The sequence below is a fragment of the Entelurus aequoreus genome, linkage group LG13 (assembly GCF_033978785.1).
Source record: "Entelurus aequoreus isolate RoL-2023_Sb linkage group LG13, RoL_Eaeq_v1.1, whole genome shotgun sequence".
Lineage (NCBI taxonomy): Eukaryota > Metazoa > Chordata > Actinopteri > Syngnathiformes > Syngnathidae > Entelurus > Entelurus aequoreus.
Window position 1 is genome coordinate 40,496,523 of NC_084743.1, and position 288,358 is coordinate 40,784,880.

The following is a 288,358-nucleotide window of genomic DNA, read 5'->3' on the forward strand; positions in this document are numbered from 1 at the left end:
ATCAAGGACTAAAAGACACATATGCAAGAGGAGAGGAGTGATAGTGAGTTGGGGAAAATGTTCACAATATTAGAGACAATCACAGGACAATGTAAATGAAGAGAAAGTCATTCCCTGGAGAGAGGAGAGTTTTCTGTATAGGGTGCGTTAAAAGTCAAAGTGGAACGTTAAGGCATTGAGAAAATGTTGGCAGCAGTAGTAGTCAAAGGTTCAGGGATAAGTCTACTAGGCAGAGGTTCGATTAAAGCACTCAAAGTGGACTGGCAACCTGTACACAAGATAGAAAGAAGAGACACGCTACAAGAAGAAGTACTTGACAAAGTGTAAGAAATGGAAGAAGTGGGGATATGAAAGGGTTTCACAGCAAAAATAAGTCTAGTTTGTGATGCCACAACCCGCTTCTACAAGCCAATGTCGGTAGGTTTTGCAATTTAAATATATATATATATATATATATATATATATATATATATATATATATATATATATATATATATATATATATATATATATATATATATATATAGCTGGAGAAAGACAAGCTTTTGAAATAAATAATTATAGAAAGTCATTTTATGAATGGGCTGAACCAACTGTTTTAAAACTAGACACACGTTAGGACTACAAGCTCACAGTAAACAAAATATCTCCTATTGAGCAATACACCATTCCAAGAATGGAAGCCTGTCTAATGGGAGGAGAGAAATAAACCAAGTTAGACACAAGCCATGCTTTTCAACATGGAGGAGGAATCAAGAAAATATATTACAGTAAACAGGCAGACGGGACTGTTCACATACACAAAATTATCTTTTGGGGTGAGTTCCAGTCCAGCCATCTTCAGTGTACAATGCAGGGTGTACCGGAAAAGGTTGCAGTGTATCAGGATGACATCATTCTCACGAGAAAAGATGATAAATATCACCTGTCAAACATTAGATAAAGTGCTGCAGCGACTAAGGATGCAGGACTTTGCCTGAATAGGAAAAAAAGGGTCAATTTACGGCAGAAGAAGTGACACTCTTAGGACATAAAGTAGACAAAACAGGATTGCATCTGTTTTCAGCAAAGGTGACAGGACCATAAGAGACACCCACGCCCACGTCCATGACGGAGTTAAAAATAATTATTAGGACAGTTGACCCTTTACAATAAGTTCCTGACAATGTTGACAAAATTATTGTCACCTGTACATAAATTATTTTGGAAGGAGGAACAATGGGGACAAGAGTTAGAAAAAGCTTTCGAACTTTTACAATCCAGTAATGTGTTTGTGTGCTGTGATGAAACCAAATAACTGGCATTGCGTTGCTTAATTATACAGAATTAGAGCAGGCTCCATTGTATGCCAGGATCAATACTTGCGCTGCAAAGACAGACGATGGATAGAGAATCCTACTTCCCGTCTAAGTGTGTGTGTGTGTGTGTGTGTGTGTGTGTGTGTGTGTGTGTGTGTGTGTGTGTGTGTGTGTGTGTGTGTGTGTGTGTGTGTGTGTGTGTGTGTGTGTGTGTGTGTGTGTGTGTGTGTGTGTGTGTGTGTGTGTGTGTGTGTGTGTGTGTGTGTGTGTGCTACTTATTGGGGACGTCGCTCTGTTTACAAAGTCACTTCAGGGGACCTTTGACGTTATGGGGACAAAAAAACAGGTCCCCTAAAGGGAAACCTTTTTAAATAATAGTCAGATCCATTCTGAAGATGCCTAAGTGATTTTTAAGCGTTTTTTTCTCCATGAAACATGTTTACGGTTAGTTTGAGTGTGAGACATTTGCACAGCAGCCCTCTAACAGGGCTGCAGCTGGTACTGCACTGGCTGTTCCTTCATTGATTACTTACAGGCCTACTGAAACCCACGCAGTCTGATAGTTTATATATCAATGATAAAATCTTAACATTGCAACACGTGCCAATACGGCCGGGAGGGGGGAGGTGTTTGTTATGCGGGATTAATTTGTGGCATATTAAATATAAGCCTGGTTGTGTTGTGGCTAATAGAGTATATATATGTATTGTGTTTATTTACTGTTTTAGTCATTCCCAGCTGAATATCAGGTCCCACCCGCCTCTCACAGCCTCTTCCCTATCTGAATCGCTTCCACTGCCCTTTAGTCCTTCACTCTCACTTTCCTCATCCACGAATCTTTCATCCTCGCTCAAATTAATGGGGAAATTTTCGCTTTCTCGGTCCGAAACGCTCTCGCTGCTGGTGGCCATGATTGTAAACAATGTGCAGATGTGAGGAGCTCCACAACCGGTGACGTCACGTGCATATCGTCTGCTACTTACGGTACAGGCAAGGCTTTTTTATCAGCGACCAAAAGTTGCGAACTTTATCGTCGATGTTCTCTACTTCAGCAAAAATATGGCAATATCGCGAAATGATCAAGTATGACACATAGAATGGACCCGCTATCCCCGTTTAAATAAGAAAATCGCATTTCAGTAGGCCTTTAACAATTTACACCGGGTGCACCAAACGAAGGAAGTGTGCGCGCAGTACAGGAAGGTCGTCTGCAGTGCAGGACATGTCGGCTGAAGAGACACGAAAATTATTTGTTTAAACCAAAAGGTAAGCCCATCTTTCTTATAAATGGAGGTTATTGACTATCATTTGTAGAAGATTCATGTGTTTATGACCAAGTTAAGCCAAAAAATTAGCAGCAAACCTTTTCCAATGGGTGCATTTAATTAAGAACATGAGCCTTGCTAAGAAAAAAAAAGCTTGTGAATCACTTTGTGGTTTTTTTTGGCATTTGGACTGGTTTATAGTCAAAGTAGCTATAATTTAATGCTAATTGGTTGTCTACAAGGACTTTTAAGAAGTTATATGTATAGTTATGATGGACATTGGGGATTAAGGATATTTTAAAAACCTCACATTGATTTTGTTTCACACATTTTAGATGAAAGACATATGTACAGTAGACCACATGGACTTGGACATAAACAGCATAACACCTGATGTCACTGGAACAGAGGAATACTGCTCAAGTCAGGAAACAATTGACACAGTAGTTGTTTGCGCTCCCATTAAAAAACATGGAAAAAGAGTTTACAACAAAAGACATAATTGCTTGTATTGCAGTAAGCCTTATGCCAAGCTGGCAAGACTTCTAGAAAGTGCACACAAAAACAGATTGGAAGTAGCCACAGCTCTTAGCTTTCCAACGTGTTCCATGGAGAGAAGGAACAGCTAGAGAATATTCGTAATAAAGGGAACTGCACTCACAATGCTGCTATTATGGAGTCAGGAAAGGGTGAACTAGTGCCATTCAAACGACCACCTAAAGAAGCTAAAGGAAATGATTTTATGCACTGTGCACATTGCCAAGGACTGTTTACCAGAAAGGTGTATTAATACAATTAATACAATTTGCTTTGTGTATAATTTTAGCTGTTTGCAAATTCACTATGTCGTGGAATTTCAGGGGTCGCAACATCACAACAATCGTTCCGCTTTGCAACACAATTAACACATTACATTTACATTTTGCTCAGGAGATTTTACAATCATACATTTTCTAATAATATTTTATAACTCTGCATCATTAACTTATTTATTAATATTTATTTATTTATGACACATATTTAAAGCATGCAAACTCTCAGCAACAGCTACACTGACCTCATGGTAAACTACCATTCCCACCTTCCCTTTTTTCTCAAAAATCCTCGAAAAAATTGTAGCACACCAGCTAAATGAACACTTAGCATCCAACAATCTCTGTGAACCCTTTCAGTCCGGTTCCAGGGCAAATCACTCTACGGAGACTTCCCTCGCAAAAATGTCTAATAATCTATTGCTAACTATGGATGCTGATGCCTCACCCATGTTGCGGCTAATTGATCTTAGCGCTGCTTTCGATACTGTCGATCATAAAATTTTATTAGAACGTATCAAAACACGTATTGGTATGTCAGTCTTAGCCTTTTCTTAGTTTAACTCCTATCTTACTAACAGAATGCAGTGCGTTTCCCATAACGATGTGACCTCAGAGCAGGGGTGGGCAATTAATTTTTACCGGGGGTCGCATGAGCAACCTGAGCACTGCTGGAGGGCCACACCGACAATATTTCAATTAAATTTTGCTTAAATTATTTTTGATATACCGTAAGATAAAAAATAATAATATTTTCATTTAACCTAACTTATCTTTATACAAAAGCAGATGGCTTTTGATGGTTTTATTTTTAACACTTTCTTACACAACACTTCCTGATGTATATTACAATGCAAAAATTTCAATTTCTGTCACTTTATCCTGCCGCCTCTTTGTTGTGAAGGTAGCACGCCTGTAAGGTGATTGGCGAAGAAGGAGGAAGCGTTGCTGTTGCGGAAATGAGGAGTGAGGATCGATGTGTGTGTGGAAAGAACGAGATAAGTTGAGCTGTGTTAGTATAGGTTGCTCAATAAAAGTTTAAAAAGAGCGTCAGACTTGGTGTGCACTTCTTCTGGACGCTACAATTGATGTCAGAAGTGGGATGAAATGCCTCCCAGATCGCCTTGCCATCAAACCTGGGAGTCTTCATTGAGGGCGGAATTCCCCCATGGCAAGCAGCGTGGCTGCACCTGTAGACACTGCCTCTCTCCTTCCTTCCTTTCTCTCTCTCTCTCACTCTCTCTCTCTCCCTCTCTCTCTCTCTCTGCGGTGAGCTCCTCACGTGGCACGTACCTCTAGATGATGTAGCAGGCTAAGCACACAAGCAGCCTAGTATGCGCAAAGTTTTTCTTCTGCCACCAATTGTAGCGTCCAGAAGAAGTGCACACCAAGTCTGACGCTCTTTTTAAACTTTTATTGAGCAAGCTATACTAACACATCTCAACTTATCTCGTTCCTTTCACACTCACGTCTATTATTCTTATATTCTTTAAACACAGATGTTGCTGTGTACTACAAATTAAACACACGGCTTTACCTTTACTTGGCAGTCCATGTCTTGTTGAAAACACGCCATTCGTCATCACCTTTTCTTTTTTTAGCGTCTCGGGGATAACCGGGCATCACTTGTCACTGTGCGCCTTCACTAACAGGACATACGCCCATAAATCACACTTTTCAAAATAAAAGCAGCACAGTTGTATTGCACGCACGACATAGATGTTTTTTTTAATTTATTTTGTAATTTGTGATTGCCGCTGCGCGCACGAGCATACGTCCACACGGAAGTCATACAAATAACGCTTTTCAAAACAAAAGCAGCACCGTTGTATTGCACACTCGAAATAGATACTTTTTTAAATTTATTTTGTAATTTATGATTGGCCTCACGCGGGCTGGACAGGGACGTACAAAGGGCCAGGTCTGCCTCAGAGTATGACAAGGTAACATGCGGAGTTCCACGGGGTTTGGTTTTTGGACCTGCACTCTTCATCAATTACATGATGCCGCTAGGTGACATAATAGGCAAATATGGTGTTAACTTTCACTGTTATGCTGATGACACCCGACACTACGTGCCCCTAAAGCTGACCAACACGTCAGATTGTAGTCACCTGGAGGCCTGTCTAAATGAAATTAAACACTGGATGTCAACTAACTTTTTGCAACTCAACGCTAAGAAAACGAAAATGCTGATTATCGGTCCTGCTAGACACCGGCACCTATTTAATAAAACCACCTTAAGATTTGACAACCAAACAATTACACAAAGCGACTCGGTAAAGAATCTCGGTGTTATCTTCCACCTGACTCTCATTTGAGTCACACATTAAAGGCCTACTGAAATGATTTTTTTTTATTTAAACGGGGATAGCAGATCCATTCTATGTGTCATACTTGATCATTTCGCGATATTGCCATATTTTTGCTGAAAGGATTAAGTAGAGAACATCGACGATAAAGTTCGCAACTTTTGGTCGCTGATAAAAAAAGCCTTGCCTGTACCGGAAGTAGCGTGACGTCGCAGGTTGAAAGGCTCCTCACATTTCCCCATTGTTTACACCAGCAGCGAGAGCGATTCGGACCGAGAAAGCGACGATTACCCCATTAATTTGAGCCAGGATGAAAGATTTGTGGATGAGGAACGTGAGTGAAGGACTAGAGTGCAGTGCAGGACGTATCTTTTTTCGTTCTGACCGTAACTTAGGTACAAGGGCTCATTGGATTCCACACTCTCTCCTTTTTCTATTGTGGATCACGGATTTGTATTTTAAACCACCTCGGATACTATATCCTCTTGAAAATGAGAGTCGAGAACGCGAAATGGACATTCACAGTGACTTTTATCTCCACGACAATACATCGGTGAAGCACTTTAGCTACGGAGCTAATGTGATAGCATCGTGCTTAAATGCAGATAGAAACAAAAGAAATAAGCCCCTGACTGGAAGGATAGACAGCAGATCAACAATACTACTATCAGGAGACACCGAACCAAACACTGGACCTGTAACCACATGGTTAATGCTGTGCCACCTGTCGAAGCCTAGCAATGCTGTTGCTAACAACGCCATTGAAGCTAACTTAGCTACGGGACCTCGTCAGAGCTATGATAAAAACATTATCTCTCCACCTACGCCAGCCCTCATCTGCTCATCAACACCCCTGCTCACCTGCGTTCCAGCGATCGACGGCGCGACGAAGGACTTCACCCGATCATCGATGCGGTCGACGGCTAGCATCAGATAGCGCGTCTGGTATCCTCAAAGTCCTCCTGGTTGTGTTGCTGCAGCCAGCCGCTAATACACCGATCCCACCTACAGCTTTCTTCTTTGCAGTCTCCATTGTTCATTAAACAAATTGCAAAAGATTCACCAACACAGATGTCCAGAATACTGTGGAATTTTGCGATGAAAACAGAGCTGTTTGTATTGAGATACAATGTGTCCAAATACTTCCGTTTCAACCATTGACGTCACGCGCAAACGTCATCATACATAGACGTTTTCAATATATATATATATATATATATATATATATATATATATATATATATATATATATATATATATATATATATATATATATATATATATATATATATATATATATATATATATACCTACAGTATACTGTCTCACCTGCACTGACTTCCTGTGCACTTAAGATGCGACTTCAAGGTTTCATTACTTACGTATAAAATACTAAACGGTCTGATTATATTATACCATATGTCCCGGACAGAAATCTGCGTTCTAAGAACTCCGGCTTGTTAGTGATTCCCAGAGCCCAAAGAAAGTCTGCAGGCTATATAGTCTTTTCTATTCGGGCTCCAGTACTCTGGAATGCCCTCCCTGTAACGCTGCTGTCTTGTCTCCATTGTTTCTCATTGTGCCCATTGGGATGTCGTTGTGGCTTGTGCAGCCCTTGTGATTAAAGGCCTACTGAAATGATTTTTTTTTTATTTAAACGGGAATAGCAGATCCATTCTATGTGTCATACTTGATCATTTTGCGATATTGCCATATTTTTGCTGACAGGATTTAGTAAAGAAAATCGACGATAAAGTTCGCAACTTTTGCTCGCTGATAAAAAAAAAGCCTTGCCTGTACCGGAAGTAGCGTGACGTCACAGGAGCTAGTATTCCTCACAATTCCCCATTGTTTACAATGGAGCGAGAGAGATTCGGACCGAGAAAGTGACGATTACCCCATTAATTTGAGCGAGGATGAAAGATTCGTAGATGAGGAAAATTACAGTGAAGGACTTAAGAGGCAGTGATGGACGTATCTTTTTTCGCTCTGACCGTAACTTAGGTACAAGCTGGCTCATTGGATTCCACACTCTCCTTTTTCTATTGTGGATCACGGATTTGTATTTTAAACCACCTCGGATACTATATCCTCTTGAAAATGAGAGTCGAGAACGCGAAATGGACATTCAGTGCCTTTTATCTCCACGACAATACATCGGCGAAATGCTTTAGCTACAAGCTAACGTGATAGCATCGTGCTTTAACTGCAAATAGAAACAAAAAAAATAAACCCCTGACTGGAAGGATAGATAGAAAATCAACAATACTATTAAACCGTGGACATGTAAATACACGGTTAATGCTTTCCAGGCTGGCGAAGGTTAACAATGCTGTGCTAACGACGCCATTGAAGCTAACTTAGCAACTTAGCAACCGGACCGCACAGAGCTATGCTAAAAACATTAGCTCTCCACCTACGCCAGCCAGCCCTCATCTGCTCATCAACACCCGTGCTCACCTGCGTTCCAGCGATCGGCAGAAGGACGAAGGACTTCACCCGATGCGTTTGGCGGCCCGGAGACGTAGGAAGTCAAGGTGAGGTCGGCGGCTAGCGCGTCTGCTCTCCAACAAAGTCCTCCTGGTTGTGTTGCTGTAGTCCGCTGCTAAGACACCGATCCCACCTACAACTGTCTTCTTTGCAGCCTTCATTGTTCATTAAACAAATTGCAAAAGATGTCCAGAATACTGTGGAATTATGAAATGAAAACAGAGCTTTTTGTATAGGATTCTACGGGGTACCATAACTTCCATTACTCTGACTTCGTCACGTGCATACGTCATCATACCGCAACGTTTCAGCCGGATATTTCCCGGGAAATTTTAAATGTCACTTTATAAGTTAACCCGGCCGTATTGGCATGTGTTGCAATGTTAAGATTTCATCATTGATATATAAACTATCAGACTGCGTGGTCGGTAGTAGTGGGTTTCAGTAGGCCTTTAAGGGCTATATAAATAAACTTTGATTGATTGATTGATTGATTGATTGATTGATTGATTGATTGATTGATTGATTGCTTCACCCACCTTGCACAAAATGAATGAATGTTTGGTGGTGGTCGTAGATGCCGTCAGCACAAATTGGCAACCACTTTGCCATCAGTTTACCACAGGGGTCTCAGACACGCGGCCCGCAGGCCAATTGCGGTCCGCAAGACGTTATTTTGCGGCCCCCACCTTAATATGAAGGTTTAATGTTAGTGCGGCCCGCGAGTTTTATATGAATGGCGCTTGACAGCGTTGTGTGCGGAGCTGAAGGAATCTACCAATCAGGGTGTGGTATATGTCTCTCGAGGGCCGAACATTGACGTCACTTGCGTGATGCAAGCAGAGAAACGTTTTGCCGCTTTTCCACTAGACCCGCTAATGCTCTTCCTCCCTCCCTCCCTCGCTCACCCGCCCGCTGGCTCGCTCTCTTGCTCTCTCTCTCGAGCTCTCTCTGTCACTGTGTGTGTGTCTCTCTCTCGCTCCCTCCCCTGGCGCCGCTGTAAACAGTCCGGGCCGGGGACACGAGCGGTCCGGTAGCTTCCGAAGCACTCCGCCGAAGGACCGAGCGACAATACAAATCTGTGGTGCACTGCGCTGATACTCCGACAAAGAGTCGCTGGGCGAATAGGACGTGTAACACGTTAGTCGTGATGTTAGCCCGTTCGGGGCTAATTGTGCTACTGTAACTGTAAACTCCACGGCGAGACCCCGCCCCCCGTTGGCTCCAGACAGAGACGATTTTTGTTATTTGGGTTCAAAATGGCTCTTTCAACGTTCTGGGTTGCCTACACCTGCGTTAGTGGAAAAGCGGCAAATGAGTGAAAGCAACAGAAACGTTGCCATGGAGACTAGGGTTTTCTTACGTGCCTGGCTGCAGTCACACCGCAACACCTGTCCGTCAGTAACAACAGTCCCCGATAACCTGGACCAATTCAAACCGTTATTTGTTTTTTGTATTGTTTAATTTAGGCTGACCATATTCTGAAATCCCAAAAAGAGGACATATATGCGTGCCAAGGCGGGAATTAGGTGAAAATTTGCCAATGATACTCAAACTTGCTTTATAAATAATATATTTATTTAAATAAAGCATTTTTCTCCTCTGTTGACAGCAGTGTTGCTGCTAGGAATTTTCAAAATGCAGTCCCTGGGGACCCCATCAAGTAAAAAAATGGGGTACCACAGTAAAATTTTGGGGTCCCACTTTTTTGTAAGCGTTTTGAAAACAAATGATAAATGGATGCATTATTCTGTTATATCTCACATTTTATATTGTGTTTTGGAAAAAGGTTGTCATAAACATTACTTCATTCATTAAAAAATTTAATAAAAAAAGAAGTACAAAATGGATGGATGGATGAAAAACTAATTTTAAAAAGTATGTTTTTGGGGTGGAGGAGTCTGATCGGGTGCTAGTTAGCTTGAAGCTAACAGCTAGCCTGTCTCCATCCTGGAACAATGTGGATCCAGCGGGAGATAAAAGGGAAGTTTCCATGGACTCACAAAGACTAAAACAAGACATTTACTGGAAACTTGGCACAGGATAAAGTTAAAAAAGTTGACTTTACACTCACCTTAGTGTTTACCATCAAGTCTTTCTTTTGACAGCACCTCGCGCTAAACTTGTCCCAGTGCAAACTGAGGAAGTGTTTGTCATTGACAAAACTTTCGGCCAATCAAAATTTACGACCAATAAAAACGCAATACACGGGGACGGAAATGTGACCTGGCAAATATAAACAAAACACTGGCGGAAATCAATAATAGAGCGGTAGGTAAAAAAAAGAAAAAAAGTCCTTTCTGATTTCAATGCTTAAAAACACACAAAAAGTGCGGTAACGCCAACACTGCTTGACAGTATAACAAAATAAGTCACACTTATATTCTGTAACTGTGTGGAATGCTAAAACACCCTCTGCTGCGTTTACAATGTCTTCTCCTTTTCCAGGTCGCACAAAGTACTCTGTCAATTTAGCAGACGAGCTCTCGCCCTGCACAGCTGTTTTGTACTTTGTAGTGTCGATATGGGCTTGTAGATCTTTATTTGCCACAGATACATACGTTCCTGCTTTCCACACAGTGTATTCTGCTTACCATGTGTCACGGCCAGGACCATAACACGAATACTTTTTCCGCAAATCATCCGTGAAGTTGCATTTACGTTTCTGCATTTCTTGTTTTCATGTCTGTCTCTCCACTCACTAGCTCTCTCGCTCTGTCTCTGCCCCTCCCTCACCAATGTTTCTGCGTGCGCATGTAACAGGTACTTTAGCTAGTATAGTAGAAGTTCTCAATATTGGGCTAATCAGAAGTCTAGATTACTACTCGGAGTAGGACAGACACAATTAAATGCTTTAAATGATACTGGTGTTATTTAAATATGTACAGTGAAACAACTAGGGGACAGACATTGATAAGGATGGCCATTCAAAACAAAAGAAAAAAACGGAAAGGAATCTCAACAAACAATGTTGGTTTAGTTCATTGATTAAGAGTTCAGGTAATTCATACAAGGTAGTATCAAAAGTTCTTAAAGTTCATAGGAGTCATATGAGACTGATCGCAGTCCATATGCGCATTCACAGTTCATACGGCCACATGAGTTGGGGTTGTGAATATGGCAGTTTATAGTGAGAGTTCAGTTATGGGCAGGGTGTGTATGAGGTAGTGCAAAGGGCCGCATAGTAATGAGATGCGAGGCAAGGGGTTCAGCTATAAGCCGCCTACCGGCCCGACCAGAGCAAGTGGAGTTCAGGGGTTGAGAGGTGGAGATCCTTGGGCTCAAGCTCAAGGCCTATCTAAAGCTCGCCATCCAAGACTTAGGGACCTGGCCTACGTAAACACAGGACCCGGAGTTCAATCAATGTGCGCACATAAACATCAACATTAAGTCATCTATCGTTCGACCTTCAATAAATAAGTTACACTTATTATTATCATTATTAGCAATAATACTGCTAACATTAACAATATTAAACAATCACATGTATGTAGAAAATAACAAACACGACAGTACACAGTGTTGTCACTATGACGGGTGTAACATTAACAATATTACAATAGAAAATAACAGTGACGTCACTATGACGGGTGTAACATGAACAATATTAAACAATAGAAAATAACAGTGACGTCACTATGACGGGTGTAACATGAACAATAACAGTGACGTCACTATGACGGGTGTAACAGTGTTCATTCATTGTCTTTACCGTAGCATAAAAAGTGCAGATGGCCTTAAAACGCCACAACACTCAGTCACCATATGTAAGTACCCAAAATAAAGACTCGACATAAATATAAATTCAATGGGATCAGAAACATTGGAGGAAACGGGATTAAAAGCCGATGCTAACCACCCATAGACAATACATGGGTACGGCTAGAAGTTACTATTAGCAAACAAATTCACTTACCAACTCGGCTTAATATCTTAACATCGACACACTCTCTCGTCGCAACTCGGCCCTGATAGTCGGCACCTATAAGTTTACAATTAGTTGTAAAATGTTGGACGGTTGTTTTTACGATATGCAGGCAAACGACAACTTTAAAACATACCGGCTTCAGATGTCCCCAGGCTTTTCCACCGCACCTGGCAGCCATCTTGAGACGGTGGATAATATAGAGCGCAATAGGCTGCAGCGGGTCACGTGATAGGCTGCAGTGGGTCACGTGATAGGCTGCAGTGGGTCACGTGAGCGCGTGTGTTTAACTCGCGAGAATAAACGTGGAAAGGGCGCAGGTAATATGAAGGGATGCCATGAGAGGAAATATGTCTTATTTCCCACCCGTGTTACACGCACGCCTCCACAGCTTGTTTTGTTTAACCCCTTCTTAACTCTGGACGTACATTGAAAATACATGCAACCCTAACTCAAAATGCCGGACATTTGAGGCATTTAAGAAACCCCGCCCGGACACCCCGGACACCCCCTCAAAAGAGGACATGTGAGGGGAAAAGAGGACGTATGGTCAGCTTATTTAATTTGCATTGCCTCACACGATGAACACTACATAAGCCATACTGAGGGTTTCAACTGCTTCCTCTCTCCAGCCAAATGTAGCTCAGCTATGCGAGAGGAAGCGCTGCCAGGTGTCTAGCAGCAAGAAGCAAGAGAAGCCATGTTCAAGCCATGTTCAGGTTCACGGATGTATTTATTGTTACTTCTCACATAGTAAGTATGTGTATACATTGTTGCTGAGTGGAGAAATTTAATTTTTATTTGTTGTGTTCACTACTGCATTGAGTTAAGCATACAGTTAGTTCAGTTACATTGTACAGCCTCTAGGTGGTGTAGCGAGTCAGACGGAGGAGATGCGGTGAGGTGAGGAGAGAAGAAGAATGTAATGTAGGTAAATACAGGTACGTGAATAAAGATGCTGACGGGAAAGTAACGCGTTCGTGTTGGTTATTACTACACACCCAACATAACAAGTGGCAACGAGGATAAAGAAAAAAAAAAAAAAGAATGGCTTTACTCGGTTTACAACCGCCCTCTGCGTTCCTGGAGTGCCCGGGAGAGCCGAAGATTACGTTCGAGGATTGGAGGAAGCTATTCGACAACTTCTTGCTAGCAATCGGAGGTCAAGAATTTTCTGCGGAGAGGAAAAGAGCCCTGCTGATTCATTGTCTGGTAACAGAAGGACAAAGGTTGTACAATACCTTGCCGCTTACTGAGGATACCTACAGTGGTAGCTTACTGGCTTTGCAAACATTCTTCACCCCGAAAGTCAACGTGGTCGCCGAGAGGAACCGTTTTCGGCAGCGCGCTCAAGCTATGGGTGAGTCAACGGATCACTATGAGGCAGCGCTGCGTGAGCTAGTGAAAACGTGCAATTTCAGTGCAATGGAAAATGAAATGATACGTGATCAGATAGTGGAGAAAACGTGTGTGCCTCGTATACGTGAAAGACTATTGTTAGAACCCGAGCTAACTCTTGATAAGGCACTTACACTAGCCAGACGAATTGAAATTGCCGTTGCTGATGCAAAAACGTTCACTGAGAGTGGAACGAAGCTAGTCTCTGTAGTCTACAGACAGAGAAATAAGAAGGCAGGACACCCCAAAGACAAGTATAAGCACAAAGGGGGAAAACGGAATGATGCCATTCAACAATGTTACAGATGTGGCTCTGCTGATCACCTTGCTAACGACCAGTCATGCCCAGCTAAAGATGTTAAATGCAAAACATGTGGGAAGATAGGCCACTATTCTAGAGTGTGCAAATCCTCTACTAAATCAGTCAATGAAATGAGTTTGCCTGAAGTGACTGTCCTCAATGTTGGCAAGAAGACTGATATACAAGGAAAACTAATTGGAACTTTCACTCTGGCTACATCACCTACAAGTACACATACAAGTGACATGTTAGTTGACACAGGATCTGCTGTCTCAATACTAGCCGAAAAACTGTACAGAGAAAACTTCAGCACAAGTAAACTAAGCCCACCTACAGTAAAACTGTTGACGTACTCAAGACAGAACCTAAAAGTTTTTGGACGTCTTAAAGCGACAGTAACATACCAACAGAGGACTGCAACTGGATTTTTCAACATTGTAAAGTCCGGTACACCCCTCATTGGGCTAGATCTATGTGAAGACCTCAACATAGAGATTAAAGAAGGAAAGTTGGTGGAACCAACAGTGGATTGTGCCCTGCTTTCACAGTTTCCTAAACTCCCTGAAACTACAACCACGTTGGACATTGGACATGCCAAAGGTTTTGTAGATAAGGTGCAGATACGCACAGATGTTAAACAAGTGCAACAAAAACTCAGACGCCTGCCGCTTTCAGTACGTGATACCGTCACAGCAGAGCTGAATGAACTGGAAAAGCAGGGAATCATAGAGGGAGTTGATTCATCCAAATGGGTTTCCCCTATTGTAGTCACTCGGAGGAAGAACGGAAAATCCGCATGTGTGTGGATATGAGGGAACCTAACAAGGCAGTGGTCCCTGACAGCCATCCATTACCACTGATCGAGGACGTACTTGCTGAGCTGCGTGGGTCAAAGATGTACTCTACCTTGGATCTGAAAAGCGCATACCATCAACTGGAACTGCATGAGGAGAGCAGAAATGTCACTGCTTTCATTACACATGAAGGAATGTACAGATACCGCAGAGTTCCTTATGGACTAAGTTCAGCTCCTGCAGCATTCCAGGAAATGATGACAAAAATACTCAGTGGATTAAAGGGGGTTAAGTGTTACCTAGATGATGTCATAATCTATGGGCCCTCACATGAAGAACATGACGCTAACCTGAAAGCTGTATTGAACCGTATTCAGGAAGCGGGTCTGCAGCTCAACAAGGGAAAAGGCCTCTTCAGTCAGACTACACTGACATTCCTAGGCCACAGACTCTCACCTGAAGGCTTACAGCCAAGCGATGGCCATGTGACTGCAATCCTGAATGCGCCTGCTCCTACCAATGCAGCCAGCCTGCGCTCATTCCTGGGTTTAAGTGCATGGTATAGCAAACTAACTATGCCAGCCTGGTCAAGCCAATGAGAGCTCTGTTGCGGAAGAATACAATTTTCAAGTGGAATGATGCAGCACAAAAGAGCTTTGATCAAGTCAAAAACATGGTTGTCAACAGCCCAGCACTGACACTGTTTGACCCAAACAAACCAACAGTGGTCTCAACTGACGCTTCTGATTATGGACTTGGAGCTGTTTTGACACAGGTGAATGAGGCAGGAGAGGAAGACACAATCGCTTTCGCCTCCCGCAGTTTATCAGATGCTGAAAGAAAGTACTCTATAGTTAAAAAAGAGGCTCTCGCATGCGTCTGGGCTGCTGAAAAGTGGCGTGTGTGGCTCTGGGGAAGGAAGTTCCTGTTACGCACTGACCATCAAGCTCTAACTACACTCCTGACTACCAAGGGAAATAATCGAGCTGGACTTCGGGTTGCCCGGTGGTCTGCTCGCTTAATGGAGTTTGACTATGAGGTCCAGTACAGAGCTGGAACACTGAACAGCGTCGCCGACTGCTTATCCAGACTACCACTCCCTGCGACAAACAATGATTATACTGAGACCGTGGAGTCAGTCGCAACAATACTGGACGACATTCAAGCAGTCACTCAAGCGGACTTCAAAGCGGAGATTAATTTGTGCCCTGTGCTGACCAAACTTCGTGCACAGCTACAAAAGCCTTGCCCAAGACAAAAAAAGTGCTTGACCATGACCTACAGCCATACTACCTGATACGTGAAGAATTGGCAATTTTGGATGACTGCGTGGTCAGAGGCACTCACCGTCTCGTGGTTCCAGGGTCACTACAGAAAAGGCTTATAGACATTGCACATGAGACTCATCAGGGCATTGTCAGAACAAAACAACGCCTCAGAGAACTATACTGGTGGCCTAAAACGGACACACAAGTTGAATCACTCATCAAAGACTGTACTACATGCAGACAAAATGACAAGTCAGTTACTACCTATAATGCCCCACGCCAACCTGTGCCTTTGCCCGATGCCGCATGGGAAAAAGTGTCAATCGATATCGTTGGTCCTTTTGAATCTGTACCAAGAGACTGCAGATATGCTGTAACGCTTGTGGACTACTTCAGTAAATGGCCGGAAGTAGCTTTTGTGGCACAGATTGATACTGCAACAATCATCCAGTTCCTCATAACAACCTTTTCACGGGAAGGTAATCCAAAAGAGTTAGTGAGTGACAATGGTACTCAGTTCACATCAGCAGAATTCGAAAATGTTCTAAAACAAAGAGGAATTGTACACCTGAAATCATCTCTATATTATCCCCGTGCAAATGGAGAAGTTGAGAGGTTCAACAGAGTGCTCAAAGACTGCCTCCAGACTGCTTCTATACAAAGGACACCCTGGAAGCCATTCACAAGGTCCTTTCTTATGGATTACAGAGCTACTCCACACTCAACCACTGGAGTGAGCCCCTCACAGCTGCTTCATGGAAGACAAATGAGAACAAAACTCCAAATCATGGATGTGACTCCTGTCCACGTAAATAAGAATGTGGTGCGTGAACGAGTTAAAAAGATACAGGAATACGCAAAACTATACACAGACAGGAAGAGGAGTGCAAAGAAGACATCCTTCAACCCTGGTGATCAGGTCAGGATTCGGAAGCCATGGAAGGTAAAGAAAGGAGAACAAAAGTTCACAAAGCCAAGAACTGTGGTGCGGAAGAAAAGCCCATACACCTACCTGTTGGATGATGGTAGAGTCTGGAATGCATCACACCTTTCTGTACTACCACAAGTGACCACTATGGACAATGACACTGTACAGACCGAACCTAAACAAGAGACAAATGTGAACAGTAGACCTGAGAGGTGTAGGCAACCGCCTAACTGGACTAAGGACTATGTCATGTACTAAAGAAGTTGCATAAACATGCAAGTTTCTGGTTGTTAAGGAAAAGAAAATAATGCATGCATGAAAATTGTTTGGTATGCAATTTACAAACGGTTAAATGCTGCTGTAATGGTTGATTGGTTGTCATTTTATTACTTCCAAAATATTATAGGCATGTTACTTGAATCCAATTACAAAAGCAATTGTAAGTTTTGTTATGAAGGAATTCACTTTTATTGAAAGGGGAAGATGTTGTGTTCACTACTGCATTGAGTTAAGCATACAGTTAGTTCAGTTACATTGTACAGCCTCTAGGTGGCATAGCGAGTCAGACGGAGGAGATGCGGTAAGGTGAGGAGAGAAGAAGAATGTAATGTAGGTAAATACAGGTACGTGAATAAAGATGCTGACGGGAAAGTAACGCGTTCGTGTTGGTTATTACTACACACCCAACATAACATTATTGTTATTACTTAAGACTGATTTATTTACTTAATTCTCATTTTGTTCATTTACATTTTGATTTTATTTTGTGTTGAAAATAAAAATAAAGACATTTAAAAATATATTTTTTAAGAAATCTTTTCTTGCGGCCCAGCCTCACCCAGACTCTGCATCCCGTGGCCCCCAAGTAAATTGAGTTTGAGACCCCTGGTCTGTCGCTTCAAAATACCTAATCAGCATGGGCGTAATTTGGGGGGGCAGTTTTTGTCGCCAGCACATTTTAATGTCCAAAAATAATGTAACTTTTAAACAGAGGCAAGTCGCTTGTGCCACCCGGAAAACCACCGCTCAGACTGAAGCCTGTTCCTTTAAATAGCCCACAAGTTCATTGATTGGTTTTCTGGGCCTGCGTTGTTGCCAGCTGACCAATCAGTAGTGGTCAGTTGCGATGCAGAGGGAGTCGCAATCATTCACAGGAGAGATATATTTCGAATACAAATTATTTAAAACGATTGCTGCATTGCTGTTAAAATGGTGAGCGAGATCATACATTTTTCATACACTGTTTTTTGATAATTGTTGGTGAAGTTTACTGTACATTATATTGGACCAGGAAGAGAGTAGGTTATGGGGAGGTATTTTTATTTTTAAACTCTACGCGCCACCCCTGACGTGAGAGACATAGCTTGTAAAATGTCAATCAATAAACGACAAGGCACCTAATATGAAATTTAACAACAAACCTTGTCACCTTACCAGACACACCTGTGTCAGATATAATATAATGAATTGGATGTTATACCATACTGTGGTGGTCTAGAGGTTAGTGTGCAATTATGATAAACAAAGTGAATGATCGAGGTTTCAATTGATGTCAAAGTCATATAAATAATTCAGTTGTGGATAGCACACAATTGTTTTCCTTTTTTGTTATTTTGTTTTCTTGCACTCAAAATAAGTGAATAATGTGTTTATCGTGTATTTCTAATAATGTAAAATATGGGACAAACAGTAGAAATTGGATGGATGGATGGATGCATCTAAATGAATGTAGGTTTGATTCAAATATAATTAAAGTTATTTTACACAGACACATAAAGGGACAAAAAGAAAAAAAAGATGAAATCCTTCAAACCACGCCCCTTTAAGCCACCCACATATGCCTTTATTCAAACCAATTGTGTCTCCACCCCCTTTTGAATTTCAAATTACATCCCTGTTGTGCAGTGATTGAATGATGGGTCTCACTCTTAAAGGCCTACTGAAACCCACTACTACCGACCACGCAGTCTGATAGTTTATATATCAATGATGAAATCTTAACATTGCAACACATACCGATACGGCCGGGTTAACTTATAAAGTGCAATTTTAAATTTCCCTGGAAACTTCCGGTTGAAAACGTCTATGTATGATGACGTTTGCGCGTGACGTCAATGGTTGAAGCGGAAGTATTGGGACACATTGTATCCCAATACAAACAGCTCTGTTTTCATCGCAAAATTCCACAGTATTCTGGACATCTGTGTTGGTGAATCTTTTGCAATTTGTTTAATGAACAATGGAGACTGCAAAGAAGAAAGCTGTAGGTGGGATCGGTGTATTAGCGGCTGGCTGCAGCAACACAACCAGGAGGACTTTGAGTTGGATAGCAGACCCGCTATCCGACGCTAGCCGCCGACCGCATCGATGATCGGGTAAGTCCTTCGTCGCCCCGTCGATCGCTTTAACGCAGGTGAGCACGGGTGTTGATGAGCAGATGAGGGCTGGCGTAGGTGGATAGCTAATGTTTTTAGCATAGCTCTGTCGAGGTCCCGTAGCTAAGTTAGCTTCAATGGCGTCATTAGCAACAGCATTGCTAGGCTTCGCCAGGTTGGACAGCATTAACCGTGTGGTTACAGGTCCAGTGTTTGATAGTATTGTTGATCTTCTGTCTATCCTTCCAGTCAGGGGCTTATTTATTTTGTTTCTATCTGCATTTAAGCACGATGCTATCACGTTGGCTCCGTAGCTAAAGTGCTTCGCCGATGTATTGTCGTGGAGATAAAAGTCACTGTGAATGTCCATTTCGCGTTCTCGACTCTCATTTTCAAGAGGATATAGAAGTACTATCTATCCATCTATCTATTCGAGGTGGTTTAAAATACAAATCTATGATCCACAATAGAAAAAGGAGAGAGTGTGGAATCCAATGAGCCCTTGTACCTAAGTTACGGTCAGAGTGAAAAAAGATACGTCCTGCACTGCACTCTAGTCCTTCACTCTCACGTTCCTCATCCACGAATCTTTCATCCTCGCTCAAATTAATGGGGTAATCGTCGCTTTCTCGGTCCGACTCGCTCTCGCTGCTGGTGTAAACAATGGGGAAATGTGAGGAGCCCTTCAACCTGCGACGTCACGCTACTTCCGGTACAGGCAAGGCTTTTTTTTATCAGCAACCAAAAGTTGCGAACTTTATCGTCGATGTTCTCTACTAAATCCTTTCAACAAAAATATGGCAATATCGCGAAATGATCAAGTATGACAGATAGAATGGATCTGCTATCCCCGTTTAAATAAGAACATTTCATTTCAGTAGGCCTTTAAGTGCTTTGGGTGTCGAGAAAGGCATTATATAAAATCTAATTCATTATTGTTGTTATCATTACAAACGCTAAGGTACTATTATGGTATGAGGTTTGCAGTATACTGTCTGAATTTGAGTATTTTTCCCCATAATAAATATTGACTGAGTTACTGCTACTCTGTTAATATAATTTTGTGATATTTGCATCTCCTATGCTCAGGTAGAAGGCTGGACAGAATCAGATAGTGAGGCATGTTCTCTGAAAGCACAGCATTGCAGTCAGCACAGATCCACAATGAAAAGCCTGTCAGGAATAGCTTTTTGAAGACAACTACACATGGGTCAAACAAGTACTTGAAATGCTTTGACTTAAAAATTGTCAAGCATGCATGAAAACTTTGAAAATAATTGATTATTCAAACTATTGATTCCAGTGTCCAAACATAACAACACTTTTAACATGTTCCGTATAAGTTGTTCATAAGGCTAAATAAGGATTTCAAGTACTTTCCTTTCTTAGACACAATTATTGTTTTGCGTATAGAAAATAACTTACGAACTATGAAGAAATGGTTATTATCAATATACTGCGCAGAGTTTCATGGAACCAACCAACGTATTGTGTTAGTTTGCACTATTGTTTTCAATTGCCATTGTTTTTGTGTTTATTTTTTCTGTCATTCCTACCAATGCAACACAATTCTGTATGTATATTACCACTTTACCTGGTATTTTCTGTGACTTGGATATAATTACATTGTAACAATGTACCATCTTGTTGATATAGGTAGGCAAAAAGTAATCATATCACATGTTTGCCCTGGTTTACTTTGATGAATGTTGACATATAAATAGTTATTATTTCCCCCCCCCAAAAAACTTTTATTTTGTTAACTGCGTGACGGAAGTACTTAGACATTGTCATGACTCACTAGTAAAAGAAGTGTGTTGGAGCGATAGCTGCTGATATTCAACCACAGAGAAATATCCTTAGAAGGAGACACAAAAGATTCCCTGATGATTTGTATATTGCTGGTGGCTGGTCACGGCACCGTTTTGGAGACTCAAATAAAGGTAAGCAGTGCGTATGCGACAATAGTATTTAGCTAACTAAGGCAAAGTTCGCGGGTTTGCAGTTATTGTACTGTTATCTTAGCGAAAATCTTAATCAAACTGCTGTTTTTAGATCCAAACTACTATCTAACCCCGATGCAATAGTGGAATTGATTGACAAAACGCATGTGAGTTAAGTTTTTAATTAACTTCGGACTTTATAACTCGCGTCGAGTATACGTCATTTGTCGTGGATACACATATATACAGATTTCGATTGGAACATCTTTGCTTCCGTCGCAAATGAGATACTCCACTCCAGCTGTGTCTCATTTCGGAGGCTGCATCCTTCCAAGGACCCAGCCCATGCGGTCTACAAAGGTGGGTCCGAGAGTCCACTACAAACTCTACCTGGCTACGTATGTTGTCCCGCCCTTACATTTACGTCACTTATCTACTGCTCAATCGCGCGAAGTTGAATAATGACAAACTTAAGAGAAGAATGTCGAATCGTTTGTTTTTTTTGTATTCTCTTATACCTTTAGAGCAGTGGTTCTTAACCTTGTTGGAGGTACCGAACCCCACCAGTTTCATATGCGCATTCACCGAATCCTTTAGTGAAAAATAAAATGTTGTTTTTTTTCAAATTCAAGACAAAGTTCTATGTTTTTGGTAACACTTTAGTATGGGGAACATATTCTAAGTAACAAAGACTTAATTTAGAATTTTTTGGCCACTAGGGCAGGGGTCGGCAACCTTTACCACACAAAGAGCCATTTTGGCAAGTTTCACAAATTAAAGAAAGTAAAGGGAGCCACAAAAAAAATTTAAAATGAAAAACTCTGCATACAAAGCTTAAATGCTGTGTGCTATGTTAACCAGGGGTCTCCGACACATGCACCGGCACGCACTTTAATGTGGAAATTTGATGTTAATGCAGCCCGCGAGTTTTGAACGAATGGCGCTTGATGGCATCATACTTGCCAACCCTCTCATTTTTCCCGGGAGACTCCCAAATATCAGAGCGTTATGACACTGCATTTGGCGCCCTCTACAGTCTGCCCTAACAGTGTACCTGCTCGACTACATGTACAATGCAATTTCAGCTTGTTCATGTAAACAGCAAGGTGTACTACCTCAGCTGCCACGCATCTTACACTGACGGTACCAATACCCAGAATCCCATGCAGCACTAACTCTTCCGTACTAGCTCAGCAGCCACACATCTTACACTGACGGTACCAATACCCAGAATCCCATGCAGCACTAACTCTTCCGCTCAACCAACACACGGAGAGGGTGGGGGGGTTGATGTGTGGGGGGATTTGGTGGTAGCGGGATGTATAATGTAGACCGGAAGAGTTAGGGCTGCATGGGATTCTGGGTAATGGTTGTGTTGTGTTTAGGTTGTGTTACGGTGGGATGTTCTCCAGAAATGTGTTTTTCATTCTTTTTTGGTGTGGGTTCACAGTGTGGCACATATTTGTAACGTAACAATGTTAAAGTTGTTTGATACGGCTACCGTCAGTGTAAGCTGTGTGGCTGATGACTAAGTATGCTTTGCTGTCTCCTGTGTGTGCAAGTAATAATAACATGCAACATGTGACTGGACTGGCACGCTGTATGTAAATGCTAATGGACAATTACTGCAGTATAGTTAGGGCACGCCCTTTATTTAGTAATTAGAGTGTAAATAGGATTATTTTCTCCCTGGGAGTAATCTATGAGAGACACTGAGATCCATAAATCTCCTGGGAAAATCGGGGGGGTTCGGTATGTATGTAGCTGAGCCGCATCAGAGTGGTCAAGGAGCCGCATGCGGCTCCGGAGCCGCGGGTTGCCGACCCCTGCACTAGGGGATTATATTCTAAGTAACAAAGAAATTTAGAGATATTTGGTTAGGGGTAGAGGGTTAGTACCAGGGTTAGAGGGTTAGGGTTAAAATAAGGCCATGCCGAATAAGGCATTAATAATGACTAGTTAAGAGCCAATATGTTACTAAATTGCATGTTAATAAGCAACTAATTAATGGTGAATATGTTCCCCATACTAAAGTGTTACCATGTTTTTTTACTGGTGCACAAAATTAACCGTGCATGAACATCACCTTGTTCAAACAACAAAACCAACACAGTGTATAAACTCACAACAAATTACACACCTGCAAATCAGTGTGACTTCTGCTGTTGCCGTATCCGGAGTACGCCGATAGGGAGAAGTTTTTATTTACACGATGAGTCGGGTGGGTTTTGACCTCCGCCGAACCCCTGAGCCCGACTCACCGAACCCCTAGGGTTCGATCGAACCCAGGTTAAGAACCACTGCTTTAGAGGAAGCGGCTAAGATCTTACAGCACCGCCGCCGTCAAATTTTCCTGCGGTTCGAGCCTATTGATTATGGGAGATGGTTGTCATGAAGATGTGTCACGTGACAAGCATTTTAAAGATGTTATTCCTAATTATTAGTTAATGATGGATTTATTTTTATATCTGTTGGAGTCAGACCTTTTAAAACATGCAGAAGATCCAGAAAGAGTTCTCGTGGTCTATCGTACAGTGACACCACACAATCTTATTTAGCAGTTACTTTATTAATAAGTGATTCACAATTAATGTACTTTTCTAATTGTGCCATATTGCTTGCATTATAGCCAGTAATAGTAAATATTGGGATAGCGTAATATTATCATTTAATTATTTCCAATGTTGTAATAGGAAATAGGAAAAGAATCACAACTACAGTTTCAGCAGATTAGTTTATTAATTTGTATAAGTTTTTTAAAAAAAGTTTGTTTTTAAATGATCATCCAAACTGGTATATACTAGGGCTGCAACTAACGATTAATTTGATAATCGATTAATCTGTCGATTATTACTTCGATTAATAATCGGATAAAAGAGACAAACTACATTTCTATCCTTTCCAGTATTTTATTGGAAAAAAACAGCATACTGGCACCATACTTATTTTGATTATTGTTTCTCAGCTGTTTGTAAATGTTGCAGTTTATAAATAAAGATTTATTTTTGAAAAAAATATGTATATATATACAGTGGGGCAAAAAAGTATTTAGTCAGCCACCCATTGATTGTCAATGGGTGGCTGACTAAATACTTTTTTGCCCCACTGTATATATATTTTTTTCTTCTAAAAAGCCTCTGCGCATGCGCACAGCATAGATGCAACGAATCGATGACTAAATTAATCGGCAACTATTTTTATAATCGATTTAATCGATTAGTTGTTGCAGCCCTAGTATATACGTGTTTTGTGTCATTTCATTTTGCTCTGTTATTGTCCAAGTCCTTTGTAATTATTCTGTGCAGCGAAAAAGAACAGACAAGTTAAACACAAGATCACAATAATCATTAATACAAGTAAACATTTTATAATAACATTCAAATGTACACAAAAAACAGTAATAACTAATATCGGTACATTGATGCACACATTTACATCCATCCATCCATTTAGTACCGCTTGTCCCGTTCTATTCCGGCCACAAATTAATAGAACACAATTAAGTAAAGTCGTTGCAGCCTAAAAAAGTAAATTAAAAAAGATAAGGTTTTACTGTTGAAAAAATCTCTGGGCACGAAACTGTCTGCAATGGCCAGATATATGGCTCTCCCTTGGGGTAAAAAGAAGGGCAGAGCACGGAGGTCGCTCAACATTACGATAGTCAAGGTCTCGTATTTTAACACAAATGTATATCACTACTGACATCCCAGCTTGACATGTCTGCTTTAAGCTGTTTTAAATGAATAAATAAAGCTATGCTTGTATTTAAAGGCCTACTGAAACCCACTACTACCGACCACGCAGTCTGATAGTTTATATATAAATGATGAAATCTTAACATTGCAACACATGCCAATACGGCCTTATAAAGTGCAATTTTAAATTTCCCGTGAAACTTACGGCTGAAAACGTCTAGGTATGATGACGTTTGCGTGTGACGTCAAGGGTTGAAGCGGAAGTATTGGGACACATTGTATCCCAATACAAACAGCTCTGTTTTCATCGCAAAATTCCACAGTATTCTGGACATCTGTGTTGATGAATCTTTTGCAATTTGTTCAATTAACAATGGAGACTGCAAGGAAGAAAGCTGTAGGTGGGATCGGTGTATTAGCGGCTGGCTACAGCAACACAACCAGGAGGACTTTGAGTTGGATAGCAGACGCGCTACCGTGAGTACAGCTTTGGCTTCCAAACATTTGATCGCTTGCCCGTCCGTGCGTGGCGCAATGTGCATGTCACGTACGTAACTTTGGGGAAATATATGTTTCTTGCCGACTCTAATGGCGGCCGGGGTGTCGTCGAAAGCTACGACGCCCGCCGCCGCGCCGCTGTCCTCACCTTGACTTCCTCACCTTGACTTCCTCCGTCTCCGGGCCGCCGACCGCATCGATGATCGGGTGAAGTCCTTCGTCGCGCCGTCGATTGCTGGAACGCAGGTGAGCATGGGTCGTGATGAGCAGATGAGAGCTGGCGTAGGTGGAGAGCTAATGTTTTTAGCATAGCTCTGTTGAGGTCCCGTAGCTAAGTTAGCTTCAATGGCGTCGTTAGCAACAGCATTGCTAGGCTTCGCCAGGCGGTACAGCATTAACCGTGTGGTTACAGCTCCAGAGTTTGGTAGTATTGTTGATCTTCTGTCTATCCTTCCAGTCAGGGGCTTATTTCGTCTGTTTCTATATGCAGTTAAGCACGATGCTATCACGTTAGCTCCGCAGCTAAAGTGCTTCGCCGATGTATTGTCGTGGAGATAAAAGTCACTGTGAATGTCCATTTCGCGTTCTCGACTCTCATTTTCAAGAGGATATAGTATCCGAGGTGGTTTAAAATACAAATCCGTGATCCACAATAGAAAAAGGAGAGAGTGTGGAATCCAATGAGCCCTTGTACCTAAGTTACGGTCAGAGCGAAAAAAGATACGCCAATGTGAGGAGCCCTTCAACCTGTGACGTCACGCTACTTCCGGTACAGGCAACCCTTTTTTGTCAGTGACCAAAACTTTATCGTTGATGTTCTCTACTAAATCCTTTCAGCAAAAATATGGCAATATCGTGAAATGATCAAGTATGACACATAGAATGGATCTGCTATCCCCGTTTAAATAAGAAAATTTCATTTCAGTAGGAAGGCCTATTGAAACCCACTACTACCGACCACGCAATCTGATAGTTTATATATCAATGATGAAATCTTAACATTGCAACACATGCCAATATGGCCGGGTTAACTTATAAAGTGCAATTTTAAATTTCCCGGGAAACTTCCGGCTGAAAACGTCTAGGTATGATGACGTTTGCGCGTGACGTTAAGGGTTGGAGGAGACGTTTTGGAATAGCACGGTCGCCAGCTTAAATCGTCTGTTTTCATCGCTAAATTCCACAGTATTCTGGACATCTGTGTTGGTGAATCTTTTGCAATTTGTTCAATTAACAATGGAGACTGCAAAGAAGAAAGCTGTAGGTGGATCGGTGTATTAGCGGCTGGCTACAGCAACACAACTAGGAGGACTTTGAGTTGGATAGCAGACGCGCTACCGTGAGTACAGCTTTGGCTTCCAAACATTTGATCGCTTGCCCATACGTGCGTGGCGCTATGTGCATGTCACGTACGTAACTTTGGGGAAATATGTTTCTTGCCGACTCTGATGGCGGCCAGGTGTCGTCGAAAGCTACAACGCCCGCCGCCGCACCACTGTCCTCACCTTGACTTCCTCCGTCTCCGGGCCGCCGACTGCATCGATGATCGGGTGAAGTCCTTCGTCGCGCCGTCGATCGCTGGAACGCAGGTGAGCACGGGTCGTGATGAGCAGATGAGAGCTGACGTAGGTGGAGCTTATGTTTTTAACATAGCTCTGTTGAGGTCCCGTAGCTAAGTTAGCTTCAATGGCGTCGTTAGCAACAGCATTGCTAGGCTTCGCCAGGTGGTACAGCATTAACTGTGTGGTTACAGGTCCAGGGTTTAATAGTAATAGTAGCATTGTTGATCTTCTGTCTATCCTTCCAGTCAGGGGCTTATTTCGTCTGTTTCTATATGCAGTTAAGCACGATGCTATCACGTTAGCTCCGTAGCTAAAGTGCTTCGCTGATGTATTGTCGTGGAGATAAAAGTCACTGTGAATGTCCAATTCGCGTTCTCGACTCTTATTTTCAAGAGGATATAGTATCCGAGGTGGTTTAAAATACAAATCCGTGATCCACAATAGAAAAAGGAGAAAGTGTGGAATCCAATGAGCCCTTCTACATAAGTTACGGTCAGAGCGAAAAAAGGATACGTCCTGCACTGCACTCTAATCCTTCACTCTCACGTACCTCATCCACGAATCTTTCATCCTGGCTCAAATTAATGGGGTAATCGTTGCTTTCTCGGTCCGAATCGCTCTCGCTGCTGGTGTAAACAATGTGCAAATGTGAGGAGCCTTTCAACCTGTGACGTCACGCTACTTCCGGTACAGGCAAGGCTTTTTTTATCAGCGACCAAAACTTTTATCGTCGATGTTCTCTACTAAATCCTTTCAGCAAAAATATGACAATATTGCGAAATGATCAAGTATGACACATAGAATGGATCTGCTATCCCCGTTTAAATAAGAAAATTTTGTTTCAGGAGGCCTTTAAAGTCGCTCTTACTGCTCTGCATTGCGCCTCCACGTTGAAAATAGTTTTCAGAGTTGAACGCGCAAAGGATCTTGGGATATTAAAGAATGCAAAGTGTACACGGATGCAACCTTTCTGCTTTTGGGCAAAGCGACACATTTGTCAGCCGGATTTGAAGGACACTTGAAACTTGTTTGAATTGGAACAGTCTTCGTGCACCACAATGATTTCAGCACCCTACAAATGTGCACTGCAAAGGATGCAGCCGCCAAAGAACATACACAGCTACTGTGTATGTTACTGTGTCTGCGTACTTGGGTGTGAATTTGGACAGTGCTATATCGATTACTAGTTCTGCAATGCTGCATCCCCCGAAGTTCACAGTCGATGCACTCAACAGAGGCTGGGTTTTTCCGAAAATCCTGCATGCTAAGTAGCAGCAAGCTAAACAGAAGACCAAGATATCGTCGCACCATATAGTTCTACAATTACATTCGCACTAGGACTGGGCGGTATGGCCTTTTTTTAATATTGCGATATATTAAGGCCATATCGCGATACACGATATACATCTCTATATTTTGCCTTAGCATTGAATGAACACTTGATGCATATAATCACAGCAGTATGATGATTCTATGTGTCTACTTTAAAACATTCTTCTTCATACTGCATTAATATATGCTGCTTTAAAACTTTCATGCAGAGAAGGAAATCACAACTAAAAAAATCACTATTTTTTTCATACGGTGTTGATCTGGAATTGTTTGCCTCGGCATTTTGATGGTGTGGGCGTGGCACCGAACGGAGATGTTGACATGCGGAGTAAGCACTCTTCATTCTCTAGCAGGTGACTTTTCAAATGATGCTACATATTAGCAGTAATGCTACTTTTTATAGCAAAGCTTTTGCCCCACGCTTGACAAATTACGGTTGTCTGTTCGACATATTCCCACTTGAAGCCAAACCACCGCCAGACGATGGACCCCCTGCTGTTTTTTTGGGGAATTAATTATTTCTTCATTTGTTACCAGATTCGCACCTTCTCTCTCTCGTATTACCACTCTCACGGCTGCGCTAGCATCACAGCTAACGTTACCCATGCTGCTACCTCTTTGCTGTGCGAGGGCGTACACGTATTGACATATGACGTGTGTAAGAAGGTGCGCTTGTCTGTCTGTGAGAAGGAGACACAGGAAAGATTGAGGAGAGCCTGTAGTGTAATGCCAGCAGCTAAAAGCTGTATATCGATATATTGCCCAGCCCTAATTCGCACACATCTGTATGACACTCATAAAACAGGCACAGGACATACAGACAATTGTTTTCAAGACCAAACAGGAACACTGACACACGTAAACACGTCTTGTGTGTAAACTAGTCTGCGTCTGTTTGCCGTACGACTAGTATTGGAAATTAGAGGAACGGAACCCACCTTCAAAATAATAGTCCCTTCTCATTCCCTGATACTTGTTTGTTTAAAATAGAAAGTGCAATCAAATTTGTTTTATATAACAAAAAGTAGTTGTGATTAATAACTGTGATTTCGATATTGATTAAAATAATTGTGATTATTATTTTGTTCATAATAAGGCAGCCCTAGTCGTACATTATCTTTTTGTTTACTGCCATCACGGCATTCTCGCTCGTTTGTCTTTGTTGATGGATGTGTACTTCCCATCCAATTTGAAGCTTAAATATTACCACAACGGAACATTTGGCTTTGTAATCATATTTTTTTCCTCTTTATTTTTGTTACTTTGCGGCACTTAGTGGGGAGTCACGATTAGGGAGGCTGTCTTTGCTTCCTGGGGCAAAGGGCTCAATGTGTTCAGTTCATTCCACTGTTAAATGAACGTGCTCAGGTGCTGACAGCGATGCACAGAGTGATAAGTCTTTCTCCCTGTTTAAAGCAAGAGACAAACAAAGGCAAGGTTTAACAACTCTGATTGGCGAATATAACTGTCACTCAAATGCCTGTGATGGTGGAGAGAAAAAAACTGCCTCTTGCTGTTTTTTACTTCACTAATTAAAACGTTGATGTCGATTCCATGTTGATTAATCGTACAGCCCTCCGTGTACCTCCCAAAAATCCTGGCTTTGCGTTGGTGACCGCAGAGCTGTGATTGGTCAGATTTTGAAGAGGAGAGTCCCCGAGCACGGAAGAGCAGATGTACAAAACCCAAAACCAGTGAAGTTGGCACGTTGTGTAATTCGTAAATAAAAACAGAATACAATGATTTGCAAATCCTTTTCAACTTATCTTCAATTGAATATACTGCAAAGACAAGATATTTAATGTTCGAACTGAGAAAAACATTTTTTTTTTGTGCAAATAATCATTAACTTAGAATTTAATGGCAGCAACAGATTCCAAAAAAGTTGGCACAGGGGCATTTTTACCACTGTGTTACATGGCCTTTCCTTTTAACAACACTCAGTAAACGTTTGGGAACTGAAGAGACCAATTTTTGAAGCTTTTCAGGTGGAATTCTTTCCCATTCTTGCTTGATGTACAGCTTAAGTTGTTCAACAGTCTGGGGTCTCCGTTTGTCGTATTTTACGCTTCATAATGCACCACACATTTTCAATGGGAGACAGGTCTGGACTACAGGCAGGCTAGTCTAGTACAAACAGTACTATGAAGCCACGCTGTTGTAACACGTGGCTTGGTATTGTCTTGCGGACATAAGCAGGAGCGTCCATGATAACGTTGCTTGGATGGCAACATATGTTGCTCCAAAACCTGTATGTATCTTTCAGCATTAATGGTGCCTTCACATATGTGTAAGTTACCTATGCCTTGGGGACTAATACACCCCCATACCATCACAGATGCTGGCTTTTAAACTTTGCGCCTAGAACAATCCGGATGGTACTTTTCTTCTTTGTTCTGGAGGACACGACGTCCACAGTTTCCAAAAACAATTTGAAATGTGAACGCGTCAGACCACACTTTTCCACTTTGCATCAGTCCATCTTAGATGAGCTCGAGCCCAGCGAAGCCGGCGGCGTTTCTCGATGTTGTTGATAAATGGCTTTCGCTTTGCATTGCAGAGTTTTAACTTGTACTTACACATGTAGCGACCAACTGGAGTTACTGACAGGGATTTTCTGAAGTGTTCTTGAGCCCATGTGGTGATATCCTTTAAACACTGATGTCGCTTGTTGATGCAGTACCGCCTGAGGGATTGAAGGTCACGGGCATGCTGCTTACGTGCAGTGATTTCTCCAGATTCTCTGAACCTTTTGATGATATTACGGAACGTAGATGGTGAAATCCCGAAATTGCTTGCAATAACTCGTTGAGAAATATTGTTCTTAAACTGTTGGACAATTTGCTCACGCATTTGTTCACAAGGTGGTGACCCTCGCCCCATCCTTGTTTGTGAATGACTGAGCATTTCATGGAAGCTGCTTTTATACCCAATCATGGCACCCACCTGTTCCCAATTAGCCTGTTCACCTGTGGGATTTTCCAAATAAGTGTTTGATGAGCATTCCTCAACTTTCTAATTCTTTTTTGCTACTTGTGCCAGCTTTTTTGAAACATGGCATAAAATTCCAACTGAGCTAATTTGTAAAAAAAAATGACTGTTAGGTATGTTGAATGTTAGATATCTTGTCTTTGCAGTCTATTCAATTAAATTATAGGTTGAAAAGGATTTGCAAATCATTGTATTCTGTTTCTATTTAGGATTTACACAACGTGTCAACTTCACTGGTTTTGGGGTGTAGTAAATGGTGTATGGGTTATGCTTACATATATATATATATATATATATATATATATATATATATATATATATATATATATATATATATATATATATATATATATATATATATATATATATATATATATATATATATATATATTAGTATATATATATATATATATATGTTTTCCCCAGAACATTTGTTAGTTAAGGTGGTGTCTCTCCGGAGGGAGGGAGGGGGTGGGTGGGTGTAAGGAACAGCGTAACTCGGCCTGTCGGCATCATGTCTCCATCTCATCGCTGCCACCACAGCCTGGGGGGGGCAATAGACTACAGACTGTGGTGAATTAGGCCGGCTTCGTCGTGTGAGGAAGCCTACAATTTTTGGTTGTGTTTTCCGCTCCATATGCTGAATATCTCGATATTTTTTCCGTAAAGTAAAAACAATACACAAAACAGTCCTAGTTACCTGAGATACTAAGTATGTCATTATTATGACTTAGTAAGTCAATATTTTGACTTACTAATTTACTAAGTCAAAATAATGACTTACTAAGTCAAAATAATGACTTAATTCAAATTAATGACTTACTGTAAGTAAATAAGCGTTTGAAAAAAAGAGTTAAAAGTGGGGCCACATGCTGACATATGCTCAACTCATCATGTTTAATTTATTACAGAATTTGGGAAGCCTGAAGTGGATTTTTATTATGTAAATGTTATATTTGTATCAACATGTGATAGCAGGGACCCTGCCATTCAAAACTAGGCTGCTACATTACTAATGATTAATGTAACTATAGCTGAAAAAACTGTACAATAGCAATAGGAGAGATTATTCATCCCTGAACACCATGTAGGCTTTATGATGCAGTTACGTTATTATATCAACTATCAGAGACAGCTTCAGGAAACTCTTTTTTTAACATAATATCCGTTTTTGCTGCTTCAACACAGCTCAATCAACACAGAAAAAGGTAAAGTGAAATAACTTAGTTGTTAACTGTAGGTCAATAATGCTGGTCTTTCTCTCAGACAGACAGGGCTTTGCTGTCCGTTTAATGTGGGGCGCACACGCACGCACGCACACACACCGTACAGTGAGCTAATGTTACGCTAAAAGCTAATTAGCCTTCACCTCAAGGACTGCGAGCGAACTGAGCTGCCGCTTATGTTTCTAGAACGTCAACGGGCTCACAGTGATGTTACTAGTAGTTGACTGGGAGGTGTTTATTATAATTTGGAGAGAGTCCGCTGCCTTGTGCTTACCTGCAAAACACCTATCTGCTCACTCGCACCGTCTCTCTTCTCTGCCTGCCTCTGTCATGAGCACTGACTCCATGCACTCTGAATACGCACTGCTGATTGGCTGTTACATGCACTCTGAATACGCACTGCTGATTGGCTGTTACATGCGCTCTGAATATGCACTGCTGATTGGCTGTTACATGCGCTCTGAATACGCACTGCTGATTGGCTGTTACATGCGCTTTGAATACGCACTGCTGATTGGCTGTTACATGCGCTCTGAATACGCACTGCTGATTGGCTGTTACATGCGCTCTGAATACGCACTGCTGATTGGCTGTTACCGCTCTGCGCCAATCAGATGGTTCTGTGGGTGGGACAATGCTGGGTGCTGCAGAGACGTACTGACAGAGGCAGAACGAAGCGGAGCAGCTTGTTAAGACTTTAGTTTAGGCGGTGGCCTTTTGTTGTTAACAACAAAGCACTGCGGGAAACCCTGATCTTGAACCCTTTTTTTTTTATCGAGACAAAGATTTATGTATTTAATATTTGTTTTGCTTACTATGGTATATTATTTATTTATTGTTTATTTGTTCACTGTTCTGTTACAGAGAACAAAGAAATTGGATAAAACTGCTATGGTGTGAAAAGGGGTAGGATCAAATAAGCGCTGCTTCTTCCTACTCCTTTTTGGACGTGCTGTAATGAAACAACTGGAAATGTGTGATGAATTACACTGTATCGTATCCATGTTCGAAATAAACTGAAACTGAACTGAACTGAACTAAAGTACAGATTGATATTAGCCGCCACACCTAACAAAGTATTGTAATGTATAGTAACGTCCAGGAGAAAACAAAGTCTGATTTTCTTTTTTGTATCTTCTCCTTGCACACACGTTTGTCTCCGTGCTTCTCTCCTCGACACACAGACACATTAACACCAGCAGATAGTTGCAGTATGAATGGCTATATACAGTTTATTATTTGCACACTATTGACTAATGATGCACCGAAAATTTGCCAGGAAAAAGACGTACTTTAATCACCGGAACAGTGTTCCGGAAACCGATGTTGTGATGATGTAAGCTATACGCATGGGGTGTCTGGAGCGGAAGCGGCGTGTCCGTGCTGTGGACATACTTTAATATATTTGAGATATACCCGCGGACAGCGATTTTTACAATTTAAGATGACTCTGGTGGCTTTTAATGAAAGAAGCAAGTTTGACGTCAGGCCCTCTGCCGCTCGATTTGCGTCACAAGAACGGTGCGGCAGAATCTAAACAGAGTCTTTAAACACGAGTACAGTCTCCAATAACACCAGAAATAGTTGCTAGATTTGTTGCCTGTCCATTTTATTCAAGAAAGAATAACTAAAAGGATTCGCGAAATCTCTAAAAATTCTCAACAAAGTACATTGTACAATAAGCAGCCACAATTTAAAAATAGAACAAACAATATTATGTAAGAAATAATGTATATGTTAATACTATACTTAATAACAACAGATTGGTTTAGATGTATATTTACATTTGTTTGCCTTTTTAAAGAATAAATGCATCATAGCAAATCATGTGACGACGTCATATCGACCACGCTCCTAACCATGCCCCCACCGCCGTAGGTATTTTGGCAATTTAGGGGAAACCCTGACATTAAAAAAATAAAAATGTCCTACATTACGATCATGCTTTGTAATGTTATTCTGTGATAGTTGCACCTAGAGAAATGCTAGTACATCAGTTGAGGAATATGAAGGCGGGGGGGTTTGCTGACTGAAATATTGTGTAAATTATTTTATAACATGTTCTGGTCGAGTCTTCAATTACAGATTGATTATCAGGCACAATATTACATTTTATTAATTAATAGAGAAGGTTAAAACACTGTCATGCAGCAATATGAAAACCATTAACTTGTACAACATGTAATGTACAGATTATTAGAAGCATTTATTCAGGGAGAAATATCACAGATTACAGCGGGTCGCCACTGCTGTGCCGCCTTCCCCCTTCTGCAGCTAATTTTCAGAAATGTCCACAGTCGCTTTAAGAGTCTGGGGCATCTCTTGTAGACAACGTACGGCATTCCGCTGGGGCTTGGTGCTAAGCTGGATCCAGCTGCTTTGACAAACTCCAACTTTTTTCAAAGTCAGCTCCTTGGTGTTAAATGCCGAGCTGGGTTCTGGCGTAGTTATCAAAGTCCTGCATGGCCCAAGATCCTCCTCTCTTGTGCTGTCACTGTAGATGGCCTTCAGGTACTTGTTAACCTCATCTTCAGTGCAAGTAAGTTGACCGCTTCTTTTCTCCCCGATGTTCTTCTTGATGAAGCCACACAGAAAACAGAAATTTATCTTCAGTTGGCTTTATTTAGAGACTGTGCGGAAGCATTCTGACACTTATGTGTAATAGAGTTGTCTTCGACTAAGGATTTTCATAGTCAAATCTGATTTGTTAGTGTAGTGGATTGTCCGAAGCTTAAGCAGGCAACAAAAGTAGTTTAGTACAACAAATTTATTTACCCATTATCAGAAGTGCAGGTTGAATTGAGTTGGCCGTGCAGACAAACCACAAGTTACTCCGGAGCCAACAAGACACACACAAGCCAAAATCACTCCAGAGTTCCGGTCTTCTGCCATTTTTTATATGTCTGTTGTGCGTCATCGTTCCTTATCGAGTGCGTCAATTTCTTGTTTGCTTTTCCTATCTGTTCCATAACAACTCGAATCCTTTAGACAGTCAACACATTCTGTAGACAGGTTGGCACGACTTAATATTCACTTTTGTCCCACAACTGGTCCATTCAATGGCACAAAATACAAGAGTATTGAAAATGAGCGGACATTCTTAAAAGACAAGAAATATAGGTCAAAAGGTCAGAAATTCTACTACATACCCGCCTTCCAGGGTCTTAAGACCCTGGACCAAAACAATTTCTGATATAGACCACTAACTTAAATCTCTACCGCAGATAGAGGCAAAAACCTCAATGTTTTTATACGAGGCAAAAATTCCGTCTATGACCCTCCTTCAGAGCGATCGCTGTTACCAGCCTGCAGTAAAACCATCTCACAGAACACAATTAGTGGCCTACCCTTTGATTTAGTAAAGGAATAACAAATACTTTGATCATGAACATCATTGAACATAAATAGATTAATGTATATAGACTTATGACTGTAAGACATTTGCAAAAATATTTTTCCCGGCATTTGCAATGGATGTAGTTACCAATATTGTTAATTACCAATTAATTTTGAACACACAACTGAATTTCGTATGAGTCCATGTTCGATTAGTGCTCGTATAGATGGCTCGGTGGTGCCTCAGGCTGATGGCCTGCCGACACCTCGTTGGGCTTTCGGCTGCCCTGGTGAAGAAAGAGATCCACTCAAACAGTCTGTCTCTCTTTGGGGTGTGGTTCAGTCCATTGGGCAGACTGTTCAGTGGCATGTGCGTGCTGGCCGAAATTGGGGAAAACTCAGGTAGAGTTGGAGCTATGGGGGCTTTGGGGAAGGCTGGGGCAGAGTATGGGGCGTGGGGCTTTGGTCCAGGCCCTCGGCTTGCTTCATGCCACCTCGCTGCTTCGGCACTCCCGACACTTCTTTCCACAGCTGCTGGAGTCCCGGTGGACACATTGGCTGGCAACCTTAGTTGTTCTCGTCATCGCTGGCAAGGTGTTGTCTCTCCTCTCGGTTCCTTCCAGTCAGGTATCGGGTGTTGGTCCTGGATTGGCTTTGACCGTGCCCCTCTTAGCGAGTGCAAGGGAATCTGGAGTGGCTGCTTTCATCCTCAAATCTGCACAGAGGAACTGGCACACAAATTCTACATTTTGCAAACTTACCATTTTGGTCTCATGGTCTTTCCACCTTCCTAGGAAGCTGCTGGTCCTGAGAAGTGCTGATCTTGTGACTGAAGAAGATTAACCTGTTTTCTCAAAATAGGTGCCGTTGTTTGACCTAATCTTTTTGGGGAAACCATGTCGGGATATTAGATCATTCACAAAACATTTAATTACTGAATTGGCACCCTCCTTTGAGGTTGGGGTTGCTTCCGCCAACCACTGCAATTGTCAATCTAAATCATTACATTCCTTTATCCTTGTACCGGATTGATCATATCGATTAAATAAAACCTCAACACGCTCAAACTTGACCCAATCCAAACTCACCTCCCCCCTCTGTCCCTCTCACAGGGACAGTGTTAGTCGTAGTAATAGTAATAGTAATAGTAGTATTAGTAGTTTTCAGAAACATCCAAGAAAAAGAAAAGGCAGCTGATAGTCAAGCGCAGCAAGAACAGAGGCGGAGGACAGGTCAATCAATCAATCAATCAATGTTTATTTATATAGCCCTAAATCACAAGTGTCTCAAAGGGCTGTACAAGCCACAACGACATCCTCGGTACAGAGCCCACATACGGGCAAGGAAAAACTCACCCCAGTGGGACGTCGGTGAATGACTATGAGAAACCTTGGAGAGGACCACATATGTGGGTAACCCCCCCCCCCCCCCCCCCCCCCTCTAGGGGAGACCGAAAGCAACGGATGTCGAGTGGGTCTGACATAACATTGTGAAAGTCCAGTCCACAGTGGATCCAACACATCAGCGGGAGTCCAGTCCACAGCGGGGCCAACAGGAAACCATCCCGAGCGGAGACGGGTCAGCAGCGCAGAGATGTCCCCAACCGATGCACAGGCTAGTAGTCCACCCGGGGTCCCGGCTCTGGACAGCCAGCACTTCATCCATGGCCACCAGACCTATGCAACTCCCCCTCGCAAGGGACAGGGGAGAAGAGGAGAGAAGAAAAGAAACGGCAGATCAACTGGTCTAAAAAAGGGGGGGTCTATTTAAAGGCTAGATTATACAAATGAGTTTTAAGATGAGACTTAAATGCTTCTACTGAGGTAGCATCTCTAACTGTTACCGGGAGGGCATTCCAGAGTACTGGAGCCCGAATAGAAAACGCTCTATAGCCCGCAGACTTTTTTTTGGCTCTGGGAATCACTAATAAGCCGGAGTTCTTTGAACGCAGATTTCTTGTCGGGACATATGGTACAATACAATCGGCGAGATAGGCTGGAGCTAAACCGTGTAGTATTTTATACGTAAGTAGTAAAACCTTAAAGTCGCATCTTAAGTGCACAGGAAGCCAGTGCAAGTGAGCCAGTATAGGCGTAATATGATCAAACTTTCTTGTTTTTGTCAAAAGCCTTGCAGCCGCATTTTGTACCAGCTGTAATCTTTTAATGCTAGACGTAGGGAGGCCCGAAAATAATACGTTACAGTAATCGAGACGAGACGTAACGAACGCATGAATAATGATCTCAGCGTCGCTAGTGGACAAGATGGAACGAATTTTAGCGATATTACGGAGATGAAAGAAGGCCGTTTTAGTAACTCTTAATGTGTGACTCAAACGAGAGAGTTGGGTCGAAGATAATACCCAGATTCTTTACCGAGTCTCCTTGTTTAATTGTTTGGTTGTCAAATGTTAAGGTGGTATTATTAAATAGATGTTGGTGTCTAGCAGGACCGATAATCAGCATTTCCGTTTTCTTAGCGTTGAGTTGCAAAAAGTTAGCGGACATCCATTGTTTAATTTCATTAAGACACGCCTCCAGCTGACTACAGTCCGGCGTGTTGGTCAGCTTTAGGGGCATGTAGAGTTGAGTGTCATCAGCATAACAGTGAAAGCTAACACCGTACTTGCGTATGATGTCACCCAGCGGCAGCATGTAAATACTAAAGAGTGCAGGGCCAAGAACCGAACCCTGGGGAACTCCGCACGTTACCTTGACATAGTGCGAGGTCACATTGTTATGGGAGACGCACTGCATCCTGTCAGTAAGATAAGAGTTAAACCAAGACAAGGCTAAGTCTGACATACCAATACGTGTTTTGATACGCTCTAATAAAATATTATGATCGACGGTATCGAAAGCGGCGCTAAGATCAAGAAGCAGCAACATAGATGACGCATCAGAATCCATCGTTAGCAATAGATTATTAGTAATTTTTGCGAGGGCTGTCTCCGTAGAGTGATTTGCCCTGAAACCGGATTGAAAAGGTTCACAGAGATTGTTAGTCACTAAGTGTTCATTTAGCTGCTGTGCAACAATTTTTTCGAGAATTTTGGAAATAAACGGAAGGTGGGAGACCGGTCGGTAGTTTACCATGAGGTCAGGATCGAGGTTAGGTCTTTTGAGCAGAGGATGAATAACCGCTTTTTTGAATGCTAGGGGAACAGTGCCGGAGGAAAGTGATAAGTTTATAATATTTAACACTGATGGACCTAATAATACAAACAGTTCCTTGATAAGTTTCCCAGGAAGTGGGTCAAGTAAACATGTTGTTTGTTTTATCCCACTTACACGCTGTAATAATTCCTCTAATGTTATTTCATCAAAAATAGAGAGACTATTTTGGAGGGCAGTGTCCGTCGTATATACAGTCGTATTTGTGTTAATAGAACCCAGTTGTAGCTGGGATGCGTTGTCTTTAATCTCCTTTCTAATGAGTTCAATTTTCTTATTAAAGAAATTCATAAAATCATCTGCCGAGTGGGTGGAGCTACTGGGAGGAGTCCCTTGTTGGGTTAGCGATGCTACTGTACTAAACAGAAATTTAGGATCGTTTTTGTTGAGGCGGATGAGATTTGAGTAGTATTTAGCTTTAGCTAAGGTAAGCATGCGTTTATAAGTTATTAAACTATCACTCCATGCTTGATGGAAAACCTCAAGTTTAGTCGCGCGCCATTTGCGTTCCAGTTTTCTACATGATAATTTATGAGCTCTAATTTCTTCTGTAAACCATGGGGTGCGCCTTTTAGGGGCCCTTTTTTGCTTTAGCGGTGCTATACTATCAATAATTTTGCGCAAGGCATCGTCAAAGTTGTTAGTGAGGTTATCAATAGAGCCGACATAATTTGGGAATGGTGCCATTACCGAAGGCAGTAGGTCAGCAAGAGTCATCGTTGTGGCAGCATTAATGTTGCGGCCGCTATAGCAGTTATTATTATTATTAGCTTGTTGACAAAGAGTCAAAACTTCAAATTTTAAAAGGTAATGATCGGACATTACTTTAGTATATGGAAGTATCATAACTTTGGAGGTGGTGACACCCCTGACAAGCACTAGATCTATTGTATTACCGTTGCGATGCGTGGGTTCATGTATTATTTGTGTAAGACCACAGCTATCAATTATGGTTTGGAGCGCCACGCACTGAGGGTCCGATGGGGTATTCATATGGATATTAAAGTCCCCCATTATGATTATATTGTCGGCGTGCGTCACTAGATCAGCAACGAACTCTGAGAATTCACTGATAAAGTCCGAATAGGGCCCAGGGGGGCGGTAGATAACAGCCAGGTCGAGAGGTAGCGGTGTGACAGACCTCATAGTAAGCACCTCAAACGATTTATATTTATTATTTAGGTTAGGGGTAAGGTTGAAATTTTCATTGTATATTAGTGCGACACCCCCTCCCCTTTTAAGTCATGTTTAGGTCATGTTTGAGGTCACTGTTCGCTTTTGCAATAGTACCGTAATTTCCGGACTATAAGCCGCTACTTTTTCCCCTCGTTCTGGTCCCTGCGGCTTATACAAGGGTGCGGCTTATTTACGGCCTGTTCTTCTCCGACACCGACGAAGAGGATTTCGGTGGTTTTAGTACGCAGGAGGAAGACGATGACACAATGATTAAAGACTGACTTTTCATATACCGGTAGGCTGGTTATTTTGATAACGTACAGGTGAGCACTTTGTATTACTTTGCACCGTTGTATTATTTGTACTCTGCACGAATGCTGTTCGCCATGTCAAAGATGTGAAAGTTTGATTGAATGATTGAAAGATTTATTGTTAATAAATGGGACGCTTTGCGTTCCCAAACAGTCATCTCTGTCCCGACAATCCCCTCCGTGGTAGCAGGAACCCCTATATACTACGGTAATTACACATCAAAACCCTGCGGCTTATAGTCGGGTGCGGCTTATATATGGAGCAATCTGTATGTTCCCCTAAATTTAGCTGGTGCGGCTTATAGTCAGGTGCGGCTTATAGTCCGGAAATTACGGTACTTTGATATTTTACAACACCTAGTGAATTATTGTGGCCTCAATAATTCACTAAATAGTTGTATTTAATTTAGTCTATCTATGATGGGACAATACACAGAAACATTAAGTTCAGAAACAGATTTGTTCTGTACCAGATTATATCTAAATAGCTACTTTCCATCTGCATCCCTGGCTACCTAAATTAAAGGGATCCAAAAATCAAGCAATAAAATTATGACACTAATTAATCATAATAAATATATACATTCATAGTAATCAATAATTAATAAAAAATAATCATACTGTAGCATGTAATCAATTATAAGAAAGGTCACCAAATGCCCCTTCATGGACACATACTTAATATACAATACAACCACACCTTATTTACATCATCACACAAAGACAATACATGCTCTTGTTCACATCTGTCATCATTCGTAAAAACAACCAAGATTTTAACAGCCATACCTCACAATTTACAACAAAAATGCTCTCAAAGATAAATATAATACTCATTAAATTGATGTGTCAACATAATGCCCCTCTTAGTGACCGTGTGAGCAGCCTTGATTGCTCCAAAGCCACTTTTTAATTTCAAATTTTCTATTCCTTTTGTTATAACGTGGAGAAGGCTAATTGGTCTGTACATGTTCTGGTCTTCTTTATTTCCTGCTTTATGGGTTTAATTATAGTAGCAGTTTCTCGACGTGGTAGGGAAAGTGTTTTCCGTTATTGATTTATTTATCATTCGTTGTTATACGAGCAATAATACAATCCTTATATGTTTTTAGGAAGATAGTGTCCAACCCATATATATATCTCTAGATCGTGAGTCTGATAATGCAGTGAAGATTTTGTTTAACTTTGTTTCATTTGTTAATTCTAAAATTAGTCCATCCTGAATAAATGACAATTATTTGCACTGATTTTGAGGGATTTTTTATTCAGGGTTTGTACAGACTGGATGAAATGTTCATTAAAATTATTACTTATGTCCAGACTGTCTGCGATAGTAGCGCCATTGATATTTAATGTTATAGTGTTGTTTCTTGTTTGCTCTCTTTCCGTAAGTTTGTATCTGGTTTTCCATAACTTTCTAATGTTCCCTTTTGCAGCTTTGATTACTTCTAAGGGGAAGTCAGCCTTAGACTTTCGCATAAACATTGTAACTTTGTTCCTCCAAACTTTTAAATCATACGATCTGTATTTAGACCTGTTATAATTGCTCTTATGAGAGCTGAGTCCTCATGTCTTTATTAGAATCCAAATTGTTTTATTAATCCAAGGTATTTTTATTTTAGCACTCTTCTTTCTGGTTTTGTATTCGTGTATTTACAGATGATCTCTTTAATTTTTGTCATCCAATTGTAATTCTAGTAGGGCTGCTTATCATTTGTATCATGTATAAGCCGTTTATAATGTCCTTAAGTTTCTTTCTACGTGTTTTATTTAACCAGTCCAGATTAACGTCCCCCATGACGTTACTTCTTTCATACTATGCTGTTTGAGGATGTCTGAAAATGAATCAAGAAAAATGTCTTTAGCTGTGGTCGGTCGGTATACTACAATTACCTTGAAATACATTTTTGAGGAAAATTTAATTTTAATTTCAACATACTCAAAAAGATCTACTTTTAATGTTTTCCCTTTCATAAATCATAATTCCTCCCCCCTTTGTCACTCGATCTGTCTTTTCTGTAATCTTGTACCCCGGGACATTAATTAGAACGAAAGGTGTTGTGGGTTTTAACCATGTGTCTGATAGACAAGGTAATCCGGATTAGAGTCTGACAGTAACTGCTGTATTTGTTCAGTATGTTTCCTGTGGTAGAAAGTTTAATAATGCGGACACGTTTGTTACTGATTACTTTCTACAGACTTCTGTCTCTCTGCGACTTTGTGTATGTAATAAGCAACTATAAATATTTGATATGCTTAAATTTTGTTTTAGCTGTTGTGTAGCTGCTAGCTCTTTGTAGCCTACAGCAGAAATGTCCAGATTGCAACCAATAGCTATGTTTTTAACAGACAACCGAAATAATTGATTTGCGTATCGGTTCAATCAGCGGCAGCTACGCCCTGTTTTATCATTTGACCTACATTTTTTGGTTTCGTAGGCAGGACAGAGGGAACAATGTGGGTCATTAGTTGTCCATCTTATACCATTCTAATTGTTTTAAGGATAGTTCACATGAGCGGCTATACCTTGAGTCCCACCATATATAAGAGTCAAAAGGCTCCTATTATGAGTCGTCTAATTGGTGATCATACACTTTGGCGGTTTGGGTGGCAGGACACACGGACGCACCTCCGTCAGCCAGCGCTAGGACAGTTGGAGCAGTCCCCGTCTTCCATTCGTTCCTGGGAGGCGTCCCTATTAGTTGTCCGCTGATGTCGTGCTGTCAGGCAACATCAGGAAGTTCCTTCTGTGCGGTATTGAATTGTCAGGGCACAGTTCGTAAGCCGGTCATTACAAGGTGTGTGCAGGTTGACCACAAAGGAATGCTTCAAAGATTGTGTTGAACATTGTCCGTTGACACTTATGTCCAGCAGGGGTCTGTTTGTATCCTGCTGTTCGTCCTGCTGTCACACCTGTATTTTTTGTGAGCATGTTCTGGCTACACCTTGGAGCTTGTCTTGTTCAGAGAAGCTGGCAGTCCCCCGGCTGCATATCCTTTCCACCCTCGCTTGACCTAGCACAACCGTGGCTACCACCCAAGTCCGTCTGTATGGTTTTACGTTTTGTTGAGGTTTTTTTTTTTTCCTCCAGAATTTGGAACTCAAAACATGTACACCCATCGTTTTCATATCCTCTCGGTTAGTTCAATTTGCATATCACGTTTTAAAATTACAGTCTTAACTATCCCATTAATTGCTAATCAAAAACCTTCATTCAAAGATTGTACGTACTACTTCATGCGTATTTAAGTACCCTTTTAATTCACTTAAAGATTATGTATAAGTTAATTTAAACTATCATTTGTCTATCAGTAGGCACGAGCAAGCTGTCATGCTTGCACTCTGACCTCCCGCTGTGCGTGATACTCTCCAAAACAAAGGAATGTTTTTATTCACGTTTCTCCTTATCTTTCAGCTTAATCTTTTAACTTTTAACGTCCGCACTGTGTTTATTTTTATTGTCTGCATTTTAATTTTGCTTTTATTTTCTTTCATTTCACTTTGTTGTCTGTGAAGCACTTTGAGTCTTGTCCTTTCCTGGAAAAACGCCACACAAACAAAGCTGCCCCGCCTTGCCTTGTCTGTCTCCGACTGGTTATCTAACCTATTCACAACAAACATACAAGGCCATGCTCTAGGCGCCAGCCCTAATCACACTTCTCCTCTTTTTAACACTTTACATATCGGCTCTTATTCTAATTACTAATGTAGGCTGTTATTTGTAATTATTATTCAACACTATTCACAGCAAACAGCTGTAAAGTTATAGTTATTCGCATTATACTTTCAAAATCTATAGCTAACCGAAAGCTGTTGAGATTTGGTTTGCCTACTTCATCTCAGTGGCCTAGTGGTTAGAGTGTCCGCCCTGAGATCGGCAGGTCGCAAGCTCAAAACCCCGGTCGAGTCATACCAAAGACTACAAAAAATTTGGGAGCCAAATCACCAAAAACGATTCCCCCACCTCCCAGGGGCAATCACGGGAGATGGGCCAAATGCAGAGGACAAATTCCACCACACCCAGTGTGTGGGTGAGACAATCACCGGCACCCCAACTTTAACTCTAACTTTATTCTGTCATGCCATTATCCTCTTCTAGCTCAACATCCAGAAGTATGGTGTACTGCAATGTCTAAATAAAACTATAAGTTACTCCAAACTAAAATGTCAGACTGCACTTTAAAGTTACTTTTATTAAATTAATTTCCAAACTAACCACCACCACAGCAGACATCTTCCTCAATCCTATCCCAATACTCCCATAAATTAGAAAGGTGTTTCACAACAGTGGTTAAATAGTTATTTTAAGTAATAGATCTCAATATGTAGAAATTAATAAGACTAAATTTGCCCTAGTGTGTGTTTTTTTTTTTTAGGAGAGGGGGGTATGGGTGACAGGGAATGCAAAACAATAACAGTGCAATACTTTTTCATATCATGGTCGTTAATGCCTAGTTTCTCTTTTAATAGAATCTATTTTGTTTCCATTTATACCCTTATTAGTTACTGTTTACTTTTTAGTTCTTCTTCCAAAGGGAACTCTCCTGAAGGAATCAATAACGTTTTATCTGTCTATCTATCTATCTATTACTAACCCGAGCACAATTCATGACGTCATGCTCATCTTGCAGACAGTTATTTCCATTTAGTTTTATTCTCTATTTGTAATTCTACATGCACCAATGTCACATAAAAAATTGCTTTCTTTGTTATTTATTTACATTATTATTTCTGGTTTACTTGCTGTCTGTTTACTTAAGTTCCCATATTTTGGTCTGTCTTCCTTCTGATTAGAATTTGTTTAACGCTTCTCTACGTTTTGTTTTGACAATGGCGCTGAGTGGCTCTTATCTGTACTTCTTCAGACTCTATGTTTCACTGATGCCCTTAGATGTATTAGATTATAAATTTAACTTTTATTTTATTGTGTGTTTATTCCTAAAAAAAATAAAAATGTCAATGTATGATCAATTTATCTTTATCAAATTTAAATTCAATATTATTAATTTATTTGTTGTATAACTATTAATTCAAAGTTACAGTGTGTCCTAATCTATGATGTGTGTGTTTGTCGCAACTTCCCACAGGAACTGGATGGATCAGATAAGCAGCAAGGCTGTACCAAAAAAAAAAGTATACTAGACATATAAATGAATGATGAATTAAACAATGTTTCAATGTCCCACAATCCGTATTTATTTATTGATATTTAAACGTGTAATTTTCCATACATCTATTATTTTACTGGATTTAGCAAGCACCTACTACTAGCACACTCTACAGACCGAGAATAACTGTTCAACCACACTTAGTAATGCCAAGCTAGATGCTAACTTAGCCTTACTATGCCTCAGTAAGCAAACTTTTGCTAACCTAGCCCAATGCTATGCTAACACAGTGCTAACCTAGCTCAATGCTATGCTAACACAATGCTAACCTAGCTCAATGCTATCCTAGCTCAATGCTATCCTAACATTGTCACACCTCTTCGGCCCACGCCTCGTACAGCTGACACTCACACAGCCTCGCCACACGCACACACTCTTATCTCAAAATGTCTTCCAGCTTAGACTCCTTTTTATTTTTATTTTTTATTTTTATTTTTTTTCTTTATATGCATCACACAGTCACTCACACACAGAGAATTTACCAGCACAGTTAAAAGTAAATGCAATAGACAACTATTTTTCTCATCCAGAAGCACAGCTGTATCATATCAGAACCTTAATAATAAGAACAACTTTATCATTCACTCTTAGATGGACAAATAGTCAAGTTTAAGGAGGGTATTCTGGGCTTCCCTGCTTAGGCTGCTGCCCCCGCGATCCAACCTCCGAGAGCGGAATAAGATAATTAAATGGATAAATCATTCACTCATATGTTTTCTGTACATAAACTTTGTCTACTTTCTCACACGCACACACATTTTAGACAATTTCCAGACTTTTGCAGATCAGCGTGGGTGCGAAAAAAGCGTGAGGGGAGAGGTTGATTTTTTCAGAGGGGAATTAAAACAGATAAGAAACCAGGTGCTACACAAATGTTATTACAATACGCAGATATATATATATATATAAATTTAAAAAACACACATTTTTATCCCACAAACCACGCCCCCCTGGTCCGGACCAATATAAACAACTAATGCACGCGTGCTTTTGTGGAATCGGCCGTCTCATAACACAAAAACCAGGTTCCATCATTGCTCATAAAACGGCGATTAACCCGTTTCATTGGAGCAGCACCTGCGTTATCAAACTGACCAACACGGATCACCGGCCTCTAAGGCGCCATAGGACCACCAGGAATCACCCAGCAACCTACAGACATCGTGTCTGGTCAGTCCCATACAGTTTCACCAAGTTTCACCAAAGCTCTACCATATGGAGCCTGAGACGCCACCTGTCTATTCTGCAGCCATTAAACAGATTCGTGACAACTTCGCTCAGTTGATCTCCTTTACCGGAGTCACTGAATGGTCACCTAATATGAGGCTTTTTTACACGCTGAGTCACAAGGACTAGGGACCGCTGCAGTTTCCACATAGACAGGTGTCTCGCACTTTCACAGATGTATCAATTTTATATGGGCCAAATGTCACACCAGTTAGCAACCCTTGCCTTAAATTTATCTTTGTCCAACTCTGGCTAATTCTGATGCACTTGCAGAAAGAAGCATCCTCTGCCAGCAACGACAGAGGATGAAGAGGTTAAAAGAAATTTTTCGTCTCACATCGTCTGTGCTTCTACACTCCAAACCACCAAAATTCTATCAACAATCCCCTCATGTTAAAAACAAGAAATCACAAGTTTTCAACAAACACACAGACAAATGATCACATATAAAACAACTCAATCCAACCATAATTTACCCCATTCCAGGTTGTTTTTGGGGAACCTGACTAAACCTATCTTTTATCAAAAATAGATTCAGCAATTAGTCTTATCGATCCGGCTCTCTCCAGGCAGAAAATGTTTACACTTTAAGCAAAACGCTTACCTTGTATTAGATGCGCGCGTGCAGCACACTGTCTGCCTGACAGAGAGAGCGAGAGCGGCTGTCGACCTGTAGCTTCTAAACCATCCTGTTCGTGACGCCAATTTGTGTAGTGGATTGTCCGAAGCTTAAGCAGGCAACAAAAGTAGTTTAGTACAACAGATTTATTTACCCATTATCAGAAGTGCAGGTTGAATTGAGTTGGCCGTGCAGACAAACCACAAGTTACTCCGGAGCCAACAAGACACACACAAGCCAAAATCACTCCAGAGTTCCGGTCTTCTGCCATTTTTTATATGTCTGTTGTGCGTCATCGTTCCTTATCGAGTGCGTCAATTTCTTGTTTGCTTTTCCTATCTGTTCCATAACAACTCGAATCCTTTAGACAGTCAACACATTCTGTAGACAGGTTGGCACGACTTAATATTCACTTTTGTCCCACAACTGGTCCATTCAATGGCACAAAATACAAGAGTATTGAAAATGAGCGGACATTCTTAAAAGACAAGAAATATAGGTCAAAAGGTCAGAAATTCTACTACATTAGCTTTTGCCAGTTGTCGACTATCGATCGTATTTATTGTTGTTTTTTTAAAGAGAGAAATAACCAGATTGGGATGATAGTAATGTATTCTGACTGGTCACTAGGTGTCTATAACGTATAACGTAAAAAACATTATGTAGGTCTAGCCGCTACAAGGTGATTCTTTCAGGTACTTAAAAAAGGAATATGGTCTTTTATTGAAGTAATCAAAACAGGGATCACATTTTTTACTTTTTCCACCTCCAAAAAGTTCAACAAACACAGCGGCTATTGGATTGTTGAGTGAAATCCTTGGCTCGATGTAGCGCTCCGCCGACAAGATATAAAGCTTGACTAAATTGATAGAAGAAGTAAAATTTGTTACGTTTTTGTATTTGAACCTGCTAAATGATTATTACCTTAACCAGCAAAAAGAGCGGCATCTCCGGGGTGAGACGGTGCGTGCGTCCAATTTACAGTGAATTCCACGGGATGGGTAAACAGTCATGGTTGAAGAATAAGGACACACCCCTGTGTGCATTAATTTATGCATTTAACAACATTGTCAGACATGTTATATTCATTTACTCCTCAACTAGAATGATGATACAGGCTTGTACAACTACCTAACTGGGGTACCAAAGGCCCTGCTTCCTGGCATTGGTGGGAAGAAGATCCTAGACTTTTGGTGGGAAACCGTCAACATGTGAGTCTCAGTGACTTAAGCACTCGAACATTGAATTGTCATTAATGTGTTTTCTTGATTATTTGCCACTGTAACATTTACATACAGTAACTTGTCATTGTGCTGATTGTATGTCTGCTTTGTCCTTAGGCGTCAGTTATTCACAGAGGTGTATCTTGTCACTAATGCAGACAAGTGAGTATGCAACTGTAATATTGAGTACCAACAGTTTGTCATATCTTTTCATTCAGTAGCACATAAATTTTTGCTTTTGTATGGCTCAGTTTACACTGGACACCAAATCTTTTTTTTTTGCCCTCCAGTGACACAGATTGGATATTTTTTTGCCAGTCTAAACACTCCAAAGTGCCTCAAATCTGCTATTTTTCGCATCAGATTTGGGCCACATCCATTGGAATATGATATTTTTAAATTGACTGCTATATAAATGGAAATATAACATTTTGACTTTTACGTCTTATTTGGTCGTCATTTGTGTGTGCAGCACAATCACTTTCCTGTTTTCAATTCTCTTCTTCCTCCTCCTGCAGTTGTATTCCATCATCAGCCCTACTTCCTCTACACAACAGCTATGACACAAATCCACTAACATGTTTTCTCGTGTAGTAGCGACTTCTTCGTTCATTTAAGGAATCTGGTCAACTTCCTTTATGTTTTCACTTTATCGGACTGCGCATGCAAGTGACCTTGAGGCCTGTGTGCGTTTATACTGAAGTCTGATAAAGATCACATTTTAATTGTAAACTAAACAGTCAGCAAGAAAAAATCGGATTTCGAAAAGATCAGATTTGGTCCACTTTGGCCTGCGATTTAAACCTAATGTAAACGGCTTTCTGGCTAAAATCTGTTTTGTTCTCCCTGATTATTAGATATAAGCATTTTGAGCGCTGGGCTACAGCCAGTGATTTCCCTGTAGAAAACATAATAAATGACGGCAGCACCACCCTGGAGGACCGCCTTGGCGCCGTAGCTGACCTGGAGCTGGCCATACGCAGTCGCAAGCTGCAGGATGATGTCATGGTGGTACGATAAATTCACATTTGCTTTGCCAATTTGTATGAATATAGAATTTTCTATCTATCCTCAGTGTCTGTGACATTGTATGTTTTTGATTTCACCTTTGTGTGAGCAGATAGCGGGAGACATGTTGTGTGCAGATCACAACTTTGACATTGGTCAAGTTATCCGTTTCTTCCGATCAAAGGTGAGAATAATTTTTATTTTGTAATGACTTGTCAAGGTAAATTCTAAGGTTGAAGGTTGAACACAATGTTGCTAGATGCTAAATGGAGCTGTCAAAAATACAGTGGTACCTTGGTTCCCAATCACCCCGGTTTTAATAGGATTCCGTATACACGGGGAATTATTTATGTATTTATTTTTTTAAGAAACTCTCAGTTTTAGGACAACTAAACACACTTTGGTGTGCTTTTTTTATTGAGTACAGCTGCAGAATAGCCCACCATAGAGCCACATTAAGTTTTAGCATACAGTAATAGCTCAAGCAAAGTCAATGAAAGCCTTAGTCTGTGTTTTTAGGGTGTCACTGAATGCACCACAATATTACAGTAAGTCTGGCCAAACAGTCACTTAACGGTTGTCATCCTCTGTAGTTTTGTAGAGAACCTTGTCATGCACTGTCACCTTGATGGCAGAGATGGAACTCTGCCAGCCTAAAGAGCTCCAAACGCTGCTCGCGGTCCGCCTTTATAAAATATACTCGGCACGTTCAGATTGCCTTGAAGATTAGTTATACCTTGTATTCCTTGCTGATGTAAACATAGCAGGGATGACCACGCAGTTTGCCAGAACACTTTATAACTGAAAGTAAGGTTGCAAAATAACGAGTGCCAGCACTTTAATAAAGAAGGTGAAAAAACATTTTAAAGACAGTAGTTTAGTTGTAGCAAAGTAGAGAGATGAGTTGGTTGGGCCTCTCCCCCCATTTTGTATTCAATGCTCATCAACACAAATTGCCTTTTTTCATCAGTTGATTGGACTGATACTTCCACATCGCATGATGAATGGTTATGTTTTAACCTCTAAAGTTCACATCTAAATCCATAATTTGTTATCTTAAATTACTGTACTTAATGTGTTTTTCACTTTCAAGGTTGTACTGTACTTTTTTGTGTGTGTGTACAGCCTGGAGAGTTGATAATCTTCTACGAGATGGAAGAAAGTGAAAAAAGCAGCTCCAGGGGAATTGTAGAGGTCTGCCCTGATTCTAACAGGTCAGCAGAAATTAGAGTATTTTATTTTTCGTTTACAAAAGACTGAATTACCACAAGGCAACTTTTTTTGCCTTTTGATGAAGAATAACTCGCTTCCTGGAAAAACCAGAGGAAGGGCGGACATCTTCCCGCTTTGCAAGTGTGGTGTTTTATTGCATCCAGAAAGACACTCTGCCCTACCTGTCTGACTTCCTGAGTCTCCAGACGAAAGCCCCCGACAGGTCGTTTGGAAAATTCTGGGTTTGTGAAAAAACACTACAGTAGAGCCCACATAGGGCCTGATCTAGTAAGATCTCAGATAGCAAGTGTGAAATAGCATGTGCAAACTATAACATTTACTAATAATATGAGTGGGTGATTGACTAAGACTGCAAGAACAAAAGTGCAAATATGGATGCCCTATTTAAATGAGGATTTTGTGTGTACTCCCTGCTGTCACCATGGAGCCGGTCATTTCCTGCACATCTGGTATCATGCCACGACCTGTGGTATTGCTGGTATGCTATGTAGATGAACATGCAGCAAACAACTATTATCTGTGGCACCTTTTCTGCAATATAGAAACAGTCGAGACAACAAAATCTATTTTTAGCACCCCATGCAATTGTTGTTTTTGGCAAAACACTGGCAATAACTGTGTTGGTGTGCTGGAATGAAATGCACATTGCAAGAAGTTGTAATTTTTGTATCTCGATTAGGATGTCCCGATCCGATATTTGGATCGGATCGGCCGCCGATATTTGTCAACAAATGCGTATCGGCAAGGCATGGGAAAATGCCGATCCAGATCCAGTTTTTAAAAATATTCCGGTCCTTGTTTTCCAACGCTCCGATTTAAATAATACATTCCACTTTTCTGCTGCTCCCTAATTTCCGCTCTGCATTTTCCAGCACACCTTCAACACATCCACAGGTCTGTGTCCTCACCGTTAAGACGGCCATGTGAATTAAAAGTTACCGGTAAAAATGTCAGCTGTCTCTGTGCGATATAGAAAAAGACTATATCGTGATATTCGAGTATACGTTCTCACGCAGTTGCTTTTAGCTGCTGGCATTACACGAGAGGCTCTTCCCACTCCTTCTTGTGTCTCCTTCTTAGTGTTGTGTCGTTCGCGAACGATTCGTTCAAACGAACGAATCTTTTGAGTGAACCTACTGAACCGAATCACTTCATGAACTTATTCGTTCCTTTCTCAGTTCAGTTGAGCTCCGCCGCGACCATGCCGGTATGAGTGGAACTGGCGCATTCTGTGACTCACTGAACCCTCGACGTCGGCGAACGACGCAGCCAGCTACTCATCATGGGAGCGGGGGGAGGGACTGAGCGAACGATTCGTTCACCGTGGATTAACGACATGAATCACTCAGTGAACGACAACGCTCTCGCTCTCTGCTTGCCCCAATGCCGCGAGTGATTCTCCTCCCGTCGCGGGGATATGTTTCATGCCATTGGCATCCGTTCTCCATTCATTCTCCAAGCTAACGGCTAATGTTGACTCAAGCCACATGAAAACAAACACACACACGCGCCCCGTCCCCATTATCTCAACACATAAAGTTATGAGAGTAGAGGAGACAGAAAGAAACTCAGCGCAGGCAGGGCAAGGCTGAGCAACAGCGACGCGAGGAGGAGGGGCGGTAGTGTTGTGTCGTTCGCGAACGTGATTCAGGTTCGCGCTGCACTCACTCACTCATTCAGAATCAGAACTCGCGAACCTACTGACACAGAGAACTGACTGTGTCGCGGAGGAGGACGTCACATTGAGGCTCTCGTTCAGTCACTGTGCGCGTCGTTCATTGGGTGCTGAGGGCTTGTGTCGTTCGCGAACTGACACACACCGAGATCTGCCGCTGGGGAAGCTGTTACTGACTGACTCATGATTCGCCGACCTGCACACTGAACTGCTGCTGCAGAAGTGATTCAGGTTCACGTACTGAACTGTGCTGACTGTGGCGCTGTCAGTCACTCACTGCCTGGTGTACTGCATGCACAGAGTTGTGTAGGGACTCGCGTTCACCCTATTTGCTGCTTCTCCCGCGAATGTCTGCACTGTACTGTACTACGCACGCCCCCCCCCCCCTCCTATTATTTCAGGAACTGATTCTAGTGATTCAGTACAGTCAAAAGAACTGCCGATCCCATCACTACTCCTTCTCATAGACAGCAAGCGCACCTTCTTACACACGTCACATACTGTCACGTCATACGTCACATACGTATACGCCCTCTCCCTGCCAAGAGGTAGCAGCATGGCTAACGTTAGCTGTGATGCTAGCGTAGCCGTGTGAGCGGTAATAATGAAGGAAGAATTAATGAATTCCCAAAAAAAACAGCAGGGGGTCCATCGTCTGGCGGTGGTTTGGCTTCAAGTGGGAATATGTCGAACAGACAACCGTAATTTGTCAAGTGTGGGGCAAAAGCGTTGCTATAAAAAGTAGCATTAATGCTAATATGTAGCATCATTTGAAAAGTCACCTGCTAGAGAATGAAGAGTGTTTGAAACTCCGCACGTCAACATCTCCATTCGGTGCCACACGCCCACACCATCAAAATGCAGAGGCAAACATTTCCAGATCAACACCGTACGAAAAAAATAGTGATTTTTTTAGTTGTGATTTCCTTCTCTGCATGAAAGTTTAAAGGTAGCATATATTAATGCAGTATGAAGAAGAATGTTTTAATGTAGACACATAGAATCATCATACTGCTGTGATTATATGCATCAAGTGTAAATTCAAGGCTAAGGCAAAATATCCAGATATATATCGTGTATCGTGATATGGCCTTAAAACATACTTGCCAACCTTGAGACCTCCGATTCCGGGAGGTGGGGGGTGGGGTGGGGCGGGGGCGTGGTTGGGGGCGCGGTTAAGAGGGGAGGAGTATATTTACAGCTAGAATTCACCAACTCGAGTATTTCATATATATATATATATATATATATATATATATATATATATATATATATATATATATATATGTATATGTATAAGTATATATATATATATATATATATATATATATATATATATATATATATATATATATATATATATATATATATATATATATGTGTATGAAATACTTGACTTTCAGTGAATTCTAGCTATATATATATATATATATATATATTTATTTTGTTATACATACAAATAAAAGAAATACTTGAATTTCAGTGTTCCGGAGGCTATCCAGTAGATGGCAGTATTGTCTTGTTTAAGAGTGTCACAACATTGCTGTTCACGGCAGACGAACTGCTTTACGGTAGACGAAAACGTGACTGCTGTTGTTGTGTGTTGTTACCGCGCTGGGAAGACGTTAATGAAACTGCCTAACAATAAACCCACATAAGAAACCAAGAACTCGCCCTCGATCATTCTACAATTATAACGTCATTGGGCAGGCACGCTGTTTATATGGTGGGAAAGCGGACTGTCCCCACTCAGGTCCGCATGGAGCTGGAGGGGGCGTGGCCTCCAGCTCCGGCTGAATTCCGGGAGTTTATTGGGAGAAAATTTCTTACGGGAGGTTTTTGGGAGAGGCGCTGAATTCCGGGAGTCTCCCGGTAAAACCGGGAGGGTTGGCAAGTATGCCTTAAAATATCGCGATATTTAAAAAAGGCCATATCGCCCAGCCATATCGCCCAGCCCTAGTTCAATGATGCCATTTCTGTTTGTCATGCGTGGGTTCCCTCCGGGTACTCCGGCTTCCTCCCACCTCCAAAGACATGCACCTGGGGATAGGTTGATTGGCAACACTAAAATTGGCCCTAGTGTGTGAATGTTGTCTGTCTATCTGTGTTGGCCCTGCGATGAGGTGGCGACTTGTCCAGGGTGTACCCCGCCTTCCGCCCGATTGTAGCTGAGATAGGCTCCAGCGCCCCCCGTGACCCCGAAGGGAATAAGCGGTAGAAAATGGATGGATGGATGTATAATTTTTTCTATTTTGTGTTTATCCTTGAATAAACAGGTCAGTTTCTTGTTACCAACCATTGTGTATTATTCAAACTCACCTAATTCAGCTGGCTAGTTGTTATCAAGAGTACTAAAACCCTTTTCAACATGAATTTGACAACTAAGTAGGCTAAATAACTTTAAACTTTAATACATGCTCGGATAGGCCAGTATCGGCCAGTATCGGTATCGGATCGGAAGTGCAAAAACAACATCGGTATCGGATCGGAAGTGCAAAAACCTGGATCGGGACATCCCTAATCTCGATACTGATATAGTATTTTGACGTGAAATGACACATTAAATTAATTCAAATTTCCCTTATCTTTTCTCCTTTCATTTATAAAATATATTTAATGTATAAAAAAGACAAGACAACAAACAATAAAAAGTAGTTATAGCACCAGCTCTTCTATTCGACAGTGTATACACTATCTACACATATGAATTTAGAGATGTAATCTGTCATTTCTTGGTGCCTGCATCACTGCCTGTCATAGATGGTGCCTTTGGACAAAAACTCTGCCAGGCTCGTTAGGTGTGTTTTTCATTACATCACGTCATGGTTTTAATGTAACATTAGTGTTTTGTCACATTTTACCTGTCCCTACAATGACTTACGGGGCAGTCAACTTAAGAGGTTTCACTTTATTTTTTTGGTTGTAATGGTAAAACTGACTTTTAGGAGCAAAGTCTGGTACAATAATTTCTTCTCTCTCAGGAGAGGCAGATCAACGAGAATCTGCTTGAGGTGTTTGGAATGAAGCTTCCAACTGGCTTTCAGCTCATTGGACAAGTGGTTTGTGATTTTTATACACTTTATATACTGTACAAATTCCTTTTGCTTTATGTTTCTTTTTAGGGAAACAAAAAGCATTACACAGTGAGGGCTTTGTACCTGTCATGTACAGGTTGCAGCAATAAATAGTACATAGCCTGAGCAAATGCCTGCTAATTGAAAGTGATTCGCAATGTCGTGGGTCATGCTGCATTTGGCATCTTGATTATTTCATAATTTAGCCGGCTTATTAGCCTCACTGTTAATCTCCTCCATAGCCTCTACATCCAATACAGTTTTCTGTCATCAGTGGTCTTTTAAAATGTATTTAAAGGCCTACTGAAACCCACTACTACCGACCACGCAGTCTGATAGTTTATATATCAATGATGAAATCTTAACATTATAACACATGCCAATACGGCCGGGTTAACTTATAAAGTGACATTTTAAATTTGCCGCTAAACTTCCGGTTCGAAACGCCTCTGAGGATGACGTATGCGCGTGACGTAGACCGGCGAACACGGGTATGCCTTCCGCATTGAAGCCAATACGAAAAAGCTCTGTTTTCATTTCATAATTCCACAGTATTCTGGACATCTGTGTTCGTGAATCTGTTTCAATCATTTTCATTGCATTATGAAGAAGGAAGCTGAGCAAGCAAAGAAGAAAGTTGTCGGTGCGAAATGGACGTATTTTTCGAACGTAGTCAGCCACAACAGTACACAGCCGGCGCTTCTTTGTTTACATTCCCGAAAGATGCAGTCAAGATGGAAGAACTCGGATAACAGAGACTCTAACCAGGAGGATATTTGACTTGGATACACAGACGCCTGTAGAGAACTGGGACAACACAGACTCTTACCAGGATTACTTTGATTTGGATGACAAAGACGCAGACGTGCTACTGTGAGTATGCAGCTTTGGCTTTTTTTTGCGTATGTACGTAACTTTTTTAAAATATATAAGCTTTATGAACCTTGGGTTAGGTGAACGGTCTTTTGGGCTGAGTGATTGTGTGTGTTGATCATGTGTTTGAATTGTATTGGCGTGTTCTATGGAGCTAGGAGCTAGCAGAGGAGCTAGGAGCTAGCATAACACGTACCGTACCGTACGTGCGCGTCACGTACGTAACTTTTTAAAAATATATAAGCTTTATGAACCTTGGGTTAGGTGAACGGTCTTTTGGGCTGAGTGATTGTGTGTGTTGATCAGGTGTTTGAATTGTATTGGCGTGTTCTATGGAGCTAGGAGCTAGCAGAGGAGCTAGGAGCTAGCATAACAAACACGCAGGTGTTTTTATGCAGGATTAATTTGTGGCATATTAAATATAAGCCTGGTTGTGTTGTGGCTAATAGAGTATATATATGTCTTGTGTTTATTTACTGTTGTAGTCATTCCCAGCTGAATATCAGGTCACCCCCGGCTCTCACAGCATCTTCCCTATCTGAATAGCTTCAACTCCCCACTAGTCCTTCACTTGCACTTTACTCATCCACAAATCTTTCATCCTCGCTCAAATTAATGGGGAAATTGTCGCTTTCTCGGTCGGAATCTCTCTCACTTCATGCGGCCATCATTGTAAACAATAGGGAACTTTGCGTATATGTTCAACTGACTACGTCACGCTACTTCCGGTAGGTGCAAGCCTTTTTTTTATCAGATACCAAAAGTTGCAATCTTTATCGTCGTTGTTCTATACTAAATCCTTTCAGCAAAAATATGGCAATATCGCGAAATGATCAAGTATGACACATAGAATAGATCTGCTATCCCCGTTTAAATAAAAAAAATTCATTTCAGTAGGCCTTTAAATTATGTTCATCATAAAATTAGTAGGAAGATTGTCAAATTTGGACTGGATGCTGGCTTTGTAACATCTTAAAGTGAAATCACACGAGGCATTGCTCCGCAGTATTCAGGCTTCAGCTTGTTTATTTATGTGTGCCTTTACTTTAGTATTCAATTATACTGGCTGGGTTATTTTGAGCCGTAATTTTCTATATTGGACTGCAAATAAGAGATCTTGGATCTAAACATCTGATGCAGTTCCATGTCATGTAGTTGAGAGAGTTTTCAAGAACTGCATTTAATTAATCACTTATAAACATTTGTGTCTTGAAAATTCTAGGGTCTGTCAGACTACACCAAGTGGCTCACTTGTTTCGCAATCACGCAAGAAGACAAATCTGCCAGACCTATCACTTTTCGGTCTTACGCTAGGTTAGTTTTAAAAAATTAGTAATGATACATACTTCAATGCATTGAGTGTCGTAATCCTGCCATGAATGGAATTATTACAAGAATAAATATTAACACTTGATACAGGGTCGGCTTGATGGGGAATCCGTCAGATGGCTTCAACGGGAAAACCATTGCTATGTCTATCTCAAACTTCTGGGCTGAAGTCACCCTCATAGAGAGCCAAACTTTGGTACGATTCACAAACATTGATACACACATCATTATCACTGAAAACATACAATCATGTTATATTGATTTCTTAGGGCATTCAATCGATCCCAACTAGACTGTTCAGTTTGTCTTAGAATAGGTTTTTCCTCTCATCCAAGTTGGCTTCATTGGTAATGCTCATATGTCTTAGACTTAGATCTAATCAACCTAAGTATAAGATGAGATCCAAACAAACAAAGTCTATGAGCATGAACTGATGAAGCTTATTTGGATGAAATGTGAAACGTCTTCTAAGACAAACTAAACTGTCTAGCTCTGACCAATTGAATGCCGTGAGAATACAATGATCTGGATGAGAGTCTGTGTCCGTAGGATATTCTCATTCATCTACATGCTACATGCTACACTTATATTACAGGTCCTACTCCCTCACCCGCTTAACGACCCTACAGAGTTTGGAAGCTTGCAGGATTTGTTTAGCATCAGTAGGAAAGAAGGGTGTGTATGATAAAACAAATCAACAAATGAGTTTAAATATACTGTACAAGCGTGTATAATATGATAGCCTCAACTGTTATTGTTAAATTTACAGTATAATGTACGAATCATCCACCACAGATATCTTGGAGGCCTCCGGCTGCTGCAAGCTACTTGTAAGAAATTCTACCAGCTCTGCTCCAAACAAGGGTATGATTGCCTACAACACTATTGATTAATCAGTTGTCGGCAAACCTCTTTCAGGTGTACTCTACTGTAAATATCTGAAGGTTGTTTTGCATTACTGCATGCTAAATGTGTTATAATGGGTATCCTCAGAAAGCTTGTACATGAATAAATGTTTTGGGGTTTCCAATATTAACTCTAAAACATTGAGCATTAAGAGGATGTGAAGGTTTCTCCTTGTTTACTTCCGATTTTTCTCAAAATGTCAATCAAGCAAAAACAGAAGATAATACAAGAAACTCTGAAACTTGAAAACAAACACCCAAAAGTCTGATAGGATATACATTTTCTCAAGAACCTGGTTGTATGAAAATTATTTCTTCATCACATAGGTTTGTGCTACTTTATAAACAGACACCGACCCATTCTGCTATATCAAAATCTTATATTTCTGGAGCTGCTTTGACTTGATTGACTTTGATTTATAATTACTGTAATGACCCATACTGAACATCACTAAAAGCACAGTCTCTGCTTAAAAAGCTATGGGAATCATTTCAATTTCTCAAGATGTATGGTAATGTAGAAATGGAAATGCCAATCTTATTGCAGGCAAGGGTCAATGTTAAAGGTTTAATAACAATTTGGAAACTTTCAGCGGGCCGGTTTAAAAAGTATAATGAGCCATGTATGTATGGCCCCATGGCTGCAGTTTGCCCGTGTCTGGCTTAGACTACTGATGCTACTTATAATATTGTAATATTATTATTCAATCACAGTATGTTTTTTGATTGAAAGGTGTCCAAGGTGTAGTCTGCATACCACCAAAAGTTAGCTGGAATAGGTTCCAGCTCACCCTTAAACCTACACTGGATAAATAGTAGACAATACAATCCATTCGGAAAGTATTCACAGCGCTTCACTTTTTCCACATTTTTTTGTGTTACAGCCTTATTCCAAAATGGAATTAATTCATTTTTGTCCTCAAAATTCTAAAGAAAATACCCCATAATGAGAATGCGAAAAGGTTTTTTAAAAACTTTTTGCAAATGTATTACAAAAAAAATTCACATGTACATAAGTATTCATAGCCTTTGCTTATTATTTTGTTGATGCACCTTTGGCAGCAATTACAGCCTTAAGGCAGATCTATATTTGGGAAGTTTTTCACATTCCTCTTTGCCCATTTTTTTTGCAGGAGGTGCTGCTCAGTTGGGTTGGATGGGAGGTGTTGGTTTTCATCCAACATGTCTTTGTACATTGCTGCATTCATCTTTCCCGCTGTCCTGACTAGTCTCTCAGTTCCTGTCGCTATAAAACATCTCCACAGCATGATGTTACCACCCCCATGCTTCACTGTAGGGATGGTATTTGCCTGGTGATGAATGAGCGGTGCCAGGTTTCCTTCAAACATGACGCCTGGCATTCACGCCAAAGAGTTCAATATTTGCCTCATCAGACCTGGGAATTCTGTTTTTCATGGTCTGAGAGTATTTTAGGTGCATTTTGGCAAACATTTTACTAAGAATGGCCACAATAACATACAGACCTGATTGGTGGATTGCTGCAGAAATGGTGGTCTTTCTGGAATGTTCTACTCCACAGAGGAATTTTGTAGCTCTGACAGTCACCTCCCTGACTAGACTAAGATGAATACAGCAATGAACAGAGACATCCTGGATGAAAACCAACGCTTTCCATCCAATCTGATGGAGCTTGAGAAGTGCTGCAAAGAAGAATGGGCAAAGAGGAATGAGCGAAACTGCCCAAAGATAGGTGTGCCAAGCTTGTGGCATCATATTCAAAAATATTTGAGTCTGTAATTGCTGCCAAAGGTACATCAACAAAGTATTAAGCAAAGGCTGTGAATACTAATGTATGTTATTGTTTTTTTTATGAATTCCCAAAATAAAAAAAACAAACGTTTCACATTGTCATTATGGTGTATTGTGTGTAAAATTTTGACGACATAGATGAATTTGTTCCATCTTGGAATAAGACTAGGAAAAATGAAGCGCTGTTAATACTTTCCAGATGCACTTTATATGAATTAATTATATTTATGAGAATGCTTCATCACTGATAACTTAACTTTTTTACTGTTGCAGTATTGCTTTGACAAAGCAGAACTTCACGCTGAAGTATGACACAAACATCCCTCGACAAGTGGTGAGAGTCACTTAAATACTCATCAATTTATAACTAATAGACTGATCTACTGTATATCAAACAAACTTCATACAATCTATATTCTGTCTGTCTTATTGAAGGGTCTTGCTGGAAGCAGGTAAAATGTTTTCATATTAAAGATATCAGTAATGTATTAAACACTTTCATTCTTTCTTGCAATCCTCTGTGCAGTGCCATTGTCTCAGCTACCCTGAAATGTCTCATGAAATTCTACAACCTCACAGATGATGTAAGGTGGTCAGGTTTACCTGACACTGTGTCACTGACCACCCTTGATGTTATAACTTTCATGACACTGGGTGTTGTATTTGTTATCATTATAATTTAAAACTGAATACAACAAAACCTTGTCAGGGGCTGTCATGCAAGTCCAATTAACAAATCCAGTAATCCGTTTTTACTCTGTGCGCATCTATCCACACTTAACAAAAAGTAGTTCAGTTATAAATTGCATTGTCGCTCAATTTATTCATTCAATCAATACATTTGAAAAATGTCAGACAGGTTATGTCTTTTTGTGGTCACGACACACTCCTATTGTATATATTGTATAAAAAGAAAAAGACAACGAGTTATGTGCATCGCTACAGTGAGAAGGAACAACTTAATTGTTTCTCTATTTTATGTTTCCATGCGTAAGGCCAGTCCTCTGATGGTGCAGCATAAAATAAAAGGAAGGTAAAAAGTGAAGTGAAAATAGTAATTGTGAAATGCTAAGAAAGTGGAGAAACTCTAATCAACGCTGGCTGCATGCCCGGTGCAAGCTGCTAAAACGTTGCAACCATCATCAAGGATAAGTTGGTATTTTTGGACTTGTAAAAAGGATCTTTTCCGCGAAGAAATCGAAATGGATTCTGTAACTAAGCTACATAAGGGTTTAATTATTGAGACTTCTTCCTAATAAGTGTAAGTGTGTAAATGTGTGTGCGTGATTATGGGTTCTCTACATTTGAATGTGCAAAACCTGCCTCAGTGTTAGTTTAATACTCACAGACCTGGCATGAATATTAAGCCAGGTCTGTGAAATTATATTACTAAATATTATTCATAAAATTAATAATTACTCTTATTCATATTGTGAATAATAATAATTCATAACATAAATTATTATTCATGTTGTACTTGTGCTTGACAAGTTTACACTGTTGTATAACTTAACATAAACTAGAAAAATAGATAACAGACAAAATTATAATACATACATAGAATAAGAACAAGAATGAATAAAATAGGAATGTAATAAAGTAAAATGGCTTTGAGTATACAAATGTATGTAGATAAAATCAATTAAAACAATTACTTGGATTTATATAGCGCCTTCCAAACGAGTGACATTATATGTAACCTCCTCCATTGCTGTGTGGTAGACATGTTATGTCAGAAAAATTTCCTGGTTGTAAACAGTGACAAACTATTGTTTACATGCATACCAGGATCTCCCAAAGCCAATCCGGGCCAACTTCATTCTCAATGTGGAAACTGATGAACTCTTCATTACCGCAGGCCTGCAGGACAGGGTTGTGCAGGTCCGTATCACAATAAATCCCATTTTCAGTGCATCTGGAAAGTATTCACTGTGGTTCAGTTGGTCCACATTTTTTTATGTTACAGCCTTATTTCAAAATGTAGTAATATACTTTTTTGTTGTGGAAATTCTACACACATCCATCCATTTTCTACCGCTTGTCCCTACTCATACTACTCATCAAAAGATTTTTTGATGAGCCTCCTAGTTCAGGCCACTGAAAAACATACCCACAGCATGATGCTGCCACCACCATGATTCAGTGTAGGGATGCCATTTGCCTGGTGATTTCCAGGCGTCCTCCAAACATGACGCCTGGCATTCACACCAGTGTTAAACTTTTGTCTCGTCAGACCAGATCATTTAGTTTCTCATGGTCTGAGAGTCTTACAGTTGCATTTTGGCAAACTGTTTATTTTATTTTTTTTACTAAGAAAGGGCTTCCGTCTGGCCACTATACCATACAGGCCTGATTGGTGGATTGCTGCAGAGATGGTTGTCCTTCTGGAAGGTTCTCCTCTCCACAGATAAATGTTGTAGCTCGGACAGAGTGACCATCAGGTTCTTGGTCACTTCCCTGACTAGACTAAGATGAATGCAGCAATGTACAGAGACATCCTGAATGAAAACCAACGCTTCTCATCCAACCTGATGGCGCTTGAGAGGTGCTGCAAAGAGGAATGGGCAAACTGCCCAAAGATAGGTGTGCTAAGCTTAAGGCATCATATTTCAACGTCAAGGTTTCTTTAATGGTAATAGTTGTGCAGACATTTGTAATTCAAAAAGACTTGAGGCTGTAATTTATGCCAAAGGTGCAACAACAAAGTATTGAGCAAAGGCTGTGAATACTTATGTACATGTTTTTTTAACAAATTTGCAAACATGTTTTTAAAAATAACTTTTAAAATTCCCATTATGGAGTAAAATTTGAGAACAAGAATGAATGTATTCCATGTTGGAATAAGGCTGTACTTACAAAATGTTGAAAATGTGAAGTATTGTGAATACTTTCCGGATGCACTTTACATGCACCAAACTGTGACCAAAGCATTGAGACACGAAATCAACAGTAATGTCCATGTTTTGGAAAGACTGTCATCCAGATGAACATTTCTGAGTTCAGAGGCAACAGATGTTGCATAAGAAGGCATGGCTTACTATCTCTGATGTATCAATCAATCAAAGTTTATTTATATAGCCCTTAGTCATAAGTGTCTCAAAGGGCTACACAAGCCACAACGACATCCTCGGCTCAGATCCCACATCAGGGCAAGAAAAAACTCAACCCAATGGGCACAATGAGAAACCTCGGAGGGGACATTTTGTACCAACTAATCTTTTAATGCCAGGCATAGGGAGACTTGAAAATAATACAATACGGTAATCTAGTCGTAACGAACGCATGAATAATGATCTCAGCGTCGGTGGTGGACAAAATGGAACAAATTTTAGCGATACTACAGAGATGAAAGAACGCTGTTTTAGTAACACTCTTAATGTGTGACTCAAATGAGAGAGTTGGGTCGAAGATAATACCTAGATTCTTTACCGAGTCGCTTTGTGTAATTGTTCGATTGTCAAATGTTAAGGTGGTTTTATTAAGTAGGTGCCGGTGTCTAGCAGGACCGATAATCAGCATTTCCGTTTTCTTTGCATTGAGTTGCAAAAAGTTAGTGGATATCTATTGTTTAATTTCATTTAGACACGCTTCCTTCCAGGTGTAGTTCATCTAATGTTTTTTTGCTGAGATCGATGAGAGGTCTCGTTCAAGCAGTGAATTGAAAATTACTTTCAAAAATGTCTTACGAAGTTGGAAGCAAATAACATAAACTCCAACTTCTAATCCATTTATTAGTTAAATGGTGTGTCTCACTACTTTGGTCCATATAATGTACACATAATTTATTTTGCCTCATTTCACTGAAAGTAGCAGGAAATTATTGTTTGTCATGTGCAGGTTTATGAAGGCTTAATCTACATGGACTTTAGCAAGAAGCTCATGGAAGAGAAGGGTTATGGTATTCACATCACTGTAATGTGTAAGTACTAAATCAATACTATCATTACATGTGTGTTTGATACTTTTAGGCAACTACATCTCTATGGATATGTGTGGTCTGCCTCCATTCTGGTTGGCTTACTTGAGTGACCCCAGTGACTCTGGGCGCATTCATAGCAACATCCGTCAGCGTTGGCTCAGCGGTAGGCCTCTGTATTTTTTTTATCTGTCACATTGTGTTCAAATAATGATCACTATTACACATTCATTTTCACTGCTTGAATTAAAATAAGTGTTGTCTTTCCGTAGGGGAGCCTCTTGTAGTCGAAGCGATGGAGACTTTAGCTCAACTAACTGATCAAGCCAGGTTAGATCAAATACTTCTATATTCACATTTTTGGTGTGATGTTTACAGTATACAACATTTTCTAAAGTCAGATGTTTGTTCTTTAAAAAAAAAATAAAACAATTAATTGAGGACTTAATTTCACTTTATCTGTGGCTGACAAAAAAATTATCTCTTCTCTCAGGGTGGCTCTAACAGACAGGGACTGGAACCGTCTAGCACAGTTAATGGACCAGAACTTTGCGTTAAGGAGGTAAGCTGTCTAGTCTGATACATTTCTAGGAAAACTATTTCTAAGCCTAGAGTTAACCCTTAAAGATACATTCATTTACTTACGTGAATATATACAGTATATCGATACAAACACATATACATTATGTGTTTGTACTGATATACAACAGATATCCCAATATTCTTTGTGAGTTTAGACTAACTCAAGTGAGTTTAGACTAACTCAAAGCCAAAGTTATTTTATTGAAACAAACAGTTAACATAAGTAACATTTTGAAATGTAAAAGTTTCATGCGTAGATTGATGCTCATTAAAAAATATTACATCAAAAAAGCTTTGAAAAAATAAAATTTTTAAATAAATATGAGAATAATTAACTACAATCTTCAATCTTCTTTAAAACAAACCTTTCGCTATGCTCAAATCCTCAGCTAATAAATACACTAAAGAACAAAATATAGTATTTTAAACAGTGCCTTGTTTAAAAGGACAATTTATAAACATCAGAAACATCATGAAAATATTTAACCTTTAACAATGGTGTTTTTAGGTCAACAATTTTAGAATATACTTGCATTTTTGTGTGAAGTTTTAAGGTGTCGAAAAAAGATGTCTTTTACTGACCAGGTTTCAACCACAGGCGTCGTCATTTCCTCTGTGATTGAAGACTTAAAGGGGAACTGCACTTTTTTTGGAAGTTTGACTATCGTTCACAATCCTTATAAGAGACGAGAAGACATAAGGTGGTTTGTTTTTTTTGCATTGTAACAAATTGGCACATTCTTGGTTGGCAATGCAGCTAATGGGAGCAATCAGTGCTATCTCTAAATCACTTTAAAAGTACATAAAAATAACGTCAGTAATACTTCATTTACGTTCCGTAAATAACCAAGTTGTACCAACATTGTTATTGTAAGAGTGAACACTGAGGAACACTTTTTCTAGCGTAGTAACACATCGGCGTGCTTCGGTATTAGCCGTAAAAATTTATTACGGAAAGAGATAAGCTTGTTTCTATGTCAGCACAAAATGCGTTTGAGTTTGTAGTGAACAACACTGCGATAGAACAACAATTTCTACTGACTGAAAAACATGAACAGTCATATTACACTTTCTGTAAAGTATTAGCCCACATTTCATGTTTTGTTTGTACACAGCTAGCTCGACAGCATATGCACAGTGATGTGATGCATGTATCATGATCAATAGTATAGTGACTTACTCGATGGACAGTTGTCCGTTTGGTCCAGCTGGTCGTGGACATTTCCAGTTGATTTGGCTAAGCTCAAACAGTGTTTCCCATAAACTGCCAAGATACCTGTGGCGGTGGGGGCGTGGCTATGGGCGTGGTCACCATGACATCATCGAGTAATTTGCATAATGTACTACAATGATATGATTTTCTCTAAAAAGGCTCAAAAAATGTATACTTACTAATTAATAATAACAGTTGTGTTTTAAACGTCCATCGATCCATCCATCCATCCATTTTACAATATAATTACAACACTTTATGTACATATTTATATACAGATTTGAACAATAAGTTATTCACTGAAATATATTTATTAATTGTGGTTCTTACAAAAAATATATCTTATAAAATATAAAAGCTAAAATGTCTCTTAAAGCTCTGCCCATTTAATTAGTGCATACTAAATAATTTAACTTTAGCCTACTACTACATCCATATTATTTACCAGCAACATAAAGTGTAACAGAGGCAGAGGTGTCCTGCCACAGTCAGTAACAAATAAACAGATAACAGTAGTGGTCAAATACAAATAAGGCAACAAGAGAAGTATCCTACACTTCTCTTTTGTAAAGTAAATCTGAACAGCCTATATGGGCATCTACATCAACTATATGATTTGCCTGAGAAGCTGGACAGGACAAAAAAAAATAAAATAAAAAAAAATCTATTTGTGGCGGACGTAAATCTTTCGTGGCGGGCCGCCACAAATAAATGAACGTGTGGGAAACACTGTCAAAGTTCCAGAATTGCAGCATGACCATGTCACACTCTGTCGGCTTCCGTCTGCTCCAACGTTTCAGCCTCTTTTTCATGCTCGCTTCTATAAGCAGTTGTTCATCCTCCGTATGTTTAGTTTAAAAAAGATAAGGTTGTGAATCCTAATGTGTCCAAAAGTAGTCGTCTTCGCTGTCTATTACCAAATCTGCCATGATTAGAAAACACACTCGCACTTGATTCTGGTAGTAGGAACGTATTTGTTGCAGGAAATATGAAGTGCGCTGGTATGGAAACAGAAATAAATGCGCTGAAGTATTATTTACAGCTGTGCATAAACTGACCAAAATACGGTAAATATTGTACATATTGTTATGATTGTGTCTGTTACTACATTTTATATAGATTAATCGCGTGTATATAAAAAGTTGATGGTGGGTTTTGAAGTTGTTTTGGAGGGCTTTGAAGGCTACAATGATGACTCCCATTAGCCGCATCTTGCAACGTTTTTTTATCATCTTTGAAATCCTAAAAAAGACATATTTCATAATGATTGTGAACGATAGGCATAAATTTAAAAAAAAAAGTGCAGTTCTCCTTTAAAGCGGAATTTGGGGAATTTTGCCTATCGTTCACAATCATTATGAGGGGCAAGACGTCATTCACATTGACGTCCCACTGGGGTGAGTTTTCCTTGCCCGTATGTGGGCTCTGTACCGAGGATGTCGTTGTGGCTTGTACAGCCCTTTGAGACACTTGTGATTTAGGGCTATATAAATAAACATTGATTGATTGATTGAAGACGACGGATGTATTTTTTTTAACGCATTCTAACTCGTAAATGAAAGTCTGTTTATAACAAAGTCAATAGGAGGTCCTATATTATGCCCACAGATCCCTCTAAAAAATATCCAAAAAGCGCTCAGCAATACTCCATTTATATTTTGTGGCTTGAATATTAACCAAGTAATAGGGATATTGTTATTATAAGCACGCTGACAAACTATTTTTAGCCGCGTGATCAGAGGGAGCTAACTAGCTCTGTGCTGCCATATTGACATCAGCGGCTACGGTTAGGTGCTTTTACGGCCTTGAGCTCGAAAGTTTATTCTAGATCATAAAGAATGCTTCTCACCTGGATAGTAGAAGGATAAAGACATAATCTGACAAGTTGGTCAACTTTGGCATTCAATTTAGACCCAAAAATGGCAAGAAAGAAATGAAAAGACACTTTGATTGCGATTGGTTCAACACCCTTTTTTCTTTGCAAAGATTATGAATCATTCTTCATGGGAATATATGAACATCCTAACAATCGGCATCCTAATGAGAGCAGACATTTTACAATAAGTGATGTTTGATTTTGTTTGTTGGCGCTCATGAAGTCTGCTGTGAGTTGAAATCAGTGATGTTGTTAAAAAAAAAAAAAAACGAACGTCGTGACGCGTTTTTGAAACGAATGCGTCGCTGAATATTTCAAATGATCAAAATTCGTAAATATTAAATGTTTTAAGCGCTTTATAGGCAGAATAGAGCGACTCCCATCGGCTCCATTGTAAGCGGACTTTTAAACACATTTTTTTATCATTTGCATAAATGCATAACAATGCATAATAAAAGAAAAACATATGTGTTATTTACTGCAAGAACTAATCGATTAAAATCGATTATTAAAATAGTTGGCGATTAATTTAGTCATCGATTCGTTGGATCTATGCTATGCGCAGAGGCTCCTTTTTTTATTTTTTTTAACCTTTATTTATAAACTGCAACATTTACAAACAGCTGAGAAACAATAATCAAAATAAGTATGGTGCCAATAAAATACTGGAAAGGATAGAAATGTAGTTTGTCTCTTTTATCCGATTATTAATCGATTAATCGAAGCAATATTCGACAGATTAATCGATTATCAAATTAGTTGTTAGTTGCAGCCCTAGTGTTATTGTCTTACATAAGGATTGTGAATCCATCGATCCATTTTCTACCGCTTTTCCCTTTATGATAGATAAAATTCCCAAAAATGTGCGGTTCCCCTTTAAGGCTGTGAGCTAAGTGATACAATAGGTAACAGATGTAACAAAATAAGAGCACACAACAGGAGAATAGCTGGGTTGCATATGACATCATATCCGTTTTTCTTCTTCGCGGCTTAATTGACATGATGGTCCAGCAGCTTGAGTGTAGCATTAGAACAAGTGAGAGTGAGTGTAAAGTTTGAGCAGAAAATGCCATATGACTGTTCTGTTTTTAGGTGTCCCAGTCGTTCAAATAGAAGGATAGGAAAGACCTTTAATAAATTCCCAAAAGAAGTGGTTCATAAAGGTAATAAAGTCAAGGAAAAAATGAAAGTTAATAAAAAAAAATGTCAATTATAAATATCACTTTCATCATCCTGTAGAATACAATCGGACCATGCTTGTGTTTGCAGCGATCACTTTGTATAAGGTTTGTTTCAACATTTGATTTGTTTTGGAATCTTTCTGTGTGTCATAACTGGGTTCTTGGGTTTTGCTTCTCCGGAAGGCAAAGGAAAATTGGCGCGGGCAAGGCGTGAATTTAAATACATGATTTTTTTTTTTTTAACACTAATAAACCACAAAACAAGGAAGCAAACAAAAGGCGCGCACAAAGGCGGAAATACAAACTTGACTATGAAACAAAAGACATGCACGTGGGCACAAAAACTATGAACAATAAAACAAAAACACTAACTGTGGCTTAAATGAACAAAACTTACTTGGTAAAGAACTGTGACAAGACATGGAGCAGAGTGATGAAATAGTGTGAGGACGCCAAGACGAACAAGAGAAACAGACAGATTTAAATAGTGACGTGATCAGTGAAAACAGGTGCGTGACAAGACAGGTGAACAGGTGCGTGACATTACAGGTGAAAACTAATGGGTGACCATGGAAACCAAACCAAACAAGGAAGTGCAACCAGGAACTAAAAAGAGTCCAAAAAACAAACACATGGCCAAAACAAAAACATGAACAGACATGACGCATGACCAAAACAAAAACATGAACAGACATGACAGAACCCCCCCCTTACGGACAGATCCCAGATGTCCAAAAAACAGGATCAAGAGTCATGGGAGGGCGGGAGGGGGATGTGGCGGTGGGTCGCCAGGCCAAGTGGCCCCGAATCCATCGAGGCATAGTCATGTGGCGGCGGCGAGTGGAACGCCGCCGCCACCGGCGAGGTGGGCGACCCGGGAAGGGCCACATGCGTGGCCGACTAAGAGGTGGGCGCACTTGGCGTGGCGGACGACTAGGTAGTGGCCACATTCGTGGCCGACGAGGAGGCAGGCGCGTCGTCGTCGTTGCAGGCGTGGAAGCAGCCGATGACGCAGGTGCAGCAGACGAAGCAGGCAGCGAAGCTCGGCGTGGTGCGTCAGGCGGAGAGTCTCTGCGTGGCGGGTCTTGGCGAGGGTCTTGGTCTTGGTCTTGGCGGGGGTCTTGGTCTTGGCGTGGGGGGTCTTGGTCTTGGTCTTGGTGTTGGCATGGTTGGTCTTGGACTTGGCGTGGTTGGTCTTGGTCTTGGACTTGGCGTGGTTGGTCTTGGTCTTGGACTTGGCGTGGTTGGTCTTGGACTTGGTCTTGGCGTGGTTGGTCTTGGACTTGGTCTTGGCGTGGTTGGTCTTGGACTTGGTCTTGGTGTGGCGGTGCTTGGACTTGGTCTTGGTGTGGCGGTGCTTGGACTTGGTCTTGGTTTGGGGGTGCTTGGTTTTGGCGTGGAGCTGCGACTGGCGGCACTGGGAGTCGTGGAGCTGCGACTGGCGGCACTGGGCGTCGTGGAGCTGCGACTGGCGGCACTGGGCGTCGTGGAGCTGCGACTGGCGGCACTGGGCGTCGTGAAGCTGCGACTGGCGGCACTGGGCGTCGTGAAGCTGCGACTGGCGGCACTAGGTGTCGTGAAGCTGCGACTGGCGGCACTAGGCGTCGTGAAGCTGCGACTGGCGGCACTTGGCGTCGAGCTGCAACTGGCGGCACTTGGCGTGGAGCAGGTACTGGTGGCGCTTGGCGTGGAGCAGGTACTGGTGGCGCTTGGCGTGGAGCAGGTACTGGTGGCGCTTGGCGTGGTGGGGCTTGGCGTGGAGCTGGGCGTGGAGCAGGTGGAGGTGGCCTAGCTGGAGGCTGTGGCGTCGTGAAGCTGCGACTGGCGGCACTTGGCGTCGTGAAGCTGCGACTGGCGGCACTTGGCGTCGTGGAGCTGCGACTGGCGGCACTTGGCGTGGAGCTGCGACTGGCGGCACTTGGCGTGGAGCTGCGACTGGCGGCACTTGGCGTGGAGCAGGTACTGGTGGCGCTTGGCGTGGAGCAGGTACTGGCGGCGCTTGGCGTGGAGCAGGTACTGGTGGCGCTTGGCGTGGTGGGGCTTGGCGTGGAGCTGGGCGTGGAGCAGGTGGAGGTGGCCTAGCTGGAGGCTGTGGCTTGGCATGGCGAAAGACTGGTGGTGGTGGCCGAGCTGGAGGCTGTGGCTTGGCATGGCGATGCTGAACCACCCCACCTGAACATTTCCCAGCCCTAGCCCCCCCCTCAGCGCTCCCCGCTGTCTGGAACCGTTTTTTGGGGTGGGTGGAGGGAGGTCAGGAGGGGGGTAAAATCCTCCCCTATCAATTGTCTAAAATGTCTCTCTTTTTGTACCTGGGATTGAGGGGGTGAAAAAAAATAATTTTGTGACTTGGGCATGGCTTGAGTCCTGGGGGGCGCGGCATGAAATTCAGATGGCTGTGACTGATATGCTCTAATGTCCAAAATCATGTTCTGATAATATTTGATTATAGAAACAGAGTCCTTTGTTGAGGGCGGCTGATCAAAAGTAAAAGAGTTCAGAGAAAAAAAATCTTGAGCTGTGATGTCATCAGGGTGAAGCCGGGCTGCCTGTGGCTTGCTTCCGCCCGGAGGGGGAGGAGCTTGCGGGAGTGAGGCGTCCTCTTTGTTTGCGGAAGCCCTCCCTGACGTCCTTCGTCGGGAGCGGCGCTTCCGGGATTGCGGTGACGCAGCGCAGTCCTCGGACCAAATGGAGTCTCTGTACTCCATGGAGGAGTAGCGCAGCGATTCCTCCTCCATGGCGCGGAGGACCTCCCTCGCTGCCTCGTCAAAACCGTCCAATTTTTTTGCGGAGAAACTCTTCTGCTGGCGTCCTACTGTCGTGACTGGGTTCTCGGGTTTCGCTTCTCCGGAAGGCAAAGGAAAATTGGCGCGGGCAAGGTATGAATTTAAATACATGATTTTTTTTTTTTTAACACTAATAAACTACAAAACAAGGAAGCAAACAAAAGGCGCGCACAAAGGCGGAAATACAAACTTGACTATGAAACAAAAGACATGCACGTGGGCACAAAAACTATGAACAATAAAACAAAAACACTAACTGTGGCTTAAATGAACAAAACTTACTTGGTAAAGAACTGTGACAAGACATGGAGCAGAGTGATGAAATAGTGTGAGGACGCCAGGACGAACAACAGAAACAGACAGATTTAAATAGTGACGTGATCAGTGAAAACAGGTGCGTGACAAGACAGGTGAACAGGTGCGTGCATGACAGGTGAAAACTAATGGGTGACCATGGAAACCAAACCAAACAAGGAAGTGCAACCAGGAACTAAAAAGAGTCCAAAAAACAAACACATGGCCAAAACAAAAACATGAACAGACATGACACTGTGATGCAATCGAGTTTATTCTCTATTATTGTTTGAGAGCAAAAATAAACATAAGTAAACGACAAGAGATTGCATTAGTTTGTGTTCTTTTGTGGTTACAATGCCTACATATAACTAGGAAGACCTGGTTGTGCAAATAAACTAAAGTAATTTTAAGTTGTAGTAATAAATATTGTGATTTTTGGTCTAATCCACCATATTTTATTGTCTAATTTCAGAACAGAAACTAAAAGCATAGTTGTTGTGCAGGAAAGCCAAGTGCTTTATTCAACACGGATGACCGCAGTCTTTCGTGATATTTCTTAGCATCAAGAAAATATCCTCAATAGAATTAATAAACTAGATGAACAACTCTCTTGTGGGCTCAACAGCATATAGTGAAGCTTGATATCGCTAGCAAACATTGCTGAACAACAGCAACATTTATAGCAAAATAATGAGACAAAATATGAACTTCACACCTTAAAAACAACTGCAGACATGAATTGTAGATTAAAATAATATTTGTAGCAGGAAATCAACTGAAACCTAACGAATCCTTTCTCTCATTAGCCTCACGATCACAGCAGCACGGCACTCGTTATGTCAATCAAGTACGGTACTGAATAATGCTTAATTTGTGGACCCCTCAGAAGTAAAGACATGATATTTTCTTCTCTAAATACCGTGAGTGTCAAATGAAGTGAGGAGGTAGCGAGTAGTAACATCTTGGTGATGATAAATGGTTTAAATCATTAAAAAATTATTTTTCTTAAGCTTGTATAAACCACTCCATCCAATTTAAAAAAAAAAAAAAAAAATACAAATCATGATTTACCTCTCAACCTTTCAAAATATGCCCAAATCTGCACTGATTCAGGTACATAAACAGTGGGACTCCAGACCATCGCCTGAAGCCCGGATGTGCCTCGAGGTCACGTGATTGCAACCCAGCTATAAACCAAGCAAAAGTCTAAACAATTGTGTTAAAAGTGACAGTACTGCGTTTAGAAATTAAAATATTGTTCAAAATACCTGTAACTCAAGCCTATAGCCTATTTTACAGAGCTTGTAGAGGGACATGTTAGATACAAAGTAAAGAGGTATGTCATATGTTTTAGCTTGATTTAAATTTGTATTTCATTTGGAAATGTTAATAAACATTAAATATATAGAATTGTTTCCTGTAATTTATCTTTCGGTTAATACAATACAGGTAAAATGGGAATTTGTCAGACATAGTTTCAAATGGTGATTAAGAGTTTGCTTGCAATTTTGTTGTACAATGACAATAAAGATCTATTCTATTCTATTCTAAATACAGTATAACAAGTGGTGTATACTGTATTTAGAATAGAATATATTATATCATCTACATACATTGTCTTTATAAAGTAACATCAGAAACAATACCTCTACAGGTCTGTGTACTCTGATGAGTGCCTTGGTCCTGGTAACCTCAAGATGGTTGAGCTGGCAAAGCAAGTAGGTGCTCATAATTTTCGCTGTCCTACAGTGCATCTGGAAAGTATTCACAGCAGTTCACTTTTTCCCTATTTTGTTATGTTACAGCCTTATTCCAAGATGGAATAACTTACTTTTTTGTTTTCAAATTTCTACATACAATACCCCATTATGACAGTGTGAAAGGTTTATTTTTTATTTTTGAAAGTATATAAAAAAGTTAATGGTAAATGGGTTATACTTGTATAGCACTTTTCTACCGCCAAGGTACTCAAAGCGCTTTCACACTATTTCCACATTCACCCATTCACACACTCATGGCGGGAGCTGCCATGCAAGGCCATAACCACGATCCATCAGGAGCAAGGGTGAAGTGTCTTGCTTAAGGACACAATGGATGTGACTAGGATGGCGGAAACCGAGGATCGAACTACGAACCCTCAGGTTGCTGGCACGGCTGCTCTATCAACAGAGCCATGCCATCCCCAAATAAAAAGCTAAAAAAAAGGACATGACCATAAGTATTCACAGCCTTTGCTCAATGCTTTGTATTAACACTTTTGGCAGCAATTACAGCCTCACGTCTTTCTGAATACAATGTCACAAGCTTGGCACACCTATTACGGGCAGTTTCGCCCATTCCCCTTTGCAGTTTATCTCAAGCTCCCATCAGGTTGGATGAGAAGCGTTGGTTTTCTTCCAGGATGTCTCTGTACATTGCTACCTTCATCTTTCCCGCCACGTTGACGAGCCTGCAGCTGAAAAACATCCCCACTGCATGATGCTGCCACCACCATGCTTCAATGTAGGAATGGTATTGGCTTGGTGATGAGCAGTGCCTGGTTTCCTCCAAACATGACGCCTGGCATTCACACCAAAGAGTTCAATATTTGTCTCATCAGAACAGAAAATGTTGTTTCTCATGGTCTGAGAGTCTTGGTAAACTTTTTACTAAGAAATGGCTTCTGTCGCACACGCATGGTTGGTGGTTTACTGCAGATATGGTTGTCCCTGTGCAAGGTTCTCTCTCCATAGAGGAATGCTGTAGTCTGGCAGAGTGACCATCGAGTTATTTGTCACCTTTTTGACTAGCCAAAGATGAATGCAGCAATGTACAGAGACATCCTGGATGAATACCAATGCTTCTCATCCAACCTGATTGTGCTGCAAAGGGGAATGGGCAAAGAAGAATAGGCGAAACTGCCCAAAGATAGGTGTGCCAAGCTTGTGGCTTTGTATTTAAAAAGACTTCAGGCTGTAATTTTTGCCAACGGTGCATCAACAAAGTATTGAGCAAAGACTTTGAATACTTATGTACATGTGATTTTTTTAGTTTTAATAAATTAGCAAAATAAACTTGTCACATTGTCATTATGGGGTAATTTTGCAAATTGATTTATTCTAATTTGGAATAAGGCTGTTACATAACAAAATGTGAAAATAGTTAAGCGCTGTGAATACTTTCCAGATGCACTGTAGATACAAAGTATAAATTATGCTCAACAACATTCACTTTTTCATTTCAGCATCTTGCTCTTATGAGTGTTTTGCGTTTTGTCTAATGATCTGTGTTTACTCCACAGTTTGGCTCAGCAGTGAAGTTGCCAGGCAGCGGCGGAGCAGTGTTAGGACTGTGTCTGGACCCGACTAAACTAGTAAGATTAGCCTGCCATTGCCAAATGCTGCTGATACTTCTGAGTGGTTTGAGAGAAAATCCAAAAATGGCATTGTAAACTGCATAAGTCATGGTCTCGTCATTAAAATCTCTTGATTATGTCCAATCTTAAATAAGCCATTGATATGTTCTGCATTTGGAATTTGTGAATACCATATAGGCAAGGTGGTGCCTCAAATCGTCAAAATTAAAAAGACCTTTCACAACACCTCGGTATCACCTTATAAGGGCCGATTTTTTGATGCAGCTTTTGTGTTGCATTTCAAAAGTCATTAAAGTTTAGGTGATGAACGCTTTTTTTGTGTCACCCTGTATTTCGTTTGTGCAGCAAAAAATGTTGATTGGGGTGCTTTCGTTTTAGAGATATTAACGTTTCAAATTTACGGAAGTGACGCCATCGTGAACCTGATCCCCATGGGTTACTGAAACTTGGTCAAAATAATCTCAAATTAGGACAAAATAGTCTCAATAGTTTGTGCTAGTGTGTGCAGTTGAAATGATCGCTTGTGCTGCTATAGTTTATGGATTATTAACGATTAACTATTTAGGATGTGATGTCATCGACGAACCGGAATTCTCCATTATCAGACAGAACAGTCTAAATTGTGGTCTAAATAACACAATGGTCTCAATTGTTGGTGCTATGTTTGTGCAGTCAAAATCATCGATTGTGGTACTATACTTTATAAATGGTTAACATTGACATGGATGTGAACTATTTAGGATGTGATGTCACGAGCGTACTGGAATTGTATGTTTTCGACCAAAACAGTCTAATTTGTAGTCCAAACAATAACAAAACAATCCCATCTGTTTGTGCTGTGTTTTTGTTGGTTTGTGCCATTGAAACAATCGATTGTGTTGCTATAATTTATGAGTTAGTAAGTTTCAAATAAGAATCATGAACTACGCCTCCGGGGGGCAGGAGACAGACTGGTACACCTGTGGAATTGAAAGTTGTAACACAGCTTTTGCAAGTTTTACTTTTCCAGCTCTGTAAATACGACCCAAAAAAGTACAAATTTGCCAATGTAAACATTTTTAAACACTAAAGTTGTATACAAAGCTGAATGCAAACTTCTAATGCAGAAATGCCAGGTTAGTCTTAACTTAACTTAACTTAACTTAACTTAACTCAACAGACCTACATACAAGTTTATTTGCAAAGGAATGAACATGGCTTTACCTATGCATGTAAAATAGTATGTACGTGTTTTCAAACGTGCATTGCATTTACTGTAAGGTTTGCAGATACCTATATCAATGTTCTAATGATTTGATCAAGGTACCATGTTGAGTCTAGCACTTTTAATTGGTAGTAAAATACATTGCAGAAATAAAGTAATTGATGCTAATTGTATGTATTTCTTCTTAAAACAAGATGCCCCAAAAATCAGCAGTAGACAGGGATTTCATCTTTTCAGTTCTGTGCACATCAAAAGAGGCCATAATCCAAAATGGCAAATAAGCGCTCCTAATTCCAATATATGGACAGTGCTTAGTGAGCAGTTGGAATACTGCATCACGGCAAAGCCCTGTATACTTTTCTCAAATTAAACAGACACAACATTTGGTCAGCGACTACTGATGACACAGATTATTCAGTTTCTCCTTCTGATGAACCAAATCATCAATCTTTTCATATTGATGGGGCGGTTGGTAAAGCGGCCGTGCCAGCAATTTCCGGTTTCCAGGTTCGATCCCCGCTTCTGCCATCCTAGTCACTGCCGTTGTGCCCTTGGGCAAGATACTTTACCCACCTGCTCCCAGTGCCACCGACACTGATTTAAATGTAACTTAGATATTGGGTTTCACTATGTAAAGCACTTTGAGTCATTAGAGAAAAGCGCTAATAATTCACTTCACTTCACTTGAAAATGGATCGAATTCATTTCAGAAAAGTTTGAATACAAAGATAAACAGTATTAAGCAAAAAAGGGAATATACAATTTTGATGCCTGGCCCCTGGACTCTTGTTATCAATGAGCACATTTGGAAGGCAGTGAAGAGTTTCTTTATATTTGTTTTTAAAAGAGCCAAGGTCTATCCATCAATCACTAGAAATTACATTGACATGAAAGGCAACTGTAATGAGTGTCACGGTCATGTCCATTTAACATGTGACAGAGAGCCTGCAATTAACAGCCCAATGGCGGTCAAATGCTGCATCAAAAACACAGATGACTCCTGCACACTGGCTGTTTAAAGCGTTTTTGTCTGGAGACTTGCATGTGCAGGTAGCCACAGAACTGGTGAGGGCATGATGCAGCCCAATGTCTGGGGGGCCTCACAGGCACACAAGCTTATGGACTTTGGAGATCGAGAGCCAACTCATCTGCGCAATTTGGCCAATCTGCGCAAAGCAAAACAAAGGAATTATTTGGAATTAGGTTACAAAAATCCTATTTATTCCTTGCAGCTATTAAAATACAGTTCACCTCACAGAGACATTGGACTGGACAAGTTTTTCTGTCACTACTGGAGTCAAACAAAAATGCATGTGTACAAGACCTTCATAAAGAAAACTCACCAGAGAGTATGTTTTGATGCAAGTGGATCAGTTGTAGGAAAACTGACAAGGCCAAAGGGCTCATCCGGCCATATCTTCCTGTATCAGGGTGTTCTAACAGCACATCAGTCTCCCAGTGGTGCAAATGCTGTCGGGGGAACATGATGTTAATGCCAATGCACGTTGGCTGACTGAATGGATCCGTGCAGGGGCACCTGTCCCAAAATAAGTTGTGAGTGATTTTTCTCTGGAATGTGTCGCCATTCCAGATGACAAAGGTACAGAACAGGTACAAGTGGATGCATGTGCTCAGATCCAGACTTGATGTCCGACAGTGGGTAACTGAAATATGTGAGGAGAGTAGGTAACTTGCCATGACTGTGGGGATCGCGATAACATCCACTCTGGACAGGAATAATGGGCGCCACTATTCCACAGCACCAGCATCACTGCAAGTTCAGCCCCAGTGGAAGTTCAAAAATATAAAACAAGGTATTTTCAAACATGAAAACTTACCTATAGGGGGGGTCGTTTTATTGCTCGCCATCTTTCCTTCATCAAAAGCCACATGCAGATTGACCCCGCATCCACTGTAAAAGAGAAGAGACGCTAGAATACGTACCCCTGTGAGGAGGCTGATGCTTCCACAAACACACACCCAACAGATGAAGATGCTGTGGAAAACTGGAGAGGCCAAGTGGTGGTTCCATGCAAAAAAAGGAAGATGAGTTCTCTCCTTGTCCCAGAATGGCTGCATGCAGTTCCACCTGCAAGCCAGAAAAAGGTAAAACTGCACTTGATAAAAAAAAAAATGGAAAGAATCAGGACCCTCTTAAAGCTGATAAATCAAAAGTCTCTGCTTTTGTGCATTTGATATATGTTGTCATAGCTTATGTAGTTCTTTCTGTGACAGTATTTCCTTTTGAAAAGGTTGTAAGTTGCAACAAACACAGCAACCAGTTCCTTAGACTGGTAAAAGCCATCGCCACACAGGGTGTGACCCAACAGGTCTACATAGAGAGGGCAAGACTCCTGAAGAAAATATTTGAAGCTGTCCAACTAAAATCTAGTATGCTACAAACAAATGCACATTGCAACATCTCTACTATGATATAGAGAACATTGCAAGTGTTTATTTGTTAAAACAATGTTCTTCACTGTATTGCAATCTAATCAAACAAAGCACAAGGACGGTTGCATTAATCTCTACCTTCATTGGTGTCCTCCAGACTTCTAATATCTCTCATTTTGCGACTGCTGTGGAAGAAGGACTCAGCCTTCCTGACTCGGACTTCCTACGGCCAATCAGAGAAGACACCAAACAGGAAATAAAATATGTGCAGGGAGGGTTACCCACAGTTAGAGGCTGGGAGAACTTATTTGTATTGACACTGACCTTGGCAGCCATTGCTCAGCAACTCCAGTACACAGGGGTGTCCACCAGAGAGGATTCCCTTGTGTGAATTTCCCTCCAACATAATGCTCCAAGGACAGACCTTCACATTGAGGGCAGTCATTGCTTTTCGGGCAGGCTTGACCCAGAGTGATATTGGACATTATGTATCCTACTGTAAAAAGGCAGCATGTGTCTGGGAACTGTATGACCTGAGAAGAGGTGTACAAGCAGCACATGGCAGACTAGCATGGCAGGAACAACAGAAAACAACTTCCTGATCTACCGTATTTTCCGCACTATAAGGCGCACCTAAAAACCAAAAATGTTCTCAAAAGCTGACAATGTCCCTTATAATCCGGTGCGCCTTATATATGGACCAATTTTGAGCCACAACAAACCTAAAATTTATTTTCATAAAGTTTAGGTCTCGCAACTACGGTAAACAGCCGCCAACTTCTTTTTCCCCGCAGAAGAAGAAGCGCTTCTTCTTCTACGGTAAGCAGCCGCCCCCGTAGAAGAAGAAGCGCGCGGTGCATGCTGGGATATGACGTTTCATTTCCATTTGTGTGTTTCTGTAAAGACCCCAAAATGGCTCCTACTAAGAGACATGCTTACGATGCAGAGTTCAAACTCAAGGCAATCAGTCACGCAGTAGAACACGGGAATAGAGCAGCCGGGTGGACTGACAAAAGAACTCCAGCCGCTGGATATTGGTGTCAACAGGGCATTAAAAGCTAGACTGCGAACTGCGTGGGAACAGTGGATGACAGAAGGCGAACACACGTTCACCAAGACAGGGAGACAGCGCCGGACGACATACGCCACTATCTGCCAGTGGATTGTAAATGCCTGGGCTGATATATCAGTCTCAACTGTGGTCCGAGCTTTCAGGAAGGCAGGAATTGTCACTGAACTGCTGGACAACAGCAGCGACACTGACTCCATTAATGACTTCGACGAGACGGAGTCGGGCATTTTGGATGCCGTATTCGCCCAACTGTTTAATTCGGACACTGAAGAAGAAGAATTTGAGGGATTTGTGGATAAGGAATAACTTCAGAAAGTGAGCTTTAAATGTTTATTTTGTGTGACATTAACGTTTGAGCAACGTTGAGTCATTGATATTGTTATTGCTCTGCACTATTTTGAGTGTTACTATTTTGTGATTGCACGTTTGATTTACCGTAACACGAGTAAATCAGCTGTTTATTCATTTTGGGAGTGAACAGAGTTGTTAGAACGCTGGTTTGTAATATATTAATAAAGTTTGACTGACCTATCTGACTGTTTTGTTGACATACCCTTTAGCGCAGCTCCATCTAATGGATGCATAGGTGCGCCTTATATGTGAACAAAGTTTTGAAATATGCCATTCATTGAAGGTGCGCTTTATAATCCGGTGCGCCTTATAGTGCGGAAAATACGGTACTTTTAGCGGTGACATCACTTTCGTTATCGTAATATTTAATTAATAAATTATAGCAACACAATCGATAGTTTCTATGTCAGAAACCAGCAAAATAAAATTGCACAAATAAATGTGACTATTTTGGTATTGTTTGGACCACAAACTAGACTGTTTTGTTAGGAAATTGAGAATTCCAGTTCGTTCGTGACTGTAGATTCCTAATGAAGCCTTTAACTTGACGCTCCTCCAACTTTCTCCTGCTCCGCTTGCTGCGGCAACAACAAACAAAACTCCAGACGCTCCTCTTCGTTTTGTATAGTTTACTTGTGAACTTAATCATTCAAAAACATAAAACAATAACAATGTGGGAACAAATGAATGGCCAAATAAAGAGAGTTTGTTACAGCAAGAACTAGTTAGAAAAAGTAAGAGTGAGGTCAAAAAACTGTGTGGCTCAATTCCCCCGCACCTGACTGCCATTACCCATAATACCTTGTATCCAAAAAACCAACCTACCACACAGATCCTTCCGCCATATATGCAATCAAACAGTTACGTCATCAAATTATTTAGACAAATGTAATAATTACAAATAATGTGTACCTTATGATTATTCTAAGCATGCAAATAAAGTAAATAGTCCCATTTTGGCTGAATAAACAAAGCACATTCCATAAAAAATGTAAATGAACTCAAACAGCATTTAGGCTCCTACATTACCGGCCCCTAATTGTTATCAATGTCCTTGAAACATTACTTAAACATGTTAACTCAAATTCAAGGTGCCTAAATAGCCTTAATACTTCTCAAAGAAGCTTGTAGTCCTTTGCCCCATTCAACTCGAGGTCTTTGCTTCATCGCCATACTTTAATGATCTTCTGCTTCTTGAAGAATACATAGCTTTGTAATAGGGCGACGAAGCTTGTTAGTCTTAGTTTTCACTTTAACTTGACGAACGAGCCCGTCTCCACCAGGAAAAGTCTCTAGAATTCTTCCAAGTGGCCAGGAATTTCTGGGTGAAGTGTCAGCCACGATCAGCACCACGTCTCCAACACGAAAGTTTCTTCTAGGTGAAGACCATCGTTGACGTTCTTGAAGCTGCGCTAGGTATTCCTTACACCAGCGTTTCCAGAAGATATATCCGCAAGGTATTGTAGTTGCCTCCATCTGAGACTGGCATATTGGTCGCACGGATGAAACACTCCTGGAGGTAGCTCAGGTTTGACCTTCAGCAATAACAGATGGTTGGGTGTGAGAGCCTCCAAGTCGTTGAGGTCTGAAGATGTCTTTCTAATGGGTCTGCCGTTTATGCCTGCTTCGGCTTCACAAAACAAGGTATAAAGACCCTCTTCATCCAAAACTTGTTCCTTTACGGTAACACTCAGTATTTTTCTCACTGAACGGATTAGCCGCTCCCAGCTTCCTCTATGGTGAGATCCTGCTGGTGGATTGAAATGCCACTGGACACCTCTTTGTAGCAAGTGTTCGTAAATCTTCTTGGTGTTCCATTCTTTGATTGATTTCCTCATTTCGCTGTCAGCTGACCGAAAGTTGGTTCCGTTATCGGAATACATCTCTTTGACTTGTCCTCTTCTGGCGAGAAATCTTCTGATTGCGTTAAGACATGCATCGGTGTCGAGTGAGGATGCAACATCCAGATGTACGGCTCTTAAAGCAAGACACGTGAAGATGACGCCATACCTCTTTTTACATGTCCTCTTCCCCTCTTCACTTGGAACGGACCAAAGTAGTCCACACCGACTCTCGTGAAAGGTGGATCGTCAGGTAGGACCCTGCATGTTGGTAGATCTGCCATGAGTTGCTTTCCAGCGGCTCCGTGGAGTCTTTTACAGATGACACACCTGGACAGAAACCTTCTGATGGCTCCAATGGCTCCAGGTATCCAAAATTTCTGACGTTGATTGGCCATCATGTGATTCCTTCCGGCGTGAGCTGTTAGGTCAGGAATATGTCTCAACACATGTGTGAATCCTTAGGCAATATGGCTTGCTGCTTGGAGTAGTTAGGCATTGCTACACGGCTCAACCTTCCGCCAACTTTCATAACTCCATCTTGAAGAATTGGATTTAACTTGAAAAGTGAACTAATTTTCTTTACTCTTTGATTTTTCTCCAGCATCGCCCAATCTTCTTTGAAACTTTGTCTTTGACAGAACTTCACAATTTCTGTTTCTGCCATCACAACAGCATTTAGGCTTCTATCAGTGACGTCACTTCCCAAATACTTAATCGTTACAAATTCATAAACTATAGCAGCACAATCGATTGGAGAACAGGGGGGGGTGTAATCTTTAATAACTCAGAAACGAAAGCAGCACAAACAACCAATTCAACTGCACAAACCAGCACAAACAATGGGACTAGTCTGGGGAAGTTTTTACATAGTTCATGACTGTTTACATGTAATAACTTAATTACATGTTAATAGCATAAAAAACTAAATGTTAATAACTTAAAAACTATAATGGCAAGACCAAAAATATTTGCAGCACAAACCAGCAAAAACGCAACTTTTTGGACTTAATTAGGAGAAGGTGTGGGGGGCTCAGTGACCTTTGATTGACCTATAAAATAATATTTTTATAATAACTCGGAAACGAAAGCAGCACAAATGAGTGAGACTATTTCGATAGGGGTTTGCGAGGGGCAGGGGCCAACTTCACACAGGTGAGAAACCTGTGTAAAATTAGCTGAAAAAGTTATCATGCTAACAGTTAACAAGTGTCACATACCAAGTTATATGACTGGGGTAAACAGTTGCAAAACTAGCTTAAAAAGTTATCATGTATCACACACCATGTTATATGACTCTAAGATGTACGGCTGCGGAATTAGAGGGAAAAAAATTAAATTAGCTGAAAAAGTTCAAATCCTAACTGTTAACAAGTGGCACATACCAAGTTATATGACTCTAAGGCAGTGGTACTTAACCTTGTTGGAGGTACCGAACCCCACTAGTTTCATATGCGCATACACCGAACCCTTCTTTCGTGAAACATTTTTTTTTTTTAATTCTCAAATTCAAGACAAAAGTTATGTTTTTTTTACTGGTGCACAAAATGAACCGTGCATGAACATCACCTTGTTCAAAGAAAAAAAAAAACAGTGCATGACTGAAATGAAAATACACACCTGCAAATCAGTGTGACTTCTGCTGTTGCCTTTGAGAGACCAGTTCAGATATGCATGGCTTCACCTTGGCAAGTGCCACTATCCTTTTTTTCCTTAGCAAAGTCTGTTCCTTTTCTTCGTTTTCCACCCAGACATACAATACTAGTACACAGCTCATGAAAAACAATATTTTTTGTTATTGTCATTGTAAGTGGGCCAAAACACTTATATTAGAAAATTATCTCATGGAAATGACTGCTGTCATTTGAATATAAAAATAAATCATTTAACTTATTTAGTCAGGTTTGGGACAGGTGTGCTGCTGGTGTGGCACAGTGCATGTGCACGTCTGACGTCGCTCACATGTGCTCCACTGAATGCTCAAAGAGTTTTTGCGTTTGCTCGGGCATATGGAAAATTAGAGGGAACATTGTTTGGGGGTATCCATAATACGGAGAAGATTTTGTGTCTTGATCTCCGCGGCGGAGGCTCCGCCGAACCCCTGAGGCCGACTCACCGAACCCCTAGGGTTCGATCGAACCCAGGTTAAGAACCACTGTCTAAGGTGTATGGCTGTGGAATTACAGAAAAAAAGTGTCAAAACTGGGTAAGAAGAAATACCAAAATGCAGTATTTGTAGGCGTAAACATAGAAAGTAGCAAAAAAGCTGGCATAAAAACTTAGCATGCAAAAAACGTTAACAGTTAACGTGCGTTACTATCAAACTGGCACGACACCAACGCATACTGAAAAAAAACATGATTTTTGTACTGAGGGTGGCCCTGTTGTCTGTCTATGTTGTGTGCCCGTTGAACTTTTAGTTACGGCCCTGTACAAACACCAGACTCAGACACCTAGAGGGGAGGGGCTGTCAGATTTCCAATAATTGGAAAAATTAATTAAAGTTTTTTTTCTTTTAATTTGATTTGTAAAGCTTCAAGTGGGTTTTCTTTATGATAAAGGGAAAAAAGGCTTCACATGCGGTTTACGTCACTTCCTGTTGCAGACACTGCGTCATTACTTTGAGTATAGATCGATCCCTCTGTGCTAAGAAAGCACAGCCTGTAAGTTGCGCAACTGAATATCTTAGTTGTTCATGTTAGCATTTAAGCTAGCTACGAGCTAGCGCTAGCTTGCTTCTGCGGTCAAAAAGCAGTGTCATCTGTCCATTAGTTTGTCAAAGTGTGTTTATCAATCACCTTTTAACGTAAAATTTTATTTAAAACGGTAATACTAACCGTCGGGAGTTAAGTCCCTATTTAATGTTCTTCTTTGCATGTGCGCATGTTGTTGTATTTGTCACACAAAATGTTTTTGCCGTACAATAACCGAGACTGTGACAAACTTTTGGCAAAAATGTTCATCAAAAACAGAATTATACAAAAAGTAGGGCAGACCAAAACTGTTTAATTTTGATACAAAAAATGCCTCAAGACTGGGCTTAATAAAAGTCATTAAAGAATTGAAAACCTCCAATTACGGAAGTAGTTTCTAACAGCGGAGTGATATTCTGTTGTCTGATGCAGCCTGTGCTTGGGTTACCAGGTGGAGATGAGGCAAGCATTTCAGGAGGCCGGCTGTGTCTTCTGTGTCATCAGTCCGTACAACCCAACAACCAGCACGGCCAGCAATCAGCTGTCAACTCATTCCGCTCCAAAGACTCAAGTACTAGTAATGTAAAGGAGTTCACTACATCAAAACTATTGTTTGTTTAATCATGAACTGGTTAAGATTTGAATACTGTTTTTAATCAAGTCATAAGAAAGTGTTACTCTTTCTGAGGAGTATTTTATTAGCTAGTGGAAAAATGACTATGTTGATGAACAAATGTGTCTTAATCAGACAAGAATGTAAACGTCAGTTATTGCATACATGAATTGTACAGCAGAATTGACATGATTTGTACTGTAATCCATATTGTTTTATATATACAAACTGTTTTGTACACAAATTAAAAACCATGGTATTAACTTTTTGTCATGCATAAAATATATTTGTAATTAGCATCCCAAATAATTTTTGCGTTAGCAAAAGTTTGTACTAGCCATAAGTATGTGTGCATTCATATTGGTGGCTAATAGTTTGTGAATTGAGTTATTCTGTTACCTAATTTACAAAAGGTATCCTTATCCAGACTCCATCTCACTTGAGAAAAAAAACAGATTGTTTTTGATAACATGCTAGTTTTGGGCATATGTATTTGTTGAGCCTTTTGGGGAAAAAAGCGTATAGACACTCTAAGCTCAGTGGCCACATAGCTCCAAGAACATTCTGTTCGAAACCTTGTAATGCTGAGGTACTGTTACTATAAGTACTATTAATTGTAAGTGTTGTCTTAGTCTCATGTTCACAGCATGACGACAAGAATTGTTTGAATGTCATTTCTAATTGAACCAGGACGTGTATTGGTCGATTCATGACCTAATTTATGTTTCCTTTGGTTCTCTGCCAAAGCCAACCCGGCGGGCCAATCAGAGGACCTCCAACCTCTACAGTCATTGTCTAAGTTTTTTTTTAGAGATTTGACTATTAAAAAAAATCATTAGTCGATTACGGCTCTACAAATCTTACTTCAGTGGTTCTTTTTGTGACTTTTATATGTATGATGCTTGAAATGTCAATACTGGGGGACGCTAACAGTTGCACTGACAAATAAGGATGGTTACAAAAACTTGATTCCATAATGGCACCAAAAAGGAGTTTATGGTGCCTCATTTCGCAGCTAAATGAAGGCAGACTCAGATACCTGCAACAAGTGCTTGATGGTGATATTGAATAAGTAATGCAGGGTCCCGCTACAAGTAGACAATGGTGGTGAATAATAGGTTCTCAGTTCTCACTGTACTGGCAGCTGCAAATGATGACAGTTTGTTTTGACTTTTTTATTAAATAGAATGATGATCAATCACCATGCTCCGACCTGTTTCTAGATCAGGGCTTTTGGAGAAAGACTTTGCATTCGATGCTCATTGATCTGAAGTCTCAAATGACACCAAAGATGCCCTATTAGGTCATCTGCACAGCGTATTTGTCATGATGATTGATCAAAAGATACAAAAATTAGATAGGGCACAATTTTTATTTGCATTTTGTTCCTTTAACAGCAATGCTCACACATACACTCAATATTTTCTCAATAGCTCACCTTTGTATCAATAGTTACACTGTACAAAGTTAAGCAAACACAATACGATAAAGAAAAGGAAAATAAAACTAAATGTATGACGCTATGATCCAAGTGAAGTAGGACACAGCCACTGAAAAAAGTGATACATGTAAGGCAAATACTTGTTTTTTCATGAAGCAGTTATAAAATCAAAAAATATATAGAAAATAATTCATGTAAATTCAGACATTACAACAATCTCTGATATCAGTAAGTTGCAAAATGACTCATTTATTTCACATTCTGTTTCTTGATAACTTAATTTTTCTTTAAAAAAGCAAAGCTAAAAGGTTGAATATTTGTAGGTGAGTTTACAGCAGCAGCCATTATTACTAAATGTGGTCATTACAGACCGAGCTTGTATTTTTTGCTTGCAATTCTTAAAAGTATGTGGAAAACTGTGGTCCGTCATCAAAAGTTCATCTTCAATGAAGAGGAACCGCAGTTTCTCTTCAAAAGACAAACGTTGCAGAGACTTAAAATCTCGATTGTACGGTTGGTTTCCCAGTGAAAAAATGGTTTGTTTCACAAGCTTTTTGGCGCAACAGCCCAGATTACTGCAAAAGACTAAAATAGGCTTCAAGAGGATACCATCTCAAGGACCAGAAATATTGCTCACTGCCTTTTTTGCGTGAGCGCCATCAAGCCCTGACCAACAATTATCTGGCATCATTTTGCTGTCTGGCCGCTGTCAGGATCTCCTTTGCTCCTTTGCTTAGCAGCAATTTGGCCAAATCAATACCCAGCCGCTCAGCCTTGTCCTGAGATTCCCCGCCGACCTTGACGGTTGTGACGCCCACTCGCTGGCATCGCTCGTCCACCTCCTCTTGGCACTGGCACACAAGTTCAACAATGTCAACATGTGTTCAATCAAACCCCAGGTCACATCAGTCTAAAGACGAACATGCACAGTATTTGTAGGTATAGACCAGGAGAATCTCTGCCCATTTTGAGTCTGTGCACAAGAAAAAAAACCAAAATGTTTAGTTTGACTCTACTCCTTCTTAGTTTCAACACTGAGAACCACATTTTTTTCCTTTTTTACAACGAGGCGATGTTATTGAATATATTCAATGAGACTTGATAATGTACTCATCCTTCTACTATTAAGGTAAAAGGCATTATTAATTCTCTAGAATAAATTTACACAATCTCCGAGGTGAGGAAGCAGCTTACCATATAATATATAGCTGCATTAACTAGTTAGTCTTTGTGATCGCAGCGACGCAAAAAATAGTTTGTCTGCATTTGCGCTTATAACAACAATATCACTAAAACTAGGTAATATTCTGATCACGAGATGTAAATGGAGTATTATCGGCAGTTTTTAGATGGTTATTTAGAGGGCTTTATGGGCGGAAAAGAGGGCCTCACATTGACTCCATTGCAAGCAGACTTTTATTTCCGAGTTAGAATGCATTAAAAATAGAAAAGCATATGTCTTCTTGTCTTTTATATAAGGATAGGCAAAATTCCCCAAACAAAGTGCAGTTCCTCTTTAAATTAAAGTTAAAACGCTTACACTTAAATGGCATGCGCATGGATTGATTGATTGATTATCCATTTTGGCGGTGCCTACTGTAAAAGCAAAATAATTAAAAACTGTCACTGTCCAAATAGGGCAGCACGGTGGCACAAGGGTTAGTGCATGTGCCTCACAATACGAAGGTCCTGAGTAGTCCTGAGTTCAATCCCGGGCTCGGGATCTTTCTGTGTGGAGTTTGCATGTCCTCCCCGTGACTGTGTGGGTTCCCTCCAGGTACTTCGGCTTCCTCCCACCTCCAAAGACATGCACCTGGAAATAGGTTGATTGGCAACACTAAAATTGGCCCTAGTGTGTGAATGTGAGTGTGAATGTTGTCTGTCTATCTGTGTTGGCCCTGCGATGAGGTGGCGACTTGTCCAGGGTGTACCCCACCTTCCGCCCGAATGCAGCTGAGATAGGCTCCAGCACCCCCGTGACCCCGAACGGGACAAGCGGTAGAAAATGGATGGATGGACTGTCCAAATATTTATGGACTGGGTTTGCAAAACAACACAATTTACAGCAAAGGATGTTCACAACTAAAATTGTGGTTATGATTTCGAGTACCAGTGACTGCTCGCTGACTGCTCGCTGTTGATGTTGCGAAAAAAGCTAAGGATCGTTATGTGTGCTTCTAATTGTTTTACAGCTTTCTTTACTACTTCCCAAACATACTTAGTAGTCTTATTTAACTTGCAAATCACCCGATCTCTGTCTCACCACCCCTCTCTCAGCTAGCGCGGAGAAAGGCGGCGTTGGTCTGAAGGAATTTGCTCCCCGCACGTCGTGACCACTTCCCCGAAGACAGCAAGAACTTCACTCGGTGAAAGAAATACCGTGAGTATGGCTCCCTGCTCTTCGTGCACCAGTCTAATGGATAGGTTGGCTCTGCTAGAGGGCCATGTCCGCCAGTTAGAGCAGAGTAATCTCGTAACTTTAGACGTTGCGGACACATCTGCTAGCGTTAGCTGTAGCGAGCTAAATAGCCCCGTTTATAGCAACGGTGAACCGGTTGAGACGCATAATAGATTTAGCCCTTTAGCTAGTCCACACTTTAGTCATAGCGGACTCCATCACCCGAAACATAAAGCTTAGCAAAACAGCCACAATTAAGTGTATTCCCAGGTCCAGAGCACCTGACATTGAAGCTAATCTTAGGGAGCTAACTCGCAACAGGCCTAGTAAACACGTACGACAGGCTAATCGCACCACTAGCTATGCGAACATAGTTGTACACATTGGCTCCAATGACACTAGGATGAGACAGTCAGAGATTACAAAGAGAAACAGCTAGGACTTGCAATCTCGCTAGAAAGATGTCCAGGCATCGAGTACTTGTCTCTGGCCCCCTGCCTGTGAGAGGCAATGATGAGAGGTATAGCAGATTAGTCTCGCTTAACAAGTGGCTGCCTAGTTTTTGTAGACAACAGGGACTAACGTTTATTGATAATTGGCCCTCTTTCTGGGGCAAACCGGGCCTGCTGATGAGGGACGGCCTTCCCCCTAACCGGGAAGGCGCCATCATCCTATATAGGAACATAGATTATTGTTTGAGTCACACTTGACTAACTACACTAGAGCAAGCCCGGTCACAGGCAATTACAGTGTCTGTTAGTTAAGATAGAAATAGCCAGCGCCAGGCTGGAAAAACCCTGCACACATAGCATTTCTCCTAGAATAATACACAACTCACATAATGTTTTTTCTGCAATGACAGTGCCAGAGTTGGACATGCATTCTAGTGAGGTGGCAAATTATGATGCGTTCAGTGTATCGCAGCACCAAGCAAACAATCTGAAGATTCCCGTCGTATCAATTCCTAGACATGGTCGGAATTATTTAAAGCGCACTACGCAAAATAAACACAACATTATTAATATTACTACTACGGATAACTTTAACAAAAATTCCTCAAAACAGCCCACTACCTATAATATGGGCTTTTTAAACATAAGATCATTGCCTCCTAAAACGTTATTAGTTAATGAGGTCATTAGAGACAACAATCTTAACGTCATTGGTCTCAGCGAAACCTGGCTCAAACCAGACAATTTTTTTGCGCTGAACGAGGCATATCCTCCTAACTATACGAATGCGCATATTGCCCGCCCCCTTAAAAGGGGTGGGGGGGGGGGGGGGGGGGGGTCGCACTAATATTCAATGAAAACCTTAACCTTACCCCTAACCTAAGTAATAAATATAAATTCTTTGAGGTGCTTACTATGAGGTCTGTCGCAACGCTACCTCTCCACCTGGCTGTTATCTACCGCCCCCCTGGGCCCTATTCGGACTTTTATCAGTGAATTCTCAGTTGGTCGCTGAGCTAGTGACGCACGCCAACAATATAATTATAATGGGGGACTTTAATATCCATATGAATACCCCATCAGGCCCTCCGCGTGTGGCGCTCCAGACTATAATTGATAGCTGTGGTCTTACACAAATAATAAATTAACCCACGCATCGCAACGGTAATACGATAGATCTAGTGCTAAAATTCTAAGTTCTGACTCATTGTCAACAAGCTAATAATAATCAATAATCTTTAGCAGCCGCAACATTAATGCTTTCACAACGATGACTCTTGCTGGCCTGCTGCCTTCGGTAATGGCACCATTCCCAAATTATGTGGGCTCCATTGATAAATGATAAATGATAAATGGGTTATACTTGTATAGCGGTTTTCTACCTTCAAGGTACTCAAAGCGCTTTGACAGTATTTCCACATTCACCCATTCACACACACATTCACACACTGATGGCGGCAGCTGCCATGCAAGGCGCTAACCACCAGCCATCAGGAGCAAGGGTGAAGTGTCTTGCCCAAGGACACAACGGACGTCACTAGGATGGTAGAAGGTGGGGATTGAACCCCAGTAACCAGCAACCCTCCGATTGCTGGCACGGCCACTCTACCAACTTCGCCACGCCGCCCCCTAACCTCACTAACAACTTTAACGACGCCCTGCGTGAAACCATTGATAGTATAGCAACGCTAAAGCTAAAAAGGGTCCCTAAAGCCTTACCCCATGCTTTACAGAAGAAACTAGAGCACTTAAATTATCATGTAGAAAGCTGGAACGCAAATGGTGCGCCACTAAACTTGAGGTTTTCCATCAAGCATGGAGTGACAGTTTAATCATTTATAAACGCATGCTTACCTTAGCTAAAGCTAAATACTACTCAAATCTCATCCACCTCAACAAAAACGATCCTAAATATTTGCTCAGTATAGTAGCATCGCTAACCCAACAAGGGACTCCTCCCAGTAGCTCCACCCACTCGGCAGATGACTATGAATTTCTTTAATAAGAAAATTTAACTAATTAGAAAGGAGATTAAAGACAACGCGTCCCAGCTACAACTGGGTTTTATTAACACAGATACGACTGTATATACGACAGATATTGCCATCCAAAATAGTCTCTCTCTTTTTGATGAAATAACATTAGAGGAACTACTACGGCGTGTAAATGGGATAAAACAAACAACATGTTTACTTGACCCACTTCCTGGGAAACTTATCAAGGAACTGTTTGTAATATTAGGACCATCAGTGCTAAATATTATAAACTTATCACTTTCCTCTGGCACTGTTCCCCTAGTATTCAAAAAAGCGGTTATACATCCTCTGCTCAAAAGACCTAACCTCGATCCTGACCTCATGGTAAACTACCGGCCGGCCGGTCTTACCTTCCGTTTATTTCGAAAATCCTCGAAAAAATTGTTGCACAACAGCTAAATGAACACTTAGCATCTAACAATCTCTGCCGGTTTCAGGGCAAACCACTCTACGGAGACAGCCCTCGCAAAAATGACTAATGATCTATTGCTAACGATGGATTCCGATGCATCATCTATGTTGCTGCATCTTGATCTTAGCGCTGCTTTCGATACCGTCGATCATAATATTTTACTAGAGCGTATCAAAACACGTATTGGTATGTCAGACTTAGCCTTGTCTTGGTTTAACTCCTATTTTACTGACAGGATGCAGTGCATCTCCCATAACAATGTGACCTCGGGGTATGTTAAGGTAACGTGTGGAGTTCCCCAGGGTTCGGTTCTTGGCCCTGCACTCTTCAGCATGTACATGCTGCCGCTAGGTGACATCATATGCAAATACGGTGTTAGCTTTCACTGTTATGCTGATGACACCCAACTCTACATGCCCCTAAAGCTGACCAACACGCCGGATTGTAGTCAGCTGGAGGCGTGTCTTAATGAAATTAAACAATGGATGTCCGCTAACTTTTTGCAACTCAACGCTAAGAAAACGGAAATGCTGATTATCGGTCCTGCTAGACACCGACATCTATTTAATAAAACCACCTTAACATTTGACAACCAAACAATTACACAAGGTGACTCTGTAAAGAATCTGGGTATTATCTTCGACCAAACTCTCTCGTTTGAGTCACACATCAAGAGTGTTACTAAAACGGCCTTCTTTCATCTCCGTAATATCGCTAAATTCTTTCCATTTTGTCCACTAGCGACGCTAAGATCATTATTCATGCGTTCGTTACGTCTCGTCTCGATTACTGTAACGCATTATTTTCGGGTCTCCCTATGTCTAGCATTAAAAGATTACAGTTGGTACAAAATGCGGCTGCTAGACTTTTGACAAGAACAAGAAAGTTTGATCATATTACGCCTATACTGGCTCACCTGCACTGGCTTCCTGTGCACTTAAGATGTGACTTTAAGGTTTTACTACTTACGTATAAAATACTACACGGTCTAGCTCCATCCTATCTTGCCGATTGTATTGTACCATATGTCCCGGCAAGAAATCTGCGTTCAAAGAACTCCGGCTTATTAGTGATTCCCAGAGCCCAAAAAAAGTCTGCGGGCTATAGAGCGTTTTCTATTCGGGCTCCAGTACTATGGAATGCCCTCCCGGTAACAGTTAGAGATGCTACCTCAGTAGAAGCATTTAAGTCCCATCTTAAAACTCATTTGTATACTCTAGCCTTTAAATAGACCCCCTTTTTAGACCAGTTGATCTGCCGTTTCTTTTCTTATCTCCTCTGCCCCCCTCTTCCTTGTGGAGGGGGGGGACACAGGTCCGGTGGCCATGGATGAAGTGCTGGCTGTCCAGAGTCAGGACCTGGGGTGGACCGCTCGCCTGTGCATCGGTTGGGGACATCTCTGCGCTGCTGACCCGTGTCCGCTCGAGATGGTCACCTGCTGGCCCCACTATGGACTGGACTCTCACTATTATGTTAGATCCACTATGGACTGGACTCTCACTATTATGTTAGATCTACTATGGACTGGACTTTCACAATATTATGTCAGACCCACTCGACGTCCATTGCATCCGGTCTCCCCTAGAGGGGGCGTGGGGTCCTCTCCAAGGTTTCTCATAGTCATTCACATTGACGTCCCATTGGGGTTGTGAGTTTTTCCTTGTCCTTATGTGGGCTCTGTACCGCAGATGTCGTTGTGGCTTTTGCAGCCCTTTGAGACACTTGTGATTTAGGGCTATATAAATAAACATTGATTGATTGATTGATTGAATATACTCTCGTGTCGCTTAGTTTGTGTCAGTGAATGGCTATAAACGAACCAAGCTACGTGAAGCGAGAGTATAGTCCAGGCCCTAGTCCAGACCTGGGCATTGTACGGCCCGCGGGCCGCATCCGGCCCTTTGCGCATCCCTGTCCGGCCCGCGTGAGGCCAATCATAAATTACAAAATAAATTTAAAAAAGTATCTATGTCGAGTGTGCAATACAACAGTGCTGCTTTTGTTTTGAAAAGCGTTATTTGTATTACTTCCGTGTGGACGTATGCGCGTGTGCGATTGTGAGTGAATTGAACGGCGCAATTACAAATTACAAAATAAAGTTTAAAAAACATCTATGTCGTGCGCGCAATACAACTGTGCTGCTTTTATTTTGAAATGTGTTATTTATGCCGTATGTCCGGAGGGAACCTGTGAGGGAAGGTGCATAGAGACAAGTGATGAGACGCTAAAAAAAGAAAAGTTGATGAGGAATGGCGTGTTTCCAACAAGAGATGGACTGCCAAGTATTTCTTTACATAAATTAATGGTAAAGCCGTGTGCTTAATGTGTGGTACACAGGTTGCTGTGTTTAAATATCATTTTAATCGCCACTACACGAAGAAACACGAGGGAAAATAGCGGAATGTGTCTGATGAAGCGTGCGCAAGGGAGGCTGATGCGTTGATGGTAAAACTGCAAACCCAACAAGGACTTTGTGCCATATTTCACACCCCCAGAGATGCAGCCGTCAGGACAAGTTTCGTCATTTCTCACAAAAGCGCCAGAAAAAGTAAGGCGTTTTCTGACGGAGAGTTTATTAAGGAGTGCTTATTGGACTTTGTTGCGCTGATAATGCCCGGAGACAGGACTGTTTTTCGCTAACTTTGGATGAGAGCTCTGATGCAGTCAATTAAAGAGACAACCACAGGTAATGACTTGTTCACAGAGGTAAATGCGTGTTGGGACAAGCTGGCAGGTGTGACAATCCAATCCACTTTATTTATATAGCACATTTAAACAACAAAATGTTTCCAAAGTGCTGCACAACAATATTACAAACAATATTCAAATATTATCCTTAGCTCCACCAATGACTGAATAAAAAGAAAAAAACAATTACATATAAAACCAATATAAAAAACAAAATAGAATAGATATGATTAAAAACTATTTTTAACAACAGATGGTTGTCCAAATCTGATGGGGAAAAATGTTGGATAATGCAGGATAAAGTGACCTTAAAAAGCAATCTGCTTTTGTATAAAGTTAAGTTAGGTTAAATGAAATTATTATTATTATTATTAATTATTATCATCATTATTATTTATCTTATGGTATATCAAAAATAATATTGAGCAAAATTTAATTGAAATATTGTCGTGTGGCCCTCCAGCAGTGCTCGGGTTGCTTATGCGGCCCCCGGTGAAAATTAATTGCCCACCCCTGCCCTAGTCACTGCGTGCATGTTTTAAAGCTGTGTAACTAGATAGTACGTATGTTGCTATTGTTTCATGCTGCTTAGCAATAATGATGAAGATGATGTGACATACATAGACAGACATTCACAGCGCTTCACTTTTTTCACATTTCTGTTATGTTAGTCTTATTCCAAAATGGAATAAATTCATTTTTGTCCTCAAAATTCTACACACAATACCCCGTAATAACCATATGAAAATGTTTTGTTTTGTTGTAAGTACTTTCTGTATGCACTGTAAGACAACAGACACAAACAGATCCTTTTTTCACAGGAATTACCCCTTTGGGTCTCAAATGTTATGTAAACAAAAACGGTCGGCCAAGCATGTCAGGATCAGCTTAGAGAGTATGTTTTATTAAGAACGACACGATGCATCGTGATTTGATGAGTAGGTTGACAAACGGGATGGACTTCTGCGAGTTGCAATGTTTGAGTTTGTCTTTACTTGGAACATGCATTGTGTCACTTCCACAGGTGAGTAGTTACGTGCTACATTTACGCTGTTACAGTAACTATTTGGATTAAACGGGTTTGTCGGTGTAGTATTAATAACCATAGTTTCACTTTCACTTGAATATTTTTGTGAAGAAGAAACGCTACTTTTACGCCAATCGCTATATTTATTTTTATCTATTGATTACAGCTTGCAAAGACGTATTGTTTTGGTTTGTCAGAGAAACGTGAAAGCCAGTGCTGTCACATGACTCTGTTTCCCCCATCCAACGTAAGCACTAGTTCCGTTTGACTCCATTTCACCCAATCAAACGAAGCAGAGCAGTCACATGACTGCACTCAAGCTATCAGAGTCCTCCAACTATAAAAAGTGACACGATGTCGGGAGGCAGCACACCTCTTTAATCAATGTTTACCTCACAAACTACGAAAAAGACCAATGGGCTGTGATCTCAAACAGTAGAAATGTTTACATTTCAGCCTAAAATAATTCCACTTCCAACTGTAGAAAACAAGCCCTTTAGATCCTCCTACTTAGTGCTTTTTTTAAATCATCAGCATCTTTTAGAAGTGTTAAACCACTTTCTTACTGCATCCAACCTCGGCAGCAATGTCACACTGAACATGCAGTTGAACAATCTTAACACATTTAAAGCCTTTGCCATCAGCAGGTCATGACATAGTAAATGTCTGACAGCAGATTTGGACTGTCAATTTAAACGTTTTATCAGGTGATGAAAAGCCTATTTGAGTTTAAACTTAAATACATTCAGACTGTCCATTTTCATCTCCCCTTTATTATTTTTGTATTTTGATGCTCTCCTTATAACCTACAATCTGCCATTGCTTAGTAGTCCAAAACCTTTGTTCAGCAGTGTATCTACATTGTACTGTCTTTAAATGGTAAGTAGGTAATACTTGTATAGCGCTTTTCTACCTTCAAGGTACTCAAAGCGCTTCGACACTATTTCCACATTCACCCATTCATACACACATTCACACACTAACGGCAGGAGCTGCCATGCATGGCTCTAACCATGACCCATCAGGAGCAAGGGTGAAGTGTCTTGCCCAAGGACACAACTGACGTGACAATGATGGCAGAAGCTGGGGATCGAACCAGGAACCCTCAGGCAGCTGGTACGGCCGCTCTACCCACTGAGCTTTTACTAACAGTAATATGCTAAAATTACCAATATCTAACTATGCCAAGCGTACGACACCTAGTATGGACCGTTTGGACACCCCTGATGTATAATCCACATTACCTTAGCAGTAGCAGGGATGCATGTCTGCATGGTGTCCTTTAGACTCTCAGATCCATCCAGACTATACACACCACCTGTCAAGTAGAGCTGTGGATGTACGAGAACAAACAATCAATTCACATATTCTCAAATAGGGAGTCAACTAAAGAGGTTTCTGCTGGGTTTATCCAGCCAGACAGCTTCATGACTACCTGGTTTTTGACCACTGCATAATCTCCCATGGCATCTTTTTCTTTGTCAATCAATCAATCAATCAAACTTTGTTTACAAAACCCAAAACCAGTGAAGTTGACATGTTGTGCAAATGGTAAATAAAAACAGAATACAATGATTTGCAAATCCTTTTCAACCTACATTCAATACACTGCAAAGACAAGATACTTCGTTCGAACTGAGAAACTAAATTTTTTGCAAATATTAGCTCATTTGGAATTTGATGCCTGCAACATGTTTCAAAAAAGCTGGCACAAGTGGCAAAAAAGACTGAGAACGTTGAGGACTGCTCATCAAGCACTTATTTGGTACATCCCACAGGTGAACAGGCTAATTGGGAACAAGTGGGTGCCATGATTAGGTATAAAAGCAGCTTCCATGAAATTCTCAGTCATTCACAAACAAGGATGTGGCGAGGGTCACCACTTTGAGAATAAATGCGTGAGCAAATTGTCGAACAGTTTAAGAACAACATTTCTCAACGAGCTATGGCAAGGAATTTAAGGATTTCACCATCTACGGTCCGTAATATCATCAAAAGGTTCAGTGACCTTCGATCCCTCAGGCGGTACCGCATCAAAAATAAATGGTTATCAATCACCACATGGGCACAGGAAAACTTCAGAAACCCACTGTCAGTAACTACAGTTTGTTGCTACATCTGTAAGTGCAAGTTAAAACTCTACTATGCAAAGCGAAAGCCATTTATCAACATCAACAATCTAAGATGCATCAGTCCATCTAAAATGGACTGATGCATCTTAGATTGTTTTTGGAAACTGTTTTTGGAAACTGGACGTCGTGTCCTCCGGACCAGAGGAAAAGAACTATCCGGACTGTTATAGGCGCAAAGTTGAAAAGCCAGCATCTGTGATGGGGAGCACCAATAATGCTGACAGATACATACAGGTTTTGGAGCAAAATATGTTGCCATCTAAGCAGATCTGTTTCATGGACACTCCTGATTATTTCAGCAAGACAATGCCAAGCCACATTCTGCACGTTACAACAGCGTGGCTTCGTAGTAAAAGAGTGCGGGTACTAGACAGGCCTGCCTGTAGTCTAGACCTGTCTCCCATTGAAAATGTGTGGCGCATTATGAAGCGTAAAATATGACAACGGAGACCCCGGACTGTTGAACTTAAGCTGTACATCAAGCGAGAATGAAAAATACTTCCACCTGAAAAGCTTCAAAAATTGGTCTCAGTTCCCAAACGTTTACTGAGTGTTGTTAAAAGGAAAGGTGATGTAACACAGTGGTAAAAATGCCCCTGTGCCAACTTTTTTGCAATGTGTTGCTGCCATTACTTCTAAGTTAATGATTATTTGCAAAAAAATTTAATTTCTCAGTTCGAACATTAAATATCTTGTCTTTGCAGTGTATTCAATTTTGAAAAGGTTGAAAAGGATTTGCAAATCATTGTATTCTGTTTTTATTTACGATTTACACAACGTGCCAACTTCACTGGTTTTGGGTTTTGTAAAAAGCTACAAGAAATGCAACACAAAGTGCTTTACAAACTTAAAACAATGCCCCGATGACCCAGATTCCCCATTATTACATATGCACAGACAAATACCAAACACAAACACACACATATGCAACTATACGAACAAATGAATGCATGGCTGAGTACAGAGACATGTGAGTAAACACTATCACAGGAGCCATCTGCACCAGGACGCTGACACAAAGCACCCCCACAGCACGGCCCATAACCTCTGATGCAGATGGCTCCCTCTGAGGAACGCTGGAAAATAAAAATAATAAAACCTGTAAAAGTTAGAACCATGAGTAATGATAAAATACAAGTAAAACATGAACATTTGAAAAAAAAGGTTTAAAAAAATAAAATGAATAAACAGTAAATATATAATAAATAAATAGAACTAAATAAAATCTTGCATAAGTAATAAGATAAAAAGTAAAGTACAAATTAATTCCATCCATCCATCCATTTTCTCCCTCTTGTCCCGCTAGTGGTCGCGGGGTGTACTGGAGCCTAATTCAATAAAAAAAATTAATATTAGGACGGCGTGGTGGGTAGAGCAGCCGTGCCAGAAGAGCGGCCAAGCCAGAAACTTGAGGGTTCCAGGTTCGCTTCCCGCCTCTTGCCATCCATTGCTGTTGTGTCCTTAGGCAAGACACTTCACCCTTGCCCCCAGTGCAGTGAATGATGGTGGTTGGAGGGGCTGTAGGTGCAAATTGCCAGCCACGCTTCCATCAGTGTACCCCAGGGCAGCTGTGGCTACAAATGTAGCTTAGCACCCCCGTGTGTGAATGTGAGCGCTTTGAGTATCTAGTTGATAGAAAAGCGCTATTAAAAATCGAATACATTATTATTATTAGGAAAAAGCCAAATCAAAAACATGAACGTTCTCCGCAGCCCTGAGGACCTCAGGGCCCATGAAGAGGTCTCGATATATACAGTGATTTATTAGTTTACATATTCCCTAGTTTTTGTATGATTTGGTTCTAGGGGAAAATTTTCTGCAAAAATATGTCTTGGTTTTCATACACGGTCTTCCTTTTAGTAGGATTACACACATTAGTGACTCAATCTCTGCTTTATTCACTAAATATGGCTGCAATATAAGCCATCATAGAGCCAAATAAAGTTGTAGCATACAGTAATAGGCCAATCAAAATCAACAAGAGCATGCAAGTCTGTTTCCAGAGTGCCACTGAAGGCACCACACCCCGATGATAAGCCAAACAATCAAGAATTATATGGCATTTAGACACTGTCCTCCGTAGTTTATAGAGACAAAGCTGTCTGGCGCCTGTGTGTATTGCATCAGTTGATGTAAACGAAGTTGTGTGAGCACATAGTTGTTGTTGTTGTTTGCACGTTGGTGGATATAACACGAGTGCCAGCCCCTGATAGAGAAACCAGATGTCGTAGCAAAGTATGGGTGGCATTTGTGGGGCTCTCCCCCGTCCCCTCTTTCCTTCCTGCTCATTACCGTCAAGAGTCTTTAATGAAAAGGATAAAGTGACGTTAACTGTTCATTCATCTGTCATTTTTACGCATTTTCATTTTCCTATATGTGAAAATTTTATAAATATATCATTATTCTCTATAAAAAAGTTTGGAAGTACCGATCAGCCTTTTTGGTCTCTGATCCAACATGAATTTTTTGGCTTCAGATCTGATTTGCTACAATGTTGTTGTAGATTTTGAAACTAAAATAATAAACATACATTTTAATAATAAATGGATTAGATTTATATAGCGCTTTTCTAGACACTCAACGCGCTTCACAGAGAAGTGAGAACCCATCATTCATTTTTACAACTCATTCATTCATCATTCATTCTCCGGTGTGAGCGGCACCGGGGGCAAGGGTGAAGTGTCCTGCCCAAGGACACAACGGCAGCGATTTTTGGATGGTAAGAGGCGGGGAGCGAACCTGCAACCCTCAGGTTTCTGGCAAGGCCGCTCTACCCACTACGCCATGCGTAGAACAATGTCTCAACTCTCTTACAAAATACAATGTACTTGGTTTCTGTTCAGCTTGAATAACCGGTTTTAGGTGCAGACTTGAAAATTGGACAGTTTAAATTAACTGTCTCAAGTCTCAAAGTGCAATTTTGAAATAAAAAATTAATGTGAAAGTGTGTTTGTATGCAATATTCCATAATTACATAAATTATTATTTCTTCAAGTGAAACATAACAGCAAATATGTACCGTATTTTTCGGATTATAAGTCGCTCCGGAGTACACGTCGCACCGGCCGAAAATGCATAAAAAGAAGGAAAAAAACATATATACGTCGCACTCGAGTATAAGTCGCATTTTTGGGGGAAATTTTTTTGATAAAATCCAACACCAAGAATAGACATTTGAAAGGCAATTTAAAATAAATAAAGAATAGTGAACAACAGACTGAATAAGTGTACGTTATATGACGCATAAATAACCAACTGAGAACGTGCCTGGTATGTTAACGTAACATATTATGGTAAGAGTCGTTCAAATAACTATAACATATAGAACATGCTATACGTTTACCAAACAATCTGTCACTCCTGATCACTAAATCCGATGAAATCTTCTTCCTCGTTGTCGCTCCTCGTATGCGCTGTAGCGTCCTTTCTTTCTGCTGCTCGATCGCCGTTTTCTGCTGCATATTTCACTACGTCCAGCTTGTAATCTGTAGTACCGGTATATGATTTCCTTTTCGGTGCCATTTTTGTTCAGCCCTTCTCAGTTTTTAATAAGTTACCGCCAATGTTGATATGATCCATTTTAATAGCTACGGCAGTAGCATAAAGCATATAGCAGTTAGCATCCCATGACCCACAATGCACTTCTACCATGACCCTCCCCCGCCGAATTCTTATTGGTTAACGTGTGTGTGACGATTGCTGACGTGTGTATGACGATTGCTGACATTTGCTTTGTCTCTTCCGTGAATTAGATAAATAATATTATTTGATATTTTACGGTAATGTGTTAATAATTTCACACATAAATCGCTCCGGAGTATATGTCGCACCCACGGCCAAACTATGAAAAAAACTGCGATTTATAATCCGAAAAATACGGTAGGCACATTTTTCTCAAACCCATATTTTGTTAGTGTAGTCAGATAGATGTAACATACAGCGATTTTATTGTGAAAGCCGGAAATGTGCTCTTTGTGTTTTTGGAGCACTTGACGACAGTGCTGGGTGTAGGAGATAAGACCTGAATGAGTCGCTTGTGAAAAAAAAAATACCAATAGTGTTACATTGTAAACTGTTCCTCCGTACTAAACTAATCCAATCATGCCTTTATGAAACTTGCTTTGTACCCGGGGGCCATTGCATTAACCTTCCATCAAAATTTTAGACGACATAGTTTGCAGTCTTTGTAACAAAACTGTCAAATGTTAAATGTTTGCATTTGAATCTATTATTTTTGTTTAATTTTACAAACAAAACAGCACTAAGTGTCCTAACTGTTCTCACCTGAGAGTCTTTCACCTCTGTATGCACGGCCACAGGAACGCTGCAGCCCCCCTCCTACAAAGGACACTTACAGTGAACATACAGCGATGTCAGTACCCATACATGTCTATAATTAACATGATGGAGGTGTGTACCAGGTGCCTTAGAAAAGCTCTCTCAGCTATGCAGCGTAACACAGTGTCACCGTCATTTAGCACAGACAGCATCTCCAGGATGTCAGTATCCCTCGCTCGAACCTCCACTGCCAGAGCGCCCTAACGTCACATACGTTTATGATTTTAACACACGCACATAATTGATAAATACTGCAACCTGCTCCTACCTGTCCAACAGCATACATGCAGTCTTTGGGCTCCAGTATCTAGCAAGGACAGACACACTGTAAGATAACCGGTCAGCTTAGCAGGCGGAGAAGACTTAGTGTTATTGAAAAATAATTAAACCTGGCTGATCCGGTTCTCCCAACCCATCCTCCTGAGCCCTGCAGCAGCAAGAATGATGGCGGCAAAGTCGTCTTTCTCATCCAGCTTTTTTAACCTTGTGTTTAAGTTTCCACGCTGGAAATGAGCACTCAGGAAGAACACCTCCCAAACACCAATGATCAACAACATCATCAGACACAGGTGCACAATATAATATGGATTTGATTCAAATGTGTTGTAGGACAGTGGTCCCCAACCACCGGGCCGCGGTGTGGATCGATTGGTACCACAAGAAATTAAAACAAATTTTTATTTTTTTATTAAATCTACATAAAAAACACAAGATACACTTACAATTAGTGCACCAACCCAAAAAACCTCCCTCCCCCATTTACACTCATTCACACAAAAGGGATGTTTCTTTCTGTTACTAATATTTATGGTTCCTACATTATATATCAATATAGATCAATATAGTCTGCAGGGATACAGTCCGTAAGCACACATGATTGTATTTTTTTATGACCAAAAAAATAAATAAATAAAACTACCACCCCTCCCACCCGGTCCGTGGGACACATTTTCAAGCGTTGACCGGTCCGCAGTTACAAAAAGGTTGGGGACCACTGTTGTAGGACACATTTGCTATCGCAGATAAATTACAGTGGTATCTGGAAATTAAGTGATTCTAGAAAGAATCACTTAATTTCTATAGTTTTCAATAACATTTTTGCAAATTGTTTGCCCTGGTTTTTGTATGGCCTACTGCCCTACTGTCAATTGCCGTATGGCCACACATTGCAAATAAACTAGTCTGTTTGCCCTTGTACCAAATTGCGTATACCCAAATCGATTGGGCCAACGAAAGTTGTGAGTGCCAGCAATTTGCCAAAGAAGATGAGAAGCACTATTGAATTAAGAAAATGGCATATGCTTGGCTCTCCCCTTGCCTTATTCCCCCATTGCCAACAAAAGTCTTAATTAAATGGATTTACATCAGTTATTTTGTGAAAATTTGTGTCGGTTTTCATACAATTCGACCTTCATCTGATCTTTTATAACGAATTGCTAATAAAAAACCGAGGTACAGCGCTCAGAAAAATGTTACTCTAAAAGAGTAGCTAATGTTCTGTTTGGAATAGTTATCCATATGAAGAGTCCACTCTGACCTATAATTGTGCTTCATCTACAAAAGGATACAATATCTTTAAACTCCAGATGAGGGAATTTTTTCTTCAACTGAGCAGCACGACGCAGTGAACTGGTGCCAATCACACTGCACAAATACACAACATGAAGTTGTATTTTCCATAAGTGACACCCATATGCACGTACTGTAAATGGGTGTATTAGCAAGCGGAGTGCACCTGTTTTCTGAAAGAGTCTCCAAGGATTTTCCTACATTTTTTGGATGCAACACCACTGCATCGTGAGGATTCTCTCTCCTAAAAGAAAGCAAAAAAGACCTTGTTACAGTGAAACCTACAAACAAAAGTTGTGCAAGTCGGAATTTGAGCAAAAACATTCAGAAATAATGTAAAAGTCACACATAGACTTGGCAGTCAAAATGGCATGTAGCTTTGATATTCTCTCAATTCAGGCAGTGTAAGATTAACTTGCCTTGTTTTTATTTTCTCTGTTTATAATTTGTGACCTGTATTGTAGTCCTGTAGGAAACACAGATATACTTTGACTGTTAATGTTAGCAGTAGCTAACCGTCTGGCCATTGCAGGGTCTTTGCAGGTTCCAACAAGTTAAATTTAAGACTTTTTTAAAAACCATAATTTAAGACCTTTTCACATCAATATGGACAAAAAAGTACAACGACAAAGGAAAATCAGAGGGCCAGAATGAATTGTAAGTATATTAATTAATTCACTGCTCTTTCACATTGGAAAACCAAATGGTTAAACTAACTAAATACATCAGAAGCCTCTCTATTGTAATGTAATTGAAAAAACCTATTAGCAAAGATCATAAAATGTTTCGGATTTGCCATGGAAATGTTTTCTTGCAAAAGGTGCAGTGTGCTTTATATCAAGTGTTTCCATGTAACAACAACAACCAGAACTTCAGAAATGATAGCAAAAAGCAAAACAATCTATTGTTTTTTAAAGGTAAGTTAGCATCGCCGCTAAAGCTAAATGGTTAACTTTTGCAGTGTTTTTGCAGCTGTCAGAATTGAGCATACAGATAAAAATATCTACAGTATTACTGTATCCGCGAAAAAGTTGTGAAAAACAGAGTGCAGACAGAGCGTTTGTCTAAAAAGAAAGAAGGTGATTATGGCTTGCAAGCCTCAAACAGAATTTGGATGTGAATAATGTGGATAACATTTAAATTTGCTTAGCTCATTTTGTATCTCATATTTACCTGTTCTTTTGTGACTTATATGAAAAAATATCACTAATAAACAAGGAAAAGTTTTTATTTAAGCATGACAAGATGACATTCGCAAATCTTCCTTGCGTTTCCCAACCATAAACTGAGTAGACACTCAACAGACAACTTGGAGAAAAGATTAAGTACCGTATTTTCCGCACTATAAGGCGCACCTAAAAACCTCCAATTTTCTCAAAAGCTGACATTGCGCCTTATAATCCGGTGCGCCTTATATATGGACCAATATTGAGCCACAACAAACCTAAACTTCATTTTCATAAAGTTTAGGTCTCGCAACTACGGTAAACAGCCGCCAACTTCATTTTCCCCCGTAGAAGAAGAAGTTCTTCTTCTACGGTAAGAAGCCGCCCCCGTAGAAGAAGAAGAAGCGCGCGGTGCATGCTGGGATATATGACTGCGCGAGGCGTGCCGTTTTGATTTCCATTTGTTTGTTTATGTAAAGACCCCAAAATGGCTCCTATTAAGAGACACGCTTACGATGCAGAGTTTAAACTTAAGACGATCAGTCACGCCAGTAGAACACGGGAATAGAGCAGCAGCAGCACTGACTCGATTAATGACGACTTTGACGATGTTGGATGCCGTATCCGCCCAACTGTTTAATACGGACACTGAAGAAGAAGAATTTGAGGGATTCGTGGATGAGGAATAACTTCATAAAGTGAGCTTTACATGTTTATTTTGAGTGTTGTGTTGTGTGACATTAACGTTTGAGCAACGTTGAGTTATTGATATATTGTTATTGCTCTGCACTATTTCGAGTGTTACTATATTGTGATTGCACTAACGTTTGATTTACCGTAACAGTATCATTGTTTTTTACGCGTTTATTGAATCAGGGAAAAGTACCCCTCCACTATGTGATATAAATGTTGCACTACATGTTATACCTTGCTGTTGTTAAACGATAAACAAAACACCACGTCACTGACTTTACCTCGGGGAAAATAATAAAACAGCTGTTTATTCACTTTGGGAGTGAACAGAGTTGTAAGAACGCTGGTTTGTAATCTATTAATGAAGTTTGACTGACCTATCTGACTGTTTTGTTGACATACCCTTTAGCGCAGCTCCATCTAATGGATGCATAGGTGCGCCTTATAATCCGGTGCGCCTTATATATGAACAAAGTTTTGAAATATGCCATTCATTGAAGGTGGGCCTTATAATCCGGTGCGCTTTATAGTGCGGAAAATACGGTACCTGAAATTGTTGGAATAAAAAGTAAATTATATAAAAGAGTTATGATTTTTTTTATAGCTTTACTGCTGTGAGCATACTACTACGACAGAGAAATTAGCGTGTGTAATAGTATGATTTCACCAGTAAACATCTGATATTGATCACCTTTGGCAATTGACCCCACATAACCCTCCTTTGGGGAGGGGTTAAGTTGATCCTTGACTGTATAGTTGTGCAAGTGTTTGTGGCGTTTCAGCATCTTTTGACACGGACTTATCCTGGACTTTTTACTTTTACATTATCATTCCATTGACTTTCACCACAATGTTTACAAACGCTTCCCTCCTCGATGGGTCCACAACTGGGTTCTAAACACTGTATACTTTTCCATCCACCGGCTTCAATCATGCATTAATTTGATTGTTCTGGAGCCACAAATCGTTAAAGTTGTACTTACGCATCTTATGCAAGTAATATAGCCTTGCTGTGGGCTTTAGTTAAGTTTTATCCACTGCTATGCTAAGCTGTAACAACACAGCACACAAGCTGATGGTGTGTGATAAATTCTGACCGGACAGCACAAGTAGCCTACTTTAGTTGTTTTCTAGTTACATTATAGCATCCACAAAAATCGAAACATTTAAAAGAAAGACTGAAGTGTATGCATGTTTTAAATAAAAGTAACGTTATTAGATTTTTAAGACATTTCAAAATCGTATTTGAGACCTTTTATGAGCTTTTAAGATAATTGCTGACATTTTTAGGCCTTAATTTCAAATTGTTGGATTTAAAACTTTAAGATCCCGCAGATACCCTGTAGTAAGCAAAAAACAGGGCCAAAACGTGAATTCAGTTGTGAGGGGGACACAACTGCTTTGAGTAAGGGAAGCATGACTCGAAGGGATTCGATGCATGTTTTTGGATTAATATGGATACACAGGAAATTAATTGTTCAATAATTATTTTTTTGTACAAAATAACAAAATTAACAGACAGAAATTAATAACTATTATTAGTTTTTTGTAAATCACATGATGATTTTGTTGAATGTCTACCGGCAAAAATCTGCTCACAGAATCTCAAAAGACCTTAGTCTAGCCTCAAAGGACTAACTTCTCACGTTTGTTTTCTTTTTTGCCTTTCTAATATACATGTATGAACAACTGACACACAACATCACACAGTTTGATGTATGACTCACTTGAGCACAGCTGCAATGGTGAATCCTGGAGGCAGAGTGGTGGGAAGGTCCTTCAGTGAATGGACGACCAGATCCACCCTGAGGGACACAGAGAGAGACAGTCATGTCGACATGCCCCACTTCCTCACAGTATAATACAACCATTTAGAATGGGTTTAAATCCCTTTAAATGCCTATGCTCTATCTCAAGCTGTAGAAGAAATCAAAAGGTTGTAAGTCAAGTGTTTCTCATTCATCTGCAGTACATGCTGCTTTGGAACTTGATTCATACCAACTCAGTTAGTACCAGCAAATATAAATATGCAGGTTTCCAAAATACTTACATATTTTTCTCCAGAGCATTTTCCAACTCTTTGGTGAACAAACTCTTCTCTCCAATCTGTATTAAACAAAAAAATATGTGTTTCATTGTAATTTTAGAACCATTTAATGGAATCTTATAATCACACAAAGTCATAGAGTGATGAATGGAATCTCATGATGACTGATTTGTAATGAGCAGGGTTGTCAAATGTATCAATACTTTGATACAAACACGCACAAAATACATTGATGCTTACTTTTCCTCTGCGAACCATGTCAATTCTCAGCCCGTTAGCAGTGAGTCAGCGCTAAAGAAGAACGCCTGACGTTTCCCATATGTTTACTTACTGTCACAAATGCAAATTTGGCGCTTCCGATTCACCCTCGCTCATAAACAAATTATGATGGAACTGAGGCAGAGTAGCATAACTAAGTGTAGCGTAACTCCGAATTACAACTCACCTCATACACGCCTGGTTTGCCTGAGTATGATCTGTGATACACTTTAGTGACTTTGTCTCTTTAACGTGTAGACTTACATACTAAAAGTAAAAGAGAGGTTTATCTTCCATTATACTGTGCATGTATTTGGCAATCAAATACAAGCATTCACAAAAGCATTCGCTGCGCAAGTGAGAGCGCACCAGGGAGTGTGTATTACCACAGCGTACAGAAAACTTCCAGAAGTGTGCAACCCAACCTTTATCGATTTTAAAAGTACAAAGACAGCTTAGAGACACTTATCTGTCATTTGGCAACACTTTGAACACCACTAGTTTACTTATTACACCAAGAAGACAAAGTGTGGCTTAGGGGGCATTTGTTGAATGCAACTATTTTTTATGAGTCTGTGGCATATTGTAGGAATAAAATAAACAAAATAACAAAAAAGGGAAATAGAGCAAAAAGGCATAAAGTACTGAGAAAAGGCTAAGAAATCAATATAAGTATATCAATTATTATATATTATTACTGTACAATAATATTAACAAAAACACAAAGATTGGTCTTTAAATTACAAATTACATGATGACGTCATGCTACCATATTGAAAGAATACTAAGAACAATATTGTTTTTAATATTGTGGCAAATAGTGGCTATTGTTGTTATTTATGACCATACTAAGCACAGTATTGTTTATTTCATATACTGTACTCGGAGGCAATAAGTCATCGCTGTTCTTTTCTGAACAAATAATTACCTCTTGGCAGCTGCTACTGAGATTTGAATTTTGTGCAAAATGGTGTTAAAGTTAAAGTGTTAAAGTGCCAATGATTGTCACACGCACTCTAGGTGCGGTGAAATTATCCTCTGCATTTCACCCAATCCCCCACAGGGGAGCAGTGAGCAGCAGCTGTGGCCGCACCCGGGAATCATTTGGTGATTAATGCTGGTGATGTTAAGGCACAGTGATCTGAATACTTAATAGTTTTTGAATGAAGCAGCGAATTTAAACTTTATACATGGGTTCAGGTTTTTTTTCATCATGGTATTGAATAAAATTCACAGGTATCTGTGTCAGCTACTGAAATTGTAATATCGTGGCAATTAAAGTATTGAGTGTGCCCAATAGGCAGTATCTTAAAGGCCTACTGAAATGAGATTTTCTTATTTAAACAGGGATAGCAGATCCATTCTGTGTGTCATACTTGATCAGTTCGCGATATTGCCATATTTTTGCTGAAAGGATTTAGTAGACAACATCAACGATAGAGTTCGCAACCTTTGGTCGCTGATAAAAAAGCCTTGCCTGTACCGGAAATAGCGTGACGTCACAGGTTGTGGAGCTCCTCACATCTGCACATTGTTTACAATCATGGCGACAAGCAGCGAGAGCGATTCGGACCGAGAAAGCGACGATTTCCCCATTAATTTGAGCGAGGATGAAAGATTTGTGGATGAGGAAAGTGAGAGTGAAGGATTAGAGGCCAGTGGAAGCGATTCAGATAGGGAAAATTCTGTGAGAGGCGGGTGGGGCCTGATATTCAGCTGGGAATGACTAAAACAGTAAATAAACACAAGACATATATATACTCTATTAGCCACAACACAACCAGGCTTATATTTAATATGCCACAAATTAATCCAGCATAACAAACACCTCCCCCCTCCCGTCCATATAACCCGCCAATACAAATCAAACACCCGCACAACACGCTCAATCCCACAGCCCAAAGTACCGTTCACCTCTGCAAAGTTCATACAGCACATATATTTCCCCAAAGTTACGTACGTGACATGCACATAGCGGCACGCACGGACGGGCAAGCAATCAAATGTTTGGAAGAAAGCTGCGTACTCACGGTAGCGCGTCTGCTATCCAACTCAAAGTCCTCCTGGTTGTGTTGCTGTAGCCAGCCGCTAATACACCGATCCCAGCAACAGTTTTCTTCTTTGCTGTCTTCATTGTCCATTAAACAAATTGCAAAAGATTCACCAACACAGATGTCCAGAATACTGTGGACATGCATATAGCGGCACGCACGTACGGGCAAGCGATCAAATGTTTGGAAGCTGCGTACTCACGGTAGCGCGTATCCAACTCAAAGTCTTCCTGGTAAGAGTCTCTGTTGTCCCATCTCCACAAGCATGCGTATCCAACTCAAAGTCCTCCTGGTAAGAGTCTCTGTTGTCCAAGTTCCCCACAGGCCAATGGTAAAGCTTGACTGTCATCGTTCCGGAATGTAAACAATGAGAAACACCGGCTACGACGTAGCCGCTACGTGTTTGTGTTGCTGCAGCCGGCCGCTAATACACCGCTTCCCACCTACAGCTTTCTTCTGTGCTATCTCCATTGTTCATTAAACAAATTGCAAAAGATTCACCAACACAGATGTCCAGAATACTGTGGAATTTTGCGATGAAAACAGACAACTTAATAGCTGGCCACAATGGTGTCCCAAAATGTCCGCTACAATCCAGGACGTCACGCGCAAACGTCATCATACCGAGACGTTTTCAGCAGGATATTTCACGGGAAATTTAAAATTGCACTTTACTAATCTAACCCGGCCGTATTGGCATGTGTTGCAATGTTAAGATTTCATCATCGATATATAAACTATCAGACTGCGTGGTCGGTAGTAGTGGGTTTCAGTAGGCCTTTAAGAACAGTTTGATTGTTACAGTGGTGTATACATTTTCAATTCAATATATAAAGAGATCATGACTAGTACTTTTTAATGTGCACATTGATGACAAGTCTTACCTTTGATAAAGCTGTGTCAAGGATTTTATCTCCAATCGTGGACATACCCACTAAAAGAGAGAAGACAGTGACAATCAATGACAAGTATTGGTTCCAACGGTTTCGCAACTTTTCGGTGTTCGCAGTTTCTGGTAGTGGTAGTTACGGTAGTATTAATATTTAAACACAAATGAATTGCAATGCCACATTGAAATTAGTTTAAAAAAACTTAAGATTAGAATATCGTTCATTGCAGTGGCATCACTCACAGTATCACCTATTTTAGTGATATCATTTTGTTGGACCAACTCAAATGTAGTATGCGGGCAATTTTTAAACTTGTTGGATTTAATAACTGTATTAGTGTTATTACTAGTTTTAAGAGTTTAATTTAAGAGTTTGTCAAATGTGTTTTTTTAAATTTTCATTTATTTCAGTGATTGATCAGTTTTAAGTTTTGAGAAGACAATTACAGATAAAAGGGGAGCCCAGTTTACTGCGACTTAAAAAACTTGAAAATTAAAGAACATTTTGTTCGACAATGTCATAGAGATAGGATAAATTGTATTTATCCTGCAATGGGGAATTTGTAGATTAATAAATTAGCATCATCATCCAATTTGCATAATTAGCCATTAGGCATAAATTATCTATGTGGCGTGCAAAACGGAGCTATTTGGTTTGTGTAAAAAAAAATTGGCAAAATGATCTCAAATTTTAAACCCTATTCAACAACAGAACATTAAGTTATTGACTTCCGTTTCTTGGTTACATTTTGTGCAGCGATAAACGCTTTTAAATGCATCTTATAACATGCATGTGCGATTTAAAAACAAACACATTCATGATGTTTCCTGGGCTGCATATAAGTGTGCACCGATTTTAAAGCTAATGTACACGTCACTGTGCGTCTATTGTATTATTATATTGATGATCAGATGTGTTATTATGCTTGACTAATGTAATACTGTATATCATTATTGTATGCTTGTTCGAAATTAACTAACACAACCATTACTGTAACCATAAATCAGCTTTGATATGTGCGTACGAGATGTCTTAAGATGCAGCGTTACGATGTCATCTACTGTATGGAGTTGCAACAACAAGCTACCAGATGCCAAATCTTTCTGTGTAATTATGAATGAATTAATGTATGGGAAACACTGACAAGGATGCAACAAATAACTTTTTCACCAGTACATAGGGAAGGGGAAAAAATTATACATTTTATTTACAAGTACTTTTCTGAAAACTCAAAGACCCTTTAAAAGAACCAAAAAAGTTGAATTAGTAGAATCAAAAAAAAAATGCAAACAGAAATAACAGTCTTTCACCGAAAAACTGAAAAAAACTAGGCATTGAATAAAGTTGGATGCATCAAAGACTAAACGCTAGATTAAAAAGATGAGTTTTGAAATAGGACAAATAACCAAATGGATTTCCTGAGTCATTGAAGGAAGCAGTTTTCTTACCAATTTCCAAAATTATATCAGGGTACAGCTCCTTAATTTTGTCAGCAACACTGTCAGTCTGAATGAGAGCCAACTACAAGAAAAAGACAACAGTGTTCCTTTAGTTAGACAGATTTGAACAAAACAAAACTACATGCAGAGTAATTGCAAATGTGTGTTTCTAAAATGGCAATAGATGGATGTAGTTATGTCTATAAGTAGCTCTGCTGAGTTTAAAGGGACAACACAAAAGCAACATATTATAGATTTCAGGGGAGGTGGAAATCTCAAACTTAGTTTACTGTTGTCGAAATACAAAATTTAAGCGTGCATTTACCTGACTCTTTCGGGTTCCGATGCGAAAGATACGGCGAACTTTACCATCCCCATTCTGCAAGAATTTTAAAAAGAGTTTTAGATTTCACATTCCTCTTCAGTCAACCTGTTGCTTCGATACAGCTCTTTCTTAGCATCCTTTATCAGGCGTCACTAAACCAGTATCCAACCTCACCCTGATATACTTGAACAGTCCTTCCTCCATTACTAGGCTTCTGCACTGTAGAAGCTATTGTGTCAGCCTGCTGAGTCGTAGCGCAGACCAGTGCTGAGGTCATATAGCCTTTCTATACTGAACAGTAGACCTAAAAAAAGAGAAGACAAACCCTCTTTTTTCAGAACCTCCGCCCCAATAGCTCTCTGGTGCCAAAAGATAAGTACAAGTCATCCAAGTCCGTTATGAGAAGAAGGGAGCGGTCACATATAAGGTGTGGTCACAAACTTTTTTGAACAATTTTCAATAAAGTAGTGAATTTAAAACGACATGGGTTCAGTTGTTTTTCATTTCCATTGTGGTATCAATAAATTATAAAATTGTTGAAATTCACAACTACCCCTACCAACTACTGACATTCTGGTATCGTGGCAACCCTAGTACGTCGACTTACCAGTGCCCAAACTCACTCAAGTTTTTTGGGATACATGACAAATGGCGTCTCCCTTGCTAGGATTAGCTAATGGCTAGAGATCAACATAATTTAGTTTTTTCCAAACATAGGAACAAAGAAAGTGAAGGACGGTGCCGAGAAGAAGTAGTGAATGATTTTCATTGAAATAAAAAAAGAAATAGTTGTACCAAGGTGTATGTGTAGCTGATTTGAAGAAGCAGTACAAGCACAGCACTGGTACAATAATCTGCAATATTCTGAAGACGACTTAAATGATAGCGCCAGCAAACTGCGTTAAAATAATTATTAAATAGTGAACTTTTATCCAAGAAATTATATAGACGCTGAAACTGGACGTAGAATGCAATAATGGCATTTCAATTAAGTTTAAAAGAGTACATTGATTTAGGATAGGAGTATTCTGGATTACCAGCTACAACACAGAAACGATTAACCTCATAAACTGGGTACCACTGTATAAGATTAGTTTATGCAGTTGCAGGCAAAATATTTTATTGTCATTGTACAGGTGAAACAAAAATGTTTAATATCGTATTAAAGCACGTCATGTCAGCAAATCAACTTCAAATGTGAAATTAATATGTGATATAAAGTCATTACATGCAAAGTGAAAAATTATTTGTTTGGTTTACTGTTTTTGAAAATCCCTAATTTTTTGAGATTTTCAATTTGAGGTTTTCATAAGATCTTAGCCATAATCATCAAAACTATATCAAAAGAAGGTTTAAAATATATTGAGTTGCATGTTATGAGCTTATGTATGCGTGTATGTTCAGTAGGGCATGGTAAAGGAGTTTTGTGCGCATACACAATGGCGGAGTGGACGGGTGCGTGCTACATATCGTCTTGTTTTCCGCCGGCGCGGTTGTGAAAGTGCTTGATTTAATATGCAGCGGATTTGATATGCAGCGGAGCCTGCTTTTTTAATGTTATTATCGCAGAAGATCATCCTCATTTAATCGTGGCAACCAAAAATCGTCATCCTGATTAAAATTATATTAGTTGTGCAACCTTATTTTAGAGGATACATTATTTTGTTCCAAATACTTAAAAACAAATCTGGCCTGCTCGATAGACACAGATTTTCAGCAGAGTCCTTGCTCTGATAAATCAAAATGTATTCTTCATAATAATGTTGTTATACTGAAGCGAACCAATAATAAATCAAATAAGAGTAAATATGAAATAAGTAATCTTACCTTTATGCAACATATGTCAAAGTGATGCTTCACATTTGAGCGTTTCATTGAGAAAATGTTATCATTGCATATTAGACACACCGCCGAACCTGCTCTGTCCACAACGGCAAATTCCTCTGTCCATTCATCCTGAAATGTATGGTACTCGTCATCTTTTTTCTTTTCACCATTTTCTTTTCAAAAGGGTTTTATTCAAAGACTACTGAGCTGAATAATTGTTTGAAAGGCAGGGTGTTTACTTATTGACCTTTACAACACATGTAACTGTGATTGGCTCAAGCATTGCGGGTAGCTGGAGCCAAACTCAGGCCTGAACTGACAGTGGAGAATGGATTAAAATACAAGAGTGTTTTAAGGCCCTAAGATTTATCTCAAACCAGATGCTGTCATTAAGAGCCACAGCTGGCTCGTGAGTCCATCCATCCATTCATTTTCTACCGCTTGTCCCTTTCGGGGTTGCGGGGGGTGCTGGAGTAGGCTGAGATAGGTCTCAGCTGCATTCGGGCGGTAGGCGGGGTACACCCTGGACAAGTCGCCACCTCAACGCAGGGCCAACACATTAGGTCCTAATTTCACTGAGTCTTTTTGGATTGGACCTTTCAGCGCTAACCTCTGACCACCAAATTTTGACCTCTGTATTTTTTAAATCCTGGTAACAGCCCTGATCACTACCCTTGTTGTTGTTTCAACAGCTTTTTCTCCATTGTAATGGATTATATTGAGAATTTTGTCATCCCTGTTTGAACGATTACACAGGCGAGAACAGCGCATGTATGAGTTCTTGCAAGGACTACGCTTGTTGTTCGCTCCGTGTGCTGAAGTCAGAGGCGTCGTCAACTGCAACCAATAAAGTGTTACTTTATGCAGCCCACTGTATCCGCAACTCAATATCATGAATCATGTTGAACCAGTTATTTGTTTACTTGGTCGTATCGACATAGCTTTCATTCGACATTGTAAGCACTATATAATATTGTATTGTTTGAAACAGGGAAATTCATTCATCTTTAACTGTTTCCTGCAGGACTACCTGCTGTCAACGTCCGCCCTCGTATTCCTTGAAGACCAATGGTGGATGCGAACCCCATGGCAGACCTAACTATTAGCCAATCGCATTTCCTCTCCTGATCCCATACGGAAACGTTGCTTGGCTCGAGCATAGTCAGCCATGAACGTATTGCATACACAGTGGGAAAATACTTAATTACACTTACCGGAGAGGTCGCCTCCTCCGACATGATAGTGGCTTTGATCACTACCCTTGTTTTACGCAAACTATGGCGCGGGTAGCTTTCCACAAAGTCTATTACTCCAGGAAATCCTTGAAAACCCTACCGGCGCTCATCTTCCATAGCTCCTCATGTCCGCTGAAATGGTGACGTCATGAGGCAGGTCATTTCCGTGTTCCGCGTTCTCGTTTCTTCTGCGGGTTTTGTCTCTGGGCCAAAACAAGGACGCATACATACAGCACTGTTCTGGATTGAACGTTGTATTTTATTTTATATTAAGTGCAAAAAAAAAATGTATATAAAAATATTATTACATAGTGGCTAGAAACCCGGGAGGCGGGAAGGAAGAGGGGGTTTATAGCTCCAAGTACAAATAGCTGCGGTACCGGAAACAATTTGTGGAACTCGCCTTTACGAACGCTGTCACGCCAAATTTCTTCCCATTACAAAACCCTTCTTATCCCCCATTTACTTCCGGGGTCATTTCCTCTTACGTCATTTCCTCTTACTTACGTAATTTCCTCTTACGTCATTGACAGCAATCGATAGAATCCAAATCTCCTGAAATGGTGGTGTCACTGAATGATATTTGTCTTTATCTTTCCCAGGGGACTTATGTCAAACACCAGCAGGCTTCGAAACATTTCAAGCGGAGTGTTAGGGCCTCTGCTGGGAACTTCTGTCTTCGTGGTAACGTGCAAAAAATATTAATTAATATATAATACTGTTAAATGTCTGTACTTTAAATCAACATTAATGTTGAAACCATTTCACTAATATTAATTAATATATAATACTGTTAAATGTCTGTACTTTAAATCAACATTATTTTTGAAACCATTTCACTAATATTAATTAATATATAATAATGTTAAATGTCTGTACTTTAAATCAACATTATTGTTGAAACCATTTCACTAATATTAATTAATATATAATAATGTTAAATGTCTGTACTTTAAATCAACATTATTGTTGAAACCATGTAACTAATATTAATTAATATATAATACTGTTAAATGTCTTTACTTTAAATCAACATTATTGTTGAAACCATTTCACTAATATTAATTAATATATAATACTGTTAAATATCTGTACTTTAAATCAACATTATTGTTGAAATCATTTCACTAATAGTAATTAATATATAATAATGTTAAATGTCTGTACTTTAAATCAACATTATTGTTGAAACCATTTCACTAATATTAATTAATATATAATACTGTTTGTTAAAGTCTGTACTTTAAATCAACATTATTGTTGAAACCATTTCACTACAATATTGTGTGTGCTGCTGTCCTGTGTAGAAGAGGTCCTGTACCATGGGAACAGAAGGGTCATTTTGACAGAGGAGGAGAAAGTGGCTGTGTTAACCGAAGCCCATGCAGGCCATTTTGGACCACGGAGGATGCAAGCGAAGATTGCTCCCCGGTTTTATTGGCGGTCCATCACACAGGACACATTGGCTTGGGTAAGCAAGCTCCTAGAAGGAAGATATTTGCTTTTAATTTTTATTTTTAGTTGAAACACAAATATTCCCATAAGAAATGATATTCGTGCCATTCATACATTCCAGGACCCTAATATAACCACAGCCTTTTGAACAAAACAATACGCTCCTGTGTAGATGAAAGTGTCTTTATAGCCATAGATTCATACATAGAAGTCTGTGTTGTCTTTCAATGTGTTAAAGGTTACAACTGAGTGTCCTGAGGTGATGGCAGCTCCTGACCAGGCTGATTCTCTGGAGGCCTTTGTGCAGCTCCGAGTGGGCCAGGATGAGGACGTTTTTGGAAAGGTACTCATTATGTTGATGTATGACAACGTGTCCTGTTGAAGGATGATTACTTAATGGCTACTGGTTAATATTTAGTTATTTATTTTTCTTTAAATGTTCTGTAATCTAAACATCTTGAATCAATTAAGGTGATCAACAATGTGGAGAGGGCCCAAGAGAGACAGAAATTGTCATACCGGCAGAGGATGAAGAAAGGGGCCAAGCGCTTCATCATCCAACCTGGAATGGAGGTCCTCAAGAAGGATGTGAGGAAGAAAGGGAGACCTGGGCGAACCATGGACCCAAACTGGAGCCAGACCATCTACAGGTATGCTTATCTAATGTCCCATTACATTTCATACCAAAAGTATCGCTGATGGCTTTTTTTCTATTTTCAGCTCAATACATCTGTTTGATTGTTATCTGTGAAAACATTTGCAAAAAAAAATTATTTGATGGGAAACCAAGTAAATGGTGGTCTTTGACTATTGTACTCTAGGATTGTAATTCAGTCTGAATGTACTCACATGCTTGAATGCAATATTGAATTCTTACCACTGGTAAAATGTTTCATGATTGTCATATTGGTGAGGACCAAGCCAGAACTCATTCCCTCGATGTTACAGAGTTATGGAGGTTCTTCCAAACAATATGGTTAGGCTGGAGACCCTGGATGGAAAGCCCAAGCATATGATGACCCCGTATGCATCACTGAAACCTCTGCGCCCGAGTATGTCAAACTGAATGCTGTTTACAGGCAATTTTTGTTCAGAGATCTTAATATCCCTCCCCTGTATCATAATATGCCTCCTCTCTCAGTTAGGGATTAAAAATATATACATTTATTGCTTTGTGAAGTGGCCAAGGTTATCTTCAAGTCGAGTAATGTAAAATGTTCTCATGAACAGCTCGAGTATGTTTTGGCCTGCGATCGCCCAGCTATGGAACTGATCGTTAAAGAGGGAGGGGTGTGTTTAACCCGAGAAGAGTTTTGGTCTCTCGGGTTGTCCAGAGACATGGACTCCACGGTCAGTACTGTAACTGTTATGTTTGTTTCACTTGACTGCTTATTCCATGGATATGTATATTTTTGTGATGACGGATCGGAAATGCTTGCCTCCAGCTGGTTCAGGAAGCTGCTCAGAGACATGTATGATTTCTTAGAGCTGCACAACAGAGGCTGCTTTTGGTCATTAAAAAATCTGATTCAATGGTTAACCTCACTTATCCTCATGTTTTTGGATTCAAAACTGTTACAGGGCAAATATGTCTTCATTGCCAACATGTATATTGTACCAACGTGGAAGCACAAAGACGTTGATCCAATGTCAAGCCTTCCAGTGAGTACAATGAAATTTGAATGATAATAGCTATACCAGGGGTCGGCAAACCGCGGCTCCGGAGCCGCATACGGCTCCTTGACCACTCTGATGCTGCTCAGCTACATACGTGCCGACTCCCCCGATTCGATTTTCCCAGGAGAATTATGGATCTCAGTGTCTCTCATAGATTACTCCCAGGGAAACAATAATCCTATTTACACTCTAATTACTGAATAAAGGGCGTGCTGTAATTGCACTGCAGTAATTGTTCTCTATAGCATTTACATACAGCGTACCAGTCCAGCCACATGCTGCATGTTGTTATTACTTGCACACACAGGAGACAGCAAAGCATACTTAATCATCAGCCACACAGCTTACACTAACGGTAGCCGTATCAAACAACTTTAACATTGTTACGTTACAAATATGCGCCACACTGTGAACCCACACCAAAAAAGAATGAAAAACACATTTCTGGAGAACATCCCACCGTAACACAACATAAACACAACACAACCATTACCCAGAATCCCATGCAGTCCTAACTCTTCCGGTCTACATTATACACCCCCGCTACCACCAAATCCCCCCACACATCAACCCCCCCCCTCTCCGTGCGTTGGTTGAGCGGAAGAGTTAGGGCTGCATGGGATTCTGGGTATTGGTACCGTCAGTGTAAGATGTGTGGCTGCTGAGGTAGTAGCCTTGCTGTCACTTACGTGAACAAGTTGAAATTGCATTCTACGTGTGGTCGAGCAGGCACACTGTTAGGGCAGACTGAAGAGGGCGCCGAATGCAGTGTCATCACGCTCTGATATTCGGGAGTCTCCCGGGAAAAATGACGCCATCAAGCGCCATTCATTCAAAACTCGCGGGCTGCACTAACATCAAATTTCCACATTAAAGTGCGTGCCGGTACGTGTGTCGGAGACCCCTGATTAACAGCACAAAGCATTAAAGGCCTACTGAAATGGATTTTTTTTATTTAAACGGGGATAGCAGATCTATTCTATGTGTCATACTTGATCATTTCGCGATATTGCCATATTTTTGCTGAAATGATTTAGTATAGAACAACGACGATAAAGATGGCAACTTTTGGTATCTGATAAAAAAAAAGGCTTGCCCCTACCGGAAGTAGCGTGACGTAGTCAGTTGAACATATACGCAAAGTTCCCTATTGTTTACAATGATGGCCGCATGAAGTGAGAGAGATTCGGACCGAGAAAGCGACAATTTCCCCATTAATTTGAGCGAGGATGAAAGATTTGTGGATGAGTAAAGTACAAGTGAAGGACTAGTGGGGAGTTGAAGCTATTCAGATAGGGAAGATGCTGTGAGAGCCGGGGGTGACCTGATATTCAGCTGGGAATGACTACAACAGTAAATAAACACAAGACATATATATACTCTATTAGCCACAACACAACCAGGCTTATATTTAATATGCCACAAATTAATCCTGCATAAAAACACCTGCGTGTTTGTTACGCTAGCTCCTAGCTCCTCTGCTAGCTCCTAGCTCCATAGAACACGCCAATACAATTCAAACACCTGATCAACACACACAATCACTCAGCCCAAAAGACCGTTCACCTAACCCAAGGTTCATAAAGCTTATATATTTTTAAAAAGTTACGTACGTGACGCGCACATACGGTCAAGCTATCAAATGTTTAGCAGCCAAGGCTGCATACTCACGGTACCTGATATTCAGCTGGGAATGACTACAACAGTAAATAAACACAACACATATATATACTCTATTAGCCACAACACAACCAGGCTTATATTTAATATGCCACAAATTAATCCTGCATAAAAACACCGCCGTGTTTGTTACGCTAGCTCCTAGCTCCTCTGCTAGCTCCTAGCTCCATAGAACACGCCAATACAATTCAAACACCTGATCAACACACACAATCACTCAGCCCAAAAGACCGTTCACCTAACCCAAGGTTCATAAAGCTTATATATTTTTAAAAAGTTACGTACGTGACGCGCACATACGGTCAAGCTATCAAATGTTTAGCAGCCAAGGCTGCATACTCACGGTACCTGATATTCAGCTGGGAATGACTACAACAGTAAATAAACACAAGACATATATATACTCTATTAGCCACAACACAACCAGGCTTATATTTAATATGCCACAAATTAATCCTGCATAAAAACACCTGCGTGTTTGTTATGCTAGCTCCTAGCTCCTATGCTAGCTCCTAGCTCCATAGAACACGCCAATACAATTCAAACACCTGATCAACACACACAATCACTCAGCCCAAAAGACCGTTCACCTAACCCAAGGTTCATAAAGCTTATATATTTTAAAAAAGTTACGTACATACGCAAAAAAAAGTTGCGCACATACGGTCAAGCGATCAAATGTTTAGAAGCCAAAGCTGCATACTCACAGTAGCACGTCTGCGTCTTTGTCATCCAAATCAAAGTAATCCTGGTAAGAGTCTGTGTTGTCCCAGTTCTCTACAGGCGTCTGTGTATCGAAGTCAAAAGTCCTCCTGGTTAGAGTCTCTGTTATCCGAGTTCTTCCATCTTGACTGCATCTTTCGGGAATGTAAACAAAGAAGCGCCGGCTGTGTACTGTTGTTGCTGACTACGTTCGAAAAATACGTCTATTTCGCACCGACAACTTTCTTCTTTGCTTGCTCAGCTTCCTTCTCCATAATGCAATGAACATGATTGCAACAGATTCACGAACACAGATGTCCAGAATACTGTGGAATTATGAAATGAAAACAGAGCTTTTTCGTATTGGCTTCAATGTGGAAGGCATACCCGTGTTCGCCGGGCTACGTCACGCGCATACGTCATCCTCAGAGGCGTTTCGAACTGGAAGTTTAGCGGCAAATTTAAAATGTCACTTTATAAGTTAACCCGGCCGTATTGGCATGTGTTATAATGTTAAGATTTCATCATTGATATATAAACTATCAGACTGCGTGGTCGGTAGTAGTGGGTTTCAGTAGGCCTTTAAAGCTTTGTATGCGGTGTTTTTCATTTTAAAAATTTTTTGTGGCTCCCATTACTTTCTTTAATTTGTGAAACTTGCCAAAATGGCTCTTTGAGTGGCAAAGGTTGCCGACCCCTGAGCTATACTAATCTGAAATTTCTTTCTAAAATATTCATAAATGTTTACTACAGAGGGATGCACATCTAAAGGATGCACTCCTCTTCCCAGCGTGGAGCAAGCACAACGGGCCAGAGCATTACCTTCTCTGTGTAAGTGTTGAAAAGAAAAATACTGGAGATATCTTATAATTCTTGTGCATTGACCATTGTAAGTGTTGAGGCCGGCAAAGAGAGAAATTCTCTTGCTGGACTCTCAGTTTGCCCTTTGGCCATCTGGTTTTGGTGATGAGGTGTACAGAGCCATCTTTAGGTCCCTTTATAATAATCCTGGCCACAGTTCCATTTTGGCCACTTTTTGTTCCAGCCATGTTCTGGTTTTGGCTATGGTTCTGTTCTAGTCATCTTTCCCTTCCCCGCTATGCTCATGTTTTATACATGTTCTTCTTTCGGCTATGTTCCCATTCTAGCCATGTTCCAGTGGTGTGCTACAGGGGTTAAATAATTAACTCATTGTTATATCTGCTCTAGCTGGACATGCAGTCAATCCGGCGTTGGTGGTGTGTCCTTCTAATGGAGCGCTTTGGCATTGAAGGGTAGGACAACTTCTTGAAATATCTGATGTATTGTTTATCATGATTAGTAGCTTCCTGCGATGAGGTGGCGACTTGTCCAGGGCGTACGCTGCCTTCCGCCTGAATGCAGCTGAGATAGGCTACAGCGACCCCAAAAAGGGACAAGCGGTAGAAAATGGGTGGATGGATGGATGGATGGATTAGTAACTGTAATCTGAAGAGCTTTTCTTCAATTCCCCCAAAGGCATGGCCAGAGGTTCTGTTATTGGACAGACAAGGCGAGCGGCCTATTGCAGGGCATTCTTCAGCCAGTGTTTAGGGTATCCAGAAACTCAGTCCAGGCCATCGACTGCGTTATCAAAGAATAACTGAATACAGTACTGGTATGCCATGACACAAAAGTGAATAAATTGTATCATACCTATGTTGCTCCATAAAAAAAAATGATTGGAGAAATATGAAAACTGGGGGAAAAAATAACTGGTTCAAAAATAATAATCTAATAACCTTTATTGGTTTGTACCTTGATGTGGTTTAAGAGCTTTTCACTATAACATGTCTACTTCTGAGGTGACCACCACTTGTGATTATAATTGACGCTTTGTCCTTTATCTGTGTTCCCCATTCTTTAGGTGCAGCAATGTTTGGAACAAAACATTTGTAAACAATAAAAAATAATTTTACATTGCAGTTTTTTGCCTCATTTTAAAGTCTTGAAGAAATACCCAAGGTTTTTCTTTATCTTTATGTTCTTATTCTAAATATTGTCGTTTGTCTGACCACAGGTCATCTGACTTCACTGAGGTACATATGTGCACATAAATGTCATTTTAATTCACTTACACAGAGAACTAAAAAAAACTGAATTTAACGAATACATTTAGTTTTAATAAAGTTTGATAATGTTGATTGATAATGAATTAACTTATTGTACACTGTTATTCATTTCCGCATATGTCCACGAGTCAAATGTGCAGTCAGGAATATCCTCAAGTTAATTTGTCCGATTAATACTTGTCCGATTAATACAGACGTTTTGTTAACGCTATATTATAAAAAAAAAAAAAAAAACCAGCGACGGGCAGCCAAAGCCGAAGTGCTATCGATCGCTGTCAATGACGTAAGAGGAAATGACGTAAGAGCAAATGATCCCGGAAGTAAATGGGGGATAGGAAGGTTTTTGTAATGGGAAGAAATTTGGCGTGACAACGCCCACGTTAATAGAACACTGTCACGCCAAATTTCTTCCCCCTACAAAAACCTTCCCCCCATTTACTTCCGTGGTCACGAAACTAAAAAATGACGACAACGGAAATGAACCATGTCTTAACGGAAGTAAAACTTGAAAGACAATACGTGACACGGAAATCAGATATAAATAAAATAAATGCTGCTGAAAATAAGTTTATGGAAATAAATAGGTAAAATCTCTTGGCCTAGACAGTAAAGTATTTTCACGCAAATAATTTGATATAATCAATCAAACAAAGTCACAAACAAAAGGTGAGGTAAAAAAAATCTAAACATGTCCATCCATCCATCCGTTTTCTACCGCTTGTCCCGTTCGGGGTCGCGGGGGGTGCTGGAGCCTATCTCAGCTGCATTCGGGCGGAAGGCGGGGTACACTCTGGACAAGTCGCCACCTCATCACAGGGCCAACACAGAAAGAGAGACAACATTTACACTCACATTCACACACTAGGCCCAATTTTAGTGTTGACAATCAACCTAATCTAAACATGTATGTAGATATATTGTCATTATAGTAATCACTAAGCAGAACTAATTAGAATAAACTATGAATTGGGTTAGCCTAATTGTTAAAATTATGTACATATACAGCAGATTGTATAGTATCTATATTTAAGAACATCCAAATGTAATATATGTTTCAAATCAGAAGAATGTAATATTTTGTAAACATCACATTATGGGATCATTAAAGTTGCTTTTAAGGCAACTCTTAATGTAGTGTGCAGAAAACATTTCAAAGGTCCAACTAGCTGCCAGTCACCTAACTAACCTCCTCTTCACATTGTCACCTTCTCCCTGGTCTATCAAACATAAAGCCTTTTGTCTGTCATTTGCCGGGTCCAGAAGTATTAATTTTCCATGTAAATTATTGACCAAATATTAGAATTTGTCCTTAAACGTTCCTCAGTACAAATTTCCTTCAAGATATGTGGTGAAATACGTTGTTCATTACAATCTCCTGTTACTGTTTTATTTATAAACATGCTTGAGTCATGAAGAGGGGGATTGACTATTATAGTTTCCAACCTCAGTTTGAATTTTTGTAAAGAACTGACTTGTTGGCGCACTGTCCAGTTTAGAGGATACTCTTGAATGAAGTTGGTGAGATGCTAGACTCAAGAGTCAACATTTCATTAACCTGTAAACCTAATCCTTAAGTTAACAATAACTGTCATTAAAAAGAGAAACACCTAAATGGGCCCTGCCAGTGTGTGTGTGTGTGTGTGTGTGTGTGTGTGTGTGTGTGTGTGTGTGTGTGTGTGTGTGTGTGTGTGTGTGTGTGTGTGTGTGTGTGTGTGTGTGTGTGTGTGTGTGTGTGTGTGTGTGTGTGTGTGTGTGTAAAAATAGGCTCTGTAGTAAAACAACAAACAATAGAAACTCTTGGACAAATGTATTTTTATAAACAATCAAAGTCTATTTAAAAACTCCTCCTCCTCGACTGCAAAGCTTTTCGAAAATTGACCTCAGACTGTTTTAGTCTTTCTTGGTCTTTGTCACTGAGGTTCTTGGTCAGATAGTGGGCAAGCAGTTGTTTGTCACTGTTAGAACAACAAAGTAAAGCAAGTGTTTATTACGTAATTTGATCATTTCTTATACTGTATATCTGAGGTTAGAAAGCAGCTTATCTCCAGTCTTATTCGGGTCCTTGTTTGTACATTTGTTTGTTCTTAAGGGAAACACAGCTGGCAGGGCTTGGCCTGTTGTTGTCTGTGCCATAAAAAAACACACTTCAACTATTATATCCAAAAATACAAAGTAAATAAACAACTAAACATAAGTCATGTTGCAGGTGCCGTGTGTTATTTGACATGAGAAAATGGAATAAAACAATTCTTCTGGATGTAAAGCGTTGCTTCAAGTGTGACATGTGCAATACATTCTGTTCTTCATAAATAAAAAAGGTGAGTAAAATCTCACCTGGCAGAAGCACATACATTACAAATGTTACCTGATCTGCAAACCTCCTGCCTGTCATGTATTTTTCACAGGCAATGACAAGAAGGTCTCCTTTTCCTAAGCGTGTGACTGAATGTCTCCAGTGACGACTTCCTGCAAAAATAGTAAGGGAGGATGTGTGCATAGGTACAGTTACTACATAAACATGTTTCAAAATCATGTTTCACTATAATCATAAACATTTAATTTTGATATTTGTCACAAACTCACTTCAAGATGTAGCCGTAAGCTTTTGTCTTGAGTAAAAAAAAATCTAAAAGCAAAGCACTAGTTACTGTAGATTTCTTTGGTGTTTGGCTATAGTTAAGCCATCTCCTGAACTGAAAATGTACAGAGCTCAAGTATGTTCAACTGAATGGTTAAACATTCTCAATGTGTCATTGGCTTTCTTAATGACCACAACTCTCTTGAATTATGCATTTCCATCATCTAACCTTCATCTGCTTTGTCACTTTCCTGAATGGATACATAATAAGCATGAGTGTACAAGCTAGTTTCCTCCTGAGACCCATACTTTGTTAACACAGGCAGAATGATTATAAAGATTGTGATGAAGGGCTATACAAATAAATGTTAATTGATTGATTGAGGATGGAGCAGCACTTTTATTGTGAAGACAGTAACTGTGCGGTCACTGTTTACACGATTGGCTGCAAATGCTTGGGAGACAGAGTCTGTGTCAAATAAAAAGTGTTTCTCGCGTACCGTACCCTGCCTGTCGCAGCCAGCACTCATCTCACAAGACCCTCGCTTGCCGTGTATGTCAATCAAGTGACTAATGTGACATCATATTGAAGATTGATGATAGGTCATGTCTAATTTTTAAATGGGTCGTATTATGATTATTTTCTACATTTAAAACAATGCTTTGTGGTCTACATAACATGTAATGGTGGTTCTTTGGTCAAAATGTTGCATAGATTATGTTTTACAGACCATTTTCATTTCCCTTTCTGACCATCTCTTGTGGGCGGTCTTATTAGGTGCTTCCTCTTCGACAACTTATTCTCCTCGTTGTGGTTTTTAGCTTCCATAGTTAGTCTACTGACGTATATAAGTTAGAACTATACTATATAACTATATAGCATCCATTGCACCGGTCACGCAAGGGGGGATCCCCACATCTGTGGTCCCTTCCAAGGTTTCTTTAGATGTTTGGATGCATTCATGGAGGTCGGAATAAATGTTTGAGCGTAAGCTTGTTGTTCACAAGACATGGTTTGGTCATTAAAGGATTAACCAAACACTACGGTAACCATAGAAAGGGCTGCTTCAAGCAGACGAAGTACGGGGAAGCGACAAGCCTGAGATCTCGATGTAATATCACTGTTCTGTAAAACTTTGTTGTAGAAAGTTCTGCAGAACAGTGATATTTTATCGAATAAGTGCCACCCATCCATTTCTATCACGTGTCACTATCGGGGTCGCGGGGGATGCACTCGGGCGGAATAAGTGGATATTTTTTATTCTTCTTCCTTTATTTTTCACCAAGTTTGTTGCATCTTTGTTGCTGTTTCACAATTATAAAATATGTTGATTAAGGAGGTTGTCTGGGAAGTAGAGGAGTACTGTTCATATATTCAGAGTTTTAATGTTCATCGTTAATATTTTTAATCCCTCATTCTATATTTTAATGTACATTCTGACTAGGGGTGTGGGAAAAAATCGATTCAAATTTGAATCGCGATTCTCACCTTGTGCGATTCAGAATCGATTCTCATTTTTAAAAAATCGATTATTTTTATTTATTTTTTATTTATTTTTATTTTTTATTTTTTTTTATTTTAAATGTTTAATTTTTAATTTTTTTAAATTAATCAATCCAACAAAACAATACACAGCAATACCATAACAATGCAATCCAATTCCAAAACCAAATCCGACCCAGCAACACTCAGAACTGCAATAAACAGAGCAATTGAGAGGAGACACAAACACGACACAGAGCAAACCAAAAGTAGTGAAACAAAAATTAATATTATCAACAACAGTATCAATATTAGTTACAATTTCAACATAGCAGTGATTAAAAATCCCTCATTGACATTATCATTAGACATTTATAAAAAATTAAAAAAATGAACAATAGTGTCACAGTGGCTTACACTTGCATCGCATCTCATAAGCTTGACAACACACTGTGTCCAATATTTTCACAAAGATAAAATAAGTCATATTTTTGGTTCATTTAGTAGTTAAAACAAATTTACATTATTGCAATCAGTTGATAAAACATTGTCCTTTACAATTATAAAAGCTTTTTACACAAATCTACTACTCTGCTTGCATGTCAGGCACCAACATTCCGTACCCTCTAAGGTGCGCGCCTGTGCAATTGCGCACTGCTCAAGCGTCCTCTGCGCACGGCAAATCCATGCCACGCACAAAATCAAATAAAAAAATAAGCGCATAACAATTTTCAACACACGGACACGACAGAGAAAACAGTTTTCGTCATCATTGTTCAAATATTGTAACGTCTGTCGAGACGCTTTGAGGACATGAATTCCATCCATCAATTTACTGAGCAAAACTCTTTATTGTCGGCCATAAACACATCACCAAAACATTAGTAAAAAAAATGATATCTAGCAAAAGTGGTCATTTTCTACAGTACAAACCAGACCAAAAGCAACTTTGTTATATCAACAGCAGCCGCTCGCTCTTTCTCACTTGCGCCAACACATGCACATATGGCACTTAGCCAGTGATGCGTTTACGCCACACAAAAAGTCGGACAACTCCAACACCACACATAAAGTGTCATTCCAGGTTGTTACACTATGATTTACCAATCAAATGTGTGCTTATTCTAGTGTCATTTATTAGGAATCTTAATTTATAAATATTAAACATGAAATGCTGTTAGTATATTAAATAAATACTAATAAAAATATATTTTTTACAAACAGGAAGTTGCAGGAATGTACACATGGTCCCCTGCTTACATCTCATTGTGCAACATGTGAATGTTTTAATGGGAACTAAATGCAATGTCTGAAAGGGGTACAAACTATTTCCAAAGCAGGACCTCCACACAGACAAACAATACAAGTACACAGTTCATGAAAAACAATATTTTTTGTTATTGTCATTGTAAGTGAGCCTAAACACTTATATTAGAAATGGAAATGACTGCTGTCATTTGATTATAATAATAAGAGAAGGTTGTCTGTCTATCTGTGTTGGCCCTGCGATGAGGTGGGGACTTGTCCAGCGGTGTACCCCGCCTTCCGCCCGAATGCAGCTGAGATAGGCTCCAGCGACCCCGAAAGGGACAAGCAGTAGAAAATGGATGGATGGATGGAGATTGAACTTGTTATTTAGTCAGGCTTGGGACAGGTGTGCTGCTAGTGTAGCCACAGTGTGCACGTCTGATGTTGCTCACATGGGCTCCGCTGAATGCTCAGGGAGTTTTTGCGTTTGCTCACACACATGAAAAATTAGAGGGAACATTGTCAGCAGACTGGGGTAGATCCTGCTGAAATCCTATGTATTGAATGAATAGAGAATCAATTTGAATCAGGAAAAAATCGTTTTTGAATTGAGAATCGTGTTGAATTGAAAAAAAAAAATCGATTTTGAATCGAATCGTGACCCCAAGAATCGATATTGAATCGAATCGTGGGATACCCAAAGATTATCACAGCCCTAATTCTGACTGTCATCTAATTCAGTAAAAAAAAAAAAACTTCATTCCATTTTTGAGATGGTCTTTTCAGTTTTTTACTGAAAAGATGTACATGTCAAAAGGTACATGAACATACATAATGTGTGATTTACAATACTAACTATTAACAATAAAACACTAAATATTGAGAATATATGAACGTTGCTCCTCTACTGCAGACCACCTCCTTGATTGACATCTTCTATAATCGAGCAAGAGCAACAAAGATGCAACAACACTGCGAAACACAAACGCAAAAAAACAAATAACAAGTAAAAAACATCCACATATTCGATATAATATCACTGTTCTGCAGAACTTTTGCTGTAGAACTCTGCCTCCATCTGACACTTGCTGCTCCGTCAACAGCACTCTGCCCCACTAAGTTTGTGCCTCGTCTGCATGAAGCAGAGCTTCGTAATTCACACAAAAGTGCAGATTCTAACCATTGGAATCATTTCTATAGTTTGAAAATGTCCAGTGGGCCACATTGAAATGTCCCACTGGGGTGAGTTTTTCCTTGCCCGTATGTGGGCTCTGTACCGAGGATGTCGTTGTGGCTTGTGCAGCCCTTTGAGACACTTGTGATTTAGGGCTATATAAATAAACATTGATTGATTGATTGATTGATTTAATATTAACTGCTTTTTTATGCAGTTTTGCAAGACCTGTGTCACATGACTTCAAACTTGACACCTCATTGGCTGGTTCTGAAACAGGATCGATTGCTTCGGTCTTAATTTACCGGAAGTGAGTCTTGTCTTTTGAAGCAGCAAATTTTTCGACACTGAATTTTTATACACAAAATTTTTTTAAATTGAATTTTCATACACTGATTTTTTTTTTACACAAAATTTTCTACATTGAATTTTTATACACTGAATTTTAAAACCCTGATTTTTTTTTCAATGGAATTGTCAGCATAATTTGATGTAAAAAAATGAAGTTCACAAAATTAAAAGGCAAAAAATTCAGTTACATAAATTCAGTGTCATAAAATAGCTTTTGTAATAAAGACACAGATTAACCTCCATACTGCAGTACACCACCACAAAAAGGTTGAAACAACTGCAGGACTCTGTTGTCTTTTTTTTTTATTTTTTTTTTTTAGTGTAGGCTAATGCCAGTGTGAGTAACAGAGACACAGCAGAAGGACAACACCTAATCATACTCGATCATTTGTCTTCATGTCTGCGTCTAACATTAGTTAGAAATTATGTGAACAATATCTTATTACAGGGGTGTCCAAAGTGCGGCCCGGGGGCCATTTACGGCCCGCAGCGTGATTTTTATTGGCCCGCGACACATTCTAAAGACAAACTAAACAGGTCCCAAATTACAACAAAAAACTAAATCAATTAAATTAGAACAAAAAACTATGAAAAATTCAACGGGACCAAATCCCCTCAAAATGGGACCTGAAAACCAAAATGGCCGACAACCTGAGCGTCTTACTGTATCAGGTCTTTGATGATTTCCGTGTGTCCTGTCCTTGTCCCTTTAGGGGCTCCGTAGAAAAGTACCGAAAAGTATCACAATAATTTTAGTACCTGTACCAAAATATTGGTATCGTGTGTCCTGTCATGATGAAAAATTTCTTGTGAGACATGATATGTTTTTGAGTGTACTAAAGCCCTCAAAAGCGTTTCAGTTGACGGTATAATAGCAATATTAGTAAATACAAGCTTACTTTAGAGCACAGTTAACATAAAAACAAATAAAATAATTATTAAAATAATCATGAATGATTTTATTGCTTTGTTATCTATAACACAAAGCTAGGATGTAGAAGTGTTTTTCAAATGTTAGCATATGTTCACCCACATTGTTTTGGTTTGAGTATTTTTCATTTACAAAATGTATAAAAGTGGCCCTCGCGTCCTTCAATTTTTCTCTATGTGGCCCTCGCTGGAAAATGTTTGGACACCCCTGTCTTATTAGGAAGATGATGTTACACATAGTAGACAGGCAGTTGAAGCAAAGCACATTGGAGTGATTCAGGAAGCTGGTGAGGACATCATAAATCACTGAAAACATTTATGTTGCCTATAACATACCAAATTTGAACAAAGCAAAGACTGTAATACAGTCAGGGAAGAGATATGAGTGCCAGTAGGAGCTTCAGGGTGTGAGGTTGGATCATAATCATTAAAAAATATATTATTAAATATAATAGATCCAGAAAGGAGAACATATGATGACAGATGGTAAGTAGATTTTTTTAGACATGCATTTTTATTATTTATTTCATTAATTTTACCATTCTATCGCTTTGTTGGTAAGGTATCAAGTTTCCAATTTAATGTTAAACTCATTCCCATGCCCTTGTTATGGTGAAAATAATCAGATTACATTTAATAATCTTAAAGTACACCAACTATTGAATTTAAAGTTGAACTGAAGCTTAATTATTTTACATGTCGATCTTATACTACTTATTCTGTGAAACAGGACTTTGCTGTTCTTTGATCTGACCTGAGTAAGAGTCAAATTCACAACAACTCCGACTTTTGATTTAGCAACCCTGAAAGCACAGCAAGAAGATATCTCTGAATACACTTGGATGCTATTATCAGCCATAAATTGTTCTGACACTAAAGACCTTTTTGGGGTCTATTACAAGACCCCAAAAGAACAAGTGCCACCTCCAGTCTCCACAGGATGCTGGGTCTCGAGGAAACAACATTGCCACAACTGGAACTAACCATGCTGGTTAGGGCCGTTCCAGGTAGCAATGTCCGCTAATTATGGACTAAATGTTTGGCAAACCCCTGACAAATGAAGCAAATTTTGCCACAAATCTCAGTGTACGCGCCTACTGAGTGATCTTTAAGAAAAATCATAAAGCACCTGAGAAACATTGCAAGTGACTTAAAAAATTAGGTACGAAAAGATGATGGATGTGATGAGGATGTGAATGGGAGATTGAGAATAAAACTGAAAGTATGTGTGAACCTTGTGATGAACCGATTGAATGTGAGAGGGACATCCTCCAACAATTTGAGTTAAAGACAGGGTGTGGTAAGCCCTTTTGCCGCATGGGACGAAGTGAGACTATAGGACTGATCACCCTGAGGATCATTGCACTCCTAGTTATGATTTCAGTCTTGGTTTTTGCTCCACAGAGCCGGATTTTCCGCAAACAACCCATCACTCTTACATTGAATACTGTACTGAAAAGTCTCATAAATCTTCACTTCATTGGGATTTGCATTGCAACAAGTGCATACCTATTAAGGCTTTTGTAGTTTATTATTGGGTATTAAAAAAAGGCCATATAAAGTAAGATAGTTAAGCAGGGCTGCCAAGTTTCAGAAAATGACGAGAGTGAGACTTTCGTGGCATGATGCGTTTGAAAGAAAATTGACCTTCTTCTACTCCGATTTGGCCTGTTTCAACGTCGATTTATGCCTTAAGACTGATGTTCTCACCTCTAACACCTCTCCCTGCACTGTGGCCTCCTAATGCTAGTCTATGATCTCCACTGCTTTCTCTGCTCGCTCTTCTGTCTCATCCTCTGCATCTGTGTTTTCAGTGCTCATTGTCCTCAATCTCTTCTGATCTCTCTTCATCTTCCAGTGTTGCCAACTCCACAGTAAGTCTTAAAAGTTGTTAGAAGTCGCTAAATGACATCATTGCCTTACCTTATTTGCACAATTGATTACAATGGATGCTACAGGAGAGGAATAACGTAGTGTGAGACATAAAAATTAAGTTAAAAAAATGCTAATTATGATTAGAATTGTAAATAAATTGTATTCGGTTGATTCTTAGTTTAGTTGTATTTTTGTATTTATGTTTTACATCGTTTCAAATTTGATGAAAAGACTAAGGGCTTGTGACGTTCACGAACTAACCAAATCTATTGACTGGACATAACATGAACGATAGGTTTATTTTTATTTAAAGCATGACAGTGATGACACATTTACATGAATCTCACACTGTAAACAAACGCAGAAACAGGGGCAGTTTTACGCAGAGTGGGTGTGGGTCTCCTCTGTGCTCTGACTGGAATAGGATGGACTTTATTGTCATTGCACTTAAAAGTACAAGGAAATGCGTTTTCAGTACAAGCTGTCTAAGAGCTGACATGCATTAGACGAGGCACCACCCTTGAGGAAAAGGCTTAGCTGCCGCTTGTTCGTTGAGGACATTAGAGTGATACGCGCGTTCATGTCTCCAAAACATCCAAAACAGTTGCTAGATTTAGTATTAGTAGGAAAGATACTACATTTAGCAAGAAAGTCGCCAAGTTGACAACACTGCGCTGAGGTGTGAGTGAAAAATAGAGACGCCAAGACTCGCTTTAGGTTGCTTCTGATTGGTTAACATTGCGTGGTGCCGTCTGTGGTTGGCTAGATTTAGGCACAATAGCTTATGGATTGCTTCTTTTCTGTCAATCAATCAGTACTCGTACTGCCACATGTTGCATGGAAAAAAGTTTATTATTCTAAAAAAAAATTTAGAGTAGTGAATGGGAAAATATAATCATAAAAATGTCTAGTGTTGCGTAACTCTTACACTCAAAGCGTGAGGGTTGGCAGCCCTGGTTAAGAAACAGGTAACATGAATGCAACATTGCTCAACCTACAAATGTTTACAAAGTAAAAGGAAGAACTATGATAAACTTCTTGTACCTATGTAAAATAAGATGTTATTCATCACATAATGTGAATCATAACTGACTATTTAGAAAGAGAACTGTTGTATTCAGAATGAATTGATGTAATTATGTACAAATTAAGACCAGGAAGTGAAAATATGTGTTAGTACTGGAATTGCTATGAGGTAGAAAATGGGTAAGATTATATAAACTTTGCTTCTTCCTACTCCATTTCGGACATGTTGTAAATAAATGAAAATATGTGTTGTATTATATAGAAATTTTACACGTGTTCGGGATAAACTTCAACCAACCAACCATCATGTCACTGGTTTGCAGTGGGCTGATCCGGTGCTACACTTCCGGTGGAGACGTGGCTCTGTCCTGCTGCCATATTGACACCATCTAGCTAACTATCACACATACTCTCGTCAGCAGAAGCGTCGTACTTTGCCCATTTGGAGTCATTAAGATAATCAAACCAAATAAGACCAGAAACTGCAGGCCGACGCCCTAAGGATAGTAAAATAAAAATGGTGAGTAAGAATAATTGGATCCTAAAGTAAATACGTCTTGTCAGGCCTAGCACTTCAAAACATAGGCTAAGTAGCTAGCTAGCTAATGCGAGATAACAGTTAGCTTAGAGTTCACTCTTGATTAACTCAACGAATGTGTTATTATATTTTGTAACAAAAATCTGAGGCAGAGTATATTTGAGTCGTTCGAACTGAGTAATGACGCTGAATGAGCGGCAGTTATGTGTAGACTATGCTGACGTGAACTAGCTCGTTCCTGTGTGTAGCCGTAATCATTGCTAACGTCGTTACCTGCTGTCAGTTAAAAGTGCTTTTCCCTGACTTCCTTGAGACAACATTTTACTGATAAATATTTTTCTGAAGAAGATAATGCTCCGTAGTTTTTTGTTGTTTTTACAGTAAGTGTTCATTGGTGCATCATACATTATAACTTCACATCTAAGACATTTGGCAACATCGGCACCTTTCTTACAAATGCAGTATTGCTTTGTGTACTTGTGTTAACAATAGTTTATTTAGTATCAAATGTTTATAACATTTATGGCAACATACCTGCCATTATATTAAACAAAAAACTACAGTATAGTATAGGCTGCACTTGTATGTATGTCTGTCAGCACAGTGTTTGTTGTGTGAACAATATAGCATACTCTCATTTGCAGGTGCTGTTGGCAGCGGCGGTTTGCACCAAGGCTGGCAAGGCCATCGTTTCGCGGCAATTTGTTGAAATGACGCGGACACGAATCGAAGGTCTCCTTGCGGCATTTCCTAAACTAATGAACACAGGGAAGCAGCATACTTTTGTGGAAACGGACAGTGTCCGTTATGTGTATCAGCCACTGGAGAAGCTCTACATGGTCCTAATCACCACCAAGAACAGCAACATCCTTGAAGATCTTGAAACACTAAGACTCTTCTCTCGTGTGGTAAGCCTTTCTGTTAGATTAAATTGTCACTTTAGTCTGTATCCCGCTCAGGGCTGTGCGATTTAGGAAAATATATGACTCATGATTTTCTTGTTTAGAATTGAACTCACGATACTCAGACTGGTCATTGCCCAATGCTGCCTTAAAGAAATGTTTAAGGGTCTTCCTAGCTTTGCGCATGGAAGGTCCTAAAAGGACAGTTGACAGGGGATTTTAATATACATTTTTAAAAAGGCTAAAAATTATGCTCCGGTTCAAAACAGCTCACTCCCTCAGAAGTACGTTCATGCACATAATGAAAACATGTAAATTAATTAATGCGATTACTGTGACCGCAAGTTGATGGATGGCTTGCTGGTGGGTGGGAAGCGCGATGATGAAGTGTTGGACGTCTAGCCCAGGGGTCGGCAACCTTTACCACTCAAAGAGCCATTTTGACAAGTTTCACAAATTAAAGAAAACAATAGGAGCCACAAAACTCTTTTGAAAATTTAAAATGAAATAACACTGCATATAAAGCTTTTTATGCTTTGTGCTATGTTTTAACTAGGGGTCTCAGACACACGCCCCGGCCCGCACCTTAATATGAAAATGTAATGTTAGTGCGGCCCGCGAGTTTTAAATGAATGGCGCTTGATAGCGTCATACTTGCCAACCCTCACAATTTTTCCGGGAGACTCCCGAATTTCAGGGTGTGATGGTACTGCTTTTAGCACCCTCTACAGCCTGCTCAAACAGCGTACCTGCTCGGCCACATGTTGTATGCAGCTTCTGCTTGCACACGTAAGTGACAGCAAGGCATACTTGGTCAACAGCCACACAGCTTACACTGACGGTGGCCGTATAAAACAACTTTAATACTGCTACGTTACAAATATGCGCCACACTGTGAACCCACACCAAAAAAGAATGACAAACACATTTCTGGAGAACATCCACACTGTAACACAACATAAACACAACAAAACAAATACCCAGAATCCCATGCAGCCCTAACTCTTCCGGTCTACATTATACACCCCGCTACCACCAAACCCCGCCCCCCTCAACCGACGGACGGAGGAGGGGGGGGTTGATGTGTGGGGGGGTTTGCTGGTAGCTAGGGCTGCATGGGATTCTGGGTATTTGTTGTGTTGTGTTACGGTGCGGAGGTTCTCCAGAAATGTGTTTGTCATTCTTTTTTTGGTGTGGCTTCACAGTGTGGCTCATATTTGTAACGTAACAGTGTTAAAGTTGTTTTATACGGCCACTGTCAGTGTAAGCTGTGTGGCTGTTGACCAAGTATGCCTTGCTGTCTACTACGCGTGCAAGTATAAGCTTCGTACAGCATGTGGCCGGGCTGGCACGCTGTTTGTACAGGCTATAGAGGACAATAAATGCAGTGCTATTAGAGCAAGCCCTTAATTTAGTTGTTAGGGTGAAAATTGGAGAATATATGCCCCGGGAGATTTCTAGGAGAGCCACTGAGATCCGTAAGTCTCCTGGGTAAAACCGGGAGGGTCGGCAGGTATGCAGCTGGGCCGCATCTGAGTGGTCAAAGAGCCGCATGCGGCTCCGGAGCCGTGGGTTGCCGACCCCTGGTCTAGCCTGTAACAGTGCAGCTTGAGTCCTTCATTGAAATGACAGTGCACGTTTGGGATAGAGCTTGTTCAGTAAAAGACACAATTGTTGTTAGGGCGCGATGCCACAGGCTTCTTTCTGCCAAGGTGTCCGTGATAAATGTGCCTTCATTATCTCCCTCTGATCCAGTTGTGTGTAGCAATTTTAGAATATAACTCTGTACAGTGGCAATTATTCTAAAACTATGAGGGAAGCTCAACTTCCACCAAAATATAAAAAAATAGTGGTCAAATATTTACTATTGTTTTTACATTTCATTGGCCAAATATGCGTTCAACTTTTGTTTATAATCTGCTACTTTCGCGATATTTGATGCGACTTTCCTCTCATTCATTGTGGTAGCGTCAAGTGTTGAAGCCGAGTCTCCATAGCAGCATAACTAAACAGTCTTTGTTTTGCCTATCGTACGCAGAGCATCTTTGCAATTGTATGAGAAGTGGGCTTGACCTCAGCTGGCCTGGACGCTGAGCATAATGATTGGAAGATCTGTCTGAGGCTGATTCCTATATGATTGACAGTAAAGTCAGCGAATCAGCAACTTAAAATCGTTGCACCCCTAATTAATCTTAATTAGGGGTGCAACGATTTTAAGTTGTGACAGATCTTGTCTCACTTGAAGACATAGCATGAAGAACAGTCCAGAGACCGTGTTAAAATTTTACAAAGTTTTACCGCAAAACTACAAAATGATGAAAAGAAAAACACACCAAACGAGCCTAACAAAGTGTCTATGACCAGCAGTCCCACATACACAAATAAATTACAAATGCCATCTCTAAATTCAGATACATAGACATGCCCTCTTATTGATTGTGAATCGAAAATCGATTCTGAATCCAATTGTTACCCCAAAAATCGGAATCGAATCGTGAGGTGCCCAAAGATTTGCACCCCTAATACCTTGTGGCGATCCAAAGCACCGCCACACAACCGACGTCGAGTTAGCTTTTTTTTTTAGCAATAGCATCTTTGGAGGATAACTACAAGTCACGGCTTGGTGAATTTTACCGCTACGTTCGATCACCGCAAGTGGAACTGTAAAAGGTCAACTCTTCCTGTTTGAGTTATTTTGCTCACAGCTCACAGTAAACTACCGTATTTTTCGGACTATAAGTCACAGTTTTTTTCATAGTTTGGCCGGGGGTGCGACTTATACTCAGGAGCGACTTATGTGTGAAATTATTAACACATTACCGTAAAATATCAAATAATATTATTTAGCTCATTAACGTAAGAGACTAGACGTATAAGATTTCATGGGATTTAGCGATTAGGAGTGACAGATTGTTTGGTAAACGTATAGCATGTACTATGTTATAGTTTTTTGAATGACTCTTACCATAATATGTTACGTTAACATACCAGGCACGTTCTCAGTTGGTTATTTATGCGTCATATAACGTACACTTATTCAGCCTGTTGTTCACTATTCTTTATTTATTTTAAATTGCCTTTCAAATGTCTATTCTTGGTGTTGGGTTTTATCAAATAAATTTCCCCCAAAAATGAGACTTATACTCCAGTGCGACTTATATATGTTTTTTTCCTTCTTTATTATGCATTTTCGGCCGGTGCGACTTATACTCCGGAGCGACTTATACTCCAAAAAATACGGTACCTGAAATTGATCATGATCATATAATCGCCCAATGTCTATTAAAAAGGCATTGTTTTCTTTCTGCTGGTTAGACTTTATATTTGTGCGTGTTATCTATGCAAACACTCTGACATAGATGATTTATTTCACTAAATCTCACATCTGGCATTTTTTAATTCACCATATTTCAAATATAGGCTTATACCTATATTTGTATTCATACATGGAAATGATATCCCCTTTATGCTTATCCAGATACCAGAATACTGCCGTGTGCTGGAGGAAAGTGAAATATCTGAGCACTGTTTTGACCTGATCTTCGCTTTCGATGAAATTGTGGCGTTAGGCTACAGAGAAAATGTCAACCTGGCTCAAATCCGCACCTTCACAGAGATGGACTCTCATGAGGAGAAGGTTTTCCGTGCGGTCAGAGAGGTGAGTTTAATTCTGGCTTTGGTTCTTTAAATGTACTCCTGATTAGGTAATACCATAACTGTCAACCTTCCCAGTTGAAATTGTAGAAGCTTTGTGTAAATATCTTGACAAATAGAATTATTATCTTGATTTACCTAAAGAAGAGCAGGTAGTTTCTCACACATCCTAATGATTTCGTAAAATTGAGTAAGACTTCACGTGAGCTAGCTTGAAAAATGTAGGAGCCGTGTAGAAGGCCAGAATTTTTTTTAAATTTTCATTTATGCAATATCACAGGGTTCCCAATAAGATGCCTTATATTGTACACGCTAACTGTAAATTGTGAGTGTTAGAAGAGATGCCACAGTGGTATCACGTACGTGCAATATTTTTATTGGAAAACTGTGAAGAAATTTTAAATCCCTATTTTAACCCATTTTCCTTGGAAATTTCCCATATTTTGAAATGCAAATGTTGTAACAGGTATAGTTAATACAGATCTATCAATGACTATCAGGCATTAAGAGTCAACACATGGACATATATTGATACTTTTTTGCTTGTCTCTGATAAGTTAAAAAAGCTTTGATTAGAATTTTGTTGGTTCAATGACTCGTTTGAGTTAAATGCTCTTAAGTTAAATGCTTCAAGAGAGCACACATGAGAGCGGTGTACCTATTGGTGATGTGGCCTATGTTTGTGGTGGGGACAGCGGAGTTCCGAGATACATAGCTCAAAGAATAACAACAAGGTGGAAAGAGAACAAAGGGCCCAAATAAGGTGACAGGTTTAACTGAAAAAGATCAACATTGTGGTGAAATGTTAGCACTATCAAATGGAGCTGGAATTTCACAAAAGCACTACATAGATGCTGTGTCACAATTCCTGCACATTTAAGAATAGCAAACAACCAGATACATGGTAAACGATTATTTTGGCAGCGAACCACATCTTATGTTTGACTTGCATTCCGGATGTTTTATTCAAATACATGGGGGCATGTAAGGACATGCTAGCCTCTACAGATTGTATGTTAATGCTAACAAGTTTTTTTTGTCCGAAAAACATTCCTCCAATTAATACCTTTTCAAATGTTAAATTGTTAAATACTTCCTCTCAATTTATCATACTTCATCAGTGTTGTTTTGCCTAGACTGCCCCTCTCCGCTATTGTTCTAGCGCAGTGATTCTCAAAATGTAGTGGTACGCGGGCTCCATCTAGTGGTACGCCAAAGAATCACTTGATTAAATATAGTTATGCTCCTATGCCAACAGGTTGTATTCAGTCACAAGAGTTTTTAATGGAAGTAAACAAAGTGTTGGGGCACCAAACCAATATGGCTCCTGTGCAGCAGAGTGTGAACAATCTGAGTACGCAAGGGCATTACAAACTTGATCATACTATTAAAAGCAGATACAAGCAAAAAAACAACAACTATGCAATGGAATCTATCTCTATATACGTTATCAAAAAACGTTTTGTCGAGTGATCTCAAGGATTATCTGTCGGGAACAGATATCTGGTACTCCAGACGTCATTCTACACGGCAAACAGATGAAAATTTGAAAAAGCCTGAAGGTCTACAAGTTAGTTGTACGTGGCTGGGTCAAGGAAGTTGGTATCAAGACTCATGCATCATTTTTGCTCGGGTAAGGTTGCATTTCATGATTTAACTTGGCTTCAACAGTGATAATCGAAGACCAAAACACAAATGAAGGACTGTGCTACCAAAGCAAACATGATAGCGGTGTGGCAACATTACAAAGTCGAGCAGCCTACAAGACGCACTGCAACATGCAAACTTTACAATATCTTTGTTTCAAGGGGTGGCACACATGGAGGACGTTTCAATTCAAGCAACTTAATAAAGCATTTGAAAGCTCGCCATGCAGACGCGGGACAAAAACAATAAACCCTGACAAATGTGCTTGCATGGTCGTAAATACATGACCGAAACAGCTTTTCCCAACCTGACTGTTGGCGAACTCATCTCCACAAAATTACAAGGCGCAAACTTTTGTCAGCCGCACGACAAGATATTCGTAGCAGGGATGTCACGTCTTTATCAGTCATTATCTTAACACAGTGGTTCTCAAACTTTTTTTGTCATCCCCCACTTTGGACAAGGGGGAGTTTTCAAGCCCCACCTGCCCCCATCGCCCCAACAGAACGCCAATGCCAAGCTTAACATTTTCAAATTTATTGAACATCAAGTAACATCAAGTTGTATACATTCAAAGTCAATAACATAAAATAACATCAAGTTCAATAATAAATAAAATAACTGTGCAGCTGTGGTATAACTTGCATCAAGTTCAATAATAAATAAAATACCTTGCATCAAGTTCAATAATAAATAAAACAAAAGTGTTATAACTTGCATCAAGTTCAATAATAAATCAAAAAAAGTGTTATAACTTGCATCAAGTTCAATAATAAATCAAAAAAAGTGTTATAACTTGCATCAAGTTCAATAATAAATAAAAAAAAGTGTTATAACTTGCATCAAGTTCAATAATAAATCAAATAAAAGTGTTATAACTTGCATCAAGTTCAACAATAAATCAAATAACTTGCATCAAGTTCAATAATAAATAAAATAAAAGTGCCACTTTGCAATCTTTGCACAAAAAAAAGGAGGAGCTATATGCATTTGGCAAGACAGGGCAAGTGAACATGAGTTTTACAGTACTCCAGCATTAGTGGCTGCAATGAGCCTGTTTTGCACTGCACAGCTTTTCAAATCGGGGTTGCAGGCTTGACACTGCCACTGTTAAAACCTCATTGAGTTCGGGGCTGAGCTGCCTTGACGCGAGTGCTTCCCGGTGAATGACACAGTGTGTCCAATGCGCATTTGGCGCAACCCTCTTTATTAGAGCCTGCAGCCCGTTTCTTTACCCTGCCATGGTCTGTGCGCCATCAGAGCAAAAGCCCACACAGTTTTCCCATTTAAGGTCATGTTCTTTGAGGAAACTGTCCATTATCTTGAACAGCTCATCAGCAGTGGCTCTATTTTTTATGTATTTGCAAAACAGCAAATCCTCGCACAGTGACTCGCCATTCACAAAGCTTCCGCTTAGCCCCGCCCCCATTAGTTACTGTTGCTATGTCTGTCAAACTTTCGCTCCTACCTAGAAATTTAAAGCCTACAGGATAAATTAGTAATTTACATTTATTTATATAGCGGATTTCACAGACAGAATCACAAAGTGATTAACAGTGTGTAAAGAAAATGAAAGCATAGTAAAAAAAAAAATCTAAGAATATAATTTAAAAAAAAAAAAATTAAAGTGAAATTTCCTCCCGTTCCTCGCGCCCCACATGTCACGTCTCTATTCCCCACCAGTGGGGCGCGCCCCACACTTTGAGAAACGCTGTCTTAACAGCACATTGGGTCGGCCAGGGGGCTCTAGCATCTAATACAGGGGTGGGCAATTAATTTTTACCGGGGGCCGCATGAGCAACCCGAGCACTGCTGGAGGGCCACACCGACAATATTTCAATTAAGTTTTGCACAAATTATTTTTGATATACCGTAAGATAGATAATAATAATAATAATAATATTTTCATTTAACCTAACTTATCTTTATACAAAAGCAGATGGCTTTTGATGGTTATATTTTTAACACTTTCTTACACAACACTTCCTGATGTATATTACAATACAAAAATTTCAATTTCTGTCACTTCATCCTGCATCCTCTTTGTTGTGAACGTAGCACGTCTGTAAGGTGATTGGCGAAGAAGGAAGAAGCGTTGCTGTTGCGGAAATGAGGAGTGAGGATTGGTTTTCCTTTTGGAAAGAACGAGATAAGTTGAGCTGTGTTAGTATAGCATGCTCAATAAAAGTTTAAAAAGAACGTCAGACTTGGTGTGCACTTCTTCTGGACGCTACAATTGATGTCACAAGTGGGATGAAATGCCTCCCAGTTCGCCTTGCCATCAAACCTGGGAGTCTTCATTGAGGGCGGAATTCCCCCCGTGGCAAGCAGCGTGGCTGCACCTGTAAACGCTCTCTCTCTCTCTCTCTCTCTCTCTTTCCGGCGAGCTCCTCACGTGGCACGTACCTCCCGATGACGTAGCACACAAGCAGCGCAGTATGCGCAAAGTTTTACTTCTGACACCAATTGTAGCGTCCAGAAGTGCACAGCAAGTCTGACGCAATTTTTTAACTTTTATTGAGCAAGCTATACTAACACAGCTCAACATATCTCGTTCCTTCCACACGCACGTCTCCTCACTTCTCATTTACACAACTCAAGAAGACAACATCTACTTCAGCAGGTCGTTACACTATATTCTTTAAACACAGCAACGTGTGTACCACAAATAAGCACACGGCTTTACCTTTACTTGGCAGTCCATGTCTTTTTTAAAACACGCCATTCGTCATCAACTTTTCTCTTTTTAGCGTCTCTGGGATAACCGCTGTGCGCCTTCCCTCACAGGACATACGCACATATAACACTTTTCAAAATAAAAGCAGCACAGTTGTATTGCACGCACGACAAAGATGTTTTTTTAAATGTATTTTGTATTTGTGATTGCCGCTGCGCGCACGAGCATACGTCCACACGGAAGTAATACAAATAACGCTTTTCAAAACAAAAGCAGCACTGTTGTATTGCACACTCGAAATAGATACTTTTTTAAATGTATTTTGTAATTTATAATTGGCCTCACGCGGGCCGGACAGGGACTTACAAAGGGCCAGGTGCGGCCCGCGGGCCGCAGAATGCCCAGGTCTGATCTAATAGATAAAAAACTTTAGTAAGTTTTCTTGTATTTTTACAGAATTTCTATGCAGGAAATGTCTTCCAAAGCATCTCAAAAATGGTAAAATCTCTTCAACTTCAGGGGACGATCCCCCCTGGACCCCCAAAAGGGCCACTTTGACCCCAAGCTGATATTTTTCAATTCCTCTATTTATTTATTTATTTTTACGTCACTGGTATCTGTGTACCTATATTTAGGCAACACCTTTTTTTACTTATTTAAAATACACGCTGAAAGTGTTTTATCTGACAACTTTATTAATTGAACAAATTAATTGATATATTACAAAAATAATTGATAGCCACAGCCCTACTTGTGGAGGATGACTTCCATATATTTCAGAAGTTGTTGGAGATGAATAAATATGACATTTTTCTGTTTAATAAATTGATGCCAACTCAAATCTTTTGCATGACTTTTGAGCAGTTCTTCTCAAATATTGGGGCAGGCCCCCTTGAAAGACCTCTAAAGTAAATGGTAAGGGATAGAGTAGAAAACAGCCAGTGGTGAAATATTATTTTAGAAGTTATTAAAATATGGTAGGAATGTCCCGCCGCTCTGCCTCACCCACACGCTCCTTCTTGGTACCATCACACAAGTGTACTGCCGCCCCTCAAAATACCATAGCTGGAATTTTTGCCTTCTTCCTTAATCTACCACGTGAAAAATAAAATGTTGCATCAACTCCTTGAAATTGCCATAATATGCCAGGACTGACACCAACACGGACCTGGTCCATGTTTACTTTTGTAAACACAGGACTCCGCGTATGACATCTAATGTTTTGTGTGCATGCGTGTCAGTTCATGAACGCATTCGGTTAACATTAAACATACATAGAATTTGCATATTTTACAGTAATATGAAAGACTTCATAAAAAACGATTGATGTAACAAAAAATCTAAATTGGGCTGCACACTTTGCAGTGTGGACAAAGTCAGAGACTCCTAAATGCATAATCAACAAAGTCAAAATCAAGACATGAAATTTAATCAAAGTGATCCCTCCTCTACACGTGATACAGAAAGTAGATGAGCAATTGTAAACGGTTGTAATGTAGAGGCAGAACAAGATCGGACTGTCATCAATCCTAAAATTATTAATTATTCATTTAACATGCTTTGTGTTTTGGCCCCTTCTGTGATTGGGTTTGACACCCCTAACTATATTACCCAGCACCTAAACCTTTGTTTTGTTGACTCATAGACTCAAGAACGAGAGGCCAAGGCAGAGATGAGGAGAAAGGCTAAGGAGTTGCAACAGGCTAGAAGGGATGCTGAGCGATCTGGCAAGAAGGTGCCAGGTTTTGGTGGTTTTGGCAGTGCTGGCATGACCAGTATCTCTTCTGGATCTATCATTACGGACACCATTGTTGAACCTGAAAAACCCAAGAACACACCCACTACAGTCAGGTACAAGACAATCAAAATCAACAGTTGAACAGTACTCGTTATTCTGCTTATCTCTTGAATGGTTGAGAGATGATAGACTGTTGGAGAACCTTAAATGACATTTTTTTCCCTATTTGCCTTCTTTTTTTGCTTTGTCCAGACCAAGTGGACCAAGTAAGGCACTGAAGCTAGGTGCTAAAGGGAAAGAGGTGGACAATTTTGTGGACAAGTTAAAGTCAGAGGGTGAAACCATCATGCCATCCACTGGCAAGAGAGGCTCGGATGTTTCTAAAGCTCTACCACCACCAGTGAATGTCGAAAGGTACGGACGCATTCGGCTTCTCTTTCGGACTTGGAGAGTTAGAGACGGACTGATAATGCATCATAGAATTAAAAAAGATTTTAAGTAATATTTTTGCATTTTGTAGAAATTGGTGTTGTAGTTGTTCTTTAACATTAATTACCACATTTTCAGCACTATAAAGTGCACCCACAAAATTTAAGATAATTTTTTTTTTCCGTATACAAAACCCAAAACCAGTGAAGTTGGCATGTTGTGTAAATCACAATACAATGATTTGCACATCCTTTTCAACTTATATTCAATTGAATACACGACAAAGACAAGATATTTAATTTTCGAATTGAGAAACTGAATTTTTTTTTTGCAAATAATCATTAACTTAGAATTTATTGGCAACACACTGCAAAAACGTTGGCACAGGGACATTTTTACCACTGTATTACATTGCATTACATTGCCTTTCCTTTTAACAACACTCAGTAATCATTTGGAAACTGAGGAGGCCAATTTTTGAAGCTTTTCAGGTGGAATTCTTTCCCATTCTTGCTTGATATACAGCTTGATATACAGCTTAAGTTGTTCAACAGTCCGGGGTCTCTGTTGGGGTATTTTACGCTTCATAATGCACCACACATTTTTCAATGGGAGACAGGTCTGGACTACAGGCAGGCCAGTCTAGTACCTGCACTTTTTTACTAGGAAGCCACGCTGTTGTAACACGTGCAGACTGTGGCTTGGCATTGTCTTGATGAAATAAGCATGAAAAAGAAGTTTCTTGGATGGCAACATATGTTGCTCCAAAACCTCTATGTACCTTGGCGCCTTCACAGATGTGTAAGTTACCCATACCTTGGGCGCGAATACACCCCCATACCAACAGAGATGCTGGCTTTTGAACTTTGCGCCTATAACAATCCGGATGGTTCTTTTCCTCTTTGGTCACACAACGTGGCACACAATGTCCACAGTTTCCAAAAACAATTTGAAATGTGGACTTGTCAAACCACAGAACACTTTTCCACTTTGCATCAGTCCATCTTAGATAAGCTCGGGCCCAGCGAAGCTGGCGGCGTTTCTGGGTGTTGTTGATAAATGGCTTTCGCTTTGCATAGTAGATAGAGTTTTAACTTGCAGTTACAGATGTAGCGACCAACTGTAGTTACTGACAATGGTTTTCCGAAGTATTCTGAAGCCCATGTGGTGATATCCTTTCCACATTGATGTCGCTTGTTGATGCAGTACCGTTTGCAGGATCGAAGGTCATAGGTATTGCCGCTTACTTGCAGTGATTTCACCAGATTCTCTGAGCCTTTTGATGATATTGCGGACTGTAGATGGTGAAATCCCTAGATTCCTTGCAATAGATCGTTGAGAAATTTTTATTTTATGCTTATTTTGATTATTGTTTCTCAGATGTTTGTACATGTTGCAGTTAATAAATAAAGGTTTATTTATTTAAAAAAAAAAAATTGCCTCTGCGCATAGCATAGATCCAACGAATCGATGACTAAATTAATCGCCAACTATTTTTATAATCGATTTTAATCGATTTAATCGATTAGTTGTTGCAGCCCTAGTTGCAAAATTAGTTATTTACACAAAAAGTTTTTTGTAAATGTTAATTTATACACCTTAAAGGCCTACTGAAATGATTTTTTTTTATTTAAACGGGGATAGCAGATCTATTCTATCTGTCATACTTGATCATTTCGCGATATTGCCATATTTTTGCTGAAAGGATTTAGTATAGAACAACGACGATAAAGATCGCAACTTTTGGTATCGGATAAAAAAAGGCTTCCCCCTACTGGAAGTAGCGTGACGTAGTCAATTGAACATATACGCAAAGTTCCCTATTGTTTACAATGATGGCCGCATGAAGTGAGAGAGATTCCGACCGAGAAAGCGACGATTTCCCCATTAATTTGATGAAGAAAGATTTGTGGATGAGTAAAGTGCAAGTGAAGGACTAGTGGGGAGTGGAAGCGATTCAGATAGGGAAGATGCTGTGAGAGCCGGGGGTGACCTGATATTCAGCTGGAAATTACTAAAACAGTAAATAAACACAAGACATATATATACTCTATTAGCCACAACACAACCAGGCTTATATTTAATATGCCACAAATTAATCCCACATAAAAACACCTAGGTGTTTGTTATGCTAGCTACTAGCTCGAGCTAGTTATAGCTCGAGCGGGTAATATGGACGGGATCCCGTATATATAACCAGCCAATACAATTCAAACACCTGCAAAACACACACACTCACTCAGCCCAAAGAACCGTTCACCTAACCCAAGGTTCATAAAGCTTATATATTTAACCAAAGTTACGTACACGACACGCACGTACGGGCAAGCAATCAAATGTTTGGAAGCGCGCGGGTGGGACCTGATATTCAGCTGGGAATGACTACAACAGTAAATAAACACAAGACATATATATACTCTATTAGCCACAACACAACCAGGCTTATATTTAATATGCCACAAATTAATCCCGCATAACAAACACCTAGGTGTTTGTTATGCTAGCTACTAGCTACTAGCTCGAGCTAGTTATAGCAAGCGATCAAATGTTTGGAAGCGTACTCACGGTATCGCGTCTGCGTCTGTTAACGAAGTCAAAGTCCTCCTGGTAAGAGTCTCTGTTGTCCGAGTTCTTCGATCTTGACTGCATCTTTCAGGAATGTAAACAATGAAACACCGACTGTGTTGCGTTGCTGACTTCCCTCGCAAAATACTCCGCTTCGCACCGACTTTCTTCTTTGCTTGCTCAGCTTCTTTCTCCATAATGCAATGAACAAATTGCAACAGATTCACCAACACAGATGTCCAGAATACATCCAGAATGAGATGAAAACAGCAATTTTGTATTGGATTCAATGGAGTCCGAATACTTCCCCGGGAAATTTAAAATTGCACTTTATAAGTTAACCCGGCCGTATTGGCATGTGTTGCAATGTTAAGATTTCATCATTGATATATAAACTATCAGACTGCGTGGTCGGTAGTAGTGGGTTTCAGTAGGCCTTTAATTGCTTCTAAACAGCGCTTGCAACTTGGCAGTAAAACGTCTGATCAAACAAAACTGCAGTCATCGTCATGGACCCATTAGTTGCGGAAGCGAGATCTCCAATCAGCTAAACAGACTCTGTAAGTCCATGGTGATGTTTTGGTGAATTTACTGAGGAATTTGTGAAACTGAAACAATACAAAAATAAGACCATTGTAAGTTAATAACAATAACACAGGCACTTGTAAACGTCTTAGCATATTTGCTAATGCTAACGAACATTACTAGCTTGATTCCATTACGATAGGACGTACAAATATGCATGAAAACACTCCTACAGATATCACACATGGGACGGTTTAGTCAGTATAATCGGTTTTAGTTATATTGTAAAATTTAACAAATGTTGCTTGGAGTGATGAATGAAGAATATATACAAGTAGGAACGCTATGGACTTCTAGAAGACAGAACGGCATTTGTACTTCCGGTTGAAAGCACTAAACAGTAGGAAATACTGTAGGCGTTCAACTAGGGCTACTCGATATATCGCGGGTTTGTCTCTGTGCGATATAGAAAATGACTATATCGTGATATTCGAGTATACGTTCTCACGCAGTTGCTTTTAGCTGCTGGCATTAGACTACAGGCTCTTCTCACTCTTTCTTGCCTCTCCTTCTCAAGACAAGCGCACCTTCTTACATAAGTCACATACTGTCACGTCATACGCCCTCGCATGAGAGGTAGCAGCATGGGTAACATTAGCTGTGATGCTAGCGGAGTGGTAATACGAGAGAGAGAAGGTGCGAATCTGGTAACAAATGAAGGAAGAATTCATTCCTAAGAAAAACAGCACGGGGTCCATCGTCTGGCGGTGGTTTGGCTTCAAACGGGAATATGTCGAACAAGTATGCGACAAAAGCGTTGTTAGAAAAAGTAGGCCATATCGCCCAGCCCTAATGTAGACACATAAAATGATCATACTGCTGTGACTATATGCATCAAGTGTTCATTCAGGCTAAGGCAAAACATCGAGATATATATCGTGTATCGCGATATGGCCTAAAAATATTGATTAAAAAAGGCCATATCGCCGAGTCCTACGTTCAACCCACAACACCTACTGTGAGCGGACTTGTCAAAAAGATGGCGCCATAGCACAAACAATTACACACGTTTTCAGTGTCTATTGAAAAGTATTTGAATTCAAAACATTATGGCCGAGAGCAAAGAAAAATCCATAAACTAGCCTTACTGTTTTATAAAAGTAGCGGCTTATAGTCCGAAATTGACAGTAATTAAATAATTGATTGACTCATTAGAAAGACTTGAAAAAAAACCCATAAAATAAATAGAACAAACACAAAAATAATTAGTCCCACAACACTAATTTCTATCTTTTAGCCGTCTTTAACTGTTTTGTACGTACTAGGTATACTTATTACTGCAATTTTCACTTTTTTTTACACAGTGTACATCTGCGTGTGGAAGAGAAGATATCACTGACTTGTGGGCGTGACGGCGGGCTGCAGAACATGGAGCTGCTGGGGATGGTAACACTCCGCGTTACTGATGACAAGAATGGACGCATCCGACTCATTATTGTTAATAATGACAGTAAAGGATTACAATTGCAAGTAGGTTTTTTTCTGTGATATAAACACATCCTTGTACAACCCCTCTGGGAGACAAAACATGTTCACTCCTTCTGAATTGAAATCCTAATGAGAAGTTGGCAATATTTATTTTATATCCTCATTACCAGTAAGTTGAAGGGTTATGTATAAGGGTTATGTATTAGGGCTATGTAGTTGGGCTGCACTGTTTTGAAAAAAAGCCTAATTGCGATTTTTCTCTCCAAAATTGTGATTTGATTTGCAATTTTTATATTTTATAGATAAAGATGTAAAAATGTGAAAATAACAAGTTAAGGAAATAATTTTACTTCTAGACTGTCACTTTACATTTTTGTGCCACACGTTAGTAATATGCAATAACCTACTTAAAAAAATATTTGGCTTTATGCTAGGCATGTTACGGTATTGAAGATACTGCTGTAATGCGCTTTCAAAGTCTTCACAATAACGCTGTGACGTGTGACTGTATCAAACAAAAATTGTGTCGTTTTTTTCTGCCGCATTCACTTTGGCCGTGTCTGAAAATCTCAAAATCCTTGGCGCAGTATGGAGCCGACAAGGTGGGGGGCGTGGAATACCGTAAGCAGGAAGTGAAGTGTGTTCGTAGAAGATGAGAGGAATTGTATTCCTGAAAAATTAATCAAAATCTACTGTTTGAGTTATGTTGCTAACAAACACAAACAGATCCTGGTGAAAACATAACCTCTTGGCTGAGGTAAGAAAATATGCAATCTTGTAAAGCAAATTTTGTCTGCAGCGTTTCCAAGGCGACACAATCACCAAAAACAACTGTACGCCACCGGAAATAGGAGTAAACTGAAAAGCTATTCTATAAATCTCAAATCCATCCATCCCTTTGATCATCATGGCGCCGATCACGGCTGCCTCTGTGCGCTCTGTTTTGTTTGTTTTTGTGCGTAAATTGTGTGTCCGCGTGCTCTTACACCCGCAAAGAGCTACTGAACATCAGATCCATCACCCCTGCGGACTTGTTACCGGTCATCTTAGCGTCAGTTGCGGATTTGGTCCATTCTTTGATCAAAAGAGGGAAACCGCACCGAAGAGGAAAGCGAGCTGGCGCCCTTGTCCGTCTCCGCAGACGGGGATTACGCACGCCCTTACCTGGCATCTTTCTCTCCAACGTCCGCTCACTTGCCAACAAGATGGACGAGCTAACGTTGCTGATGAGAAGAAACAAGGACTTTTCCTCATCTTGTGTTTTGTGCTTCACGGAGACGTGGCTGAGCGCGAGTGTCCCGGACAGCGCGGTTCAACTGGAGGGCTTTCATCTTCTCCGTGCGGACCGAGACGCGGGGCTCTCCGGCAAAAAAAGAGGCGGTGGAGTCTGCTTCTTCATCAACAACAGCTGGTGTACAGACGTGACGGTGATATCCCAACACTTCTCTCCTGCTCTGGAATATCTTTTCATTCACTGTAAGCCCTTTTACTCACCACGTGAGATTGTTTCATTCATACTGGTGGCTGTCTACATACCGCCCAGCGCGGACGTGCGTGACGCTCAGCGCCGTATGCCAGATCTTGCATGTGTAACGGTCTTTTCCGGACTCTCTTATCGTACCTGGTGACTTTAACAAGGGAAATTTGAGCCAGGAATTACCTAAGTATAGGCTGTTTATTAAATGCCCGACCAGAGAGGAGAACACTTTGGATCACTGTTACACCACAATAAGCAAGGCATATCATGCAGTCCCGCGCGCTGCTCTCGGACTATCAGATCACGTGATGGTGCACTTAATCCCTTCATACAGAGACTGAAACTGGCTAAACATGTTATGAGGACCATTAAGTGTTTCACCACCGAGGCTGTGGAGGAGCTGCGTGCATGTTTGGAGACGACAGACTGGGAGGCAATTGGAGCGGCCACGGACAATCTGGACGAGTATACGGACACTGTGACCTCATACATTTAGTCCAATGAGGTGCGCATCATTCCAACGCGCACCAGGGCTTGTTATAACAACGACATGCCCTAGTTCACACCCAAGCTCCGACAGCTGCGCAAGAAGAAGGAGGCTGCGTGGAGCAGCGGGGACTGGAGTACCTACAGAGAAGCGAAGTACCACTTCAACAGGGAAGTGGAGAAAGCTAAATCTGTGTACTCTAACCGTCTACAGGAACAGTTCCGCTCCAATGATTTTGCGGCCGTTTGGAGAGGGCTAAGGGCCCTTACGAACTATAAGCCCAAAGCCCCCCAGGCCCTGAATGACCGGACTCTCGCTCAGGGCTTCAACATACATTACTGTCGTCATGAACGGCCTTCAGCTCATCAAAGCTCTGCTCCCCCCACCATCACCCTCCCCACCAACGCCTGCACTTCATTAAAGGATTTAAAGGACTCCAAGGACATCACAGAACGCCAAGAACATCACAGGACTTTAAAGGCCAACTGAAATTATTTTTTTTTATTTAAACGGGGATAGCAGATCCATTCTATGTGTCATACTTGATCATTTCGCGATATTGCCATATTTTTGCTGAAAGGATTTAGTATAGAACGACGACGATAAAGTTTGCAACTTTTGGTCTCTGATTAAAAAAAAAAAGCCTTGCCCCTACCGGAAGTAGCGTGACGTCACTAGAGGAAGGGCTGCTCACATTTTCCTATTGTTTTCAATGCAGCGAGAGAGCTTCGGACCGAGAAAGCGACGATTACCCCATTAATTTGAGCGAGGATGAAAGATTCGTGGATGAGGAACGTGAAAGTGAAGGACTAGCGTGCAGTACAGGACGTATCTTATTTCGCTCTGACCGTAACTTAGGTACAATTGGATTCCACACTCTCTCCTTTTTCTATTGTGGATCACGGATTTGTATTTTAAACCACCTCGGATACTATATCCTCTGGAAAATGAGAGTTGAGAACACGAAATGGACCTTCACAGTGACTTTTATCTCCATGACAATACATCGGTGAAGCTCTTTAGCTACGGAGCTAACGTGATAGCATCGTGCTTAAATGCAGATAGAAACAAAATAAATAAACCCCTGACTGGAAGGATAGACAGAAAATCAACAATACTATTAAACCATGGACATGTAAATACACGGTTAATGCTTTCCAGGCTGGCGAAGGTTAACAATGCTGTTGCTAACGACGCCATTGAAGCTAACTTAGCAACGGGACCTCACAGAGCTATGCTAAAAACATTAGCGCTCCACCTACGCCAGCCAGCCCTCATCTGCTCATCAACACCCGTGCTCACCTGCGTTCCAGCGATCGACGGAGCGATGAAAGACTTCACCCGATCATAGATGCGGTCGGCGGCCCGGAGACGGAGGAAGTCAAGGTGAGGTCGGCGGCTAGCGCGTCTGCTATCCATCTCAAAGTCCTCCTGGTTGTGTTGCTGTAGTCCGCCGCTAATACACCGATCCCACTTAAACAACTTTCTTCTTTGCAGTCTTCGTTGTTCATTAAACAAATTGCAAAAGATTCACCAACACAGATGTCCAGAATACTGTTGAATTTTGAGATGAAAACAGAGCTTTTTGTATTGGATTCAATGGGGCCGAATACTTCCGTTTCAACGATTGACGTCACGCGCATACGTCATCATACATAAACGTTTTCAACCGGAAGTTTAGCGGAAAATTTAAAATTGCACTTTATAAGTTAACCCGGCCGAATTGGCATGTGTTGCAATGTTAAGATTTCATCATTGATATATAAACTATCATACTGCGTGGTCGGTAGTAGTGGGTTTCAGTAGGCCTTTAAAGGCCCTCTCCATCCGAGAGTTCTTGAAGCTGAATACGTGGAAGGCCCCCGGGCCGGATGGTGTCTCCCCCTCCACTCTCATAGACACTGCAAGGATCAGCTGGCTCCTGTCTTCACTGACATTTTTAACACCTCTCTGGAGCTATGCCGCGTGCCGTCCTGCTTTAAGACCTCCACTATTGTCCCTGTCCCCAAGAAAGCACGGATCACAGGACTTAATGACTACAGGCCTGCTTGCGCTGACGTCTGTGGTCATGAAGTCCTTTGAGCGCTTGGTCCTGCCCCACCTCAAGGACATCACCGCCCCCCTCCTGGACCCACTGCAGTTCGTCTACAGAGCCAACAGGTCTGTGGATGATGCAGTGAACCTGGCCCTCCACTTCATCCTGGAGCATCTGGACTCCCCAGGAACCTACGCTAGGATCCTGTTTGTGGACTTCAGCTCTGCCTTCAACACCATCCTCCCTAGACTGTTACGAGACAAGCTCTACCAGCTCAGCATGCCCGACTCCCTCTGCAGTTGGATCAATGACTTCCTGACAGACCGAAGACAGCACGTGCGGCTGGGAAAGATTGTCTCGGACAATCGAACCACGAACACTGGTACTCCTGAGGGCTGTGTACTTTCCCCCTGGCTCTTCTCCCTGTATACAAAATGCTGCACCTCCAGTCACCAGTCCGTAAAGCTGCTCAAGTTTGTGGATGACACTACCCCTCATCGGGCTCATCTCGGATGGCGATGAGACCGCCTACAGGAGAGAGGTGGACCGGCTGGCGTCCTGGTGCAGCCTCAACAACCTGGAGCTGAACGCCCAGAAAACAGTGGAGATGATCATGGACTTCAGGAAAGTCACAGTCCCACCCCCGTCTCCATTGTGGACTCCTTCCGTTTCTTTGGCACCACCATCAGCCACGACCTCAAGTGGGAGCTGACCATCAGCTCCCTCATCAAGAAGGCCCAGCAGAGGATGTACTTCCTGCGGCAGCTGAGGAAACTTAAGGTGCCGACCGAGATGCTGGTGCAGTTTTACTCAGCCATCATCGAGTCCATCCTCGCCTCCTCCATCACCGTGTGGTTCCCCGGCGCCACAGTCCAGGATAAGCATCGACTGCAGCGCATTGTATGTGCTGCTGAGAAGGTGATTGGCTGCAAGCTCCCATCCCTCCAGGACCTGTTCTCCTCCAGGACCAGGAGGCGTGTGGGTCGGATCACAGCTGACTCTTCTCACCCTGGACACAAACTATTCCCCCCTATCCCCTCAGGCAGGAGACTACGGTCCATCCAGACCCACACCTCCCGCCACCTGAACAGTTTTTTCCCCTCAGCTATCAGACACATGAACAATAACAAGATCTGATAGCTCAGTTACAGCTCTTTTTATACCAAATCTGTGTTATGTTGCACGATTGCACCAGGAAAAATTCCTAGTTTGTGAACCTGTTCTTAAACAATGGCAATAAAACTATTCTGATTCTGATTCTGATTTCCCACCGCTTGTCTCTCTTGATGTCTGTCTTTATAGTCTATACATTTAGAGTGATGTGATAATCAAACACTCTAGAAGTCTAGAATGAAAGAGCAACAATATATAAGATAATTGACAGAGTGTGTACCTTCAGTGCTGAATGATGAGCAGAGGCAGAGTTTGGAGAGTTTTCTTTAGCTCGCGTTCCATTTTTATGTCCTCACTGTCCAGGTACTTGGAACATGTTTTCCGTGCCATTTGCTGTTTGACGCCGGTATCATGCTAATTAGCTGCCTGAAATCGGGTGACTCCACTGTAGAAATAGCCTGCATGTCTTCTAGCACATACGCTGCAATGGCTCTATCAATGTTGTCCTGGCTAGCAGTGCCTCCGTTAAAATCCTTAGGTGGAGTTGGAGGTGAAGGTGAAGTGTGTCGTCTCTCTTTACTAGCTTCGTCGAAGTATGTTGCTTTTGTAGGTGTTCCAGCAGATTTTTATTGCTGTTTTGGGCAGTAGATAGGATCTTTGATCCAAGACACAACTTACATTTAACTAAAATGTGCTTTTCTTTGTGCTCGACAAAAGAAAAGTAGTGAGAATATCTCCATCTTAAGAGACTCGACTTCGGCTCCGCCATGATGTCTTGTTAGTAAATACAGACATGCCCCCCCACCCACACACAGCGCGCCTCTTCTCTCCCTTGTGACACAAGAAGATTCAGAAGGACGACACTGCAGCTCTCCAATAAAACACACTCAAGATCTTCTGTTTCTAGCCAATACTACATAAAAAAATAATGCAGTAACGCATCATGTAGTAACGGTAACTGAGTTACTGAATATAAAAAATAACGCGTAAGACTGCTAGGTACCGCCGAAAATAACGGCGTTACAGTAACGTGTTAGTCCCAACACTGCTTGCCTCTTAGGGCCCCCCGACCCTCACGGTGCCACTCCAGGGTGGCCCGCTCCATTATTTGAGAAGCACTGTGTTAGAAAATGCTTCTAAGAATTGTCTTTATTAACCAGTAATTAATTTCAGACTAGAGGCATTGTTTGGTCTTATACATACAACAACCATCCTGGTTTCCCCTAGATTGCCACTATTAACGTGGCGGTGGGGGTGTGGTCAATATGACATCATTTATATATATGGCATGATCTTTTTGGTTTGCAATGATGCATATATTTTATTCAAAAATACTAATCAAATGTCTTATGTATATTTAAAAAACAAATATTAGTGTTATTAATGCCAATAATAATATTAATAGTAACATGTTTTGTCATACCATCAGAATCACAATCTGCTTTAACCCAAGGAAATTGACTTGGTAGACTGTGCTCTCTTTGTTCAGTGCAGTTTCAATTGTTGCTTATTGTCAAAGGGAACACAAGCTACACTTTATTCTGCCCTCCCTAAATTTTGCAATTTAGTTTGCCAACTATGTAAACAATCCTTTGAGTTGAATGTGAAAAAAAATAACTTGGTGTTTTTGTTAATATTCTTCACAATGAAGTCACTTCATAACTAACAACACTAAAGAAAGTATAAAGTGCACATACATATAGGAGTCACGTTAGATTAATAATATAATTTGGAATGAACTGAAAAAAGCAATACAATATGCAGGATGAGGTTTGGGCTCTAATGCCGCTAGTTTAATGCTAACGTATAATGAACGAGCTCATAGACAAGCTAACTCAAATCAGCATAGCCAATAACAGGGCACAGGTAGACAATCCTTCACACTCCAATTTATATCTGTGGACAATTTGCAGTCCTCAATGAACAGAACATGCATATTTTTGGAATTTGGGAGGAAACTGGAGGGCCCAGACCAAACTCAGAGATGTCCAAATGGAGGTTCAAAGACACCCTCAGCGTAAAGTTTGACGTTATTGTCTGTAGTAATGTCAAAATTTTGAGGGTTGTTTACACTCTCTTAAACAAGAAATGCATTAGTTAACTTAAAATACCTTTCTCTTCAACTTTCTCTCCTGACGCGCTTCTGACAGGAGATTTGGATACACATTTAAAAAAAATTAAACACTGAACAATTTTATGATATTATTATAGCCAAAAGTACGTAAATATTAGACTATATACGGTATATACATTCATACAATATCAGTTAAATTAGATTTTTAATGTTGTAGGAAAAAAAAATCATGTAAAAAAAAAAAAGGTGCGGTGGCAGTAATCTTGCCCTGGCATTGCACTGTGATCTTTACATGTAGGGGAAACCCTGCCCATAATCAGCCACTTTAAGATTAAAGTACCAATGATTGTCACACACACACTAGATGTGGTGAAATTTGTCCTCTGCATTTGTCATTCCTCGTTTTACAAATGATATTACGAATATTCTCACCATTTCTGACAATCAAATACCATTGTGTGCCCTTAGACACATCCGAATGTGGACAAGAAGTTATTCACCGCTGAGTCAGTGATTGGCCTGAAAAACCCAGAGAAGGCGTTCCCTCTCAACAACGACGTTGGCGTGCTTAAATGGAGACTACAGACCACAGACGAGTCACTCATACCTTTAACCAGTAAGTCTAAGGGACTTGGACAAAAGTTGGAGATCTTAGTTTTAGGCCACATCACCCAACCCTGTATAGCAACCAGATGTTCCTCCAAAGGGACAACTCTATTGTCCTTTTTAACAAATGCATGTCATGGTTTTGCATTGTAAAATATCTGTGGTAACTGTCATGCATTCCTCAGTAAACTGCTGGCCTTCAGAGAGTGGCAGCGGTTGTGATGTCAACATTGAGTATGAGCTGCAGGAGGAGAGCCTGGAGCTCAACGATGTGATCATTACCATTCCAGTACCGTAAGTAGAGCAACATTACTTTTTTGATTGCTATAAAGTGTGAAGGATATACTATCTTCTCTTTAAAAAAATTAATTTGTCAGGCACAACGCATCGAACATTATTTCATATTTTTATCATAGTCAATACCATAATAATGTAACGGAGCAAAAGTAAACTTGTACTAGATGTGGGCCGTGCATCAACGACATATCAGGATTGTTCCTTTTTGATGTTTTTTTCAAGGTCTTTACTTCAACAACAATCATGACAAAAGTGTCCTCAAAGACAAAATACTATGTTAGGAAGCCATGGAGGGTTGTTTACATGGAGTTTGTAAAGGTTTTGACCAAGTGTGGCCATACTGGAACATCTTTTGGAACACCTGATCCCAACTTGTGTAAAATATTCTTATTTGCGTAGTGTCATTGTCAAATTTGAGTCCTTACCTGGTAATTTATGGTCCCATTTAAGGATGCAACGATTATGGTAGTCGGCACGGTGGCAGAGGGGTTAGTGCGTCTGCCTCACAATACGAAGGTCCTGAGTAGTCGTGAGTTCAATCCCGGGCTCGGGATCTTTCTGTGTGGAGTTTGCATGTTCTCCCCGTGACTGCGTGGGTTCCCTCCGGGTACTCCGGCTTCCTCCCACCTCCAAAGACATGCACCTGAGGATAGGTTGATTGGCAACACTAAATTGGCCCTAGTGTGTGAATGTGAGTGTGAATGTTGTCTGTCTATCTGTGTTGGCCCTGCGAGGAGGTGGCGACTTGTCCAGGGTGTACCCTGCCTTCCGCCTGATTGTAGCTGAGAGGCTCCAGCGCCCCCCGCGACCCCAAAGGGAATAAGCGGTAGAAAATGGATGGATGGATGGATGGACATTGTAGACAATAAAATTTGTCGCCGACAATCATTTTTGTCGACAATAGTCTTGAAGTCATCAATCGTGTTTTTCCGGGCGGAAGCAGATCCACGGCGCAACTAACAAAAACATTGCCGTGAAAACATGTATAGTGTGAGAACATGTCCTCCTATTCCTGTTAAATACATGAATACCTTGCTCATTTTGCAAAGCGGACCTTGTTTTTTTTATGGCTGTACATCTGTGATTTGTGAGCATTTATAGCGGAGTCATGATGTCGGACGTCTGGATGATGCGGACTCAACCTTGTTGATACAAAGTTGTGTGAAAAATAACTATAGTTTTAGCAAAAGTAAGCTACCTAAACTTTGTCTAAATAATTTCAAGTACTTTTTAAAGCAGCGTTAGTCGGCAATGCAATAAAAAAAAGAGCACAATAACAAACGCTAATCGCGCGTGCGCACACACACACACAGAGACAGACATTAGGCACCAATGCGGAGGTATCATAAATTTAAACATACAATTTATTAGATAGCTAACATGTTAAGAATTAATCAATAATACAATTCCATACGTTGAGTCTATTAGATTGCTAAAACTGCCAGGAGTCAATCAAGAGTCAATATACCATTGTGCAGCTTTTTAACCACATCATCGCAAAATGCTTTTTTTCTTTTTGAGGAAATAAAAGATTTGGTGGTTTGTTTTTTTTGCTGCTTTTTTATATACATGAACAAGGTTTTTGTGTTTATAGTACATGGTCATTTTAATTTTTGTAACAGTTAAATGAGCAGCACAGTTACAGTATAAATAAATATGAATTAATTATTCACCTTTCTTGTTTGTAAGCAAATGCTTAAAGGTGCCATATGTAGTAATGTGGCCAGAAATGGTACTGCAACCACAGTCAAAATTCTGTAGTCCTCTCCCACTCTCCTTTACTGAGTTTGCCAGATACGCAGCCCCAATCCGAATCCTACTCCAAGGAACTTCAAATGGCAATTGACTAGTCCTACGCTGTAGGTTGCTCTTGTTTATGCTACTTGCAAGGTGGTTTACTAAGTAATTATGCCACATTTTACTGATGTTGATTAGCCAAATGTATTTGTAAAGTTACGCAGCAATATTTTCGTTGGGAGTCAGGACAGATTGTTGGCTTTACCCTGCTAAAATGTCTAGTTTGACCGCACGGACCACCATTGAAATAATTATATATAATAATATATACCGTATTTTCTGCACTATAAGGCGCACCTAAAAACCTCAAATTTTGTCAAAAGCTAACGTTGCGCCCTATAATCCGGTGCGCCTTATATATGGACCAATATTGAGCCTCCAACAGGTAAAAGTTTCAATCAATCAATCAATCGCAACTACGGTAAGCAGCCGCCGACTTCATTTTCCCCCGTCTTCATTTTCCCCCGTAGAAGAAAAAGAAGCGTGCGGTGCATGCTGGGATATATGACTGCGCGAGGCGTGCCGTTTCATTTCCATTTGTTTATGTAAAGACCCCAAAATGGCTCCTATTAAGAGACACGCTTACGATGCAGAGTTTAAAGGCCTACTGAAACCCACTACTACCGACCACGCAGTCTGATAGTTTATATATCAATGATGAAATCTTAACATTGCAACACATGCCAATACGGCCGGGTTAACTTATAAAGTGCAATTTTAAATTTCCCGCAAAACTTCCGGTTGAAAACGTCTATGTATGATGACGTATGCGCGTGACGTCAATGGTTGAAACGGAAGTATTCGGACACCATTGTATCCAATACACAAAGCTCTGTTTTCATCGCAAAATTCCACAGTATTCTGGACATCTGTGTTGGTGAATCTTTTGCAATTTGTTTACTGAACAATGAAGACTGCAAAGAAGAAAGCTGTAGGTGGGATCGGTGTATTAGCGGCTGTCTGCAGCAACACAACCAGGAGGACTTTGACTTGGATAGCAGACGCGCTATCCGACGCTAGCCGCCGACCGCATCGATGATCGGGTGAAGTCCTTCGTCGCTCCGTCGATCGCTGGAAAGCAGGTGAGCACGGGTGTTGATGAGCAAATGAGGGCTGGCTGGCGTAGGTGGATAGCTAATGTTTTTAGCATAGCTCTGTGAGGTCCCTTAGCTAAGTTAGCTTCAATGGCGTCGTTAGCAACAGCATTGTTAAGCTTCGCCAGGCTGGAAAGCATTAACCGTGCAGTTACAGGTCCATTGTTTAATAGTATTGTTGATTTTCTGTCTATCCTTCCAGTCAGGGGTTTATTTCTTTTGTTTCTATTTGCAGTTAAGCCCGATGCTATCACGTTAGCTCCGTAGCTAAAGTGCTTCGCCGATGTATTGTCGTGGGGATAAAAGTCACTGTGAATGTCCATTTCGCGTTCTCGACTCTCATTTTCAAGAGGATATAGTATCCGAGGTGGTTTAAAATACAAATCCGTGATCCACAATAGAAAAAGGAGAAAGTGTGGAATGCAATGAGCCCTTTTACCTAAGTTACGGTCAGAGCGAAAAAAGATACGTCCTGCACTGCACTCTAGTCCTTCACTCTCACGTTCCTCATCCACAAATCTTTCATCCTCGCTCAAATTAATGGGGTAATCGTCGCCTTCTCGGTCCGAATCGCTCTCGCTGCTGGTGTAAACAATGGGGAAATGTGAGGAGCCTTTCAACCTGCGACGTCACGCTACTTCCGGTACAGGCAAGGCTTTTTTTTATCAGCGACCAAAAGTTGCGAACTTTATCGTCGATGTTCTCTACTAAATCCTCTCAGCAAAAATATGGCAATATCGCGAAATGATCAAGTATGACACATAGAATGGATCTGCTATCCCCGTTTAAATAAAAAAAAATCATTTCAGTAGGCCTTTAAACTTAAGACGATCAGCCATGCAGTAGAACACGGGAATAGAGCAGCAGCGAGAGAATTTAACATTGTCACTGAACTGCTAGACAACAGCAGCGATACTGACTCGATTAATGACGACTTCGACGAGACTAGAGCCGTTACCGGGCATGTTGGATGCCGTATTCGCCCAACTGTTTAATTCGGACACTGAAGAAGAAGAATTCGAGGGATTCGCGGATGAGGGTTAACTTCATAAAGTGAGCTTTACATGTTTATTTTGTGTGTTGTGTTGTGTGACATTAACGTTTGAGCAACGTTGAGTTATTGATACATTGTTATTGCTTTGCACTATTTCGAGTGTTACTATATTGTGATTGCACTAACGTTTGATTTACCGTAACAGTATCACTGTTTTTTACGTGTTTATTGAATCAGGGAAAAGTTCCCCTCCACTATGTGATATAAATGTTCCATTACATGTTATACCTTGCTGTTGTTAGAAGATAAACAAAACACCACATCAATGACTTTACCCCGGGTAAAATAATAAAACAGCTGTTTATTCATTTTGGGAGTGAACAGAGTTGTCAGAACGCTGGTTTGTAATCTATTAATAAAATTTGACTGACCTGACTGTTTTGTTGACAGTCCCTTTAGCGCAGCTCCATCTAATGGATGCATAACATAACCCCAGCCTCTACTGTAGCGTCTATTCTATGCGCCTTATAATGCGGTGCGCCTTATATATGAACAAAGTTTTAAAATATGCCATTCATTGAAGGTGCGCCTTATAATCCGGTGCGCCTTATAGTGCGGAAAATACGGTAGTATGTTATATATCGCTTAGGCCTTCTTTGATGGCAAGCCAAGGCCAACAGTAAAATTACCGCCACATTTCGTTCAGCATAACTCCATGTTGCATCCAACCTGACGCACTGCATTCTCTTCCATGTACGCAAATCACCATCTTTCAGTGCAGAGTGCAATTCTATGAGTCAACCCACGTTACGCAAAAACTACGTTACAGGTAAATCATATAGCCTACTACCCGGTCAATACACAAAGTAGAAAATCATTACATGTAATGCATTATATTGTGCTAAGCAAATACCACCCCATATGTGTTTGATGTACATACAGTACCAGAAACCGCAATTAGCCGTGCTAATGTTGGAACACATTTCCTCAGTGTATCAGCATATTGAGAACGAAATAGGCACTGACACCTACCGCCCGAATGCAGCTGAGATAGGCTCCAGCGACGCCGAAAGAGACAAGCAGTAGAAAATGGATGGATGGATGGACTACCCATATCCACATAGGTTTTATTTGTCGAAAATATATGTTGCCCTGTCAGTTGGAATACACATCGATTTACAGGCTAACGGGCATATATTTCTCCTGTTAGCCTATATGTTGATTTGTCATTGACCGCGCTAGCACGCTAAGTAAGCACTGCACTCGTGTGATGGTGCTTCGCTCCTAAGCATTCGTTGCAGGAACATACTAGCTTTGTTAGACAAGATCATAGAATGTATTGGACAATATAGTTTACATTCGAAATGTCCAATTCCATTTATTACAAGTAATAAAGAAACGTAAATGCCTTACTTACCTATCAAGGAGGAAATTAGCATGTTTGGCGTCAGATGAAAAAAATCTTCTCCGCCTTCTATCGTCTCCATCTTTCAAAGGCATCCCCGATACAAATCCTTGTTTTGTTCCTGGCTTCGTCATGAATAAGTTGAGAATAGTAACGACACCATTTAGATGTATTAAGATGTGACATGTTCAGTAATTTTACCAGTGGCTCGACGAAGAAGGCGGTGCGTAACTGGCAACGTGGATGTGACACACTCACGGACTTTCTAATTGGTCAAACAGTGGAGGGCGGGGCATCGAAATGAAAACAATAACAATATTTTTTAGCTGTAAATCTAATTTTGAAATTACCATATCCCGGCTGAACTACCGTTATCAGTTATAAAGGTATTCAAAAAGAACATGATTTATTAATGCCTTTTGACATATGTGGGCCATTTAATGATGACTTGACATGAATTTATTACTGTATTTTTCGGATTATAAGTCAGTTTTTTTTCATAGTTTGGCCGTGGGTGCGACATACAGTATACTCCGGAGCGACTTCTGTGTGAAATTATTAACACATTACCGTAAAATATCAAATAATATTATCTCATTCGCGTAAGAGATGAAGCAAATGGCAGCAATCGTCACACACACGTCAGCAATCGTCACTCACACGTCAACCAATAAGAATTCGGTGGGGGAGGGTCATGGCAGAAGTGCATTGTGGGTCATAGGATAGGCTGACCATACGTCCTCTTTTCCCCGGACATGTCCTCTTTTGCAGGGGTGTGCCTCAAATGTCCGGCATTTTGAGTTAGGGTTGCGTGTATTTTCAATGTACGTCCAGGGTTAAGAAGGGGTTCAACAAAACAAACTGTGGAGGCGTGACGCAGAAACATTTGTGACGGAGGGGCAGAGACAGAGAGCGAGAGAGCTAGAGAGTGGAGAGACAGACATGTAAACAAGAAATGCCGAAACGTAAATGCAACTTCACAGATGATTTGCGGAAAAAGTATTCGTGTTTTCGTCCTGGCCGTGACATATGGGAAGCAGAATGCACTGTGTGCAAAGCAGGAATTTATGTATCTGTCGCAAATAAAGGGGCCAAAGATCTACAAGCCCATATCGACACTACAAAGCACAAAACAGCTGTGCAGGGCGAGGGCTCGTCTGCTTGATTGAAACTTTTATTAGTAGATTGCACAGTACAGTACATATTCCGTACAATTGACCACTAAATGGTAACACCCGAATAAGTTTTTCAACTTGTTTAAGTCGGGGTCCACGTAAATCAATTCATGGTACAAATATTTACTATCAGCATAATACAGTCATCCCACAAGTTAATCATCAGAGTATATACATTGAATTATTTACATTATGTACAATATTTACAATCCTATGCTAAATTGACAGAGTACTTTGTGCGACCTGGAAAAGGAGAAGACATTGTAAACGCAGCAGAGGGTGTTTTAGCATTCCACACAGTTACAGAATATAAATGTGACTTATTTTGTTATACTGTCAAGCAGTGTTGGTGTTACCGCACTTTTTGTGTCTTTTTAAGCATTGAAATCAGAAAGGACTTTTTTTCTTCTTTTTACCTACCGCCCGGCTTGCTTATTTTTTTATTGTCTCGATTATTGCTTTCCGCCAGTGTTTTGTTTTGTTTATATTTGCCGGGTCACATTTCCGTCCCTGTTTATTGCGTTTTTATAGGTCGTAAATTTTGATTGGCCGAAAGTTTTGTCAATGACAAACACTTCCTCAGTTTGCACTGGGACAAGTTTAGCGCGAGGTGCTGTCAAAAGAAAGACTTGATGGTAAACACTAAGGTGAGTGTAAAGTCAACCTTTTTACTTCATCCTGTGCCAAGTTTCCAGTAAATGGCTTGTTTTAGTCTTTGTGAGTCCATGGAAACTTCACTTTTATCTCCCGCTGGATCCACATTGTTCCAGGATGGAGACAGGCTAGCTGTTAGCTTCAAGCCAACTAGCACCCGATCAGACTCCCCTACCCCAAAAACATACTTTTTAAAATTTGTTTTCCATCCATCCATCCATTTCTACTTTTTTTATTTTATTTTTTAATGAATGAAGTAACGTTTATGACAACCTTTTTCCAAAACATAATATAGAATGTGAGATATGACAGGATAATACATCCATTTATCATTTGTTTTCAAAACGCTTACAAAAAAGAGGGACCCCTAATTTTTATTGTGGTACCCCATTTTTATGGCTTGATGGGGTCCCTGGGACCCCATTTTGAAAATTCCTAGCGCCAGCACTGCTGTCAACAGAGGAGAAAAATGCTTTATTTAAATAAATATATTATTTATAAAGCAAGTTTGAGTATCATTGGCAAATTTTCACCTAGTCCCAGCCTTGGCGTGCTGCCCGCCTTGGCACGCATGTATGTGTCCTCTTTTTGCAATTTCAGAATTAGGTCAGCCTATTATAGGATGCTAACTGCTATATGCTATATGCTACTGCCGTAGCTATTAAAATGGATTACATCAACATTAGCGGTAACTTTCAAAAACTGAGAAGGACTGAACTAAAATGGCACCGAAAAGGAAATCATATACTGCAGATTACAAGCTGGACGTAGTGAAATATGCAGCAGAGAACGGCAATCGAGCAGCAGAAAGAAAGGACATACCATAGGCGACACCGGGGAGGAAGATTTCATTGGATTTAGCGATCGGGAGTGACAGATTGTTTGGTAAACGTATAGTATGTTCTATATGTTATAGTTATTTGAATGACTCTTGCCATGATGTGTTGCGTTAAAGGCCTACTGAAATGATTTTTTTTAATTTAAACGGGAATAGCAGATCCATTCTATGTGTCATACTTGATCATTTCGCGATATTGCCATATTTTTGCTGAAAGGATTTAATAGAGAAAATCGACGATAAAGTTCGCAACTTTTGCTCGCTGATAAAAAAAAGCCTTGCCTGTACCGGAAGTAGCGTGACGTCACAGGAGCTAGTATTCCTCACAATTCCCCATTGTTTACAATGGAGCGAGAGAGATTCGGACCGAGAGAGTGATGATTACCCCATTAATTTGAGCGAGGATGAAAGATTCGTAGATGAGGAACGTTACAGTGAATGACTTGAGAGAGAGTGATAGACGTATCTTTTTTCGCTCTGACCGTAACTTAGGTACAAGCTGGCTCATTGGATTCCACACTCTCCTTTTTTTATTGTGGATCACGGATTTGTATTTTAAACCACCTCGGATACTATATCCTCTTGAAAATGAGAGTCGAGAACGCAAAATGGACATTCAGTGCCTTTTATCTCCACGACAATACATCGGCGAAATGCTTTAGCTACGAGCTAACGTGATAGCATCGTGCTTTAACTGCATATAGAAACAAAAAAATAAAGGATAGAAGGAAGGATAGATAGAAAATCAACAATACTATTAAACCGTGGACAAGTAAATACACAGTTAATGCTTTCCAGGCTGGCGAAGGTTAACAATGCTGTGCTAACGACGCCATTGAAGCTAACTTAGCAACGGGACCTCACAGAGCTATGCTAAAAACATTAGCTCTCCACCTACGCCAGCCAGCCCTCATCTACTCATCAACACCCGTGCTCACCTGCGTTCCAGCGATCGGCAGAAGGACGAAGGACTCCACCCGATGCGTTTGGCGGCCCGGAGACGTAGGAAGTCAAGGTGAGGTCGGCGGCTAGCGCGGCTAGCGCTCCAACAAAGTCCTCCTGGTTGTGTTGCTGTAGTCCGCTGCTAATACACCGATCCCACCTACAACTGTCTTCTTTGCAGCCTTCATTGTTCATTAAACAAATTGCAAAAGATGTCCAAAATACTGTGGAATTATGAAATGAAAACAGAGCTTTTTGTATAGAATTCTACGGGTACCATAACTTCCGTTACTCTGACTTCGTCACGCGCATACGTCATCATACCGCGACGTTTCAGCCGGATATTTCCCGGGAAGTTTTAAAAGTCACTTTATAAGTTAACCCGGCCGTATTGGCATGTGTTGCAATGTTAAGATTTCATCATTGATATATAAACTATCAGACTGCGTGGTCGGTAGTAGTAGGTTTCAGTAGGCCTTTAACATACCAGGCACGTTCTCAGTTGGTTATTTGTGCGTTATATGGCGTACACTTATTCAGCCTGTTGTTCACTATTCTTTATTTATTTTAAATTGCCTTTCAAATGTCTATTCTTGGTGTTGGATTTTATCAAATAAATTTCCCCCAAAAATGCGACTTATACTTCAGTGCGACGTATACCTGTATATGTATTTTTCCTTCTTTATTGTGCATTTTCGGCCGGTGCGACGTATACTCCAGAGCGACTTATAGTCCGAAAAATTCGGTACACATGGCACCTTTAAAGTTAAAGTACCACTGATAGTCACACACACACTAGGTGTGGTGAAATTACTCTCTGGGTCAGTGGTTCTTAACCTGGGTTCGATCGAACCCTAGGGGTTCGGTGAGTCGGCCTCAGGGGTTCGGTGGAGCCTCAAGCCACGCCGACTCATCGTGTACATAAAAACATCTCCCTATCTGCATATTATGGATACGGCAACAGCAGAAGTCAAACTGATTTGCAGGTGTGTAATTTGTTGTGAGTTCATGCACTGTTGGTTTTGTTCTTTGAACAAGGTAATGTTCATGCACGGTTCATTTTGTGCACCAGTAAAAAATCATATAACTTTTGTCTTGAATTTGAAAAAAAAAAACATTTTATTTTTCACTAAAGAAGGGTTCGGTGAATGCGCATATGAAACTGGTGGGGTTCGGTACCTCCAGCAAGGTTAAGAACCACTGCTCTAGGTTAACCCATCCCCTTGTTCCACCCCCTGGGAGGTGAGGGGAGCAGTGAGCAGCAGCTATGCTCGGGAATCAAAATAACCAAAAAAATAATGGTAAATGGGTTATACTTTTATAGCGCTTTTCTACCTTCAAGGTACTCAAAGCGCTTTGACACGATTTCCACATTCACCCATTTACACACTGATGGCAGGAGCTGCTATGCAAGGCCCTAACTGCGACCAATCAGGCGCAAAGTGACGTGTCTTGCTCAAGGACACAAAGGAAATCACAAGGTTGGTAGGGGGTGGGTATCCAACCAGGAACCCTCATGTTGCTGGCACGGCCATTCTCCCAACCGCTCCATGCCGTCCATTTGAATAATAATAATTAAAATAACTAAGTTGCATTTAAAAGTTGATGGAAAAATTAGAGCCATCAAATATGTGGTCGCTTTTCATACGACTCGTCGGCTAATCATTTAAAGGGGAACTGCATTTTTTTTTGGAGTTTTGCCAGTCGTTCACTATCATTATGAGAGACAAGAAAACAGAAGGGTTTTTTTGTTTTCACATTCTTTCATTTAAAAATCTGCTCGTTCTTGGTGACTACCTCTAAATCATTTTAAAAATGCATTCAAAAACCGTCAACAATACATAATTTACGTTCCATAACCTGTATAATGACCAAGCTGTAGCGACATTGTTATTGTAAGAGCGAACACTCACTAACTTTCCATGCACTAAGTTAGTTTGATTTCTCAAATAGTTAGTTTTTTTGTATTTTCACACCTGCGTGTGAAGTCCTAGTGTCCATGCACTCTCTCTAATGCAACTATTGGTCATACGCCATGTGCCTCCCGTACACTTGGGGGTGCTATTTTCTTTTAGGGAGATTATATCACTCTAGCCATTTGTGGATCCTTACAACTTGTTTTAACTGATGTCCGCTGTAATATTGGCACATATTACAATGAATACGTCTCTAATGGCTATGCCAATGTTAAATAGCAGTCAGCATCAAGAAATGATCTTGGATTGCGCTACATGACGCGACTACCAAGAATGTATTGGGGCGGATGCAGGTCGGATGCAATTAAAAACTGGCGGAAGAGTTTTTTCAAAGGGATTTTCGGACGAAAATATTGGAAACAAAACTTTTGAATGTCTTAAAGTTCATTCAAAAGGCTCTGTGGATTGATGGAAGGATTTTAAATCCGAAGAAAAGACCGTTCATGCCGCGACTGAAGTCCAGAGGAAGGTTACTATTGTTCTGGATTATCTTGAAAATTGTGCGGAAAGTGAATCAGTTGGCTTGTGCAAATGCAGCGTGAAGAGGTTTGTGTACACTTTAATATTCGCCTTCATTCTATTTCATCTCATTCGTATTTCGTTCGGTTGTCCAAATTTAGCCGGCATTCGACCTTAGATAAATCTCAGTTTCTTTTTTTCTACCATCGATGCACTTCAAAATGTTTTGTTCTTTTAATTTGTGAAGCAAATAAACAGTCTCCTCTTCATGACAATTGTCGCTTATGTTTTTATTGAATGGTATCTGCTTCTGGGTTGTTTCCCGCGCCTTGAGCCTGGTGCATGCGCGATAGAAAGGGTCCTCTCCTGCCGCACAACCCGCCTCGAGAGATCTGGTTTCCTATCGCATAATCCAGGTGTGTTAGTCCGACTTTTCAAAAACCGAACACAATCTGATTAAGGTGTTTCCATGGGCTGTAAGATGCTTATTTACAGCCAAACTATTTGAGAAGTCCGACCTATTCCGTATTTTCCGCACCATAAGCCGCCCCGTGTTGTAAGCCGCACCTTCAATGAATGGCATATTTCAAAACTTTGTTTACCTATTGGCCGCCCCGTGTTATTAGCCGCACCTACGCTACGCTAAAGGGAATGTCAAAAAAACAGTCAGATAGGTCAGTCAAACTTTAATAATATATCACAAACCAGCGTTCTAACAACTCTGTTCACTCCCAAAATGTAATGTGCAAATGTGCAATCACAAAAATAGTAACACTCAAAATAGTGCAGAGCAATAGCAACATCAATAACTCAACGTTGCTCGAACGTTAGTGTCACACAACACACAAAATAAACATTTAAAGCTCACTTTCTGAAGTTATTACTCATCCACAAAGCCCTCTAATTATTCTTCTTCGGTGTGCTTCACTTGTTCTTTGACACCATCTATGATGTGGACGCGCATGCAGTCATAGATCAACAGGGACGGAGCTGCGTGAAAAAAGTCACCCGGTCCCTTCGCTCATCTTTTCTTCATCCATCCATCCCTTCGAGTTAGCTTTTATGATGACGCCGGCTGGAAAGTTCTCTTTTGGCAAGGTCTTCCTTTTGAATATCACCGTGGGTGGAAGTTTCTGGCCGTTAGCATGGCAAGCTAGATCGACAGTAGGACGACTTCTCATTCCCTATGGTGCGAATATTCACCGTACGTGTTCCCGTTGTATCCACAGTGCGGTTCACATGAATATCAAAAGTCAGTGGAACCTTGTACGCGTGTCTCTTAGTAGGAGACATTTTGTGGTCTTTACAGAAACACACAAATGAAATGAAACGTAATATCCACGCGCTTCTTCTTCTACGGGGGTGGGTGCTCACCTTGGCGGTTGCTTACCGTAGAAGAAGAAGCGCTTCCTCTTCTATGGGGGCGGTTGCTTACCGTAGAAGAAGCGCTTCCTCTTTTACGGGGAAAAAAGATGGCGGCTGTTTACCGTAGTTGCGAGACATAAACTTTATGAAAATAAATATTAATATTAATCCATATATAAGGCGCACCAGGTTATTAGCCGCACTGTCAGCTTTTGAGAAAAATTGTGGTTTTTAGGTGCGGCTTATGGTGCGGAAAATACGGTAGTGCATGGACACGTACTGACTGAGGAATTATTTTTCTAGCCTAGTAACATATCGGCGTGCTGCGGTATTAACCGTAAAAGCTAACAATTTTGTAGTGGAAAGTCCAGGTTGTCAATGAGAACCAAAGTAGATTTAACACAAGAGTTTTATTTTACTCATAATCAAATGGTACAATGGTTGGGTTGAGTTGTCTAGCACACAGAAATTTTCCCCCCCGGGCGCGCCCGTCACCATGAAAAAGATGGTGCCCAAAACACTCTCTTCGTTTGGCTTTATCCCTTTCTTATCTCTCTTGTTAGTGCGTCAATGTCTTGTTTTGTTTTCCCTATCTGTTCCATAACAACTCGAATCTTTTAGACAGTCAACACATTCAGTTAGACAGGTTGGCACGACTTAAAGTTCACTTTTGTCCCACAGAAGAGGAAGAGAAATCAAAATGAGCATACATTTTTGACAGACATGAACTATAGGTCAAAGGTCAGAAATTCTACTACAATGGCTAGTGATAAGATAGATACACTTAAAACGTTTGAATTTGTAATGCACCATACTGCGATAGAACACCAATCTGTGCGATAGAACACCAATCTGTACTGACTGAAAACATTTTAAATCATTGTGACAGTCTCCTTCATATGGGTTCCCCTGGGACAGACAGAGTCTTCGTGAGCCCAAAGTACAGGGTTAAGCAAGTTTTTATTTTTTTATATTCTGCAATGTTCAGGGCTGTCTCGCCAGTGGCCTCCTTCTCGCTCGTGTGGGGGTTTTCCTCTGCTCTCTTCAGCGCTCCCCTCATGGCCTCGGACGCTGCTGATAAAGGAGACCGGTGATTAGATAACCAGCCGCAGCTGGGCAATCTACTCACCTGCCAGCTGGGCTTCGAAGCCGGGCCATACACACTCTCTTCCCGCAGGAGGCGCGCTGACCACGCCCCCCTCCACAATCATATTACAGTATCTGTAAACTATTAGCCGACATTTCATGGTTGTTTGTACACAGTTAGCCGATATAAAGTGTGACTCGCTCGAAGAACAGTTTTCTGTTTGGTCCAGGTGACCGGGGACGTTGTTTCTGATTTTTTTGGGTGAGCACTCCATTCATATTCGAAATAGCATCGCTTCAAATTCCACATTTTGCAGTTTTGAGTGACTTTCACCTTACTCTCTCGGCTTTTGTCTGCTCCAACATCTCACTCTTCCTTTGTGCTGATTTCTCGAAACAGCAGTTAATCCTCCGTATATTCAAGAGTCAAACGAATCCTCATTGTCCTAAAATAGTTCTCTTCGTTGTTTATCGAATCTGCCATGGTTAGAAGACACACGTGCTTTGTTTCCGGGCTTTGAAGGCTACAACGCTGACTCCCATTAGCCACATCTTTCAAGCGTTTTTCTAATCATCTTTAAAATAAAATTTAAAAAAGACAGGTGTGTCTCTTATAATGATTGTGAATGATTGGCAAAATTCCCCAAAAAAGTGCAGTCTCCTTTTAAGATAGTCGATGACAAGTCGACTATCAAAACAGTTGTTAGTTGCAGCCCTAGTCCCATTGTGTTTTCCAGTCCACACCACCGAACTAGTTACTTAAAAGTTTCTAAAAAATAAATATGTACAGGCAAACCTAAAAAACATATTCCTAGTGTATTCAAACTCCTATTCCTCAGTGTCAGTAGCACTTAGAAAAAATCTTATTAGCTTTCTGGAGAGCGAAATTCATGATTTAATGACATATATTTCAATCAATCAATCAATTCCTTTATTGTCATTGTCATAATAACACTTAAGTCATACATGTCAACGAGATTTTGTTTGAGCTTTGTCCAGCGGCATAGAAACTGCATTAAAGTGCAGGTTGACCATAGTTCACAGTTTAGCATTGTCAGGAAGATGGCGAATAGAGGGGGCGTGGGGGTGGGAACAGTCGGATGTCTGATGGGTGTTACGTTGATGTTGCAGCAATGCAGTGTCCAGAGCACAATTATTGAGGTGGTGAAGAGTGAGGTAATGAGATGGTCCGGGGCAGCAAAGGGGCAGGCTGTTCATTTAGCAGTCTCACAGCCTGGGGATACAGACTGTGAGACATTCTGGTGGTCCTGGCGCGAATCGATCTATACCTTCTTCCAGAGGGTAGCAGGTTGAAGAGGCCATGTGCTGGGTGGTATCTGTCCTTCAGGATGTTGTGTACTCGCTTTAGGCAGCGAGTTGTGTACATGGCACTCATCTCTGGGAGTATCGTCCTTGTAATTTTCCCCGCCGCTTTAACCACTCGCTGGAGGGCCTGTTGGTTCGCTTTAGTGCAGCTAGCAAACCACACTAAAAAGCCGCAAGTGAGGACACTGCTGATGGCACAGTTGTAAAAGTTAACCATTGATTTCTGCGGAATGTTTGCGCATTTTAGTTTCCTCAAAAAAAAAAGACGTTGTTGGGCCTTTCCGACTGTAGAAGCAGTGTTAATTTGCTTTGAGTATGACTCATTTAGGTGTTTGAACCAAAAAATCCAGGACTGCTTGGGGTTGATTATAACTTTGTCCCACAGCCATTGCAGAGTCTGTTTCGTCGTTTGGAACTATGCTTCAATTTGTAGCCAGTTGCATGTGGAACGCCCCTTGGATGACATATTAAACGGTTGTTGAAGCCGAGATACTGACTTGCATGCAGGGTTTCCCCTAATTTTCCAAAATACCTGTGGCGGTGGGGGTGTGGTCAATATGACGTCATCATCATGACGTCATATTGACCATGAATGGATTAACGTGGACCCCGACTTAAACAAGTAGAAAAACGTATCCGGGTGTTACCATTTAGTGGTCAATTGTACGGAATATGTACTGTACTGCGCAATCTACTAATAAAATTCTAAAAACACATGATTTGCTGTGATGCATATATCCTTTAAAAAGGCAACAAAGTGAATATACATTTAAAACAAACCAGTTAAGTATAGTATTAACATACATTTTTTTTTGTGCATAATATTGTTTTGTTCTATTTTTAAATTATTGTTGTTAATGTTAATGTTGTTAATGTACTTTTTTGAGAATTTTATTTTTTTTAGTTTCACTCATTCTACTTAGCAGCATCTCTCAAGCTCCCATCAGGTTTTCAGATGTCTAAAAGATGTTCAATCGGATTCAAATCTAGGCTCTGGCCAGGCCATTCAAGGGCATTTAGAGTTCTCTTGAAGCCATTCCTTTGATATCTTGGCTGTGTGCTTAGGTTCTTTGTCCTGCTGAAAGATGAACCATCACCCGAGTCTGAGTTCAAGAGCGCTCGGGAGCAGGTTCTCATTCAAGTTGTCCCCGTACATTGCTGCATTCATCTTTCTCTCCATCCTGACTAGTCTCACAGTTCCTGCCACTGAAAAACATCCCCACAACATGATATTGCCACTACACTTCACTGTAGGGATGGTATAGGCCTGATGATGAGCTGTGCCTGGTTTCCTCTAAACATGACGCCTGGCATTCATGCCAAAGAGTTCAATCTTTGTCTCATCAGACCAGATAATTTGCATTTTGACAAACTTTTACGAATTAATGGCTTCCGTCTGGCCACACAGGACTGATTGGTGGTTTGCTGCAGATATCGTTGTCCTTCATCCCTGATCGTTCAGTTTAGACGGCCGGCCAGCTCTAAGGAGAGTCCACGTGGTTCCAAACTTCTTTCATTTACGTTTGATGGACGCCACTTTGCTTATTGGGACCTTCTAGGCAGCAGATATTTTTCTGTACCCTTCCCCAGATTTGTGTCTTCAAGGTCTACAGACATTTAATTTAACTGTCAAGTGTTGTACATTGAGACGTGTGTGCCTTTCCAAATCATGTCCATACCAACTGAATTTACCACTGGTGGAGTCAAATTAAGCTGTAGTAACAACTCAATGATTATCAGTTGAAACAGGATGCCATTGAGCTCACTTTTGAGCTTTATGGCAAAGGTTGTGAATATTTTTGTACATTGTGATTTATTATTTTTTTATTGATTTGCAAACATTTCTTTAAAAGAAAAAAGATTCACATTGTCATTATGGGGTATGGCGTGTAGAATTTTGAGGACAAAAATTAATGTATTCCTCTTTGGTATTAGACTGTAACATAATAAAATGTGTAACAAGTGAATCACTGTAAATACTTTCCAGATGCACTCTATCAGTATTATCACTTGACTCACTATGGAAGAATAATGAAAGAAGATTAAACAGAAAAGCAATAATTTCCCATATCGATATATCGTCACACTCCTTACGTTAAACATTATAATGGTTGATTTGGTTCTGGATAGCACATATTTCTGTCTCTTTCCAGGTCTGGTGTGGGTGCTCCTGTCATTGGAGATCTGGATGGAGAGTACAAACACGACAGCAGGCGAAACGTCCTGGAGTGGTGCCTACCTGTCATTGATGCAAACAACAAGTCCGGCAGCCTGGAGTTCAGCATTAGCGGACAGCCCGGTGACTTCTTCCCTGTCAGTGTGTCATTTGTGTCCAAACGCAGTTACTGCGACATTCAGGTACATTGTTAGTTAGAAGCTTTGTTAGTGTAGAAGAAGTCTGCTTTAACAAGGTTTCCAGAAAATAATTCCAAGGATGTTAAACAGATGATTTCACTTTTGATGTCGTTTTAGTCTGTTATTTACTTCCACTCAAAACAAATTATTGTATAAATTAGCTTGAAACTAGATTTTTTTAAAATTTCTTCATGAGATCATGGTCGACTTTTTAAAGATCGGATTGAAATACCTAGATTGCCGTTCTGTATTGCATGTATACTTTTTAGTCATGCTATCATATGCGCCAGTCTCCATGGAGGATTGTGGCGCCACTCTTAACAAAACAAATACAACATTAAAAGTGAAGAAAATAAAGCCCGAGATAAAGGGGACTGTGTTCACGTTACACCAACAACGATACAACCTAAAGATACAGAAGCTGAAAAAATGTAATATTTGTAAAACATAAGATGTAAATAAAACCTACCTTTTTTAATAAGTGTCTGAATGTTTTCAAAGAAGATCGTTTTAATCGTTTTAATACAATACATGACAGCGCTATAAATATATTTAAATTAGTGACAAAAACATTCACTAGCTAAATTCTTAATCTTGCTTTATTTAGCTGTGATGGGTCAATTCAAACAATACTGAAGCATCAAATGTTTTTAGTTTTTCAGTGTCTGGGTTTCTGAGTAATTGATTAAAAGCCGCCGCACCATAAAATAAGGGTGTTTTACATAAAAACAAACTAAAGTAATACGTTGTGAACATGGATTAGGGCTTAATGGTAAACGGTATAATGATAAACCTTGGTAAAATTCCAGACGATGAGTAATACGGTTAAAATTTTTAATTATCAAAAAAACGTAATTTATCAATGCATTTTAGACAACAGTTACTTCCTGGAAACGGAGTTGCAGCAGCGCCGGCGAATGCACACAAGTGCTGTTTGGCTTTAGAAAACATGGCAGCAACTACACGGACCTTGCTCCGGAAATTTTCCCTTTGAGTAAACGTAGCCGATCGTTTTTGTTTTTGGTGACAATAAACAAGATAACAAATATTCATACCGTGACATCCCTAATGTAGACTATTATTTACGCACTATTGACTAGTGATGCAATGAAAATGTGTTTACCGAAAGACTTTGAACACCCAAACAGCACTGCCGAAATAACAATGTTATGATGTTGACCTAACTTAGACGCACGCAATTGTCTGGAGCAGAGGGAGCATGTTTGCAAGGCGAATGTACTTTAATATATCTGTGATATACCTGTAAACAGCCATCTACAAAATGTGCAAATATTAAGAGGACAGTGGGAGAGAAACTGCGCAGTGGCCCTTGTCAGCGGTCCTTGTCCCTAAGTTACAAATCTGTTTAAGACTGCTAGGGAAGCACAGCTTCCCCTAAGATATATATAAAAAAGTGGTCAAATATTTACTTTTGTGTTTACTTTTCATTGACTAAATATGAGCTAGAATGCTTCAACTTTTGTTCATTCGTTTACTCTATTAGTCCCGGAGGGGAAATTCAGATTCAGAATAAGCGACTTCCATGACAGCTGATAAGACTTTCTTTTTATTCATTCTTGTTTCGTCAAACAGCATTAAACAGTGTTGAGGCTGAGCGCCCAACGAGCCAAATTCGACAACCATTGGATAAATGCTTGGCTTTGTCCCACCCACGGACGCAGAGTGTATCTAGAAGTAAATGAGAAGTGGGCTTAGCCTCGTCAAACTGCTTAAATTATTGATAAAAACTATAGTGTTATAATCTGATGTAATCATAATATATAATGATAATGCAACCTTGCAAATAACCGTTTAAAAGGATATAATCGTTTTTATCATTACTGTAAAATTGTTTACCATTGTACTGTAATTGCAAGTATAACTTTGTTATCCTAAATAAATAAACAAAACATAAAATGGACTCAAAAAATTACCATAAATAAATATTGAACATCTTAAAGTGCATTTTCTTTCTCAGTTGGAAAAACTATGTTGGAAGTTGTTTTTATGTCTATTGTTGAGATGTCCGATAATGGCTTTTTTGCCGATATCTGATATTCCGATATGGTCCAACTCTTAATTACTGATACCGATATATACAGTCGTGGAATTAACACATTATTATGCCTAATTTTGTTGCGATGCCCCGCTGGATGCTTTAAATCAGTGGTCCCCAACCACCTGGATCGATTGGTACCGGGCCGCACAAGAAATAAAAAAATTAAAAAAAATGTATTTTTATTTTCTAAATTAAATCAACATAAAAAACACAAGATACACTTACAATTAGTGAACCAACCCAAAAAACCTCCCTCCCCATTTACATTAATTCACACTCATTCACACAAAAGTGTTGATTCTTTCTGTTATTAATATTTCTGGTTCCTACATTATAATATCAATATAGATCAATACAGTCTGCAGGGATACAGTCCGTAAGCACACTTGATTGTATTTTTTTATGACAAAAAAATTAAAAATACCATAACACCCCACCCCCCAACCCCCCCGGTCCGTGGGACAAATTTTCAAGCGTTGACCGGTCCGCAGTTACAAAAAGGTTGGGGACCACTGCTTTAAACAATGTAACATCCATCCATCCATTTTCTACCGCTTGTCCCTTTTTGGGGTCGCGGGGGGTGCTGGAGCCTATCTCAGCTGCATTCGGGCGGAAGACGGGGTATACCCTGGACAAGTCACCACCTCATCGCAGGGTCAACAAAGATAGACAGACAACATTCACACTCATATTCACACACTAGGGTCAATTTAGTGTTGCCAAACAACCTATCCCCAGGTGCATGTTTTTGGCAGTGGGAGGAAGCCGGGGTACCCGGAGGGAACCCACGCAGTCACGGGGAGAACATGCAAACTACACACAGAAAGATCCCGAGCCCGCGTTTGAACTCAGGACCCTCGTATTGTGAGGCACATGCACTAACCCCTGTACCACCGTGCTGCCCACAATATAGAGAGAGAGAGAGAGAGAGAGAGAGAGAGAGAGAGAGAGAGAGAGAGAGAGAGAGAGAGAGAGAGAGAGAGAGAGAGAGAGAGAGAGAGAGAGAGAGAGAGAGAGAGAGAGAGAGAGAGAGAGAGAGAGAGAGAGAGAGAGAGAGAGAGAGAGAGAGAGAGAGAGAGAGAGAGAGAGAGAGAGAGAGAGAGAGAGAGAGAGAGAGAGAGAGAGAGAGAGAGAGATCAACAATTCCAAGGAGAGAGAGAGAGAGAGAGAGAGAGAGAGAGAGAGAGAGAGAGATCAACAATTCCAAGGAGAGAGAGAGATCAACAATTCCAATTGGAGAGAGAGAGAGAGAGAGAGAGAGAGATCAACAATTCCAATTGGCAAGCCAAAAAACAAGGTCAGCTTTACAAAAATGACCTGCTTCCGCCCTGCAAAACACGAGTGATGACTTCATGACTGTTATGGACAAATATAATTGTCGGCGACAAATTGTCTTGTCGACAGTGTCCACTAATTGTTGCAGCCCTAATTAGCATGCACTTCTCTTGCTCTACCCACAATCCCACATAGCTAAACGAGCTAAAATGACTAACATCACCCCCTAGCGTACGGGAGGCCTACAGCATTTGGTCAACAGTTGGATAGAAAGAGTGCTTGTAAACGGGGGCTTTCACATGTATGAAAATAAAAGAACGTGATTTATTTGGGGAAGCTGATGAATTTAGTGTATGGAAATGTACTGAATGTAAAAGTCCTAAGAACTCTATGAACATCTCAGGAGAACAACTATAGATTTCTAAAAGTCATTAAAGTTGTTTGGGACTGTTCATTAACAACTATTGCACGTAAGATGTTCAGATACTTTCACACAGGGTATCTATCCGCGAGATCTTAAAAAGTCTTAATCCAACAATTTTAATTTAAGTTAAAGTTAAAGTACCAATGATTGTCACACACACTAGGTGAAATTTGTCCTCTGCATTTGACCCATCCCCTTGTTCACCCCCTGGGAGGTGAGGGGAGCAGTGGGCAGCAGCGGTGCCGTGCCCGGGAATCATTTTGGTGATTTAACCCCCAATTCCAACCCTTGATGCTGAGTGCCAAGCAGGGAGGTAATGGGTCCCATTTTTTTATAGTCTTTGGTATGACTCAGGCCTTAAAATGTCAAAACTTATCCTAAAATCTCATAAGAGGTCCAAATATGATTTTGAAAGGTCTTAAAATCTATTAACGTTACTTATATTTAAAACATGCATAAACTTCAGACTTGCTTCTAAATGTTTTGATTTTTGAAGACGCTGTAACGTAATTACAAAATGGAACCAAAGTAGGCTACCTGTGCTGCTGTTGGAATTTATCGTGCACCATCAGTGTGCTGTGCGGGCGCATTGGTGTGTTCTTACAGCTTAGCATAGCAGCGAAGAAAAGCCAAATTACTTTCATAAAATAAGTTTGTGAACGATCATTTTAATGCATGCTTGAAGCTGGTGGATGGAAATCCTAAACCCTTTATACGTCAAGGACTTAAACATTGCGGTGAATGTGAATGGAATGATAATGATAATTTTTCAACAAATGGCTGTGTAAAAAGGATTATTAAACATATAACTCTGGTCAATGAGCCGGATACAGGAAATAAGTAGTAAACAGGAAAAGAAGAACATTTACCTTATTTGGCATTATAAGAATAAATTAGACTTAGATTTTTCTAAGTCTAAATTGATCCTACAGTATGTCCTACTATCCTACAGGAATTACATTTTCTTCTTTGATCCATTTAAATCGATGATAGAGACGAAAAGCAAAGTCTAACGCAGCATGCCACTCATACGACTTCAGGTGGTCCAAGCTGTCACTTTTGAGCTGAAAGACGTGATTCCTTATAACACAGTTTAATGCTAGTCAGTCAAATAACACAGCAACTATATCGGTTAGGGCTGGGCGGTATGGCAAAAAATATTATCACAGTTAGTTTTTTAATATCGATTAATATTACGATTTTCAATATTTTTAACTTAGAGTCAGGTTGTGCCGTTCAGGATAATACAGAGTACTGTTGCAGCCCTACTGTTTATTACTGCAGTATCTTCCAACATACATTCCTGCCATGTTTGTTCAAGGTAGTATGTGCTAACAGATGGCAACTGCCATTTAGTTCATATCTATGGTTGTTTGCTAGAGGTGCAACAGTACAGGTAACCCACGTTACGGTTTGTACCTCAATTTTAGGGCCACAATTCCGCTTTTTTTGGTACGTTATGGGGGTGAAGACACTTTTTTCCCCCTTAAAGTTCTTTTTTTTTTTTGCTTGTCATCACTAACTTCATTCTGCAGTAAACAAGTGGTGTACTGAATACTATAAAACTTTTTTTTTTTAGTTAACATTTACTATACAACACTTTCAAATGGTAAATTATTTGTATTACTAGATTACTTGTATAGGTCAGTGTTTCTCACCATTGGTTTGGCAAACGGCAAGTGGTGACCCAGGTTTTGGAATTTTTTTAAAACTCAAATTCTGTATTTATATTTAATGAATTTACATTAAAGTGCAGTTTGAATATGAGGTACTGTAAAATAATGTGTACCAACACAAAACATGTTTAATGATTTTTTCAGGAACAAAAAGTTTTTTATCCTCAAATTTAAAAATAATTTGAATAAAGTGTAGTTTTTCTGAGTTTTTTAGTACACGTTATATCTAATGAGTTGAATCAGAGCAAACAAAAAGGCTGATTCAAAAATATTAAGATTTATTTTTTTCCTGATTTGAAATAGAATGTGTATTTATCCTCCCAGTCGGGAGGATATACAAAGACATTCTGTGCCTGCCTACGAGACTGCATTCAGGGCAGGATTACCATACACCACAGCGTGAACTCAAACAGTCAGTGGAACTAAAGTCTGTCACTGAAGTCGCTTCTCCTTTTTAAATGTTGTTTCAACTTCTATGCTAGTGTTAGCCATATTTCTTTGTTGTTTTTCTTGGCTGCACTTCCAGCTCTTGGGGTGGAAGGGTCACAATGCTGATTAAACATTAATTACGTTGCGACGAGCCTTACTTTTTCGGCGGTGGACAGGGATGATCGCACACAAACACACACACAGACACACACAGTACAACGATCAATAAAGGCGGATTGTCTCGTGCAAGATGATACCAAGCAACGTTGCTGTTTACTACTGCGGTATTTTCTAACAGACATTTCCTCCATGTTTGATCGAGATAATTTTGGTAACAGCTGATCACCGTGATCAAAATGAAATTATTTGCCCAGCCCTGTATCGGTCACATTTATTTTCCTTAAAGTGGTACACACATAGAGGTATTGTGTAACACATTATCACTCCTTGTTTCATAAGGCATCTTTGCTTCGGTATCGTTTGACCCATCACTAGTATAAACTACCAATTCTGTCGAGAATAATGCATAACACCAGAATCTTGTTGAGGGCTACAAAATTCAAATTAAATATACTGTACATCCATACATGTGCACACAAATCTTGTTTTTAACTATTCTTTCATTTTCAAAATAATCTTACTTATCTCGTCATATGAAATATAACTTACTTCACCAATTATTATTTATTTATTAATTTTTATTGTGATTACTTATGGAGTATATTGTGAATAAATTGAGAACAGGAAGTGAACAAAAGTTTTAGCAACTGTTATGTAAAAGAAAAGGTGTAGGATTAAATAAGCTCTGCTTCTTCCTACTCCTTTTCGAACATGTTGAAAAGAGAAACTGGAAATTGTGATGTATCATGTTGTATGCTTGCATGTTCGAAATAAACTCAAACTTATTGAAGATGGATTTTGTTAATCATTCCACTCAAGTAAACCGTGAGTAATCATTAGGAGTCCAAGACTGATATTAATTGATATCAATTCCCATGATTAATATATGTAACTTTTGACCAATGTCGTACAGAATGATTTGCCATCAACCTAAAACATTCTAAAGAAGAATTAATTAATATTTTTCTTTCTCCCCTCAGGTGGCCAAAGTCACTCACATAGATGGCGACGGCGCTGTTAGATTCTCTTCAGAGACCTCCTTTGTTGTTGACAAATATGAAATCCTGTAAAAAATATTCAAAGGAAAAAAAAAAAAAAGGCCCACAAAACAGTCCAAATCTATGCTACAGAGATCAATTGAAGATTCGTTGCCTGCCCACCTTGTATACCACCACAGACTCTGTACATCAACAGGACTCCCATCAACTCTGGCAACCCCGCTCCTTGTGCTGGGGAAGAGCTGTAGTGGTGTATGTATATTGTTTGTATGACAGAAAGGATAATCTATATATAGCGTTGATGGAAATTTTAAAACAACAGTGATACTGTTGCTGACCTACATGGAGGCTTAGTTGGCTAACGGATTGCAGGGCAGGCCACTGTTCGCTTCATGGTCAGTTTATCAGTACTACTCTAGACAAGGTCGTAGAGGTCCTTAAGAATGTGAGACAGTGATATCAGCATTCACTAGAATTGGCCTGAGTACTTCTCGCATCCCCCAAAATCATGCATTCTCAACAGTTTTGTCTCCCCTCTGTGTTGCTTTACTGTTGGATTAAACTCATTGGGGTGCTTGCTTTCTTTTTCAGATTTCTTTGACTTTTATAATTACAGAGTTATTGTTGTCAAGATAAGCAATCACTAATCTATTGCGATTTGTTCTACAATATACAGATGTTTTTTCTTTTTCTTTTTAGAGGACATTTTTATACAAAGACAACATCCACCTAAGCTGAAAAGCAGATTCTCAATATATTATATTTTCTATCTGCGGTTATCTTCAGTAATAATATTGTAATGTGTCCTTTTTGTTTAGAATGTTCGTTGTTGTTTCTTTTGGTCATTGTTTTCTACTACAAGTCATGAAGTCTGGCATTGATGAGCAGAACCCATCCACCAGTGAATACATTTGGTTATTTCAGCGTTTATATTTCTGAATGATTATTTCTCCTCCTGTAGCCACTTGACACACAAAAAGGTGAGTCTTGTTTCCATTACTGTATTTTGATTCCAAAAATAGTAAGCTGTACTTTGATCATGGGCCAGAAATTACAAAGCTCTTAATTCAGCGTTCACAGAATTGAAAAGCTCTCTCATGTAAAATGTTTAAAACCACAAAAACAATGCCACATGCCCGATGGACCCCCGCTTCTCCCATCCCAGCATCAACAATGTAAAAGACCGGGACTCACTTACTGATGCATTTGGTTCTGTATTTGCTAATTAAAAGTACATCAAGATTATTCAAAATGTAATGTGTTTTTCACTTGGACTCCCCAAATTTAAAATAGTATTGTTTTGTAGATTTGTTGCAGTTGGAAATAAAAAATCAACCATTTATATTGACACATCTAAAGGGGAATCTTAACATTCCATTGTACAATTAGGGGGAAATCTTTAATGTAATAAAATGTATTCTTGAAAAATATACTTGCTTTTTGTGTTCTTTTGTGGACCACTGACCCCTTACAAGAGAGCATTTTCCATGAGCCGCTTTATATTGCCCTTCTGTCATTCAATTCTGCCATTTGTACTCTATGCAATAGGAATTATATTTTGAACTTAAGCGTCAGACTAATTTTATAAAGATAAACTAAAACAAATGCTAATTTTAACCAAATCTTTAATTTTACAGAAAATGAGCTGTGAAAAGCACATACAGAGTTGTCGTGAAGACATTCACTTGATATGTTGGCTGTGTGCTTGGGCTCCTTGTCCTGCTGAAAGATGAACCATCACCCAGTCTGAGTTCAAGAGCGCTCTGGAGCAGGTTTTTCATCCAGGATGTCTCTACATTACTGCATTCATATTTCCCTCTATCCTGACTAGTCTCCTAGTTCCTGCCGCTGAGAAAACATCCCCACAGCATGATGCTGCCACTACCATGCTTCACTGTAGAGATGGTATTGAGTTGGTGATGAGTGGTGCCTGGTTTCCTCCAAACTTGGCTCCTGGCATATCAGACCAGATCATTTTGTTTCTCACTGGCACTCATCGAGGGCGGTGCTCCCTTTTCCTCTCCCTATCTCTCCTGTTGCTTCTTTGTTTTGTTTTGTCTTAACTTTCTTATTGCCTCTTTTTGCAGTGATCTCTAAAATATAAACAATGGAATTAATTAACTGGCCTCTCAACGAAATTGACAAGATCTTGGGTTTTGGGCAACCTGCTTGTCTTGACAAAGCTGTTGTTGCTGAACACTTTCCTCCGGCACTGTTCCCCTAGCATTCAAAAAAGCGGTTATTCATCCTCTGCTCAAAAGACCTAACCTCGATCCTGACCTCATGGTAAACTACCGACCGGTCTCCCACCTTCCGTTTATTTCCAAAATTCTCGAAAAAACTGTTGCACAGCAGCTAAATGAACACTTAGTGACTAACAATCTCTGTGAACCTTTTCAATCCGGTTTCAGGGCAAATCACTCTACGGAGACAGCCCTCGCAAAAATGACTAATGATCTATTGCTAACGATGGATTCTGATGCGTCATCTATGTTGCTGCTTCTTGATCTTAGCGCCGCTTTCGATACCGTCGATCATAATATTTTATTAGAGCGTATCAAAACACGTATTGGTATGTCAGACTTAGCCTTGTCTTGGTTTAACTCTTATCTTACTGACAGGATGCAGTGCGTCTCCCATAACAATGTGACCTCGGACTATGTCAAGGTAACGTGCGGAGTTCCCCAGGGTTCGGTTCTTGGCCCTGCACTCTTTAGTATTTACATGCTGCCGCTGGGGGACATCATACGCAAGTACGGTGTTAGCTTTCACTGTTATGCTGATGACACTCAACTCTACATGCCCCTAAAGCTGACCAACACGCCGGACTGTAGTCAGCTGGAGGCGTGTCTTAATGAAATTAAACAATGGATGTCCGCTAACTTTTTGCAACTCAACGCTAAGAAAACGGAAATGCTGATTATTGGTCCTGCTAGACACCAACATCTATTTAATAATACCACCTTAACATTTGACAACCAAACAATTAAACAAGGAGACTCGGTAAAGAATCTGGGTATTATCTTCGACCCAACTCTCTCGTTTGAGTCACACATTAAGAGTGTTACTAAAACGGCCTTCTTTCATCTCCGTAATATCGCTAAAATTCGTTCCATCTTGTCCACTAGCGACGCTGAGATCATTATTCATGCGTTCGTTACGTCTCGTCTCGATTACTGTAACGTATTATTTTCGGGCCTCCCTATGTCTAGCATTAAAAGATTACAGTTGGTACAAAATGCGGCTGCAAGGCTTTTGACAAAAACAAGAAAGTTTGATCATATTACGCCTATACTGGCTCACTTGCACTGGCTTCCTGTGCACTTAAGATGCGACTTTAAGGTTTTACTACTTACGTATAAAATATTACACGGTTTAGCTCCAGCCTATCTCGCCGATTGTATTGTACCATATGTCCCGACAAGAAATCTGCGTTCAAAGAACTCCGGCTTATTAGTGATTCCCAGAGCCAAAAAAAAGTCTGCGGGCTATAGAGCGTTTTCTATTCGGGCTCCAGTACTCTGGAATGCCCTCCCGGTAACAGTTAGAGATGCTACCTCAGTAGAAGCATTAAGTCCCATCTTAAAACTAATTTGTATAATCTAGCCTTTAAATAGACCCCCCCTTTTTTAGACCAGTTGATCTGCCGTTTCTTTTCTTCTCTCCTCTTCTCCCCTGTCCCTTGCGAGGGGGAGTTGCATAGGTCCGGTGGCCATGGATGAAGTGCTGGCTGTCCAGAGCCGGGACCCCGGGTGGACCACTAGCCTGTGCATCGGTTGGGGACATCTCTGCGCTGCTGACCCGTCTCCGCTCGGGATGGTTTCCTGTTGGCCCCGCTGTGGACTGGACTCCCGCTGATGTGTTGGATCCACTGTGGACTGGACTTTCACAATGTTATGTCAGACCCACTCGACATCCGTTGCTTTCGGTCTCCCCTAGAGGGGGGGGGTTACCCACATATGCGGTCCTCTCCAAGGTTTCTCATAGTCATTCACCGACGTCCCACTGGGGTGAGTTTTTCCTTGCCCGTATGTGGGCTCTGTACCGAGGATGTCGTTGTGGCTTGTACAGCCCTTTGAGACACTTGTGATTTAGGGCTATATAAATAAACATTGATTGATTGATAACACACAACGTACTCTTGGGAGGAGAAGGATATTCACTTATTTGGAATTATGACAACATAACATCTGCTGATTGGAGTAAGCGTTGCTCTAGTTCAACAAATTGGAAGATGCTGGTAGCCAAATGATCGGAGGATGCGGGCAGAAATGTGGACACTTTGTGATTTGGATAACATCGGACCGTCTGCCCTGCAGGATGAAATTGAGGACCAGTAATAGGCAATTAAGAGTGAAAAGCAAATTTATTTTTGCTCGCCAACACAAACAGTCTAATTTGGATTGTTTCCCTGGCTCCGAGACTGCCAGAGGACAGTGCAGTGAAGACACAGCAAACTCCTTACCTGTTTTCATGGAGACACACTTGTTGTTGACTTCGGACTGACTAGATGTGCAATCGCGGTTGCAAGAGCACCAAGGTCGCAAAACAGTGACACGCTGCAGGCTTACACACACATGCATCCACGAAAAATACACATCACACACACACATACCCCACCCCTCATCCCACGCCTTCAACGCTTCACCCCATGTGGTATGATGGATGAAGTAGTGCCAGTAGTGGCTGTCAGCTTCGGGCCGGATGCCCGCCCCCTCACCCCTCGTTGCAAGTCTCGAGTTGTATGTTGTAATATGTATATGTGCTTTGCTAGGGAGTTTTTTTCTCTCTCTCCAGGCTGCATGCGCCCCCTCAGGAACGTGATGGTGATGTAGTGTACGCTACAGCAGCTTATTCTTCCTGGATGGATGGAATTTGCTTCACTGCTTCACCACCCTGATGTTGTTTGTGATGTCAAAGGGGACGTATTATGGAAAACCTGTTGTAATGCAGTAGTTTTTCCAATAGATGGCACTGTTGTACGGTTGATTCATTCCATCTCTGCAGACTGCTTGTAAAAAAGAGATGCACTTGCTATATAACCTGTGTGTGCATGCCAGTCAATAAAAACTCTGCCAAAGAACAGGTAATGGGCCGAGATCGTCGCTAAAAAGCTGTTGTGCACGGACTTTGTGTGAAGATAAACGGTATTGTGGGAACTCACAATGGAGGATAAGCTGTTTATTGACAGACTGAGTGGACCAGAGAACTGGGCAACATGGAAGTTTCAGATGGAACACTTGCTAAAGGCTAAAGGACTATGGGGCATGCTAATGGAGATGGAGACGCTAGCCGCAGATGCTAACGCAACAGCACAGGCTGAATTCACAAGACTGAGAGAGAAAGCATTCTCTGTTAGTGCTAAAGGTAAGTATACTAGTTGTACCTGATAACAAGCTGTCAAACTCCCAAAGAGGTGTGGACCACGCTGAAAGCCCATTGAAAGATATTTCAAATGTGAAATGAAGGAAGGAGAGGCTTTAGCTGATCATTTAAAACAAATGAAGGAGCTAACTGATCAGCTATCAGCAATTGGATCTGTAATTGAAGAGGAAGACCAAATTGTAACACTGTTGGGTAGCTTGCCACCAAATTAGGCTACAATTGTCACTGCACTAGAAACAAAGATTGACAACCTGACACTGAATTTTGTTCAGCAAGCATTAATAAATGAAGAGCAAAAGCGAGTGAATGCTAATGATTCCAGTGGTGCTACGTCAGTTTCACTAATGATTCCAGTGGTGCTACGTCAGGTGGTGCATCAGCCATGTCATCACAATTTCGGGGAAATGTGCAGGATAGCTCCAAGACAGTGGGAGCAGCAGACAAAAGCATGTGGAGATGTTACAAATGTGGTAGAGAAGGCCATATCAAGCGTGATTGTCCAACCTGGAAAAATAAACCACAAAAGAAAATCCACAAGGCTAAGCACATGATGTGTGAGGATGAAGAAGATTCCTCTGAAAGTGCCTTTGTGATCAGGGATGCAAACCGTGACAGACCACAACAGGCTGAGTGGTTAATTGATTCTGGATCATCAAAACACATGCTGTGTGATAAATAAATTCTTCAAGAATACCAGCAGTTCACAAAATTACAGTCTGTGAAACTGGGTGACGGCAGGGTGGTTGACGCCCTAGGAATTGGAAATGTCAACCCGAAAATGACTTTCAAATTAAGTGATGTAAAAAATGTCACAATGATAATGTGCTGTATGTTCCAAAGCTCCTATGAGCTGCTACCAAGAAAGGGAATACTGTGCAGTTCAGAAAGTCTCGTTGCTACATACGTGGAAAAAGTGGAACACTTCAAGGAATGGGAACACTAAGAGCTGATGGACTATATCAGCTGGATATTCAAGGAAGTGAAACTGTATGTCACAGTGCTTCTGTACGGCCAGCCTGTGGCACCAGCGCCTTGGTCACCCAAGCTTAAGGAACTCAAAGATCTGGTGAACGGAATGAACTTTTCTGCAGAAAAAGAGATTCCCTTCTGTGAAGGATGTATGGAAGGCTAGTTGGCTAAGAAGCCATTCAAGTCGATTGGAGGAATCCGTTCCAAACGCAAGATGCAGCTGATTCACAGTGATGTCTGTGGTCCCATGCAGACTGAATCTATAGGTGGAGCAAAATGTTTTGTGACTTTCATTGATGATTTCTCAAGATGCTACAAGGTATACTCCATGAAACAAAAAAATTAGGTGCTAAGCAAATTCAAGGAATTTGAGAGAACATTCTCAAATGAGTCTGGTCTGAGCACCACAAGGCTGAGGACAGATAATGGTGGTGAGTAAACATTAAAGGAGTTTCAAGACTATTTGAAGTCTCAAGGCATCCACCATAAAATGACTGTACCTCACTCACCACAGCAAAATGGTGTTGCAGAAATAAAAAACAGGACTTTAGTTGAAGCAGCTAGAAGCATGCTGTCACATGCAAAGTTGTCACAGATGTTCTGGGCAGAGGCTGTAGCCACCGCAGCTTACATACAGAACAGGCTGCCCACAGCTGTTCTGAAGGAAGAGACATCCTATGAGAAATGGTGTGGAAAGAAACCTGACATGAGTCACGTGAAGGTGTTTGGCTGTATTGCTTATGCACATATCCCAGATGAAGAAAGGAATGGAAACTGGAAAAAAAGGCTGTGAAGCTTTGTTTTGTGGGATATGCAAACAATCCCAAGGGATATCGCCTGTATGATGAAGAGAAGAGGAGGATTGTAATCCGCCGTGATGTCATCTTCGATGAATCCAACTTCAGCTGGAAGCAGGAAATTAAAGTACTCTGTTCAGAGAACGAGATAACCATACAAACAGATGAGAATGAAACACAACATGATGAAGTCACAGTTGACAGCACTGTCAGAACAAGTGGCAGAATCAGAAATGCTCCAAGGAGATTTGGATATGATGAGTTTGTCGATATAGTGACTGTTATAAATTCCCTTCGTCAGTGATTAAGATTAAGAGAAAGTTCCCTATTTAATATGATAATTGTTGAATATAATTGACTATATTATTGTTGACGTAAACAAGCTATTATTGTAGTCATGCACCTTTAAGTTGCATCTGTTTTGAGTCAGGCAGTTTACCGGGCAGCTATGTTTACTTTCCGGGGTCCTTCAGGCAATGTGTTGAACAGTGTGTATGTGAGAGTGTGTTTAGCTGCTGCTGCTACACAGTTAGATATAAAGAAGTTGAAACGTAAAACGGTGTCCTTATTCCCTAACCGGAGTACGCTCACGGGTGAAGAGTCCCAGCACAACAACAACAACAACATCGGTTTAAACATATAGTTCTTTAATATTGGTCCTTCGAGCCGGATTATCTTCACTCGCGACGGAGAAATGGACACAGCGCTAAAAACAGCGGCAGACGGCGCCGCACTCGGAGCAAGACAGCGACAGCTTCCAACTCGTCTAGAAAGCTACCAGGTTAGCCTTCCACAGTCCCTCATTCCTCACGGTGCCCGCGCGGAGGACCGAGGAGAGAGCGTCGGCACCCAGCGGCTGCAGTCTCTTAGCCTACAGACCGAGTCTGTGTGTATAGAGGACCAGCCGCACGGAGTGCACGCTATCCCCGATCGTCCATTATCGGCGGGAGCAGCCGACAAGGTGAGCGAGTGGAACATGGCGATACATGCTAGAGACTTGTCCAGCCAGCTAACATGCCATATAAGCCAACCATCGGCGACGCCCGCGAGGCGGAGCTATCAAAGCAGGCAGGGTTCTCCTGTTCTACGGCCACCAGCTAATCTCAATATGAGCGTCCCAACATATCAATCACCCTGGCTAAGCTGTCCAGTAGTTCACAGCACCCCTCTGTCACAGCCATCCAGCCTCCATCTTGGATCATCTAGGCTGCTTCAGCATGAGCCACACCTGTCTACACTGCCACATACCATCTCTACAGCACTAGAGCTTCAAGCAGCAAAGACTCCTACAACAGGTAGTAGACAGGAGAACTACACACTGACACAGTCTCTACCTTCAATTGTGACATCTGCATGGGCACCGCCTCCCCTCACCACGCTGAATGTTTCTATGCTGCAGCCTACACCTCAAGCTTCACCAGCAGTGAGTTATGCCAGCCCACAGACATCAGTTACATCAGGCTACCCGTCTAACCAGCCTACCACAGTGATGATTAACAATGTACAGGACAGAGTGCCACCAGCTTCACAACTGCAATACCTGCCCATGCAGACAACACCAGTAAATCCAGCACCAGTGCAGCAATGCGCCCCACTCCCGTCCGCACAGCCAGTGTGGCAATACACCCCACTCCCGTCTGCACAGCCCGTGCAGCAACACGCCCCACTGTTTGCACAACCAGCCTATCAACCCCCCCAGATAGCAACAGCGCCATACTCTGCACCACAGCTACCTGTTGCGGCTGGCACTCAGCTAGTTATCAATCCATCGCCCTACAGCGCTGCCACTCCCCTGGGAACTGTCTATCAGCCTCCATCAACCATCGCTACACAGACATTATACCAGTCACCACTGCCACCGCAGAACCAACAGCTGCAACTCTACCAGCCTGTGTATCCGCCGTCAACTCAGCCAGCATATCAACTGGTGTCTCCCCCTGCTGGTTTCACTCTGCAACAGCCCCCATCAGCTCAAAAGGTTCAGTACAGCCCCCAGTCTCAGTATACGCCACTGCAGGTACCTTACACTACCCAGTCACCCAGACAGCCTGTTCCAATACCTGAACTGCCTAAGTTGGTGCATGACAGTGAGAGAGAGTTTGCGGATTTAAAAATGGCGTTAGATCACCTGCTCAATCCACACACTGAACTTTCTGAACATTACAAATACCGTGTGCTTATGGAACACTTGATCCTGGATGAAGCCAAGCTAATAGCTCAGTCATACAGACATTACGTACAGCCCTACACCACCGCCATGCAGGCTCTGCAGAGACAGTACGGGCAGCCACATCAGTTGGCACAAAGTGAGATTGCAGCCATCCTGAATTCTCCTGATCTCAAATCAGGAGACCCCAAAGCTTTCCAGAGCTTTGCCCTCAACATTGACTTGCTGGAGGGAATGCTAACCTCATTGGAAGGGCCTAATGAGATAGAAGTGATGTCTACTGGCCATGTTGACCGGCTACTTAGCAAACTCCCTAGACACATGAGAGACAACTTTGTGGAGCATCTGCAGGTTCAGGGGCGCCTCAACACCAGCAGCCTAAACCCATACAACCTCAGAGACCTCGCAGAGTGGCTCAAGGTGAAGGCAGAAGCTCAGAGACTGTCCGCAAAAATGGCACAGCGCCATCGAGCTGAAGGAGCACCGCCTGCCAATCGAGACAGACCTGTTCCTACTCCCCGGCCTCGGACTCGGCCTGTTTCTGTGTATCACGGCGCAGACCAGCCCAAATCAGCCGAAATGACTCGGCCAGTAGCTAAGCAACAAAAGTTTAAAAGGATGTGTCTCTTCTGCAAGAGTACAGAGCACTACTTGTCGCAGTGTCCAGACATTATTCAACGCTCAATACAGGAAATTGAGAAGTGGATAGCAGGCGGAAAGCGCTGTCGTAACTGTGGCCATACTAACCACGATGAAGAGAGCTGCACGTTAAAGAAACCTTGCAGTGAGTGTCAGGAGATCCACCTGAGAGTGCTGCATGACATCACCAGGCCGGGCCCCCAAATCTTCCTCATCACACCCAAAGACTGCACCTCAGCGGCTAACTCGATGCAGGGAGGGAAAGTATACCTCAAGATGGTGCCAATCATCATCAGTCATGGGACCAGATCACTGCAGACCTATGCAATCCTCAATGATGGAGTTGAACGTACCATAATACTCCCAGCTGCAGTTTGAGACCTGAAGCTCAGAGGCAGAGCAGAGTCCCTCACCCTGCGGACTGTTCGTCAGGATGTGGTTCACCTCACTGGAGCATCAGTCGACTTTCATGTAGCTTCTCCAGCATCACCATCAAAGCAGCATTTGGTTGAGAGGGCCTACACAGCAGGTCGACTTACCCTGACAGAGCAATCCTATCCAATAGCAGCGCTCCAGAGACGCTACCGCCACCTGAGAGGATTACAACTGCAGAGCTTCAATAAGGTGCAACCACTGCTGCTCCTTGGTGCAGATTACACTCATCTGATCACTGCTACGGAACCAGTGAGGTTTGGCCCAAAGGGAGGACCCGTAGCTATCCATACAGCACTCGGCTGGACGCTCCAAGGCCCAGATGGTTTACAGTCCCCCGCTGCATCATGCTACTACACCGCCTTGAAGCCTACACCAGATGACATCTACCAACAAGTCGAACGCCTCTGGCAGCTTGATGTGCTCCCATTCCGTAGCGAGCGGCTATCAGTGCGGTCTCGCCTGGACCAGGAAGCGGTGAGCGTCTTGGAAGCACGCACTAAGAGAGTGAAGGTTGGTGACACACTTCGCTACACTACACCCCTGCTCCGGGTAAAGGGTGCACCACCACTAAAGGCAGATGTTGAAGCAGTGATGCCAAAGCTACGCAGTACAGAGAGACGACTGCTTAAAGACACTGTCAAAGCTAAAATATATGAAGCAGAGATCCAGAAGCTTATAGATGGTGGGTGTGTCACAAAGCTCCAGGAGGGAGAGGGAAACAGTTCCAGAGAGTCATGGTTCATACCTCATCACCTCGTCCATCACAATGGCAAACATCGCCTTGTCTTTGACTGCTCCTTTAATCATGGTGGTCTCTCTCTCAACGAGCAGCTTCTACCAGGTCCAACCCTCGGCCCGTCTCTCATCGGGGTCCTACTGCGGTTCCGCCAGCACGCTGTCGCCATCAGTGGAGATATCCGAGCCATGTTCCACCAAGTTCGGCTGCTACCGGAGGACCAGCCGTTGCTGAGGTTTGTTTGGAGAAACCTGCTAAGGGAGAAACAGCCTGACGTATACCAATGGCAGGTGTTGCCATTTGGTACCACGAGCAGCCCGTGTTGTGCAACATTTGCCCTGCAAAAACATGTCAAAGAATGTGCTGCAGGAAATGAAGACGTCCTGCAGTCCATCGAACAGTCTTTCTACGTGGACAACTGTCTGCAGAGCCTGTCAACGACTGAGTCAGCAAAGCTCCTGGTGGACAAGATGCGACAATGTCTGGCCTCAGGAGGATTTCAGATTCGACAGTGGGCAAGTAACTTCTCATGTGTTGTCTCCCACTTGCCTTCCAGTGCCCGATCTGAAAGCACAGAGCTGTGGCTGGCCGAGAAGAGCAACGATCCACAGGAGCCGGCCCTTGGTCTGCGGTGGTATTGTCCATCTGATCGGCTCGGTTTCAAGCCAAAGCCCCCAGAGAGTGAGACCCCTACTATGCGGTACATCTATAAGGCACTCGCCCGCCAGTATGATCCGATCGGGATCATTATCCCGTACACTACACGGGCCAAGATTCTTGTCCAGAGGGTGTGGGCAAAGAAGAGGAGCTGGGACGACCCGAATCTCCCTCCTGACATCCTCCAGGCCTGGTCCAGTTGAGAGAGAGAACTCCCCGAGCTGGCCAACATCTCCATCCCTCGAACCTATGCACCATTGGAGCTTGCTACTGACACCACAGAGTACACTCTCCACGTCTTCTGTGACTCCTCTGAGCAAGCCTACGGGTCAGTGGCATATCTCACCACAAGAACTAATGACACTGTCTATGTCTCATTTGTGATGGCAAGGTCTAGAATGGCCCCAAAACGCCAGCAGTCAATGCCACGGTTGGAGCTCTGTGCAGCGCTGACAGGAGCCCAGCTGTCCTCCCTCCTTCACAAAGAGCTCACCTTGTGTATTGCCCAGACCTTCTTATGGACTGACTGCACAACAGTTCTCACCTGGCTGACATCTCAGTTGTGCAGGTTCAAGGTTTTCGTGGGAACTAGGGTTTCTGAGATCCAGGAGCTGACTGCCTCACACACCTGGAGGTATGTGGATACAGCTAACAATTCGGCCGACGATCTCACCCGTGGCAAGACGTTAGCTGAGCTGGCTGCGCCAAATCATTGGATCCAGGGACCAGCATTCCTTCGCAGTCCACCGGATGAATGGCCATCCTGTCCTAGCATCACAGAGCCAGAGGACCGTGGTGAGTTAAAACACAGTGTTGGCGTTTGGGCTTGCTGGCGGGCTGGCGCTGGCTGGTCTCTGTGATCCTGTTGGCGTGTGGTTGCCGGTCGCAGGTTTTTTTTGATCGCTTTGATTTGATTGGGTGGTGCTGGCTGTCTGGGGGTGTTGTGGCTGCTGTTTCTGCTGCCGTTTGTTTGTGGTGTGGGCGCCCGGGGCTGCTGGGTCTGGTGCAGGGGGGTGGCTGATGTTGTGACTGGTGGCAGCGCGCGCGCGTGGTGGTTGTCGGGGCTGACAAACTGTGTATATGTATGTGTATGTGTGTGTGTGTATGTATGTATGTATGTATATATATGTGTATGTGTATGCATGTGTATGTGTGTGTATGTGTACATGTGTATGTTTATGTGTATGTATATATATATGTATGTATATTTCTGGGGGTACGTTCTGGGCCTGCCTGTCGGGTGGGGGTCGGCGCCTCAGGCTACTGCATCCGGACTGCGTGTCTGGAGCTCCTGGGTCCCGCCGTCTATCCCTTCCGGGTGCCCGTCTTGGTTGGGGCCTGCTGGGTCTGGTCCCTGCGTCTACTGTGGTAGCTTGGTGCTGCAAGGTATTCCGAGGTGCTGCGAGTCGGCCAGTTGTTGGGGTAGCGACCTTGTGTGTCAGCATGTCTGTGATCTTCTTTTAATTCTTTTTTTTAAATTTATTTTTTATTTTTTATTTTTTTATATATAAATAGATTTAATTATTTATTTATTCTTTTTTTTTTAAAATATATTTGATTAATATTATTATTATTATTATTATGTATTTATTTATTTTATTTATTTATTCCCCTACCTCAGGGGGGGGACTGGGCTGGGCGGTTGCTGGTTGTTCCATCTCCATCGTTGGGGTCCCTGCGGGTGGGGTGGGTGGTTCCTGTGGCCCCGTGCTGGGTGGTCCTGTGGCGGCCGGCTTGGGTGGGGTGGCCGTGGGCTGGCCTCGCCGCGCTCTCCGGGGGGGGGGGGCTGTCTGCAGCCTGCTGCTGGCCCTTGTGGGCGGCGCGGTGGGCCAGGCTCTGGGGTTCCTGTCGCTGTCCGGCTTGGCTGCGTGGGGGCGGTGGCCCCTGGTTCCCTGGGCACCACACCTACTGTTTGTGGGATGGGCTCTCGGGGAGGCTGGGGCCGTACTCTGGCTCCCGCACACACTGGGAGTCAAATGTATTGTACATGCAAATTCACATATACTCACACACATACATACAGACATACATAGGTACCTACGCTCCCACATACATATACAAATAAATACAGTACATAATTACACACTCAAAGTTCGTACATCCACACGCACATTCATTATACAAACATACTGTATACACATACTGTACATATACATTCACTGTAAAAACATACATATACACATACTGTACATATACACTCACTGTACAAACACACACATACACATACTACACGTATACATTCACTGTACAAACACACACATACATATACTGTACATATACATTCACTGTACAAACACACATATACACATACTGTACATATACATTCACTGTTCAAACACACATACTGTATACACATACTGTACATATACATTCGCTGTACACACATATACACATACTGTACATATACAATCACTGTACAAGCACACATATACACATACTGTACATAATCACGTTTCATCAAACATATATTAACGTTGTTGCCCTAGGGTAAACTGGGTATAACACATGGCACACTGACAAAGCTTAAGCTATTGTTACTATAACAATCTACAAGGTTAATGTAGGTTGCTTCTCTTTCTTCCCCTCCATTTTTCTGCATTCTTTCGTATCTCAAGTTATCATTACGTATATGTATTGTTGCATTTGAACAATTGTATTGTTGATAATAAAGGTAAAGTATTGGTATTGTTTATTATCAATAGCACTATTTCTATAGGTATTCATATTGCTCCATTTTTAGTGTAATAATGCTCATTGTAATTTCTGTATTTTTTATTTTATTTTCACTAACTGCTTATTTGCTATTACTTTTACCATCATATTTGTACATGTCGTATTTGCTGATGTTGCTCTGTTGTTGTTGTTGTTGTTGTGTTTGCTGTTGTTGTTTTTGTCTCTCTGTCTAATCCCCCTCTTGTCCCCATAATTCCCCCCTCTGTCTTCCTTTTTCTCTCTTTCTATCCCCTCCTGCTCCAGCCCGGCTGCACCAAATGATAATATAAATACATTTAATAAAGTCAAAATACAAGTAAGGCAACAAGAGAAGTATCCTACACTTCTCTTTTGTAAAGTAAATCTGAACAGCCGATATGGGCATCTACATCTGCTATATGATTTGCCCGAGAAGCTGGGCAGGACATTATTAAAAAAAAAACAAAAAAAAAACACAGTGTTTTTTGTGCTCTTACAGACCAGCTCACCACCCAAGATACCAGATCTCACCCGGTTCAGCAGCTGGAGAGAGTTGGTCAAGGCTACGCAACAGTCTCTTCATGGGGCGGCAGCTGACCCTGCTTCACCTCTGTGCGACCTAAGAGATGCTGAAGTCCACCTGCTCAAAACCAGCCAAACAGACTGCTTCTCTGAAGAAATTAGATGCCTCAGAACCGGCAAGCCTGTGCCACCCAGCAGCAGGCTGAGTACGCTGGCCCCAGAATTAGACCCTACACTGGGTCTTATACGGGTTGGAGGACGCTTGCGCCGTTTAGACAGCTCTAGCCCCACTGACATTCACCCAATACTGATGGATCCCCGTCATGCAGTCACCACACTCCTCATTAAAGAGATGGATGCTCAGCTACACCGCCCTGGACCTGATAGGGCAGGGGTGGGCAATTCATTTTCACCGGGGGCCGCATGAGCAACCCGAGCACTGCTGGAGGGCCACACGACAATATTTCAATTAAATTTTGCTCAATATTGTTTTTGATATACCGTAAGATAAATAATAATGATGATAATAATAATAATTATTATTTAATTTAACTTAACTTAACTTTATACAAAAGCAGATTGCTTTTGATGGTTTTATTTTTAACACTGTTTTACACAACACTTCCTGATGTATTATACAATGCTAAAATGTCCATTTCTGCACAGGGTTAATTTCTGTCACTTTATCCTGCATTATCCAACATTTTTCCCCGTCAGATTTGGACAACCATCTGTTGTTAAAAATAGTTTTTAATCATATTTATTTTATATTGGTTTTTATATTGGTTTTATATGTAATTGTTTTTTCTTTTTATTCAGTCATTGGTGGAGCTAAGGATAATATTTGAATATTGTTTTTAATATTGTTGTGCAGCACTTTGGAAACATTTTGTTGTTTAAATGTGCTATATAAATAAAGTGGATTGGATTGGATTGTCACACCTGCCAGCTTGTCCCATTTCAGTCCTAACATGTCCAAACACGCATTTACCTATGTGAACAAGTCATTACCTGTGGTTGTCTCTTTAATTGACTGCATGGCTGCCAGCTACTCCGTGATTTGAAAGTCGGCAGTTATCCCACGTAGGAATATGAGCAGCTGGGCGGTGTCACGTACATCCCAGATCTCATCCAATTAAAGCCAGCGAAAAACAGTCCGTGTTTCCGGGCATATCAGCGCAACAGAGTCCAATAAGCACTCCTTAATAAACTCTCCGTCAGAAAACGCCTTACTTTTTCTGGCGCTTTTGTGAGAAATGACGAAACTTGTCCTGACGGCTGCATCTCTGGGGGTGTGAAATATGGCAAAAAGTCCTTGTTGGGTTTGCAGTTTTACCATCAACGCATCAGCCTCCCTTGCTTCATAAGACAGATTCCGGTATTTTCCCTCGTGCTTCGTCGTGAAGTGGCGATTCAAATGATATTCTTTAAACACAGCAAGCTGTGTACCACAAATTAAGCACACGGCTTTACCTTTAATTTCTGTAAAGAAATACTTGGCAGTCCATGTCTTGTTGAAAACACGCCATTCCTCATCAACTTTTCTTTTTTTAGCGTCTCATCACTTGTCTCTATGCACCTTCACTCACAGGTTCCCCCCGGACATACACTCATAAATAACACATTTCAAAATAAAAGCAGCACAGTTGTATTGCGCGCACGACATAGATGTTTTTTAAACTTTATTTTGTAATTTGTGATTGCGCCGTTCAATTCACTCACAATCGCACACGCGCATACGTCCACACGGAAGTAATACAAATAACGCTTTTCAAAACAAAAGCAGCACCGTTGTATTGCACACTCGACATAGATACTTTTTGAAATTTATTTTGTAATTTATGATTGGCCTCACGCGGGCCGGACAGGGATGCGCAAACGGCCGGATGCGGCCCGCGGGCCGTAGAATGCCCAGGTCCGTGATAGGGTGTTTGCAGAAATGAGGCGCTACTACTGGGTTCTGCGAGGAAGGCAGGCTATCAAGAAGTATCAGAGAGCTTGCACTGGTTGCATGAAGTGGAGAGGGAAGCCAGTGGTGCCGAGGATAGCAGACCTGCCCTCAGCCCGTCTGTGGCTGCTCAAGTCTCCATTCTTCTCAACAGGCGTGGACTGCTTCGGGCCGTACATGGTCAAGGCTGGGAGGCGAAGTGAAAAGCGCTGGGGGATCATTTTCAAATGTCTCACGACGAGATGTATACATCTGGATCTACTCACCAGCCTCGACACAGATGCTTTCCTCCTCGCACTGAGACGGTTCATCGCACGGAGAGGCACTCCCTTTGAGGTCCTCTCTGACCAGGGGACTTACTTCCGAGGGGCAGATAAGGAGCTGAAGGAGGCCTTTGCAGCAATGGAATCACAGTTGCAGGAGCGGCTTGCAGAAAAACAGATTAAGTTCCGTCTTAACCCACCAGCATCTCCCGACTTTGGTGGTGTCTGGGAGCGTGAGATTCAATCAGTCAAGAAATCCCTACAAGTGGTCATAGGTGCACAAGTGCTCCAAGAAGAGGTTCTGCTCACACTCCTCATCGAAGTGGAAGGCATCCTCAATGCCAAGCCTTTAGGATATGTATCCTCGGATGTTGCCGATCCAGACCCAGTGACGCCCAGCATGTTGTTGATGGGGCGGCAGGATGCCTCTCTTCCACAAGTTGCCTATGCTCCTGACACCCTCACCAGGAGGCGCTGGCGTCATTGCCAGATGATGGCCGACCACTTCTGGACACAGTTCATCAGAAACTACTTGCCCTCTCTTCAAACCCGCCAGAGATGGCGCCAACACACAAATCATCTCCCCCTGGACACAGTTGTGATGATTGTTGATCCTCAGCTTCCACGTGCTCACTGGCCAATGGGGAGGGTGGTAAAGCTGAATGCAAGTGAGGATGGATGTAAATGCACTGAGATTAAAGTTGGCGAGAAGACTTACCTGAGACCAGTTGCTCGGCTGGTCCAGCTGTCAGCTCTTCCTGAGGATAATCCTGGTTAAAGGACTGTTGTGGGAATTTGTTTGTTTCAAAATTGCCATGCTATTTAGGGGGCGGCTGTTATAAATTCCCTTTGTCAGTGATCAAGATTAAGAGAAAGTTCCCTATTTAATATGATAATTGTTGAATATAATTGACTATATTATTGTTGACGTAAACAAGCTATTATTGTAGTCATGCACCTTTAAGTTGCGTCTGTTTTGAGTCAGGCAGTTTACCAGGCAGCTATGTTTACTTTCCGGGGTCCTTCAGGCAATGTGTTGAACAGTGTGCATGTGAGAGTGTGTTTAGCTGCTGCTGCTACAAAGTTAGATATAAAGAAGTTGAAACGTAAAACGGTGTCCTTATTCCCTAACCGGAGTACGCTCACGGGTGAAGAGTCCCAGCACAACAACAACATCAGTTTAAACATATAGTTCTTTAATAGTGACTGTTGATCATCATGCCAATATGTGTCATGTGACAGAGCCAATCACACTGAAAGAAGCATTGGTGAGTTCTAACGCAAAAGAATGGCAGGAGGCGGCTGACTTGGAATATGAGTCACTGCTGGAAAATGAGACGTGGGACTTGGTGAATTTATCAAGAGAAAGAAAGGCAGTAGGATCGAGATGAGTGTTTAGAGCATACTTGCCAACCTTGAGACCTCCGATACCGGGAGGGGGGGTGGGGGTGGGGGGGCGGGCGTTGTTAAGAGGGGAGTATATTTACAGCTACAGTTCACCAACTCAAGTATTTCATATATATATATATATATATAATGTATAAAATACTTGACTTTCAGTGAATTCTAGCTATATATATATATATATATATATATATATATATATATATATATATATATATATATATATATATATATATATATATATATATATATATATATAAATAAAAGAAATACTTGAATTTTAGTGTTCATTTATTTACACATAACACACAACACTCATCTACTCAAAAAAAACACCTTTCACTATTTGAGTAGCCTTTGTTCTGCCATTTGCGTACTGGTGAGCGATCTCTGAATCCGGGAACATATCCTTCACGGATTTGTTGTAGACATCCGCAAATGAGAATGGGATGTTGCTTCCGGCTATCAGCATAGCCATCTTTGTCTCGGCATATGTTACACCATTGGGTCTCCATTTTGCGAGGTGGCCCATAATACTGGGCTGTGAACGGTGCTGCGCTGCCGCCGCCATGTGCTTTGCTTTCCGTTCATGAATGAGTATATCATTTCGGCCACCGTGTTCAATGGAGAAGTCTGTTCTACAAAATGTACAGGCAACATACCCCTTCCCCTTCGAACTGTCCTGGATGAACTGAAATTCTTGTTTCCATTCGTTTTGGAACTTGCAAGCGTATTTCTTCATCTTGCTCGTCGACGGCGTCGCCATGTCTGTAACTTCCTCGTTCTTCTGCTTCGTCTCCTTGTTGTGTGCGCAGTTGTGCACTCTACTCTCTAAAAGCCGTAGATGTTATGACGTCATTGGTCAGGCAAGCTGTTTATATTGTGGGAAAGCGGACGTGAGAACAGGCTGTCCCCACTCAGGTCCGCATTGAGCTGGAGGGGGCGTGGCCTCCAGCTCCGGCTGAATTCCGGGAGTTTGTCGGGAGAAAATTTCTGCCGGGAGGTTATCGGGAGAGGCGCTGAATACCGGGAGTCTCCCGGTAAAACCGGGAGGGTTGGCAAGTATGGTTTAGAGACAAGCATCATAGTGATGGAAGAGTGGAGAGATACAAGTGCAGGCTCATTGCCAAGGGCTACTCACAGTTGTATGGTCTTGACTATGATGAAACATTTTCACCCGTGGTACGTTTCAGCTCTATTCGTACATTATTGTCCTTTGCCATTCAAAACAATCTACATGTACACCAGATGGATGTTGTAACTGCATTCCTTAATGGGCACCTGGAAGAAGAAATCTGCATGGAGCAGCCATCAAACCAGGGCAGGAACACCTGGTGTGCAAACTGAAAAAATAAATCTATGGACTGAGGCAGTCTCCTCGTTGCTGGAGCAAGGCTTTCACAGAGTTCATGATGGAAATGGGATTCAAGCAGAGCACATCAGACCCCTGTGTGTTCGTGAGATCAAGAAAAGAGCTCGAGATACTCGCAGTTTACGTCGATGATTTGATTCTGATAACAGAGTCAACTGACATTATGAACAAGGTCAAAGTGGCTCTCAAGGAGTGCTACAAGATGAAAGACATGGGAGTGCCGTCCTATATCCTGGGCATCTCTGTGATCCAAAATAAAGAGAAGAACCGTGTAATTCTTCATGAGAAGCATTACATTGAAGCCATACTTCAGAAATATGGAATGGATAATGCAAATCCTGTGGCAACTCCTACCGATGCCAATGTTCAATTGAGAAAGCGATAGTGTCAGTAAGCAAGTGGACCAGCATACCTATCAGTCAATGGTGGGAAGTCTACTGTATGCTGCAATGGCCACGCGACCAGACATAGCTCAAGCAGTGAGTGCTGTGTCAAAGTTCAACGTCATTGAAAAAACTAAGTGGGAGTGTTGTAATGCAGTAGTTTTTCCCAATAGTACTGTTGATTCATTCCATCTCTGCAGACTGCTTGTAAAAAATAGATGCACTTGCTATATTACCTGTGTATGCATGCCAGTCAATAAAAACTCTGCCAAACTTTTCTTTCCTAGCTAACATGAAAACAGTGTTCCCTCATTTCCATCAATATGTGAATTTTGCAACCGGGGTGGAAGCATGTTGGACATGGTCTACAGCAATATTAAACATGCGTTTAAAGCTGCACCCCGCCCCCACCTCGGCTCCTCAGACCATCTATCTGTGATGCTAATTCCTGCATACAAGCCCCTGCTGATCAGAAAGCAAGCTACAGTGAAGCAGGTGAGGACCTGACCAGAGGGAGCAATGGAAGCATTACAAGACTGCTTCAAAAGCACAGACTGGGACATGTTCAAGGCAGCCGCCACCGACAATCATCACACATGTGTGGAGGAGTATGCAGAGTCTGTGTCTGCATACATTCAGAAGTGCATGGAGGATGTTAGTGTGATCAAGAACATCCCCACACGGGCCAACGAGAAACCCTGGATGAACAGTGCGGTACATGCAATGCTGAAGGCTCGGAAGAAGGCTTTTAAGTCTGGCGACATAGTAGCACTAAAAACAGCCATAGCTAACCTGAACCGTGCCATTAGGGTTGCAAAGCGTGCTCACAGTCAGAAAGTGCAGGACTTCTTTGAAAACCCCCACGAAGACTAAACGAATGTGGCAGGGCATACAGGTCATCACGGACTATAAAGCTACCCTGCATCTCTGTCTGGACTGGAGCCTGCAGTGCCTCAGACTGGAAGTCTCTCCAGAGAGTGGTGAGGATGGCGGAAAAGATCATCAGGACTCCTCTTCCTCCTATCCAGGAGATCGCAAAAAGCCGCTGCCTGACCAGAGCTCAGAAAATCTGCAGAGACTCCTCTCACCCCCACCAAGGACTGTTTTCACTGCTGGACTCTAGAAAGATGTTCCGCAGCCTCAGAAGCAGAACCTCCAGATTCTGTAACAGCTTCTTCCCTCAGGCCGTAAGATTCTTGAACGCATCATAATAATCCCCTCAATTCCCCCCAGAAATTGATTTTTTGACAAAAGCTGTCTTTGTTCTTATCAAGCAAAAGGCCTACCGCTGGTAAAACTCCACTCTGTGCGATGGGATGCGATGTGGAGGTGTCGGTTTCTTTGATCTATTGGACAGCCACAGGAAGACCTTGTCATGACCCGAGGTCTACAAAGCAGAGAGGGGGAAACCTGACACCGCTCCAGGCACCTTTTCTTTGAACTGTTTATGAACCCCCTCCCCTTAGGAGCAGCTGCGTAATGTAATGTAATGTAATCAGAAAATGCCCAAATAAAGGAGGAGCGCGTTGGTTGGGACTGCCTTCAGAGCGTGGTGGGAGGCTGTAGCTGAGTGTGCAGCCCCAGACGTTTCTCCTCATGAGCTAAATTGAATCCTGTCTCTGTTTGATTCCTTTGCTTCTTGTCTTGTCTAATAGATGTCATCGGTGTTTGAACCTGACATCTTCTTGGTCCTTCGAGTAGGATTCCAACACATCTGACGATTCCAGCAGGAGGGGTGAAAAAAGACAGACCGTGGCCATGGCAACCATCTCCCCATTGCGGAGATGGTTTTCTTCTCTCCAGCTGGGATTTGAGGATTGACGGGAAAACCGAGGATAAGAGGGAGGAACGCAGAGTTCAGTGAGTACGTTTTGAATTACAAAGGAAAAAAGCGGGTGACTGAGGGTTACGACGCATAGAAAAAGTGTGTGACTGAGGGTTACGATGCATAGACAAACCCTGTAAATCCTAGGCTCTAACAGGTAAAAAGGCCAATAATCAAAAGAATAGCTGAGTCCGCAAAAAAACAGAAAATTCCGTAAAATTAAAAATTGAAAATAAGCCAATATTAAGGACAGTGAAGTCCACACAAAAAACGAAAATTCTAAAACTGAAGAGGCCAATATTCTGAAGGAAGGCGGCGTCCGCAAAAACTGAAAAGTCTGTAAAACAAGTGTGAAAGGTGTGAATGTGAGAGTGTGTGGGAGTAATCGCCATCACTCCATATTAAAGTTGTAAGAAGTAATAGTGGGTTATTGTGGAAACTCTAGGCAAGACATCTCCACTGGGGGGACAACCTCCAGTAGAAGCGACGTGTACCACAATAATAAATTAAACCACTATCTTACAACAAAGACAAAAGTATTCCTTAAGTATTCGACAAGTTCGGCTCTGTAGGGGACGACGTATTACTCCAAATTCTCAAAATGGGAAAAGGGACCCAAAAAAACGCAGACCTGTCTATTACAGTCTATTACAACCAAAATAGAGGACGTGGTAGAGAGCAACAACAACAGCAGTTACACCCTACTGCATGTTGGCGTTGTGGCAAAGAAGGGCATTTCGCACGAGACTGTCCTTAGAAAAAAAAAGGGATGTTTATAAGAATGTTGACAGAATTACAGTACAGAGATTAGGAAATTGGACAAAGGCCAGACTTGAAGTCATCGCTGATCAACTCGCCGCAACCTCCCTTATGGCCTTTCAAAACCGTATGGCGCCAGACATGTTGTTAGCGGAAAAAGGAGATGTGTGCGCAATATTGGGTGAACAGTGTTGTACTTCATACCAAAATACACTGATGCAGAAGATAGCCTGACCAGAGCACTGGAAGGCCTTCGCACCCTCAACGGTAAAATGGAAGAGCACTCATCTATGTGGGATGGATGGTTGGATGTGTTCGGCAAATAAAAGTCCTTGATATCACCAATTCTAGTATCTATGGCTGTGTTTGCAGCAATACTGACGTTGTGTGGATGTTGTTGTATCCCTGTCTGCGTTCTCTGCTTAACCGTCTGATCACCACAGCGATTAGCCCAGCAGATGATAGAACTGTTCAGATGCACCTTCTGGCGGACCACAAGAAAGATGAATCTGATGACGAGGATACCTGCCTGGACGGTTTTCCTGATCTGTTTCCAGACCCTGGTGACTATATGTATAGAACAAATATGAAAGTATGATGACGTTGAACTCTGAGTGTAAAACATAACTTGGCCCTAAAGAAATGAACAATTAACTGAAAATCACAAGAAGAAGTTATTGGGGATAAGAAGATTCTGGGGAAGTTATGTGATAAACAGGAGGGAAAACGTTAGAATAATAATGTATATATTATCACACTAACTTAAAGGCCTACTGAAATGATTTTTTTTATTTAAACGGGGATAGCAGATCCATTCTATGTGTCATACTTGATCATTTCGCGATATTGCCATATTTTTGCTGAAAGGATTTAGTAGAGAACAACGATGATAAAGATCGCAACTTTTGGTATCTGATAAAAAAAAAAGCCTTACCCCTACCGGAAGTAGCGTGACGTAGTCAATTGAAAGGCCCCTCACATTTTCCTATTGTTTTCAACGCAGCTAGAGCGATTCGGACCGAGAAAGCGACGATTACCCCATTAATTTGAGTGAGGATGAAATATTTGTGGATGAGGAACGTTCGAGTGAAGTACTATAATGCAGTGCAAGACATATCTTTTTTCGCTCTGACCGTAACTTATATACAAGCTGGCTCATTGGATTCCACAGTCTCTCCTTTTTCTATTGTGGATCACGGATTTGTATTTTAAACCACCTCGGATACTATATCCTCTTGAAAATGAGAGTCGAGAACGCGAAATGGACATTCACAGTGACTTTTATCTCCACGACAATACATGGACGAAACACTTTAGCTACGGAGCTAACGTGATAGCATCGTGCTTAACTGCATATAGAAACAAAATAAATAAATTCCTGACTGGAAGGATAGACAGAAGATCAACAATACTATTAAACCAGGGACATGTAAATACACGGTTAATGCTTTCCAGCCTGGCGAAGGTTAACAATGCTGTTGCTAACGACACCATTGAAGCTAACTTAGCAACCAGACAGCACAGAGCTATGCTAAAAACATTAGCTATCCACCTACGCCAGCCAGCCCTCATCTGCTCATCAACACCCGTGCTCACCTGCATTCCAGCGATCGACGGTGCGACGAAGGACTTCACCCGATCACAGATGCGGTCGGTGAGACGGAGGAAGTTAAGGTGAGTTCGCCGGCTAACGCGTCTGCTATCCATCTCTGTCTTCCTGGTTGTGTTGCTGTAGTCCGCCGCTAATACACCGATCCCACCTACAACTTTCTTCTTTGCAGTCTCCATTGTTCATTAAACAAATTGCAAAAGATTCACCAACACAGATGTCCAGAATACTGTGGAATTTTGAAATGAATACAGAGCTTTTTTGTATTGTATTCAATGGGGTACCAATACTTCCGCATCAACTGATGCGGAAGTATTGGTAACGCGCATACGTCATCATATCTAGACGTTTTCAACCGGAAGTGTGGCGGGAAATTTAAAATTGCAATTTTAAGTTAACCCTGCCGTATTGGCATGTGTTGCAATGTTAAGATTTCATCATTGATATATAAACTATCAGACTGCGTGGTCGGTAGTAGTGGGTTTCAGTAGGCCTTTAATGCTTAAGGGCCATTGCTATAAATTATTGTCAATTGTGCTGAAATTGTATTTTTGTATCTGTGCAAAGCTGGCAGTCCAAAAAGATTGCCAGCCCTCTTTATCAGTGCTGTGTTCAGACTCGGCCTGCTGGCTGCCAAGGCCGAACATTGAGTTCCGGGACCAGACAAAGTGGAGCCTGGGCGATAGCACCAAGTGTCAACATATTTGCTTCTTTGTATAATCATAATATTGTGCCTAATTGGAGTTGTCGAGATTAACCCCCTTACCTCAGTCACCGTGATGTAATAGGGCCATTTCCTAATAAATAGAGGAGGCCGCGGGCTTTTTCTTTAGAACGTAGTTTGGATCTGTAACTAGGTACAGCCCAAAACACGTGTCTCCTCGAGCTAAATTGAACTCTGTCTCTGCATGATTCCTTGCTTCTTGTCTGATTAATAGATGTCATCAGATGTTTGAACCTGACAAAAAAATATCGATGTAATCATAGTAGTATTGACTAGATACGCTCTTGTTCATGGTATCATTACAGTGGATGTCAGGTGTAGATCCACCAATGGCGTTTGTTTACATTTTGACGCCGGTGAGCTATACGGTGTGTAGTGAAGCATGTTTAGCTATTTATCGTCCTGCAGGGATGACACTTGTAGGAAACATATTTGTCGCCATGGATGTCATATATGTTGTGTATATGTATGTGTATATGTATGTGTGTGTGCTGCTGTTGCTTTAAGAACGTTGCGACGGCTGCCGTAAACCAGGCCTGCTAGCCTGGTTACTATGTATCAGTTAGTCGTAAAAGTGTTTTTCATGTTCACTCAGTAAAGTTCTTCATTGTATTATACCTTTCGTTTGAACTTTATTACGTGGTGTCAGAAGGGACGGACAGTCACGTCCCTGCAAGAAGATGGCCAAATTTAATAGTTTTGCGTTCGACCTCCCAAATGAATGGGGAGATTGGAAACAATGTTTCCTATGGTATCGCATAGCAACAAAACTAGCAAAGGAGGACGGCGAAGTACAGGTCAGTTGCCTGATATATGCCATGGGTCCAGAGCCAAACAACATTTTCAAGTCGTTCACGTTGTCAGACGATGATCAGAAGAAATTTGACGTTGTGTTAGGAAAATACGACGAGTACTTTTATCCCAAACAAAATGTGATCCACAAGCGCGATGTTTCTACCAGAGAGGACAGCGGCCCGGTGACAAAGTTGAAATGTTTATCAGAGCTCTTTATGATTTATCCGAACACTGTGACTTTGGAGCAGCGAGGGATGACCACATTCGTGACCACATAGTTGTGGGTATCGTGGATAAGGACCTGTCGCGCAAACTGCAGCTGGAGGCTGGTTTGACGCTAACCCAAACTATACAGATTGTTTGACAGTCTGAAGAAGTGAATGCACAAGTGCAGGAGATTGCCCGCGGACGTGGGAAATCTGCTGTGGAGGGGGGCGTGGCCTGCAGGCCTGCAGCAAAGCGGGGTGTGCCAGGACCGGCCTCGAAATCAGCGACAGGTGCATAGATGGCCCACCTGGGCCTTGTTATCTAATCCCCTGTCACTCTGTTATAAGCAGCAGCCAGGAGGAGAGACGGAGTTGGAGTTGGAGTGAGAGCGAGAGTGTGACAGACACGGACAAACAATTGCTGAAAAGCAACACAAAGAGACTCTATTGAGGAAAATAAATCTTCATTGTGAACCTGAACCGGGCTCTCATGTTGGTGTGTGGTGGTCCAAAGAACCCACTGGGGGGCAACCTCCACATCTGCATACAGAGGAAAACAACAGTGGAGAATGTCACGACGTGACGACGGCGCGCCGTATTCCCATTAAAAAAAATGGAGCACAGTATCGTTTTTGATTAATTAGTACCGCGTATTTTACTGGTACCGGTATACCGTACAACTCTAGTATTTTGGAAACATAAGTTTTTATTATTCGTAAAAGAGTTTGTCAAAGCAATTATTGTTGGAAGTAATTATGCCACCGTACAGGGTGAGGGTTAACCCTAACCATTAGGGGTGTGGGAAAAAATCAATTCGAATTCAAATCGCGATTCTCACGTTGTGCAATTCAGTATCAATTCTCATTTTTCAAAAATCTATTTTTTATTTTTATTTTTTTAAATTTATTTTATTTTTATTTTTTATTAATCAATCCAACGAAACAATACACAGCAATACCATAACAATGCAATCCAATTCCAAAACCAAACCCGGCCCAGCAACACTCAGAACAGCAATAAACACAGCAATTGAGAGGAGACACAAACACGACACAGAACAATCCAAAAGTAGTGAAACAAAAATGAATATTATCAACAACAGTATCAATATTAGTTACAATTTCAACATAGCAGTGATTAAAGATCCCTTATTGACATTATCATTAGACATTTATAAAAAAAAGAAAATAAAAAATAAATAAAAAAAGAACAATAGTGTCACAGTGGCTTACACTTGCATCACATCTCATAAGCTTGACGACACGCTGTGTCCAATATTTTCACAAAGGTAAAATAAGTCATATTTTTGGTTCATTTAATACAAACCCCATTTCCATATGAGTTGGGAAATTGTGTTAGCTGTAAATATAAACGGAATACAATGATTTGCAAATCATTTTCAACCCATATTCAGTTGAATATGCTACAAAGACAACATATTTGATGTTCAAACTGATAAACTTTTTTTTTTTTGTGCAAATAATCATTAACTTTAGAATTTGATGCCAGCAACACGTGACAAAGAAGTTGGGAAAGGTGGCAATAAATACTGATAAAGTTGAGGAATGCTCATCAAACACTTATTTGGAACATCCCACAGGTGTGCAGGCTAACTGGGAACAGGTGGGTGCCATGATTGGGTATAAAAACAGCTTCCCAAAAAATGCTCAGTCTTTCACAAGAAAGGATGGGGCGAAATACACCCCTTTGTCAACAAATGCGTGAGCAAATAGTCAAACAGTTTAAGAACAACGTTTCTCAAAGTGCAATTGCAAGAAATTTAGGGATTTCAACATCTACGGTCCATAATATCATCAAAATGTTCAGAGAATCTGTAGTGGATTGTCCGAAGCTTAAGCAGGCAACAAAAGTAGTTTAGTACAACAAATTGATTTACCCATTATCAGAAGTGCAGGTTGAATTGAGTTGGTCGTGCAGACAAACCACAAGTTACTCCGGAGCAAACAAGACACACACAAGCCAAAATCACCCTCGAGTTCCGGTCTTCTGCCATTTTTTATATGTCTTTTGTGCGTCATCGTTCCTTATCGAGTGCGTCAATGTCTTTTATCTTTTCCCTATCTGTTCCATAACAACTCGAATCCTTTAGACAGTCAACACATTCTGTAGACAGGTTGGCACGACTTAACATTCACTTTTGTCCCACTGGCACAGAATAGGAAATAAATCAAATGAGCGTACATTCCCATTAGACATGCAATATAGGTCAAAGGTCAGAAATTCTACTACAATCCGGAGAAATCACTCCACGTAAGCGGCATAGCCGGAAACCAACATTGAATGACCGTGACCTTTGATCAGTTTGTATCAAAAACCGACATCAATCTCTAAAGGATATCACCACATGGGCTCAGGAACACTTCAGAAAACCACTGTCACTAAATACAGTTTGTCGCTACATCTGTAAGTGCAAGTTAAAGCTCTACTATGCAAAGCGAAAGCCATTTATCAACAACATCCAGAAACGCCGCCGGCTTCTCTGGGCCCGAGCTCATCTAAGATGGAGTGATACAAAGTGGAAAAGTGTTCTGTGGTCTGACGAGTCCACATTTCAAATTGTTTTTGGAAATATTCGACATCGTGTCATCCGGACCAAAGGGGAAGCGAACCATCCAGACTGTTATCGACGCAAAGTTCAAAAGCCAGCATCTGTGATGGTATGGGGGTGTATTAGTGCCCAAGGCATGGGTAACTTACACATCTGTGAAGGCACCATTAATGCTGAAAGGTACATACAGATTTTGGAACAACATATGCTGCCATCTAAGCGCCGTCTTTTTCATGGACGCCCCTGCTTATTTCAGCAAGACAATGCCGAGCCACATTCAGCACATGTTACAACAGCGTGGCTTCGTAAAAAAAGAGTGCGGGTACTTTCCTGGCCCGCCTGCAGTCCAGACCTATCTCCCATTGAAAATGTGTGGCGCATTATGAAGCGTAAAATACGACAGCGGAGACCCCGGACTGTTGAATGACTGAAGCTCTACATAAAACAAGAATGGGAAAGAATTCCACTTTCAAAGCTTCAACAATTAGTTTCCTCAGTTCCCATTCGTTTATTGAGTGTTGTTAAAAGAAAAGGTGATGTAACACAGTGGTGAACATGCCCTTTCCCAACTACTTTGGCACGTATTGCAGCCATGAAATTCTAAGTTAATTATTAATTGCAAAAAAAAAAAAAATGTTTATGAGTTTGAACATCAAATATCTTGTCTTTGTAGTGCATTCAATTGAATATGGGTTGAAAAGGATTTGCAAATCATATTATTCCGTTTATATTTACATCGAACACAATTTCCCAACTCATATGGAAACGGGGTTTGTAGTTGAAACAAATTTACATTATTGCAATAAGTTGATAAAACATTGTCCTTTACAATTATAAAAGCTTTTTACAAAAATCTACTACTCTGCCTGCATGTCAGCAGACTGGGGCAGATCCTGCTGAAATCCTATGTATTGAATGGATAGAGAATCGTTTTGAATCGGAAAAATATCATTTTTGAATCGAGAATCGCGTCTAATCGTAAAAAAAAAATCGATTTATAATCTAATCGTGACCCCAAGAATCGATATTGAATCGAATTGTGGGACACCCAAAGATTCACAGTCCTACTAACCATTCATGCATTTTAGGTTACTTAAGCTTCATACCGTTTGTTTCCTGGAATGTAAAATAATGCTAAAAATAACTACAATAAATTAGATTTTTATGCCTATTGTGCAGAGGAAACAAATGGCCCTATATCCAGATTTGCTCTATGGCCTTCTGCTGACCTCTGTTGGCTAATGTCATTTACTTTACTTCAGGGATGCCTTGGCACAGGTTTGTGCTTTCTAACTGGTTTAGTAATTAATGGTATAAAACATTTTGACAGGCATATTTAGCCATCAAATAACGCTCCCACTAACACACCAGATATTGAACACATTGAACATGGGGCAAAATCAAATCAAAGGAACTTTATTAAAGTGCAGCGGAGAAAACATGGTGCCCAGCTGGTTGAAGTCGGGCAGTCACCGATGCAAGTGTGTTTGCACACTGTTGTGCGCCCTAAAAAAAAAGATGTAGCAAAAAAGCAATGATGTATTATGTGTGGGGGGGATTTTAGGATTCAGCAGCGGGTTCAGGGACTATATATTACATATCAGCCTGTAAGAGGGAACTTGCTACTCCCAACCGAGCCTCCAAAACAGCTGCTGCATCGGTTTTGGTGCTTAAGACACCATGGTGGTGCAGAAACTCTTCGGCAAACTGCAAAAAAAAATTGGATGCATTTAGTTACATATGATTGGCTGACAAGGGAGTATGAAACAGTTTTCTACAAACATTCCTAATTGAAATCTTTACCTTCAACACCAAAATCCAGCAGGCACTGCAATCCTGCTCATTCTGGTAGGAAGCAGTTTTTGCAGTCCACTTGTCTCCTTGGCCTTTTATCTTCAAGAAGTTCCCAATTATTGTTCAAGATGTATTGGCAAGATATGAGATATTCTCGTCCCACAAAAAAGACAAAGCTTGAAAATCTGTAATTGGCATTTTAACATTTGACCTTAGTTTTTACAGTGAAACTTTCACAAGCTGTTACCTCCAATTTCGTAGGATCTTCCGCTTGTGGTCCTCTGCTTTTCCAAATTGATCAATGTAGTAGTGTCCTCTCTGACATGTTGACAACCTGTACATTTTTACTCAATTCATGTTATTCCATCACAGCCTGACACATTTTCTTCATAAAGTTTAACTGGTTGCATCAGGTTGGCAGAAATGCCCAATTAATACATGCTAACAATTCCTCTAAAGAAAATATATGAGGCACTGACCACTAAGATCGAGTGAACCCATCGCCCTTCCACTGGAAATGTCCACTGAAAAACAAATGCCAAGTCATTTTTAATTCAGGCTACTGATTGTTGGCAATATTGCTAGCTAATAAACATAATGCTTTTAAAAGGTTGACATTGTTCCGAAAACAGGCGTCCAGCGACCACAGCACTAAATGATGAACGAGCTTCTGTTTAAAAGAGAACAAATGGGTTATTACTAGGGATGTCCGATAATGGCTTTTTGCCGATATCCAATATTCCGATATTGTCCAACTCTTAATTACCGATACCGATATCAACCGATACCGATATATACAGTCGTGGAATTAACACATTATTATGCCTACTTTGGACAACCAGGTATGGTGAAGATTCAAGATTCAAGATTGTTTATTGTCATATGCACAGTTAAACAGACAGTTTGCCGTACAATGAAAATCTTACTTTGCTAGTGCACTCTTCAACAAGTCACACGATACTTAGCTAAAATAAAATAAAAAATTTAAAAATTTAAAAAAATAAATAAATAAACATTATATAAAAGGCACAGTAAGTAACATTGGGTCACAGCAGCAGATAAAGTGTCTTTAGTGATCAAAGGTGAAAAGTGTCTACAGTGATGGTTCACAGTTCGGGGGTGGTCATGGTAGCTGTCTTTTGTTAAAAAAAGATACAAGTAAAACGGGAGGGGTGGGGGGGGGGGGTAGCTAGCATTCACAAGTTGGCATTCACAAGCCTGATGGCCTGTTGGTAGAAACTGTTTTGTCAGTCTCGTAGTCCTGGATTTCAGGCTCCTGTATCGTCTGCCTGATGGTAGGAGGCTGAAGAGACTGTGCTGGGGGTGTGTACTGTCCTTTATGATGTTGTGTGCTCTCCTGGTGCCCTGGTAGAGTACATGTCCTGTAGTGAGGGGAAGGCTGCTCCTGATATGTACTGAGCAGTTTTAAAAACTCGCTGGAGTGCCTTCCTGTCCTTAGCAGTGCAGTTTCCATACCAGACCGTGATTGAGCTGGTAAGGACACTCTCAACCGTACTTCTATAGAAGTTACTGAGAATTTTGGGTGGCATGCCAAATTTTCTCTGCCTTCTTAGGAAGTACAGTCGCTGCTGTGCTTTCTTTATTGTTTGTTGGGTGTTGTGATCCCAGGTGAGGTCCTCGCTGATGTGGGTCTTGAGGAATTTAAAGGTTTTCACCCTGTCCACCTCTGTCTCCCCTATGTACAGAGGTGTGTACTGTGCACTCCTTCTCCGTTGGTCAATAATAATCTCCTTGGTCTTGTCTGTGTTCAAGGAGAGATTATTATCCTGACACCAGGCCACCAGTTCCGCTACCTCCCTTCTGTACGCTGCCTCAGCTCGTACAGAAGGGATGTACGAGCTGATATGATACGACCGTAGTATCATCTGCAAACTTGATGATACTGGTGTTGTTCTGGGAGGCCACACAGTCGTGTGTGAAGAGGGTGTACAATAAGGGGCTCAGCACGCAGCCTTGGGGGGTCCCTGTGCTTAGAACCTTTGTGCCTGATGTCTGGTTGCCGACTCTGACTGACTGGGGCCGGTTTGTGAGAAAGTTCAGGACCCAGTCACAGAGAGCCGGTGTCAGACCAACAGTGAGGAGTTTAGCAGTGAGTTTTTGTGGGATGACCGTGTTAAAAGCAGAGCTGTAGTCGATGAATAATAGCCTGGCATAAGTGTCCTTGCCCTCTAAGTGGGTGAGGTGGTGTGGATGACGGTGTTGACTGCATCCTCAGTGGACCGGTTCTGCCGGTAGGCAAACTGTACAGGGTCCAATGTGTCTGGGATGGTCTTCTTGATGTGTGACATGACTATCCTCTCGAAGCACTTCATCACTATTGGGGTGAGTGCAACAGGGCGATAGTCATTCAGACAGGTCACAGTGTTTTTCTTTGACAGGGGCATGATAGTGGTGGTCTTGAAGCAGGTGAGCACAACAGCCTGTGCTAGTGACAAGTTGTATATGTCAGCAAGTACGTCAGCCAGCTCTGATGAACAGACCCTGAGGGCCTGGCCAGGGATGTTGTCTGGGCCGGCTGCCTTCCGTGTGTTTGTTCTCCTCAGAACTGTACGTACTTCTGCTGTTGTCACAGTGAGTGGTGGGTCCTGCGTGCGCTCCGTGGTCAGAACCCCTCTCTGTTGGTTGGTGTTGAGGACCTTGAAGCGGGCGTAAGAACTCATTCAGCTATCTGGCAGTGAGAGTTGGCTGTTTCTGACCCCCCTGCTCCCCTGTTTGTAGTCTGTGATGTGTTGCAGGCCTTGCCACATGCGCCGGGAATCTGTGGTGGAGTAGAATCCCTCCAGCTTTTGTCTGTATTGTCCCTTGGCCTCGCTCATGGATTTACGCAGGTCATATCGGGCCTTCATGTAGTCCTCAGCGTTGCCTGAAACAAATGCAGTGGAGTGGGCAATGTAGCTTGGACCGAACATCACAGTTAATCCAGGGTTTTTGGTTTGGGTATATCTTGTATTGTTTTGTGGGAACAATGTTTTCCACACATGTGCTGATGTAGCCAGTTACACTGGAAGCAAATTCCTCTATGTCAAAGTTAAAGTTAAAGTACCAATGATTGTCACACACACACTAGGTGTGGTGAAATTTGTCCTCTGCATTTGACCCATCCCCTTGTTCACCCCCTGGGAGGTGAGGGGAGCAGTGGGCAGCAGCTGTGCCGCGCCCAGGAATAATTTTTGGTGATTTAACCCCCAATTCCAACCCTTGATGCTGAGTGCCAAGCAGGGAGGTAATGGGTCCCATTTTTATAGTCTTTGGTATGACTCGGCCTCACAACCTACCGATCTCAGGGCGGACACTCTAACCCTTAGGCCACTGAGTAGGTTGTCCACAGTACCGTCATCCCTCTGAGCAGCAGTTTTGAACATGTCCCAGTCTGTACTCCCAAAGCAGTCCTGAAGCACTAGTTCAGTGTCTTCATTACACACTTTAACAGTTTTACTCACTGGGGGGTTTGCTTGAGGTGCTGTCTGTACGCTGGATATAGAAAAGCTGAGATGTGATCAGATAGTCCAAAGTGTGGTCTGGGTACAGCCTTGTAGGCTTTAAAAGGTCCTTTTTAAAAAAAATAATAAAATAAGATAAATAAATTAAAAACATTTTCTTGAATAAAAAAGAAAGTAAAACAATATAAAAACAGTTACATAGAAACTAGTAATTAATGAAAATGAGTAAAATTAACTGTTAAAGGTTAGTACTATTAGTGGACCAGAAGCACGCAGAATCATGTGTGCTTACGGACTGTATCCCTTGCAGACTGTATTGATATATATTGATATATAATGTAGGAACCAGAATATTAATAACAGAAAGAAACAACCCTTTTGTGTGAATGAGTGTAAATGGGGGAGGGAGTTTTTTTGGGTTGGTGCACTAATTGTAAGTGTATCCTGTGTTTTTTATGTTAATTTAATAAAAAAATAAAATAAAATTAAAAAACGATACCGATAATAAAAAAAACGATACCGATAATTTCTGATATTACATTTTAAAGCATTTATCAGCCGATTATATCGGCAGGCCGATATTATTGGACATCTCTAGTTATTACCCATTTTTTCTCTTTTAAACAGTAACTGTACTCCAGAGGAGGATTAAATATATGCCTTCAACATATCATTTTATATCCAGCACTTGCCTGATGTTTCATGGAAATGTATGCATCAATTACCTTTATTGCAAAAACAAAAAAACAATCATTAACAAGGAAAACCTATTATTCTTTGACAATAAATTTAATTGTAACCGCTTATATCATCAACCAGCCACGTTGTCCCTTCCAGTGTACGGAAAGATGTGTCGTACAGTTTATATGGACCGACAAGAGCCACCACTTTTCCTCGATCCTGTGCAGCCCATAACATTTGAACTAAAAGCACAACATTAATGTTAATCAGTAAATGTATTCGAGCTTTAGCAATGTAAGCCCAATGACCAACAGGTCAGAACTTTGTAACGGAACAGCCCAAACTGCCATCATACACAAACTGGCGAAGGCAACCCAAATGACCAACAGGTCATAACTTTGTTTTAAACGTCTAACCTTCGTCTTCAGTGCTGTCAGTTCGGGGTGACGATACTTGTTTCTTGAGGATATTCGTTAAGAATAAAGATAGTCAAAAATCATGTAAAATATACAAAGTAAAGACAGCTATATCAATCTATTCAAAGGAGGAAGTGATTTTTTAAACAAGGTCAGAAGCCTCATTCGTATGGATGCTACAAAGACAATATTAAAGCCAGACACCGTGTTGGTCACAAAAGTATTCCAGTGAAAGGCAGGTGTAAGTAAATTACAATTACTATCCCGTGGGTGCAAACTGAATAACTGTTGGCCTCTCTTGGATCTGACACAATTCCTCACTGAAGACTGGAGACTCTGGGCTACAAGTGAAAAAAACAATAAAAGACAATATATTAGAATCATAATAGTGAAATTGGATATAGTGTAGCCACAGATAATTTGTTGAATAGGTATGAACTGGTATAATTGTGATTGCATTTACAATAAAGGTACATACTGATTGCTGTGCTCGTTGAGTTGGATCTGCTGGTCAGTGGGAATTTGGCCATCAATTATGCTCCTTTTATAAGGCTTAATGTGGTCCACACTGTATTTATTTTGTTCAGGTTGCCCTTTTAAATCGGACAGTGTAACCTGCTTGCCAGTTATTGACTGAATAACATATAGCCCAGTAAAATCTGGCAAAATCCAGTCCAGCACTGTATACAATACCTTTGTACTTCAGAACTCTCTTTTCATAGACCTGCTTCTGTTTTTCTTGTGATTTGGAGTTGTTTTCTTTGGTTGTTATATTTGTCTTCTCCATAAGGGTATTTTTCTTCCCCAAGTAATGGCCTTTGGTACTCTCTCCAGGAAGCAATATCGTGGAAAGCTGAAGTAAAAAGAAATCTGCATGTAAAAAAAAAAGTAATTTCACATCATGTCTGTTTGCTCGGCTTTCAAACAAATATAAGCAAGAACACCTCGGGACGGAATTGTCAACGCTTACTTGTCGTTGTTTTGCTTGAAGATGGTCAGGTTGTAGTGTGTGAGTGTTTGAATGAGCAACTAATGAAATATGTGTGTATGCTGTGTCAAAGTAAACAAACAAACAAACAAACTCAAAGCCGATGTATGCATCAAATTGTTGGCTCAAACCCAAATCAATAAACAAAACCAAAACAGCGTCACTTAAACGCTTCCTACTTTCATTTCATTCAAAATTAAGGTTCAATAGTGAGCGGTACCAAACGGTTGAAAACAATTTCTGCTGGCGTCTCTTGTGTGCAGCCCGCGCACCTGTCAGTAGTAGGCGACAGCCTACATTGATTGCGTCACCGCCCAAAACCAACAAAAACGCGTCATTTGTCATTTATTTTTATATGGCTCCAACAATGTCTTTAATCTTAAATAAAATTCTTACAGACACATCAATGGGAATTTCTGAGGGGAATACTGTCTCCCTCCCATACATCAATAACAATGGGGAGTGTTAAGTTGTTGGGTGGACCTTCGATCGTAATGAAAATAATGTTGCATCCAAGAACATATCCCAGTTGTTTTGCTTGTCATTCACAAGTTTTGTAAGAGCTCTAAGAAGACAACTGAGTGCGTAAGGGATATTTTTGGGACGGACAGGGGTTTAGAGAGATACCCCAGCAGGCACAAGACATTAAAACAACATTGAGAACTTGTTACATTAGGTCCTGACGTAGAGCATGTCAAAGATTACGTTGAAACATGCTATTTGACTACATTTAATCATGCTCTGGTTGATCTGAAACATATGTGTATATATATATATATATATATATATATATATATATATATATATATATATATATATATATATATATATATATATATATATATATGTATATATATATATATATATATATATGTATATATATATATATATATATATATGTGTATATATATATATATATATATATATATATATATATATATATATATATATATATATATATATATATATATATATATATATACAAACCCCGTTTCCATATGAGTTGGGAAATTGTGTTAGATGTAAATATAAACGGAATACAATGATTTGCAAATCCTTTTCAACCCATGTTCATTTGAATGCACTACAAAGACAAGATATTTGATGTTCAAACTCATAAACTTTATTTTTTTTTTGCAAATAATAATTAACTTAGAATTTCATGGCTGCAACATGTGCCAAAGTAGTTGGGAAAGGGCATGTTCACCACTGTGTTACATGGCCTTTCCTTTTAACAACACTCAGTAAACGTTTGGAAACCGAGGAGACACATTTTTTAAGCTTCTCAGGTGGAATTCTTTCCCATTCTTGCTTGATGTACAGCTTAAGTTGTTCAACAGTCCAGGGGTCTCCGTTGTGGTATTTCAGGCTTCATAATGCGCCACACATTTTCAATGGGAGACAGGTCTGGACTACAGGCAGGCCAGTCTAGTATCCGCACTCTTTTACTATGAAGCCACGTTGATGTAACACGTGGCTTGGCATTGTCTTGCTGAAATAAGCAGGGGCACCATGGTAACGTTGCTTGGATGGCAACAAATGTTGCTCCAAAACCTGTATGTACCTTTCAGCATTAATGGCGCCTTCACAGATGTGTAAGTTACCCATGTCTTGGGAACTAATACACCCCCATACCATCACAGATGCTGGCTTTTCAACTTTGCGCCTATAACAATCCGGATGGTTCTTTTCCTCTTTGGTCCGGAAACAATTTAAATGTGGACTCGTCAGACCACAGAACACTTTTCCACTTTGTATCAGTCCATCTTAGATGAGCTCAGGCCCAGCGAAGCCGACGGCGTTTCTGGGTGTTGTTGATAAACGGTTTTCGCCTTGCATAGGAGAGTTTTAACTTGTACTTACAGGTGTAGCGACCAACTGTAGTTACTGACAGTGGGTTTCTGAAGTGTTCCTGAGCCCATGTGGTGATATCCTTTACCATACTTGCCAACCTTGAGACCTCCGATACCGGGAGGTGGGGGGCGTGGTCGGGGTGGGGCGGGGGGCGTGGTTGGGGCATGGTTAGGGGCGTGGTTAATAGGGCAGTATATTTACAGCCAGAATTCACCAATTCAAGTATTTCATATATATATATATATATACACTACCATTCAAAAGTTTGGGGTCACATTGAAATGTCCTTATTTTTGAAGGAAAAACACTGTACTTTTCAATGAAGATAACTTTAAACTAGTCTTAACTTTAAAGAAATACACTCTATACATTGCTAATGTGGTAAATGACTATTGTGGTGGATTGTCCGAAGCTTAAGCAGGCAACAAAAGTAGTTTAGTACAACAAATTTATTTACCCATTATTAGAAGTGCAGGTTGAATTGAGTTGTCCGTGCAGACAGACAACATGTACTCCGGAGCACACAAGACACACACAAGCCAAAATCTCTCTCGAGTCCCGGTCTTCTGCCATTTTTTATATGTCTCTTTTGCGTCATGATTGTTTTTGCGACATCCTTGGACTCCCCAATCATACCCAAACAACCAAAACATTCTGTAGACAGGTTGGCACAACTTAATATTCACTTTTGTCCCACATCCGGGGACACAGAATAGAAGAGAAATCAAATGAGCATACATTCTTGACAGACATGAAATATAGGTCAAAGGTCAGAAATTCTACTACATACCCTCCTTCCAGGTTCTAAAACCCTGGACCTTTCCAATTTCTGACGTAGACCACTAACTTAAATCTCTACCACAGATAGAGGCAAAAACCTCAATGTTTTTATACGAGGCAAAAATTCCGTCTATGACCCTCCTTCAGAGCGATCGCTGTTACCAGCCTGCAGTAAAACCATCTCACAGAACACAATTAGTGGCCTACCCTTTGATTTAGTAAAGGAATAACAAATACTTTGATCATGAACATAATTAGATGAATATATATAGACTTATGACTGTAAGACATTTGCAAAAATATGTTTCCCGGCATTTGCAATGAATGTAGTTACCAATATTGTTAATTACCAATTGATTTTGAACACACAACTGAATTTCGTATGAGTCCATGTTCGATTAGTGCTCGTATAGATGCTCGGTGGTGCCTCAGGCTGGTGGCTTGCCGACACCTTGTTGGGCTTTTGGCTGCCTTGGTGAAGAAAGAGATCCACTCAAACAGTCTGTCTCTGTCTCTTCTTGGGGTGTGGTTCAGTCCATTGGGCAGACTGTTTAATGGCATGTGCGCGCTGGCCGCTTTGGGGAAAATTGAGGTAGAGTTGGAGCTGTGGGGGCTTTTGGGAAGGCTGGGGCAGAGTATGGGGCGTTTGGGCTTTGGTCCAGGCCCTCGGCTTGCTTCAAGGCCTCCTTGCCGCTTCGGCACTCCCGACACCTCCTTCCACAGCTGCTGGAGTCCCGACGGACACATATTGGCTGGCAACCTTAGTTGTTCTCGTCATCGCTGGCAAGGTGTTGTCTCCCCTCTCGGTTCCTTCCAGTCAGGTATCGGGTGTTGGTCCTGGATTGGCTTTGACCGTGCCCCTCTTAGCAAGTGCAAGGGATCCTGGGGTGGCTGCTTTCATCCTCAAATCTGCACAGAGGAACTGGCACACAAATTCTACATTTTGCAAATATACCATTTTGGTCTCATGGTCTTTCCGCCTTTCAAGGAATCTGCTGGTCCTGGGACTGAGGATAATAGCCTGCTTCCTTAAGATGGGTGCCATTGTTTGACCTACTCTTTTTGGGGAAACCATGTCACAAAACATTTAATTACTGAATTGGCATCCTCCTTTGAGGTTGGGGTTGCTTCCGCCAACCACTGCAATTGTCAATCTAAATCATTACGTACCAATATCCTTGATCCTTGATTACTGATCATATTGATTAAATAAAACCTCAACACGCTCAAACTTGACCCAATCCAACCTCACCTCCCCCCTCTGTCCCTGAAACAGGGACAGTGTTAGTCGTAGTAATAGTAATAGTAGTAGTAGTAGTGGTAGTAGTTTCAGAAACATCCAAGAAAAAGACCTGTTATAATTGCTCATATGAGAGCTGAGTCCCGATTTTTCATTAGAATCCAAATTGTTTCATCAATTGAAGATATTTTTTGTTTTAGCACTCTTCTTTCTGGTTTTGTATTAGTGTATTTACAGATGATCTCTTTGATTTTTGTCATCCAATTGTAATCCTAGTAGGGCTGCTTATCATTTGTGTCATGTAGAAGCCGTTTATAATAGCCTTAAGTTTCTTTCTACATGTTTTATTTAACCAGTCCAGATTAACGTCCCCCATGACGTTCACTTCTTTCATACTGTGCTGTTTGAGGATGTCTGAAAATTAATCGAGAAAAATGTCTTTAGCTGTGGTCGGTCGGTATACTACAATTACCTTGAAATACATTTCTGAGGAAAATGTGATTTTAATTCCAACACACTCAGGATGATCTACTCGGAGGGTTATCTGTTCACTTTTAATGTTTTCCCTTACATGATAAATGATAAATGGGTTATACTTGTATAGCGCTTTTCTACCTTCAAGGTACTCAAAGCGCTTTGACAGTATTTCCACATTCACCCATTCACACACACATTCACACACTGATGGCGGGAGCTGCCATGCAAGGCGCTAACCAGCAGCCATCAGAGGCAAAGGGTGAAGTGTCTTGCCCAAGGACACAACGGACGTGACTAGGAAGGTAGAAGGTGGGAATTGAACACCAGTAACCAGCAACACTCCGATTGCTGGCACAGCCACTCAACCAACTTCGCCACGCCGTCCCTACATAAATCATAACTCCTCCCCCCTTTGCCACTTAATCTGTTTTTCTGTAATCTCGTACCCCGGGACATTAATTAGAACAAAATGTGTTGTGGGTTTTAACCATGTCTCTGTTAGACAAAGGTACCCCAGATTAGAGTCTGACAGTAACTGATGGATTTGTTCAGTATGTTTCTTGTTGTAGAAAGTTTAATGATGCGGACACGTTTGTTACTGAATACTTTCTACAGACTTCTGTCTCTCTGCGACTTTGTGTATGTAATAAGCAACTACAATTATTTGATATGCTTAATTTTGTTATTTTAGCTCAGCTGTTGTGTAGCTGCTAGCTCCTTGTAGCCTACAGCAGGAGTGTCCAAATTGCAGCCAATAGCTATGTTTTTAACAGACAACCGAAATAATTAAAATGTGGTATTTGTGTATCGGTCCAATCAGCGGCAGCTACGCCCTGTTTTAATCATTCGACCTAAAATCTTTGGTTTCGTAGGCAGGACAGAGGACAAGGGAACAATGTGGGACAGCAATTGTCCATCTTATACCATGATAATTGTTGTAGGGATATTTCACATGAGAGTCCCACCATATATAAGAGTCAAAGGGCTCCTACTATGAGTCGTCTAATTGGTGATCATACACTTTGGCGGTTTGGGTGGCAGGGCACACGGACGCACCTCAGTCAGCCAGTGCTAGGACAGTTGGAGCAGTCCCCGTCCTCCATTCGTTCCTGGGAGGCGTCCCCAGTAGTTGTCAGCTGATGTCGTGCTGTCAGGCAACATCAGGAAGTTCCTTCTGTGCGGTATTGAATGTCATGGCACATTTCGTAAAGCAGGTCATTACAAGGTGTGTGCAGGCTGACCACAAAGGAATGCTTCAAAGTTTGTGTGGCACCATTGTCAATAACATTGTCCGTTGACACTTATGTCCAGCAGGGGTCTGTTTGGAGCTTGTCTTGTTCAGAGAAGTTGGCAGTCCCCCGGCTGCATAACAGTTTCAACCCTAGCTTGACCTAGGACAACCGCGACTACCACCCAAGTCCGTCTGTCTGGTTTTACATTTTGTTGAGGTTTCTTCCCTCCAGAATTTGGAACTCAAAACATGTACACCCATTCTTTTCATATCCTCTCGGTTAGTTCAATTTTGCATATCACGTTTTAAAATCACAGTCTTAACTATCCCATTAAATGTTAATCAATAACCCTAATTCAAAGATTATACGTACTACTTCATGTGTATTTCAGTCACCTTTTAAATTAATTTTTAATCTAATTAATACTTCACTTGTGCACTCTTACCTCCCATTATGCATGATATTCTACAATACAAAAGAATGTTTTTAATCACACTAGTCACAACATGCACACACACACATTGTTTGGTGCCAACTGTCCTGATAGTGCAGCACAAACAACTCACAAGGCCACCTCCCAGATGTATGGTGTAATGCAATGTCTAATTAAAAATAAATTACTCCTTCCTAAAATGTCAGACTATACTTTAAAGTAAACTGCCTTAAAACTTACTTTTTATTATATTCATTTCCAAACTCACCTCCACCACAGCGGACATCTTCCTCAATCCTATCCCAATACTCCCATAAATTAGAAATGTGTTTCACAATAGTGGTTAAGTAGTTATTTTAAGTAATAGATCTCAATATGTGGAAATTAATAAGACTAAATTGGCCCTAGTGTGTGAATGTTGTCTGTCTATCTTTTAACGTTGATTTTCCAGGTAATTTAATGTTCAGTGAATGTATAGGATAGGCCAATATAAGCTTTGGCTTCCGCCTATTCCTTTTTCGGTCATTCTTTTTCTTTTCTTTTCTTTCTGTGTGTAAATGTGTATGATTGTTTATATGTCTAATCTGTACTGTTAAACTGCTCACACAAATTGGTTGATTTCATATCCTATTTGGACACAAAAAAAATATAAGAATAACTAAAACGTTTTAAAAATTAAACAAGTGATTAAATTATAATAAAGATTTCTATACATATAATCTATCATCAACCTTCTTTGGATAACTTAATTCTAAATATTTATTTTGTTGAAGTATTATTCTATAAATATATTTATAAAGGGTTTTTGAATGGTTGCTATTTTTTAGAATATTTAAAAATCTCACGTACCCCTTGGCATACCTTCAAGTACCCCCCTTTTTGTACGGGCGGAATCACCATACCCTCCTTTGAGAACTACTGATTTAGACTATAAAAATCCTTTGTCCCACACATCATTAGACTGTACAACTCCTCTTTGGGGCTAGGATGACAGGGGATGTAAAACAATAACAGTGCAATACTTTTTCATAACATGGTCGCTAATGCCTAGTTATTCTCATTGTGATATTTTTCTATTTTGTTTCCATTTATACCCCTATTTCTCATTTACTTTGATTCTCTACATGTACTTCTACATGCCTCAATGTCACATAGAATTTTGCTCTCTTTGTTATTTATTTAAATTATTATTTCTGGTTTACTTGCTGTCTGTTTACTTAAGTTCTCATATTTTGTCTGTCTTCTGATTAGAATTTGTTTAACGCTTCTCTACGTTTTGTTTTGACTATGGCGCTGAGTCTGGCAACTATTATCTGTACTTCTCCCTCGCGATTTAGACTCCATGACTCACACAGGTTGACAATATATATATTAATGCTAGTTGCACAGAAAAAGTAAAAAATGTTTTAGAATTTAAATTTAAATTTTACTTCATCGTGATTATTCTTGAAATAATTAAAATGTCAATATAATTAAAGAATCAATTTACCTTTATAAAATTTAATTACATTTTATTGAATTTACTTATTTAACTTTATTCAATGTGTTTGCTATATCATTATTAATTCAAAGCTACAATGTGTCCTAATCTATGATGTGTGTGTGTGTGTGTGTGTTTGTCTCAACTTCCACACAGGAACTGGATTGATCAGATAAGCCACAAGGCTGTTCAATACAGTATATTACACACATAATTAATGACTAAGGAATTTAACAAAGCTTCAATGTCCCAGTCCAAATGTATGTATTGATATTTAAATGTTTATTTATTCGTATACTGTATATTTTATTTTTCCTATTACCAAAACCAACCTGTCAGCACTCTCTTCAGATTGAGACCAGCTGTCCACTCTATTTATATATACATATTTATTTATTTATTTTTTAACGTAGCTCAATGCTATGCTAACAGTGTCACACCTCTTCGGCCCACGTTTAACGTGCAGCTGTCACACAACGACACCTTCTTATCTCAAAATGTCTTCCAGCAGAGACTCCTTTTTTTTTTTTTTTGTCCTTACTGAGTCACACGCACACACATCTTTCCCCAAAAAGCGAGAGCCTTCTTGCAAACTATAGTGTTACACAGTTACAATCACCAGCACAGTTAAAAATAAATGCAACAGTCAACTATTTTTCTCCTCCAGAAGCACAGCTGTATCATATCAGAACCTTAATAATAAGAAACAACATTTATCATTCACTCTTAGATGGAGAAATAGCCAAGGGGGGGATTACTGCTTAGGCTGCTGCCTCCGCGATCCAACCTCTTGATAAGCGGAAGCAGATAATTATATGGATGGATCATTCACTCATATGTTTTCTGTACATAAACTTTGTCTACTTTCTCATAAGCACAAACATTTTAGACAATTTCCCAACTTTTACAGATAGCGGGGCTGTGAGAAAAAGCGTGAAGGGAGGTTGCGTGAGGGAGGGGGAATACCGAGAGGTATAATGTTTGCCTTTCAGAAGAAGGGAATTAAAACAGATAAGAAACCAGGTGCTACACAAAAGTTATTAAATTACGCATATATCTAAATGTACCAACATAAACTGACTCACTCAATACACACACATTTCAGCATTCATCATTATACACACACATTTATAAATTACAATACCACCCCATGTCCGGACAATTATAAACAACTAATGCACGCGTGCTTTTGTGGAATCGGCCGTCTCATTAACAAACACAGGTCCCTTCATTACTCATACAACGGCGATTAACCCGTTCAGCGGAGCAGCCCCTGAGTTTACTCCCTGACCAATACACGGCAACAGCATAAAAGCACCATAGAGTCACTGATAATCACCCAATGCTCTACAGTCATCATGTTTTGGTCAGTTCCATACAGTTTCACCAAAGCTTCACCAAAGCTCTACCATATGGAGCCCGATCTCTACCCGTCTATCTGCAGCAAATTAAACAGAACGTCGTGACAAATACAGCTCAGTTGATCTCCTTTACCGGAGTCACTAAACGGTCACCTAATATGAGGCTTTTTCCCACCGCTGCAGTTTCCACATAGACAGATATGTCGCACATTCACAAACGTATCAATTTTATGTGGGCCAAATGTCACACCAGTTAGTTAAACCTGCCTTAAATTTAGCTGTATTCAACTTTTACTAACCTGGTGCACTTGCAGAAGAAGACTCCTCTGCCGACAACGACAGAGGAGGAAGAAGTTAAAAAAATGTTTTAGTCTCGTATCGTTTGTGCTTCTACACTCCAAACCACCAAAATTCTAATAACAATCCCCTTATGTTAAAAACAAGAAATCACAAGTTTTCAACAAACACACAGACAAATAATCACATACAAAACAACTCAATCCAACTGAAACATTTTCACTTTCCAGTTAGTTAAACACCCCCACACAAGAAGTCGCAGACGTCAGGATGAGTTGGACCCGTTTTTATATGGCAGGTGTGAAACTATAACAAACAGATACAGTATAGATGCATCAGTATACACAAATAATGCAGCAATTATTAATTAAAGCTTAACATAAATCATATACTGTCTCATTACATTGATATGAGCCAAAATAATGCAATCAAAATAAGACTTGTAAATAGTTCCTTAAACATTAAATGAACTACTTAAATGTACTACTTTCTAACATATATTCCATCTAAACATCATTGTTTACTGCAATACTCACAGGGAATGCCTTTATGAACTCTAACACAGCTACAGAACAGAACAACATGCCGTCTCCGTGGTCTGAATCACATTACATCATCATCTCTGCGCAGCATGGCCAGGACACTCACTTCCTGATTCTCTTAAAGAGCCAGTGCACACAATACTAATGGCAGAGCCAGAACACTCCCCGTCTGGCATCCTATGGATACCACAAATAAACAAACTTAAACATCACCGGATAACAGAAAAAACAATTCTGATATGGGTCTAAAATAAGTCTTAACAGTCCCTTGGTTAGCGACTCTAACCTCAACCTTTCTCACGGTTCCATCGACACTGGGAACTGTCTTTGCAATGACGCCCATTGGCCACTCATTTCTTCTTGTTTGTTCGTCCTTAAGGAGTACTACATCCCCTTCTTTAATGTCAGTCCTTTTGTGGTGCCATTTCTGACGAGATTGGAGGCTGCTGAGATACTCCTTTTGCCACCTGCTCCAGAAGTTGTCTGCGAGGAACTGAACACGCTTCCAGTGGCTCTTCAGCATCTCCTTCTGGTCGATGTTGTCACAGATTGGAGGAACAGCATGCGTTTTTTGTGTGAGCAGCATAGCAGGGCTTAGAATGAAAGGATGCTCTGGGTCTGATGAGACTGGTATCAGCGGGCGGGCATTCATTATGGCCGTGACTTCTGCAAGAAATGTAGTCAGTATTTCATGGGTAAGTTGAGCACGACCAGCTTGCCGCAACATGTTGTCCAGAATGCGCCTCGCCAGGCCGATCATACGTTCCCATACTCCCCCCATATGGGATGAATGGGGTGGGTTGAATACCCATGTGCACTTGTGTTCCTGTAAATATTGTTGCACTTTGTTCTCGTCTGGCACTGACGTTGTGATGTCTTTGTGAGCACCAATAAAATTAGTGCCACAGTCCGAGCGTAGCTGTTTAGCAGGACCTCTCAGCGCAAAAAAGCGCCTCAGTGCATTGATAAAACTTGATGAGCTCATCTCCTCCACAACTTCAATGTGAACAGCCCTTGTGCACAAGCAGGTAAAGAGTACTGCCCACCGTTTGCTGTTAGCCTGTCCTCCTCTTGTACGCCTTGTGAATACTTCCCATGGACCAAAAATGTCCAAGCCCACATAAGAAAAGGGGGGCTCTAGCTGAAGTCGGTCTACTGGCAGGTCACTCATTATTTGCTCCTCAAACTTTCCTCTCAGTTTCTTGCATGTAACACACTTGTTTATAACTTTGCCAATGCACCTTTTTGCACCTACAATCCACAGGCCACTTTCTCTGACCGCCGCTTCGGTAAAGTGTCTCCCTTGGTGGTTAACCTTTTCATGGTGATGTCGCACAAGGAGGGTGGTTATGTAGTTGGTGCCTGGTAATATAATAGGATTCATTTCTTTTGTTTCTAAGCCTGAGCGAATAATGCGACCACCGACTCTCAATATGCTGTCATTTCCAATGATGGGCTTAAGCTTTATGAGCGGGCTGTGTTTGGAAAGATTTTGTTTTGCTGAAATGCATTTGATCTCATCTGCATATGTTTCTTGCTGAACATTTTTCATCATGATGTTCTCAGCTTGCTCTAACAGTTCACATGTAATGGCTGTTTTACAGATATGCCAACCAGTACAGTCTTTGTTTGTTTTGGAAAAGGAGAAGCATTGTGCTACGTGAATCAGGTTTGCTACAGTTCTTTTCAGTGATTTCCATGAGGAAAAGTGTTCCCAGCGTTTTGTGTCTAACACGGTTTTTGTAGTGTTTGTGCAGAGGGTTCTTACCTCTGAGCGCACCTCTGCATCACTGTCTGGCTCCAGTAGCTCATACAGATGTTGCTCTGGCTGGATGTCTGAAGAGCACTGTAGGAAGGCCGGCCCTGTGAACCATGACGTTTTCTGCAACTCTGAAGCTGGGACAGCGCGTGAGCCGTGGTCAGCAGGATTTTGATCCGTTGCGACGAAGTGCCATTGCTCAGGTGTTGTTGACTCTCTGATGCGTCTAACACGGTTGTTTACATAGACGTAGAAGCGCCTTGACTGGTTGTTGATATAGCCCAGGATCACCTTGCTATCTGTGTAGAAGCCAATTTTGTCTATTTGATGGTCAATGTCATCGCTTATCACTTCTGCCATTTCCACAGACATAACTGCTGCACAGAGTTCAAGCCTGGGGACTGTAAGCTCCGGCTGGGGGGTGAGTCGTGCCTTACCCAGGACAAAGCCAACTTCTGTTGTGCCATCAGCAGCGGTAACTTTAATATAAGCAACTGCACATATTGCTTTCATAGATGCGTCCGAAAAGATGCATAGTTCTACACATTTGGCTTGAGAAAGTGGGATGTTGGAGTATGTGCGCGGCATTTGGAGGTTACTGAGGCATTGTAGGGACTGCTGCCATTCTATCCATTTCCCTCTCATGTCCTCGGGCAGGGCTGAATCCCACTCTGTAGTGTGCAGCGAAAGTTCTCTCAAAAGGAGTCGTCCTTGGATGATGACTGGAGACAGAAACCCTAGCGGGTCAAATACACTGTTTACTGTTGAAAGGACCATCTGCGTGTGTAGGGTTTGTCTGTATGGGGGAGTGAAAGGTGAAATAGTCTGATATTATGTTCCATTTTATGCCAAGGCTTCGCTGATCAGGAAGGTCGTCCTTGAACAGGTCCAAATCCTGGAGATCTTTGGCACGGTCCTCCACTGGAAAAGCATCCATCACCTCAACTTTGTTGGAGGCTATTTTGAGGAGCCGGAGATTTGAGGCTGCTAGCATTTCTTGTATTCTTTTGACAAGATTGATGGCGCCTTGCTCAGTGGGAACAGACTTCAAGGCATCATCCACATAAAAGTCTCTTTCAACAAACTGACGCACATCTGCCCCGTATTTTTCCTCACCTTGTTGTGCAGCTCTTCTTAGCCCATAGGTTGCTACTGCAGGGGAGGGGCTATTGCCAAAAACATGGACGCACATTCTGTAGTCCACTATGTCATTTTTGGGGTTATTGTCTTTGTGCCACACAAATCTTAAAACATCTCTACAGTCCTCTCTTACTAGAAAGCAGTAAAACATCTGCTGAATGTCTGCGATTATTGCAACTTTATGCTTCCTAAACCTCACTAGTACACCCAATAGACTGTTGTTTAGGTTAGGCCCTGAGAGTAACGCATCATTAAGTGACATACCTTCAAACTGTCCGCTGGAGTCAAATACCACTCTTATCTGCGATTTTTTCTGTGGATGGTAGACTCCGAAAAAGGGCAAATACCAATACTCTTTATTTTTCTGTACTGGGGGTGCAAGCTCAGCATGTCCATTGTCCATCATCTTTTGCATAAAGTCTGTGAGGTGGGACTGCATTTCTGGGTTTTTTATGAGTGTGCGTTGCAGTGACTTGAGGCGACTAACTGCATACTGCCGGTTGTTTGGTAGTATTTTCCTTGGCTCACGAAAAGGTAGTGGGGCCACTCAGCTCTTTGACTCATTTTGTGTGAACTCATTGTCCATAATTTTGAGGAATAACAGATCCTCCATCGAAGGTGCAAGCTTGTTGTCATTTTTAGTCTGACAGAAAACTTCTCTTCCAAAGCTTACGTTGCTTGCATTTTCTTTCATTTTTGTGCTACTGAGAGCTAGCTGTCGATCTGGAAGATTAGTCTCTGATTTGATAGTGAAGTGATTTTCACAAGGAGGAAAATGAGTGGGCCTCCCATTTGCTAGAACGTGAGTCTTTAAACTGGTGACCTTTGAAGGCTTATGAGTGCTACCCAAGCAAACTTCTCCCACTATCACCCAGCCTAGATCCAGCCTCTGTGCATATGGTGCATTGTGTGTTCCATTGATTTGACTGCGCACTTTATGGACTCTTAGAATGTCTCTTCCGAGTAATAGAAAAATCTCAGCACTGTCATCTAGAGGTGGTATTTTGTGTGCAATACGTTCGAGATGAGGATGACCTTGTGCAGCGGCTGGAGTGGGAATTTCCTCTCTTTTGTTTGGTATCATGTTACACTCGATCAACATTGGTAGCTGTATTGCAGTGGCGCCATCTATGGACTCTATGACGTAACCAGAGGCTCTGCGACCAGCTGTGAGACCTACACCAGAACAGGTCTGCAGAGTGTATGGCGCTGCAAGGCTGTTAACTTTGAACATATCGAAAAACTCAGAGCGTGCCAATGACAAGTTGCTCTGGTCGTCCAACATGGCGTACATTCTTTTGCTCTTGCTTCGGTCATTAGCTGGGTAAACACTGACCAGGCATATTTTACAACATGACTTTCCTAAAAATCCCTCCCCACATACCTCAGTCCAACTTGCAACGACTGTTTCCTCCTGCCCATCTTCTTGCTCCCCGCCGTGATATGCTGGAGGTAAAAAACACCTGAGAGGAAGGGAAGGTGAGTCTGGATGCAAGGCAGAAGGGTGCTTGTCAGAGTCACATTCAGAACATTTAACTGCTGCTTCACAGTTACGAGCCACATGTCTGGTAGATGCACAGCACTTGTAACATATATTATGTTGCTTTAACATTCTCTTCTTTTCTTGTAGAGGTTTTTCCTTAAAACCTCTACAATGTTGTAGTGCATGAGGTTTGTTATGTACAGGACACCATTTGTCTGGTTCATTAGTGGGTGTGGCTGTTACGCTTGTTTTATGCACTGAAACTGTTCTGCGGTTGTTACTGTAATTTTCTCCAAATCTGTCCTTTTTTACTCCGCTGATGAATGATGGCTGGATATGGAAACTTGGGTCGTTGCGTGCCTTTGCTTGTGTCTGAATAAACTGCAGAAAGAAGGTAAAAGGAGGAAAAATTACTTTATATTCCTGTTTGTAGCGTGAGCCTTCCATCATCCATCTGTCTTGTAGTCCATACGGCAATTTTTCCACGATTGGAGCGATGCCTCTTGCCGTATCACGATAGGACAGTCCATGTAAATATCCTTCTTGCATTGCTGAATTGATTTCCAACAGTAAATCGCTTAGCTCTCTTAGTTTTAGGTGATCTTTTGGCCCTATTTTGGGGAACTGGTCAAGTTTTGCAAAAAGAGCGCCCTCTATGGCCTCTGGCGAACCATAGGTCTCTTCTAGCCTGTCCCAGATGAGTTGTAATGCAGCGGGTGATTTATTTATATTCACTGCTCTGATACGACGTGCATGTTTAACTGACTCTGGGCCCAGTGATTTAATCAGGAGGTCAATTTCTTCCCCAGCTTTAAGATCAAGACTCTCGGTAGCGTTAATGAATGATGATTTCCAAGCAAAATAATTTTCTGGTTTGTCATCAAACTTTGTGAGCTCAGACGTTAACAACTGGCTCCTTACTAGATATTTAGCAAGTTCATTAGTGTCATTAGAATGATATTGAGCAGGTGAGTAATACTGGTTGCGGACAGTAGAGGGCGTTGTATACATAGGAATATTATGGGCACTGTTTTCTGGGGGTCTTTGGGGCTGATAGTCTTTTGAGACTGTGGGTACAGATTCCTGTTGCCTATCTGATTCCTTAATTTTTACTTTGTTCATCCCTTCATCTAGTTTAATGTCCTTTGTGTTTATTTCACGTGGCTCTTTATCACTGGGCTCAATGCTGGGCTCACTGTGTTTTCTTATGTATTCAGCTGTCCGCTCATGGGCGCTTTGGATTGAGGGCAGATGAATAGAATGTTCCACTGTCGTTTCCAATCTTGCAGCAGCGTCCTCCATCACTGCTGCTTCGGCGGCGGCAGCTTGTGCTTCACCTTCCTTCTCCAGTGCATGGAGTGTTGCTTCCAATCTAGCTTTTTCTAGTTTAATTTCTATTTCTTTCTTTGCAAATGCAGCTCTGGCCTGGGCAGCTTCTGCTTTTGCACGTGCTGTGGCAGCTACTAACGTTAGACTTGCGGCAGACGATCTGCTTCCGGACGATCTGCTTGCCCGGGAAACCGTAGATTCAGCGTTCTCCATTGTTCGTGTTGATGTACTCACTATGCCTTTACGCTGACTTAACAACGTCTGTCGTGCTGGTCTGAAAACAGCGTATAACAGTGCAGCCTGGGGTTCAGCAGTTCAGCCTGGGGTTCAGCAGTTCATCGAAAGGTGTCCCTTTTCACTGTACTGGCTTCATGAAACCTTTTCACTTTCCAGTTAGTTAAACACCCCCACACAAGAAGTCGCAGACGTCAGGATGAGTTGGACCCGTTTTTATATGGCAAGTGTGAAACTATAAAAAACAGATACAGTATAGATGCATCAGTATACACACTAATAATGCAGCAATTATTAATTAAAGCTTAACATAAATCATGTACTGTCTCATTACATTGATATGAGCCAAAATAATGCATTCAAAATAAGACTTGTAAATAGTTCCTTAAACATTAAATGAACTACTTAAATGTACTACTTTCTAACATATATTCCATCTAAACATCATTGTTTACTGCAATACTCACAGGGAATGCCTTTATAAACTCTAACACAGCTACAGAACAGAACAACATGCTGTCTCCGTGGTCTGAATCACATTACATCATCATCATCTCTGCGCAGCATGGCCAGGACACTCACTTCCTGATTCTCTTAAAGAGCCAGTGCACACAATACAAATGGCAGAGCCAGAACACCAACCATAATTTACCCCATTCCAGGTTGTTTTTGGAGAACCTGACTAAACCTATCTTTTATCAAAAACAGATTCAGCAATTAGTCTTATCGATCCGGCTCTCTCCAGGCAAGAAAATGTTTACACTTTAAAGCAAAACTGCTTACCTTGTGATGCGCGCGTGCAACCATTTGTCTGCCTGAGAGAGAGAGCGGGAGCGGCTGTCGACCAGTGTGTAGCACCCCTACTGTAGGATAGCAGGTTAGTACAACAATTAAGATTACTAGGTTCTTGGCTGTATAATTGAGAGACTCGCAATGAAACGTTAAGTACTTAGTGGACCACAGAACAACTGCTGGCAAATGTATTGCACAATAATAAACAATAACACATGAACAGTGTGCTTTTTAAATTGTAAATACCCCCCAAAAATAAATAAAAATAGAGCTCTGTTGCAAAAATTCAAAAGTAGCAAAATAGAAGAAATGTCCTTTTTAAATTGTCCTTTCAAAAAATGAATTCTACCCGGGTAGAAATGAATTGAACACTGTCTATATTCCTTGGTTGGGAATCATTAGTTCTATTGTAATCCGTTATTCCATACTGATTCGGTTCGATACTTGCGACTCTGATGGTGGATCAGTTCAGTTATAGGTCACTGCAGAGTGTGGAGACCGATGCAGCTGGCCACACCACATCCAAACGCTCCATCTCCGCAGACTCTCACTCACTGGGACTGGCTCGCCATCATAACTCAAGTCCAGTTTGGAACCAGACTTCAGGATCATACAAAAAAACAATAATGTAACACTTACTGGACTTCTCAGCAGCACAAAACACAGCAACCCGGCTCCCACTGGAACCAGGCTATCTTATGCTGCTTTTCCAACACTCGGTTTGAGAAATGACAAGTATTTTAGCGTATAAACCTTGTCTTTGTCTATGACTTGTACCTTCACTTTTTGACGTTCAGTGAAGGAATGTCTGGAATGAGAAAGGTGCATGCGACCTCTACTGGCCAACATGTGAATAAATTTACATGCTTTATTAATTTAATCCTGTAGTGACCACATGACTTTGGCACATCAAGTTTAACATTTTGTAAGTGACCAAAGTGACTTTGGCACACCATAGATTAGAAATGAATAATAGGATAATATATAAGTGACACTATATTTCCATATGGGTTACATGTAGTTTCTGGACCATCCTGTTCGTGACGCCAATTTGTGTGGTGGATTGTCCGAAGCTTAAGCAGGCAACAAAAGTAGTTTAGTACAACAAATGTATTTACCCATTATCAGAAGTGCAGGTTGAATTGAGTTGTCCGTGCAGACAGACAACATGTACTCCGGAGCACACAAGACACACACAAGCCAAAATCTCTCTCGAGTCCCGGTCTTCTGCCATTTTTTATATGTCTCTTTTGCGTCACTGTTTTGATCTCGTGCGTCATGATTGTTTTTGCAACATCCTTGGACTCCCCAATCATACCCAAACAACCAAAACATTCTGTAGACAGGTTGGCACGACTTAATATTCACTTTTGTCCCACATCCGGGGACACAGAATAGAAGAGAAATCAAATGAGCATACATTCTTGACAGACATGAAATATAGGTCAAAGGTCAGAAATTCTACTACACTATTCTAGCTGCAAATGTCTGGTTTTTGGTGCAATATCTACATAGGTGTATGGAGGCCCATTTCCAGCAACTATCACTCCAGTGTTCTAATGGTACAATGTGTTTGCTCATTGGCTCAGAAGGCTAATTGATGATTAGAAAACCCTTGTGCAATCATGTTCACACATCTGAAAACAGTTTAGTTCGTTACAGAAGCTACAAAACTGACCTTCCTTTGAGCAGATTGAGTTTCTGGAGCATCACATTTGTGGGGTCAATTAAACGCTCAAAATGGCCAGAAAAAGAGAACTTTCATCTGAAACTCGAACGTCTATTGTTGTTCTTAGAAATGAAGGCTATTCCACAAAATTGTTTGGGTGACCCCAAACTTTTGAACTTTTTTTTTAATGCATTTTTAATATCCACATACCTCATTCACACATTCTCTTCCCTGATCAGACAAAATCCGTTTGGGGCAGCCATGCCTGTAAACAATTGAACAGATCCGTTGTGCCACTTCAAGAGTAGTTTTGGTCTTTTACGGAAATGCCTCAACCCATTTGGAGAAATAGTCTGTGTCTGTGAGGATGAATGGAAGGCCATCCTCATTTTTAGGAAGAAGTCCTGTCAAGTCTATCTCGACCAACTCCCAGACAGCAGACACCTACAAAAGCAAATGAAACATTAACATTTCCCTGTACTTTAAATGACAGCACCCCTTACAGCTATTCCTCCGTATCCACTGTGTCTGAAGTGGTTAAAGCTAAGCTCCCATTCTGGCATTACTAACTCCCCTTGGGCTCAACAGAATAAGTATAAGACTGGTACATATGCCCAAATGGCATGAAAGTAGCATGGAGTGACACAAAATATTTTATTTTCTTAAACTAAAATAGCAGTACATACCAATATGCTTTGTAAGGGTTGTGTAGCAGCCAAAGATGTACCAGTTGTCAGGCATTTGTCGCATTCCAAGACCTTTAAGAAAATACATGTTAGATGTAACGCTAAACTAGTCAAAGACACCAAGATACAGCCATAAAACACATACATACCCATATAAAGCGTCATGCCAAGCAAGTAAAACCTGGAGCACATTGCTGCTCTCTTTTTGAAGACCCCCGTATGTCCACCAATTGATGCATGGAACTCATTGGAAAGTGATCTGGCTTCACTTTTCAACTGCATCACCCTTCTGGTACAGGAGCTGTCCTTCTGCAGTCAACATTCAAAAAGCACACATAAAGACATTTTACCAACACATTAACACATATCTTTAAATTTACCTTTGCCTATACTCACCATTTATTTTTTAAGCTTTCCAATAATTGGTCCTCTATTTGCATGAATGTTTGACTTCCACGTTGAGACTTCATGTTTGGTAGTCGAGCACTATTTGTCGTAGTTCGGCTGTGCAAACGCAACCTTTGTTTGAACTGAAATTAATATTCCTAAAACAAAACTGAATGCTACCATTGTTTGCGTCAATGTGAACTACCTCACGCTGTAAATGTCTACTAATTTAATATTCCTGTCTACAAATTTAATGATCCTGTTTAAATGGAGATGACAACTAAAATGTACATGTAGAATATACAATGAATGCAATACAACACGAGGAGTACTGTTGTTTTCGATGGGTATTTTGTTTAAGGAAAATAGTTGAACTATTTACATTTTTGCGCACAAAACTAATATGTCTACACGAGGAGTGTGTTATGATCCGCTGCCGGGATCATGTTCAGTTTGGTTTTTGGACTCCCTCAGTTCCCGCTTTTGTGCACTCCTGGGGTTGTTTTCTGTTTCCATGAGTGCTTATTGTTTCCACCTGTCTCTGATTGGTGTTCGGGAAGCTCACCTGTTCCCCGAGCACTAATCAGTAGCACTATTTAAAACTGCCTTTTCCGGTCAGTCAGTCTGGCTTCCTAATTTGCTACACGCAACAGTTGACGACTTTTGATTCCTGTTACCTGTATACTAGCTTCCACGCTAGGCTCTGTTTGTTGCTAGCTTCCACTAGCCCCTTTGGTTTTTGCCTTCCGTGCTTTGAGCACATTTTTGTTTGTTCCCGTCTGATTTATTTCTTAAATAAATCATTTCCTACCTGCACGCTGTGTCCGAAGTCCGTCTGCATCCTGGGAGAACACCATGCGACCCGGTCGTCACAGTGTGTACATTAGGGTTCTGCTGTTTTCGATGGGTGATTTGTTTAAGGAAAATAGCTGAAATATTTGCGTTGCAAAACATTAATATTTCTGTTTAAACTGTGATTAAAATTAAAATGTACATGTAGAAGATACAATGAATGCAATACAACTTCAAATGAGTGTGGAGTAACAATGTCTACATGAGCAGTGTACAAAAAGGGAGCTGCTGTTTTCTATGGGCATTTAAATAGTTGAAATACTTGCGTTTGTGCGCATGCGTGCATATGCTCGGTAGTGAAATCAATGGGTGCCCAAAATTAATAGAACACCGGCCCGAAGGTTAAGAGACTGCATTGATGTATTTTTCAAAATTCAACATCAAAAAGTTTATTTTTCAGTTTTAAAGTTAATTTGTTCATGTGCAAAACTTTTGGTCACAATGGATCTCCACAGAGAGCTAAATACAAGTGTTTTACAAAAATAGGTAAATCATTTTTATTTGGGAGGAGGAGGTAAAAGTGACAGGGAAACAAATAGCGTTTAGCCTTCTCCTATATCACTTTAAGGTTAACTGGGATATAGACTTAATTCTGGTCTATTACCCAAAGCGATAGCTATCTTTTCATCTCAATAATGAGACCTCTATGCTGCTGAGTTACCACTGTTTTTTTTCTCCATAGGAGCAGATTTTTAACATGCTTAAGGATATAATCTTTATTCGTAATGATGGCCAACGTCGAGTGATGTAGTCCACAAAGCAACTAATAATGGTGGAGAGTTCTCCTTTTTTCTGAGCTTTTTGTTCATTTTCACTTCCCTCAAGCGCTATATAAATCAAATCAATTTTTTATTATTATTAATATTATTATCCTTTTCTTTGGCACACAGTCTGCCTCACGCTTGGGAGACATTAGGAACGTTAACTAATTAGTAGGGCTGTCAAAATGAATGCTTGAATATGTATTAATCCACCCTGAAATTAAGTGCTGACTTGTCTAGTGCAGCTGTGATAGTCTACAGCCCCCCCACTTCTTGCACCGTGATAAAATCAGCAGCCCACAAATGCACACTGTGAAGGCTGCAGATCCTTTTTTTGTGTTTCCCTTCAGGTGCCATGACTCCCGCTGACTGAGTGGTTGCAAAAAGAAAACCATGGGTGTCACTAGGTTTGAAGAACAGGGGGGGCTTAGCCCCCAGGAGGTTACTGGGATGCAAGTGTGCAAAGCGCGCAAGCAAAACAATATTTTGCACTTGCAAGATCTTTTCGCTCAGAACTTTTTGGCACTGTGTTACAAAACAAACGCTGAATACATATAAATGGTTGAAAGTGGAAGTGTAGGAAAGCTTCAGCCATCTTTAGTAATCATGAGATGGCCAAGCACAGAGTGTTGTTGTATGGAACAGCTAGCAAGCAACTTGCAAACAGGGAACTTCGCACAGATGACAGCACAGGGTTGACCTGAAGACAGAGGGGGTTTTGGTGGAAAGGAACTTTCTTACCAGAAAAACAGGGGCTGGATGTCCACCCAAAAATATGTTGTCTGTGCACAACCTCTTTGATTCAGAATGTTTGCAATTACAATATTTTCTGTCTAACAACTTGTTTCTGTATTAGAATTACACAGCAAATTCTGAAGAAATTGAAATGGTTGTAAAGTAATATTTGTACTTTCCTGTTATTACTGTAATGGTAATTTAAGGCATTGAGACTACATATGTCAAATTCACGGCCCACAGGCCAACCTGGCCAGTAGGGATGGGTGATATGGACTATCACAATGACCTCTGGTCCGCCCTCACTGGCACTCATCGAGGGCGGACGCTCACCTTCACTCTCCCTATCTATCCTGTTTGTTTTGTCAACTTTCTTGTTGCCTCTTTTTGCTCTGCTCTCCAAATCTAAACAATGGAACTAATTAACCGGCCTCTCAACAAAATTGACAAGATATCGGGTTTGGGGGAACCTGCCCTTCTTGACGGTGCGGTTGTTGCTGGACACACAACGTACTCTTGGGAAAACAAGAAGTGCCGCATGTGTGGCGACCCTTCAGTTGAGGACGTGAAGATATCCACCTATTCGGAATTATGACAACAGGACCTCTGCTGATCAGAGTAAGCTTTGCTCTGGTTTGTCGACAAATTGGAAGTTGCTGGCAGTCTTCAAAGTACCCCAAGGCTGCCACAAATAATTGGAGGATGCGGGCAGAACTGTGGACACTTGTGATTTGGATAACATTGGCCCGTCTGCCCTGCAGGATGAATTTGAGGACCAGTAATAGACAATTAAAGGCCTACTGAAATGAAATGTTCTTATTTAAACGGGGATAGCAGTTCCATTCTATGTGTCATACTTGATCATTTCGCGATATTGCCATATTTTTGCTGAAAGGATTTAGTAGAGAACATTGACGATAAAGTTCGCAACTTTTGGTCGCTGATAAAAAAGCCTTGCCTGTACCGGAAGTAGCGTGACGTCACAGGTTGAAGAGCTCCTCACATCTGCACATTGTTTACACCAGCAGCTAGAGCGATTCGGACAGAGAAAGCGACGATTACCCCATTAATTCGAGCGAGGATGAAAGATTCGTGGATGAGGAAAGTGAGAGTGAAGGATTAGAGTGCAGTGCAGGACGCCAGGGTGTATCTTTTTTCGCTCTGACCGTAACTTAGGTACAAGGGCTCATTGGATTCCACACTTTCTCCTTTTTCTATTGTGGATCGCGGATTTGTATTTTAAACCACCTCGGATAATATAGCCTCTTGAAAATGAGAGTCGAGAACGCGAAATGGACATTCACAGTGACTTTTATCTCCACGACAATACATCGGTGAAGCACTTTAGCTTCAGAGCTAACGTGATAGCATCATGCTCAACTGCGGATAGAAACAGAAGAAACATGCCCCTGACTGAAAGGATAGACAGAAGAACAACAATACTACTATTACTTCTACTATCAGGAGACACCGAACCAAACCCTAGACCTGTAACCACACGGTTAATGCTTTCCAGCCTGGTGAAGCCTAGCAATGCTGTTGCTAACGACGTCATTGAAGCTAACTTAGCTACGGGACCTCAACAGAGCTATGCTAAAAACATTAGCTCTCCACCTACGCCAGTCCTCATCTGCTCATCACGACCCGTGCTCACATGCGTTCCAGCGATCGACGGCGCGACGAAGGACTTCACCCGATCATCGGTGCGGTCGGCGGCTAGCGTCGGATAGCGCGTCTGCTATCCAACTCAAAGTCCTCCTGGTTGTGTTGCTGCAGCCAGCCGCTAATACACCGATCCCACCTACAGCTTTCTTCTTTGCTGTCTCCATTGTTCATTAAACAAATTGCAAAAGATTCACCAACACAGATGTCCAGAATACTGTGGAATTTTTTGATGAAAACAGACGCTGTTTGTATTGGGACACAATGGTGTCCCAATACTTCCGTTCAATCCGTGACGTCACGTGCAAACGTCATCATACCGAGACGTTTTCAGCCGGATATTTCCCGGGAAATTTAAAATTGCACTTTATAAGTTAACCCGGCCGTATTGGCATGTGTTGCAATGTTAAGATTTCATCATTGATATATAAACTATCAGACTGCGTGGTCGGTAGTAGTGGGTTTCAGTAGGCCTTTGAGAGGGAAAAGCAAATTAGATTTTCGCTCGCAAACAAATCATTCTAACTTGGATTGTTTTCCTGAGACTCTCCCAAAGGACAGTGCAGTGAAGACACAACAAACTCTTTACCTGTTTGTCATGAACACACACCTGTTGTTGTTGACTTTGGACTGACTGGTGGCTGCAAGAACACCAAGGTCACGAAACAAAGACACGCTTCAGGCTTACACACACACATGCACCCACAAAAAATACACGCCATACACACATACCCCACCCCCCATCCCACGCCTTTGATTCTTGAATCCCTTAGAGTTGATGGACGGCTGTGCAGCGCTCGAACAGCTGCAGCCCGCCTACATAGGCCCCACTCCCTACCCTCTGTTGCAAGTTGTATGTTGTAATATGTATATGTGCTTGCTATGGAGTTTTTTCCCACTCCAGACTGGGCTCAATCTGTATTGTATTTTGTTTTACTCATCCTCCCCCAGCGTCTACCTTTTTCCCATCTTTTACGTGGCACCTTGTCGCAACCCATCAGCGTTCTTGTTCTGTAACCCTTGTTTGTTTGTCTAATCTTGAACGGGTTTGTGCTGAAAACAAAATGTTGTTGTACTTGTGCAATGACAATAGACAGACAGCAGCAGCTTTATTATTGTCCATTCTTAACATGTACAAGACACATAAGAACTGAAATTACATTTTCGGCACAATCCCACTAAGAGCAGACATACGTTACAGGGGGACAAGACGGGACCGCCAACGGATCAGCCACTTACAGCGCTCCTTAAAAAGGTGGGAAAAAGGTGACATTGGGAAAGGGGGAAGAGTAAAAAAAAATATCAGTCTAAGGCTGGACCCTCAGGAGGGTTCCAGACTGAGTCCAAGGAAAAAACCTCACATAGCATGGCACACATAAACATGGTACATGTAATCACAACAACTCGCAACAGAGGAGGGGGGAGTTGGGACCCTGGAGGCCGGCTGCCGCTATAAAGCGCTACTCAGCCCCCACAACCCCGGAGGAATTAAGCAGTGGTGAAGGCGTTGATTTGGGGAGGGGCGTGTGCGTGCATGTATGCCCAATTAACTTGGGTGAGATGTTGAAATGTCTTTGTGGACTGGGGCCGGATCTCAAAAGTTCGACACCAGGTGCTTTTTGAAAAAAAGGAAAGTCAGAAGCGTCCATCTTTGAGGAGTCCTCGGGGGAGTTCTTCAGAACAGCCTGTTCCTGATAGCATCAAGGCCATTCGAGGGAGTCAAATCGTAGATTTAGATGTTGTTTTTCTTCGAGCAGTCAAAACAATGACATTCCTGCTCTGTGTCCGTGCTGGCTCTCTCAATTCCAATTTACTTATTCTTTCTCGGCAAACTTCTCCAATCGCAAAATGGATATCATTTTGCAATTCAACTCAGAAATCGCTCCAGTCTGTGTTCCAACAGCCCGACCCAATCCTTCCATTGCGTTGAACAGCCTTTGGGCCCCTTGAGTGGCTGCCATCGTCTTCCGAATTTGACGATACAGCAGAGCAATGCCCAGCCCCATCAGCAGGTGCCCTGCGATCACGGTTCCAAATAGGTAGATGTCTTCCACGTCCTCGATGGAAAGGACTGAGAGGCACATGAGTCTCCAATTATTCCAGGAATCTCTCACGTACCCCGCAGCAATGGTTCCATCAGGGCAGCCAGGCTCCCCCGAACCTCTTTTCCTTGTCGAAAAGACTGTGTCAATTGCGTCGAGAGTCTAGCTGATCATATTCATTTTGATGTTTTAGATTTGAGGACAGCGCAAGAAAAGAGGCTTCAAAAAAGTTCAGACAAAGACAAGGACACAGAAAGCAAGCAGAGAAGGAGGGAACGGAGAAACATGCGACCGCCCTCACCAAGAGGCAAGACAGAAAAAAAAAAAATAAAGATCCATCCATCCATCCACCTGCCATTTATGGTGCAAACAATAAAAGCAAAGATAACAAACACCCATAAAACTCCACCTTTTTGACTATGAGTATGTCAGTGCATCCAGTCTTCAGAGCCCCCAAAACTCTACTGTAAAATAACACTAAGCCTATTAAACTACATCAATTAGGTTTAGGTAGCACACCTATACTGCACAGCTGTAATAGTGTAATTTGCTTATCAAAAGGTATAAAATGTATTTTTCTGTCAGCAATATTGTAGACATTATTATTATGAGTTTTATATAACAAATCAATCAGATAGTGATAATGATGCGACTTCAGTGTGAACTGACCCGTGCTCCAGTCGCAAAATAGCAAATAATGATGACGCTTATCATAATTAAAATAAATAGTTCATTATAATTAGCAGAAACAGGCGAAAATAAAGTTTAAGGAACTCACTTCAATCAATGTTCCACCACTGATCGCAAATGTCTCCGAAACTGCCGGAGACATATTCTTTCATAATCTTCTTCACGGTTCTGAAAATGTTTGATTGCACAGAATACTTGAAATTGCCACAAATGCGCCAGAATTAAGGACTAGAATTAGAGCATGTTTACTTCTGTGTTTACTTCAGGACGTGCTGCGGTCTTGCTAAGGTAACAGTGAAAATGTGGACTGGCATTTCAGAATATTAATGAGGATGGAACGGATTGGATTGGATAATAAGCACTGACAAAGGGTCTTCAAATATTTAGAAAATGTATGGATAGTCATAATAAATAATGACAGCTTATTCATATTAGTGTTTATTTAAACTCATATTCTTGCAGATTTATATAGAATTGTTCTGCAATTTAAAAAAAAAAAAAAATAAAAACATAAAATCACACCAAATTATTTAGGAATATAGGCCTCATGATGCCAATGAGAAAAACAAGTCGATTGAACATTAAATGGCTCAAAATTATGGATGTGCACCGAAACCCAGTTGCCTAATTACTCCAGTGCCAACGAAAATGATAGTAAAAGAAGAAGCTATTGGTGCTTGATTTCGGTGCTAAATGACTGTGCAAGTAATGTCATCATTGACGTGTGATGACCTTTACTACATGTCTTTTTAAAAAATGTTTTAACTTAAATTCATATGCTCTAATCAATGGTAATACAGGTTGCACATTAAAATAACAAGAAAAAGAAGGGAATAATTTACTTTCATAAAAACGTTATAATATTATATGATAATATAATATTGCAGTTTTTGTTTCTGTGATTGCATTTAAAGCAGCACTATCCATCCTCCATGAACTGTCCTAGGTATGATCACATTCATTTTGTCATAAAGTCCAGTTTAGACAAGTATTTGATCTTGGATATATAATCCTCTGCATTCATTCACTCATGTCATTTCATTTCAATTTCATTTGAAAGGATCGTTTTTGCATCCCCCCATAAACGCTGGTTTCCGGTGAAAAAAATACCCTGTTTGTTATAATTAAAGTTGTTTGGAAAAAAAACTGGCTTCAGCTGTAGACATGTGTCTCTATGTCAGTGTCTGATTATCTAGAATAATGATGTCACACTTATATTAAAAATATTAAACAGGCTTTAGATTCTACAGTGTACAAACCAGAAATGGTGTAAAAATGGGCTTGCTCATAGTTTGTGCGTTTTTCTGTTTTTTGTATTGAAAAAAGAGTGCATAGTCTACAAAGTCAAATTCCTTGTGCTGGACATACTTGGCCAACAAAGTTCATTCTGATTGTGCAAGCAGACCAGCAGTAAGCCACTCCCTCTTCCTCGTTCTCTTACGCACACACACAAGTAACCCCTGATTTCCACAGAATGCAAAACGGCAGTGGAACGTCATCGCCACTGCGGCGGACTCTTTCCGTTTTTATTCAAGTCAATTTGTCCGTTTCCACCGCCTGCGGAATGGCATCGACATGGTGATGTTTCACATTACTGCACAAAATATATGCAGAGTTTTTCAATTTGCCGGCCGCCACAACAAGTACTTTCAATTTAGCCAAAATCTACTTGCGTTGGACAGAAAATCTTGCACAAACACAAAATAATATGCCTGGTTCACTTTCATAAATAAAATTGTTCATCTTCAAGGCAGATCGTATTTTACACTTTGAAACATCTTATTACATAAGGACGGACATGAAGTCAACTTATCAAGGTTTTCAGACATTTTTACACTTTGTTGACACAAATGGATGAGGACATGCTGATTCTGGAGGTCCAACATTTAAGAAACAGGCATATCCCAAGCAGCTATTTAGGGTCCTGTGTTAAAAAAACAGATGATATGGGAGCAGGAAAGCTTGGAGTGGTTAGCAGGAGTTGAATGAAATGTATGTGTGTGTGTACAACACTCGCCAGTGATGATGTTACTGTTTTGTTGCTTGCTACAGAAAAAAAAAATCCTTCTGCAAAGAAAGACTGTCGTCTTTTCCACGAGTCAAGTCAACGCGATCACAGATACGCCCGCCTGTAGGTATTGATGGACGGCAAAGCTCCAGGCGTTCTGCTGTTTACGTCATCACGTGAATAAGAGAGGATTCGCAAGATCTCATAAAAGTCCGCGCTATTTCCCTGCACGGGATTCCAGATGGCATTGCCGTTCTGTGGCAGCTACGTTTTACTGGCATTCCGCATCCTGTGGAAATCCTGGGTAAGGAGGTGAAGCGGCACTACACACCTTACGATCGGTTTGTGTGCAAATTCAGTGATTTTTACTGAAGTAAATGTTAAAAAGCGACATCAATCATACAGAAAATATATTTATAACACTGTTTATTGGGCAAATATTAATATTCATTTTATTTTTATTTATTTATTTATTTTTTACATTATGACAAGTATGGCTCAGCCTCATCTGCCAACCCTGACCGCAGGTCCCTGACATTATGTCATGTAAGTAATGTAGCGTGCTGACAGAAACATGCAGAGTTTGATGCTCTTTTTAAACTTTATTGCAGTCATTAACGTGCCAAAAGCAACTACTATATAGCTCGTTAGATGCCACAAAAACAACACAGCATGTCTTTATCATGCACCTATGATGGTTATGGTTGTTTTCACAAACCCCCGGAATTATCAAAGGTTGTGGGAGCCATATTACTATTTTTTATTTTCAGAACCAATACAGTATAAGAAAAAAAACATCCTGCTTGTCAGTTTTGTGTTATAAGCGTCAACATATCGACTTAATCTTATTACGTTACACCTGTCTGCTCCTTTATTCCACTTTAAGTTGTTTTTTTTAAGTTCTAGTATTTTTTAAATGTGCTGCGAGTCATTAAAAAATAGCTGCAGGCCACATCTGTGACCTGAATACAGAGCCAGTAAGGCCACTGATATTATTAAATTAGTTTGTGCTTTTGTCATTGATTTTAAATAATAATAAAAACATAAAAACATGTTTAAAGAAACACGCTATTCTTCTTTTACCACATTTAAGACCTATCTTAAAACTATTTTTACTTACTGCTTTATTGAGACTTAGAATGTGAGTAACCCGCATGGCTGTGGCGGTTGTGACCCCGAGATGCTGGAAACAGGAGAACGACGTGCAGGTAAGAGTTTGTATTATACTCCAACAAGGAGGAGAAGTCATGCACAGTGGCGCCGAAAAGGGGGGGTAAAGGAGACGGATTCTAGGGCCCCATGATGGAGGGGGGCCCAGAGAGGCCCCTAATGATGATGAAATTATAATGTTGCCGCTGTGTTGGGGGCCCTGTAAAGATTCTTTTCATGGGGCCCAAAATCCCTAGCGGCGCCCCTGGTCATGTATCTGCAGCATAAGGTCCCTAACATAGTCAATCCTCGAGCCCTGAGGAACAGGCGAGGGAGGCATAAATAGCCTCCTGATTGGCAACTGTAACCAGGTGTGCCAGGCTGCCAATCAGGGACAGGTGAGGGAAACGAGCGCTCAGAGAGACAAGCAGGAAAGGGAACAAAAACAAAAGCTCCGACAGGAAACAAACACCGAACAAGGAACCACAACCAGAAGTGAAATGACAGATCGTATAGAACTATTTTTTTCATTTCAAGTCCCCTTTATTTGAATGACTGTTTTAAGATCATTATTTATCTAATCTTTGTATTCCTAAATATGTATTTTAATTATGTTTTAAATTATATGTTGAAGTGTGTTTTATGTATTTGCTCTTATGCTTTCCTATATAAATTAATTTGTATTGTTTTTGGTGTACTGATCTTTGTTTCTAATCTGTGGTTGATTTTCAAAGTCTATAAATACAGTTGGTATACATATTTTTTATTTACACTTATTGTAAACAATTTAAAAATATGTAACAATATCAACACAATACAGTTGTTCTCTCCTATTACATACATTTTTAAGCAGAAATAAAGTCAAATAAAAAATAAGCAAAAGCTACAGTATTGGCTCTCTATCAAATCCTATGACTTTTCCTAGTATCTGCATTTGTAAACCATATATAGATACATAACATCAACAATGCTGATAGATATTCACAAATATATTTGTGAAAATACACATATTGAAAATAACTTAAGATATGATCTCATTACACAAGTATTGATCCGATATTGATCTGCAATCGTTAATTTCAATATTAGGACAGATCTGATTTGCACGTGTTCTTTTTTTATCGTTCTGCAGGCGGCGCTGTCCCCTCGTGCTTCTGCGCGCGACCAGGCCCCACCACGAGCGCGCGGCAACTGAGGAGAAAGCGCAGCGGAGCATCTTCTCCTCGCCCAGCAGACACTCGCTCTGTATTCCGGTGATTCCTTGCGTGGAGGGTGAAAAGCCCGTACAACTTTTCTTCCCCAGGATATTGTGCAGCGTGACCGGGTAAGTGTTGCAGCTAAAACCGCCATTATTTGTGGGATTAGCCGTGCAAAGTTCGAAACATGTATTGAAACGTGCGACCACGAATGCGGTGGAACGATGATTTCTGCAACCAGTGATGCTTTTCTGCTGAACGTCATTTTCAATGCTGTGTCGGAGAAACTGTCTTTAATGTTGTCCTGCAGCACAGTGTCCTCAATAACAGATACGTGCTGATTGCTTATGATAAGCGCGGGGTATCAATCTCAAATCGCTTTGGTTTTGCAAATCTCCAGTAGCCCCATCCGGACTACATCCCACTGTGCTTATTATCATGGCTTCTCCTTTCCCTCCACCAACCTATGTTGTAACGTGATACACTCCTGCTTATATTTGCAGGGGAAAAGGCTCAGTGTGATTGATGATATCCTGCAGAGACAGGTGTATGGTGGGTTCTCCTGCACAAACCTGATACTTGATAGCTGCTAATTGATGTGGTATTCTGTGCTTTCATTGTTGAAAATATGCAATGGTGGGGTTGGATGTTTGTGGTTGTTGGGGTCTGCGACTGTCAGGCTGATTTGTGTCGGAATGCGCGTCGCTGCAGACAAGCAAATGGAAGCAATACAGGAAGCTGCTCCAAAATGTTCCATGGATCTCCATTACGGAAGTGTAGTCGTCATTTGAGGTTGCTTTAGCATGAGGTGGAATATACAGTATTTGCTGACCATCAGGGTGCATGTGGCTAAATAGCCAATATGACCCAAGTGAGTAGAATAGCTTGCTTTTTAACCTGTTAAACAATGCACACACACCGACACGCACGCGCACACACACACACACACACACACACACACACACACACACACACACACACACACACACACACACACACACACACACACACACACACACACACACACACACACACACACACACACACACACACACACACACACACACACACACACAAACACTGTTCACACATCTGCAGGATTTCTTCTCTGACCTTTCAGCTGATGGAAAGCCCAACAACTGCACATCTGTATTTCATGCTCTGTGGGCCTGTGTTAGAGCTCCTCCTCACTTCTGTCTCCATCACCTCCCTCTCTACCACCACATTACCTCTTATCCCTGCCCCTCCCTTGTCACCTCTCTTCAGCTGGAGGCCGATATTTGGTGATTTGATATGCAAATTGAAAATGTTATTTTGTTGGCGTTTATCCTCAGTTTTTTCATCAACGTGCAGTGTTTCCCGTTGAACTGCAATTTATTTGTGGTGGTGGGTTGCTGGAGTTCAGGCGTAATTGGCTACAACACTTAAAACATTTTATATAAAAAAAATAAAATTGTGCTGTTAGTAGGGCTGGGCCGATAAAACAATATCAATTTATGCCGCGATAGACACGATAGATATAATTAAAAATGCGTTCAATAAAACGTTCGGTATATATATATATTTTTGGGTCGGAAGAACCTGGAAAGAATAAAGCACCGTTGGTTGCATGAACAAAGGCACTCGGGGTCTGGTAATTTAGCCAAACAGGAAGTCATTGGAAGTGTATGGTTGCGCCATCTTGCTGCCTCATTGTTGATTCTCTGCATGGAGTCAGAAGATAAATTCAAAATGAATGCTGCTGAGAGTAAGGAAATTAAATTAAACCCTAATTAACTAAAGTGCAGGACTCTATAAATAAAATTAATAACAAAATATAACACAGACCAAATCATATGTTACACAGATAGCGTAACTTCCTGGCAGTAAACCTGCAAAAACTACTGTAGTTCTTATTAGGTTTCTCTATGTTTACATTTTCACACTTTGCATTATTTTGGTACACTTTATTAAACATTGCTTACATATTCCTTATTTTTGCACCTTAATTTAAAGAGGTTATTGTTAAGTGTTTATTGTGATTTAAGAAATTTGTTTTAGTACGAAGATCCTGGGTTCGATCCCCGGGCTCGGTCTTTCTGTGTGGAGTTTGCATGTTCTCCCCGTGACTGCGTGGGTTTTCTCCGGGTACTCTGGCTTCCTCCCATCTCCAAAAACATGCACATGGAGGTAGGTTGATTGGCAACACTAAATTGGCCCTTGTGTGTGAGTGTGAATGTTGCCTGTCTATCTGTGTTGGCCCTGCGATGAGGTGGCGACTTGTCCAAAGTTTACCCCGTCTTCCGCCCAAATGCAGCTGGGATAGGCTACAACGGCCCCAAGAGGAACAAGAGGTAGAAAATGGATGGATGGATGGATAATTGAGTGTTTTCCATGGTTTTGTTGACATTCCCTTTCCTTTCTGCCCTAATAGCTGAGGGGATTATAATCATAGGAAAGTTACATTTGAAATAAAAATGATAACATTTGTTATTTTTTTCTTGTGGTTCCTATTTTCGATAGGTCATAAAAAATATAAATACTTTTTTACCAGTATATCGTGATACAGTTTTCAGCCATATTGCCCCAGCCCTTGTAGTTAGTTATTTTAGTAGAGGTTCAAAGATTAGTCTAGGTCTGTCTTCGACTAAGGATTATCATAGTGAAATCTAATATATTAGTTTTTGGGCATAGTCTACTAGCAGTCAAATGTAGGGCATGTTTTAAGAAGAAATAAACAGATGGCAATATGTAGTAGTGTAAGGCTATCCAACTACATATAGAAAGACAGCGTTTATTTATTTACAAAGTAAACACATCAGCTTTCACACTGCAGTGTCAATAAATTAATTATTCTGCCCTCACTACTCGTTTCCAGCGTGTGCGGCTTGACAGATAGTTAACAAGTTTAGTTGATGATTGATGTTCCTTCTTTTGAATTATTTTTTTATACGTTCGGTGGGCCAAATGAAAAGCTTTAACGGGCCGCAGGTGGCCCGCAGGCCGCCAGTTGAATAGGCCTGAAGAAGCGTATACTGACTGACTAGTTGTCAGTAACGTACTGGATGTGCTCTATCACTTATATAGTGAACAAATCTGATAAAGTTAATTAAATATATGTGTAAAATGAATACTGTCTTTCATTTAAGTGAACAAAAATATTTTTCCCACCTCACAAAAAAGGCAAATTCACAGTTTTGTGAAGTTGTTGGCTCTGTAGCAGCATCAAGACGACATCAAACTTGAAAAGAAGTAAAAGTCATAACATATTTTCCGTTTGTGGACCAACGGAAGGGTCATTCACTACCAGAGGTGGGAAAAATTATCCATTCTCCGATGCGTTCATGAATCAATGGACAAATTTTCAAATATCGTTTATTTATGTATGTTAAATAAAGTAATAGAGACGGTTCTAAAATCTAGATCGAGTGTGCACTCACACGGAGGAGGGGGGAGAGGAGAACATGCTAATTGCGGCGCTAAGCTAGCTTGAAAAAAAGTGCTTTGTACATTTCAACACTGGAACTTTGTTACAGCAGAGAGGAACCAGCTAAGAGGAGGAAATTAGCAAGTAGATTATTAAATCAGGCCGGCAACACTTTTTTATATGAGTAGATAGACGACGCATGACTTGGAGCCGCGAGTTTATGGCAACTGGGGCAAAGTAAAGACAAGACAATTAAATCAAGAATGCCCCCTTGCCAAGTAGGGATGTTTATTTGTTTTATCACTTTGGAGGCTACTACAGTTCTGACATATCTAGTCTTCCATATATATATCTATGCCGTGCGCACTAACATCCAAAACCCGAAAATGACGCAGTAGCTAAAGCAGTAGTAGCCAAAGAAGGAGCACTTTATACATAATAATTACTTATAATACATTTATAGTATATTATAATAATAATATACAATATTATAATTAAATATGCTTAGAAAAATGGATTTGTAATCAAATCGTAGCCCCTGAATCGTAATCGTATCGTGAGGTGTCCAAACATTTCCACCACTGTGCATTACCTTTTCAAAATAAGAGCTACACCTCTGCCTGCGCTGTGTCTAAAATTCAGCGGGTCGACCGCGGGTTTCGCCCGGCAAGAAGCCCGATGGCATGGTGTGCTTTGTGTCTTGACAGCGGTGCATCCTGACAAGCTTCGATCACTTCCCCCATGTAGAAATATTCTCCCAACACAACTAGTAAAATATTTTGGTCCTGTTCGGGCGGTTGTACTGGAAAGTAATTTCGTTGGATTTTTTTTTAAGTGCAATGACATTAAAGTGCTATTATATTGTTGTGTGCAGAATAGTTTTATATATTAAGAGATGTTGGAGACCAAAATACAGTCATACGTTATTTACACAAAAATAATTTCACAAATATTTAAAGAAGACATGATGAACACTGTTTATTTATTCTCGCCTGCTGTACGCTGGGTTTCAGCCACAGCAGCGCAAAACGAGTGTGACGTCAGGCTCGCTGCCGCTTGCAGTTCATAGCAGAGTGACATAAGTAAAGAGTCTCTGAACATCTAAACACGAGTAAAGCAGTGACGTGCGGTGAGGTTCCTGACTGGTGAGGCACTGACTTCATTACAGTCAGATTTGCAAACATATGAACCCTAAAGAGTATCTTATTCACCATTTGATTGGCAGCAGTTAACGGGTATGTTTAAAAGCTCATACCAGCATTCTTCCCTGCTTGGCACTCAGCATCAAGGGTTGGAATTGGGGGTTAAATCACCAAAATTATTCCCGGGCGCGGCGCCGCTGCTGCCTACTGCTCCCCTCACCTCCCAGGGGGTGATCAAGGGGATGGGTCAAATGCAGAGAACACATTTCACCACACCTAGTGTGTGCGTGACAATCATTGGTACTTTAACTTAACTTTAACTTTACACATACAAACTGTAGCACACAAAAAAGCACATTTAATTAAAAAAACGTTATTATGGTCTTACCTTTACTTATAAGTGCGGGAACAGTGGTGTTCGTGTTGGAGGAGTTGTGAATGAATGAAATATGAAATCCGTGCTGCAGTCTGCAGGTGTACCTAATGTTGTGTCCCTGCACTCGTTCACGGCTCCACCGGCGCGAGCATTGTTGTTTTTGCACTTTTTGGCTTCTTGTTAAGTGACTTTTTTAGGGTGGATTCGGTCTTGCACGTGGAGGGTTTGGGTGTGGGCTTTGGTTGGTGTGGCGCTCCCGTCGGGCGGTGCATTCTGCGGCGGGGGTGCTTGGCACAAGGAGGCGGGGTTACTGCGAGCCTCCCACAGTGCGTCTTCGCAGCAGTTTTATGATCGCTCAGCACAAGAAATACTTTACACACATGCAGTTGTTGACAAAATACACTGTACATTATATACCTCAGCTAACTAAACTATGGAAATGCATAATATAATTCATATAGCAATACGATCTCACTGCACAGCAGGCCAGCAGTTAGCCGAGTCCGCAATCCATGGTGAGGCACAAGTGCTTCAACTGGCTGCTGATCTGGCACTGTCTCTTCTCAGTATTTGAACGGCAAATGTGAAAATTCAGCGATTTTGAATAAAAATAATCTAAAACTGGTGAAGTTAAATGGAAAATAACTTTATAGTATAATCACTGAATAAATATAACAATTTAATTAATTTTTTTTGTTTTTACATTTTTTTTCTTTCTATGATGGCAGGTGAGACCCCGCCTCACCTGCCTCTAGTGACAGCACGTCACTGGAGTAAAGTATACCTTAACACCACAAAAAGATGCTACAATTGTTCCTAGTGGTTTTTAATAAAATGATTGAAGAAATCTCTCGAAAAAAAATTCTTAAAGTACATCGTACAATAAGCAGCAATAATTGGAAAATAGAGGAAAACGATATAAGAAAAATATGTCCATACTAATTATTAATGATACATTTGTTTTAAATGTATGTATACTTGTTTGCGTCTTTAAAGACAATATATGCATATGAGTAAATTATTTGATGACGTCATATTGCCTCTGCCTTCACCATGCCACTAGCCACACCCCCATCGACACTATACAATACAATATAAGGGAAACCCTGTAGAAGGTCGTTTATCAGGTATTTTAATGCTCTAGCTACGGAAATATTCAATTTATAAGGAATAATTTCTACAAACCCCGTTTCCATATGAGTTGGGAAATTGTGTTAGATGTAAATATAAACGTAATACAATGATTTGCAAATCCTTTTCAACCCATATTCAATTGAATGCACTACAAAGACAAGATATTTGATGTTCAAACTCATAAACTTTTTTTTTTTTTGCAAATAATAATTAACTTAAAATTTCATGGCTGCAACACATGCCAAAGTAGTTTTGAAAGGGCATGTTCACCACTGTGTTACATGGCCTTTCCTTTTAACAACACTCAGTAAACGTTTGGGAACTGAGGAGACACATTTTTTAAGCTTCTCAGGTGGAATTCTTTCCCATTCTTGCTTGATGTACAGCTTAAGTTGTTCAACAGTCCGGGGGTCTCCGTTGTGGTATTTTAGGCTTCATAATGCACCACACATTTTCAATGGGAGACAGGTCTGGACTACAGCCAGGCCAGTCTAGTACCCGCACTCTTTTACTATGAAGCCACGTTGATGTAACACGTGGCTTGGCATTGTCTTGCTGAAATAAGCAGGGGCGTTCATGGTAACGTTGCTTGGATGGCAACATATGTTGCTCCAAAACCTGTATGTACCTTTCAGTATTATTGGCGCCTTCACAGATGTGTAAGTTACCCATGTCTTGGGCACTAATACACCCCCATACCATCACAGATGCTGGCTTTTCAACTTTGCGCCTATAACAATCCGGATGGTTCTTTTCCTCTTTGGTCCGGAGGACACAACGTCCACAGTTTCTAAAAACAATTTGAAATGTGGACTGGTCAGACCACAGAACACTTTTCCACTTTGTATCAGTCCATCTTAGATGAGCTAAGGCCCAGCGAAGCCGACGGCGTTTCTGGGTGTTGTTCATAAACGGTTTTTGCCTTGCATAGGAGAGTTTTAACTTGCACTTACAGATGTAGCGACCAACTGTATTTACTGACAGTGGGTTTCTGAAGTGTTCCTGAGCCCATGTGGTGATATCCTTTACAGACTGATGTCGCTTGTTGATGCAGTACAGCCTGAGGGATCGAAGGTCACAGGCTTAGCTGCTTACGTGCAGTGATTTCTCCAGATTCTCTGAACCCTTTGATGATATTACGGACCGTAGATGGTGAAATCCCTAAATTCCTTGCAATAGCTGGTTAAGAAAGGTTTTTCTTAAACTGTTCAACAATTTGCTCACGCATTTGTTGACAAAGTGGTGATCCTCGGCCCATCCTTGTTTGTGAATGACTGAGCATTTCATGGAATCTACTTTTATACCCAATCATGGCACCCGCCTGTTCCCAATTTGCCTGTTCACCTGTGGGATGTTCCAAATAAGTGTTAGATGAGCATTCCTCAACTTTATCAGTATTTATTGCCACATTTCCCAACTTCTTTGTCACATGTTGCTGGCATCAAATTCTAAAGTTAATGATTATTTGCAAAAAAAAAAAAGTTTATCAGTTTGAACATCAAATATGTTGTCTTTGTAGCATATTCAACTGAATATGGGTTGAAAATGATTTGCAAATCATTGTATTCCGTTTATATTTACATCTAACACAATTTCACAACTCATATGGAAACAGGGTTTGTACTTGAGGAAAATTAATTTACCATAGTAAGGCCTGCAACCAATTAACAGCAATAAATTAGAGTTTAATGCAGTCATCATTATTGTCTTTAGTGTTATTTGACACATGGCTAAAAAAAAGTATGTATGTATTTTAAAAACAATGGCTAAATTAGAGCCTCTGAATAGTCGACTAATTGTCAAGAGTCGATGATTGGTTGATTATCAAAATAGTTGTTAGTTGCAGCCCTAGTTATTAGTATTAACATTTCAGCTTTTTCTCGTTACATCATGCCTTTTTACTCTTTTTCTCTATTTTTGATGTTTTATATATTTTGTTTTTACAAAGTGCCATGGCTGCCCTTTGGACAAGCCTGGTTTACATATTTAACCAGGTAAGTGAAGTGTTACAAAACAACGAAGGAGTGACTCCCTTCTTAGTGCTATTGCTGACTTCCGCTGGTCAAAGTCTGGGCTGCATGCTTATGGAGGAGGTGTTCTGTAGGCTTCAGCACCTTGCCTTTCACGGCGGTGGTAATGCACACTACACAAGCTTGTGGAGTATGCAGGTAATCACGCTGCGCTGCTGTTAGCACAAGAGCCGAATCTTCCTCCTGATGCTCCCTGTCCCGCTGCGAGCCTTGCTGGCCAGAGCGAAGCAGCTCTGCTGCTCGTGGCTCGCTAGCTACCATTCATCTGCAGGAGGAGCGATCGCATTAATTAATTGACATTTCTTTCGATTTGTCATTTCTACTGCATGAATGTGTTGTGGAGTAAGCAAGCATACCATTTGTTTTCACTTGTTGGATTATTGTTTATTGTTGATGTAGTAATTATTATAGTTTCTTTAAAGCAGGACAAGACATTAAGGAATCGAATTATAATGATAACCATGACAAAAACAGTGGGATTTCTTCAATATGAAGTCACATGGCCGTGCACATTGTGTGAGTGCATGCGTGTGAAAAATAGTAATCGCAATCTCAATTAAAGGGTCATATTAGGATTTTTTTTCTACACTTAATACTTTGTTGTGGTCTACTTAAAACATAATGGTAGTGCTTTGGTAACAATGTTGCATAAATTTTGTTTTACAGTCCATTTTCAAGCAGCTTTCTGACTGTCACTTTAGAATACGCCATTTTGTGGGCGGTCTTATTTACTTACCAAAGCCCTCCTTCAGGCCAAGCCCCCATCGACTCTGTCTTCACCCCGTCAATGCCCCACAAGAAGAGGATAGACAAAACTAAGGAACTTATTGACTACAACTAAATAAAAATGGCGGACTCGCACAAAGCTGTTCCGATAAACCATATATGGCGACAGTGTTCCCCCAGAAAATTTGTTAGTTAAGGTGGTGACTCTCCAGGGGGAGGGGACAGGGGAAGGGGGTGGGTGGGTGTAAGGATCGGCCTGTCGCCATCACGCCTCCACCTCGTCGCTGCCACCACAGCCTGGGGGGCAATAGACTACATACTGCGGTGAAGTAGGCCGGCTTCGTCGCGTGAAGAAGCCTACAACTTTTGGTTGTGTTTTCCGCTCCATTTGCTGAATGGCGATATACGATATATATCTCGATATTTTTTCCGTAAAGTAAAAACAAAACAGTCCTAGTTACCTGAGATATTAAGTACGTCATTATTATGACTTAGTAATTTATTATGTCAAAAATAATGACAAAATAATGGCTTACTATGACAAAATAATGACTTACAAAGTCAAATTAATGACTTACTGTAAGTAAGCGTTTGCAATAAGCGTTTGAAAAAAATAGTTAAAAGTGGGGCCACATGCTAAAATATGCTCAACTCATCATGCTTAATTTATTACAGCATTTGGGAAGGCTGTAGTTGATTTTTATGATGTAAATGTTATATTTTTATCAATATGTGATAGCAGGGACCCTGCCATTCAAAACTAGGCTGCTACATTACTAATGATTAATGTAACTATAGCTGAAAAAATAGTACAATAGCAATAGGAGACACTATTCATCCCTGAACACCATGGAGTTTATGTAGGCTTTATGATGCAGTTACATTATTATATCAACTATCAGAGACAGAAACTCTTCATTTAACATAATGTCCTTTTTTTCTGCTTCAACACAGCTCAATCAACACAGAAAAAGGTAAAGTAAAATAACTTAGTTGTTAACTGTAGGTCAATAATGCTTGTCTTTCTCTCAGACAGACAGGGCTTTTCTGTCCGTAACACACACACACACACACACACACACACACACACACACACACACACACACACACACACACACACACACACACACACACACACACACACACACACACACACACACACACACACACGCACACACACACACACACACACACACACACACACACACCGCACAGTGAGCTAACGTTACGCTAAAAGCTAATTAGCCTTCACCTCAAGTAGTGCGAGCGAGCTGAGCTGCCGCTTATGTTTCTAAAACGTCAACGGGCTCATAGTGATGTTACTAGTAGTTGACTGGGAGGTGTTTATTATAATTTGGGGAGAGTCCGCTGCCTTATGCTTACCTGCTAAACACCTATCTGCTCACCCCACCGTCTCTCCTCTCTGCCTGCCTCTGTCATGAGCACTGACTTTATGTGCTCTGAATACGCACTGCTGATTGGCTGTTACATGCGCTCTGAATACGCACTGCTGATTGGCTGTTGCACGCTCTGAATACGCACTGCTAATTGGCTGTTACAACTTTGCGTGTAACCAATCAGATGGTTCTGTGGGTGGGACAATGCTGGGTGCTGCAGAGACATACTGACAGAGGCAGAGGCAGAACTAAGTGGAACAGTTTGTTAAGACTTTAGTTTAGGCGGTGGCTCTTTGTTGTTAAGGCGGCCGCCTTAACAACAAAGCGCTGCGGGAAACCCTGGGCGATATCCACTGATGTAACTAAGGCAAAATATGTCACTAAAGCCTCAAATTCCAAAGGGCTCGTTTGGAGAAAGTTTGGAAAAATGCAAGATTGATTTATAAATATTTCCGCCATTTCGGGACTTTTACAGATCCCAAATACACAAAAACAGGTACCACCAGGTAAGAAAAGTTGGTTTTGCATAATAAGACCTATTTAAGCAAGAAAATCATGATTTAATAATTCAATTAACCAGCCCGATTGACCTCACCCCAGAATTCAAACGAATGCGTATGTTTTACGTTGTGGCCACGTTACAGCTGTAAGGCTGATATATTTCCACTCTTGAAGGGCTGGACGATTATGGGAAAAATAATAATCACTATTGTTATGATTGATATTGTAATCACGATTAATTACACAATTATTCATTCATTTGAAAACATGACTATTTATTGTACGACTAAAATTAATCTTTAAATATAGTTAAAAAAAACGATGGATATAATTTAGTAACAAATAAACCACACCCTAAATAGTATTAATAGCAATAACAATAAATTGAAATAACCAAAGTAATATAAAAAAACCAAAAATTATTTATTTTTTCAATTCTGTTTTTTACCTTTTACTCTTATTTTACCACCATAATGTGGCTGTTTGTGTCAAATAAAATTTCAATAAAAGTTTGTTGATTAAATGCAAAAATCCTCACATTTTTTCGTGCAATAGCTGGGTTGCATATGACGTCATATCCGTTTTTCTTCTTCGCGTTTTAATTGACATAATGGTCAAGCAGCTTGAGTGTAGCATTAAAACAAGTGAGAGTGAGTGTACAGTTTGAGCAGAAAATGCTGTAATGGTGTTCTCTTCTTCGGTGTTCCAGTCATTAAAATAGAGAGCTAGGAAAGAGCTATTACATAGCCCCGAAAGTAGTGGTTAATTAAAGGCCTACTGAAACCCACTACTACCGACCACGCAGTCTGATAGTTTATATATCAATGATGAAATCTTAACATTATAACACATGCCAATACGGCCGGGTTAACTTATAAAGTGACATTTTAAATTTGCCGCTAAACTTCCGGTTCGAAACGCCTCTGAGGATGACGTATGCGCGTGACGTAGCCCGGCGAACACGGGTATGCCTTCCACATTGAAGCCAATACGAAAAAGCTCTGTTTTCATTTCAAAATTCCACAGTATTCTGGACATCTGTGTTCGTGAATCTGTTGCAATCATGTTCATTGCATTATGGAGAAGGAAGCTGAGCAAGCAAAGAAGAAAGTTGTCGGTGCGAAATGGACGTATTTTTCGAACGTAGTCAGCAACAACAGTACACAGCCGGCGCTTCTTTGTTTACATTCCCGAAAGATGCAGTCAAGATGGAAGAACTCGGATAACAGAGACTCTAACCAGGAGGACTTTTGACTTCGATACACAGACGCCTGTAGAGTACTGGGACAACACAGACTCTTACCAGGATTACTTTGATTTGGATGACAAAGACGCAGACGTGCTACTGTGAGTATGCAGCTTTGGCTTCTAAACATTTGATCGCTTGACCGTATGTGCGCAACTTTTTTTTGCGTATGTACGTAACTTTTTAAAAATATATAAGCTTTATGAACCTTGGGTTAGGTGAACGGTCTTTTGGGCTGAGTGATTGTGTGTGTTGATCAGGTGTTTGAATTGTATTGGCGTGTTCTATGGAGCTAGGAGCTAGCATAGGAGCTAGGAGCTAGCATAACAAACACGCAGGTGTTTTTATGCAGGATTAATTTGTGGCATATTAAATATAAGCCTGGTTGTGTTGTGGCTAATAGAGTATATATATGTCTTGTGTTTATTTACTGTTGTAGTCATTCCCAGCTGAATATCAGGTACCGTGAGTATGCAGCCTTGGCTGCTAAACATTTGATAGCTTGACCGTATGTGCGCGTCACGTACGTAACTTTTTAAAAATATATAAGCTTTATGAACCTTGGGTTAGGTGAACGGTCTTTTGGGCTGAGTGATTGTGTGTGTTGATCAGGTGTTTGAATTGTATTGGCGTGTTCTATGGAGCTAGGAGCTAGCAGAGGAGCTAGGAGCTAGCGTAACAAACACGCAGGTGTTTTTATGCAGGATTAATTTGTGGCATATTAAATATAAGCCTGGTTGTGTTGTGGCTAATAGAGTATATATATATGTCTTGTGTTTATCTACTGTTGTAGTCATTCCCAGCTGAATATCAGGTACCGTGAGTATGCAGCCTTGGCTGCTAAACATTTGATAGCTTGACCGTATGTGCGCGTCACATACGTAACTTTTTAAAAATATATAAGCTTTATGAACCTTGGGTTAGGTGAACGGTCTTTTGGGCTGAGTGATTGTGTGTGTTGATCAGGTGTTTGAATTGTATTGGCGTGTTCTATGGAGCTAGGAGCTAGCAGAGGAGCTAGGAGCTAGCGTAACAAACACGCAGGTGTTTTTATGCAGGATTAATTTGTGGCATATTAAATATAAGCCTGGTTGTGTTGTGGCTAATAGAGTATATATATATGTCTTGTGTTTATTTACTGTTGTAGTCATTCCCAGCTGAATATCAGGTACCGTGAGTATGCAGCCTTGGCTGCTAAACATTTGATAGCTTGACCGTATGTGCGCGTCACATACGTAACTTTTTAAAAATATATAAGCTTTATGAACCTTGGGTTAGGTGAACGGTCTTTTGGGCTGAGTGATTGTGTGTGTTGATCAGGTGTTTGAATTGTATTGGCGTGTTCTATGGAGCTAGGAGCTAGCAGAGGAGCTAGGAGCTAGCGTAACAAACACGCAGGTGTTTTTATGCAGGATTAATTTGTGGCATATTAAATATAAGCCTGGTTGTGTTGTGGCTAATAGAGTATATATATGTCTTGTGTTTATTTACTGTTGTAGTCATTCCCAGCTGAATATCAGGTCACCCCCGGCTCTCACAGCATCTTCCCTATCTGAATAGCTTCAACTCCCCACTAGTCCTTCACTTGCACTTTACTCATCCACAAATCTTTCATCCTCGCTCAAATTAATGGGGAAATTGTCGCTTTCTCGGTCCGAATCTCTCTCACTTCATGCGGCCATCATTGTAAACAATAGGGAACTTTGCGTATATGTTCAACTGACTACGTCACGCTACTTCCGGTAGGGGCAAGCCTTTTTTTTTATCAGATACCAAAAGTTGCAATCTTTATCGTCGTTGTTCTATACTAAATCCTTTCAGCAAAAATATGGCAATATCGCGAAATGATCAAGTATGACACATAGAATAGATCTGCTATCCCTGTTTAAATAAAAAAAATTCATTTCAGTAGGCCTTTAAGGTAATAAAATCAGGCAAAAAACGAAAGTGCGTCGAAGGAAATGTCACTTATAAATACCACTTTCATCATCTTGTGGAATACAATTGGACCATGCTTGTTTTTGCAGCGATCACTTTGTAAAATGTTTGTTTTAACATTTGATTTGTTTAAGAATCTTTCTGTGATGCAATCAAGTTTATTCTCTGCTATAATACTAGTGTTTGATAGAATAATAAAACCTAAGAAAAGGACAAGAGATTGCATTAGTTTGTGTTCTTTTGTGGTGGCAATGCCTAAATAACTAAGAAGACCTGGTTGAGTAAATAAACTAACGTCATGTTAAAGGCCTACTGAAATGATTTTTTTTTATTTAAACGGGGATAGCAGATCTATTCTATGTGTCATACTTGATCATTTCGCGATATTGCCATATTTTTGCTGAAAGGATTTAGTATAGAACAACGACGATAAAGATCGCAACTTTTGGTATCTGATAAAAAAAGGCTTGCCCCTACCGGAAGTAGCGTGACGTAGTCAATTGAACATATACGCAAAGTTCCCTATTGTTTACAATGATGGCCGCATGAAGTGAGAGAGATTCGGACCGAGAAAGCGACGATTTCCCCATTAATTTGAGCAAGGATGAAGAAAGATTTGTGGATGAGTAAAGTGCAAGTGAAGGACTAGTGGGGAGTGGAAGCGATTCAGATAGGGAAGATGCTGTGAGAGCCGGGGGTGACCTGATATTCAGCTGGGAATGACTAAAACAGTAAATAAACACAAGACATATATATACTCTATTAGCCACAACACAACCAGGCTTATATTTAATATGCCACAAATTAATCCCGCATAAAAACACCTAGGTGTTTGTTATGCTAGCTCCTAGCTACTAGCTACTAGCTCGAGCTAGTTATAGCTCGAGCGGGTAATTTGGACGGGATCCCGTATATATAACGAGCCAATACAATTCAAACACCTGCACAACACACACTCACTCAGCCCGAAGAACCGTTCACCTAACCCAAGGTTCATAAAGCTTATATATTTAACCAAAGTTACGTACATGACACGCACGTACGGGCAAGCAATCAAATGTTTGGAAGCGCGCGGGTGGGACCTGATATTCAGCTGGGAATGACTACAACAGTAAATAAACACAAGACATATATATACTCTATTAGCCACAACACAACCAGGCTTATATTTAATATGCCACAAATTAATCCCGCATAACAAACACCTAGGTGTTTGTTATGCTAGCTCCTAGCTCCTAGCTACTAGCTCGAGCTAGTTATAGCAAGCGATCAAATGTTTGGAAGCGTACTCACGGTATCGCGTCTGCGTCTGTTAACGAAGTCAAAGTCCTCTTCGATCTTGACTGCATCTTTCGGGAATGTAAACAATGAAACACCGACTGTGTTGTGTTGCTGACTTCCCTCGCAAAATACTCCGCTTCGCACCGACTTTCTTCTTTGCTTGCTCAGCTTCTTTCTCCATAATGCAATGAACAAATTGCAACAGATTCACCAACACAGATGTCCAGAATACATCCAGAATGAGATGAAAACAGCTATTTCGTATTGGCTTCAATGTGGAAGCCATACCTGTGTTCTACTGGCTACGTCACGCGCATACGTCATCCTCAGAGGCGTTTTGAACCGGAAGTTCCCCGGGAAATTTAAAATTGCACTTTATAAGTTAACCCGGCCGTATTGGCATGTGTTGCAATGTTAAGATTTCATCATTGATATATAAACTATCAGACTGCGTGGTCTGTAGTAGTGGGTTTCAGTAGGCCTTTAAGTCCTAGTAATAAATATTGTGATTGTTGGTCTAATCCACCATATTTTCGTTGTCGATATTCATAACAGAAACTGAAAGCTAATGACCACATTATAGCGTCTTTGGTGCTATTTGTTAGCATCAAGGGGGACGGCGTGGCGAAGTTGGTAGAGTGGCCGTGCCAGCAATCGGAGTGTTGCTGGTTACTGGGGTTCAATCCCCACCTTCTACCATCCTAGTCACGTCCATTGTGTCCTTGGGCAAGACACTTCACCCTTGCTCCTGATGGCTGCTGGTTAGCGCCTTGCATGGCAGCTCCCGCCATCAATGTGTGAATGTGTGTGTGAATGGGTGAATGTGGAAATACTGTCAAAGCGCTTTGAGTACCTTGAAGGTAGAAAAGCGCTATACAAGTACAACCCATTTATCATTTATCATTTATCAAGAAAAAATTCTTAATAGTATTAATAAACTAGATCAATAAATCTCTCGTAGGCTCAACAGCATATACTGAATCTTGATATTGCTAGCAATTAACATTGCTGAACAACAGGGACATCTATAGCAAAATAATGAGACAAAATATGAACTTCACACCTTAAAAACAACTGCAGACATGAATTGTAGATGAGACTAATATTTGTAGCAGGAAATCAACTGCAAACAAATGTATCCTTTTTGTTATTAGCGTCACGATCAGAGCACCACGTCACTCGTTATGTCAATCAAATACTTTACTTACAGATGCACGAATAAGTCCAACATTGTCTTTAACAAATTAATATTTAATTTGTGGACCCATCCAGATGTAAAGACCTGATGCGCCTCCAATCTTTTCTTCTATAAATATCGTGAGTGTCAAATGAAGTGAGTTTGGAGTGAGCAGTAACGTCTTGGTGATGATAAATGGTTTGAATCAAATATTTTTCTTAAGAGTGTATAAATCCATTGCATCCCATTTAAAATATTTTTTTCATGATTGCTTATATATTTTTGCCTCTAAATCTTTCAAACTACGCCCAAATCTGCACTGATTCAGGTAAATAAGGTAGCCTAATGGGACTCCAGACCATCACTTGAAACCCGGATGTGCCTCTGGGTCACGTGATCGCAACCCAGTTATACATCTTTCGACAATTTTGACCGATATTTTAGGTCAAAGCATAATAATTTTCTTATCGTATCAAAAAGTGCTTTAAGTACATTATGATTATGTAAGGTTTTTTTTGTAAACTTTTAGTTTGTTATTGTGTCTGTCTATCTGTGTTGGCCCTGTGATGAGGTGGTGACTTGTCCAGGGTGTACCTCGCCTTCCGCCCAAATGCAGCTGGGATAGGCTCCAGCACCCCCGTGACACGGAAAGGGACAAGCGGTAGAAAATGGATGGATGGATGAATTTCGTCAGACCGGATGTGGCGCACTGGGCTATTATAGTGAAGGGGGAAAGTGTGCTGTGCTGTTGTTCTCAGCTTGACGAATAAAGAGGCCTTAAAATGTCTAATACTCTTCTAAAATCTCATAAAAAAGTGTATACACGATTTTGAAAGGTCTTAAAAATCTATTAACAATACTTTTATTTAAAACATGCATAAGCTTTAGTGTTGTTTTTAAATGTTTTTAATTTTTGAGGAGGCTATAACGTAACTACAAAATGGAACCAAAGTAGGCTACCTGTGCTGCTGTTAGTGTGCTGTGCACGCTCATTGGTGTGTTCTTACAGCTTAGCATAGCAGCAGAGAAAACTAAACGAAAGCCCGCAGCAAAGACAAATTACTTGCAGAAAATGGGTTTAACGATTTTACTGCTCCAGAACGATCAATTTAATGCATGCTTGAAGCCGTGGATGGAAATGCATAAAGTGTTTAGGACTTGGATGTGGAGTCATCGAGGATGGAAGCGTTTGTAAACATTGTGGTGAAAGTGAATGGAATGATAATGTAAAAGTCAAAAATCCGAAATAAGTTTGTGACAAAAGCTGCTGAAACGCCACAAACACTTACACAACTATCCAAGGATCAACTTACACCCCCCCCCCCCCCAAAAAAAAAGGTGTGTTATATGGGTAAAGTGGGGCCAATTGTCGTAGGAGATCAGTATCAGATGTTTACTGGTGAAATCATACTAGTACACACAATAAGAAGACACTAATTTCATTGTGCTAGAAGTGTATTCACAGCAGTTGAACTATTAAAAAAACATAATTCTCGTATATTATTTCTATTATTTTTCCTGTTGTTTCCTTTGTCTTTGTACTTTTTTGTCCGTATGGTTGTAATATGGTCTTAAATTATTTCCATAATGGTCTTTAAAAAGTCTTAAACAGTCTTAAATGTGTCTTGTTGAAACCTTACCCAACAAAAATGTTCAAGATTTCACCACGAGAACTTGTCGGTGACATCACTACTGCTCTCAAGCTTAGCACAGCAAACTCGCTGCACACCCTTTCACTTGTCATATTTTGTCCGGTGAATACAAAGTCTGTCCAGTACGGTTAGCTCGGTCAAGTGTGAACCAGAGTTGCATGATTTTGAGAAAAAAATATAATTGCAATTTTTTACTGCAAAAAAATTGTGACGTGATTTAAAGAGGCCGTTTGTAACATTTACACAGACGTCTAGAGGGCGCCAACTTTCCAATGTATTTTACACAGTATATCCCGCCCTCTCACGGCTTTTTGTACGTAATGACGTATTTACATACGCACATAACACATGCATGTGCATTAGCTTAAGGTATTGTTAGCTAATAATAGCAATTTGGATAGCTAGCATTAGCTGTCATTGAATGTATATTCTATCATAACAACAACATGACTGCAAATTATTCATTGCTTCTCTTGTTCATTGTTTCTCTTAGATTGCTTTTGTATTTGTGCACACACTACCTGCGCATACGTGTTGACGTGACCGGTTGAGTGACCGCTGTAAACACCAATCATTTTATTCGGGCCAATAAATGTATTCATTACAATGCCCCCGCAACCCCGAATGGGACAAGCGGTAGAAAATGGATGGATGGATGGATTGACTTTGTAATTGTGAAAAATATAGACAATCGTCAAACAAATGTGTTCTGTTAAACCACTAATGGTAACATAAGATAGCCAGTGGTGTTCTTGTTATAATTTTTGTTTGAAAAAATCTTACTATGAGGAAATGGCAAACAGCCCTTTTAACGCATTTAAATACATAAATGTACTTAAATGATGAGTTAAAGAAGTCATGTTTTTTTAGAATGTCAATCAACAAATACCATATTTTCCTGACTATAGAGCGCACCCACTAAATTTTAGAAGAAAAATATATTTTATATATTAGCTGCACCAGACTATAAGCCATATATATATATATATATATATATATATATATATATATATATATATATATATATATATATATATATATATATATATATATATATATATATATATTATGAAATGAGTTATTTACACAGAAAGCACAGCAAGGCTCGCAGCGGGACAGGGAGCATCAAGAGGAAGAGTCGGCACTTGTGCAAACAGCAGCGCAGCGTGATTCCCTGCATATTCCATAAGCTCGTGTAGTGTGCATTACCACCGCCATGAAAGGCAAGGTGCTGAAGCCTACAGAAATTAAGATACCTTAATTGTTTCCAAATGGTCTCTGTAACAAGGCAGTTAAACAGATGATAAAACTAAACAAAAGTCATTGTCATGGACAAACTGAAACAATACAAAAAAAACCCCACCATTGTAAGTTAATAATACTAACACAGACACTCGTAAACGTGTTAACGTATGAGCTAATGCTAAGGACGCTCGCTTGATTACATCACAATAGCATGTACAAATATGCATGAAAACACTCCTACAGACATCACACATGGGACGGTTTAGTAAATATGAATTGTTTTAGTAAATTCTAAAACTTACAACTGTTGAATGGAGTGACGATTAAAGAATTATTTCAATGTAAAACACCACAAATAATTTTAATTCTTGTTTAAGGCATAAACAGGAAGGAAATGTTCAATCTGCAATACTTGCAGGGTGCAAACTTGTCCAAAATATGGCGCCAGCACAAACAATAACACACCATTTTAGTGTCTGCTTGGGTTTAATGAAAACTATTGAACACAAAACATTATGGTCGTTAAAGAAGAAAAATCCTTACATTAGCTGCACCGTTTTATAGGCCGCAGAGTTCAAAGCCTTGGAAAAAAATAGCAGTGTTTAGTATGCCTCAAGTTGCCGCACATTAGAACTATATCTATTTTAAAAAATAGGTGGGTTCATGTGACCAGTGTCCTGTTCTGGACTTCTGAAAATCTGCTTTGTGGTGACTGAGAGCTTTTGTCTTCATTATGTTGCTCAACCTAAGAAATAACTAATAAAAAACATAGAGTGTCCTAAGGTCATGTTGCTATAATGGATGTTGTATTTTACATCGGTCGATAACGATAATTGTTATTTTTTTATGATCTATCAAAAATACAGGAGAATAATATGATAATGTAAAACATTTTATTTAAAATATAACCTTCTTCTGATTATAATCCCCTCAGCTATGAAGGCAGAAAGGAAAGGAAATGTCAACACAACCAAGGAAAACACTTAAACAATCAATATAAACTACAGTTTGTAAATTCTAAAACCACAATGAACACTTGACAATACCCTCTTAAAATTAAGGAACAAAATTAAGTAATATTTGGAAATGCTTAATTAAGTATAACAAATAGTGCAAAGTGTTAATATGTAAACATAGAGAAACCTGAGAAAAACTATGTCTTGCAGGTTTTGTGCTGGGAAGTTACGGCTGTGTAACATTAAATCTGGTCTCTTATTCTTATTTCATTATGGAAAGGAATTTATATTATGTAGTAATTATTATTTAAATATTATTGGACCAAATTACTATTATTTTAAAGAAACACATTTGTTATATTTTGTAATTTATTTAATAATTTAATTTATACAGTCCTCCCATTTAGTTCCTAGCTGATGTTTCCGTATACCCGAAAAGGAAATGAACAAGAAAAGGGGTGAGCGTGGCAAAGGACTACGGTCCATTTTGAAAAAAACAAAAAAAAACACCCTACCGTCAAGGTGACCTTTTCTCTTTTATCAACACCTTCTTTGCTCTCTGTGGCACTAATTTTTAGTTTGTCTTCTCACTCCCCACACAGAATCAACAGTGAGACAGCAAGACGGTGCAGTCAAACTTGCGGAAATTAATGCTAATGCTCTCTAAACGTTAGTTTTAGGTTTGGATCTAACTAACCATGGGAGAACCATTAGCAAACATTCTTTTAACATTATGTGTTAGCTGGGTTAGCAAACACACACGGAGGAAGGAGGAGGAGAGGACAAGCAATGCTAGCCGCAGCGCTACGCTAGCTTGAAGAAGTAGTGAAACAAGAAAAGAATACATTATTTGTACACTTCTATAGAAGGCTTGTGTTACAGCAGAGAGTAACCAGCTAAGAAGAGGAAAAAGCAGGTAGATTAATGTCGGGAGAGAAAATAATATCCACACAGTACGGCAACACGTCTGTCAGCCATAGATAACAATGAAATAGACAAGTCACGTTTTTGAGCCGCAATTTTATGGCGACTGGGGGCAAAACTTTTTGAAAAATCTGTGGTTTTAGAAGGCACAAAAAATGAATAAAGGATGCCTGCTTGCCAAGTAGGGACTTTTATTATTTTTTTCACTTAGCAGGCAGCATGTATGTAGTCTTTCATATATAAATCTATGCTGTCTCTATACCGGTTTTTACCGATAATGACGCAATACTGCATTTGTCAGTAGTCAAAGGAGGAGCCTTGTAGACATATTGTTATTATAATTAATAATTAAATGTAAGCCATTTAGAATATATAACATACAATATATTATACCTTAACATACCTTACAATAATATACAAGATGTATAAATAATCGATTTGTAATCGAATCATAGACTCTGAATTGTATTTGTAATCAAATTGTGAGGTGGCCAAAGATTCCCACCTCCACACTTTAGAACAATATATGTTAATAATTTACTTTTTAAAATATTTGGCTTTATGCAGATAGACTTAGAGCATTTGTTTATAGATCATGCTCTTAAACTGAAGAGAGAACCGATGAAAACTACAGTTTAATGTAATCACAATGCAAGTAACCATTTAAAAGGATATAGACTTTTATTTGTCATTGTTGTAGAATTTGTTTACCATTGTACTGTAATTGGTAGGAAAATATCTTTGTTACCCTAAACAAATAAACAAAAAATAAAATGGACAAATTCGGATTTGTGTAAGCAAAAATAACCTAAGTAAATATTGAACATATTAAAGGCCTACTGAAATGAATTTTTTTTATTTAAACGGGAATAGCAGATCCATTCTATGTGTCATACTTGATCATTTTGCGATGTTGCCATATTTTTGCTGAAAGGATTTAGTATAGAACAACGTCGATAAAGTTTGCAACTTTTGGTCTCTGATAAAAAAAAACCTTGCCCCTACCGGAATATTTTCCTATTGTTTTCAACGCAGCTAGAGCTATTCGGACCATTACCCCATTAATTTGAGCGAGGATGAAAGATTCGTGGACGAGGAACGTTAGAGTGACAGACTAGAATGCAGTGAAATACATTTTTTTTTTCGCTCCGACCGTAACTTAGGTACAAGCTGGCTCATTGGATTCCACACTCTCTCCTTTTTCTATTGTGGATCACGGATTTGTATTTTAAACCACCTCGGATACTATATCCTCTTGAAAATGAGAGTCGAGAACGCGAAATGGACATTCAGTGCCTTTTATCTCCACGACAATACATCGGCGAAACGCTTTAGCTATGAGCTAACGTTATAGCATCGTGCTTTAACTGCATATAGAAAGAAAAAAAATAAACCCCTGACTGGAAGGATAGATAGAAAATCAACAATACTATTAAACCGTGGACATGTAAATACACGGTGTGCTAACGACGCCATTGAAGCCTACTTAGCAACCGGACCGCACAGAGTTATGCTAAAAACATTAGCTCTCCACCTACGCCAGCCAGCCTTCATCTGCTCATCAACACCCGTGCTCACCTGCGTTCCAGCGATCGGCGGAAGGACGAAGGACTTCACCCGATGCGTTTGGCGGCCCGGAGACGTAGGAAGTCAAGGTGAGGTCGCCGGCTAGCGTGTCTGCTCTCCAACAAAGTCCTCCTGGTTGTGTTGCTTTAGTCCGCTGCTAATACACCGATCCCACCTACAACTGTCTTCTTTGCAGCCTTCATTGTTCATTAAACAAATTGCAAAAGATGTCCAGAATACTGTGGAATTATGAAATGAAAACAGAGCTTTTTGTATAGGATTCTACGGGGTACCATAACTTCCGTTTAACTGACTACGTCACGCGCATACGTCATCATACCGCGACGTTTCAGCCGGATATTTCCCGGGAAATTTTAAATGTCACTTTATAAGTTAACCCGGCCGTATTGGCATGTGTTGCAATGTTAAGATTTCATCATTGATATATAAACTATCAGACTGCGTGGTCGGTAGTAGTGGGTTTCAGTAGGCCTTTAAAGTGCTTTTTTTTTCCCAGTTGGAAAAACGAGGTTGAACTTTGTCTCTTTGTTTATTGCCATCATATGATCACGGTATTTTCGCTTGTTCGTCTGTGTTGATGGGGGTATATTGCCCATCCGAGTTGAAGCTGATTCAATTACAAGGATGAAGATGGAGACGCTTCAGTGCTAACAATGAGGTTATTATTTTCAAGGTGAAGACAGCTTGAACTTCTGGTTACATTCTGAACATTAATGTCTCCAAAACAACAAATAGCAGGAAGCTCGATGACAAAGCTACATATCTGTGCAGATAGTAACAGCCAGACAGAGTCAAGGCCGCATACTGTATGGTGTGTGTGCTCTTTAAACGAAGTTCAAGAATTTAAGTGTGTATTTGCTTTAACTATAGTATTCTAACACTACATATAGCATACTTGCCAACCTTGAGACCTCTAATATCGGGAGGTGGGGGGTAGGGAGTGGGGGGCGTGGTTGGGGGCGTGGTTATTTACAGCTAGAATTCACCAACTCGAGTATTTCATATATATTTCATACATATATATATATATATATATATATATATATATATGTATGAAATACTTGACTTTCAGTGAACTCTAGCTATATATATATATATATATATATATATATATATATATATATATATATATATATATATATATATATATATATATATATATATATATATATATATATATTTTATTTACATATAAATAAAAGAAATACTTGAATTTCAGTGTTCCGGTGGCTATCCATTAGATGGCAGTATTGTCCTGTTTAACTTTTCCGTTCATGATGAGTATATAATTTCGGCCACCGTGTTCAATGGAGAAGTCTGTTCTACAAAATTTACAGGCAACATACACCTTCCCCTTCGAATTGTCCTGGATGAACTGAAATTCTTGTTTCCATTAGTTTTGGAACTTGCAAGCGTATTTCTTCATCTTGCTCGTCGACGGCGTCGCCATATCTGTAATTTCCTCGTTCTTCTGCTTCGTCTCCTTGTTGTGTGCGCAGTTGTGCACTCTACTCTCTAAAAGCCCTAGATGTTATGACGTCATTGGGCAGGCAAGCTGTTTATATTGTGGGAAAGCGGACGTGAGAACAGGCTGTCCCCACTCAGTCTCAGGTCCGCATTGAGCTGGAGGGGCGTGGCCTCCAGCTCCGGCTGAATACCGGGAGTTTGTCGGGAGAAAATCTCTGCCGGGAGGTTGTCGGGAGAGGCGCTGAATACCGGGTTTCTCCCGCTAAAAACGGGAGGGTTGGCAAGTATGACATATAGAACTATGCACATTACCATGTAGTACATAGTAAATGACTCACATTATGCATGTTTGCCAAATTGCGAGGAATTATGTACAGTACAATCATTTAATTATTATTGTTTTTTTTAAATGCAGTTGGGCTGCTGTTTGGATACCTTTGCCATAAAAAGAGCATCATAACTCCTCATCTGTTGTTAAGCGTAAGGATGCTTTTTTTTTTTTACACTTGTGATGAATGGTTTGGTGAAAACAAATTGCCGTTACGTTCTGTTGGTCTGGAATCCCAAGATGCAGAGACAGGAGATGGCGTGCAGGTAGGAATCTATTTGATAGTAAAAAACTGAGTAATAATGCAGCAGGGAAGTGCACAAAAACACGCTCACAATCAAAACAACAATGATCCAGCACTGTCTGCAGGGCAGGCTGGCATATAAATAAGCCTGATTGGCAACATGGAACAGGTGTGTCCAGATTGTCAATCAGGGACAGGTGAGGGAGACAACTCTTACGCCAGAGGAGTGGTGGAGGAAAACAGGAAGTAGAACTAAAAAATAAAAGCACTGGAAAAGAAACAATACTAAACACAGTAAAATAAGTTAAGTCCAAACCTGTCATGACAGTCATAACACTGGTAAGTTTGTTCTCCTTGTTTAGTCAAGAGATGGGTCTCTTACTGGACTTGATTGTCATGTATTACTTTGTTTGCACCGGTGAGGGTGGGAAAACTATGTTTGTAAAACAGTTTTCTAATTTTAGTTTGTCTGACTGACATCTTTAAATTTAACACTGTCAGACATGCATGTCAGCCCTGTGAATTGCATTGCATGTCCTGCTTTTGGCCAAGTGCAGATGCACATGCAGACACTGCAGAGGGCTGTCATTCGCTGTCTGCAGTGGCTAACCTCACTGCCTTAGCACACTGACCTCCAGATGGAGGAGGAGTTAGAGGGAGCCCCTCTCTCCTTCCCTATTGTTCTCATTCTCCCTGAGCGCTTGGCTCCACAGGCTGCCTGCTTGGAAATGGCATTACGCAGCCCCTCCCTGCGCCTCCACCCTCCCCCATGCTTTTCCTTCATCTCTGTGGTCCCAAGGCCTTTATGAGCGTCTGTTCGTGCCAAATGCCAGTACTCTGAAGGCCCCCCTACATAGTGTGCAGAGCGAGAGTGAGTTGAGGGATTTCTTTGGTTTCCCTCATTTTTTATGCTTGGGTAGGGGTGTGCCTGTCTGTGATGTGCATGGCGCTTCACCCCCAGTGTTGCAACGGTTAGCTGGTCTGTGAGTAAGGCTGTGTGTGTTTGTATGCAAGGCCCCACTATTGTTCTCAACAACTGCTGGAATGCTGTTGAATTGCTGCTGTGTCAATTCAGATGCCCAGCAATATTGTCTTTCCTTGTCATTTCCATATGTGTATGGACATTTTGTGTCTCTTTTGTGAGACAACCTTGTCTCACAATGAGCCTGCCTCCCTTCCCTAAACTTCAACAGCATGTGAGCATAGAGGAATGACACACATTTTGAATCAATCATTAAATCACTTGAATAATAATTTTGATTAATTAGCAGTTAAACATTGTATTGTATTTTTATTTTTAATAATACCATTCTAGATTTAGGTATATTTTATATTAAGGATCTAATAATAATAATAATTATATTATTAGATAATAATAATAATAATAATTTCGCCACACCTAGTGTGTGTGTGTGACAAACATTGGTACTTTAACTTTTAACTTTAACTTTAATTAAATGAACAGTTTTAAAATACGACTATTATGACCAAAATTATCACGGCTATAAGACGGTATTGTTGAATGGTTGAATCACCGTAAATTCCGGACTATAAGGCGCTGTTTTTTCCTATGCTTTGAATCCTGCGGTTTATAAAAAGGTGCAGCCAATTTTGGTATTTTTCTTCATCTTTTTACTTCTTCTTCTTTGGCCATGATGCAAATAATCTTCATAAAACACAAACAAAGACACTAAAAAGGTGTGGTATTGTTTGTGCTATTGTGCCATCTTTTGGATGAGTTCGGTCATTGCAGGTGCTGCTGGGTGAACGTCTACAGCAGACCTGGACGTTAATGTCTCTTGTAATAACAGTAGCATTTGAGCTAGCTAGTGCAAGCTTGTATCTACGTGAAATGAGCAGTGTCACCCGTCCGTGAGTTTTTCAAAGTGCATTTATCAATTGGGGTTTTACGATCATTTTGATTTAAAACTGTAATACTAACCGTCAGAGGTCATCATTATCGTTTATCATTACAAATGATCTATCTATCTATACCAGGGGTCGGCAACCCGCGGCTCCGGAGCCGCATGCGGCTCTTTGACCACTCTGATGCGGCTCAGCTGCATACTTGCCGATCCTCCCGATTTTCCTAGCATACTTGCCGACCCTCCCAATTTTTACACGCCCGTTACTCGCGGGCCGCACTAACATTACATTTTCATATTAAGGTGCGGGCCGGGGCGTGTGTCTGAGACCCCTGGTTAAAACATAGCACAAAGCAAATAAAGCTTTGTATGCAGTGTTATTTCATTTTAAATTTTCAAAAGAGTTTTGTGGCTCCCATTGTTTTTTTTAATTTGTGAAACTTGTCAAAATGGCTCTTTGAGTGGTAAAGGTTGCTGACCCCTGATCTATACTATATAATATATATATATATATATATATATATATATATATATATATATATATATATATATATATATATATATATATATATATATATATATATATATATATATATATATACTGTATATGTATATATATATCCATCCATCCATCCATTATCTACCGCTTGTCCCTTTTTTGGGGGTTGCGGGGGTATATATATACAGTATATGTGTATATATATATATATATATATATATGTATATATATATATATATATATCCATCCATCCATCCATCCATCCATTACCTACCGCGTATCCCTTTTTTGAGGTTGCGGGGGTATATATATATATATATATATATATATATATATATATATATATATATATATATATATATATATATATATATATATATATTTAATATATATATATATATATATATATATGTTTAATATATTTTATATATATATATATATATATATATATATATATATATATATATATATATATATATATATATATATATATATATATATATATATATATATATATATATTACTGTATATACATATACATACACAGCCCCGGTCAAATGTAAACGACAGAATATTTTCTTTTTAGTAAATGAAAGTTTTAAGGGTTGAAGTGAAGCATTGATCCAGCTTGCTGCCCCACACCCCATCTCTACTGAACTCTAGAGGCATACTGTTTTTGTCTTATTTACTTGTCCTTGTCCATTTATGTATGCCACTGGGAAGGCCAAGGCCCAAACAAAAAAGGGTGTCTAGGCTCTGCTTTATCACAGGCAATATTTTTTATCAGTGTTTAATGACCACAATTAACAAGTCAGAGGGGATATTCCTTGTTTATATGTTAGGCGTCGTATATATGTGGAGGTTTCAAGGTCCGTTGGACAAAAAAAAGTACATTGAAACGAGCTGTTGAATACATGCTCGTCTTAACTACTGTTGAGGTGCCCCTGAGCAAGTGAGCAAGCAAACCCACACCCACACACACACGGGCGCGGCCACCGCTGCTGCTCACTGCTCCCCTCACCTCCCAGGGGGTGATCAAGGGTGATGGGTCAAATGCAGAGGACAAATTTCACCACACCTCGTGTGTGTGTGACAATCATTGGTACTTTAACTTTAACACACACACACAAACTGTGGCAAAGCAATACAGTACTTTAACAACCCAAGAATAGAATTAATCAAATCATAACATTAAACGTTTACTTTGCGTTAAACTTTCTAAGCATTTATGCTAACAGTAACTTTCACAGGCTGTGTTTAGATGCTTTTAGTTTGACTTAGTCCACCCAACATTTTTTATCTTGCTTCCATAGAAATGTTGTCTTTTTTGGTTGACTTTGACCAAACTCTTTTTGCTGAACGTTATCAGGGTCAGGAGGAAAGTGGGAGGGTGGGAGGGTGGGGAAGAGGAGAACGAGAGGTAATGACAGGGAGCTTGCCAAAGTCTATTCTCTGTGGCTGTATCTCCAATGAAATACTTCCATTGTACGCTTCAATAATTATACTGACGCCGCAAATTTTGACAATGGAATGCTGTCCCAAAGCCATTTGTGTTGCTGCACACTTACCAGAAATGACGATCACATTTTTACCCGTTCCCTTTTTGTCTTCTTCTCTCTTTGTAAGTGTGAGTTGCACCTTTTATTAAGTGACTTAATATACAAAATCAACTTTTCTTATATATTGGTAGCTGTGTATTGGGATCTGCATAAGTCCTGGAAATTTAAAAATCAAACCAAGGAGGGATGCAGAGAAATTAAAAAACAATCTTGCCCTCCTTCATATTTTCTCCAAATGAGCCATTTTGAATTTGCCCGATTTGTGAAGTTTTTCCCATTCGTGACTTCAGCAGATATCTCGATATACAGTATATTTACGTTTTACCCAAAGAGCTTTGCGTGAGGTTGCCATTGTAGTCCAGAGTTGTAGTCAGTAAGTTCCTTCTTTTTATCTATTTTCTTGTTGTGGGGCAGACTGGCTTGTACATGCACATGCATCCTTCACTGTTGCCATTTCTAATTCAATGTATAGTTTTAACTTATTTATGTCAGTAGACTTGATATGGAAGTGCTAAAAACTACAACATGGCTGACGGGGAGAAGACACAGTCGAATTGAAGGCATGTAAACAAGGCCACTCACAAAACGGTGTATCTTAAGAGACAGTCAGAAAGCGGTTGGAAGATGGTCTGTAAAGCACAATCTAGACAAAAGTTTCACCAAAGAACCACCATCACTAGGAAGTGTTTAAATGTAGAAAAAAATAAGCATATTATGACTACTTTTAAAGGGGAACTGCACTTTTTTTTGGAATTTTATCGTTCACAATCATTATGAAAGACATGACGATGGATGTATTTTTTTTAATGCATTCTAAATAAATGCGATCAAAAGTTCACTTTCAATGGAGCCTATGGGGCCACTCTATTCTGCCTATAAAGCCCTTAAAAACATCCAAACACCTCCATTAACGTCTTATATACATGCTGTAAGTATGTATGTAATGTAGTAACGGGCACCTATATAATAACATTTAATATTTACGTATTGTGCTCATTTTAAGCATACGCGGCACATTATTTTTAAAAACGCATCACAACTTTTGCTTTTTTTTTTTAACTGATTACTACTCACTGCAGACTTCATCAGAGCCAACAAACATACTAAAACATCACTTACTGTACAACGTTTGCTGTCAATAGGATGCCGACTGCTAGGATGTTCATATATTCCTATTTAGATCAGTGCTTCTCAAATATTTTTTGTTGCGCCCCCTTTAGAAGAAGATAATATTTTGCGCCCCATTAAAGGAAACAACACACTGGTAAATAAATGATAAATGGGTTATACTTGTATAGCGCTTTTCTACCTTCAAGGTACTCAAAGCGCTTTGACAGTATTTCCACATTCACCCATTCACACACACATTCACACACTGATGGCGGGAGCTGCCATGCAAGGCGCTAACCAGCAGCCATCAGGAGCAAGGGTGAAGTGTCTTGCCCAAGGACACAACGGACGTGACTAGGATGGTAGAAGGTGGGGATTGAACCCCAGTAACGAGCAACCCTCCGATTGCTGGCACGGCCACTCTACCAACTTCGCCACGCCGCCCCTGTCTTTCCTTATCTCCCACCGTGGTTACAGTAAAGGCAAGTGCTACATATGCTTCATCATATTCTGGTATGGCAAAAAAAACACGTTCCCCGAGGTCACACAGCGCCCCTCCACCCCCACTATTTGACAAGGACTGATTTGAGATGAAGAATGACTCATTTATCCTTGCAAAGAAAAGGGGGGGGGGAACCAAGCATCTTTTTGTGTCGTTCTCGCCATTTTCGATTCTAAATTTGCTGTCAAAGTGTACCAATTTGTCGGAATACCTCTTCGTTCTTCTACTATCCATGTGAGAGGCCTGGTTTATAATCTACAATAAAGTTTGATAAGCAAGGAAAGGAGGAAGCAGCTGATCAGTCGATTATGTCAACATTGGCACACAAGCTCATGATCACGGCACTCCTTTAAATAGCTTGGTTAATATTAAAGTCACAAAATGTGAATGGAGTTTTATTGGCGCTTTTTGGATGTTTTTTCAATTGGGTTTTATGGGAAAAATAGAAGACCTCCCATTGGCTCAGCTGTAAGCGGACTTTTATTTACGAGTTAGAATTAATAAATAAAAAAACATCCGTCATCATGTCTGTTATGTGATGTTGGTGGTGTGCAACCTTTTGTGCTAGTAAAAATTATAACAAATGCATTTTTGACATCTTTGTTTACACCAATTACTTATATTATCAATAAGAGTACCAATAAATACCAGTGTCGATAAGAAATATCGATATTGGTATCGGTATCAATAAAATCGTTACGATATACATCGCTATTTACAGCAGAAAGTAAGCAGTTATTAACAAGCAGATTAATAAGAGTTTAGAAAAAGGGATAATATAACAGCAATTGTCACAGCTACAAATCCATGACACGTAAGAGGGAGGATGATCAGTACTAGAGTAATTAGATCGACATTTTCATTTTCTCTAAACAGAATTCAAGGTAAAGAGAGACAGCGGTAAAACATGTGGACACAAACTCTGAAGGCCCGCCATGCTGATATTTTTTGGGAGCTAAGTTACAAGTCCTGCTGTGAGGTGGCAATTTATCCAGGGTGTAACCTGTCTTCCGCCCGAAGGCAGCTGAGATAGGCTCCAGCAAGATGGACAAGCGGTAGAAAATTGATGGATGGACAGTTACAAGTCCTGTTAACATCCATCCATCCACCCAACCTTTTTCTACCGCTCTATCATATGCAAATGTTACTCCACAATCGGCATGTGATCAATTTTGTAGTAAACTTTAAGTTTTCCACATAACTTCTGGTGCAAATCAGCTGCTATTTTCAGGCTAACTATAGTTTGGTTGTGTTAAGTCGATTATTATAGCTTATGTGTATATTAAAGTTATTATTTTTGTCATAGAAAAATACATTGTCATGTTGATTCATATTTGAGTGAGAAATGTAGTGTTTCACACCTGTTGGTGTTTGCATGTGTCAAATTTTGTTTGTAATGTAATGTCAACGACTGCATAAAATGATTAGATATTGATATTATTTAGTTTGTGGCCGCACCGTGGATGAGGGGTTCGGTAGCATGTTGGCTTCGGAGCAAGGACATGAAAGGTTTTCGTCTTCATTTGGACTATGTGGAGTTTGCATATTTCCCCGGCTTTCTTCTAGGGTTTCCTCCCACATCCCATAAACATGGAGATTAATTGGAGACTCCAAATTGTCAGTAGACGCAAATGTGAGTGTGGATAGTTGTTGGTCGATATGTGCCATGTGAATGGCTGACGACGTGTTCATGGTGTACTCTGCCGTTTAGCCAAAGTCAGCCTTGATTGGCTGCAGCTCACTTGTGTGCCTTATGAGGACAAGCGGTATAGAAAAAGGATGGTTAGTATGAAGAACAATTTATTGCCGCAATAATACACACTGTAATTCACAAATTATTGTGGGTAATTATTTAATCAATATGTTTTGACATGTTTACAATTTGCTGCTTCAGAATATTTAAGGGGAACTGTACTTTTTAATTTTTTTTGCCTATCGTTCACAATCATTTTGAGAGACAAAAATGCATTCTAACTTGTAAATAAAAGTCCACTTCCAATGGAGTCAATGGGAGGTCCTCTATCCCGCCCATAAAGCCCTCTAAATAACCATCTAAAAACTGCCAACAATACTCCATTTGCATCTCATGACCTGAATATTACCCAGTATTAGTGATATTTTAATTTTAAAGGCAAATGCAGACAAACTATTTTTAGCGGCGCCGTGATTATAAAGTGCTAACAAGCTTGTGATGCTATATTGACATCCTGGCTTGGTGAGCTGCTTTCCTGCCTCAGAGCTGGTGAAAGTTTGTTCAAGATCATAAATAATGTCTGTCACCTTGATAGTAAAAGGATGAGGACATAATAAATTGGTCGACTTTGGCATCCAATTTAGACCTGGTAATGACGAGAAAGACACGAAAAGACGTTTGGTTCCACCCCCCTATTTTCTTCGCAAGCATTATGAGTCATTCTTCCTCTGAACGGAAATATATCAACATCATAACAGTTGGCATCCTAGTGAGAGCAGTGCAGTAAATTATGTTGTAACAGTTCCTCTCCCGTGGGTTCCCCTGACACCGACAGACTCGCACTGGAGCACAGGAAGTCTTGTTTTAACAATCTTTTTAATTTGCTCACACACAGCGACAGCCCTCCGCTCCGCGACTTTTCAGTCTCTCCAGCGTGTCTTTCCCTCGTGTGTCTCTCCGGCGTGTCTTTACAGCGTGCGTGTCCAGCGTGTGTCTCCAGCGTGTGTGTCCCTCTTATGGCCCCGACCGCTACTGATAAGAATGACAGGTGATTAGATGATCAGCCACAGCTGGGGCAATCCAATCACCTGCCAGCTGTACGAAGCCGATCCCCCACACACGCCCCTCCGCAGGAGGTGTGCAAACCACGCCCTCCTCCACAGACCTCCACCGCCAGACTCAGGCAGAGAAGCCGTGCGGCCGCACCTACTCCCCCCCCCCTCCGTATGGGAGCGGGAGAGAAAAACAGCTACGGCCAACTGCGCCCCTGGCCTGTGGATCACTCTGAAGTTGAAGGGTTGTAACGCTAGATACCAATGGGTGATCCGCGCGTTGGCATCCTTCATACGGTGGAGCCACTGGAGGGTTTTGTGGTCTGAACCGAGGCTGAATGAGCGCCCCAGCAGGTAATACCGGAGGGCACCGACCACCCACCGGATGTCGAGGTCCAAGAGCTTCCGGCTGATGTACAACACAGGGCGGTCAACGCCCCCCACCTGCTGGGACAAAACAGCCCCCAGTCCTCTGCCCGATGCGTCAGCTTGCAAACAGAACGGGATAGAAGAATCAGGCATGTGTAGGATGGGCTCCCCGCAGAGGGCCTTTTTAACCCTCGCTGGCACTGCTCCGTCTACTGGACCAGATCTGAAGCACCCTTTCGGGTGAGGTCAGTTAGTGGGCTGGTCAGGTCCGCAAACTGGGGAATGAACCTTTGGTAGCAACCTGCCAGACCCAAAAACTGCCTCACCGCTTTTTTCGTCTTGGGAGTCGGACAGGCCGTAATTGCTGCTGTCTTGTCTACTTGCGGACACACTTGCCCTCCCCCTAAGTGGTACCCCAGATACTGTACCTCCCTCCGGCCAACCGCGCACTTCGTCGGGTTGGCGGTGAGCCCTGCCTGCCTCAGGGACTCGAGCACCGCCCCCACCCTCTGCACATGCTCCACCCAACTGCCACTCTGGATGAAGACATCATCCAGGTAGGCAGCAGCATATCCAGCGTGGGGACGCAGAACCCGGTCCATGAGGCGCTGGAACGTGGTGGGCGCACCGAACAAGCCCAACGGAAGTGTCACAAATTGGTACAAACCTTCCGGAGTGGAGAACGCCGTTTTTTCCTTGGACTCTGGAGACAAGGGAATCTGCCAGTAGCTCTTAGTTAAATCCAGTGTTGTGAAAAAACGAGCAGTACCCAGCCGATCCAGAAGCTCTTTGACCCGGGGCATTGGGTAGGCATCAAACAGTGACACATCATTTACCTTTCGGTAATCCACACAGAACCGTACAGACCCATCTTTCTTACCCACCAGAACTATGGGGCTGCACCAAGCACTGTGTGACTCTTCTATTACCCCCAACACCAGCATGGATTTTAATTCCTCCCGAACCACTTTGCGTTTGTGTTCGGGTAGCCGATAGGGCCGGGACCGCACCGCCACGCCCGGGCTGGTCTCTATGTGATGCTGTATGAGGTTTGTGCGGCCTGGCACGGGGGAGAACACATTGGTAAAACGCCGCTGCAACGTGGCGACATATGCTCTCTGGGACGGTGTGAGCTGGTCATCACAGAGGAGAGGAGAGGGCTGGGTGGAACGGGGAACCTCCGGACCCAGTTCCTCGCTCTCCTCTATCGCTTTCACCAGAGAAACAGGCTCCGCCTCCCTCCATAATTTAAGGAGGTTGAGCTGGTAGATTTGTGTCGCCTCTCCCCGGTCAGAACGCACCACCTCATAATCAACATCAACCTACTCGTCGTGTGACCACAAAGGGCCCTTGCCACTTGGCGAGTAATTTGGAGCTGGAAGTTGGAAGCAACACAAGCACTTTATCTCTCGGTGAAAATTGACTCAGTTGCGTTCCTCTGTTGTACAGGCGCTGCTGACGTTCCTGGGCCCGGAGCAGATTCTCACGTGATAAGTGACCCAGTATGTTGAGTTTTGCTCTCAGGTACAGGACATATTGAATTGAAATTTTACTGGGGCTCGGACCTCCCTCCCAGCTTTCCTTAACTATCAATCAATCAATCAATCAATGTTTATTTATATAGCCCTAAATCACTAGTGTCTCAAAGGGCTGTACAAGCCACAACGATATCCTCGGTGTCGAGTGGGTCTGATATAATATTGTGAAAGTCCAACACATCAGCGAAAGTCCAGTCCATGGTGGGGCCAGCGGGAACCATCCCGAGTGGAGACGGGTCAGCAGCGTAGAGATGTCCCCATCTGATGGACAGGCTAGCGGTCCACCCCGGAGCAGAGTAGAAAAGAAAAGAAAAGAAACGGCAGATCATCTGGTCTAAAAAGGGAGTCTATTTAAAGGCTAGAGTATACAAATGAGTTTTAAGATGAGACTTAAATGCTTCTACTGAGGTAGCATCTCTAACTTTTACCGGGAGGGCATTCCATAGTATTGGAGCCCGAATAGAAAACGCTCTATAGCCCGCAGACTTTTTTTGGGCTCTGGGAATCACTAATAAGCCGGAGTTCTTTGAACGCAGATTTCTTGCCGGGACATATGGTACAATACAATCGTCAAGATAGGCAGGAGCTTGACCGTGTAGTATTTTATACGTAAGTAGTAAAACCTTAAAGTCGCATCTTAGGTGCACAGGAAGCCAGTGCAAGTGAGCCAGTATAGGCGTAATATGATCAAACTTTCTTGTTTTTGTCAAAAGTCTAGCAGCCGCATTTTGTACCAACTGTAATCTTTTAATGCTAGACATAGGGAGGCCCGAAAATAATACGTTACAGTAATCGAGACGAGATGTAACGAACGCATGGATAATGATCTCAGCATCGCTTGTGGACAAAATGGAACGAATTTTAGCGATATTACGGAGATGAAAGAAGGCCGTTTTAGTAACACTCTTAATGTGTGACTCAAACGAGAGAGTTGGGTCGAAGATAATACCCAGATTCTTTACCAAGTCGCCTTGTTTAATTGTTTGGTTGTCAAATGTTAAGGTGGTATTATTAAATAGATGTTGGTGTTGAGCAGGACCGATAATCAGCATTTCCGTTTTCTTAGCGTTGAGTTGCAAAAAGTTAGCGGACATCCATTGTTTAATTTCATTAAGACACGCCTCCAGCTGACTACAATCCGGCGTGTTGGTCAGCTTTAGGGGCATGTAGAGTTGGGTGTCATCAGCATAACAGTGAAAGCTAACACCGTATTTGCGTATAATGTCACCTAGCGGCAGCATGTAAATACTAAAGAGTGCAGGGCCAAGAACTGAACCCTGGGGAACTCCGCACGTTACCTTAACATAGTCCGAGGTCACATTGTTATGGGAGACACACTGCATCCTGTCAGTAAGATAAGAGTTAAACCAAGACAAGGCTAAGTCTGACATCCCAATACGCGTTTTGATACGCTCTAATAAAATATTATGATCAACAGTATCGAAAGCGGCGCTAAGATCAAGAAGCAGCAACATAGATGAAGCATCAGAATCCATCGTCAGCAATAGATCATTAGTCATTTTTGCGAGGGCTGTCTCCGTAGAGTGATTTGCCCTGAAACCGGATTGAAAAGGTTCACAGAGATTGTTAGTCACTAAGTGTTCATTTAGCTGCTGTGCGACAATTTTTTCGAGAATTTTCGAGATAAACGGTAGGTGGGACACCGGCCGGTAGTTCACCATGAGGTCAGGATCGAGGTTAGGTCTTTTGAGTAGAGGATGAATAACCGCTTTTTTGAATGCTAGAGGAACAGTACCAGAGGAAAGTGATAGGTTTATAATATTTAACACTGATGGACCTAATAAAACAAAAAGCTCCTTGATAAGTTTCCCAGGAATTGGGTCAAGTAAACATGTTGTTTGTTTTGTCCCATTTACACATTTTAACAATTCCTCCAATGTTATTTCATCAAAGAGAGAGAAACTATTTTGGAGGGCAATGTCCGTCGTATATACAGTCATATTTGTGTTAATAGAACCCAGTTGTGGCTGGGATGCATTGTCTTTAATCTCTTTTCTGATGAGTTCAATTTTCTTATTAAAGAAATTCATAAAGTCATCTGCTGAGTGGGTGGAGCTACTGGGAGGAGTCCCTTGTTGGGTTAGCGATGCTACTGTACTAAACAAAAATTTAGGATCATTTTTGTTGAGGTGGATGAGATTTGAGTAATATTTAGCTTTAGCTGAGGTAAGCATGCGTTTATAAGTTATTAAACTATCACTCCATGCTTGATGGAAAACCTCAAGTTTAGTCGCACGCCATTTGCGTTCCAGCTTTCTACATGATAATTTCTGGGCTTTAGTTTCTTCTGTAAACCATGGGGTACGCCTTTTAGGGGCCCTTTTTAGCTTTAGCGGTGCTACAATATCAATGGTGTCGCGCAGGGCGTCGTTAAAGTTGTTAGTGAGGTTATCAATAGAGCCCACATAATTTGGGAAAGGTGCCATTACTGAAGGCAGTAGGTCAGTAAGAGTCGTCGTTGTGGCAGTATTAATGTTGCGGCTGCTATAGTAGTTATTATTATTATTATTAGTTTGTTGACAATGAGTCCGAACTTCGAATTTTATAAGGTAATGATCGGACATTACTTTAGTGTACGGGAGTATCGTAACTTTAGAGGTGGTGACACCCCTGACAAGCACTAGATCTATCGTATTACCGTTGCGATGCGTGGGTTCATTTATTATTTGTGTAAGACCACAGCTATCAATTATAGTCTGGAGCGCCACGCATGGAGGGTCCGATGGGGTATTCATATGGATGTTAAAGTCTCCCATTATGATTATATTGTCGGCGTGCGTCACTAGATCAGCAACGAACTCTGAAAATTCATTGATAAAGTCCGAATAGGGCCCAGGGGGGCGGTAGATGACAGCCAGGTGGAGAGGCAGCGGTGTGACAAACCTCATAGTGAGCACCTCAAACGAGTTATATTTATTATTTAGGTCCGAGGTAAGGCTAAAGTTTTTGTTGTATATTAGTGCAACACCCCCACCCCTTTTAATGGGGCGGGCAATATGCGTTCCCGCATAGCCAGGAGGAGACGCCTCACCCAGCGCAAAAAATTCGTCTGGTTTGAGCCAGGTCTCGGCTAAACCAACGACATCAAGATTGTTGTCTCTGATGACTTCATTAACTAATAACGTTTTGGAAGACAATGACCTTATGTTTAAAAAGCCCATATTATAGGTAGTGGGTTGTTTTGAGGAGTTTTTGTTGAAAGTATCCGTAGTAGCAATATTAATAATGTTACGTTTATTATGCATAGTGCACTTTAAATAATTTCGACCATATCTAGGAATTGATATGACAGGAATTTTTAGATTGTTTGCCACCTCAGTAAAATGCATGTCCACCTCTGACGCAGAAAAAACATTATGTGAGTTGTATATTATTCTAGAAGGATTGCTATGTGTGCAGGGATTATCCAGCCTGGCGCTGGCTAGTTCTAGCTTAACAGACTCCTTATTAGCGCTTCTTTGTGGATTAGCATTTAGCTTTTTCGTTAGTCCCGCTAACAACAAAGCATTTAGCTTTGTTGTTAGCCCCGCCCGACACCCCCGCTTCTGCTTCCGAGCGCACCGCTTACGTCTCTTTCGCTGACCGTCTCCGCTGGTAGTCGACGCCGCTGCTTCAAAGGCCACTGCTGGATGTAGCTCGCGAAGAATTCCCA

The 288,358-nt window shown here is 40.9% G+C and overlaps 7 protein-coding genes and 1 long non-coding RNA gene across 29 annotated transcripts in view; 5 read left to right on the forward strand and 3 right to left on the reverse strand.

Annotated features, from left to right (window-relative positions):
- The first annotated feature begins 20,953 nt into the window (after nucleotides 1-20,953).
- gkup (glucuronokinase with putative uridyl pyrophosphorylase) lies at nucleotides 20,954-86,695 on the forward strand. Its single transcript, XM_062067839.1, has 23 exons — nucleotides 20,954-21,109; nucleotides 48,528-48,634; nucleotides 48,764-48,808; nucleotides 49,504-49,657; nucleotides 49,767-49,838; nucleotides 50,780-50,868; nucleotides 50,952-51,108; nucleotides 55,544-55,621; nucleotides 57,732-57,823; nucleotides 57,929-58,034; nucleotides 58,434-58,513; nucleotides 58,634-58,702; nucleotides 60,787-60,847; nucleotides 60,949-60,965; nucleotides 61,040-61,097; nucleotides 62,302-62,394; nucleotides 64,351-64,411; nucleotides 64,482-64,595; nucleotides 64,702-64,759; nucleotides 64,923-64,991; nucleotides 74,016-74,079; nucleotides 75,642-75,713; nucleotides 85,723-86,695. The coding sequence occupies exons 1-23, from the start codon at nucleotides 21,053-21,055 to the stop codon at nucleotides 85,855-85,857; spliced, it is 1,908 nt and encodes a 635-aa protein (XP_061923823.1). The 5' UTR covers nucleotides 20,954-21,052; the 3' UTR covers nucleotides 85,858-86,695.
- Nucleotides 86,696-87,242: 547 nt separating this feature from the next.
- Nucleotides 87,243-116,783, reverse strand: LOC133663399 (porphobilinogen deaminase-like). 2 transcript variants are annotated; one of them, XM_062067840.1, is made up of 15 exons: nucleotides 116,288-116,783; nucleotides 113,421-113,550; nucleotides 113,247-113,300; nucleotides 112,931-113,003; nucleotides 111,477-111,526; nucleotides 108,287-108,342; nucleotides 107,964-108,041; nucleotides 104,544-104,621; nucleotides 104,377-104,452; nucleotides 103,198-103,311; nucleotides 103,077-103,115; nucleotides 102,889-103,008; nucleotides 102,755-102,808; nucleotides 97,583-97,669; nucleotides 87,243-88,176 (listed from the first exon to the last, which is right to left on the reverse strand). In XM_062067840.1, the coding sequence occupies exons 2-15, from the start codon at nucleotides 113,448-113,450 to the stop codon at nucleotides 88,003-88,005; spliced, it is 1,083 nt and encodes a 360-aa protein (XP_061923824.1). In that variant the 5' UTR covers nucleotides 113,451-113,550; nucleotides 116,288-116,783; the 3' UTR covers nucleotides 87,243-88,002. The 2 variants fall into 2 exon arrangements, with proteins under 2 accessions (XP_061923824.1, XP_061923825.1); XM_062067841.1 differs by lacking the exon at nucleotides 113,421-113,550.
- Nucleotides 116,668-126,628, forward strand: LOC133663400 (uncharacterized). Of its 11 annotated transcripts, none has more exons than XR_009828336.1 (9): nucleotides 116,670-116,992; nucleotides 117,616-117,779; nucleotides 118,002-118,106; nucleotides 118,235-118,413; nucleotides 119,345-119,425; nucleotides 122,576-122,653; nucleotides 123,032-123,458; nucleotides 126,119-126,230; nucleotides 126,318-126,628. XR_009828336.1 is itself a non-coding variant. In XM_062067842.1 (6 exons), exons 1-6 carry the CDS (start codon nucleotides 116,869-116,871, stop codon nucleotides 119,041-119,043), a joined length of 726 nt encoding a protein of 241 aa, XP_061923826.1. In that variant the 5' UTR covers nucleotides 116,668-116,868; the 3' UTR covers nucleotides 119,044-119,336. The 11 variants fall into 11 exon arrangements, 3 of the variants coding, with proteins under 3 accessions (XP_061923826.1, XP_061923827.1, XP_061923828.1); XR_009828337.1 differs by lacking the exons at nucleotides 126,119-126,230; nucleotides 126,318-126,628 and adding an exon at nucleotides 123,708-123,765 and having other exon boundaries at nucleotides 123,032-123,243; nucleotides 123,320-123,458; XR_009828333.1 differs by lacking the exons at nucleotides 123,032-123,458; nucleotides 126,119-126,230; nucleotides 126,318-126,628 and adding exons at nucleotides 118,712-118,815; nucleotides 118,994-119,113 and having other exon boundaries at nucleotides 116,668-116,992; nucleotides 122,576-122,624.
- Nucleotides 126,629-134,879: 8,251 nt separating this feature from the next.
- On the forward strand, nucleotides 134,880-184,706 carry LOC133663401 (coatomer subunit delta). The gene is made up of 10 exons (XM_062067845.1): nucleotides 134,880-135,097; nucleotides 135,760-136,023; nucleotides 139,496-139,675; nucleotides 145,641-145,846; nucleotides 145,986-146,147; nucleotides 150,617-150,782; nucleotides 158,395-158,542; nucleotides 158,718-158,826; nucleotides 176,094-176,298; nucleotides 183,259-184,706. Exons 1-10 carry the CDS (start codon nucleotides 135,095-135,097, stop codon nucleotides 183,346-183,348), a joined length of 1,533 nt encoding a protein of 510 aa, XP_061923829.1. The 5' UTR covers nucleotides 134,880-135,094; the 3' UTR covers nucleotides 183,349-184,706.
- A 10,753-nt stretch (nucleotides 184,707-195,459) lies between these two features.
- LOC133663012 (uncharacterized) lies at nucleotides 195,460-198,881 on the forward strand. The gene is made up of 3 exons (XM_062067198.1): nucleotides 195,460-195,695; nucleotides 195,784-195,856; nucleotides 198,252-198,881. Exons 1-3 carry the CDS (start codon nucleotides 195,460-195,462, stop codon nucleotides 198,699-198,701), a joined length of 759 nt encoding a protein of 252 aa, XP_061923182.1. The 3' UTR covers nucleotides 198,702-198,881.
- A 14,853-nt stretch (nucleotides 198,882-213,734) lies between these two features.
- On the reverse strand, nucleotides 213,735-219,007 carry LOC133663852 (uncharacterized). 3 transcript variants are annotated; one of them, XR_009828424.1, is made up of 6 exons: nucleotides 218,962-219,007; nucleotides 218,738-218,824; nucleotides 214,405-214,449; nucleotides 214,173-214,259; nucleotides 213,935-214,110; nucleotides 213,735-213,838 (listed from the first exon to the last, which is right to left on the reverse strand). It is a non-coding gene; the product is annotated as an uncharacterized LOC133663852 (long non-coding RNA). The 3 variants fall into 3 exon arrangements; XR_009828425.1 differs by lacking the exons at nucleotides 218,738-218,824; nucleotides 218,962-219,007 and having other exon boundaries at nucleotides 213,935-214,024; nucleotides 214,405-214,892; XR_009828423.1 differs by lacking the exons at nucleotides 218,738-218,824; nucleotides 218,962-219,007 and having other exon boundaries at nucleotides 214,405-214,892.
- Nucleotides 219,008-221,793: 2,786 nt separating this feature from the next.
- Nucleotides 221,794-235,644, reverse strand: LOC133663402 (uncharacterized). Of its 4 annotated transcripts, none has more exons than XM_062067848.1 (3): nucleotides 235,580-235,644; nucleotides 233,451-235,347; nucleotides 221,794-223,027 (listed from the first exon to the last, which is right to left on the reverse strand). In XM_062067848.1, the coding sequence occupies exons 2-3, from the start codon at nucleotides 235,089-235,091 to the stop codon at nucleotides 222,923-222,925; spliced, it is 1,746 nt and encodes a 581-aa protein (XP_061923832.1). In that variant the 5' UTR covers nucleotides 235,092-235,347; nucleotides 235,580-235,644; the 3' UTR covers nucleotides 221,794-222,922. The 4 variants fall into 4 exon arrangements, with proteins under 4 accessions (XP_061923832.1, XP_061923833.1, XP_061923831.1 ...); XM_062067849.1 differs by having other exon boundaries at nucleotides 230,936-235,347; XM_062067847.1 differs by lacking the exon at nucleotides 221,794-223,027 and having other exon boundaries at nucleotides 228,633-235,347.
- Nucleotides 235,645-249,719: 14,075 nt separating this feature from the next.
- fat3a (FAT atypical cadherin 3a) overlaps nucleotides 249,720-288,358 on the forward strand; it is a 325,923-nt gene continuing 287,284 nt past the window's right edge. For all 6 annotated transcript variants that reach the window (XM_062067850.1, XM_062067851.1, XM_062067853.1 and 3 more), the window contains exon 1: nucleotides 249,720-249,869. The gene's annotated coding sequence lies outside the window, so the exon portion shown is untranslated. The remainder of the gene's footprint in view (nucleotides 249,870-288,358) is intronic.

Excerpts from the sequence above, each read along its gene's own strand:
- LOC133663012 (XM_062067198.1), top strand. The coding sequence starts at position 195,460 with ATGGCCCCAAAACGCCAGCAGTCAATGCCACGGTTGGAGCTCTGTGCA. Across the intron at positions 195,696-195,783 it reads ACTGCCTCACACACCTGGAG|GGACCAGCATTCCTTCGCAG; the intron begins GTATGTGGATAC and ends CATTGGATCCAG. Across the intron at positions 195,857-198,251 it reads CACAGAGCCAGAGGACCGTG|ACCAGCTCACCACCCAAGAT; the intron begins GTGAGTTAAAAC and ends GTGCTCTTACAG.
- LOC133663402 (XM_062067846.1), bottom strand. The coding sequence starts at position 235,091 with ATGGAGAACGCTGAATCTACGGTTTCCCGGGCAAGCAGATCGTCCGGA.
- LOC133663401 (XM_062067845.1), top strand. Across the intron at positions 146,148-150,616 it reads CCACCAGTGAATGTCGAAAG|TGTACATCTGCGTGTGGAAG; the intron begins GTACGGACGCAT and ends TTTTTTACACAG. Across the intron at positions 158,827-176,093 it reads ATCATTACCATTCCAGTACC|GTCTGGTGTGGGTGCTCCTG; the intron begins GTAAGTAGAGCA and ends GTCTCTTTCCAG.
- LOC133663400 (XM_062067842.1), top strand. The coding sequence starts at position 116,869 with ATGGTGGTGTCACTGAATGATATTTGTCTTTATCTTTCCCAGGGGACT. Across the intron at positions 116,993-117,615 it reads TGGGAACTTCTGTCTTCGTG|AAGAGGTCCTGTACCATGGG; the intron begins GTAACGTGCAAA and ends TGTCCTGTGTAG. Across the intron at positions 118,816-118,993 it reads ACTGAAACCTCTGCGCCCGA|CTCGAGTATGTTTTGGCCTG; the intron begins GTATGTCAAACT and ends TCTCATGAACAG.
- LOC133663399 (XM_062067840.1), bottom strand. The coding sequence starts at position 113,450 with ATGGAGGAAGGACTGTTCAAGTATATCAGG. Across the intron at positions 111,527-112,930 it reads TGATATAATTTTGGAAATTG|TGGGTATGTCCACGATTGGA; the intron begins GTAAGAAAACTG and ends TCTCTCTTTTAG. Across the intron at positions 104,622-107,963 it reads ACCATTGCAGCTGTGCTCAA|GAGAGAGAATCCTCACGATG; the intron begins GTGAGTCATACA and ends GCTTTCTTTTAG.
- gkup (XM_062067839.1), top strand. The coding sequence starts at position 21,053 with ATGATTTGTATATTGCTGGTGGCTGGTCACGGCACCGTTTTGGAGACT. Across the intron at positions 61,098-62,301 it reads TCTACAACCTCACAGATGAT|GATCTCCCAAAGCCAATCCG; the intron begins GTAAGGTGGTCA and ends CATGCATACCAG. Across the intron at positions 64,412-64,481 it reads CATGGAAGAGAAGGGTTATG|GCAACTACATCTCTATGGAT; the intron begins GTATTCACATCA and ends TGATACTTTTAG.